Source organism: Semicossyphus pulcher, unplaced genomic scaffold (assembly GCF_022749685.1).
Source record: "Semicossyphus pulcher isolate SPU_LCO1_2020_fin unplaced genomic scaffold, fSemPul1.0.p SCAF_2, whole genome shotgun sequence".
Lineage (NCBI taxonomy): Eukaryota > Metazoa > Chordata > Actinopteri > Labriformes > Labridae > Semicossyphus > Semicossyphus pulcher.
Genome location: NW_027211693.1, coordinates 16,851,595 through 17,076,239, shown reverse-complemented (window position 1 = coordinate 17,076,239; position 224,645 = coordinate 16,851,595). Strand labels below are relative to the sequence as shown.

Genomic DNA, 224,645 nt, shown 5'->3' with positions numbered 1-224,645 from the left:
TGAATCTGATTGGTCAGATCTGATTTGTCCAGGAAAGTCACACTGACTGGTGCATGAGGTGTTTCTCCTTTCTAAATATTGCATGCACTGTGCTGTAATGATCAAGCAACGTGCACTCTTGACTTTGCAGACAGTAACTAAAGTCTGCTGTTCTCCCCCCGAGCTCTGCATGCTGTATTTGTATCAGATCAGTGACAGTCAGTGGTGAAGCAGCCCAAGAATCCAGTTTGTTGCATAACCTCATTGATGTTGTTGAAGTGGCCGCGGCGCTGCTCTGCAGGGAAAGAGGTAAAACAAGACCATCTGCTACTATTTTTAGAGAAACTGCCTGAAACTGCATGGCCGACACTCACACGCACCATCCAAAGTTTGTCCTCTGTAACATAAAACACATGTTACACTGGGCAGGGTACGAAAAACACAAGACATGTTCCAATATTTGTATTAATTCACTCAGGATACGACAGAAATAGAAGTTTGAGTTCTTCTGTTTACGAGCTGTTTGTGTTTGTGAGTGAGAACGTTTTCTATGTCCTGGGGGACGTCCAAGAACTCGCACGTTTTGGAGGGAAAAGTGAATTTCTTCCAATTTAAAGAGAAATCATTAAACCCAAACATTCACAAAGGAATGTCACTTTTATTCGTATCTAGAACTCACACTGGCACAAGAAGCCTCTGATCTTTCTGAATGTGTTGTAACCATTCAGCCAGTCTAAACCAGACAACTTCCAGCCGCTGTGTGAGGTCCAGGACAGACAGGCTGTGAGCTTTGAGCTAAATGCTAACCTTAGCATGCTAACATGCTCAAACTCACAAGCTAACACGCTGATTAGAAGAGTTATAACCGCAATCATTTTTGCCAATTTAGTTAAGCATGTTAGCATATGAACAAAGATAGTAATAGACACAAACTACTGCAGAGGTTGATGGGAAGATCCGTAACTTAACTTCTCTGGTGCTAGAGGACAAGTTTGATGACCACGAACGTCACTACTGTTCTTCCTGAGAAAAAATGAGCATTGGTTCCAAATGTAATGGAAAACATTTCTCCATACAAAAGATGTTGAGACGTCACAATAAGCCACTAATGTACATTGTGGTGTCGGGAAGGGAAATTCCACAAGATCAGGAAAGTCAGACAGATCCCCACAAATTCCACAACAACCCATCCAATATGTGAATTTCAGTCTGGACAAAGGTGGTGAACTATTGACCTGCCAAAGTTACTGTGGCTGCAAAATGTTTGCACATTGTGCAACTCTGACACAACAAACAATTCCCCTCAAAAATCTGTGATTTCATCTTCTTTCGTGTTTCATGCGTTGAAGCTGAAGCCTCAACATGCCGCTGCTAATGTCTGCAGTGCAGCACAGATGAGATGAGGCCTGAGTTCAAGCCACTGCACATTTAAATACTGCTGTTGGCTACGCAGAAAAGGTTCTGATGTCTCACATTTGGACTCATCAAAGTGATTTTTCTGGTCACCAAAAAGCCGCCACAGAGCAGCAGGGTGATTAAAAGAAGCCAGCAGCACCAGAACCAGAGTGAAGGGCGAAAACATGCATCTGAGCTGCAGAATAACCCCGCCACGTTCACATTAATAATGCCACTGTGAACGACATTTTTCCCAGGCCCTCCTGGTGCATGAGACCTCTGCACACCCTTTACCCCCCACCAGACAGTAAACAAAGGGGGCAAGTGGGTGAGCTGGTTTCGCTGCACTCTTGCCTTTGAATGGGCATTGATGAATCTGAAGGCTTGCAGGGGTGAAGGCCTGACATAGTTTAGTTGAAGTTCTCTGGAAACTATTTGAAGAAAAGTCAGATCTGTGTATGTCTGCAGCTCGGGTTATCTCCGAGCCATATGTTAGCAGGAGGTGATCAGATTCGAGGCTCTGATATCTGAGATATGTCTGCTTCCTGTTTATCATCAGTAAACAAGCAGAGATGACATGAGGGCAACATATGCTGTGAATAAAGCAGTCGTTGTGAAATGTTTATTTTTTTATGCCACTTGCATGCCTCCCTGTGAATTTACATCCGAGCAGACACAACCAGCTTTCTGATGTTTTCCTAGAAACTGTTTTGAAGAGATCCAGAAAAAAACCGGTTTGAATTCTGGTTTGGTTTTTCTTACTGATTCATCACACCTGAGTTGCTCACCCAGAGGTCCGGAGTCAAATTTGTAAGGACATAAAGACCTGGATTAACAATTTTTATAATGGAATGCAATCATCCCACATCCAGCACCAGGAATCTGGGAGTAATTCGATGAGGATATGTCCTTCCACTCTCACATAAAACAAATTTCAAAGCCTCTTTTCCTTATGTAACAGCAAAAATCAGACACATCCTCTCTCAAAACAATGCAGATGTTACTTCTAGGTTAAATGACTGCAATTCCTTATTATGAGGCTGCTCTGAAGACGCTTCAGCTGGTCCACGCCCCATCATATCTTAAACAGCTTAAGCTGCTTTCCCACTGGTCAAAAACACGCTAACACCTGCTAACACCCGGCTTTATGGCTTAGTGGGAAAGGCTACAATCGGCATTCAGACCCCGGTCAAATCGCTTTGGCTCTGATCGGCATTGATGGGAACGTCTCCGTCCGAGCAGTGCTCGAACATCCTTCCAAATTTTGCCACTGAGTTTGATAAACAGACCGTAACATCTTTACTGTTTACTAAACCTGTCTCTGGCACGTTTGTGATGTCAGATGATGACGCAGCAGAAAAGAGACCGAAAGGGGTATACTCCACTGGCAATGGGAGAAGAGACAATCAGCATCTATTAGCAGGTCTTCCCGGATCTAAAAAACCTGCGTCAACACGGCAGATTTAGGTGGGAAAGGGGTATAATAGAGCCCCTCTAGATGGCATATCCAGGATGCAGGCCTGCTTGTGGTACCTAAAGTCTCTAAGTAGTACGGGAGGTAGAACCTTCAATTATCAGGCCCTTCTCCTTTGGAGTCATCTACCAGTCAGGGTCCCTCTCTACTTTTAGGAGTAGGCTTCAAACTTTCCTCTTTGATAAAGCTGATAGTTAGGGCCGGCTCAGGCTTGGACCAGCCCCTATAGATATGCTTAGACTGCCGGGGGATCTGACACTCTGAGCTCCTGTCTCCCTCTCTCTCTCCCACTTTCTCTGTATGCATTCATGCTGTATTATTGCATCTTATTAACTTTAGCAATTTACTTTACTAACCATAAATCTTCCCGGGAGTTTTTTGAGCTCCTTTGTCTCGTAGGTTCCTGTGGATCCTTGTGGACCACCTGCTGACGTGGACCTGCTTGTTTCCAACTGCTACAACTATTAATATAGTCATACTCAGTCAACTACTGCTAATGTAAGACATATATTTATTTTTGTTGCCGTCTGTCTTTCTGTCTCTCCCTCTCTGTCAGTTTGTCGGGTCAGATGTCTGTTCACAATGAGTCTGCTTCTGCATTCTGTTGATCACTCATTCCCATAACTACTCCTGAAAACACATCACCCTGCTGCTGATCTGATGTTCGCGTCTCCCCTTCCCCCTTTGCACCTCTGCGTCGCTGCAACTCATTGTAGAAGCGCCTTTATTTAGCTGTATGTGTTGCTGCTCACTCTTTTACTTCGCCTGTTAAAGGTGGCCTGGAGTCTGGTATTTTAAGGGGACAGTATCCGGCTCATTGTTGTGCATTTAGGTGAGAGGCGCGGATGTGACCGACCCTCCATTCACCTTCTTGGGCAGGGGTCTGGGAATAGCATTGTGGGCTGGTTTATATGGAGGGACAGGGGGGCGAAGAACTGCCCCAGAATCAGTGTTTGATTGGATTTCAAGCTGCTCAGATTCCCGGATGTTGTTTTGGAGTAATTTCCGAGGTTCCCTGGATTAATCAACGCCTCTTTCATATGATTGGTGTTTCTGCAGGTCTGTTTGCTGTGGGAAGATTCTGTGGACGTGTGCAAGGAGAGGAGAGGAGAGGTCGTTTTAAAAAATGCAACAGTTAAGAGGGAAACAACAGTACAGAGGGTGTGGTGTGAATCTGATCTTTAAACCTGATATCTTCACGCTGTATGTCACTCAAAGTCCTGACTGATCCAATCAGAAAGATTTCTATTCTGTTTTTTCCGGTAAAGTTTTGTGTATTTTTTCCTCATCCAAACTGAGTCCAGAGGGTGCCATATGTCCGACACACTGTGAAGCCCTCCATAACAAAGCTGTGATTCTGCACTTTGACCTTCATAATGAAAAACTGACTTCAATAAACTCGTACAGGATTTTTAGCTCGAGCCAAAACACTTGACAGTATTTTTTCATTCCTTTGACTCATATCCTGCTCTGGTGACAGATTTATGTCTCGCATGTTTTAACGAGCGACACTTCTGATCAGACAACAATAACGAGGAGATTCCTAATGATGACATCATCATTTTAAAGCTTATTTCCCACCTGGTGACTGGATCTTTATTACACAATAGGAGACAGGTTCACATTCTTTCCTGTCTGTCTTTAAACAATATCCTTAAACCCATTTGAAGCAGTGACAGATGATCATACTGATCATTCACTTAAAAGTAGAAATGTCACGTCTCTTGGATAGTTAATTACTTTTTGTTACCCTGGTGTTGCATGTCTTGTGTGTGGGCGGGGCAGTGTGATTACCTGCCCCGCCCTGATGTGTTTCACCTGCGTCTAATCGTCTCTGCTCACCTAGAAGTCGCAGTTTGTATTGTGACAGCGTTCCAACATCCCCTTGTGTATTTTAAGCTTTAGATTTTACCTTTTTGTGGTTTTTGATCTTCTGTGTGTACCGAGCTTTGTTGTGATTGAACAGTTTTGCCTTTGGGTCCTTACCTTGGTTCTGTGTGATAAGAAATACTAACAGCAAAATGTTGAAAAAGTATCAAATAAAACAGTGATCACTGTTAAGAGTGGCTCATTTCACAGTGAGCTATTGTCACAGCCCGGCTCTTAGACTGGGACATAAACTGGAGACACATGGGTATACTAATGAAGAAAGTAACTTATAACAACAAAAATAGTCAAAACTAACAAAAACAAGTAAATATGAATCATCTATAAAGTCAGTTGTGGATGAGTGGAAATGTGCTGCATGGATGGTGTGGTGTAAAAACAAAGAAACAAAGAGCAACACAGAGGTGTGTGGTTAGAGGAGGTCTGCCAAAGACTGGCTGCTGCTCTGGCTTAAATGCATGAAGCACACCTGTGGCCCAGGTGTGTCCCGTTCTCCTGATTAGCCTGCCATGAGCTCTGCAGCCCTGGAGGCAGAGAGCAAAAGCAACAGTAGAGTGAACCGAGTAGCGGGGCCGTGACTAATCTTTTTTATGATTTATTGCTAATGGTGTGGGACTGATGCAGTTGATCTTATTTGACTTATTTGTTAAATTACGTCTTTTAATGGACCTGGCGACAGTAGCAGAGAACATTTAATTGATTGAAAAGTAAATTGAAGCAGAGATGAGTGTTCAGTGTTTCTTGTTCATCATAAGTCTCCTCTCCTTTCTGGAAACTAGAAACCAGTAGCGTAAAGTAAGAATGTTACAGGTACTCGTACTTATGCTCCTTAAAACTTTATTACGGGTTATGGGGAAATGTTGTAGGAAATGATAGTATTCGTACTCCTGCCTGTCTGGAAAAACACTGTGTAGTTGTAGATTCACAAACCTGTTTGTCACCAAAAGAAGAAATTGACATGCCCCCTCCCCCCTCCTACATCCTTCCCTTGTTTGTTTGTGTCTCTTATTCTGGAAATAGTCGGAGCTTGTTGATGTGTTCGGGTGTGATGTTGGCCGCTCACCTTAGAGTAAACAGTAAATCCTCTGAGGACAAGCGGAGACAGTCGAGGGTCCAACCTGTCCCCTTGTCCCCTCTGACACACCCAGAGTGCTGGGGCACCTCGCCCCCCAGAGGAAGCCCAGTGTGTGGCGTCCTCCGGTCGTGACCAGGATGATTAAGAGTTCCTTCCTCTCCCGCTCGAGGGGGCTTTGTCCCAGCGTAACAGACATGCTGCCGACACCTTGTCCCGGACAGGAAGTGAGTCTCTCACAATCTGAGGAGCCGTAGAGGAGCCGAAAACTGACCGCTCAGTCCAAACCAAACAGACCTTTAAATCAATAACTATTCAAATGGGAATAATCAAGGAGCCTTTGATTCTGTTAGAAATAGGTCAGTCTGGTTTGTGCCAGTGGTTTCCAACATGCGGGTCGAGGCCCTCTCAGGGGAGGCAGGATCAGTCTGAGGGGTCGTGGGATGATTTACAAGATATAAAGGAGAAAAACACATTGTTGCAACATAAAATCTTCTCTTCATTGTGAGCAACTGGATATTTTTACAATGTCATGTCTCTAAAGAAATTGAAATGCTAAAACCTGCAACAGGAACGTAACTCTTTGATTTTAAGCAGGAATTCAACCCACGTAGTTGCTTTTGTCTGGCATTTTTTTTCGTAGCAAAACAGATGGGGACCATTAACAGAGCATCATCATCGTCATATTAAGGTTTTTATTTTATTGGCAACACACTGTTTAAAAGAAGCCAGTTGAGGTGATGTTTGCTGCCTGTAGAGTCAGAACAAAACATGAACATTAGACACCAAACACATGTTTTTGTCCCATTGAATGAAGCCATGAGACCAAATGGTTTTAATTAAAAATGTTGTGAGGCTAACAGTACAATTGTAGAATATTTAGCAAATCATCTCTCATTTACATTAGCAAAATTGCTTCAACATGGTCATATGTATCTTAAGTCTACAGCCATGGCAGCAGCTTTGTGAAAATTTGTAAATAAAATGTGTTTAATACAGCCACAATTTGACCTGAAGATGTTACTACATGGCAACAAAGTTCACAAAATAAATGAACTTCTGCACCAAACTGCAAGCTTGCAGGTAATAAGATACGGCTTTCCCACTGGTCAAAAAACCTGCTAACACCCGTTTTTTTTGCTTAGTGGGAAAGGCTACAATCAGCATACAGACCCGGGTCAAATGACTCTGCAATAGACCCGGGAAATTATCGCCTCGGCCCAGATCAACATTGATGGGAACACAAAACCTGTGTCGACACGCTAATCTCCTCCCCCTTTCTGGCGCGATGCTATGCTCCGTCGGTAACTTGCGACTCCTTTAATCTCAGCTACAAATTCCGCCCGTCTCCATCCAAGCAGCGCTCGAACATTGTTCCTGATTTTTTGCCATTGAGTTTATACACAGACTGAACGAGTAATAGATACAATAAACACCTAACCACCGTAACATCTTCGCTGTTTACTAACCCTGTTTCCGGCGCGTGTGTGACGTCAGACGGTGACGCAGCAAAAAAGAGACCGACAGAAGTATACTCCACTGGAAATGGGAAAAGAGATGATCAGCGTCTATTAGCGGGTCTTCCCGGGTCTGATAAAACCTGCGTCAAAGCACTAATTTCGGTGGGAAAGGGGTATAAAGGATTCATCCTCTGGGAACCTTAAATGCCTGTATAAACTCATTAATGTCACCTCACAGTGTCAACCCTGATAGAAAAGATGATCTTTCTTATTTTAAGCAATTATGAGTCAAGACTGCTAGTGATGTATAAATATATAAATCTTTATTCATTTATTAACTTCATATGCTCAGTGTACAGTGTTGGGGAACATTACTCTCATTACAACTAACTTGTTACACTACATGAACAAACAGACAAAGTTAGGAGGAGCAGTAACTATAATGAAATGTAAGAACATAGCTGATGATGTTAGACTGGCGAGAAATAATACAACAAATACTGTGAATGTTAATGTCCTATTATGCACTACAGTTTAAAGTTAAATAAAGAAAATAAATCTAAAAATCTTTGTAACATGTGACCCTCAACACTGTTTCATTATAATAAACCTTTAAAATACAAAAATTATACTTGATATAAAGTATCAGTGCATAATCACTTCCTCTCAACATTGACAAAACAAATTGGTCATAAAATAGACATCATTTGGAAACACACAGCTGTTCAACACGTCCTCTTTACACTGTAGTTTACTCACTAACACTGTTTTCTTCAGTGGTCAGCGAGCTCGAGCTAGCTGCTTCCTACAGGGTGTGAGGATGAACGTTTGGTCCACAGTACTTTAATACATCGGGTAATACAAAACAAGTGATGTGGTGCTACCTTCACACACATGCAGAGTTGTTGCAGCCTGCCCTGCAAGCTTTACGATTACTGAGCACAGGAAGACGTATCATGTTGATGACAGGAGGACTGAGCTGGACAATCTTTGGGTTAACTTTAAAATACGAATCTACATAAAAAGAAAACTGGATAACTAAGTAACAGTGTTTAAAGTCTAAATAAATATCTTTTACTAGTGCTTTCTGAATAAACTATTCCTATGAAGATCATGTTTCTAACTCAATCTGTACATCAGAAAATAAACAAATCTGTCTTCTTCTCACTACAAACCATAAACACACGGCATTTCAGCTCCTTCACATCCACCGATTCTTCATTCAAATGCTCTCATGGTCGAGCTGTGATGTTGAATCTGACGCCGCCTGGTCTCTCAGCTCCACCCTGTTTCCTCCATTAACCTCCATTAATCTGTGATTTTCCATAACCTGAAGAGCTTTAAACACATCCGCCGCTACATGATAGCTTTATCCTCTTCCTGCCTGTCGCTCAGGGTCAACCTGAGTGAGTCAAGCTGTTATTTATATTTTTACAGGAGCACCTCAAATATGGGACTTTTCAATACCAGTAATCAATGTTTTCTGTCATCAGGGTTAGAACACATTACAAAAATAGCTTCTCTGTAACTTTTTCCAACATATTGCTTTCAAATTTTCACTTTTTTAATACTAAATCAGAAAAAGCATAAGCCATATTTTCTAGATCTTCATGACTGAAGCTTGTAGTATATTCAGATGTGCGGTAAAGTAGGAATCATTGTTGCTTGTTTTTCACAGTAGATGAAAGAGATACCTGAGGCTGTTTTCACCTGTTTGATATATCACAGTGAACGTGGAAACGGACCAGCAGCAATAACATCAGCCTACGTCTGAAATCTGGAGAGGAATCAACAGACTGCAGGTTTCCTTTTGTTTGACGGAAAACTCCCTGGAAGCTGGAAGACGCAGCAGAAACAGTCGAGCAGTGTCATGGTTCTTTCTAAACACTCTGAGAGAAAATCTTGTGTGGTGTCCTCTCAAACTTTGCTACAGAAAAGTCCAGAGATAAGAGTCAAAACAAAAGGGGAAACAAAGCAAAAAGGCCTTGAGGCTGGCAGTCAGATGCTCCAGGGGCGGAGCCGGAGGTTACACGGGCGGGGTGGAGTAGCGCACCACGTAGTTGTAGTCAGGCGGAGGGCTGTGACACTCAAGGGCCGAGTCGTCCAGTGCTGAGTCGTCCAGACTGAAGTCCAGTGAGGAGACTGTGGGCGGGAACTTCTCCTTCTCTGTGTCAGTCAGCACAGACTCTTTACTCTTACTCACTGCCTTCATCCTGAAACACAAAGACATACAGCATGAATAAAACAGGAAATATCAACCACACTACAACAGAAAACATGTTCCTCAGGGCTTTTCTCAGAACGCATTCTTCTGTTCTCAGTGTTTCACAAAACATCCATGGTTTTTAAAGTATTTTTTAAGCTATCAAATAATTATGAAGGATTAACTTGTTTTTGTGGTAAGAACAGATAAGGGTGGGAATTGTTGCTGTTAAAAAGGACACAATCAGCTCTGCACATTAAATGTTTTTGCATTAAATCGACCTTTTCTTTCTTCATAACTTGACTCTCACAACAGAGGACTGTTCTGATATCCTTTGATGTGAGAAATGCCCCTCGTGAAGCCGTACAATCAGCCAAAGCTCGCCTTACTCAAATATGATGTAATCAATCATCCCGGGTTTTCTGCTTCATTTGACCCTCAGAATATGAGTAATTGCCTCTTATTGTCTTAGCAGGTTGCTAAGGGTTTTCCGAGCTCCTCTCTGGAGGCCATGGGGTCAACGCCCGGCGGGGGGAAGTGACGCTGCTGTACTGGAATGTTGTCCTGGTGAATAACCCACCTGGTAAACTAGGCATCAACATAGTCTACAATAGTACAGAGTTGCCATGCCAATGCCAGGCACAAGGGTGGGGTTAGCATTGGCACTTGAGCCACAGGAAACGAAAGGAGTCAGTGTTAAAATCCCTTTTATATCCTGACATGAAGAAATAGAGACCCATTGTTTTAAATGATCTATTCAGCAAAAGAACAAAAGATTACTGGTTCTAGCTTTGAATGTGACTATTAGCTTGTTTTCTATCATGATAGTGAGATTAAGGTTGAACAAAACTATCCTCTTTGAGGGATTTTAATGTAACTTGTTTCAATGTCAACAAAAATCCATCCAATCATTGCAGCAGTAACTTAATTGGCAAAATGTTAAATGCACTGCAACAGTGATTCAGGCAAAAGGTGATCAGGCTGCAGGAGTGCTGCAGGGATCACTAGGAGGCATTCAGCTAAAGATAAGGAGCACAGCGCTCTAGCTAACAGGGAGGACCATGTAAACCCTCTTAAGTTCAAAGGTGGCGGTGATGGAGCGGCTGCCGAGCGAGGGAGAACTCCCCTAAAAATGTAGACCATTCCCCGCACGTCTGATTCATGCTGAGGCCCTAATGACACAAGCAGGTCAGTAGTGAGTGTTTGACATCTTTTTAAAGACGCTGTTACAGGTGTGGGTGTGAGGCTTGATTGTCTGAAGTTAGCAGTTGTTTACACTCATCCCAGATCTGCTGTTCCTCCTTTAAATCTTTTAAGTTGAAGCCACAATAATGTGAAGGAGTATAACGAGTTGCTACTGTGCAGGGAACAGCAGAGTAATGCCACAAGGTTTAAAGTATAATGACTCAGTTCAGAGGTTTGACCCTAAATTAGCCCTGCCACCAAGCTGCTGTAAGCTTTAAGAGACCCTCATAAGAAAGCAATTTACACAAATTGACTTCATCCTCACATAACCTCTAAAGTAACAACAAAATGTCTGAGTGTTTTTGTTCCCTGTATGACAGCTTAATTTACTTGTCTTGGCAGGATCCAGGACCTTAAAGTCCTCTAATGATCCACAGGATTTTGGAGTAAAGACTTCAGGTTCAGGACGCTCCTTGGAGATTATGTGTTTGCTACGTAGCATTGCACCAGACAGCCATGACTCATATGTTCAATCTGTCTGGGAGGTTTCTCATTGAGGACTCTCTTCGTGAAAACAAAGGGCTTTTAGTGTTCGCTCTTAAACAGCCAAACCTCAAGTGAAGCATCCACATTGCTTTTGTGCTAAGTCCTTTAGTTTGTCACCTTCAAGCTTTTTCCCTCCCACTTCGCCCTTTGTCCCTCACGCATGACTTCCCCAGACAAAAGGCCAAACTAGCCACTGACGTCTTTTTAAGGCAGAAGGAACTGGTGTGAGTGTGAATGACAGTTATAGCATCTACATTCCAGCACAGCGGGGAGGTTTCCAGGCAGGTATTTTGCTGTCTCATCCACTGTGCTTTGAGAGTCCCGTGCAGGGCGTGTGGAGGTGTGCTGTGAGGTGTAGTGAACTTACGCCAGAGCCATGATGCTCAGAGGTCGACCTGCCAACGACTCCAGGCGCTTCAGAGTCTTCATGTTGTCAGACGAGAGGCCCATCCCGCTGTCCGACTGACCGCCCTGATGATGATGATGATGCAGAGACGGACAAAGAGTGAATCGTTAAAACCAATTTAATCTTTTCCACTTTGTTATCTGAGGTGAACAAATGATTTGAAATGTTTGTAAGCATGTCAACTGTATTTATATAGAACGTCCAGAATGTAAAAGACTTCAGGAGCGTCAAAGAGAAAGAAAGGACATGCATGCGTCCTTGATGGCAGCAAGCCAGTTGTACAGGAAGCCAGCCAAATTATAACAAATTATTGAGATATGTCATTGGCATAAAAATGGAGGGTCATAGTGTTGAAGTAACAAAAAAAAAGACCAATTGGAAGCAGATATAAAATGAATGAAATGGGGCCAAGTATAGCGCCTTGTGGGACTCCTGACAACATGACACTACAGGGAAGATATTAAGCTATCAACTCTGTTTGAAAGTGTTTTTAAAATTCAACCTAAAGCAAAAATCATGGCAGACATAGAAGTTTCAGTTGAATGTCTAACTAACTGCCTGGCTTAGGTTTAGTTGTGTGTCTGTTTCTGGTTTAGTGCCAGATTGAATAACTCACCTCATGGTTGTCATTTGTCCCGAGATCCATGGTAACCTCATCAAAGGTTTTCACACTGGCAGGACGGATCTTAATGTTCCTGGTGAGAAAATATTTCCAGTGTAAATCTCCAGAACACCCTAAAATGTTTTCTTTCTGTTTAGAGAGTCCGCTTGATTACACTGGAGCCGAGAGGCAAAGTTCAGCAACAAAACCGCAGGAACGTAATCACTTAAACCAACAGCGTACGGCAGCTTTGACATTGTACTTTGAAAACACACCTTGTTTACTTTGCATTTCAACACTCAGAGGCTCAAACGACTGCTTAATTTAGCTTAAGGGGAAACTGTCATTACTTCTTTTCAACACCTCCTCAATAAACACACTGGTGGACCTGTGAAAACCCAAGAGCTCAATAAATATTATTTTAAGTGGACGTAAACCTTGAAGCCGGCTCTATGGCTTTGGTTGAAATTCCTCACAGGAGCCTCGATACTGAACGCTCTGTGTGTTTATTTCTTATCATGTTCAAATCAGGTCTCTCATTGTCCTCCGGTCAGACGTAAATTTTCTCCTGGTTGAGTTTAGTCTGAGCGCTACAGGAACACCAATTGTTTTGGTTATTATTCAGCGCAAAGTTTAAAAACCATTTAGGTATTTCCTTTGCAAAACAGACTCTGCGCTGTTTGCCTTCAACAGTCTGAGAATAGGGTTGCATGTCTGTACCATCTGAGAAAGTTCAGATGGTAACATACTGTATAATGAGCCAGCAAGGACAAGAGTCTACAGGCGGGGTCATCCTTATGTTCCTGCGGTATATGTTCACGTACAGATTGGTAAGGGCTCTCTTTAAAGTCCAAATGGCAAAAAAAAACAAAGAAAACTAAAAGGAGAACCTTTTTGTAGATTAAGTTTGCTCGGTAAAAATCCATTTAGCAACTGAGGAGATAGAAACGTCTGAAGCCTATAAATATTTAGAGCCTCGGTTTTAGGGGGATTATCATCAGCAAGCTGTAGATGGGTCATTACACCATAGTGACCCATGAGAACATAGCTTGAACACTCGACAATGGTGAAAAAACAAAAGTGAGAACATAAAACTCTTTGAAAGGTCTCCTTAATTCGTCATATTAAATCTTAATTGAGATGGGGAGCATAGAAGCTTGGACACTCCACCTGAGAGCAACATGATTTCTCTGCAGAATTTCATCAGCGACAAAGTCATTAGACCAAGATTGTACAATAGATTTATGACCATCCATCCAGGAAATGTTAAGATATTTCTCTGAATAAGTGAAAATGGAATATCCAAAGTTAGTAGGATTCATCCCCTGAAGACAACAAATTCATGACACTTCTTCAATAAGGACGTGTCTTTATTGCCGTCCCTTTAGCCACATCGCGAGTGTTACTAGCTAAATGACTCAGCCAAAGGACGAACAGACAAAATAGCAACCTTTGTCCAATTACAGTAGTTTCAGTTTTATATAGTAGTTGACTGTTTCATGTAAAACAAAGAACAATGATCCATTTTCTCACCAGTTGTTCCCCGAGTCACGGAGAGAGACAGGTCGTGTTGGTGTGTCCTCTGACGGGACTGTGGCTGATGGGTCTCCTACTTTAGCCAGCAGGGCTGTGTTGATGGGAATGTAGTGCTTCCCCTCCTGAATCAATCAAACAGAGACACAACATGTTAGAATACAGACTTACGCTTCCATGATGCAAACTATACACAGGCGAGAGACTTAAGTAGGTCGATGCTGCGTGCATGCTGCACAAACGCTCACATCTACAGGTTGTGGCAGGCAGCCAAAGAAACTAAGGTCATGCCTAATAAATCCAACACAATGTTCACGAAGTTGATGGAGGTGGCAGAGACCATGACCAGCCTTCCTGCAATGTAACAATAGCTTTATTTATAAGAGTCAAACCCCTCCGCTGTACTTTTAGTCCAGTCCGAACTGTTTCTCATGAAGATAGATTTCACAGACTCATTTGCAAAGGTTCATGCTGCAGTGTTTCACGTGATGTGATGTGTGGCCTTGTCTTTATCTCTGATTACTTCAGTGGACAATCTGCAGCCCGGCGGAGTCGTGCAGAAGTAGTGAAACATAACTCCTTCTCTTTGTGTGCTTATCTGTCCGCAGTAATGTACAACCTGGACAAGAAGCCCGTGCTCTTAAGTAGTTAGAAGTGGAAACATGACAATGGACATCTTGTAGATCATGATTATTGAAACGGTCCCTTCATGTGAGAGCTCTGGCCTGTACCCTTTCATCAGTGAGAGTTAATACTCAGTTCTCCACTTTCTTAAAAACACATGTTCTCCACAAACATTTCTTTCACTGATAAAATGGTTCTTCTGTTTTAGGTTTAAACGGCTCGATAAGTTACTCTTTCTATGATAATAAACTCTTTTGTTGGAGATGATGATGAGAGCTTAAATACATTGTTTTTATTCCTTTGAATGGAGATCAAAACCCGAGGTCTTCAAGAGTGCAGCTAATCTGAAACAGACTTAAGCTAACTTTTCCTACACTTAACACTCTGCATTTTCACTCAACAGTTTTTCTTCTCTGGTTATGATGCACAATGTGATTAGATCACAGAGCTGCGTCAGGTCAATGGTTACCGCCATGTGCTGTTATGTGTCTGCTGAGAAAAGGGATGTTGGACTATGTCAGGTGGATAAATATGTTTGCATTGTAATCAAATACAGATTTTTTCCTCCGGTGCATTTTTCATGGCCTTTTTTGACCCAAACATTAGGTAAACTTTTTGGCAGACATATACAATCTACAAACTTACAACAGTTTGTGACATTTCACAGCGCTCGTACCAGACATTGTTATGCTGCATCTGACTAACAAAAAACATTGTTTTTCCATGCGCTTTGATCCGTGGCTCCTTCCACAAGACTGATGGTGCCATTTCAAAGGGGAACCAAGTGTTTGTGCTGAGTGTTATTTCCCCTCTCAGTTGAACTAAGCACACCGAGGACGAGAGGCTGCAGGACTGCAGCAATGCCACTTCCTGATATTTGCTGTATTAGTGACTCATACTGTAGAGCAAGTGACTCATTTTTCTATGAAACCAAATTATTGTTAGGATTCTCAGAGTACGTGCAGTTTTAAACTTGAAGTATGAATTCAGAATCAGAGAACACAGTGCATCACTTTTAGATTGAGTTTGCACTAGAGCACCAACGCTGCTCATAACAAAATGTTCAAACAAAACTATGACGTGCATTGAAGCTTAAACTTTGTTTTTGATGTTCAAACAGTTCACACTCTTTCTTGCTCATCATACCTGTTGCACGCTGGCTTGAAGCAGGTCTCCCAGCCGTTCCACCAGCTCAGTGAAGGTGGGTCGCTCCAGTGGCTCCCCCTGCCAGCAGTCCAACATGGTCTGATATCTGAGAACAGACAATACACCACTGATCACAAACTGCAGATAAAAACATGCAACTGAGCGAACTATCTGATCGTCCTCTCTTTTATCCTTAATAATCAAACCTCTTTGTATTGAGCGACCACGTCTGATCAGAAGTCATCTACAGCGTTCAAGCAAACACTGTTTTCTGTTTTCAAGTGATCCTGACTGAGCTGTATCTGGTTCTCTCTTGGTCCCGAGTGTGAGGACCAGTGAGAGCACACTTCCTCGCTCTGGTCTCTGACAAGCTGTCAGTGTCTCTGCCCATGTGGGAAGACTCAGAGCCTTTATGTGAGTTTCCATCGCAGCGATCTGTCTCATTTTGTGGCTGCTGTTTAAATAACGCTCCCAGCTCGTATGTGACTGGGATTGGTTGGTGATGGATGTCTATGGAGTCCCTTAAGTTTAATGTAAGAACGATTCCCCTTTGGCATCATGTTCAGTCAATCTGAAGTTTGAGGACTTGGAAAAACAAATGATCTCTCGCTGCTGCATGGACGCCCCTCTCCATCTGTCGTCTCTGCTCCTCTCAGTGTTTCCTCACAGAAAGAAGCTGAGCAGCTGTGATACCACCTTAATGAACGTGCTCTATATTCGCACAGGTGGTAGTCCTCCTAACCGTGACAGGATGTGGAGCATGATCACAGCCTTTATGCATATCATTGATGAGGGGGGATGTAGACACATTGTATGACTGCACAATTAAAACCACATTTCCTGCCTGATTCGCAATGAGAATAAATAGCCTTCCCAACATGTTTCTGGTCTTGAGGGAGTGTGGTGTATCTGACGGAGGGGGGGTTCTATAGATCTGAACTACTATGTCCGGTTGGGCAAGCATGGTAGGATGGGATGTGAGCATCCTTTTTATTGTCCTCCCACTGCCTGAGCAGCATCCGCTGCATTCCTCTGCAATGCATCAGCACGGGGGATCTTATTAACAGGCTGCAGACAGCATTCCTGATGAATTAGTGCTGCAGCGGCACAAATTTTTTGCTCAACCTCATGAGCTTCTCATCATTCATATCGTACGAGTTGGGGGCGAGGGGTCAATGTGTCAAAGCCTGGGCTTACAGACATGTGATCAAGTGCAGACCTCTGCAGGGGATATGGGGAATTCACCCCACAGACCCTGTATACGTTTCTGTACATCCCTTTAAACTGGTATCAGCTGGATTTATCTTAGTGTTAAATTAGCTGCAGGCCTCACAGCCATAAGCATGCAAAATATATATCTTGCACTTCTATTTTTGTCAGTGGACTGCCTGTACTGAGATGGAAAGTACGAGAGATTCTTGGCACCAGCAGGTCTGCATCTACAGATCTTCTGTTCTGACTGAAAGCTGCAGTCTGGATCTGATTTTCTGAATCATTTCCAATCACTGTCTGCTTTTCACAGATGATAAATTCATTCAGTAAGCTTTACTTGGCACAAGCTGCGTTAAAACACTGGACCTTTAGATACCACATCATTATTAAGCAGGAGTGCGGCATTACGCTTTCAAAACACATTAGATCTGTGGGCTATATGAGTCTCTTTAAATCAAAACCAGACACAACGTATGCACATATGTTGGAGAGAGACTGGGATCGCTGGACGTGGATCAGCTGCACGTTGGACAGAAGTATTCTTATTACAAAAAAAAGGTTTGTCTAGCTGCATCACAGACTGACAGCAGTGATACCAAAGAAGAGGACTCTCTGTTCTCCCACACATATTCATGTCCAGCACCATCCTCCAAACCCTGCTCAGAAAGAACCCTCCGGTCTCTGGCTCTCCTCACCGGGGAAACTTGGGCTCCAGACATCCAGTTACATCTGCAGCACTGTCAGTCACAACATTCTTTACAGCTTCGAGCTCGCCGCTACAGAGCTAATCAGTAGCTAATGTTTCCTCTTGAACTTTCAGAGCAGGATTACCCATGATTCTTATCAGGCACCCCTAATCTGGTGCAACCACAAAGAGGGAGAAAGACCCAATGCCTCCTCTTAGCTGTATATCAATATGGGAGCTTGCTGCCTTTATGTTCTTGGCCTCTGTGAGGAGAACATACTGCTGGAGGGTTTGGAGCTGCCTGGCTGGGATAAACAAAACTTCTCTGGCGGTATATTTTTGTATTCTTAAAAGCAATAAAAACATTTCAGATATACAGGATGAGACAGACGTAAATTAATTCTTACATTTCAGATGAAGAGTACTCTGGTGCTCTCATCCTGGTCCCCTCTTTCAGCCTGCAGCAGAATTCTTCATCAATTTGGACGCCAGGGTAAGGTGAGGCACCTGGGATTAAAAAACATAAGAGTTACAACTCCATCTCAGGCTCTTGAAATATAATTCACCTTACATTTAAAGTGATAATCTCGAAGGTTTTCATGAAAATAAATGTCTGTTAAGTCACTTTCTATCGCTGAATGAGGTAACACAATGGCGATCGAGCCTATGGCCCACTGATGACAGCCGCTGCATTTGCAATATTACAGACTGGGTGTCTGGTGCGACTATGGCGGTAAAAATCACAAGCAGCTCCCAGTTAGTGACGCGTTTTCCATCAGCCAGCAGTGGTTGGTCTGCCAGAGAGGGTAGGCGGAGCTAAGCGGCTGCTTTTCCGGTCTCTGCAAGTGTTGCGAGTAAACAGTAATCTACTATGGCTGAACAAACAAAGAAAAGATGGATGACTACAGATACAACTTCAAAAAGAAGTGAAAATCCAAAGAAAAAGAAACAAACAGTCTAAGAAGGAAAGCGACCGTCAGCGAGGAAAATCAAGAGTTACAACCGGAGCCGACCGTGGACGTCACACATGCGACACTGTCTGGATATCTGAGAAGTGTGCTCTTACTGTTTATCGCCACAGGTGCCGCCAAAGAGAACGAAACTGAGATCTTTGAGATTACAACTTTAAAATCCCAATTAAATTAAAAATTTTCCTAAAAATTGATACATACATGCCTTTCAATTAAATTATACTTTATATATAATTCACCTTACATTTAAAGTATGCATTATGTCCATTTTATTGCACAGCCAAATTTAAACTTCCAAACTGTGTTCAATGCAATTGTGAAATCATGTATCATACTGTATGCTAATGTATCTTCTAATGAAAAAAACCTCCACACTGCAGAGATTCTAGGATGAAAGATAATTGTCTTTATCATGGTGATCTTGTCTCTAATAACAAACACTTTGTCAGATCCGTTTAGTGGGTTTAAATTTCCAAATGCTTGTTAGTTGAGGACACACTTGTGGCTCACAGAGCGATCTGAAAAACACACCGGGGTTACCCTAAAGCTTTTGACCTCCAAACACGATCAGGTTGCAAAGCTCACGTCTTTTGCCATTTTTCTTGGTCGTTTTGTATCCTTGTTTCCTGATTTATTTCTGAGGCCGTGCTAACACTACCCAGATGTGTAAGTGTTTCTTTAAGGGAAAATGTGGTGAGAACGTGTCAAGAAGGGTGAAGAAGAGGGAGAGAGAAAAAGAAAAAAAAGGACGTGTCATAATGACGTCAGAGCGCTTTACATTTAGAGAATATACAATTTGACACACTCTTCTCTAAGCTGGGGAGGGTAACCACACGGTACGGCCGGGATTCAAAAGCAGCCAAACAGCACAAAATAGCAATATATCCTCTGTTACTTTTATGTTTCTCCTGCTTCCCATGGTGACATTTAAACATACGATATTTCACGTCTCGCTATAGAAACGTGTGGCGAGCTCTGTGCCGCAGTGCACAGGCAGTCATGGACCGACACACAATGCTGCCTTAAAGCCTGCAGTGGTTTCACAGCAGGGAAACACTTTTACGCTGATCTGGCTGCTTGGTTACACTGAGTTTGTGTTGCCAGCTGGGAAGAAACGGAGAACTTAAATAGGAGGTGTTTTCTCGTTTTTTATGTCCCATGCCTGCACTAAAAACTGCAGCCTAACCTCACTGATGTATTTTGCACGAGTGGCCCGAAAAAAGTTTTTTTTTATTCTGACAACGCAAGCCCAGGCCTTTTGTCCCAAAGGCACAATTACACAGTGGAAGAAGACAGTTATTACCCCGTGCATCTGGAGAGGCTCTACACCCTTGGGGCACCGTGCGGGTCTACCAAGCTCCAGCTCTCCTCTCGCTGAACATCTCTGATAACAGAACCTTGTGTTCTTCTGAGATGCCGGGCTTTATGCACATGTGGGGATGTGAGGAATGGACTCAACTAAATGTGATTTGAATGTTAATATTGAAAGGAGAATTTTAAGTCTATTTATGTGTGCAAACAGGCATTTAATGAAACAGGGTTTAACTAAATCACATGATGAAACAGAGCTACAAAAATGTGTAATATTAAGCTGCTATTTGTCCATCCAAACAGTCAATGGTCCAAATCTTAACCTGATATTTGACTTTGCATGCAGGTTTTGTTTATAAGGTTGTTGCTGTTTACAGATTTATAATTTTGCAAGATTGAGGAATGCATCACCACGTTGAATGCATGCGAATTGCGCCCTAGCTTTGGTAGTTAGCTCATGTTGCTTTAAAACATACTCGAACACAGAGTGACCTGTATAAAAGCTGCTAAGCAACATATATTACCCACCTTTGAAACAATGTCGGCATTCGACATTCAATCATATGTTCATTACATATTTGGTTCATTTGCTCTCTTGCACTGCTAAACTGTATGCATGTGACCCACATGACTAGTAGTAGCTATGACACTTACCCAGAGAGAAGATCTCCCACATGAGAACACCAAAGGACCAAACATCGCTCTGAGTTGTGTAGACTTTGTCAAAAATGGCCTCAGGTGCCATCCACTTCAGCGGCAGTCTCGCCTGTGGAGGAATTGAGATGACAAAAAAATAATAATTTCCTCCGTTATCTGAGCTGTGGAGACTAATTACTCTGTCACATCTGTGGACAACCTGTCAGTTTAAACTGTGTGCCAATCTCAGCTTCCTAAGCAGGTTCCCTTTATCTGCTGTTCAAACAAATACGCTGATTTCAATTCTTTTTTGTGACATTTCCAGGAACTGCTGAATTCATTCAGTCCTCATTTTTCTGCCAAGTCAGTGTTTGGCGTGTTATCAGTTAATGAAAATACTTTGGGGCATTTCTTCTGTTAGACATTCAACCACACAGCTTGAAAAACAACTGTGATATGTCACAATTCAAGACGTGTATAGACTTACATCTCCTTTGCGCACGTAATCTGGGTCTTTGTAAATGTCTCTGGCAAGTCCAAAATCACAAATCTTCACCACATTATTCTCAGAAAGCAGGATGTTTCGTGCAGCCAAATCACGGTGAATGCACTGCAACAAAGAGGAGGAAAATTAAAATCTCATTAAACGAGACTTCTACTCAAAAATAGTTGACATTTTCTGCATATATTTGGCTTCACAATGGTGCTCTGCGTGCTTTAAAGCCTGGCAGCTTGTGGAGCAACACCTGGTCAAGTCATCAGAGATATTACAATAGGAAACGATGTGTTCCATATCCAGGCTAAGATCTGTAACAGGTTATTTACAACAATGGCCTCATTCTCTAATCAGTGCCATCCGGTCTGACCCCAAAATTATGAATGAGTTAAAAAATGAATAAATTGTAGACTGTTTTAGAAAACATCAGATCCATTGGGGCATTTTTGGCTGACCGCCGGGGTCAGCCCTACACACGGGTCTGTATGTGACTCACTGAGTGACTGACTGACTGACTGACTGAGTGAGTGACGGTACTTTCAAAGCCATGGAGAGAGAGAGAGAGTTGCGACATCGCAATGGCGGATCATGGAGCATATTGGACCTGTCTGTCTATACGGCTCTGGATACTTTGTTCGGGGAGTAGGCGGGGCTGCTCCTCCGCTGCTAATCCGCTGTCCTCACCTACGTCCGCAGCGCGCACCTGCTTTCAAACACGTTGTCATCGGCCTCATAAGGACAGTCCTTGTAACACATTCCCCACAAAAGCGCACATTGACCTGATGCGGCCAGCCACATACTAGGTTTTGACGGAGTCTTGTTATACAAAAATGTTGTTGTTTTTCAATAGCTTCCCTGTCATGTGACCCAGTGTTCTCAAACGAATGTCAGATGTTAACACTTTGACAAATGAGACACACCTCATTACATTGGATTTAATTGATGCTAATATTTTATATCAATATTTTTATGTATAATTTCATGTTTTTTTTTAAACAGACGTGCACCGTCATGATCACCATCGTAGCCGCCATCCTTTCAACAATCAATGTTACCGTAGGCTACGGTGCTGCACCGGTAACATTTTTGAGTTACTGCTAATTCATTGGGATGAGTTATGTCAAATTTCTTTGAGGATTAAGTTAAGCTAACTCACTTCTTTTATTAAGATAGACTGTGTAGCACATTTATGGTCGATTTAAGTGTGCTGTAGTAGAAGCAGCATAGAACTTAAATTTATGTGAAGCCACATCTTTATATTGTTTGTCTTGTATTTATATGCATGAGACAGTTTAGACAAGACATGTTAGTTTAAAGCAAGCACACTGTTTTATATCTATGGTGATGTGGGTGGAGAAGAGCATACCTTTCGTGAAGCCAAGAACTCCATGCCTTTTGCAACTTGGAAACTGTAGCAAATTAAATCCTCCAACGTCAGGACTCTCTTATATAAATCCTCAGATTCTGTAAAACAAAACGACATAAAGGTTCCCAGTGAGACAGATTTTTCAAAGTGTATGGACTGCATATTTAGCTCAGTGATCTTCCTCATCTGGGCAGTCTGATTTAAATGCTTTAATTATAATCAGCAGCTCTGACACATAAATGGGATCACATGAGAGAGGAACAATTCTCATGTTGTCTTAACCATCTGTCTCCTCCTACACACTCCGTCTTTAAAACTTCCTTTACAGATGAGAAATAAAAACAAATTGTCATTCCTCCTATTTTTCAGATGTCAGGTGAAACGTGTGGAAACGGGCCCGTTGTGCTGGTCGGGGGTCTGCGAGAGGAACTCAACAGGGAGTCCTTCCACAGGCCCACCTGAGTAAACAGCTAATCAAACCAGAAATAACACGTCATTGCCGACGTGCCGGGCTCAAGCCTGAGACTGAGAGCAGAGCAACACTCAGGTCAGGACAGGAAACAAACATGCGCCTCCCCCGCCTCAGTGGGGTGACAGTGGCTCCTGCTGCAGTGATTGTACTGCCGAACAGGAGGAGGAAACGTCCCATCAGACTCTGCTAGAAAACAATCTGAGGGGAGCCTTTCGTTCCTCAGTTGGAGGGGTGGAGCAGAGGTGAGAGTAGGAGGGAGGGGGGGGGAGCAGGAGGGACAAACAAAGGAGGGGGCTGAGAGGAAGCAAGATGTTTTTGGCCTTTACCTTCTTCCTCTTCCTCTGAGTCGCAGTAACTCTTATCTTCTATGAAGCCAGAGCTGGCAGAGCTTCCGGTGCTGGCCACGCTCTCCAGGCGGCGCTTCATCAGCTCGCTCAGCTCGCAGCCCGATCCTGAGGACACCACCTTACCGTCCTGACTCTGACCAGCACACATACATCAGGTTAAATGAGATGAGGTTAAACGCTGCTGCTGACACACATGGAGCTTTCCTGTGTGATTGTTAAAACAGACACTCTGTACTCAAGCTCAGAGTCCTAATCATGCAGCTTGTGACTCACCTTGTAGACGATAAAGTCTTCTCTCTTGCTTCTTAAATAGTTGGACAAGTTGCCATATTTGCAGAACTCCACTATCATCATCAAGGGGCCTGTCGAGATTGGATTTTTATACTGATTATACCCCAGGCCATAAAGATAGAGATAACAATTGTATACATTATATTTTCTATAACAGGAGGATCACGTTAATCCTCCTCAGGAGTAAAGCTCACCTCCAGGCTTCGTGCAGGCTCCCAGCAGGTTGACGACGTTCAGGTGATGACCAATGTGAATCAGAATCTTTAACTCTGACATCAGAGCTTTCCGCTCATTTGATGTGGCTCCTCCTGTAAAAATATAAACACGTAGAGAAATTGTTCAGCATTGAATGATGTATCATCCAACATCCGTGCTTAAAGGGATATACATTCTTACACTTCAGCCCTATTCGCACAGGACTAGTTTTACTTGGGGACCTCTAGTAATTTGTACTAATTGCAGAAGTCATCTGTGATCTTAATCCTGTGCAAATCGGCCATGTGTGTAATTTGATAAATAGAAATTCCAATCGCAAATTACCTACAATATTTTGGCAAACACAGTTGTCCCGTGTGAATCGACATCTCCTTAATTTGGGGTCTAATTTTTCTTTTCTTTTTGCAATGCTTTTGTTATCTCCACGCCTTTCTCTTGCCTCTTTCTTATATTTCAAACGAAAGTTTTGACAGCATTTTGGGCGCAAATTCAGGAGGCTCATCTCGCTACGCAGCATGGGGACGCGTTCGCAGAAAGAGCAAATCCAACACAAGAGCAAATCTTGAAAGATGATGAGATGAATGATATGCATGCCAACATGCGGTAAGGAACGTTTTTCTATCTTTAAGTAGGTGTTACGTGAAGCCTTGACATTTTTAATCATATCCGGAGGAAAATTGTTGTAAAATACAGATTTGTGCGAATGCGCCGCACGAAACACAGATGTGAGGGGGTCATTTCTAAATCACATAAGGTCCCCAGGTGATACTAGTCTCATGCGAATAGGGCTTTAGTTACATTAGTTGCTTTAGAGTATAAGGGACTTTCATACACAAGAGAGATAGTGCTGAGCCTTTGACTCTGAGTATTTTATTTGCAGTTATATCGTTGCCTGTTCTTAGTTTGAGTGACTTTGGTGCAAAATTAACAGCTCCCCATTTTGTGGGACTACTTTTGTATTATGTTCTATCAACCTTAGGTTTGTGTATGTCAATAATATTTCATACATCCCATACTGTATAACCACAGCATACAAAATGTGTCATGTGTAGTGTCTACATCTTGATCTTGTCCCGTCCTGCCTTGCATTCAAGAATACATGCTGTGTATTATAGAGGGAAAGCAGGAAGAGGCCTGAACCCTGGTATCCGGATTACAGGGGAATTTAATTTTGGGACTTGATTTAATATGGTGCTAAAATAAAAATATTGCTTTTGGCCCGCGATGTGAAGCTGCCATTGATCGAGCACATCCTCAAAATTAAATCCCAGCAACATAAGAGGAAGGGGATTTGCTCACATTACAGATTTTGATTTAAAGTCTTCACCTTGAATTATGAAAATGAAGACTCAAAGGGTGGTTTATAGTTGCCTCGTCCAAACAACGAAATGTATGAGCTGGGAGCTAAAGCGGTCAGGGAGTCTCTCGGTAAAGCACGGTCAATTTGAGGAGACCTGCTGCTTTCCATTAAATCTGACCTAAGACGGCAGGAGAGTCTGTTCCTCTCAGAGAGCCTGTGAATTATGCTGAGACATGATTAATGGTTTGACAGTGGACGATACATCTAACCAACATACTCGTACATCATCTCCATATCAGCTATCACTGATAGGTCTGTCCATCTCTTGCAATGCAAAAAAAAAAAGCTATCCTCTTGAAAATTAAGACTGCAGAAAAGATGTTAAAATCTCTGCAATATAAACAAATGTGTTAATGTTAGTTTTTTTTTACTTGTAGCAATGCTTTGAACTCTTTTTCATCTGCAGATTTTGGACAATCTGATCCAAGCTGTCAGATCTGCACACACTCAATCTCTTCATCAGGGACAGGGTTAGAGGGCTTAGCCCTTACCTCTATGTGCACTTCGCGAGGAACAGATATCGCATGCTTTGCTTTGAACTCATACGCCATAGAAACATTAATTGCAGGCATATGTGGTGCTGTAGCTCATGAGTCTGTAATGTCCACAATGTGCACATCCTCTGCAGGAATGACAGATACCCGTTATTCATCTGCAACCCATACAACAGCATATACTGTTAAATGTCTGTCAGGAGTGGTGGAGCGTGAAGGATGAAAGAGAAAGGCCGAATAAACAAACCCTACATATGTGAAAAAGAGTTGAGTCAGAGTACACAAATTACATCCTACCTTTCAACATTTTGACAGCAACAGTCTTGCAGGTTGAGAGCTTGTCGATCCCAAAGGCAGAAGCCTCCACCACTTTCCCAAAAGCTCCGTGTCCAAGAGTTTTGCCTGGCAAAGGAAGAAGGTATTTGATAAGTGGGACGACATTAGAGCTTCCTGTCCCGCGGGCAGAAAATTCAGAGTGGATTCCCTGTCAGTCAGGCAATGGGGCTGTAATTAAAACAACATGCAGGAGCGCTGATCGCCAGGCAGTTTTTCTAGAGAATTTATGGTTCACTTAAGACCGAGTGACAGCACAGGTCACTGATAAGTAATGAGCCTACGCACAGCTGCAGAGAGGGGTGACATATATTCTATGAACCTTAATGTGGCTTTGCCTATCCTCACCACAAACCACAACAACTAAATAAATCCTTCAGAAACCCTTTTAATCTATTTTAAGAAGGTCAAACAACAGCCTGTGTTAAATAAAAGTTGGTGACTTATTGTTGCCAGAAACTTTTTTTTATATGAAATATGTTTCCACTCATCGGTTGGGGTCAAAAAGTTCTCACCTAGTCGCAGGCGGTCTCGCGGAAACTCCCATTTGCTGCTGTCATACTGAAGAAGGTCATTCTGCTCTTCGAGAGGACACTCGTCAGGGTCAATGATGATAGAGGGACCCATCTTATAGTGTGCTGGTTGCTGAAGGTGTCAGAGGACAAATGACAATTTCATGAATGTCAGAAAAATGTTTGAGATGACGATGACAGCCACGGCACAATGCAGACATTTTTAAAAAGTTTCATTTTAAGTAACAGGCAGTTTATTTTCTCTTTGCATGAGCACATTATGTTCCCCTTTTATTCCAACACGAACATGCAAACATGATTAGAACTTCCCAATTGTCAGGAAATGTGGAAATGATAAACACGGGCTAAATTTATCCTCCCATTAAACTCAATTTCACAAGAGGCCTGAGTCAGTCGCTTTATATACAGTGAAAACAAAACAGGATCTGCAAACATTTCACAGACGCAATGTCACTTGTTTGACTGTTTAAACTTCCCACATCTTGGCTAATCTCATGTGTTGTCTGACAAGAAGAAGTAACAGAAGTGCCTCACCTTCCTCAGCTTGCGGATGAAGAGGATAAGCATGAGCCAGAGGAACGTGGCTGCGGCCCCTGTGCACACCAGAATGATTACCTCGACGTTTGGCTTCCCCTCTTCGCCTGGAAGTAGAAGAACTGTTGTAAACTACCAGATCACAGAGAAATTACTGCATGCTTTTCATGACCTCATATTTTGTCATATGAATTTGACAGGGATTTGTGAAGTACTGTGATCAAAGAAAACAGTCTGTAACACATTTGAAAACGTTGTCCTTGTTTCTTCTTACATTTACTCTGATGGAAACACACTCTGATATTTATATCTTGTTTGTTTGGCAGATGCATACCACAGTCTGTCCTATAGTGTTCCTCCAAACATTGTTTTTTAACAATCCATGTCAACACTCTGAAAGCTATCATGCTGTGAAGCTTTTTCCATCCCTTATTTCATGCAAAAAACATGAAAGTAACTCTTGAATTAAACAACAAGCTAAAGTCTGGCCTGGCATGACAACAATCTGTTTAAGTGTCTAAATGTGGACATGCACAAACAGTGCCTTCACACCTTCACGAGTCCATTCATTTCACATGTAAATGTACACATATGTTGACAGAATGTCGTCTACTCCAATTATCTACTGTGTGTTTCCAGTCCCTGGGCTGTTGTAGATGTCAATCTCCCCTCACTCATTAGTGGACCTCTTAACACTTCACAGAGGTCATGTCCTCAAGGCAAGGACCCTCAGCCAGAGCCTCGATCATAAAACCCAAGAAGGAATTCACTCAGCATTCCTGGCAGCCGCAGATTTTCTGTCAGGGGAGACTTTTCATTCTGAAGTCACTGCCAGAGCCATTTGTAGTGGGGACAAGAGGACATACCAGGACCTCTGATACCTTCTCATTGGACATGCAGTAAAATGAGTAACTCTGCTGCTTGAACAGATCTGTAGGACTCACTAAATGGGGTCCCATTTAAAAGATCCTTAACCTTAAAGATACAATCTCGAATATTTATTATTATATTGGGTGATGGAAAACGCGTGCCTAACTGGGCGCCGCTTGTGAATTTTTCACAGACACAGACACCCAGTCCTTAAAAATACAATATACTGCAAAGGCTTTCATCAGTGGGCCACAGGCTCAATCACCATTGTGTTACCTCATTCGGTGATAGATAGAGACTTAACAGACATTTATTTAAATGAAAAAGAATGACTTACCGAGCACAGTTACAACAGCGCTTGTTTTAGCCATGCCGTCCACATTGATGGCGACGCACTCGTACAGACCCTCATCCTCTTTCTTCACCCTCTCAATGGTCAGAACCCTGTCCTTTCCCAGTGTGATACCTGTAACACAAAGTATGACATCCGGGTAGTTTTTGGTGTACTGCACATTTTGCTTTAGTTTACATACTACAGACTACATTTTGGCCAAAGCCTGTGTCTTGGGAATGTAAATTCAGCCTTAAAAGAGGCGTCATCTCACTGTGAATCACATATGTCCTTTACCTATGCTTTAGAAACATAACTGCTAGCACCAGTCAATAATGGCTCCACCTGCTGATCATAACAATCCTGTTGGTACAGCACTTTACCCTGATTGCTTCTGTGCTTCCAAAGTTGTAAAAATAATATTAAGTATCATATGAGGATGTATACAAATGAAATACTGTTCTCAGATTACCTGGGCTTTCTTTCACCCGAACACCATTTTTGTACCACTGGATGTCTGGACGAGGAACTCCAAAAGCGAAGCAGGTCAGCTTTAGGGTGCTGCTGCTGTTCACATCTTGGTTAGTCAGATTTGTACTCAGCCACGGGCGTCTTCTCGCTGCGCCGATGGAAAGAACAAAAAGTCTGAGTAAGAGGTGCTTTCGCTCTGTTAGCGTCTTATTTAGACAGCGACTCATCAAGTGTTGCAAGTGTGTTCTGTGCTCATAAGTTCTGTTATCACAAGTTAACACATGCCCAGAGACTATTTTTATTCTGTACAACAGCTGTGTGATTACAGTTATAACTTATACAATGGTATTTCAATTACTTTAGTAGACTATGCAATCAGCTTCTCATAACCTCCTCTTACTTACCATTCACTGTTAATCCAGCTGGTTTGATTTCAACACTTTCGCCATCCCCTTTTTCGAGCTTGACTCCTCTACATGTGTAACCTGTAGTGCTGTTTTGCGACACATTATACAGGTGGAGGGAAAGAGAGATGGAGTAGCGGCTGAGCTGCAGACTGGACACGTTGGAAGTGATCGTTCGATTCCTGGAATCCAACCACTGTAAGTCTGTGTAGAGGTAACGAGTCGCCCGACAGGTCAGATTGACGTAATCCCCCTCGATGGCTGCCCGGGGTTCGATGCTGAATTCCTCAGGTTGATCTAGTGTGATAAAGAAGAGACCGTGTCATCTGTCTCACATGCATGAATGGAGACACGTAACCTGCTGGACCAAGATCCTATTTTGAACAATAGTTTTGGACAAAAAAACTGCTCGTTGCAAGGCCAGGAATGTCAAATTTGCAGTTATTTCCTGTTTCATCAGTGTTAATTGGAAGCACGTTGCCGGTGGACAGCATTGCTGATGGCGCTCATGCACTCATCCAATACGAGAGAAGCTGAGTCTGGGCCCCAGGGGAACCAGACTGTGCTTGTTTATTCAGATTGCTGGAAAGCATTCTGTGTTCCGTAAGAGAGGACAGCTGTTATTACAATTCTGTCCTCTTTTCTCGCAGCATTCCATCATTCTCCGGCTTCCTCACCTCTGGAAGAGAGCACACCAATCCTCTGGGAATCCGCCCACGACGGGAGACTAATTTTTTTGGTACTTGGCATCCCCTCAATTAAAGGTTTACCTACATCCATCCCTCGTCCAACAAAAAGAAATCCTTCCCCCTTTGGGAAATGTGATTAACTCAACTTTTAAGCAAAGGTGATTCAGTTAGTCACAAAGTGAATTGTTCTCGTGCGCAGCGACAGCTCACCCTGACTGTTATTACATAAGTGTCTCAGTGGATATTCGTTTTGGGAACATTTGGAAAGGCTCAGATGCACATAAAAAAGTACATTCTCATAACAGAAGGGTCGCAGAGAAAGAGGAATGACCTGTGAGCACTGGAGCAGGAATGCAGTTATTCATAGCTGTTTTTAAACGCATGCCATTATAGCCCTCCATATGGCGCAGGACATGTTTGCCTCTCTTCCGCCCTGAAGCTGCTCAGCTACAGTGGAGGATGGTTTCAATTAATGCCCCCCTCTGGATTCTTTATTGCACAATACAATCTGCACATTCCTTTCTTTCTCTTGCAATTCATTACAGCGTGTACTGTACGTGAGGATCACTTAAAATAATCCAGAGCACTGTGCACTACGGCGCACTTTGCAGTTATTGCACTTAAACTCAGTACTTGCTTGTAGTTAAGGCTGTTAAATGTGTACAATTCAGCTGTCACATTCTGGTGACCTACTTACCATCGACATAGAAAGGGATTGTATGATAGCTGGAGCCGTGTGTATTGTTGGCCTGACAGGTGTATATTCCTGATCTGCTCGCATTTCCAATCACCAGGTGGCCAACCATCTATTTGGGATCAATAAGGCAGTTATTACTGATAGTTTAAAGGAAGATGAAACATGTTGAAAAAAAGAAAAGAAATGTAGATTTCCACTGTGGCTTAGACTATTATTGTGATTTATCCCTGGGGATTCAATCACCATCAGAGCAGTGGCTGTTGGCAGGCGGGTGAAGTGGCCTGAAACAAGCCCGCTCTGTTTTATGCTCTCCAGTACGTCACATTAATGAAAGGATACATCTGGAGCTTAAAACCCACCGAGCCTCCCTCAGACCTGTGCTATAGATCTAGTGCCGGGGCTCCACGTTCATTTCCTGAAAAGCACTTCTAATGCCAAACTTGATTTTGTCATCGCACCAGTAAAACATTTTAATGGCTCAAATAGACAAAATAATATGTGGGACCTGGCTGAGTGCCAGACTGCGTGGGGTTCTGTTTAGTGTTCATTGTGACATCTGTTTTTTGGGGGCAGTCAGCTACATCAAAGAGGGTGAATGATGTGGGTGTATTGTCTGGGTGTACGCTGGCCTGAACTTCCTGGGCTTGTAGGAGCTATTGTGTTGACTCTCAGACGCACAGCTGCAGCCACGGAACGACTCCAGCGTCCTCATATTCACAATGTTCACCATAAAAACATTCAGGCAGCGAAAGAATAAGTGTTAAAAGTTAAATCATAATGTCGGATTCATATTGCTGTGACATGTGTCAAAACACTGATTTAGCGGCCTTATGGTATTATGTTACAGCAATTACTCACCGTGATGTAACCCGAGCTCAAAAACATCATTTAAATGGTTACGCAGAGTGCCTAAGAGGTGACCTGACCAGACGCACTGTGACCTCTGTGCCCATGTCGTCCCCCTATGTTTTCCTTATATTATGACCCGGGCCAGTCTCCCTCTTCACTGGGCCTTGTGGGGAGCAACTCCCCTGACTATGTTCTTATTCACGGGCCAACACGATTTATGTGGGGTGACAGAGAGGAATTCACTTCCAACAAATCCCTCTTCTTTTAAACCACTGCTTGTTATCATTGACCCTTAGTCCGAACCCTCATAAAGCACCAGCGTTTGGCCACAAGAACCTGTAAATTAGTGGTGCCTCCCTATTTATGTCAGGAATATATTAGTTCTGATGTCCTGTGCAAATGAATTTACAGTTACTTGGTGAGCACAGATATGATTCTGAGTGTCTTTCCGTGCTTAATCAGAGAGCAGGAGCCAATAAATCACCAAGAAAACACAGGTGAACCAAACAGTTTGGATTAAGCATGATCACATTTTCTTTTCCTGTTGAAAACCTTCATGCCAATGAATTTGTGCCCTAATTTGACCCAGCCTGGTGTAATGGGTTTCTTAACATAATCCTATAGAAAGACTCGTGTGAGTCAGAGCAGGCCTGGTCTTAATTATAGGAGGGGTGAACAGCATTAGTAACACGTTCCCACAGGACATTTGCAAAGTATACAGATCCGTGGCATGCTTTGGGTTTGGGAAACACAACTTTTTTATGATAAAATCTATGCAATATATACAAGTAAAATAATATATGGTTACATAACAAAAGCACAATTCCAGCTGCCTCTAATGTCGACAGTGTATTTGCTCATCGTCACAGGTAATTGTGTAGAGAAGAATCTATAAAAGTCTGTGGTCTGCTCTTTGCACAACATGGCTTAAGCTTTTGTAGTGTTTATTCTGCTTAGCTCCAAGAGTTTCAACAGCGGGAAAGATTAACTGATGACAGAATAAAAGACATGTCATTGACAGGATGGAGCTGCAACAGCTTTATTTACAAGCACTGATGAGCTGTGTCTATCAGTTAACGGTGTAACGTTTCAGGAATGGCAGGAACGCTATGGTGAAGATCTCCTTATAGGAGGGCTGTTGTACCAAAAGGAAAACCAATGCAATTATGCTGGTGTGCTAGCACTTAAATCTACATTGCAAATGTACAGCGTTTCTTGAGATAGCATCTTCCTTTTCGAGATGTAGCGCATCATTTGCGTGAAACCAAGTGGTTTTCCCATATTTCCCTGGTTGCTTATTCCGAGGATAAATCAAGTCCTTTTAACTGCAGCAATGAAAAACTAAACTGATTTCTTCAAAAGGGACTGCTGAGGGCCTTTTCATGGGTTTTGGTCACAGTTACACAAGTCAAAACTAAAGCAGACAAAATGAATCGTTTCAGTGAAAAGAAGCGCTGCATCACTGCCAATAGGAGGAAAATTGTCAGGATTTATTGATTTCAGATGTTGAATGGCACTTTCAAGCCCCGGTCACAGGAGATTTCTACTCAAATCTGTCCCAGCTATTGACTGTTCTGTGGATCTCTAGAGATCTTATGGATCCAATTCTCATATAAATCCTACTGTTGAGTTGCTCATCGCTATTTGTCAACCCCATTTCACGGTGCACAAAGTTTGCTTCAAGTGCATCTGTTGTTTAAAAAACATGTGAAAAACAGCACAAACAGAGTTCAACCACGTACCTTGTTTTTGTCTTGAATGAGTTTAGGCTTGATGTTTATGCTCTTAATCAAGTTGTGGAGCTCATTTTGCTCTTGATCAACTTTGACCTCTGACCCCTGTTTGGGCGTAACGCAACTGCAGGACAGAGAAAGTGCAATGAAAGATGTAAATGATGTACATTTGTCAGACCCAAACAACACAAATGGAAAAAGCAGTCTTTCATGTTGCTTTAATCGGAGAGTCACATCCTGCTCAGACCACATGGTTACAATGTACGGTGTGCAATCCTACTGTAAAGCACTTATTCTGAAAGGGTGAGAGCATTTTTCAGACCCCTGGGCCTGATAAGGGTAGAGTCCAGGTCTAGACCAGCCTGTCTGGGTTATAAACCTACAGAAAGTCCTTGATTTGACCCCCACCCCTCAAACCCTTCACCGCCTGTGGTGGGGAACAATCAGCCTGATGAGAGGAGATGCAGAGGAGGAAACAGCAACAGCGACAGGAAGGGCTGTGCTGTGCGTCAACTCGTACAGGAAACCCCCCCGGGTTCTGGCCAGGGGAGATAAGGTTGATCCCAAGACCTTGGTGGTCAACAAGGGACAGCTGATAGCTTCTCAACCTGGTGATAAAGACACCCCCATATTTCTGCCCCGTACACTATCTGCCTCATTGCACATCTAACCTAGCAAGCTTCTCTCGATTTCTACACCCCCACACTACATGTGTCCCATCCCCTCTAAAGTCCGAGAGATTTAGATGAGATATGATCTTGAAGGGCAACATGTTGGATTTACAGTGACAGGTACTTTACAGGGTCAGGGCTGCATAAAACAAACATTTTGCACAATTGGCCTCCCACCAAGCTTTAGCTGTTCCCCTGTCTCATTAGCTGCCTGCCGCAGCCCCACCACTGTTCCTAGTGCCAGCCCTGATTATCTTTAGGCCTGCAGAAAGAGTGGCTTTGACCCACCTAACACTCTGCTATTATTTATCATAAATCTGGCATGTACAAGCAGTTTTTTTGAGATAATTAAAGGAGTAAAATGATGAATGCCGTGGTGGAAAAACACCATTGAACATTTCAGAGAATTCAGTCTCTTTCTTGTGCAGCCGTCCACAATGTTGTTTTTGCTAATGGTGGTGAGGCCTGATAACCCGAGGGTAATGGCCCATTGTTTCCCTGATCCTACGACTTGCGGGTCTCCTGCTGTCAATGAGGAGGCGGGATCTTGGGGAATGTTCATGTTGTTTGTAGGTTCACTACCAGGCCGGTATTCCTGCACAGTCTCTCTTACATTCAGCTCTGTTCGGCTTTGTAGCAGCACAGGGAATCCAAGATGAATATATTTCCCCTGTGTTTCCCCTTCAGTCTACGCAGCTTCTGACCACAAACCAGACTGCAGTTCTCTTAGGCTGCGTTTTCTTTGATTCATGTGTCATATTCTGGACCACATTCAGTTCAGTCAGTGTAGATCTGTTTTATGGAGGGATCCCCTGGCTGGACTGGCGGTTCTAAACCCTACACTTACCTACTTAGTTAGTTTACGCACTTATGAAAAGTTTTGAGGTGGAAATAAAGTTTTTGTACTCGCTGTGCAATTAAAATAAAGTCTTCTGGACAAGGATAAAAGAGCACCTTGAATCAAATCTTTTAATTGACTGGTGCTTAAACTGAACACACAGTGCACAACAGGTATCTGAGTGAGACATCACGCTTAATGCAGAACCACTACATTGTAGCCAGGGGCATGTAATTGATTCTGCATCAGATTATGCTGCGTATTGAGCTGAAATTTGTGCTTAAAATCAGGAAATCTTTCCCTTTGCTTTGCTTTTCTTCCAGATTGGAGAAACATGAAAGACCATAAAAGCAGAAAATCTAGTTTAAACAATCTGAAACTTGGAGCGTAGAGCGACAGTGACTCACTCTTTAACCGCAGGGTCTGAGAGACAAGGTTGCCAGAACCAAGTGATGTTTGGCAAGGGCCCCCCCAAAGCAGTGCAGGGTAGCGGATGCTGTATGCCACGCATGTAGGGCTGCATGTGCACGGTGGCGAGCTCCGCCTCTAAAATTTTTGGCTTCGCTGTGAGAGAGAAGTGCACAGAGACACAGACACACATACAGGGAGAGAGAGGGAAAAAAGAGATACGTTAGATCAACTATCCCAAACCCAGCCCGGCCCGCTGTGGAATCCCATAATGTCTTTATAATGAGGGGCGACAGTCATGATGGATAGCCATGAAAAAGGTGCTATTGACACCCGTTGTCCTTTAGACACTGTTTAGGAGAAGAATGGCAGGATGATTGGCTAGCCCGGGGCTGTAGGTCAGAGAACGACCCCTCTGTGGCCCATGCCCAGGTCAGTGAATCAACCATGTGTGCTGCAATCAACAGCAGACAAAGATCCTTGTGCCACCTCGGGAGGCAGTCCATATCATTCAGCCATTCCCTCCATGACACAGCTTCATCACACACACACACACACAGACACACACACATGGCACCACGTAGAACACATGTATAATCTGGAGCACTGTGACAGCTCTAAAAAACTGATGGACAGCGTTTCCTAATTGATACCAGGGATCTCTTGTCACTTTGTTTGTGTCTGTGTACTTTATTTTTTTGTCATTCCAATTAAATTAAAGTCCTGTGAAGCGGGACAGTCAAGGACCATAAATAAAGCTTACTCAAGCCAGAAGGGGGCAGATTTTTCCCCTTTTTGGCACGCTATTGGGATTCCTAGATAATGTTTAAAGACTGCAATGAAAACAGTCCCCCCCCACCCATGGTACGCCCGCAGTAACTGACTTCCACTTTTCTGTTATTAACAGACTTCATCCTAGTTAACACCTGACATGTTAAACATTTATAATCTCTATTTTTAACAGCTAAAAGTTCCCCTTAAATTGTCTTTATAACAATGTCAGTCAGTCATTGTTTTCCTCAAGCTGTATACATATTGTATGGAGCACGTTGTTTATATGAGCTGAACTGTATATATGCACATGGTGAGGATGCAAATAAATGCTGGGGTCTAGGGGGGGTCTGAAGCGGCCGGGGTCTGCGTGCAGAATACAGCCCGGGCCATTTACACACTGCGCCAAGCCCCTTCAAAAGAGCCCCAATAATCAACAACAGCTGCCCCTGCTACGTCAATCCAGCCCTGGAATCAACAAGCCCTCAAATTCCTCTCATACTAGAGCTGCTACCTGCCGTCCAGCGAGCTGTACCGAGAGCAGCCACAGTGCTGAGAAAGCCTCAGTCACCAGCCGATGCACTGATTCATTTCCTCAGGATCAGCAAGTCATTATCAAGTTTATGGCAAGAGCTTACTGTTGATTTCCAGAGTGTAGCTCAGATTCCTGGACAAGCCCTTCAGTTGGTTGCTGAGGCTTATGGTGAAGACCCCAGCGTGCTTCTGCTGCACATCTGGGATGATCAAGTTGAAACCAGACATATTGTAACAGGTGGAATTCTTCATGATAGGGACCCCATCCTTGTACCTGAAGATTGGAGGCATGGAAACGCTTCATTAACCGTGGATTATGAATATTAATTGATGAAAAGACGAAGAAATAGAGAAAGAAAAAAGTAATACAAACACATACTTTGCAGTTTTTATTTTGACTGTAGTCCATTACTTACCATGCTATCATGTCTGGGGGCGGCAGAGCGTTGACCTTGGGATCAAACTTTATCTTTGTACCTTCTAAGACGATAACTAAACTCGGCCTCTCTGGTCCATAGGATATGTTGAGGAATGGATGCTCTGGAACAAAAGATTAACAAAGACATTTGAATCCATGCAGGAGGAAAAAGGAGGTGAAAGTTATCATCATATCATAGCATCATTACATTTGATACAGTGATCATTGAGAACTTAAAGTAATAATCTCTTTTTCACCTAAATAATTGTCCTTTAAGTCGCTATCTATCACCAAATGAGGTAACATAATGGTGATTGAGTCTATGGCCCACTGATGAAAGCCTTTGCATTTGCAGTATATTGTATTTTTAAGGACCAGCTTTCTGTGGCGACAGAGAGGGTAGGCGGGGCTAAGCAGCTGCACTCCTCACAGGAGCTTTAAAGTGCTTTTTATGTTTGTGTATATAGTTGTATTTTTTATGCTTGTAATAAAGTAAAAAGCTGTTTTTAATCCATTTAAATCACACTCACCATAGACGGTGACCTTTGCTGAGGCGTTCCTATGTATAGAGGGTTCAAGCTCAGCTCTGCAGTGGTACATCCCATTATCCTCCATGGTAATGTTTGGCAGGAACAAAGCACTGCTCATCACAAGAACCTTAGCAGCATCGCTTTTGGTCTTGTTAATGTAATGTTTGTTTTCCTGAAAACAAAAGAGTTATCATAAATTAAACTTCTACAACCTTTGAGGGTCCCTTTAACATGCAGGGTCAACAGTAAATCCTTAACTTACTTTCCTCTTTGGAAAATTCCACGTGAACTTGATTCTTCCATTATAGGTGGTCTCACCAGTACAGTTTAGGAGGAGGGTGTCCCCAACCAACACTTTGATGCGCTCTCGGGTCACCTTCACCTTCTTAAGAACAGTAGCTGTAAATGGAGAAAAATAAGACACTGTTGAATCAAGGCAGGTTGAGGGTTCATTCTAACCAGATAAGACAGCAGATCAGAGACTGAGTAATCAGGCAAGTGATGTGCCCAGAAGACAGGAAAATCAACACAGACAGAGAACACACTCACTCTGTCTCATGGGGATGTACGTGGACGTAAGCTTCCGGCCGTTGACCCTTGTGTTACAGGTGAGCATATTAAACGAAGTTTTGGGGCCGTAGGGAATCTTGAATCCCACCTCTGGATCCCATAACATTTTTCTAACAATCTCCTCTGATAATTGTGGGACCTGCAATCAAGAGAGAAGAGCAGAGAGATTTTATCAGTGCAAACAGATATTTAGTGACACTTTTGATGTTGATTAAAGCTCACTGAGCCAGACTGAGTGAAGCGTAACGCTCTCAAATTCATTTAACGTGTAAGTCACGCTCCACTGGGCTCAGCTGGGGACAGCACACATTTGTGGGAGTGCAAGTCTTATAATTATTTTGTATTGTTTTGTGGAGTGTAACATATGAAAACATTTACGCAATGGAGCACAAAACTTTTTTTGGACTCTGAGGAGGATGTACGTGCGCCTCGTGTTTGTTCTCGTGCCAGGAGTTTGGGCTGGGAGAGGAGGCAAGGGAAGGGAAGGAAGGAAAGGGAGCAGGAAGGAGGAGTACCTTGGATTTGCCAATAGCAAGAAGGTCACACAACCACTGTCTGCGCTATCAGAGTCGGATGTGTTTGTCCACAAAGGCACAGTGTCACATGTAAGGCGAGGTACCACAAGCAGAGAGCTCTTCACCACTGACCCATCTTATTCTGCCATGTGATACTAAGTTTTATAACCCTAATAACGAGATTACCTGTTGTTTCCTGTGGCTGAACACACTATGTGCTGTTTTTTTTTTTTTTACGGCATTTCCTGATGTTGACTAAATTTAGTCTGAGGGTCTATTCTGAGAAAAAACACTCTTGGAACACCTTCCTGCTCTTAAAAGGAAGCAGACTGGATGACTCCCTCCGCTGCCAATGAGCTTCCCCCTGACATGCCACTGTCCCTGGTCTGTTTCTGTGTGCTCGACTGATTTAACACACGAAGGGTGTGAGAACCAGGGAGACGCCCTCTGCACAAAGGGGAAACCCTTTTTTCTCCAAGACGACAAATATTATGTGGTATTAATAGAAATCTTCCTTTCTCAGAAGTCGTAGTTTTAGAATCAGAATCAGCTCCATATACAAGCATTAAACATTAAACTAATATGTACAAGCCTACATGAGACGATACTGAAATATTAATTTTACATTCAAGCTTTTTGTCAGTATTTACAGTGAATAAAATTCAGTGTGCATTATGTATATATTGTAAGCTTTTTGCATTGTTCAATATCCTGCACACCTGTACAGTTTTTAATTACATATTTTTGAACATATTTTGTGTTATACGTATTGCTTTTTATATTTTGTATTCTTTTTATTTTTTATCTTATTTTATTTCTTATTTTTATTCTAGCTCTGTGTTAATTGTTCTGCACCAAAACCACCAAAACAAATTCCTTGTATGTGTAAACCTACTTGGCAATAAACCCCGATTCTGATTCTGATATTGTCGTCCCGACTGGTGTGATGCAATGATCGCATCGCTGCCGCCAAATGTCGATATTTTAATTTGACTAAAATCCAGCGCTGCCAATTTGAGTCACCGCATCATTGTTTATCTCAATTTGTGTCAAAATCTGTGAAACTGACACCCAATTGCAATTAATAATAAATTAATTCTGCACTTTACCTTTCTAGGGCCATTTTGTATTCTTCAGTTAATCAGATATTGTGATGTATCATTATATGATTGTCTTGTAATATCAATTATCGAGAATCGCTGTATCGTGATATTAAAAACGTTACACAGGCCAGTTGGCAGGTATGACACGCATTAATAATAATGAAAAAGATACAGTCGTCTTCGAGCTGATGATTTTGCTTTTACAGGTCATTTAGAGTCATCATAAACTGAGACTGTTTCATAACAAGTTTAAAACTCAGTAGGTTTGAACACATCGAGGAAGGAATGAACATAAGGAGGGTAAATGCCGTAAGTGTATGGCCTTACCCCTGACAGCGTTACAACTGTATAAGGAGAAGACGTCCTGCAGGGGACCACAAGGCTGGTCTCATGCCTGTAGATTCCCAGCATGTAAGGCGTCTGATGGGGCTCCACGAATGGTTCCTCGTCATCTGTGGGACAAAAAAACAAACACAAGATCTGAAATACAGGTCAGTCAGAAAACACATTTCAAATAAAAATGTGGCCTCTTCTATTTTTTTGTCTTTGGGTGAACCATGTCTGCTAGCTGCTCTGAAATAAAGCTGTTATGCTAGAGTTAAACTGTGAAATTGAATCAGGGCAATGTCAGGGCATCCAACACACAGAGATCAAATCTCAGATCAGTTCATTCCAACCGGATCAGGCAGCAGAGCGCAGATGGAGCTAACAGGCTAGTTGTGTGTTCCTCCTGGGCAGCCAGGCATCACACGGGCCGCTGTGGGAACTTCACAGAGACATAGATCGTCTGTGATTGGTCTGAGGTTGAGCAGCAGTGGTGTGATAAAGGAACACTTATCTTAAAGTGATCATTTAAATAAATGTCTGTTAAGTCACTATCTACGATTGAGCCTATGGCCCACTGATGAAAGATTACGGACTGGGTGTCTGTGGCCACATCTGCGGAAAAATTACATGCCGACTGTTTTAATAAAACCAAATATCTGAAGTGAAATAAGCTGATGTTGAATAAACACTCTCTTAATGTGTCCCAGCACAATCTCTATTTGAATGGTACTGTAAATGAGACTGGTGCCATGTGACGCTCAAGGGCCGACTAAGGAAAACAGTAGCCGGAGCAGGAAATCACACTCAATGACCAGGGCTTCCCGTGCAAACATGCTCACCCTTCCACCTCCAGGAGAAACCACACCACCAAAGAAACCACGTCCTCCCTCTGTCCCTCTCTTTCTGAGGAAATATGATGCGGCACTTGAGTCTAAATGCTTATGGACTTAGGTCAGCTTCCTGCTTATAAGGAATATCCTCATAGTCATGCATAGTCTGTTAAATCTGTCTTTTTTTTCCTTCCTTCCTTCTTTCTTTCGTTCAATCTGTCTTTTCTTCTGCTTTTCTTCAATTCTCGCCGACCACTTCAGTTCCTTTTTTTGCTTACATGGCTATCTTCCAGCTCTCGTATCGCTCTTGAAATATCTGACTGCCCATTAACCATTTCTTTCGGTGCATTAAGTGCCACTGTTTGTGGACTTAGTTCAACACCACACGACTTCACTGGTGACAGCCGATGACAATCACCCTGAGAAAAACATTCATTTATCAGGAGTCTTTCAAGACTTAAAAAAACCAAACAGTTAAATCCTAACAAAGAAAACGGAAAAGCTCTTATCTGCGTTCTAGTTTATGGAACAGTTCTCAGTGTTTCACATTACATTCAGTTTTTCTCAGGCTGGAAAACACTTCAATTTGAGAGTTAAGAATATAATTTTAGTGAGACTGTTCCTGCTGCATCCATTTACTGTATTTGATAAAAAGGACCTTTAATCTGAAGTGGTCCGAGAGCTTTGCAGGTCTCACCTTGAACGTAGACATAGGTGGAGTTGATGTGGTCCGAGTCTTTGGAGTACTGACACCTGTACCTCCCTGTGTCGATGACGGTCAAGTGTGTGACTGTCAGTTTGCTGCAGTGCGAGTGAGGGTGACCTCTGGAATCACACTGCTCCACCTTCACCCCCTCTGATGAGGTCGATCGTTTGGGATCAGGAAGAGTCCAGAGCAGCGGCTCGTGACCTCTGACAGGAGACAGACAGGGACGCTATTACATGAACCTGAGGATTATGCTGCTAAGTAGACTTTTGATAACTCAGGCTACTTTTTATAAAGGATTGTGACACTTTTTTTATATCATATATAATTCTTTACACAGTACCACATTCACGTTTCTTTGGATTTGACTTTACTGTTGAGCTGTTGCGAATAAAGCGCTGGATCCAAACCGTGGATCTATTTTAAGGGAATGTGTCACAGCTGGCGATGACCTCACAAGCTTTTACTTCAGGATGGCAGCGGCTGCCTCTCCCCCGGGGTCTTTTCTGACTTGATGTTCATTTTGAGTTTATTTTGAGTTAATCTCAACTTATCCGACGACTTGAACTTTCACATGGGAACATGTTTTTCTTGAATGATTTGCTCAGCTAACACATTCTTTCCACACAGCTTCCATTTAAAAACTCTCATTAAAGAGATCCCAGAGGAACATCAAACATGTCTCGCATACCACTGACTCTGCCTGCAGAATTTCGGGTCATGTAACCTCCAGCTCTGATCCAGTGTCAGAAAACAAGACAGTTCAGTATGGGCCAGGAGTTATAGCATATGGCCTTGTAGGGAAGCATTACATTAGATAGACATGAGTTCCTGAACATTCCTTGCAGTCCTAAAAAATTATGCAAGCCTTATTCTTGACAAATTCTTAACAAATGTGAATGCAGCACACTTGGGTCCCAGTATTCCCATTCCTGTTAAGGATTGTCCCAGCTTCTTAGCAAAGGTCCTGAGGCCCAGGCACATCCAGTCTATTCCCTCCTCCGACTTTCTTTCAATTTAATGAGAGCAGAGTCTAAACTTAATGGCTGTAGTGAGAGCCCAGAAACAGACTTTTCTCTTCCTGACTGACCTCTGATAACTGACCAATAAAAAGAAAGAAATTTCAGCTCATAATGTGCTACAAGAGATATCAGGGACAACATGAGCAGTCATCTCCATGGCTGGGCCTGTCTGCTTTTAAACTGCAGTGTACCAAGGACAGGCTGAACAACACGTTTTCAGATTGGCAGGTTTGAGACGTCACAAACCTAAGGAGCCAATCCCGTTAATGGACGGGGTGACGTTATGCATATCATTATGTGCAACCTATGGCAACCACTTCGGCGATGCGCGAGCCAGCTGTAACCGTCATCGGAATTTTTGCAAACTCACTACTGAATACTAACGTGAACGTTGCTACTACTAATCACTACATTTCAAGCTAGGATATTGGAAATTAGCATAGTGGGCGGGGACTATGCAGATAATTAAACGTATTTTGCAGAAAAAGCATATCAGGCACAATTTAATATTTCAAGCAGAGCGATTTATTTGTCTTAAACAAAAGTGGTGGAGTGAGAATTTTCTTCTGAAATGTAGTCAAGTAGAATAATTAAACTTACTGAAAATACCTAAATAAAGGACAAATAAATTAAACTAAAATGTGTACAGTAGATTATGTTGAATTAATAAGTTGTTTTGGATCAATTAGCATTCATATATGTGTTTCATTGCTCACCTGCATATGAGGTTTAGCGACTCATCCTTTTGAAGTATGAGGGGTCTGTCAGTGGGCAGAATCTTAGGCGAGTGATCTCTCTCAAAATGTCCTGTTGAACAGACACACACACACACACACACACACACACACACAGAAAGAGAGAACTTAGACAGGCTAAAAAAGAAAACCCTACATATTTACAGCATCTCATTAACAGTGTTTATCAGTCACTAACAACACCAAACAACATAATGGAAACATTGCAGGACAATCCCAGGAATCAGAATCACTTCTGTTCTGTGCATGTGGGTTCACTTTGTGCTCATCTGCTCCTGCCCCTTATGCAAGTGATTGTCCGCTGTGAGAGCACTGGGGGTGTTTCCGGTGCGGGGAGGGCAGGTTCTTGAATGAATAGTGGTCTGGGATGAGCAGAAAGAAAGAGAGAAAGTGGAATAAAAGAAAGCAGACAACATGGGGAGCAGCTGCGCCACTTAGCCAGAGAGGTCAACCCAGTCAGAATCACAGAGAACCGAGTCAGATGACTGTGTTTGCGTGCATTTCCCCTCAATCTACCTCCTTAAATGGGTGCTCCCTTCCTCTCCTTTAGGAGGAAGAAGTTTTTTCATCATATCGACCTTGTACTCTTACTATTATTACATAATGCCGGGGGAAAATATGAGGTGGAGATGTTTGACTCAAAGGTGGCCTACACTTGGTGTACAGCCAGCGGTATCTGCTGAGAGGTCTCTCTCAGAGACCAACATAGGAAACACTGTGAGGTGTCACAGTCACTGTGATTTCCTTCTTTTCACTGAGCTCCCTGCACAGCTTGTCACTGTGGTCAGAAAACAACTTCATTAAGTCAAGTCTCCATGTGACGTCTGCAGGGAAACCTTTATTCATACAACATCAAGATCGACAATAGAGTTACACATCAGCCTAAAACCAAGCAGACATGCTGACACACCATGTATAAATGTGCATGCACAAGGAAACCCCATACACACATGCACCTGCACCTACAAATGCAAACACATATGAGCACAGCACACACACATATAGCTAGTGTTTGTCTATTATTCAGTACAGCTGTTGGGCTCAGAATGAGCTGACGGTGCCAGTGTTGGCAGTGGCACTCAATATCGACTTCCTCAAAAAACATTAGAACCCTCATTGTTTTATTGTCCAAGGTTATTCAGAGGGGAGGGATGTGGCTCATTCTCTTTCATGCTGTGCTACCACGTGCTTCAGCTCTATATTAGATTAATAAAAATATATTAGATTAATAAAAAACAAGGTTACTGACCTTGATTAAAAGCCAGGGAATCTACAATTCACAAATTATCAACCATCTGTCTTGGACCTCTCCTTAGCCATCACAAAGAAGGTTTCAATTTGTGTTCTTGCATCATGAATTAGTATTTTGACTTATGTCCCGATACAAAAGCAACACTTCATATGAACGCTGACATCTGCTGGCACACAAAACATCAATAAAAGCAACGGAAAACATCCCCCTGACCTTGAATTGCACTGGCAGGCAGCTCATCTCTTAAAACTGGGCAATTTTTCCCCTGTTCTCCTCGGTAACACATTACAGATGGATGAATCAGCAGGGGCCCCCAGCAGCCCGCTTGAAGAGGGAAAAAAAAGCGGTTGTCTCTTTACACCAACACCTTCGGAACTCCCACCTGCCCCAGTGCCTGCCCAACGCTGACCTCAGCAAGCGTCCAGACACCCCTTAACCCCCCGCAACAGCTGTGTGCTGCATTCCTCCAGCAGAGAGCCTGAAAAATGCCAGAAATTGTGCTTATTGTGTTCAAAGAGCTCTGAAGCTGGTTCTCATTAAGAGGCATTAAGAAGAGGACAGGCATGGAACAAACAGAGTCCTGTAGAGAGAGAGAGAGGGACTCCTGGTTCAGTCTCTCAGTCAAGCGTTGTTGGGGTCTTCAGGCAGTGGCACAGCATCAACATAATAACGGACAGAGGGCCAGGTTGACTAAGATTAGACCAGGATGATCACATTTATACTTCCTTGTCCTCAGCTGGCGCAGAAGGGAAGTAACACAGGATTTAGTGTTTGGAAAACATTTGTGGTAGGTTTACGACCAGTCAGGAACGGAGATGTTGGATTCTAAAATGTTTGTGGTCAAGACAAAAATACTATTCAAATATTTAGTCTGAAAGAAAGGACAAATAATGAAAGACTTTGTTTCTATTAGTCTTAAGTCAAAGGTACAGCAATTGAACTTGGTGCTGACGCAAAACTATGTTAAGATGAACTGAGAAGAGTCATTAAGAATAAAGAGTCAGTTAAGTTAAGTGTTTTTACTGTTGTTTGTGCTTTTTTGATTGTTTCTTTTTTATGTTTTTATGGACTTTTTTTTGACACTTTTACTCTTGTGACGCATTTTGTGACCTTTCTCTTTATCAGGTGCTTTAATAATATGGAACTGGGGCTGGTCGCTGGAGAGGTGTCAGTTCCTCTCCTGGGCACTGTCGAGGTGCCCTTGAGCAAGGCACCGAATCCCCCAACTGCTATAGCTAAAGAAGGAGCTTTTTGCTATTGGCATGCTATTGTTTATTTCCGCTTTCCAAAACTTGAAACTGGCGCCTGGCGTTGTATACTGCAAAATACATTTGAACAGCTCCGTTCTACCGCCGAACGCAGTACTATGCAGTATGTAGTATGTGGTATATAATATATAGTATGTAGTATTTAGTATGTGATTTCAAACACAGCATGTCTTCTCTTCTTCTAAATAAATTTGATTTAATTTACTTTAATATAAAACTTGTCTTGGTACTATTTTCTAGTAATTCTGGACTGCAGCTATCTGTTCATCTATCACTTAGGGCTGAGGACACAACAAACTGTTACAAAGAAATGTGTAAAAAAACTAAATGCTAAGAAAATACGAGGAAAGGATGTGACTGGTTGGCCTTAACTGTTGGCAAATGTCACCAACCTACAGCATGAAACTGGCTCAAGTTTGATGTTGCGAAATAAAAACCACTCTTACTGTACGAGATGACTGTACTGTCCCTGAATTAAAGGGGAAGCCCTTTGAGAGCGTTGAAATAATGTGCGGAAATTCACTTCTCTTTGACAGAGAGAGCACTTCTCCTCCCCACGCTTCCCTTGCTGTCACGAAACGGCAAGACTTTCATGAGTGTCATGGGCAGAAAGCTTTTTTGGGTGTTTTTCAAGGCAAAAGTAACAATGCAGCATCGTAATTCCCCCGTTGAGAGTGACTTACTGTTCAACAACAGAGCCATGGCGACAGAAGCAAAACAGTGGCTAATAGTCACTTATCTGTCCGGCCACGGAGGGGAGATAAAGGGATGGCACGCAACCTGTCGAGCCTGGTCTAATAAGTATAAGAAACCAATGAAGTTGAATCATTCATTTGTTTACAGATACTGTCACTCTTCTGCCTTTTAAAAACTTGAGTGAAAAGCAAAGATAAGCACACTGAATAACTTCATTTCCTCAGTGTGTTTGTGTCGAACCCTGGCAGGACCGCTTCGGCACCCTGCAGCAAGTGTTTTGTGCCAGTGTCATTTCATGGTAAGCCGACTTGAGGTCGGGATTTCCAAGACAAACAAAGAGAAAAATTACAAAAGGCTCAACATGTGATAAGACCAGGGACAGGACCACCTGCCAAAATAAGTAGCGGCTCCCATTACTGTAGCCGTGTTACGTGCTCAGTGCGTCAAAGAGCATTCTCTGATACACAAAGCCGTCCTGAAACTTCCCCACTTTGCCAACTGCAAGGTTAAGACAACAGTTAGGGAGAGTGGCTTTTTTATTGGCCGTATATTAGTCTTTGGAGATTTGGACGCAATATGCCCCAGACTTCTCTTAAAAAAGCAAAATAAAGGAACATCTGGCCATGATGGGTGGCCACTCTAGGTTATATAAAGTTGAGAAGAGCCAACAAACAGGAATCTCATACATGAGGGTCCAAAGTTGTAACCCAGAGGATTCCTGCTCCATAATGTACGATTAAGACGAGTAGGCAGACAGAAGCTCCTTGAAATTGAAATCCCATGCAGGATTCAAAGAAAATATATTGCTGGCTCAGGATGGATATTCCTAGTATGGACCAGATGCTGCCATCACCCTATAAGAACAGCTACACGGAGCAATTTGTTAAGTGAAATATCCCTGTGTAAGGGGACGGCTTTCTCTGCTTTATTGGTAAGACTCACAATCCAGGTGAGTGTGTGTGTGTGTGTGTGTGTTTTCTAATGCGGCCAAGGACCCAGACGTACCGCCCGTGAGCAATGAGCCCCCAAAGCACTCGTTTGACCTCTCATCACTCCCATTTTCCACTCCGTCTCAGGTGTCCCAGCAGGACGGACAAAATGACTCCAAAACGAATCAGGCACAACATCAACTCACTCTGTCAGAATGACGGCTTACAAAAATAACACAGTGCTCACAGAAGGAAATAAAAGTTGTCTGACCAATAGAACAAAATGTAGATTAAAAGGATCGAGGATGGAACTGAATCGTCCCTATAATCATCAGCACTTTGCCTTACATGTTTATCCAGGAGTTAGCCTGTGCTCTCAGACACCACAGACTAAAACAAAGTGAATCTACACAGAGACCAACAACAGCTTTGAAATCCACATTTCTTTTAAACAACTTTTCCATGCGTAACGCACGGCAAATAAAAATGCAGTAGTCTTGAAGTAATTAACCCTTCCGCAGACCTATTTTCTGAAGCATCATGTTGCAGAAAGCTGCAAGAACATCCTCAGTCTGAGCTTTTATGCCTCATTTAAAACAGTGTCAAAAGGTCAAACAGCAACACACTTGACCTGTGCTTATTTCTGAAAAAGAAGCAGCTAAAAGTGAAACATTACCAAGTCAACACAAAAAGGTCAGACGATCTTTTAGACACCATGTTTACCCTTTTCCTCTCCATCACTGAGAGCACTAACAGTGATAAAAAGACTGTTAAAATGAGATCAAGCCTCCTTTATTTCCTCTCTGTGATAGAATTATAGCCTCAATATGTTGACTTGACATATTTTGGTGGTTTATCGTGAATCATTGTTTCTCGCCATCTCCGTGCTCTATTTTTCCACACCTCAGCATGAATAGACAGAAGCTGATGCACCACCAATAACTAATGGCTCTACCAGTCAGCAACTCCCGTGCAGAAACAATACCCTCCTTTCCTCCCATCCATTGTCTCGTGGATGGAGTTTGACACGGCTCAAAACGAGCGCAAGGAGCTCCGAGAAAAAATCCTTGCACAGGTAGCGTGTCACATTTCCGTGACCTTTGCTATGCCAGAACAATTCCAGGCTGCCTCTTGCCCCGGCATCCGCTTCCTCCTTGTGTCTTTCCCACGCTTTGTGTGTGGACAGTGAAGGAAATCTACTCAAACACATTGTTGACGAAGCTGAAGTGAAGAGTATTTCCTCTGTTTGGATGGGCTGTTTATTTGGAATATCATGAGGAAGAACTACTGTGTATCTCATTGACACACACGACCTGGCACAAGGTGGAGGAACATCCACCTTTTATACTCTTGTCTTGTTTTATTGTGGCATGACAGTGAGACAATGAAGCTGATTGTTCTGTCAGAAGAAAAATACATTCTCTTCCCAGAATGTTTAGTCCTGTTCGCTCACTTAAAACAATTGCTGGAATAAACTGTTTTCATAATATAGAGCAAAAGGCTGATTTTTCAAAATCTCCAGAACGTCTAAGAAAACTAATCCAAAACAACCAAATACATTTGCATCAATAAAAGCTTTCACATATTGAAATATAAAGTCTGTCCATCTGTTTTAATTATCTGTCAGAGACAACACATTTTATTAATGTGTTAATATTCTGCTAATAAGAACCGGACAAGACTACCTCTAGCGGTAGATGTGAGTATTGCAGCTTCTAAAGACAGACTTTAACTGTTCACACATAATTGTTTAAAAAACATCCGTACTGAATGAGTCATATCAATACACAATAAAAATCATACGCAAAAGTTGTAATCAGAAGAAAAATGGCAAAACAAATTACCTCTGATTTACAGCTGAATTAAACAAGTATTAAAAGTTGAACAAAAAGAAGCCACTTTCTAGTTTGTCTAATTACTGACACTGTCAAAAAACACACATTTACTCGATCACTCAAACGAATCAAACAAACAGTGCGATGGTAAATGTATGCTCGTTCATGCATCAAACTCTACTACGCGTAAATAACTGATGTGCGCACGCATGAATGACTTCTTACCATTTGTGAGTGATGAACAGCACACGATGACAGCGAGCAATTTGAAGCCGTCGGATGAGACCATCCTGCCAACTCTTCAGCCAAATCCAAACCGTATGAGAGGAAAAGCAGCAGAGTCCCTGGAAGAGGCTTGTAATCCCGACTGAGAAGTTTCTACTCAAAGCGAGTAAATAAAAAAAAGTCTTATTTTTCAGAAGAAACACGCGTTGTTAATCCAGAAAGCCCTCAGGTGTGCATGCAAACAGCGGCAGTGATTCTCCCGTATCCCATGACGCGTTTCACAGGGGAGCTCTCCTGCGCAGCTCCAACTCCTGATCCCGCAGTGAGGAGACGGATGTACCGCTGTATCCTCGGGGCAGGTGCTCTCAAACAAAAAAAAAGTTAGATTAAATAAAACGAAAGATAAAAGTAAAAGATGAGCGAGTTTAATATGAGGAACGAAGTGGTGTCTGGTATAGCGCCCACAAAAGCAAGTTCAATCAGCTCCTGCGTGTAACGCGCGCCTTGTACTCTCTCTCCTCCCTCCAGTCTCCTCTGTGCAACACTTACAGTCCATGCGTGAGGCACGTTTTATGGAGACAGGAAGGACGCGACGTCACTATTTTGGGAGGACAAACTCTCTTCTTCGGGCTACTGAAAGGGAGGGAGGGGGGTCACTTACCGGCAAAAAAAAAAAAAGGATTTGGCACATCTATAGTTATCTTGCACATTTATGTCCGGCTGGCATGATGGGTTGAAATGGTACAGGGTTAAAGTTATACCATGAGAAGATGCAACAGGAATCACTGTAATTACATTAAATTTACCTCAATATTATTGCAATTGTAGTTAAAAAAAACGGTTTATATAGCATGTCTGATAAAGTAATGCCATTAATGATATCACTTCACTGATCGGTGGTCAGAGTACATCTCCAACTAGTTCTATTAAGTTAATAAAAAGGTTGATCATTAAACAGACCTTTGTGTGTACTTGCCTTTGATAAGATCAGACTACAGTGCAACAAAGGTTAAAGGTAAGAGGAGTTATCTTTTCTCAATAGGAAAAGGGGATAAAACGTAAACACTCATTGTGATATCTGATCAAATCTATCTGCCCAAGGGTTAAGAATAATCACTTGCTGGATTTATTTTTAACTTTAGAAACAGGATACGCTGCTTTTTATATCAATGTCAATAACCCTCTTTTGTCCAGCAGAACCCTGCCGTGTGTGGATGTGCCGCAGACTGTTTTCTTTTATCACCACAACAATCACTCTGCTGCTGCAGGTCACAGTAGCAGGCATTGTAAATAAGAACATCCTGGCCTCACCTTTCCGTCCACGTCAGGACCGAGCGGCCACCATCTTGAGGACTGTGTCTTAAGTGGTGTGATGTCTTGGTGAAATGTGATGAGCGCCACTCTTTAGCTGTAAAATAGAGAGATGGATCATGAGAATATGGGAAACAAGTAATAAAATCCTGAGTCATTTTGCTATCTGGGATTTTGAGACCAAACCGTCACAGCTGAAGAATTCAAAGTTTTCAAAGACTTTCAGTATTTCAGATCACTGTTATCAGTATTTTAAGTTGTGTATCTTTTCATGAAATCCCTCAAGAAAATCACAAAGTCCATATTTGGTTGGGTAAGAGCAAACGCAAAACTTGCTCTTATCAATGGTTTATCCCAAAAAAGGAGACATAATATTCCTATGTGTTGGGTTATATGCTTCTTTGACAAAGATTATAGCTGTGCTGTATACTGTACATATAAGAGGTGAGCTTTGGAAGTAACTGCCACATACATTTCTTTAACGTGCGTTTAAGTCTGTAAAGGAGACATTCCCATCGGGCCGAGGGGGCAGCAGATAAGTCTCCAGATGAACAATTGCTGGAAGTTGCTCGCTGAGAGGGGAGGATTTAAAGTGTTTTATTTTAGAACCTGGTGTTCAAAACACACTATGGGGGACTGACTGCTTTTACACACACAGCATGCACTCTTCCTTTTGCACCAACAGCAAAGTCTTCTTGGTAAATGAACCAGTAGAAATAAACTCTTTCTTCAGCAGTGGAGTGGAGCAGGTCTGACTGCCTGCCCTGGTCAGCCTGGAGTGCAAACAATGCCACAGTCTCCAGACCCCATTCACACTGCAGCTTAAAGGCAGGACATATAATGTAAGATTTTTAATCTACAATATTTACAAAAACATTTGTTGCGTGACAGCAATACTTTAATTAGTACATTTTCACGCCAGGGTCATGGGTAGAAAATCTGCACAAAAAAATCATGCATGATATTTGACATACAGAGAGAAAATCATCAATTTAAAATTAATAAAATAAAAAAAATACATATTTGGAAATGAAATGAATATAATTAGCAAAAGAAGCTGTCAAATTCAAGGTTACTTTAATGACCCTGTTAAGAACAACAGCTCTTAACAGAGTAAATGTGTCTGCTTTGATTACCTGGCTGAATAAAAATAGTGGACTGGTATTATCAAGTCGTAGAGCACAAGATATACAAAAGCTGCAGTACAATGAATTGTAACTAAGTAATTTGTTTTCCTCCAGCAGAGATAGAAAATATGAAATAGACACTTTAGTTTATGTTTGTTTGGCTGTGCATTAACTATGTATGTAGGTACTTGAGTTGGTTTCCGCCCAGTTGGGCTTCTTTTGATTACCTTGGGCTGGGGAAAATAGCATTGGGCTGGTAGATGGATTTTGGCTGCTTCTGGTAACATTTGGCGGGGTTTTGAACACCAAACATTTTATGCTGGTCATTTTATGGTCAAAAACAACAATTTAATTGTTTCCACTCACTTACTGTTTACCCATTTGATTGACATGAGTTGTATTCAATTGTATGAATAAGGGAGGTCCTATTTATTTTCACGTCATAATCAAGGCATATTCATTTATTTATATTTTTATTTAACTATGTTTGATTTTGGATTTCATTCCTCCATAATCCTATAGTTTTGAAATACGTTGGATTTTGGTGTTTTAGTTATTGCTCACATTTCATGGCAGTATTTGATCACTTTATTGTGGTTTTGCCACGATGCCAGGGGTGCATTTTGCAATTTGTATTGTTGCTTGTCTAACTGCACTCTTTTTCGGTTGTGATAGCATATTTGTCTAACATTTTATCTTTTTTATTTGATGCAGATATGAAGCTTTGTGTGCTTATGATCTGTTTTCAATTGCGTATGTAATGGTTTTAACGGTTTTACATGGGTTTCTGGCAAGGTTATGATTTGGGCTGTTTTTTATTGAATTGGGCTGGTTTTGAGTTGTAATTGGGCTGGAAACTGTCAATCTGGTCTGGCAACACTGGGCGCATTCCAGTAAGTAAGGTTACTGGCATGTAGTGCACCCATAATAAGGGCTATTTTCAGCAGTAAAATGCTAGCTAAGATTCAGGCTAAATAAGCTAGAAAATTCTAAGTTGTCAAATATTGCTAGAACTTAAACTTAACTTAATGAAATTCAACAATAAGAAACTCTCTGCTAAATATTAGCCAGTCTAAGTGTAAATATAAACTATGACGGCACAAAAGTCTTTATGGTTAACACTTAACACAAACTTTGATACGTTACCTTAGAGCTCTTCCCTTCCTGGACGTTTCGCGGGCATTTGTGCATGCTGTCAATCAAACAAGAGGCGCGCGCGCGTCGGTGACGAGCTAGCCTGATGCTATTTTCACTGGTAAAGTCTTCAACATGGAGCCGTTTGTTTCCGTTGTGAAATGTAAGTAAATATCCTTTTTGCTTGGTCTAACTACTATCTGTTATATCAAGTGGTGACTCTTTTGGCTACGAATTGCAGTTGCAAGTTCCTGAAGTTAGCAAATGTTACTACATTTCAAACTAGCTCAGTTTCTGACTTGTTTACATGCTAAGGTTTCAGTTAGCCTTTTCTTTAATTTTTCCTTTAACATCCTCTCTCCACAAGGAAGAAAAGTAGGGTTTTTGTCATAACAGATTACAACAGTAAACAGTAAAATGTACTTTATTATTATGGTAGCTAGCAAACAGTTTTTGACCAAATTCCTAAAATATTTTAAGTAACACCAGCACTTACTTTACCTGAAAGGAAGGCATGACCAAATACACTAGCGCAATATTATTAGATAAAATATAATGGAAAACTTCCACAAGAGAGAAATTAAAAATGAAATGACCATTCTCAACTGAGTTTTTTTTTTTTTTTTATCTACTGACTTTCCTAACAAGGGATAACTGTTTCTAAAACAATTCATCAAGGATAATTGTTCATGTTATTTATTTGCAATATTTGGGGGTATGTCAACAACCAGAGAGGGAAGTGATGAGTTAGCAAGTATGTTCTTTTGTCTCTAATGGTGAAATGAAGATTGCTGTTGTGGGTAAAACAATGTTTTGATATGTGGTGTCCCCCGTCAAACATCACTAACCACTTGCGTAGACGACGCGTCAGCCGTTGCCTTGTTTCTTTCCTGTCAAACATCTTGACAACAGCTTGTGTTGATGTGCCTGTGGTAATACACAGGTCTTACAGAGAGGCTGCAGCAAACACAGCAGACAAATTATGATGAGGTGATAGAGAAACTCTTCTCTGACGTGTCTGGCCTGGAGGATTTCCCCCAAATACCAGATCCACAGGTAGATAAAAGTGTGTGAGGCACTCTTGTAAGGCAGCGCTCAATCTAGTACAAAAACAAAGACAGTGTTTTTTCTAGTATAACATTTGCTCAGCTTTATCTGGCCAACAAGTTGCATTGTTTTCTTTTTTCTTTCTTCCATTTCAGCTTGAGGAGTGTGCCATCCAGCTGTGGAACTGGGCCGTCACTAAGAATGTGGGCACCACTATAAGTAAAACTCAGAAAGCCAAAGGTACACTGCTAGTCAAAGTTTATTTACATTATCATTTTACCGTTAATCCTGACCCTTAAAATCACAGACATGTCATCTGACAAGGTGACACAATGTTGGACTTTAAAGCAGGGGTAGTCACTATCGTGTCACCATCTTCACAGTGCGTCATGTTGCATGCAGTCTGCTGTACTGCTGTGAGCCTGAGAATCCAACAGAGGGCGTCATCCGCAAGCAGATCCTGGTAAGCAAAACTCAACGCTCCCTCTTTGAGTTCTCAACATTTCAGGAGGACAAGTTTTGTTTGTCAGTGTCTAATCTTTACAGATGGCCAGCAAAACAGGAAGAACCTGGCTTGACTGCAAAAATCCCCAGATGGCAGATAACTTCTTAAGGCTTGCTGTCAAGGTGACATAAAATGAGAGCTCAAACAGAAATATGGTGTTTACATATAATTTGACATACAATTTCCCTAGGGCCTGGAAACCCTCTATGGCCATCTAACATCCAGAGGTGACGGGAAGGGTGACATCACTTTATCAAAGGGAGATGTAGAGAAGGATCTGCTTCGAGTTCTCTCATTCCAGGCAGAATCGGTGAGCTGTGGCGCATGTGATGTTCAACACCTTCAATGTGAATATTTGTTCTTGTGATATTTGGCAGCTGAGGAAGTGCTATTCTGACAGACTTGCAGTGTGAAGTGTGAGACAGCTAAAATGTGAACTGAGAAACAATGAGAGGGGGAAATCTCATTCTTTGCTCGTTGGGAATGTTATATTGTTTGTGCACATTTAAAAGGAAGCTCAAGTCTCTTCTCTGCAGGCCATAATTCAAGGCAACAACCATGAAGCTGTGGCATACATGCAGCGCTGCAAAGACATGCTGCTGCGGCTACCAAAAGATGTAAAAAAAATCCCTCTTTTGTCACTATGAGAAAAATATATATTGTTGTTTCACATTTACAGTACATATTGCTAGAGAAAATGTGGAGGATGATAACTGTTAAAATATTTTTACAATGCAGACTGCATATCTCTCCCTTATGTGCTACAACTTTGGAGTAGACACTTACAATCTGAGAACGTTTGAGGACAGTGCATTTTGGCTGAGGTAAATAAATGTTTAAATATGTCCTACAGTTCTACAGAAGAGTGCTGAGAAACAATGTAGTGGTAAAGGGATTTTCTTTTGCTTCTTTTTCAGCCAAAGCTATGACATTGGGAAAATGAATGTGAAATACGCCCCAGGATCTGAAGTCCAGGTAAAACAGGGTGATTCAAAGTTTGGTTCAAGCAATGGGTTCAAATTGTTTTATAACTGTCTTCGGTTTCCACCACATTAGGCCAAAGTTTTGAGGCTCCTCGCCACTGTTTATCTGGAGTGGGACTGTCAGAGGTTTCAAGAGAAGGCTCTTAATGCTGTCAGCTTAGCTAACAAGGTAAGATATGAGAAATCATTATTACGCTGTAATCTGCACATGCATTTTGAAGCATGAACTAAATCGCAAACAAAATCGCAGATGCACTGTAACTAATGGCAATTTGCAATTTGACAGGAATGTGTGTGCGCATCTGGGCTGTACTTAAAGATCAGAATACTTCTGAGATGTGGGGCCACAGACGATCATATCAGAGCAGGTTAGTCATTACCTGATCTCATTAATTTATTTATACAAAACCTCATTAACACAGGCAGCAGTAGGGTGTCAGTGGCTGAGAGGTTAGAGAAGTAGATCAAAGAGAGAATGCTGCTAGTTAGAGTATCTGAAGCTAATGGAGATAAAGTGGATTTGTAAAACAAATTAAACTGATTACTTTTATTGCTCCAGAAGTATTAAAGTGTCTACAGTGAAAAACTGTCTACAGAAACTACTGCTCAGGCTTTTAGAGTCAGGTCAGGTCTTTCAGTAGAGCTGCTCAGTCTCCAACAGAAGAAGATTGTACTTGTATCCAGACCCTTTTCTCTGTGTCATTGGGTTAAGGTTTTTGGGAGGTTAGATGCTCATTTTAAAGCAGATCACACAAATATGTTTTAAGGGCTTCCTGAGATGCTGGAAGCTAAGGTTCCTCTTGACGTGTGTCTGAGCACAGTGAAACTACTCATGACTGAAGACAGGTAAAAACGTACTGTTTGTATAAATGCATAAGACAGAAAGCAGAATGGACTGCCCTGATATACTGGCTGACTCTGAATAATATCCATTTTGATTTTTGCAGAGAAGTGCTGGCATTTGAGTATTTGAAGCGTGTGTGTCAGCACTTCGAGTCGGCCCCTGACCTGGGAACTGCTCTTGTCTTGCACATTGAGCTGCTGCTGCAGAGAGGCAAGGAGCTGTTGGGAAAACAGAAGATAGAGGATATTATAACCGGTACTTTTGTATAACAGAATAAGCCTGATGAATTTTATAGAAATGTTGAAAAATGCACTGTAGAGTTGCTTCTGTATAAGTGTTAACAGTTTTCACTCCCACACAGGCCACTATACAGGAAAACAGCTGACTCCGCAGGCCCTCACAAGTCTTCATATCATGCTGTGGGATAAAGCTTCCAAACACTTTGAGGTATGCCAAACACAGCCTTGTTTATCCTCAATGCAGAAGATTTTTTTTTATTTACATGTATGTAGTTATCAGCATTTGATTAGCACTGTAGCTGGTGAGCAGCTGCTGACCCATCTTACCTATGCCAACTGTGCATATTTTCTCTGTGTTAGTTTGGTTAGCTTTGGGTCCTATGGTTTCCTTAAAAGACATATATCCCACATGTATACTCCTACGCTGCTTTTGAACTAGGAAATGGCCTCACAAGTGCTATGTTTAATTTCTACACACGAATAAATAAAGTTTACCGTCATGTACCGTCTTTCTGTCCAGGCCGGGAACTATTCTGAGGCTCTTCAGTGGTATAACTACTCCCTGAGTTTCTTTAAGGGCGGTCAAATGGAGCCCAATTTAGCCAAACTGCAGAGAAACAGAGCTTCCTGTTTCCTGCAACTTAAGCAGCTGGAGAAGGTGAGACAACTTGAGCCGCAGCAGAAAGTTGGTGAAATAAATATCACAACTCAGCAGGTGGTTTGTCTTTGTCAGCAGCCACAATGGGATATGCTCCTGCCACATTTTCTGTGTAATATATGTTGACATATATTTTTGAAAATGTGTTATCAGGCCAAAGATGCGGTAAAAGAAGCAGAGAGATGTGACCCTGACAACATTTTCACTCAGTTCAGTGTGTACAAGATTGCAGTGCAGGAGAGCAACGTGGAGAAAGGTGATGATGCACACACAGTAAAAGCATGTGTGGTAGGAGTGTTTTCATCTTCAGCTTATTGTCTGCGGTGACGAGGCTGTTTATTTGTACCAGCTGCAGAAGCAGTGAATGCATTGGGACGTCTGTCGAAGTGTCCTGTGACCAGCGAGGACAGACTGCTGGTATCTGAGAACGCTGCTTTCAATCTCCTCAGTCTGGCTGCTCAGATTGCTTTAGAGGTAGGAATCATCACAAGACTCTACTCGGTTCTGTAAACCAGCTGTCAAATATTTGGAATAAATAAGGAAATTATTGTCACTTTACCCAGTCTGATGATTGGAAAAAAAAATCTGGGTTTAGTCCAGGACAGTTGTACCTGCAGGCGATTAGGGATTGTGTCCATGATTGAACTGTAATTAAATGTAATAGATGAGTTAAATTAACAGCTTAGTGTACGCTTACCTTTCTAAAGCTACTACAAGTGGACAGCAACCAGCTTTGAGTCATTTTTAAGGGTAAGGTTTAGAAAACAGTTGGGGTTGGAATCCTATTTTTGGCATCGTTGTGATTAATGTGACAGGCGGGTGGTGGAATTAATGACGAGGATGTTTGTTCCCCTGAGACAGAGCGAACAACAGGAAACTGCCATGAAGGCGCTGGAGAGCTTGTGTGACAACTCCAAAGATGAAGCTCAGGTTCTGACTGCTCTCAGGTCTGTGAGAACAGGAAAAACAAATGAAGAGTTTAAAACTAAAATAAATCATTTGCCTGCAGGAAAACAAACAGAATCTTAAGTCTCGGTACTTAAAAAGGGGTTAATACAGAAAGCTGGGAAGGATATATATGAACATTTTAATAATCCATAAGTTTGCTTACAATTTTCAGTTTCACCTCCAGAATTTGTATTTATGTATATTGAAGCATTCAGTGTTCAAATGTTGAGTCCGTGTAAACAAACCACGACGGTATACTTTCGTACATGAAGTGACAACAGTTAGTGGAGATGGCTTACGTGCTGAGATATTGTAGCGAGTCTGTTAGCTTTTCCATACACCTCTATGATCCACTGACCTATATTCCCCTGCTTCTCCAGTGAAAGTGTGTCTCTGTATAATACAGTTAGTAGGTGAAATAAAGGAGGTCAACACCAGATTCTCCATTCATCTTTTTATAGGTGCTTGATTCGACTTGTGCTCTCAACAATAGAAAAATCGAGTGATGAGACGAGGTGAGGGAAAGGAAAGACTGAGTATTGTTTATGCTTTAGTACAATCAAACTGCAGACTTACTTGTCATTCTTGCATCACTACATGTAGGAATGTTAATCTGGATGTTCTTCTGCCATATTTAAAAATGGGTGAGTACACACAACTACACTCACTACAGTGTCTGCTTTGTGTGATAACCTGATAAATGTTTTGTTTGCCGTCGCTGCAGCGCTGCAGAAAGTTTCATTCCAGTCTCTCATGACTGCTGAGAAACGTGCAGAGGAAGCTAACTGGTTCAGGAAGATTGGTACTGAGATATTTTCTATCCTTGTCACTTCAATCAGAGATGGTGTGCTATCACTTAAAATCCTGCAGCACCTTCATTTCGTCTGTCTGTGTGTGTGTGTGTGTGTGTGTGTGTGTGTGTGTCTTTGTTGCAGCTTGGAACTCGGCTCTGCAGTGTGAGAGCTGCCCTGACAGAATGAGGGATTTCTTTGTTCTCTCTTACCAGGCAAGTGCTCTTATTAGCTTTGTCAGGTGAATCAGTCAATATCTATAGTATAATACGTGGGTGTAGATCAATAACTCCTGAACAAAGATGTACCTTTTCTAAAGAAAAATAGCAGTTTAAGATAAAGAATCACAGTGACCCACGGTGATCCCATCCTGATAGTTACCCCTGCCCTCTGACTTTCAGACCTTACCTTTACCACAATACCTGTAATTGCACATCGATTTCTTTTTTTCTCCACTCGATGTTGACTAGTGCACAAACCTGATTAAAGTACATGCATTTATGTCTCAGAGCATAAATATACAATTTGAAGATTCTGCAGCAGATGCTGATTAGATTTGGCAGAGACACTTGGATGAACTTCTTAATTTTAGGAGGAACTGAGTGCTCAAACCCACCTTCTTATCACAAGGCACTGTCATTGTTTATTGCAGTCAAAACATTAAAGTAAGTATTAAAGTAATGGCAAACACAATAGTTTATTTGTAATACATGCGGCTTTATCTGCATAAACCCGTAGCTCTCCCAGCTGTGCCCTTCTGATCGCACACTGCTCATGGGCCAGAAGACGTGTCTGCTAATGGCTGCTGCTGCATCTTTGGAGATCTGCAGGAAATCTCACTCTGCCCAGGTGTGCAACCCACTCTCTCTGACCTGTCTCCTACATTTAGCACGCACTCAATGCACATGGATGGAAATTTACCAAGACCAGTGGAGAAGAGAGGTGACTAACCACATTATTGGCACTGGCGTAGGTGTTTCATTTTAATCCCTCTGCCTTTGAAGAGGAGGTGAACACTAGATGGCACTGATGAATCCTGGATGCCTGTTTAGTGTTTGTGCTTGGTTTCACAGACTGAGGAGCTCGCTCAGGCTCTGGAGCACATTCAGATCTGCTGGGAGATCTGGAGAACCCTGAAAGCATCAGGTTTCTTAATGAGATGCACTCTCAAAATTTACAACCATGTCTTCAAATTGATTAAATTGAGCTTAAGAAATGTAATCTTAACGTGTGTTTTTCTAACAGGTAACTTCCCAATGGACCCAACAGACACACTGCTGCTGCTGTATGAATTTGAAGCCCGTGCTAAGCTGAATGACCCCAAGGTTGAGACAGTACTCGAGTCTGTCCTGGAGCTTGAAAATGTGGAAATCAAGGTGCTAGAAACCATCGCAGGTAAAGAAATAAAAAACCTTGCTGCACTGTTCGTCTCGTGCCTGCAAACATGCCTAATGAAACAGACACGTTCCAGTGTTTCCTGCATGCTAGTATCTTTTTTCTTTTTTTTAGCTTTAGCCATGGAGCCTCCAGCCCACTTCCCTCTGCTGTGTAAGAAGGCCTTGAGGGTTGCTCTCGCTCTGCACAAGAAACAACCACAGGCTGACCTGGCCCGCTGCAGGCATGCCCATCACTACTCTGCATGAAAATACCTGTGACATTTCATTACTGATCCATTCCTACAAAGTGCTCATTAGGATGAAAAGGCTCTCTGATTGCATGACTCTTCTTGTGTCCCTGCCTTAGCAAGTGTGTTCACAGCCTGATCAAGCTGTCCCTCCCAAGTGGTGTGTCAGAGGTGGAGGCCCGTGTGCTGGAGGAGGTGTGGGAATACTACGAGGAGGCCCTGTCCATCATTGCAGCCGCAGTGAGTCAGCACCAATCACAGGCCGCCCATCCCTTGGCTCCCACCTCCTGTTCCCTCCAACAGAACTGCTCCCTGCTATATAATTAACCCCCTCTCTTCCACTCCATGCTCGCCTGCTGTTCTGGAAGCCTCTTTTTATCAATGGGCTTTCAGCCGCACTTCAATTAGCAGATGCTTCCATTCACCACCCCCTTCCTGCCAATTTGAATGTTAATGTGCTGTACAAGTCATCACACTGCCGGTGAGCTGCAGCTCTGAAAGAGGCAGCAAATTATTGAGACATTACCCTGCTTTAGAGGCACTGCATATTTCCCCTTTCATATTGAGTTATTACTCGAAAGCTGTGGAAATCTTTGGATCAAAGTGAAAGCCTGAGATTAAAGTGTAAAAAATGAAGGAAACTTCAGAAATGATAAACGTTGGGGTTTGTTTACGGTCTGTTTAAGACTCCTAGTGAAGGTTTACACAGAGTAGAACAGGATTGGATGAAAGTTACTCACAGGCTTTACCCACCAAAAACAGATTTCCTTCCATGTGCGTGGCTGAAGAGAGCTACCCAGGTGGCTTCCGTCAAATGGTCTTTTGAACATCTTCCTGCTCCTCTCTGCAGCCCGACGACTTTCCAGAGATGGAGACCCTGTGGTTGCTGACGCGGGCGTGGAACACAGGGATACTGCTGTACAGCCTGGCTCAGTACCCGGAGGCTGAGAAGTGGTGCGGCCTCGCCATGAGCTTCGTCCGCCACCTGGGATCCCTGCAGGAGAGCTATGAGACACAGGTACAAGGCTGGTGGAGAAGAAGGGAGGGCATGAAGCAGACTTGGAAGCATGAAAGAGCTTGAATGATGCTGCAAAATAGGCAAATTAGAGAAATGCTTGGGCGGAAGAAACACGAGAGAGCTTTACAAGTCTTACAGTTGTTTGTTGTGCACCCACAGATGTCTGGTCTCTACAGTGAAATCCTGGACAGGTTGGACAAAGCGAAGAAAAACCTCATCATGGAAGAATAACTGAACGAGGATGTTGTCAACCCTGTGAAAGCTGCCTGTTCACAGTCTGGATTAAAATTGACTCAGTTCCATTGGTTTGAAAATGTTCATCAAATATTCCAGTTTGATAAGTTGTTACTTTATTGGAGGGCATTCTGATAATACCACATTCGTTCCTGGTTTGATTTTAGCCTCCTCTGTCTCCCCATGTTTCCTGTCTTTCTCCTGATAATAAAGACTAAAATAACACCTTTCTTTAGTGCCATGTTCAAAGCTTTTAAGTCCCTTTGAAGCAGAATAACAAGAACATCAAAATCATAACTGAGTCACATATTTTATTTTCAAACAAATAAACTTTTGTCAAGTCCCAAAATAAAACCCAAACAAAAGTTGCAGGACTGTGTTCCCTCATGACTAGGACAGGGAAGACCATGAGGCCAAGTGTCCTGATAGGCTGTACCACCTGCAGTGACAGGAAGGAAACTACTGTACAATCAAAGGGTTCATGTTTGCAAGCACTTACTGCACAGATGTGCTATAACAGAAACATCATCACCCAAAAGTACAAACAAGAACCCTGACCCCCCCACCCGAAAAATAAAAGCATATATGTCATCATTTCTCTCATCAGAACAAAGACCCTCATCAATTATACACACACAGAGGCATTCAGGTTCCATCTCGTTATATAGCACAACCTCAATGGAAAGAGTAAAATGAAATCGAGTTCTTTGGGCTTTGACATGGCTGACTGAGGTATGAATACCACACACATTGTTAACAGTCAGCTGTGTTTCAACTAAACACCAGAGAGGACCAATTCTAAACTTCTAATGATGTATTGATCAATGCTCCTGGTTTCTGTGATACTGTGTAGGTTTCTGCCTGCATCTCTTTATAATTATTTTACAATATATTTTTTAAATCTATACACCCAGACACGTTCCACAAGAAATCACATGTAGACAGGCCCTACTTGCAGGAATTGAATTCCCAACTGACTAGTTAAGTTTTCCAATAGGCATTTGAAGAGAAATACCAACAATACAGCACATTTGTATGGAAATTATATCTCAAGAGTAGCTCAAACTTTACTTACCTGACATTTGTGGTCTATAAAACATGTTTGTCCCAGTTTGATTCACACATGCATGAAGCACAGGTGAGGGGGATCTGCTGGGGGCTTATTTACATTGTACAGCTACCACACCCTTTGAAACAGTCTGCAAGCAGTTTATAAATGGCTCTGTTCCCTTCGGTTATTCCCTGAACTCTGGTTTGACACAGGTAATGACAGCTGGTTTAGCAGTGGTGCCTGGCAGGTGGGCACACCTGTTCAGAAAATGCCTGCAGGTACAGGTGCTCTGTGGGTGGGAGAGAGCAGGGGGGACCCAGAGGTCTAGGTTACAACTTCCTGTTGGGTCTGGCTCTCTGGAGAACAAACAAAAAAGAAAAACTTCCTTCGCACTCTTCAAAAAGTTGAGGAGGAAAGCCAGAGTGTTCGCGATCAGGGGCCAAAGTACTCCTTCGTCACTCCCACTCCTTCTTCTGCTCTCTCTCGCATGCGCTCGTGAACATATAGTGCCAAGATCTGCATGGGAGGGTGGAGCGGGTCAATCCTGGTGAAGCCACGCAGCCAACTCAAAGGTTACCACACTGATGGCCTTGAACAAGCTCACGAAAAAGACACATAATGCAGCCTGATAACACCGTTTAGTTGAGAACTAAGCAACAGTACTATTGGTACTTGTTTGTTCACATTAGACAGCTTTGAAATCTCTGTGTCATCAACCAAACATGGGCTTTCAGTCGCGGGGGTAATGGTATCTGTACGTTAAGATTCCTGAGCTGGTCTAGCTCACCCCAGACTCAATTAAGAGCTCAACACAGTGGTTCTGCACCTGCCAACAAGAGACTCATTAAGAATATGTTTACAGATACACAAAGCATTTAGGTTTAATCAAACCCAACTTTAGTGTTATTTTTGGTAGGGGGACATGGGGACAATCCAAAAACAGGTTATATTGACTCTTTAATTGTTAGGACATCCAATACAATTATTGTCTTGTTCTACCCGTTTTAAGGCCACCGTCATGGCGGCAGATAGGACAGTACCATGTGACCATTCAATCAGAAGAGAATCCTCTTGGAAGGCAGAGAGTGTAATAGGGTGGTCTGCTGCTCAACATGAGTAAGGAGGCTCTGGCTGTCCAAATTGTGATCCAATGGCCTAATTCGGGAAGGAAGGTGGAAATACAGAGGAATAAAAGGCGCCCACAGAGGTGAGACTCTGTTTTTATCTATTGCACTCAAGTCAGGCCCCCTGGCAGTTGGAGGACACAAAAAAGTAAGAAAAGATGAGAATGTTTCCTCTCTTTTCCTCGTCATTTGTGTGCAGCCTCCCTCACAGACAACAGGTAGTCACAAAACAGAATTTGTATTTGATGTAAGGCAGTTTGGTGTTTTGCAGAGAGCCCAGTTACACTTCTCTACCCCCATCCTTTACACAGAGCAGCTAAAAACCACAAGCAAAAAATCCCACAAAAAAAGAGAAAAAAAAAAAACAACCTAAAATGAAATCTAACAGCCCTCCAAATTGACAACTCTAGTGAAGTGTAAAATGTGTAGTACTTTATATGTAGTAAAATCTCAGTGGGATTTTATCATTTATCTTGTGATTTCATAATATAAATGTAGAGATTCACAACGCACTTCTTCCTCTTGATCTGCCTCCCGAGATGTCTTTATCAGCTGCAGCACAGACAACTGGCAGACGACCAAACAGCAAGCTGGTTTGTGATAAATAGATCACCAGTTTGTAGGCTCCACTAATTTCCTCAGTCATTATAAACAAGAGAGATGACTCCTTGAACAGTACCATCAGCAGGGCTCGATTTTATCCAGTCTTTTTAGAAAAAAAAACAACCTTAAATTGGTCTTCACTTCTCATCTTGCGTGTCTTTTTAAATGTGATTTGATGAACATTTACAAAGTGTTCCAACTTGGTATGATTTGTCTCTTGTTTCCCTGCAACTTCTTTTTGAATCCCGTCTCCTCTCTCCAGATTTCTGTAAAACATTCTGATCTTCAGTCAGTCCCAGTTCACAAAAGGATTTATTCCTCTTCCCTTTTGTTTTCATTTGACAAATTCCTTTGGAATGGCATTTCCAGTCTTGAATGGATTTGTTGAGAAACTCATGCAGGGGTGTGCACAGTCACAGTAATGGTGATAAGACTTCTTTTTCATTTAGAGAGTAACATAATGATGACACTAAAACTTGATATGAAACATATCTGCAAAAAGGAAGTGAGGGGGGGGGGGGGGGGGGAGGGGGGGCTATTTGGGCGTGGGTGGGGTCTCTGGGAGGCAGGAGGGGAGCTCTGCATCGATGCAGAGGGGACGGCAGGGAGCTCAGAGCTTCTCTGAGGAGGGGATCCAGATGTAGGGACCAGACTGCTCCTCGATGATTAGCTTGATTTTGTTGTAGATCTCCTCTAGTGAGTCACCCTGTACGATAGCTGCAGACACAAACACAGGGGCACTTATATGTGTTGACTGCATCACAACTGAAGACTAGAAACAGTGTGTCGACTTTTAAACAAATACATTTATAATTTCAGTTGTTAAACAAGAAATGTTAATTGTTACTCTTTAATAATTTCAGGATTCAGAGTGTTGACCAAACAGGACATTAGAAAAATTGTCCTGTTTTTTCATATAGTCAATGATTGAACTTATGAAAACAATCTGTTAGAGCAGAAAGGATTAACAGAGTCTGTGGCAACATTCACAGAAAAAAATCACAAGCGGCGCCCAGTTAGTGACACGTTTCCATCAGCCAGCAGTGGTTGGTCTGCCAGAGAGGGTAGGCGGAGCTAAGCGGCTGCTTTTCCGGTCTCTGCAAGAGTTGCGAGTGAACGGCAATCTACTATGGCTGAACAAACAGATGCTCAGATGAAGGCAAACAGTCTAAAAAGGAAAGCGACCGTCACTGAGGAAAATCAAGAGTTGCAACCGGAGCCAACCGTGGACGCCACACATGAGACACTCTATGGCAGCGGTCCCCAAGCGGCGGACCGCGGTGCGGATCTGGACCAAACTGCCGTCGTCTCCGGACCTATTTACAGTTTTGACAAGCGCATCTATTTTAACCTGCGCAGCTTTTTTGTCTTTGCGGCAGTGATTTGGGGGGAAACTCGCAGACCAATGCATTCGTTGTAAATCACACGTGGCGCTACTCAGCCAATCAAATCTGTTCCTCAGATAAACATTGCGACTGACCCAGTGGGTGTGTGAGAATACAGATACAGACTGATGAGCCAGCCGACAGGAGAGTTACAGAGACACAGTGGGAGAAAGTTAGTGAGTTCGGGGAAGGTAGACATGGCGTGCTCTAAAATGAGAGCAGTTAGAGAAAACCGAGCTTTTAAGACCGGACAGACTCGTATATGTTCCGTGACTGTGGCGATTATTAAACGCGGACATTGTCTGACACTGTCACTCCGCTTGTCTCTGTTAACAGAGACTCCGGGCTGCAGTTTAGTTCAAACACTTAATTGATGAACCTGAGAGTTACACAGAGCTACATCAGGCTTCATCATCATGACTAGTTTTCCTCTTATTTCCGCAGTTCTGTTCTTATATGTACCGGTATGTGCCCTCTCTCTCTCCCCCTCGCTCTCGCTCTCTCCAGCAGTCCGTCAGTGTACAGTGCGTTTTAATGTTATTTATTTCATAATCATCGCCTGTTCTAAAACTCACTATGACTCAGCATGAGAAAATGTCTAATGCAACTGTATTTCGGCAAAACATAAAATAAAATTTGGCAAACATGAAATAAAATATAAAGTGAATCCTCCTGTTATGGTCAAATCTTGATATTCTGTCAGGAGGCAGAGAGAGAGCAGCTTAAGTGAAGAGGTAAAGCTGTCTCTCTCTCTCTCATTTGATTTCTGCACTGACAACATTATACTACCAGTTGTACCAGACATTATATTATTTGTTTTCATTTACAAGTAAAAACACTTCCATCACAAACTGGGGCATAAAATAAACCAAGAAAACAGGAAATAAAGGTTTCGACACTCAAAATTTCCTGGGGGAGACCCCCCACACCCCCCAACATACAAACACACACACACTATATTTCCTTACCAATAATAAAGTGTTCATTAATATTATTATTGTTAAATTATGAGAGCTCTGTGTAAAAGTTATAAGCATTGTTGTTATTTGATTTGACGTTCAAATTGTATAAATTCATGGTACTGAATCATAACGCAGGTCAGACATTATGATGTTCCAGACCTTTGCTTGAGAACCAGCACGTTTGACATTACTGCTTGAAAATGAGAAACAATTAATCAAATCAAATTTATATTATTTTGAGCAACTAATCAATTATTCAACTAATGGTTGAAGCTTTAGTGCCAAACATCTGATCCAGCTTCTCTGTAGTTAGTATTTACCGCTTTTCTTTGCTTTACTGACACGTTTAATATTGCACTTTATTTATACTGTACCATTTCATACTGCTAAATGTTGCTGCTATTACCCATATATGTCACTATAGAGTGTCACTTGTGTATACCAGTTGAATATACCTCTTATTTAACTTTATTTTATTTTTATCTATTCCTTTTTCTATTTGTACTTGCCTTCTTGCTACTTGCTTGTCTGTTGCAACAATCGAACTTCCCCTCTGGGGATCAATAAAGTGCTATCTTATCTTATCTTATTGGATATTCTGGTTTTCTGACAGCTGGTCTTAAAAAATAATAATAATTTTAAAAAAAAAATCACAATTTATTGTTATACTAATCAAAAAATTAATTGAGAAAAATCGTGGACTGATTAATATTACCATTTAAAAAAGACAAAAACAAAAGAGACCAACCTGTGAAATACTCTCCAAAGTCTTGCTCCAGCTTCACTGCCTTGTCAAACACTTTATTGGCCTGCTCGTACGTCTGCCTCTTATTCATTTCCCTGAAAAAGACGAGTAGTTCAGTTTAGTGTCACAGAACACTTTAGGTTCACTGACATCTTAACTACAGCACGTAAAAAAAGCTCAGACTTACATTAGGGCTTCACTGGATTTTGGTTTAATAAAGATGGCAATCGGATAAAGTTGTGCTTGCTGCAGTCGTTTTATGGCATTTCCGGACACATCCAGAATGCAGTGTTTCCCCTGTAGGCAGGTAGAAAACACTTAACTATCTAGACTTTTGTCACACAAGTACACACGTATTAATCAAGGGTTGGTTTTGTAAAGCTGCAAAGCTGACTCCTGCACATTGCTTGAGTGAAATAATGTTTAAGTAATGTGCCTCTGGTTACAGTAGAGAAAGAGAAGTCTCTGTGTGCCTACCCTCTCAGCCACAGTTCTGACAGACAAGATGCTCGTCCCATACAGGTTCTCGTTGAACTGGCCAGCCTCGATGAATTTATTATCCTGAATGTCTTTCTCCATTTGCTCCCGCGAGCCCACAAAGTGGTAGTCCTGGCCGTCCATCTCGTTCTCTCGCCTCGGACGAGTCGTATCTGCAGCAGGGAATGGAACAAGTTTAATTTTGTCACTGCAATTACGTCCAGAGTGCTGTCTGGATCTGTTGTTCGGGGTAAACTCACGAGGTACGCAGGAGCCAAACTTGTGGGGAAACTCAGAGATGAGGTCATCGTTTACTCGGTCCTTCATCGGGCCCAGAATGATCACAGGCCGTGTGTAGTGGACTGCAGTGAAGACAAAGAGGGCAGGTGAGGATACATGTAGGAAAAAAAAACATAGTTTCACATATGCTACTAGTAATGATCCACTCACTTTCCTGTCGAATAACTGGCTCATAGGAAAGAATTGTGTCCTCCTGTCCCTCTGTAATCACACAAAGCGAAAGCATCGTTAGATCTTTTACATCTCATTTTAAGAAATACCAACGAAATGTGACGGCTGCTTTAAACACCACGAGGAATATTCATTTACAGGTGTCATTTCACAAGTCAATTTAAGAACAGCTACCATGTTAATCATCTATGTGGGCAGTGAAAAACAAACCAGAAAGACCAAGAGAAATTAAATGACTCACTCGAACTGCTTTCACTGTCACTTGTGTTGGATGTCAGGCATTCTGCGAAAGCACAAGAAAGCCAGTTGCAGGTAATCTCAAATACAGTGGAGCCAAAGTTTAATTCAAATTAATTCACTTCTAATGGGTGAAAATAATTTTCACCTTCCTTCACAACCTTAGGGGGGTGGGGGAAGCACTCTGTTTCTCAACATCTAGGCCATTAAAAAAAGGGATAAAGAAAGCAGAAGTCTTGCTCAGTGCGGCAGCCATGCTCGTGTAATATTAGGGAAGTGGTTTTAGGTGCAAGCAATAGGAAATTAAGTGTTTCCTGTGACATTATCCCAAATGACCCACTATTCCCTGACCAATGTTTCCTATTGCTAGAGCTGCGCCGGTGGCAGCGGATCTGATTCCAAGGAAAAGACAAAGAAAACATAAGAGTAGGGCCGTCCGCAGGAGGGAGGCGGGAGCCGGCTAACTCAGGGGAACTGGAGGGAAAAGTGTTTCCAACCAGGCCTGCTGTGGTGACAGATATACTCCAGCTCCCTGTGTGACCGTATCTGACAAAACATGACTACACTTTATTATAAAGGCTAGACAGCGACTGACATGGGATTGACATCGATATGATACCGATGTTAGAGAGAAAAAATTTACACATTACTGATATTGCAGCGGATATAGTGAATTTATGTACTGTAATGAAAATAGACTTCTATTTGGATTGTGGACCGATTTTGCATCATGAAAAGGCCCCAAAGGGAGCAACAAAGAATATTTAACATTATTAGTCATTGTGAGCTAATTATAAAAACAATGTCACGACACCATTTTTCACCCCAAGCACGTTTTCTGTAATAAATGTTGAGTAAAGAAAGTTTTCATATTAAAAACTAATACACCAAAACCAATATATACATGTGTAATAGGAACATATCAGTAGGGCTCTAGTTAAGTCCCCATGAGAAACTAAGAATAAGGCCATGTCTACACGTACGAGGAGTTCTTCCCTCCTTCATTTCCAAAAAAAACCGTCCACACAAGCACGGTTATAAAAAAACCCCTGTCCAAACGAAAAAGCAAAAACACAACAGATATGCTGTCATGACAATGCCACACCAACAGGCGGCGATATAACCCAGACATGCTAAGAAGATAGAAAATCGCAGCCAGTCAAAAGTCTGAAAAAAATCTATTGCTGGAAGACTACCTGGCAGGCTGCAATGGCGCATCGAGGAAGGGGGACAATATATCAACATAGTGGACGAGTAACTGTACATATATGTGTAAACATGTAAAAAGTGCTGTCAGCAAGGTTAGAAGCATCACTGTTTTTGTCACATCCGTCATTTTGCAAGGAATGTCGCCTCATTTGTGACGCCTCATAAAGGAGATAACGGCACAGCCTGACGTCACGAGCCAAAAACGCTGATTACCCCGTCTACACGTCTCCGTGGAAACGGAGCTGCTAATACTCCTTCCCCACCGAAATTAGGGTGACACAGGGTTTTCCGACCCAGGAAGACCCACTTATAGATGCCGATTGTCTCTTTTCCCATTGCCAGTGAAGTATACTCATTTCGATCTCTTTTATGCTGCGTCCCTGTCTGACGTCACAAACGCCCCGGAGACAGGGCTAGTAAACAGTGAAGATTTTATGGTGCTCATGTTTACAGTGACCTAAAACAGCGTTGTGTGGACGAAAGGCCAAAACGCAGAGAAAAATACCTGTATACGTGTAGACATGGTCTAAAGCGTACTCCCCCTCAACCTTAGGAATGCATATTGTATATGTACTGTGACCAGGAGTAGGCTAGTGTGTGTGTGTGTATTAGCACGAACATAAGTCTCTGTGTGTCCCTCTAAATGTGTGTGGTTCGGCATTCCCAGCTGGGTCTGCAGTGACAAAGCATTTTTTCTCTGAGCTCACGGGACAGCTGCTTGACACAGTACAACCACACACTTACTCAAACTCTTTGATCCATAAAAGTCATCGCTTAACCCTGGGAAGTCCTAGGTGTCCCGACAGGTGAGAGCAGAAACCAAGAGAAGAAGAGCAGACAGGAAGAAGAAGAGGTTAGTGAGAGTCGGGGCAGAGAGGGAGAGGAGTGCTGCGTCGTGCTCGCTCGGCCCGCTGACACATGGCGCTGTGCTGTACTCATTAAGTCTGAGCCCCACTTTGTTCATAGTAAGCCACGGCCTTTCAATTACACAAACCCAATCCCATTAAAACGGGATTTTGACCTGTTAAGTGTTAAAGCTCGAGTCCAGTTAATGAGATTCTTCTTGTTTGGGTCAGTGACTGACTGGAGAATTGATCAGGATTTATACAAAGGAGTAGCATTACAGTGTAAGGAGGCCTGTGTGTTAATGCAGCCAAGAACTAGCACACACACAGCACACGCAGCTAGACACTCCTCTGGAGCCCGTAGATGCACAGACACACCAGAGAGAAGCCCACATCTCCAGCCTGATGCCGGCGCTGCATGTGGGGCATCTCTCTGGGACGGTGAGAGAGGGATGAGAGTGCTGCCATCACACAAACCATCCCGGGAGGTGAGCGGAAAGATGGAAGCCGAGAGACAGAACTGAAGCATGAAGGGGAAAGGAGGAAAAAACAGCGACTACCCCCCCTCGATCACACAGCTGGTACTCACGTTCAGACTCCACCAACTCCTGCACAATATTCTCCTTGCTCTTGTAAAACGGGAACTTGCGTGAGAGGTTGAAGCTTTTTTTGCGCTTTACTTTGACTGGCTGCTTGTCGATTTGTGGAGTGAGGGGGAGGGGGGAGGAGGGGGGCAATGACAGGGTGAAAACAAAAACAGAATGGGTTTCAATGAGGGTACTCAACGCCCATGCAAAAAGGAACAAATGAAATGAAACAATACTCGTCAAATAATGAAAATGAGAAGCAGGTAATGGGTGGAAATGAAGGTCTTAACATGTAGCATTTGCATTGAATTTACTCAGATTGCATTATAGAGGATACAGAAAACATTACATCTGATTTACACTTCTGCACTAACATCTGACAAACGTGCAGACATTTTAAAAAGTGCACATTTCTTAATATCACAGGTTACAGAGAGCGCTCATCTCCGTGGAGCTTCTGTGTAATCTATACAGTAATATGAGCGCTTTTTGTGCTCGCTCCAGTGAGCAGGTGCTGGTCTCTTTCCCACACTCGGGGGGAAGTAGGCCATCTCCCTGGGAGCCCAGCAGCAGCTCTGAAGACAGCCTCTCTGGCACCGGGGCAGGGAGCAGCTGGTCCCTCTACACTTACCCTGTTCGATTCAATCATGCCTGTCCTGGCGTGGAACTTGACTGTTTTTAACCTGGCCCGCTCCTTCTTCTCCACTCTGGGAAAAAAGACAAAAGGGGAGGGATAAGTTTAGGCTGAGCATGAAAGGTATCGGCTGCATCAGCTTCGTCGGACATTAGCGCGCTAGCAAATTAAAATTAAGCGTACCTTTTCTTGCTCGGAATGACCCCAATCTGCTCACTCTCTCCATGTGGCGTGACCAGCCTCGCCTGCCACCACTCGTCGTCAGAAGCGTTTATGACATGGAGGATATCACCGTAAGAGAAGCTCAGGCCTTGGCTGGGCAGGCAGCTGTCCCTTGTTCGATCATAGTCAAACAAAGCCCTGTAAAAACAAAGGGTTCAGTTACACTCCTTCCTTCCTTTTATCTCAAATTTGTGTGCAGTCACTCACTCATGTGCCAAGATCAAATGACTCTGCGTCCACACCTGGCACAGAATAAAAGGGGATAAATAAAGTTGTCTGAGTCTGAACGGCTGCTATGAATTTCCTGCTCCACGTGATCGGTCTTTGTCACTTTTATTCTCACTTTTAAGAGGATATTCAAACACTTAAGAGATGTTCAAGGTATGTAGGTGTCTACTGTGCCAACCAGGAGAGGGCCCCTTCTTCTAAGCTAGCGAGAAGACGCCCCAACAGCCTGGCAGGTTTCTAAAGCGATTGCAAAATCCACATTATTTCAAGCAGTTACATTGTTAGCTCGCTACCCGCAGCATGCATGCACTATGTCAAAGATCAGAGGACTGGAAGCAGATGGTCAGCGTCGTAGCGCCGCAGGGCGCAACAGAAAAAAACATAACATGCAAACATAAGGTGGAGGAATGTCTCCTCTTCTTCTGGACGACACGTAAAGCATGGCATTGTTAAGTTGACATTTCTGACTGCTGTTGCCACATACTTTCCACCACCAACACATACTGTTTATGGTCTGTCTGGGCGCGCCACTACCTTGTCAGACAGGTAAGCCCACAGCCTCTTCCTCAAGGTATTCATACCTGTTTTACAGACTGAAACTTAACTTGACCTACAAGCCTATAGCTACGGGACATAAAGCATGCTGCAGTGGACAGACGTGTAGGGGCTGAAATATGCTACATATTGGTGAAAGATTTCTGCCCACGTATTCCTGCCAACTGTTAACTTTAAAAAACACAGCACTGCTGAAACTGTCATGATGCAATCTGGTTGAAGCTTTTCTGTCAGTGTGCTCAACAGGAAAGATTTCAAGTAAGCTGAAAGGCGATAGTCGAGCTCAAAGCCTTAACCATGTTAAAGCACCTTGACACACTCGCATAGTGTATTAGAAAGAGTGGGAGCACATGTGACTCTGTGTTTTTTTCTTTCAGAACACCTTAAAGGCTTAACGCCTCCACATTCCAGAGGCTGGGAGGACATGGCGGCTCCTGCATCAGCCGGCTAACTAGACAGCTTTCCCAACATAACTGTGGGCTTAGTCACCCGCTCAGGAGCAGGCTAGGCTCTACATGCCTCGTGGGAGCTGGTCTATAAGAGAGGCATGATTCAGACTAACACTTCTCTCTCTGAAGAGGGCGGCCAATGAGATAACACCTGTACACTTTTGATGCATCTCCATGTTCACATAGCGGCCATTTTCTTATGACATCACAGTCAGGGTGGGAAGCTCAAATGATGTTTACGTCGCACTGCTCTGTTCAAGGCTGTGATGCATATATACGTAGGGAATGTGACAAACCTGATTATTAAACTGCTACTTGATTCTTCACCAACTGAAAAGATAGTGGATAGTGAAAATCCGGAGGACATCATGCCGTGTTTCAAGACCACAACCGCTATATTTTACACATGCGGCTGACGCTGCATTGTTTTCACTGAACCTGAATGCTCCACCGTGAAGCCAGCGCTAACGGGAGAGGGGACTTCCTGTGATCTCTCAAAAAATAAAGGCAGTTTTATTTCTGATGAAAGTGTTCTTTTTTTTTTAAAATCATGTCCTGCCTCATGCATGGCTCGCCTAAAACAAACGTGTCTGACACGACAATCTCCTGTTGTGTGATATAATTGTGAAAGGGCAACTCTGGAAATTGTCCTGACCTGAGCTAGCGAAGCTTTTTGGAAGACAGTCAGATCACCTGTGAGGTTTTTCTCTGGCAGGAAACCTGCGGCAGGGCGCTGAGGAGCACTTCATTCACGCGTCTTTGATTAACTGTTTCTTTCTTTGACAATAATATCTTGACGACAGGTCACCACTCAAAATGCGCTGTGTGAAAACGTCAGCAACGGCACCATGATGCCTATTTGAAAGTTTATTATCAATATAGTTACAATACTGTTTCTGCAATTGAGTCTGTGTAAAAATCTTGATTTGTTAAGTTACTAGCTACTTTTTTTTTTTATCAATGTAGTAAAAAGTCATATATTTCCCTCTGAAATGTTGCCGAGTAGAAGCAGGAAGTTGCATAAAATGTATAAAATAAAAAGTGTAGAACTTGAGTTGTGTACTTTTCCACCACTGCCTGCCTCCTTTCGCCACACTTCACACCCCTCTCCGCTTTCATCCCCCTCTTCGAATGTTGTATGTAATTAATTTTATTTTAACCACTTTTGTAAATTGGGTTATTAATTTTCTTTAATTCACATAATTGACATTTTTACCAAATTATTAGAAATAACAGAAAATACATAGATTTCTGTCAAATAAGGTAACACAGACTTACTGCCTCTATTGTATGGGATCAATTATGCCACTGTGTGTCACAGCCCCCCAAAGGCCCATTCTGAGGCAGGAGAAGCCCTGATCACATGTCAGGTCAGATTTTTACTATTCAGTCACTTTTCAGTCCCTGATCATTCGATAAGAGATGATATGATAACAATGTTCGCTACTTCCTCTTATCGTTTAACAGTTTAACCATTTCATTGATATCATAACTGCTAGATTGAGTGACACAACACGGTATGAAGGTGTAAATCTTTAGCTAACAGTTATGATAGCAAGAAATTTGCTGAATGCTGTTGTCTGAGGTTAGCTAAAGGCCAATGTCCGTCAGGATTTTTACTATCCACCTCCTCAGTTACAGATCACTGTAGAAGGTGATAAAAAACCAGCTAGATTCTGGACAATTTTACAAATATCAAGCTTGAACATGATTAAAGCATTTGAGCTTCCCACCCCGAGTGCAACGTCAGAGGACAACAGCCGCTGTGTGTATCGTCACTGCCATTAAATCACCCTAGTAATGTAGCTCAGTTTAGTTTAGCTTAGTTTAAAGGGCCAGTTCACCGATTTTCAACCTCAGTCCTATCATGCTATTATGGGGAGCTAATGCCAATATGGTAGGAAAAAAAAAGCAATTTCGCCTTGTGCCTTTGGAGGACGCTATCTGCTTTTCCAATGGGCCGTGGAAAACCTCCGCCAGACAACGTAAAACGCGTCATCTGGCGGAGGCCAGGGAGCTCGCTAAACTACACTTCCTCAATCCAGGACGCCCGCCTCCGATGTCTGCAGTGTTTAAAAAAACACATATCGTAAAATGTAATCATTTGTCCCGTTAGGTGCCTTGAAACACTGCCTGTTCTCCTGTTTTCCCTCCCAGACATTCCACATTTATAACAATCCAATGGTATATTCTCGCCGATTTCGGATTCTGTACCGCTCTGAGACTTTGCCTGCTGCGTCTCTTGCTTGGCCGTTCCTTTCAGAGGGAGGGGCGCAATGCACGCTGGGTGATGTAGGAATGTAGAATGGGCAAAACCACAAGATGTTTGTACAACTTTCTCCACAGCTATGGCGCCAATTTCAAATATTATTGCTTCTAGCAATATAACAGCTTTGACTGACAGTGGCTTTTTCCAGGGGAGAATTCCTCCTTTAAGTTTACGTTAGGGGCATTAGTGCTTCAGTAGAAATACAGTTACATCACACACCTTTCACCTTGACCCCTGTGAGTCCTTTGTGACTCGCTGCATTTATGTGAGCAGAAGGACACCACCTGTTTTAATTCCTAAATGAGCCTCTGTCCAGACTGGCAAGCGGCCCACAGTGTCATAACACAGGTCACATCGACAAGCCCCACAGTCAATCTACATTACACAAAGTAGAGTCAATGTCAAGCGTGGCATCAAAACAACAACAGGGGTTGTCTGTCCATCAGCCTTTTGATGTTTATTAAAAGTACCAACCCGAAGCCCTAAATCAAATGTCACCATACCAAGAGATGAGCGGTAAGTTTCTTGTTTCATCAGATGATCCGTGCAGTATATGTCCTGCTGTTGTAACTAACAACATGTGCGTTCAGGCTTTAGTCTCCCCCGCAGGCAGGTAGAGGTTTATTATGCAAGAGAGGCTATTTTGACTACAGGTCTTAGAATTTGATGTTGTGAGTGCAAGCATGACCGTGTATGTGTGCGACTGCTTTACCTGACGTAGAGGGAGCGTTTCTCACTGGTGCGCAGGGAGCCTGATCCTGAGCTCATGCTGCTGTTCATCATCTGCTCCCTCAGGTCGTGGATCTTGGACTCAAAGCGACTGTACTCTGCATTGGAAGAAACAGACAAAGCAAACTGTGTCAACTCAACAGCACTCTAAAAAAAGGTCCTCGAGCATGTTCTACCCCTCTGGCTTTTAGGGTTAAAGTTTTATTGACCATGTTGAATAAAGCGCTGGACGTGCCCTCACTAGAATATTGTCTCATTTAGCGCCGCAGTGAGCCGGAGTGAACAGAGGAAAGGTTCAGCGGATCCTTAGGCTGATTAATGACCCCCGGAACAGATGGTTTATCACAGATCTGCCTTACACATCCAGTAATGTCTCATGTCAGGTAATTAATTATACAGATTAATTAAGTTCAACATGGGCTCTTTAGTGTGGTTAAAAAAAATGGAAGACCTCCAACAATTTCCAATGCATGACCATTTGTCATCGGTGTGTAAATCCAGTTGCTGCTCAGGAGCGCAGGGATGATGTATGAATCCACCTGGACCTCGTCATTAACAATGCTCTCATTAGCCTGCTGTGCCCGGCGTCCTCTGTGCCCAGGCTGCTGGAACGAGCCAGGCCACCGCAGCACACGGTTAGATAAACAGGCCAGCAGATGCAGCTAGAAAAACAAGTTGGCTAGGTGGCTCATGTGATCGCACAAAAAGAAGAGGCTCTCGACCACAGAAAGAGCTGCATCAATTTGTCATATGTGTGAGTTTTGACAGTTTTATAGTTTAAACTGCTGATGAAAGGAAAGTTAGTGCAGTTTAATGAATATTTGTAGTTAATGTTTATACTTCAGCTGTAAAGGAGAGAGTAGAATGACGTGCTCATGTGAACTATTGCTCTAATGACAACATATCTGTGTCTTTATCATCATTGGCCTATAAAAGAACATGTAGAGAATAATCTCCACATTTACTGTAATGCCTTTAAGAGGTTGACTCCCACCTTACAGCTCAATGTCCATATCTGGCAACACTTCCTGTAACGTTAACAACAAGAGATCAAAGTCTGCATCGTGTCGAACAAGCCTACAAGCAGCCTTGAAAAACAAACAGCCATGCCTACAAAGACATTTTAGCCGAAGTCAGTCCCAGCTCCCGGAACATTCTGGGCAGGTGCAAAAACAAGATTCACGTTGTTGAACTCTAACCCCCCGCCGAAACCTAAAGGGGATTCAAAGCAAACAGAGAACCCGCCCCAGGCCTCCTGCCAGCTCCCCACCCTGATCTCTGCTCAAAGGGTTAACAATACAACACGGTGACGCTGCAAGGTGAGGTAACCAGACACCGCCTGACTGCCTGTAACCAAGAGCAACGTCGTAGCACTCCTAGAACGGGGACAGCACACGCGGAAACAGCCATTCAGACTCGTCCACTTGGCTCTCAGGCACAGGAGGTACGAGAAAGGCAGGCTGGGAGAGGAGGGGTCGAGGGACTAGACAAAGAGTCGCTAAAGAGACAGAGCTGTCTTAATGCCCTGCGTCACAATACCACCAACCTGAAGGGCTGGCTGAGAGCTGTGCTGCTGAGAAAGGGCTGTTAGAAGCACAGGTGGAAGCTAAATGCTCTGCTTGTTCACATTCCTAAAGTCCAAATTACTCATCTAAATACTGTGGAGGATAAAGAGGAAGAGCACCAAACTACAATCCGCTTTAAGCCTCTGTTCCAATCACAAACTAAACCATAACTCGCTACCGTATTTACCTTCTTGATGTACACAACATCTGTGTAACACAGCAGGAAAACACGTTAAAATCAAATCTCTCAAAACACACTAATCTATCTGCAGCTCTTTTGTAATGAAGTGGTTTTCCAGGTATTTCAAAGTCATTATAGGAAGTATCCACCTGTTACACAAACAAAGGAAGGATACTCCCACTACTTAAATAGAACAGAATCAGGATACATGATCACAACAGTATCAAAGGAGCACAACAAATTATACCGACACGGAAGTTCTGTTTGGAGCACATGGGGCAACAGTACAGTCCAGATATCTGGCCACATCAGTCATTTATTAATGAATGAAAAAGGGTGCTGCTGTGGCCTTTGGGTTATGTCGCTGATTAGAGGTGCACTTCACCGATCTTGATATCAGTTATCAGTCTGATATTGACCCAAATAGCTCAATAGGTTATTGGGGACATTGGGGCAGATACTAAGACAATCTATTTAAATTAAATCTGCTTACATCTACGTGTGAGGTCCCCGTCAAGCATCAGCAGCATGTCAGGTGGCTCAATGCTCAGGAAGACCCCAGTCTCTCTCACAGCATGTGTTGACCACTAGCATCAGATCGATACTGGGTATCTGCATCTTTTTCTGACCTGCATGTCTTTCCCTCATCTCTTCTCCCGGTCATCTCGCTTCTATCATTTATCTAATAAGAACATCAATTAAGAGAATATAGCCTAAACTTGTATAATGCAAATTGCATGTCCCCCTATTAAATGAAATAAAAAGAGTAATACCATCAATCAGAATTGCTGCTCCTGCTCTGTCTCTTAAAAACACAATTCTGCACACATCATCATCTGTATTGGATACATCACATATTTGATGGACATGCAGGGAGCTCAAAAGGAAGCACTAAAATCTTACCTAACCTATTTACAGATGAATGAAAGGCTTCAGCCACCATACTTATATAATGTAGACAAAGGCTGGGAAACCTGATTAATCCGATGACCCTTACAGTAAGTGTTAGTGTGCTTATTTAAGAACCCAGTCAAGAATGACTCATATGTACCAAGTCGATTACTAAATTCTTAACCAGTCCAGGTCTTAATCCAACATCAATTACTCATTAACATCTCTACTTACAAACACAGCTTTTAAATACTGCGAAACTGGAGTCCACAACAGTAAAACTCTGACCCTTAAAGCACTTAATACACCAGAGCAAGCCTGTATTTTTAGGAGTGACCCACAGGATGAAAAGACGGCTAATAGAAACTGGGACTATTCTGTATCTCTCACTCCCACTGCGTGTCCTCATTAGTCGTACAGCTTTTTTATTTTGGGGGACGGTCGCTTCTCTTTTGATCCAGTTATGCAACACAGCAGGCATGTACATGTAATGTGAGAGTGTGTTATGTTCTGCGGGAGAGTGGAGCCAGTGCAGACACAAATCCTGTCCCCAATGTAATATACTGCTGGAGGAGCATGTAGACCCTGCTTAAACTGCTTCCATAAAAACTTCTGTATTGCGCCCGGGTTTGAGTTCTGTGAGGGCAAATGGAGTTTAACACTTCCTCCTCGGCCCTCCTCCCTTTTCCTACACGCGAAGATTTAAGTGTAATTATACTCCTTGATGGAGGGGCAAGGCAGCGTGTGGAAATACACCCTTCACTTCCACTCCTTCAAGATGAATGTCAGTTTAAGACTTGGTGTCGCACCAGTAAGCCAGGAGGGCTCCTGATGCAGCCTGTGTGCTCTGTTGTGCTGGGCTTCCATCAGGACCATCAGGACCCTCGGGCCCCGGCCCCTGAGGATACTCTCGAAAGCAGTTTGCCCTGCTTAAACAAGAATTCACCCCAACGACTGACTCTCCTTGTCCACCTCACCAGGGGTTCCTCCTGCTCCAAACTCAACACAAACATGTCACACACTGCTTTAGGATGCCAGCAGAATTACAGCCAACAGATCTCAGGTCAGCAGAGGCGACGCAGGAAGTCAATCATTTGCCAGCCCTCGACTTGTGTGTGTTTGGAGTAGTTACGCATTGTGCACAAACAGATAACTGTCCTTCACGGGGTTACAAAGGGGGCGCAGAGCTGAAAGCATGGTTTGCTATGGAAAACAAAGGTTCCCTTCAACTAACCACATCATTATTCAAGATGCTGCTTGATTGGTCTGGCACGAGAGACATCGACTCACATGGACAAGAATGAAGCTTTATAATCAGTATTTTGTAACACAAGGAAAAACTATGCCACAATATTGTCAGGTTTGATCCCAGCATGTGTCTTTCTGTAGCTAAAGTACCTGCCAATTTACTGATCCTGTTCCGGCTCAACTTCAATGACCTTGGAGAGTTATGGGACATTTCAGGCTTGTGTTTTATTAAAAGAAAAGGGAATATAGAGAGAAGGAGCAAGCTACAACTTATGCCCCTTCACATTCCTGTCATAGTCCAACCTGAAAAGTCAGCCTAGATCTGAAGCTCGCAATATCCTTTCTATTGTTGTTATAGCATTATTGGAGCATGCTCAGGTACACATGCTAAGAATTGAAAAAACCCACAAGTGCATGTGCAAAAGTACCAGTAACTTCTTAGACAGCCACTGTAACAAAGAACAGGTGGTGCCTTTTTCTGAAGTAAAAGCTATGTAAGTTAGAAAACATATAACTCCAGGACTAGTCAGCATGAAAATAGACTGTCTGTCAGAGAGTATTACGTCCAAAGTCCACTGTGGCAGTGACATACAGGATAATATAAATGTTAAGAGGTGAGTTCACAGGTTAGGTCACTGTTTTAAGGCACCACAACCAGGCTGACACACACACACCTGTTTGACCACACCTCTGTGTCCCCACCTAAAGGTTTAGGTTACATAAGGACAGTAAAGCAGGGGTTTAAAGTGCCTAAATCAATCCTGTTGCATATGAATTGCAACATAAAGATACTTCAACTGACTGAGAGCAGGTAAACAAGGGATATTTTAACAAATAAATGGCAGAAAACCAGATAAACACAGATTCCAGATAATGACAGGGGTTTACCACTGAAGTAGCTGTATTAACAGCACAGTAGGGGTGAGGCTATCACATGTCTGCCACTGTAACTTATTAATTTCAAGCCTTATCAAGACAGCCATTTTCTACTGTGAGAGAGTTAATTCTTGCGCTTTGGTGGCTCAGAGCAAACAGACACCCAAGTTACACTGTCCTACTGGAGTGAAACTAACCTACAGGTTAACTCTAGGAAGAGCAGCAAACGACCTCTGTACAGTAGCAGTCCAGACAAACCTGTTCTGCAAAGATAGGTCTCACACAGTCTGTTCCTGTTTCAATGTGTCATTATCTACTGCTTCCTCGTCTCACCTCGATTAATTGAAACCGTGGATATTATTTCGCTGTCGCAGCCGGTAGTTTCTTCATCCAGCCATTAGGGAGTTCATGCGGCTTCTTCTGCTCTGCTGCTGTTGTATTATTCGAGCCCATCCCCCATCCGCTCAGGCTGGTACACAGATACAAAGTTTGAAGTTTTTTTCGTTTTCCACCCTCAGTTTGAACCCTTTTACACTTTCCTCTGGTGTCGGAAAGGAAATATAGGTCCGCTTAGTCTCGTCTTTCCATCGCTGTGCGGGTTTTGAGTCCACGAACAGCGGCTGCTCACAGGAGTTTGAACAGGGAAGGACAGCAGCGGTTCGTTTGCCCGCCTTGCAGTTGGCTCAACACTTCAGCCTGCTAACACAAGTGCCGCCCCTAAACCTGAATACAGCCTGCGTGCCCTCATTTGCTGCAAGTTCCTCTCACATCTACCGCCAGGTAGATATGAGGTTTCATTGTAACGTTATAAAAGTACTCCAATGATTAAGTGTCGCATTTCTCTTAAACTTGAAACGGAAACAGGGTAACATTTATTGAAGTCAAAGCCCCAGAAACCGAGATATCCTCGCTTTTATCACCTTGTGTGAGCCTCCAAAAACCTGGGATCCTACATATCCCACAATGCAACAGTTCCTTTCACTGCCCACGTCTTTTAAAGGTATAGTTAATCATTTTGGGAATTGCGCTTTTCTGCTTTATAGACGAGAGTTAGATAAGAATGTTGAATCCACTGTTTATGAGAAATGAAGGCAGCTATCGCAAGCAGCAGGTTAGCTTAGCTTAACCTCATTCTGGAAATGAGCAAACAGCTAACAAAAAAAAGTGTCAACTAGCACAACTAAACCTAAACATGGGATCTTGTCTGTTTAATCCAATAAAAACAAATACGTGAATAACCAACCAGTCGTGTTTTTTGTGCCAGATTATTTCCTGAAGTGTTGTTGTCAACTGTAGGTTGCCAGGCAACCAACAGATACTCTTAAGTCATCATTTGAAGGACACAGGCTACACGGATGCAGCCTCTGAATTGAGACACAGCAAATGTCCATTTAACATTTTTATTTTTTAAAGATAAAAGGAAAAAAACATTTATATTGTTTTTGATGTGAGCTGAGGATTATGTTGCCCCTCAACAGACACCAGGCCAGTTGTTTCTTGTTTTGATTCTTTGTGGTAAAATAAACTAGCATTCTGCAAGCTGTAACTTCACAACTGTCAATTAGTACTCTAGGCCACAAAGCGAATATTTTCCCAAATAGCCAATACAATTCCTTTTAATGTGATGCCTCTAACAATTACTGTAGGTTTTCTTTTATTAGTTTATAGACTTCAAGCCAAAGCTGAGATGACCATGATGACATCATCTGGGTAATTATAGAACACAACCTCCAAAGCCACAGAAAACATTTCAGAAACTCTCTTCCCCCTCAGATTTTGATGTGTAAAATCAGCATAGTGTCTAATTAATATACCTCAACTTTTGTGCAACGCCAACCTGCTTAACAAGTTAATGTTGTCACCATGTCTTGTGAATGGATAATTGTACTGTACATTGTGTTTTTTTTAATAAAAAAAACCCCTGTGTTTCACCCAATGGAAACAAATTATTCAAGCATAAAAACTAACTCTTTAACACCAGTTCAAGACCCATTTTGGCACCATATCATGAAGTATTCATGTGTGATATGAGACAGAACAGCCTCACCTTCAGGCCTGTACTGAGCGATGATGGTGACAGTCTGTCCGGCTCTCTTCAGTGCTGCAGCCGCCTGCTCATGCGTGGCATTCCTCAGGTTCACTCCATTCACCTGCAAACAAACCAGGCGGACAAAAAAATCTTTTAGCAAGAAAACCCAGATTATGTCCTGAAGGTGTGCAACTTGTATAGGTATGAAGATCTGTAGAGGAAACAAGTGTAGCAGGATGGAACCCTATCCTCAAGCTGGATGGTTTTTATCCGGATCTAATGTTAGTCTGGCTAGGCTTTCTCTGAATTGTTATTAAGTTAATGTCTTACTCAAGGACATTTCAGAAGGGCAGATGTTTGCTTGCTTTCTAAACACCAGGCTATCTTAACACCATCATCATTATTCTAACAACAGGAGTGAGTTGGCTACAAATCTCTAAATACTGCCTCAAACGTGTCACCGTTGTTGATGAGGGCAAACTTGATGTTGACAGGTACTGACCGAGAGAATCCTGTCGCCCCTCCTCAGCTCGCCGCTCAGGTCAGCCGGCCCTCCTGCCAGGATGAAGGATACGAAGATGCCTTCTCCGTCCTCCCCGCCGACGATGTTGAAGCCCAGGCCTGTGGAGCCCTTGTGCAGCAACACCTTCCTCGGCTCCCTGCCAAACAGAGGGACAGCGTCAGGGTGAAGGGCAGGACAGAGAGTGTATAGAGGAGAGGGACAGAGGGATAAATAAGACCAAAACTGAAATAGAAGTAGCATAAACAGAGGCGTAGACGGAGGCCGTTTCATCCAACAGCCACCTTCTAATGTTTTATTTCCAGATACATTTGAAAAGGGGCTTCTTTAAATAGAACAGTAACATCTACTCTCACACCACTAACACAATGATGAACACACAATGGTAATCACGCACTAATCATAATGCTAATAAAGATAACTTGCTTCCACTGCTAACACTTGTGCTAATAGATTCAATTAAACAAGCTGCAACACGACTGGCTCAAAATGCCTTTTATCTATACAACTTTCTTTTTTGCATGGAAAGCTCATCAAAATGTACACGTGTACACATTTAAACACCCACTCGTAATAATGCACGCAGACACAATGCGCCACCTCCTGCTCGACAGACCCTCTGAAGCTCTGCTTTAGCTTTAGCCCGCTATGACTCATCCTCGGGCATGCTGTTCAGACTGCCTCAGTTTTAAGATGCTACAGAGGCCAAAAAAACGCTGCTGTGGTCCAGCAGAAACCCTCTGAGATCACACTTCACAGGAATGCAAAACACACACACTCACTCTAGGAAGCCCAACGCACACATGCACACATACTTAACATATAAACGGACACATAAACATACATGCATGCACGGACAGTAGGTATAAGCACACACAGAGAGGCACACAGTTTCCTCTCTTTATAAAAAACACTGCATGGTTCCCATTAGTGGTCTCCTCAGCCTGCGGTCGACAGGAACAATTCCTGCTCGATCCCTAATGGCAGCACGCTAACTTGCTGTTCAGACCATTTTCCCATCGACAGGAGCAGAATCTTCATCCCAGACTCTGAGAATCAAACTCATGACTGACTGGAAAAAGCTGTGATTACTCCTCTTAAAGAAATTTAGAGCAATTGAACGGCCTAAATAGTAAAACTGCTGGAGAAAGTTTAACCAAGCTGTTAAACTGTATTCATTTGAAATTAACTCAAGTTAGATGCAGTCTTTTTTTGGAAGACCGCTAACGAGGATCGATCATTAGCAACATATTGACTGCTGGTCTGCAGGCGTCTTTACAAGTAGTGTTTCTACAAGGCAGACTCAAGACAATTGTTCTGACAAAGCACGAGACATTGTCTCCCTTTTTGTTTTTTCCACATTATTTTAGATCTTTTTAGTACCACAGATAACAAAAAAGCAAATATAAAAAAAATGGCTTGAGGCAAATGTCTTTAAATATGCTGGAACCACTCGCTGACTTGCCTTCAAACAAGTCAGGCTTAAAATAACCTCGCTTTCCATCTTGAGCTTTTCATCCCAGCTCGACACACAGGCACACACATCTCCATGGTTACCTTACAATCCAGAACCGGTGCTTGCTTCTGAAAGAGCATTTCCTAACAGAGCGTTCAGGCAGCGACATGGAGGATGAGATGTTGACTGTGAACATGGTGGCTATGGCACATCGCTCAGCTCAGCGTCTCTCCTCGACCCCTCGTTTCTATCTGGCCTTCGACTGAGAGAGGAGCCGCAGTCCTTGAAGCTCCTGTGTTACAGGCCTGGTGTTCCCTATCTCATCCCTGTGTGTGCTGTGATGGGAAGCAGCTCCTCTTTGGGCTGTCACAAACAGCTCTCTCCCCATCATCACCAGCAAGGCAAGACTTAACACTTAACCCTAACGCTCCCACGTGAATCATATTTTCATATTGTCCCCCTCACTCACATCCGGAATAACCAAATCAGTGTCGCATCTAAAGCGAAGGCGGATGTGTTGACCTGGAGGTTATCCAAGTTTCACACCGTGCTGTCCCCTCGTCTCTGCTCTGATGCAGCTTCGGGTCCAGCCCCCCCCCCCCCTTCAAGTACAGCACAGCAGCATTCCTGTCTGTCGGCCCAGTCCTCTGGAGACTAGGCAGACACATTCCCAGAAGCTCCTTGCTAATTTGTCAGAGTGTAAACAAACTGAAAAAGCGCTTGAACGCAACTTTCAGGCCTTTGATTTGACGCCTCCATCGTCTGCACAAACTGGAAGCTTGATGTCTTAACTGGAAAATAATGTACTGTGGAATATGTGGACACATATAGTTAGGCCTGCGTCTTTATATTATCTCACAGTTTTTCCATTGGGTGTGTATCACCTGGTCATTTTTAATAGAAAACAGGAGTGAATTCCTACAGTTTGAAATGCAGGGATCAAGTCCTCCTCCCTGTCACAAGACCTGCCTCTCCTCTCCCTCCCTCCCTCCCTCCCTCCCCCCCCCTTTTGCCTTTTCATCCATGCCAGGAATGTAAACAGTTATAAAGCTTTTCTCTCTGCCCCGGCCATTTTTCCTTTTTCTTTCGTTCAGACCCCCCCCCCCCCCGAACCCCACTCCCACAGCTATATTTTCCCCGTCTGCTTTTGGCCGAGGCTGTCGCAGCTCAATCCTAAAGCTGTGAATGGATATCTGGGCTGTGGGGTTCAGCGGGTCATGCTGCCCTGGACTCGGCCCAGTAATTGGCTCTGCTTGGCTGATTAATGGTGGACACTGCAGATGGACGCCATTTCCCACAGACAGACACTACCTCTCGCTGCACTTTATCTCTCCCTCTCTCCCAGAATGGATCACAACGGCTTATGTATAGAGGCGTGCGCTGATAAAATTAAAATGCTGCTTTATCTCTGTCTGCTGGTTTGCTGCTTAAATTTCACCCATACGTTCTCTCTTCTTCACGCCGTGCTATTTTTTAACTTGACATGGGGAACAATTTATTCACAGCTAAGGTGATGGACTATTTAAGATATTTCATGCTATTCATTGTGACTAAGAATAAAACTGGAGCAATGAATGATTAACACCTGCGTACTCAGCTGAATCTGCTGTGATTACGTTTATGTTAAACTCCTGTTTGCTGCTGCAGCTTTTAAAGAACACAAAGCAAAGGTCAGAGTCTTCCTCCTTATTAATGGCTGAATTCTTGCGCTGACCAGTCAAAGGTTTTGTGTGTGTGCGTGAGTGTGTGCGAGACACATGTAGTTACTGATTAGCTCACCTGCTGCTGCAGTACACAGGCTTCTGTACACACCAGCCTCCCCTGAACAAAGCAGCCTAACTAGGAGCATTGTCGTGCATATCTAACAACTGCAGCCCTGATAGGAGCAGCAGCTTGTTTAGTGATTATGCACACTGTCACCACTGCACACAACGTATGTTTACACCCAACATGCACAGAGGTTTTTATCTCTTATCAGGGTGCAACGTGGTCTGAGACAAGGGAGGTATGTACAGTAACGACGTCTCTGCAGAAGAAGGGGGTAATATCAGATGGAGAAAGGGGGAGGGGGTGTCGAGGGATGTGACTGCGATGACTCCACCGAGGGGGAGGTGCAGATGGGCAGAGGGCCGACACACAAGCTCTGACTCACTCCTCACAACCAGCCTGCTCCACTTCTGCGGAGGCCTGTGCTTACTACAGCATCCGTCTAAAATAACCCCTCCCTGCTCCCAGCCAATGGGTGATCTGCTGGGGCTGGATGGAGGTGTCTGCTATCAGACTGTCAGTCTGATGGAGACGGACGCTTATGTGCTGTGATTCAGAATCAAGCCAGCCATGAGAGACAATTCAAAGAGCATCCACTAGGGGCAAACAGGTGCATGCATGATCACAGTATGTAAGCACCGTTGATTTACGAGTCGTCTGCCGTGCTGGATGTATCCCCACAGGTCTGTGTGCATAACAACTCTGCATTGCGCTTGTGTATGTGCATGTGTGACCATATGTGTCAGCACATTATGAGCGACTGTCTCAGTGTACAGTATGTGTGTGTGATTGGTGCTGGCAGCATGGGTGACAAGAAGGGGTAAGACCCGGGTGCATGGCCTGGTTTTCCCAGCATGCAGATGAATCATGACAGCTGCAGGACTGTCTGCTGCTACCGGTCTGCTGGCCCGTACCGGATCACGCTCTTACTGCCCGTTACATTTATGGAAACAGCAAGGCTCAGTGTTTATATTTACATACATGGAGCAGCAGGCAAAACATTCCAACGGCGCTGAGCAGAGTGTCTACAGTCGGCCCTCACATCCTCACGCACTGTCTTTTCTTTTCAACAGCACAACCTGCCTTTAGTTTGAGCAAAACAGCAGGACCACTCTCACTCTCTGACACACCAACAAAGGTAAACACATATTGGCGTCGGTGATAGCACATATGGAACACAATATAAGCTACGTTCAGCACAAACACATTACATAAAAGCAATGGTTCACGCACAAAAACATCAAGGCATTCATCCATGAGCTGATGCACAACGGACAGGACTGCAGATGAAATGAAATTACTAAGTGTAACAAAATCAACAGCAGGAGGCCCTTTGAACACTTGATAACGCCAAACACTGAACAAACACACACTATCATGTATATTCTTCTCTGCACCAGTGAAAGTAGCTTGGCCTGAGATAGAGGCTGAGTTTTATGGAAGCCTCCTGACAGATGGAATAGAGCAGCTTGTGGGAGCATGAAGCCCTTTCGGCTGCTCTCCTGTGGAGATGTGTTTGTGAAGAGCAGGTATGACTCCATTTTAAACTGCACTAAACAGGTCCCTATTGTCTTTGATTCATAGATGTGAGCAGATTAGTAGAAAATTGATGGATGAATAATTACAGCAGGGTAGACCTTTTGAAATATTAAAAGTAGAGCAAAAAACAAACAACAGACATGCACAAAGGGCAAGAAATAATAAGCTAATTCCTTGCGTAACACAATCCGCCTCTACGGTCAATTTTCTGTAATGGAGTTTAGTTCTCAGCATAATTCATAAGAAATGATGAAAGATTCAATAGTAGCTGAATATGAGTCAAATAGTGTGCGTTTCATACAGACAGAAAAAGCAGCAACAGAGTTAAAGCAACACACAAAGCAGTTCAGGAGACACGAGGGGAGGAAACATGTACATGCAAACACAGAGACAGGAAGCTACAGCAAAGTATGAAACTACTTGAAAGTACAAACTCTCCATCTCTTCTTCCGGCTGCCGTTATCTCCACTCCTTCTACTCCTTCTGCTTTTTGTCATTTGAGCAGAAATGTAACCTAGCATGTTACAGCTGAGGCAGGTAGCCTCCATCCCTCTCTCACCCTACTCCTGTCTGCCTCCAGATCAAGAGCTACACAGAGGAGGGTTAGCTAAGCAAGGCGTGATGGACTAGGTTAGTACCTGCCAGAGAAGGGGGGTGGACCTTGGCACAAAGGAGCAGGGGAAGGACAGAAGCCTCTGTAGAGGGCCTGGGGCCCCTTGCTGTCCCCAGGTTTGTGGATGACACTGTAAATAGGTTCAGCCCTGCTGTGGGGGTACAGGAATCACAGTGAACGGGACAAGTGTAGGACACAAATAAAGCACACAAACCAACAAAGATGCGACAAAAGCACATACAAGTCATGTAGACAGCTTGTACAAGGACATAACAGGGCCACATAACAAACACTCACCCGGTAACACATGCACTCCACAGCACAGCACACACACACACACGCAAAAACGCCTGCATGCAGTCACACACACACACGCACACGCAGGGGGAATACAGCCTCCTCCCCAGAGCTGTGGGTTAAGATGACTCAAGGCCTCGTGGGACACTCCAATCAAGCCTCTATGAATGCTACTTCTGATCCAGTACTTGGATAGGAGGTCAAAGGTTAAAACACAGTCATAACAAGTACGAGAAGTGACAAGCAGCCTTTCTGCAAAGTATGTGGTCAGCACACGGCCACGACACAGTCTAGCTTTAACATAGGATGCACCACCAGGACCCCGGTCAGCTGAAAACTCTCAATATTGTCTTTTTAATGCATCACTTCAACAGGTTGATCTGTATTTCTGTATCGTTAACCACAACAGGGCAACGCAGTTAAACAGCAACAAAATGGAGGCTGCTAGAACAAAGAGAAACCATGCAAAACTCAAAAGCTTTAGCTGATTTCCACAAGCATCTACTCTACTGTATGTGCTATAATAATACAGACACACACTCATAGAGCCGGTATGAGTGTTACGTATGAGAATCATTCATGGAGAAACAGGTCTGTAACCTACCTTGTGAAGTCTTCCTCCCCCAGCATGTGGCGGGGGACTGGCGAGTACCTGGACGGGGTGACCTGGGGAGGCGGGTACACCGGCTTGGGCTCCATCGCCCCCATGTAGTTGTGGCTGACGTGGTTGTCTACCATGGTTGGGAAGGCTGGAGGGAGGGCCAGGCCAATAGGGGGAAAGAAAGAATGATTACAAAAAAGGCACAAGAGGAACACTGCAAAAGACAGGGAACTTCTTTATTAACCTAGAGAAAATCTGACCCATAGGTTTTGCCCTTTTAGCCACGTTATGCCTGGCCCACAAATATTTGTGAGAGACCCAACACATGACGATATATAATCATAGATTGATGTTTGGAGAGCAACGATTACGCCAAAACAGCACACCACACGCTAACAGATTCATTCACCAGACAACCAGAGTCCCGACTCTCAAAACTGGAATTCTCGCACAACTCCTGTGGTCAAACGAGACTTCAGAAAAAAAACATGGCGGATGACGGGCAGGAATTGGTGATGAAAGTTTTTGGACTGAAAATTCAGGAAGAAAAAAGAACAAACTGTGGATCAAGTGGTGGAGACGGCATGCACATGGACTGCACGTTACTTCATGCTTCACGTTTGCTTTTGTCACCATGGCGGCGGCTGTTGTGCTTGCTTCTTCAGTAAGCTTGCTTCCCCATTGGCTATTAGATCGTTCCACGTGACAATCCACAGACTGCGTGTCGGAAGGGGGGAATCAGACCCAAATTCGGCCTGATTATCTTGTAGTGTGAACCCCGCTTTAGCTGCACAGCTCTGTGGGTGGCATTGTACTAAGCTGCTTCTTTGATCTAGACTGAAATATCTCAGCAACTATTGGATGGGTGCTTCTAACTCATTTGTAATGTTAAAGTTTGTTTACCAAAGTAACTGCTGCGTGTGGGGATGCAGTGAAGGTGGTTTTAAATAAAGTCAGATGGGGCAATTGGCCGGATGCTCCGACAAACTGTGGTTGTGGAACTGTTTAGTAAGATAAACTAAACTACTTTAGTTTGGAGGTACAGAAAAAAACATCTGTTCACCGGAAATGTTGGTTCAGGTGCATGCAGACAACTATGGCTAGCACAGTTCAACTAGAAAAGTTGTTGGGTAAGTTGTTCTTATCCAGTCTTACTTTTTTATAGAAATGTGTCCACCTTTCCAGATCTCAGGACTTAGCTTAGTCATTTTAATGACATAAATTTCAATTAGCGTGTTGATCAAAGTATATATATCAGACTTTGGTTGTATGAAAACAGAATTACTGTCATTAAGGACGTTGGCTAGGCCTTTATTCGCTTGTCTCTGTTGGATTTCCATTGTAAGCTTTACACTATAAGCTACTTGCACTGTCTGATATGTTGAACTCTTTTTACCTCAGAAGCAAAATTGGGAAAATGTTTCCTACAAAGTTTGTGTAGTCCTTGTGTGTGCATGCAAAATCCAGATCACAAGCATAAAAAAACAACTATTATTTCTGTGTATTAACATTCCTGATGAGGCAGCTGAGCACGATGAAACAAGCGTTTCAAATCCACATCATGTGACCACGGGACACTGTTAGTGGGGGGGTAAGTCTGCATCACGGGCTTGCTTAAACCCTGACATCTGCAGAATATACAGGAGTACACAAAAAGCCTTTGATAGTCCCCCTTCTAATACTAAATCACTGTTGTGTGGAAATCTGAGATGCTGCAACTCAAGATCGTGGGCTCTCATGAGCAGGTGGGATGTGAGAAACCAACCACACTCAGTGGGAGGCAGAGAACTGCGCTTGTTGTTTCTGTGGGTAGGTTCGTGTGTATGTGTGTGTGTGTGTGTGTGTGTGTGTGTGTGTGTGTACAAGCAGTCACTATATTCACTATGTGGGTGTGTGGGCATAGCAGTTTTGGGGAGAGAACAGTGATCCAACTTCAAAATTCAAGCAGGCCTACTGTAACATCTCTGAAAGAGATAAAAAGATGATGCGTGCAGAACGCTCTAACATGGACCTTCACTTATAAATCTCCTGTTTCCTTACGTCAAACACATATATATACACCTGTAGTTCGTAGCTGGACACTTATGGATTAGTGAATAGAAGATGTATTTTCCAACTATAACAGTTTGTGCATTGAGACATACATATGCATACAGTTTAAAGTTAAAAATAAGCTTGAAGTAATATTATTGAAGATTTTTGTCTGTTAAGTCTCTATCCATTGCAGAATGAGGTAGCACAATGGTGATTGAGCCTATGGCCCACTTTGCCTTTGCATTTGCAGCATTACAGACCGTGTGTCTGGTGCGACTTTCGTGGAAAAAATCTTAAGCCGCGCCCAGTTAGTGACGCGTTTCCATCACCCAGCAGTGGTTGGTCTGCCAGAAAAGGTTGGCGGAGCTAAGCGGCTGCTTTTCCGGTCTCTGCAAGTGTTGCGAGTAAACAGTAATCTACTATGGCTGAACAAACAAAGAAAAGATCGATGACTACAGATACAACTTCAACAATAAGTGAAAATTCAATAAAAAAGGGACAAATTCGACGCTCAGATGAAGGCAAACAGTCTAAAAAGGAAAGCGACCGTCAGCGAGGAAAATCAAGGAGCCAACTGTGGATGTCACACATGCAACTGTCTCCCCCTTTTACACTGTCCCTTCAAGGCGGGATTGTTACGCCTCTGTTACGTTTCCTCTTCTATGTAAAACGCACAGAGGCGTAATGGTTGGGTGAAGTTGTTCCACCTCTGAGCCGGCATCGGAGGTAGTAACAGAGGCGAAATGGCAGACTGCAGAGCCGGCAGGGCAGAACAGCGCCGTGTGTGTTTTTGAAGCACGCGCGTTTGTTTACACCTCGCACACGTTTTGCTTCCGCAACGCCGAAACGCTATGTAAAAACACACACTGGGGCAGCTTAACACTGGCGTTGCTTGGTCCAATGTAAAATGACAAAGGCTGCATAACGGCGGAGCTTCGTCACGGCGCTGAGGCAGAAGCGCAGCGTAAAAAGGGCTAGTGTGTGGATACCTGGGAAGTGTGCTCCCGCAATTACCATTTATCGCCAAAGAGAACGAAAGAGAGATCTTTTGAGATTACAAATTTAAAAAGGTATACACATACAGGAATTAACATTTGCATATAGATAATAAAATTTGACTGTGACTTTGGCACAGTCCATCCATCCATTTTCTACACCGCTTATCCTGTTCAGGGTTGCAGGAGGGCTGGAGCCTTTCCCAGCTGTCATTGGGCGAGAGGTGGGGTACACCCTTGACTGATCGCCAGTCAATCACAGGGCTGACACCTAGAGACGGACAACCTTTCACGCTCACACTCACACCTAAAGGCCAATTACAGTCCCCAAATAAACCACAGAGCATGTCACGCATTCATGGGGAGAACATGCAAACTCCATACAGGCTCCCTATATCCAAACCAGGTTTCGAGACCAGGAACCTTCTAGCTGTGAGGCTTCAGCGCTAACCACTGCAGCACCGTGCAGCCCAGTATGGTAGAGTTCATCGCTAAAACCCCTATATACTTTATATTTTAGGGATGAACTGTACTGCGGTCCAGGTGACTTTTTAACAACTAGTTAACAATAAATTTGAACTCCTGTCTATAACCTCATTTTGACCATTCCACCCGATGCATATTTATATGTCTTAAATACACATTTTTAACCCTTGACATCTGCACTCTGACCAGGACGCTAGGAACAACAAGAACAGGTAGATACGTACTGCTGGAGTAGTCTGGAGGGGCGTACATGTCGTTGAGATGCACAGGTCCGGGCTTGGCCACTTTAAGGTAAACCATATCAGAGGTGTTCTTCAGCGCAGCCACTGCCTCCTCATGACGCACGTCCTGCAGCACGATGTTGTTCACCTGAGTGCGATGATTATCAAGACAAGAGAGGGGGATGAGTCCTTGTATCAACACCTGAACACCTCGTGTCTTTGCTGCACTGTGACAACATCAGCCATCACACCAGCCAACACAATAATGAATCATAGCTTGAAGGTATTATGAGATTTCATAACATTTCAGCAGCACAGTGAAAGGTTGGTGTGCTGTGTGGTGCTAACAGAGGTCAAAAGCAGTAGGTAGAGGTTCTGAAGAAGCTCTGGATTTCTTCAGTTTCTCTTTTAAGATCCAAATCCCTGCAAATATGCTGTCAATCTAAAGTTATTCAACACCACGTCTTTTGGCAGCTCGGTGAAAACGAAAGCATTATGCTCTTTGTAAATAAGTAACAGTATTTGTGATCTACGATTTGAATGAGGTAAAATATTACTGCCTAGATCTCGATCAATCTAGTTTGACACCTTAAGCAGGGTACTGTTAGTTTGTGTCAAACATTAAACAGTCTGCATGTTTTCACTTCACAGTAGGACCAACAAATTCTCTCTACAGCCTTTCTAGTATTTAGACATTTTACAGCCTCAGTAATGCCTGAATTTGTACTCCAAAACAGTCAACACATTAATGGGGTTTTGTAATTTAATCATAGCAGTTTGGAAAAATGATCTTACAAATGCAGCTGCAGAAATAAGATTAACCAAACACACACAAAAGAGATTGAGAAAAATATTGAGTCATAAAATGTGGGTAAATATTAAGTGTAGATGGATTTACAAGAACAGAATTTGATTCTTGCACAACATTTACTTTTCTTCATAATTAAGTTAGTTTCATGGGCCTCTAATGAGGCCATCAATCACAATTCAATTAGTTCTTTATTAAAAGCAGGTTCACTGGGAAGCTCAAGCTTATAAACAGCATGTTAGAAACAGGCAATATGCTGGATGTGACTAATTCATGATGTAGAGTTTGCCTGATCGGATGTCATTTCCAGTATTAACTAATCTAAATATCCAGACTTTAAAAACTATTTTACTGGTTCTGTATTTTTTATGTAAAAGTAATAATCTGGAAGATTTTAATGTAAATAAATGTCTGTTAAGTCACTATCTATCGCCGAATGAGGTATAACAATGGTGATTGAGCCTATGGCCCACTGATGAAAGCCTTTGCATTTGCAGTATTACAGACTGGGTGTCTGTGGCCACATTCGCGGAAAAAATCATAAGCAGCGCCCAGTTAGTGACGCGTTTTCCATCACCCAGCAGAGGTTGGTCTGCCAGAGAGGGTAGGCGGAGCTAAGCGGCTGAACAAATTCGACGCTCAGATGAAGGCAAAGGTCTAAAAAGGAAAGCGACCGTCAGCGAGGAAAATCAAGAGTTACAACTGTGGACGTCACACATGCGACACTGTCTGGATATCTGGGAAGTGGGCTCCCACAATTACAGATTATCGCTATAGGTGATGCCAAAGAGAACAAAACTGAGATCTTGGAGATTATAACTTTAAAGTCTAAAATAATCAGCAAAACAACAACATGTCTGTTAATGTACATTTGATTAATGAGAGCTCAGTTAAAACAGAGTCTTATCATTTGCAGTATTTTTACAAACTCTGTAGCTATCAGTGATTTTCCTTCTGGTAAATGTAATATTTTCTTATGCTTTTTCTTACATTCTTATGCCCAGCTCACCAGACTTTTTATTATTATATACGTCACGACTGGCAGTTTATAAATCATGCACAAAGTCATAAACGCTGATGTGTGTCGTCTGTCTCGCTTAGCTTCCAATGACAGGATGAGGCAACCAACCAGATAACGTAATGCACTCAACATGTCCCATAAACAGTCATCTGCACACACAGGCCTGTCTGGCTGCAGCAATACGTGCTTCAGCTCTAACAACGAGCGATGAAACTCCTCACTGAGTGCATTAACACCTCGAATGAATTCATTTGGATTCGAACACTCAATATGTGACTGAGTCAGAGAGAGAGGCTCATACAGCTAGCAGGCGGTCTCCGGTCTGCAGCCGTCCATCTTTCTGGGCAGCTCCTCCTTCTATGATCTTGGTTATATAGATGCTGTTGTCTCCTGGGATGTGTTGGTTGCCGATCCCTCCGGCGATGCTGAACCCAAGCCCTGGTTGAATAATACACAGAAAGTCAATAAGTGCACATTTTAACACATATTCAGATACATTTCCACGTCATGAGCTGCCTACTACATGCTAAAGAGGTCATTTCTTTACATATATTCACGCTAAAGTGAAGTGTTTGTCTGTATTTCCAAATGAAATGTCAATTTATCCTGAATTGCATGCATGTTTAAGAGGTCTTTATGTTTGTGTGTGATAAGTGGGATGTGTCCCTGACCTTTGGGCCCCTTCAGCAGGTTAACCTCCAGAATCGTCTCAGGTGGAGCCTGCCTCCGTCGGACCAGCAGCCGCACCACTGGCCCCGCCTCCTTCAGGGCTTCCACCGCCCGGCTGTGCACCACCTCGGACACGTCCACATCGTTCACACGCAGCACGCAGTCATTCACCCTGTAAGGAAGTTAAATGCTCAATAGAAATCACACACACACACACCATCCTGTCAGTCAACAGATAACAGCGATGGAGGTAATTCACTGTACACAGGCAGGGGGAGACTCGATGTAATCAGAAACCTCCAAAGCACATAAAGCAGCGCCGCATATTATAATCTTTGCATGTTTGCTTTTCCAGTGAATCATAATTTTGAGGAAACACAGAGAGGTGGAGAAGCTCTGCCTCCCACTCAGCACTGCCAGGCAGGACACACAGCTGTATCAAAGTAGGGAGAACAGAGGTAAGAGTGGAGAGAGGAGAAGAAGGACAGTATGAGGTGAAGAGGAGGAGTTGGGGGTCACATGGTAAAGAGAGGGGAACTCACCCCAGCCTTCCATCCATAGCAGCTGCTCCTCCGGGGATGATCTTGGTGATGAAGATCCCCGGATCATCAGGAATGTGGGGATTGTCTATTCCTCCGGCGATGCTAAAGCCCAGGCCGGAGTTCCCCTGCACACAGGTTATGATTGGCACTTTCAGTAGGGTACAATAAAACACACACACTTAGATGTAAGTGATGGAGCCAATGTGGGCTCAAGGTCAGCACTGTATGGCTCTTAAGTGTATTGGTATCTCACAGGATCACGTGAGTGATGCAAACTGCTCCTGGGATTTCTGACGTCCATTTTTGAGGACACGTGTGTGTGCGTGTGTGTGTGTGTGTGTCCTTGCATGTGACGAATGATAATGGCATGTTTTCCATTAGAAGAGGGCACTTCATTGAAAATGTCACGCGTATTCTATCAACCCACAGAGTGGCGTCGATGTTAGAAAAGCCCTGCGTGCACAGAAAAGTGGATTTATGATGTAAAGTGACGATGAGAGCAGAAGTGTCATTTCTATTGCATGATGCAGAGCTTCTCGCTCTCTGCAGGAGACAGACGCTACAATAGTCCCGTCTCTCCTGCCCCTGAAATGACAGAGGACCCATTTGGATCCAGCGGGTCCGGACGCACTGCTGCATCTGACAGCCGTGGCCACAGAGACAGGCAGCAAACAAGACAGCTGAGAAAAGACCTCACTTTATTATTTTCTATAATTAATGAGCAACAGTCGCAACAAATTAGGACAGAGGGAGTCTGAGGCCTCCCAGTGTGCTGCTCTAGAGCCGAGAGGAGTGCACTGGGCCTCACCGCCAAATGCTACACACCCACAGACCTTTAAAAGTGTGACTTTTGGTGGCTTATTTAAGCTTTCTGCATGCAGAGATGCCTCTTAGACTGGAAGGGGCAGAGAGAGACTGTGCATCCATCAGGGGTTTGGAGGTGCATCTATATGTGGGTGGAATAATGAGAGCAGAAACATATAGCGCTGCCACTACAGGCCAAATCGGCGCTGACAAGTGCGGCGCTGCCTGCTGAACAATTGAACAGGAGAGCACTTTACATTTCTGGCGTCTGCTGATGACATGTGCATCAGGATTATGTAAAAAGCTACGCCTCAGTGCCGTTACTCTGTGCTCACACTCACAGGAGACATCACATATTACCCCTGCAGTGATGTAATAGCTGTAGCTTCACCAACACACAGCATCATATATGATTCTTATAACAGAGATTATTTAAGGGGGGGGTTCATGTTCTTAAAGCTGACTGAGCAAAGGCTGAGCTTCTTACCACCACCTAGTGGGGAGAAATCCATCCATCATGCAGAGAACACATTAAACAGGAGTGTGCGGAACAAGCAAGGGTTAAAACTCACCCTCTCTAAGATGATCTCCTCGTATTTATACATCCCATCACTGCCATTTACCTGTCAAAAGAAAAGCATAACAGTTAGTGACATCGCCGAGCTTGAATCCTGTCATTTTCTTAGAACAAAGTAGGAAGCATGCAAATGTTTCAGCTAAATCCTTCACTATATAACACAGAGGATGTGCAGACCGAGCACAGAGAGCCGTGGAGAATGGGATTATTGACAAAATATACAAAAGAGACATTCACCAAACTGTGTATTCACTAAAAATACCAACATAAATTACAAATTTGTCGCATCTAAAGTGTCATTTTTTTCCCAAATGTGACAGTAAATGTGCGACTGCAGAACGCACATTCCACACAAACAGGCCGGGTCAATAGGATAATGGATGTCGGTCCAAATGGCAAACAGCATGTTGGTAGCAGGAGGCGGCCTTGTCATCCACACGCACACAGAAACATGCTCATGCACCGACACAGAGGGAGTGTGAATGAGAGACATGTATACTGTACAGAGAGAGAGAACAGATACTTACATAAGGGCCTGCATCTAGTGAGTCTGCGTTGACGATGATGGGGGGAGGGTTGGCCTGTGAATATGAAGAGATACACGTTATCTCGGTGTGTGAGGCTGGCAGCACACAGACGTAATGCGGTACACACACTCTCACTTGGGAGCAAAGTGAACGGATGCCATGGGAACAGTCGGTGAATCTCCTTGGGGCTGAGGCTGTGCGTGTGTGTGTGTGTGTGTGTATATAGGGGGGGGGACATTGGAAAGGTGTGAGGACTGAGAATGAGGACTGGGGCAGAGAGACCGCTGCTTATTAACTGACACAGCCAGACGTCCTGCGGTCAGCTCATAAAACAAACCGGCTTGTGTTCCAGCCGCCGGGACGATCGCGTTTATCCCACATCAAGCCTCCTCTCTACTCTTATTTCACACACAGACATAACACCACATAGTATCACATTTTAATGCACCATTTTATGGTAGCCATTCAGTAAACATGGCAGGCTATGAGGAAAAATACTTGACCAACAGAGTATCTAAATCGTCTTTTAAAATCAGGAACATTTTTTATGTACAAAGCTGAAATTATGAGTTTAACCGATTACACCAGTCACAGAGAATTAGTCTGAAACAATTATAGTAATCCATTAACTGTTTAAGCCATTTATTAGTTAATTACCAAACATGTTCTGGTTCTTGTCTGTGAGTTTGGTAGAAAAATAGGAAAATTTGGTGGAGCAAAATAAACTATTTGATATGACTGAGACGCCCACCCTGCAAGACGGAGCGCTACCGCAGGTCCGTCATACCCGCTGCTGTCAGCCTCTATAACACCTCATTATAGTGTAATAACAGTACTGCAACTATCATCAGCATTCATACTACAATTATACATATTCTCCCTTCCATACATAGTTAATCATGCTATGCAACAATTCTGTGCAATAATTCCTGCTACACTGTGCAATATAACAGCAATCTTATTCTGGTTTTTAATGATGCTTCACACAATGTGTGTTTTGATTGTAAAAATAACCCCTGAATATCTTTTGACAAGAAAAAATGTGAACACAATTTGAATAGTTTCTTAATTATTTTGTTACTGTTATTATTTATATTGTCATAGTTTTTAAAATCTTTTTATTGCCACCTACTTTTTGTCCTTTTTATTACTTGAGTACTTTATTTAATTTGCCTGTTTTGAGAGCTGCTGTGACAAGTAAATTTCCCCTTTGGGGGATCAATAAAGCTGATCTTATCTTATCTTATCTAATCTTATGAAGATGTAACTTTAAAGCTCCTGAGACGAACTTTCAGTTTGTGTTGATGTTGGCGCCCCTGTGGACAAAGCTGTACCTCTTATCTCTTTGCTGATTTAGTCCTGTTCATGCTTAATTGGTGGTTTTAACAAAAAATGTCATATGCATCACTCACTTTAAATATTGCCCTGGAAAATGTAAACAAAGGCAGCATGCAGTCAACCGTTTCTGACACCTACCCCGGCCAGCAGTTTTAGGCATTAAAAATAACCATTTAGAAATAATCAGTCTTGTAACTGATGGTCTGGTTTGCTTTTGTAAGTCATATAGAGTAATCGGAATTAATTTCAGTCTGTTTCATAACCAGAGAAAAACTCCTCACAGGAGCTTTAAGCTTTTTCCTTTTTTCTGACTTTGTCCCCTAATAAACCAACCAGTAGACAACCAAGTAACAACAAAGATCACTAGCTGCAGCCCCTGACACGTGGTAGATATCTGTTTGGACTAAAGGTTTAATCCTGGTAAGTTTATTCAGGTTTAAAACAATTTGATAAATGTCACAGAGTATGAACAGACAATTGTCATTTCAGTGTATTCAAATGTACATGCTTCTGATCTCTGTTTTATATCCTTGCAAAATAATTCTGTTTTAAAATAACACGACAATGACATGTGGGGGCAGGACATTGGATTCTGGGAAACTGAGTTGGTTCTTTCTTTCTCTGTTTCTGAAGATGAATTAAATACTACTAATAGTAGATTAATTGTTAAAATGATAACCAGTTCAACTGACAATGGCAGTGTAAAGACTTGCTAGGCTACTTCATTCTGCCTTTCTATCATCAGGTAGCATTTAAAAGTCAAATGAAATGGATTCAAGTGAGAGTTTTCTTGATTTCCATTGACTACACAACACTATTTTAGGGAAAACACATCTTCATGGTTTTGTTTTCTTTGTTTTCACCTTTAAGGGCCAAATGTAAACTGCAGATAACTATAGGCCCATGTTGATGCATAGTATCAGTATCAGCCTATAAATCCCACTTAAACCCAACTACAAGTGCTGCACATTAACCTCCTGAGACCCTGCGTCCAAATACGTCGACATTACATTTTGGCTTGGAAGCACCATAATATTTAATTCTGCGAAACTTAGACCCGTTGGTCTCATTCATGGACACTTTGTCCAACACCCTGTGGTCACAAAAGCAGATTACACTGATCGGTGTACATTCAAGATGGCTGTGATCCCGACCAAAATGTGTTACAGTCGGTCCCTTCAGAAAACTCAACCTGGTACAAAACCTCTTCAGATTCTATGATTGAAACTTGTTTATTAAATGCGTATTAACAGTTGTGGCTTGATATGGCAGACAAATTGGAATAATTTTATCAATAGCAACAAGCTACAACACCGTTACAACAAGTTACAACAAGGTACTCACATGAGGATATTGGGACTTTTTCAATGTAGACAATTCTTAGGTTTTATACTTATTAGGTCCTATTAATCCCCAAAAGGTAGGAGAGATTAAAAATTGCATTCCAAACAAAAGCTCGGGTCTCAGGAGGCTACCTTTAAATGAAGTTTCCAGCTCAGCTCTATTGTGCCACCTGGTGTCTCCTCCTCCATCTCAGGCCTGCAGAGCAGCCGAGGAGGCCGAGAGCTCAGAGGAAAGCTGGCAGAGGTGTGAAGGAGGAGACTCCGGTCGGTTTAGAATGGGCCTGCTGTCCGTCCGCTCGCTCAGCACAGAGGCTGTCTACTCTTTATTGATTTGATTGAGCTGTGTGGGTGAAGGGATGCTGACAGCGCTGCTCGGGGACCTTACACTTCCTCAGGTCCAACACTGAGGTGAAAATCACTAGCTGACTATCTTAGCCCCAACCTCCCCCTCCTCACCTAACCTCACCCTGTAACCTCCGACTTATGCAGATGCTCTCTGTGTCCGAGATGATGATTGATATTTATCATGAATCATCAAATATTACTTGTGATGTCATTTCAATATTAACTGCACTGTTGCCTGCAGAGATGTCTGTTAGTGATTGACCGTCTGGTGCGATATTGGATGTACACATATGTAGAGCTGGACGATAAATCAATATAACATCTCTAACATACGATATAAGATTCAATATTATCAGGGGTGCTGTTGTCGTAATGTCACAATATACTTTAATATTATACTTTTTTGGTGACTGAATATTCCGATATTATTTGAGTGTTTTAGCTCTAATAAAGATCATATTGTTCCGTGTTTTAAAAGCTCCAGTAGTGAGTGCCAAACTAAATTATTATATATTAATAATAAACTTTTGTTTTTAAAACGTTAAATAATAGAGCTGTTAATATCACCCTGTGCTCATTCCCATCTTGTTAGTTTATTTCTAAATGCAAAATGATATATTTTATCACTAGATAATCTGTATTATAACCTTTATAGACAAAATTCTCATGATCATGTTTGATGTAATTTTATACTGCAATACTGATTTATTTAAAAAGCGTATTATGTAGTTTTTTCCCCCATTACAATACAATGAACATTTGTCTTCTGCTAATACCCATTAAAAATAATGCAGTCAAGTTAAGCTACTTTATCATATTGATTATAAAGAAATTCCAAAGAATGCATCCGGGATCAGTGAATTACATAACCTCACATAATGTGAAAGTAAATGGAATAAAGCTTTCAGTGAATTAATACTATAGTATATGTATATTGTCATGTATAAAACATTGCACAAAAATATTGTGTGGACAAACTCCAGGTATTAGGGCTGGTAAAGCCTATTTTTGGATAAATCTGTGTGAATTAAACAAATCAAAAGTTTCTGTTTTCACTCGTTCTTTTCTGCACGTTAACGTCCATGTTAATAAACAGCAGATCCATCTATGGTTCGCTCCAGGTTCACTCCCACGTGCGAGGATTAGAACGTAAAGCAGTTCAGCTGCTGGTTTTGTGACCTCACAATGGAGACGACATAGAAAAACACATACGATAGGCATTTTCATACGTTTTATCGATATATATTGTCATATTGTGCAGCCCTACCAGGTGTTATGATATAAAATTACATTATATTACATTATGCAAGAAAAACCTACTGCCAACCTCTTCTCCAACTTTCCATGAACAATTTCCTTTCGAACACTTTGATATATAGAAACATCTTAGATCAGGCCAAGAATAACTACTTGAGCAGTATACAACACTTCTGTATCCACAAGACAAATGCTAAAAACACACTCTTAAAAACATCCGATCCTTTGATCACAACCCTTCATCCCCCCACGAGCTGAGCAGGAGTCGTTTCATTCCTCCAATACTACTAATCGCGTAACGACGCACTCTCTCCAGATAAAACGGGGCTTCAGATTTGACCCGCTCCGCTCAGTGATGTACTATGACTCTGGACAGCTGTGGCAGTACCGCCCCCCCCACCCTCCCCTCCCTCCTCCCAGTCAGCACAATCCGGCCTTGGTTGTAATCTGCATATGGACCAACAGATGCTCACGTCTGTGCTTGTGTTTGCACATTTCTCAGGAATGCTTTGCACGTCGTTCCCCCTTTTATCTCAGAAGCCAACTCCTAACACATGCCCCAAATCCAGCAGAGGGTTTAATAGTAAAAAAAAAAAAAAATTTGTTTGCACAGCAGCCATGTTAGCGACAGCCTATTGTGAATGAAAACCCCTGAAAGCAAAGCACATGCGGCGAGAAGTGATGAAACGCAGCCTGAGGGCCACACGGGGGAATACATTGGCTACTACTGTCCCCCGGTGACTGACAGACGAAGCTACCGAATCCACGACTAAACCCACATGTGACAAAACACACCTGCTACAGCAGAACGCCCGCAGTGCTTATCAGGAGCATCAGAGAGCAGCAATGTGTCCAACGGGATCAGTGAACCTACAAGTGCAGCTGAAAGACAATAAAGCCATCAGTCGAGGAAACGGCATTATCCGGGCCTGGGATTGCTGCGTAATCCCTCTATCTGAATCTCACATAACAAGCAAACAAAAAGGAATAATGGAAGATAATCTCGACACGAGTAGGCTCAACATGACTTTGTTTAACATTTGGCAATTTGTTCAGGTAACTGGGATTAGGTTGGATTACCCCTCCCTCCTTGCCCTCCCTGCTTTTTAACTACGCTCACCTGCTGCCCAAAGGAGGAAGGCAGCTGATTTAAGACCACTAGCTTTGACCTAAGAGGAAGTTTATGACACATACTGGGGGTAGAGGATCTGTCGGTGCGATAACGGCGTCCTTAGAGGACACATCTGGATTCTCCGAACATGGTCGGCAGGTTGAGGATCACAGAGAAGAAGACAAAAGCAGTCTCTTATAGATTGGTATCAACCCAGGAGGGGGTGTGAGTGTCTGTCAGTGTGTTGCAGGTGAATGTGGGTCAGATTACTTTAAGAGTTTCAATAAGACAGGGAGACTTGGACTTCATACTTTAGTTTAAATAATGACGACTTGACTTTGTAAAACCATGAAACAACCAACGATAAATAAGACAGCGACATGGCCAGAAAGCATGAAATATTAATGTTATGCATTTAAAGGACAAGTAAAACCACTTTCATCAGCTTTGAACGGATAACATTCAAGTGCATTAATGCAGAAAGAATGTTTATTCACATTTGAAGACGCAGCACTTTACCTGAACTGGCTCACAAGGACAAAATGATCTATTGTACACATGGCAGAAACATGTGACGTGTGTCTACATTCAAACTTGTATAAAGACATCCAATCAATAGGCATTCTCCTTATCTCAGTTGTGAAAGGACCCAAATGTGCAAATTATCCCCCTTTCCCACCTAAATTTAGCGTGTTGATGCAGGGTTTTTTAGACCCGGGAAGACCCACTTATAAATGCCGATTGTCTCTTTTCCCATTGCCAGTGTAGTATACTCCTGTCGACCTGTTTTCTGCTGCATCAGTGTCTGACGTCACAAACGCGCCGGAAGATGTTATGGTGGTTAGGTCTTTATTGTATCTTTTACTCATTCAGTCTGTGTATCAAACTCTGCACCGATAAATTTGGAACGATGTTCGAGCGCTGCTTGGACGGAGACGGGCGGAATTTGTAGCTGAGATGAAAGGAGTCGCAGAAGTTACTGACGGAGCTTAGCATCGCGCCAGAAAGGGGGCGGAGATTAGCGTGTCAACACGGGTTTGTGTTCCTATCAATGCCGAACAGAGCCAAGGTCTACTGCAGAGCCATTTGACCCGGGTCTGAATGCCGATTGTAGCCTTTCCCACTAAGCAAAAAAGCCGGGTGTTAGTGGGTGTTAGTGTGTCTGTTGACCAGTGGGAAAGCGGCTTTAGTTAGGCAGTGCTGGCGGAAGACTTTTTCCTACTTGTAGCACGTTTACCTCAGCTAGCAGGGAAAGAAGGGTTAAGCTGACCTTTCAACTTGCTGGCTGTTTTTTTCACATCATAGACTGTATGAAAGAAGTGGATTCAGCCACTGTGACTTCACCCACTGGTTTGTGGACTACTGTTTGAACCCTCCTGTTTGGCCGTTGCCATTGTGGGGGCTTTGTTTTTGTTGACTATAACTGGAAAACAGGGCTGAACATTGCTTCATCTTTATCCTGGTTGAAATGTTGTCGAAGTAGGAACATCAGGGGTAGCCACGCCCTAAAACATACCTTGTTTTATTGTCAATTTTACTCTAACTGGGACCATAATTTACAGATGGAGCATCATACTGTATTGAGGAAGACTTGAATCTACAGATTGAGACGATACACTCATTAGGAAAATGTTAACCGATGTAATACAAGGTTGAGAAGTAGGATCATTTCCTCTTCAACGAGTGGAGTCACACCCTGCTGGACATGAGAAAGAAAGCAGTTGTTCAGCACTTCTGCATCGGCTTCACTTTTGAAAGCAAGAAGCTACGTCCACTTCTATTATACAGTCTATGGCTCACACTGTATAGATGGTATTTACACCCTGAAATCTGATCACAATGAGAGGAAGACGATTTGATCCAGATCCAGATCCAGCATGGACTTTCACATGCAAAGGATGCAGATATGTAGGACTGACAAATGTGCAGATCTCTGTGTTACTACGATATAATCACTACATTTAATTGTACTTCAAAATAAAAATCACTAAAAGCTTCGTTCACGGACAGTTGTTATTTTTTTCTGTCCACCTGCAACCTTCATGGTGACATTAGTTTTGGCACTATATGGACACCGTACACTCCAGCTGGGACGTGGAAGCAAGTGAGCATACTGGACACAAAGACCTCATGTACACACAATGACAGTGAGTCCAGACTGCTTCCCCAGCATGAGATCATTACAACAAGTCCCCGCTGACCACAGGAGTGATGGAGACTCAGCCGCCACAGAGCTCTCTTTCTCTCACTCCCTCGTCTCATCCACCCATCTGTTCACAATAGCTTCTTATTCATCAATCTATCATCTTGCTCTTCTGTCAGTTGTGTGTCTGTCTCTTGTCCCTCAGCATCACGGCGGATGTGTATCACGTCCCGGTGGCATCGCAACGCGCAAGCACTCATTCGGCTGCAGACCCTCAGGACAGTAAAGACTCCCACTGAACCTCAGCGAGCGCAGGGCCCAGGCTCCATCCAAATTGTTAAATAATCAATGTGTTCCCATGGTAACCAGCGCTCGCACAGTATTGGCCCGGCGAGCTCGCTTAGCCGCCTCCCCCCTGCTTCACCTCTCAGGGCTCTCACTGCAGTTTATGCGGCTCTGTGCTTTCACATGCATGGCCATGGGCTGGATGTGCCTGACTGCCTTCAGTGCTGCCTGTCCACATCTCTCTCTCTCACACACACACACACACACACACACACACGCTCCTTCTCATATCCATACATCATGAGTTAAACGGAGAAAGGCTAGGTTCAAAAATGAATTCATAGCTGCAATGGAGTCACAAGGAGAGATCTGAATGAACCTCTATTTCGACGTGTTTAAAGCTCTAGATCTTTAGCATTTGAAGCACATATTTGATCAGGCAGATATATGGGGCATCATCTAGATTAAAGGAACATGTTTAACATTTAGTGAAGTATGTTATTTCTTTTTGCTGGTGATTGAAACTTGTTTCATATCTGTACAAAAATCTGTTCTACCCTGCTAGCTTAGCTTAGCTAAGCTGTAAGCAAGAGGAAACAGCTAGTTTGGCTCTGTCCATCAATCTGTTTACCAGCAGCTTTAAAGCTCTTCAATTAATACTTGAATAATCTTTTTGTTTAAAGTAATAAGCTCGAAGATTTTCATTCTAATAAATGTCTGTTAGGCCACTAACTATCACCGAATGAGGTAACACAATGGTGATTGAGCCTATGGCCCACTGATGAAAGCCTTTGCATTCGCAGAATTACGGACTGGGTGTCTGTGGCGACTTTGACACAAAAAATCATAAGTGGCACCCAGTTAGTGACGCGTTTTTCAGCACCCAGCAGTGGTTGGTCTGTGCAAGTGTTGCGAGTAAACAGTAATCTACTATGGCTGAACAAACAAGCAAAGATGGATGACTACAGATACAACTTCAAAGATAAGTGAAAATCTAAAGAAAAAGAAAATTGGCCACACACCATGTCATGATCAAACAGTCTAAAAAGGAAAGCGACCGTCAGCGAGGAAAATCAAGAGTTACAACCGGAGCCAACCGTAGATCTGGTTATGTGGGTTACGTTCGCCGCAATCGCCATTTATCGCCATAAGATGCCGTCAAAAAGAACAAAACAGAGAACTTTGAGATTATATCTCTAACGTGTACAAGTAACCAAAATTTGTTTATTTGATTTTGTAACCTTAGAACATAGCCAGGCTAGCTGTGTCCCCACTGTGTCCTGTCTTTCTGCTAAGCTAGGAAGCTAGGTTAGCTGGGTGCTTAGCTTAGCTACACATTTACTGTATAAACATGTGAGAGGGATCAATAATCTCAGCTTTCTGTTGGCAGGAAGGCAAATAATTCACCAGAATGTAAAACTCTGTATTATATAATTGCTTTATTAGTCTTGCACATAGTGTAGGTCTAAATAAGGTTCGACATGATCTCTCTTTAAATCTGTGTACCCATGATGTGATGCAGGAAAGAATTGGGAAGAAAAAGATGCTGCATTGGGTTAAACTCACACACACAAACAGTGATCACCACCAGTAAACATAAAACAGCGATGAAAACTGTAGCAGATGCCTCTTCATCCCTGCTGATAACAATAATGTTACATCCTTGGAAAGTTAAACCCTGGCTTTCTTCTACATCTGTCAGCTTTACTTGTTGTGTTTCTAAACCCTCCTCTTCATCGCAGGTAGAGCGGAGGAGAGGCAGAACGAGGGGGTTCAGCCTGTGCACGGTGACGGCATGCTGACAGGGCAGTAACCCCTCCCTCCTTAGCAAACATTTCCACATCACTTCCTCCCTCGCCAGGCACAGCGACATGGCAGCTCAGTCTCCAGCGGTGACATCGCAGTGAAATATGACAGTCAGCCCCGCTCAGATGATGCATACAGTCAGTCGGATGATACAGCCAATGCTGAAGGAGGCTCTTCCTGAGCCTACAGTCACAGCTAATAGCAGAAAGCAGCACAATGACGTGCTTATGTTATCTAAAAATCTAATGTACTAGCTGTACTGTGTTTTCCTGCAGAGTGTGGGCTGAGAGACGCATTCAGTGCTGCTTCTGCTCTGATCCCCCCGGCTCTCATTGGCCTCTCGTAGGCCACGCTGCAGTCCAATCAATACCTACTCAATTACCATGCTCCCAACATCTCATTCACGCTGTGGCCCCTGCGCCGGAGGGAAGAGGGAAGGAGAGAGGCAAGGTGAGAGGAGAAGTGACGGATGGATGGAGCCGAGAAGGATGAACACACGACAGCGAGACATGCTTTACTCGCCGAACCTTGATGTTGCATTCTTTGTCGGGAACAAAGGCGGAATAACGAGATGTAATAAAGAAAATCCCCTCGCGGTAAAGGTCAACTGCTCCTTCTCTCCTGCTACAACGCGGAGCATTCATTTCAATAAGGCAGCCACATGGAAATTAATTAGTCCGCTCATAAAACGGCCCTATTAAAGCTCAAAGTTTTCTGATTTGATGGCTATTATTGAGCACTGCGACTACGTTACCCCCTCCTCCACTTCCTCCTCCCAACGCACACAACAGACGCACGTTCATGAAACCATAATTAATAGCCCGTCACAGCTGTCAGCAGCGCTCCCTCCTCGTCTTTATGTAATATTACAAAAGCATGCTCCGGCTTACCTCTCTGCCATGCTGAGCAGCTCCAAACGAGAGCCGGCTAGTTTGACCTTCACGAGAGCAGCCACAGAGGGGAAAGTACTTAGTGTAACGAATATTCAGAGCGGTGTTGCTGGAGGAGGCCTTCTACAAGTCTGCTGACGATGTATCAGGTGTAAACATGACGGGCGGATAAAAAGAGGGCGTGCATGTGGACTGGATCAAAATGAATTCCCACATATAAACTGACCAATGTCTGCACTGTTCTCTGCTCTGAAGTGTCATGGTAGCACAATGACACACCAGGAGGCTCAATCACAAACTCACAGCTCTGGTGAAAGTCCATAATGAAGGAAGGCCGTCATGGTATGAGTGTCATCAGTATGCCTCACATAATCCCGCCCCCACTGCTTCCTCTACATTAGAGGTCACTGCAGCGTGTTACCTCACAGCTCTTGACTAGTTGCTACCCCCTTGTTGCTAAGCTGAGAGAGCTGCTAAGCTTGTTCCTCTCTGGTGTTTGGGATCCCGCGCTGAGTACCGGTGACAGTGCACAACAAGCAGCACACAACCCAGTGCTGCCATTTTGATGCTCTCACCACCGTCACATCGCCTGCACTGTCAGTAAGAGTGTGTTTATCAGCTGCTGTGGTGTCAGCGTGAAGAAAATACATATATGTGTTTGAACTCATCATCATGAGTTAGTTTTTTAGTGTAGTTTGTTAAAAAAAAAAGCATCAAGGAATGAATCTGATCTACGTCTTTGTCGAGACTACTAGTGTAACTTCTGAAGATGACTAGGAGCACCTACAGGAGGCTGTAAGTGGAGGAATGCACGAGTAAGTGCACATTATGTTTTTCATTAAAGGCCCAATGAAATGAAAATGGATGTAACTATTTTTATTTTTATTTTTTTGAGTTTTAACTTCCTGGTAACAAAGAATAGCTGTGTCCCAATCCACGGGCTGCAGCCTTCGAAGGAGGCGGTCCACAGAGGATGCTCCATTCATAGCCTGCGTAAACCGTTAAAGCCGAACTGAAATGAGACCATCTGGTCTACCCTTGCGGCACCAAGCGCCTAGCAACAGGTAGCTAGCGGGGTAACTAGCTAGAATAACTAACGTTGAGTAAGTTAACCACTTATTTTAAAGATAATTTGTTTCAGGGGCCCTTTCGTTTTCTTAAACATATGTATATTAAACATATGCATCTCTAGCAATTCAAAACCAAAAACTACATTTTAAAGTGTATTTTCCAAGTCCGCCCTTTCGCTTGAATTGACACGCAGTGGGCCGCGAAGGAAGCACCCGATGGATCCTTCGCAGCCCTGGAAACGGAGGACGCATTTGTTGGCGGCATCTGAACGAGCCATCGAATTGGGACGGCCTTTGATGCGCCGCTGTGACGGCCTTCAAATACGGCCTTTGAAGGCTGCAGCCCCTGGATTGGGACACAGCTATAATTTCATGACTCATCCTACAGTTGGGGGCGTATACTTCTTTTGCGTCCAATTAAAAGCTTTTTCCAATGTGTATGTCCCTCCCCCATGACGCACAGGACTTAAAAGCTAGCTAGCAGTTATGGATTGTCCCTCCTTAGCTTCAAGCTTTCAAAGGAGACACATAATATAAAGAATAAAATACCAGTATGTTTAAAGGTTTATTAGAGGGGGGTTTGCCTCTCCAAACAGAGCACCACGGGGTAAATGTGCCATATACTGAGAAGATCAGTTATTTTAAGTCTCCCATTTCGCCGCTATCTCACTGGGCAAGCAAGCAGCGAGTCCGCTACTTCTCTAGTCTGATAAATAAACAACTGCAGTCAGTCACCACCCCAAAACGAATCTCCTCCGTGGGAAACACGAAGTTAAACTAGCTCATTCAAGAGCTCATGGATCAGCCACAGACACAGACTGTTTAGCTTTGTTAACTTGCCAACCCCTCGCTCCTCTGCAGCACCACCCTCTCATCCAAATTTGGTGACTTCAGGCTCCAGTAAACCAACATGGCGGCAGCCATATTTCGGCTTTATTTACACAGTCGAGAAACCAAAGCTTGACGTCACGGTGGCTACGTGCATTATTTATATAGTGTACGGTTTCAACAAATAAGATGTTAACGCCAAAGAGCCGCAGAGGTGCTGGTAGGTGGATTTTGTTCATCTAAAGAGCTAGCTGTTTCTTACTGTCTTCAGTCTTTATGCTGACCCGCTGCTTTCATATTCACTGGAAAAGACATGTAAGTGCCTTCTAACTCTATGCTAGAGAGCAAATGAGTGTATTTCCCTGAGAATTGTCAAACCATTCTTTTAAAAGGATGTTAAGCTGCCTCCGTCTGCCCCCATTAGTCCTAACTGTCTCCTTACATCCCAACTTATTGGCTACAGGAATCAGAAGAGTACCACACTGCATCTAAAAAGGAATCCACATAAAAATTAACAATCCGAAACTATTCACGACTAGAAGACACACCTGATGGTGCACAATGCTCTGTATGTTCTCCGTGAGAGCTCTCTGCTCTGATTCCCTTCTGTCGCCTTCCTTTTTTTTTCCTCATTTCCTTGCTGAGCACCCAGGAACACAATCTTCTGAGCTGCAATTAGACCCTTGCTATTTTAGACGTATTCCTTTCTTTTAATTGGGAACATTGGACTGTGATTCTGCTGCATGAACCCAGCGATGCTGCAAACACTCTCCCCCTAAGGCCACATGAACCTAAAACCCGTCTGAAAAATGAGAGCAAATTTTACCCACATTTAATTTAATGGTTTGTCTGATTCTATAAAGGCGACTATTGTGTTTCGGATAACAACAGAGCTGGTTCACAAATCAAAGTCATGAGACGGCGATAAAAACCACAGACAGAAAAAACAGAGTACTCAGAGCTGCACTGTAAAAACACTCCAGTGAAAATAACAAGGCTAACTTTGACCCAAAGCTCAATGAAACCATCGGTCCTCAGCTCCCCGGGGGCTCAGCCGGTCTCTAACACAGCAGCAGAGATCCTCCTGTCATGGCTGAGGTTTCGTGCTGTTCTATAAGCTCCACTCGGGAACGCCCACATATTCACATGTCTCCATTCACTACCCGAGCCTGAGTTTTGGCTCACAATAAGTGTAGGTGTTGAAAGTGATAAAGAATTACAGTAAGTAGGACAACGGGCGAGGCAACAGAAACAAGAGCTCTAGTTTCCCTGTGATAGTTACGAATACATGAGCACATTTATCCATATGCTGATGGATTTAGCGCCAAACAGCAGAGGGAAAAAAACAGGGCATTGTTTGAAACGTTTGTAGCACTTTGGTGATTGCCAAATCAATCTGCCTCCTGTCGAGGGGCCAGATTTGCCCTTCTTCTCTGCCCACCTCGGGTAGTGCTCAGGCACGACACAGCGTCCCCGAAAGAACGCGTCTCAGCAGAGATGAGAGCGGCCGTCTGATTGGACGACACAGGCGCTGATCGGAAAACACTCAAAGCTTTAAGGCTGGAGCGTTTTCAACAGAGGTTCCTGTGATGAAGCAGAGTGTACCAGCTGGCTGTCCAAACACAGGAAACCTGCTCTGGTGGACAGGATGTACGGACTAGTGTTAAAGTACAATATTTAGTCATTAGTGAGGAAAAATAATGATACCCACTTATAAATTATTTTTCTATTTTTTCTATTATATTTCTGGTTTCTTTTAGGTTTTTTAGTATTTTTTTTCACCTTTTTTTTCAAGATTACCTGATTCATAGTAAAAATAATCAACATATAAATCCATAACTGAAAAAAAGTAGAGCTGCAACTTAGATATTTTCTAATCAATTAATTGTTGGTCTATTAAAATTAATATCCAATTTCTCTGAAGCCGAGTTTGTTCTTTTTGCGCGGCCAAAAGTAAAAAACACAAACATATTCTGTTGACTATCATGGAGGACCACGAAAGCCAGCTCATATTCACATTGAGAAGCTGTCAACAGTGAATATTTGTCATTTGGTTAAAACATCAATCAATCCACTGCTCATTATCAAACTGACTTTGCTTTCTGTCGAGGAATCTTGTAGTCCGCTAATCTTTTCTCATTAAGTAACATTTGAGTCCTAGTGGTCTGTAACTACGGAAGCCCTTAGCGGACATGCATCCATACATTTTATTTACTCAGTTTTCCCGTGATAGTGCTTCTGGTTGTTTTCTGGAGATCTTGACTTATTTTTCCCGTCATCTCAGGAAAACAAAGCTGGTTTTCCCATTATAACGGGATAATTATCCAATAATCTAGAAAACAGAACAACAGGCTGGTCACTGTCAGATTACAGACCACCACATGCCATGCTGCCAATGCCCACACTCAGAGCCATCAAATGGGGGGTGTGAGGCCCTGTGCGAGCTTGATGTTCCCGTCCTGTTGTGGTTGCGGCCCAGTAGGCTTCCTAGCCACACTGCCAGTGTGGGTGGTGCTAACAATAGTTGTCGATATGTTCGCATTTTCACACCTGCTCTAAAAAAAAAATGCAGGATGTGAAGCCAGGGTTGCCAGGTCGGCCATTTTCCCGCTGAATTTGACTACTTTTGAAGTGTTGCTGCGGCCCCTGTGTGAGGCCCTTTAGAGGCCCTGTGCGTTTGCACCGTTCGCACAACCCATGCGACGGTCCTGCCCACACTAATGAGGTAAGTTAAGCCTATGTCTATGTTCCTTTTGTGCCTTTGCAACTCTGGGGATAGGAGTTCTGATCGTTACAGTGGTGCAGCGCTGTTATCTCGAGAACGTTGTTAAATCTATGATGCATGTCCGCTAAGGGCTTCTGTATGTAACCAAACAGAAATAACTATATCCTTTTAGTGAATTTGAAATGTAAAACATTAAACCGTCCTTCACTGTTAATATTCTTTTAAACTCAGCTAAAGGGAATTATGTGAATAAACTTGTCTGATTTATTTATTAGCGCAGCTCCTTGACGATGAAATCAACAAGCTTTTAAACATTGTGATGAGGTCAACAAACTACATCATGGCAGGAAATGGACTTTCATTTTTAAGGAGGATTTGTCTGCACTGAAACCGCTTCATCAGGGAACATGACCATGCACTGTCTTCACATTTTAATGCATAATCAATTGATGCTAAGACAAGGAGTGTCTGTATAGAAAACACTGTAATGTGCAAAAAGACAAAAATATGATGTTATATTCATAGAAACATCACATGTCTGCGCTTTGGAGGCCTCAGAATTACCTTTGATTCTTTTTTAAACCTAAACCTCGCTTCAGTAAGAATAGAAGGCCTAGTTTCTTCATACCCTTAAGATCTTCCTCAAACACAAAGACTAAATTGTCTTGAATTCTTGGTTCACAGACTGATGTTGCATCACTCCTCACATCCAGACCCCCTCCATCCTTCCTCTCTCTCTCCCTCTCTCTGCCCTCCCCTCCTGCATCCCTCCCTCCCTGAGATATTCTAGTGAGCATATGCAGGGCTTGGATTTGGCTGATTACATAATTGGAAATTTTAATGGTGAATATTAATCCACAATGGCCCATATTGGGTTTTATAAGCAGGCTGATCAGGATCTGCGGCCTCTCAGAGAGCAGTGGCGGTCTGCGGACAATGTAGCGCTCTTTATGTTACACAAGTGGCATGGCTGACACAGCAGAGCACAGCTAACGGGCTCACCACACAGCTACAGCACATTTATGGGCTGCATTTTTAAGCATTTTTCTACATATAAACAGATGAATTGTTCCTTGACTTGTGCTCGTGTGTCAGTGCGGCAGTCAAAAGAAGGGCCGGGGGAAATCCAGAAGGCTTTGGCCGCCTGCGTATCAACATTGCAGTCTGTGGGTAATTAGCTAGCTGAGCAAAGCTACTGTGCAGCTCTGACTGAGCCTGCACCATGGCAACACACAGGGCTGCGTCTGAGCACATGCTCCTATCTGCCCTCCTCCTCTCCTTTTTATTCCTCTTCCTTACTGGCTTCTACACCTCTCATCTCTTTGTACGCCACACCTCTCATTTGTTCACCTCTCCCACCCCCCCACCCCCTTCCCGTCGCTCCCTCTCTGCCCGTCTCTTCTCCTAATCCCCTCCCCCCCCCTGCCTCCCCGCCTCTCTTGCATCATCACAGCCCAAACTGACAGCTGAAAAGACACTCGCTGGTTCACGTTCAGGGAGGGCTCGGCGTTGCTGCTTTTCCTCGACATTCTGAAGACAGGATTGAGGATTTGATGACATTTTGTATCGATATGACGCGTTTACAACCCTGTCCGTTAAATTGTGCATTCATATTTTTAGGATTTATTAAATACATATACATATTTTTAGGAAACATTAGCTGGATTCAAGTGTTTTTAATAAATTGTGTGTATAAGCTGTCCACTGCAGTCGTCACAAAATACTGTATACCTTTAAGGTGCTCTTATTCGCTGTCACACCAAGAGATAGATGAGCAGATGGACACCACTGTCATGTCTGTAAACTACATATAAAGCTCAATGCACGAAGATTAACTAGCTTAAAGACTGCAAACAGGGTTAACAGATTAAACAAGATTATCACACTGTATATGACAGTTAGGTTGTGAGCTTTAGAAGTGCTGTTCGGCAGATTTTTTACTTCTAGGAAGAGCCAGGCTAGCTGTTTCCTCCTGCTTCCAGTCTTTATGCTAAGCTAAGCTAACTGCAGAAGAATTAATATAGCCTACGCCAATCCGGGGAATTACCGGACGTTGCCAAGCCGCCGTCGCTGCGGTGGCGTCTCCCAACGTTGTACAGGACATCGGGAAGAAGCTGTGGAGTTAATCAGCTGCTCTGACAGACAGACGAACTTAAGCTTCGGAAAAAAGCACACGATACAGCAGTCCACGAGTCCACAGAGATTCACTGTAATATTGTAATTATTATTATATTATTATCAGTCAATTATTATTACAGTCATTTTGGCCCTCTCTGAGTGACCTGTAGATTGCATGTTGTTGTTCATCGCCAGGTGATTAATGAAATGATTGTACATAACGTTCCTCTACTAGCTAGCTGCATGTAATCATCACAGACCAGTTGAATTAGCAAATAAATAGAAAATATGCGCTTAAAGAATACCTATAAAAACGTATCTTCAACTAGCTGTTAACTGATTATGCAAACTAGTAGAATAATGTTATATAATATATACATCTAAATGTCACACATTACCTTTAAAATGAACATTAAAGTGGTGAGTTTAGAAACCCTGACCACTTTATGAAGGTTAGAATAAGATGTTTAACCATAATGACTATTTTCCTACGCTTAGTTGCCTCAACTTTACAATAAGTGCCAGTCAAGCTGCAAATTTCGGTTTTCAGAGACTCAACGTGAATCCACGACATCCTTCTGATGATATTTGTACAATATAACAAATAGAGGCGAAACCGAGTTTCTGCATGAGAGAAAATATTGCGACTGAAAGTAAAACAGAAAGTAAGTTTGCCAAGTTGCTGTATCGATGCGCATGCTTCTCCACAGATGTATCGTCTGTATCACAAAGACAGTTTTCTTTTATCTGCACATTAACATTACCGATCTCGCACCAGCCATCCAGCCCTGCTACACCTTAAAGAGCAGTCTGGATTCAAAGGCATCTTGCAGCTTTAAAAGCATTCATAAGAAAGCTACTCCTCCCCCGTATGAAGCAGACATGACACCAGCATTTCATAATAATGTGTCCTGATTTATTTCCGGCTGCTAAATGTAAAGCAAATCAAAATGCAAATGTCTGCTTTGTTCTTTCCTCACATGTCCCAGCTTACGGGACGTCGGGCTTCAAGGCAGCTCTATCTGTCAGTACTGTATCGCAGCAGCGGACCTTTTGAACCGCTGTTTATGATAACACAAAATAATCCTGTTTTAAGTGTAGAAAAGCTTACAGCATCGGAGCCAGGATCAAAGTTTGTTTAATTAACATATATTTCACAGCGGTGGGAGAGAAGTGGGTTAGATAGAGAATAAAGGAATATAGGTTTGTGTAATATGGAGTAAATATAGTGCAGCATCAGTGGGAATCAGGACAAACTTACTGTTTGAGGACACATAGACATTTTTCTCTTGGGTATTAAACAGATTGTATAGAGTGATATTCTAACAAGCTTGTTGAGGATTACTTTATAGTAACTCAGCCATCATATAACACTGTATACTACGTCTGGTGGTTGAGCACTCCTTAGTTTCACTGCCTATATGCAAAAGTTATTATCAAAGCCAACACATAAAGTAGATACAACTAAATATAAGGATAATAAAACCAGCGAGATCAGACAGGCCACTCGAGCTGATTTCACACTGACATGCGTCACTCTCCACAATCACCTGACAAACACTTCCTCTCAATTTGGTGGTCTATTTAATCTGCAAGACTTCCGGCCTCTCCCTCTGGTCTGCCCTGCACCAGTACTGCGCTCATACTTTCCTCATACATCCACCTGTGGGCTCCAAACTGGGGGTTAAGATACTACCTCATCGCTCCTCAAATTTCTGCATGTAAAATAAATCAGAGAGGAGTGATGAGGTCAGAGCCTAGACGCCAAACACAAGCTCTGTTCTGCTGCTGCAATAAACGTTTCAAAGTATCACAACGCGAGTTGTCTGAGTGAAATGAACTTATTATCAATATACAAAAGAACAAGTGATGGTTGCCAACTGAAGGTTGGACCACCGCCTGCTAACCATGAGCTATACGCTGACACAAATACCACTAAAATCCAGCATGTTATCTGTACAGACAATGTTTAAGTGTCTGTACAAACAGTCTGTATACATGCGAGCAGGAAATGCTCAGGTAATAGCTATAATAGAATGTTGTGTTCCTTTAAAGGCTGCACGAGCATCTCAAAAACCCCCACAAAACTCAGTTTGTGTAAAGCTGATGGGAAAGTTTTATGAAACATTTACAGTAAATATTTCCCCGAGCAAGAAATTAGCATCTTAAAAGCTAATAGGCTAATAGTGTGTAACCCCCAAGTATGTCCTGCTGGTGATTTTGGGAATTACTGTCCCACAGAGAAGCAAAGCCCCTCCCCTTCAGCTGGACCACCATGACACATTATTAGGGGAACAATATGTTCAGTATCAAAGGGGATCAAACAATTGACAACCATAGAAGAGGAGGGACTTAGCTTCTCTGTTTAGAGGCTGTGTGTTTATTTGATTGGCAGGTACCTCAGCCTATCACACTCAAACCTCTGGTAGCATGGCAGCAAACAATAAACCCAAACTCCAGCCATAAATACATTCAACCAGAAAGCTATAGGTGACATTATAGACATGCACACACTATGTCTGTAATCAAGTAGGAAGAATCTGGATTTGGCTTGTATTAGGAAGGGTTGCATTTAAATTAGCACACATGCACACACAGAGGGAAACAATAAGTAATAAATCCATAAAAGTAACTTCAAGGCAGCGATGTCGTCAATAGTGTAATAAAGTTTGATATCAAGCTGGGTTAGCTGCTACTGTAGCCAAGCTGAGGCCATGCTCTCTCTCTCTCTCTCTCTCTCTCCGTCTCTTTGATTGAGATGTGTGCCTGTTTTTCCAAACTCAGTACGCAGATGGAGTTAATGTTCAATAATAGAAAATAATGACCGATACTAAGCAGGGGGACATGTTCTAAGGATCGTATGCAGGTCTGCGCACATACAATAGACATATGTCTGGAAAATGTAAGCTGTCCTCTCGTCTTGTTCGCGCAGCGTGGGGGAAGACAGGAAGTCCATGGGAGACAACATATGCTGCAACAATATACTGCAGGTCTATACTGTTCACATACCAACATGGTGCATATGTAAGATGCGCTTTAGAGCTGCTAGAGGAGGACGAAGGCGTTTGTTTGTTCTATAAACTGAGAGTACAATTTTGAAAGATTATGTAAAAATGGTTTCTTTAAAATGTGATATGTGTTAATCTGACACTACTGCAATGAGGTATCGCATATTAGTAATCTGTTAACAGCCTGAGTGCCCCTGATTTTATCGGCAACAAAAATCATCAAGGTAATCTTCAGCTAAATTTGGGATCTCTAAACTTTAAATTTATGTCATTTATGGACTTTTTTCACAACCTTGAATTCTGTTTGTAGTTTTGCTAGTTTATTCATATCGGTATAAATAACACAAGTTGAGCATGACCCCACAGATATGTATAGAATCCACAGAGTATTGGATCGTTGTGGGATTATTTTACACTGCAAACTCTCCTGTATGTCAAGCAAACAGCCCCCATATGTTGTGTTATGTAAACTGATTGTGTTCAAACTTTCAATATAGTTTATATCAGACTCATATTGTAAAAACACAACGAAAGGTTGAGCTACATATTTAATCATGTAGATAAATGTCAGATGAGCGATTATAACTGCTTGGTTGGTATTACATCAGATTTTGGCAAGCGTTCAAAATCTCCTTTATATAAATAAAATGATCTTTACTTATAATATGCATTTAATCAGAGATCCTACTGCTGTATTAGGACATTACATTCTGAGCAGACTCAGCCAGCTTTAAACAATGAGCAAGTGTAGCTGTAGTGTTCCTGTTGAAACCTGCCTGTGCATCACATATTAAAGTGCTCTGATCACACTGAAGCTCGGGTCTGTTTGCTGCTGCAGCATCCTCTCTCAGTTCTGCTCTACACCCAAAAAATGAAGCCTTTGATTCGTACTATGCATGAAAAAGGAAAGAGCGGAGGAGGAGAAGGGCAGTGGAAGACAGGAGGGGGATGATAGAAATGAAGAAAACTGAAAAACAGCACGCACACACACACACACACACACATAAAATGAGAGGCCAGACCAAATGGCTGAAGGGCTGCTTGGATAATGCATTAGACAGAGATGGCACTCGGAGCAGCTACACATGGTAAGAAATGCACTGCTGCGCCAAATGTCCTCCGCATACACACACACACACGCACACACACAAAACACACAAACAAACATGTTCCCAGAAAATGAAAGAAGGAGCAACACATATTCTGTTTTCTGTGTGACAATTTATCAGAGAAATATTAAAGCTGGCATCAAAAAATGAATACTTTTTGGATACGTACAGAAATGTATCTGAAACCTGTGGTCCGTTTTTAAGTCACGTCAGCTTATTCTACAAAAATAGTTGAATTCGATAGTAATTCGGCAGTTCCACACGTGATCGTCTTCATGTAAAGCTCTTGTGTGGCGACTACTAAAGCACAGGTGTTCCAAAAAACATTGAAAGCAGCTCTGTTCTATTATGTGTTGTGGCAGTGTGTCAGTGAGCATAAACTATACATGGATCCAGAAACAGAAGGTGCTAAACTTAATACAGCCATCATTAAATGTATTTGTTAAACTTGCTCACATGTCCAAATGTCTTCGTTGATAAGGCCTGTGCGTGTTCTCCAATAAGAAGAACTTAACTGTGGCTTTTGAAAGAGGGTGGGGATTTGGAGGGTCCTCTTCACATGCGTGTGCTTACATGAATGCAACAGCCGGTGTGTAAAATATAATGTGAATTTGTTTCAATTGGAACAGAGAATATTGAGCCTGGGACATCAAAGAAACGATTCACTGTCACAATTTTTTGGGGGTCTCCACCAAGAAACTATAAAATGACAATGCAAGTTTGCATTATGTAAGACGCTCAATAGAAAGTCAACGTCATAAAAAAGTGCTGTACTATTAGCTAATTATTTATTTCTGGAACATTGATATATGGTGTAATATAAATTTACAGCGGCACCAAAATGTATGGCATGTAGAGCTCCCTCTAAGCTTCTAAAATAAGGCTTTCTGTAGAGCTCATGTATCTTTCGGGGGAGCTAACCCCACCTGGCCTATCCAGTCGCCTTATTCACACAGCCACTATTTCCTCTGATGTCACAATCAGGGTGAAAGCTCGAATGCTCTTTTAATACTGCTCTGTTCCAGGTTAAAAGGTGTCCAGGTGTTACGCAGCTAACATTAGCATTCGACCAGTTACTGGCTCACATTACTCTTAGCTAGCTAACAATATGGTTAGCTAGGAATGTATGCCTTTCCTATTGCATCGTGTCACAATACCAAATGGTTGGCTAATGTTCGCTAGCAGGGTAATGACTACTAATGTTTACCACCTGCTAGCTAACATTATGTCACCGCCAGAAGACGATGGACGCTGTGTGAATATGGAGAATATACAGTATGTTTACTATAAGTTAGCTAGCTATGTAGCATGCGTTGCGGCTGTGCTATCCAATGATATGTCATATAGATAGCCATTCATTTATGTTAATTTGCTCTGAAAACATTCTCAGCTCCCAAAAAGGAAGTACTAAAACACAGAGGACAGATGAAATGATTCGTCCTCTGACAGCTCTAATTGTAAATTCAGCATCATGTTAATTTGCACAGCACTGACTCACATTAACACATTATCACACCACTGCTCTGACTTTCTCTTCTCTAATACTTCAATCATTTCTACTCATAACCACATTCTAGCAAGCGACACTAAGTCACTGCGAATTAAACTCAACGCTTCCTGCAGATGTTTCAAATTAAAAGCCCACCTTGAATGAGATGGATTTTGCCCTTTGAGCTACAGGAAGCCTCTTACTGTGAAACGACTGAGCAGGAAGTGCTGAGTTTGATTGGAAGGGATTTAGAAACGAAATGAATAAAAACAGTATTTGTGTTGGAGAAGAAGGCGGGAATGACTTGACTTCATCGCTGTACTGGTGGAATTGGCGCTGTGGAAATGTACATAGTGCTATAATGAGTTTGAGTTTCTTCAAGAGCAAACAAGAAGATTAGAAATCAGGAAAGCTGATTAAATTTGATTAAATATATTTATAAAACAGGGGATAATTATTAATATAGATTAACAAATATTAACAAACTAATCATTCTGCCATATAATCATTGATTCAACTACTCAGCACCCAATCTTTAGTATTTTACTCATTTTTTAAGCCGTCAGCTCCTGTTTCTTTGGTACTGCAACTACTACCTTGTTGTAAAGTGTTACCAAAATAACAGCTGATATGATGGTTGAATAAAAGCAATAAAAGCACAAGCGCTGTTGAAAGCACCCACACACCCCCACAAAAATGAAGAGGAGTCAGAAGGCTTAGGGACTAGCTCTTCTCTGATATTGATTGGATATACACAGATTCCACGGCAGCATGTGGGTGCTGGAGCTGGTGTACCTTGCTCGCACATTCTTGTTCAAACGAGTCCAACGGAGCAGGAAGAAAAAGCTTTTATATCTGCACACACAGCCTATCACGCTCTGACGTCTGATTCTTTTAATTGACAGCAACAGTGGTTTAGCATTTTGCGCTGCCGTCTCGTTCCATCAAAGGCCCCCGTGTCCCTCGCTCCTCTCTCTCTCTCTCTCTCTAACGGGAAATCTGACGCTTCCATCGCTGAATCAGGAGTCCACTCTGCCCCGCGCAGCGCAGTCACATTTCTAGGCCAGTCGCTCCTGTGATCAGCAAAAACCTCTAAATAAAACAAAGCAGGCAAGCAAACAAACAAACAGCATTCCCCTCCCTTCTCTTTTCTCCTCTCCTCCTCCCCTGGCAGCCAGCGAGAGCCAGAGAGGGGAGCAGAGAGCTGATACGGGGCTGAGCTCTGGCAGGGCCTCTGACAATGACCATATGGATCACAGGGGCACAGCGGCCTCGGCTTCCAGCAGGACACACACCTTCACACACACGGTCTGCAGCTTCAGGCAACTGCACCTGTAACTGTACCAAAAGCCTGTACGCAAATATACATCACATCGCTAAAGTGCAGTGACGAAGAAACCACTTTATCAAATCTGCAACACTTTCCTTTAAATCCTGCATTTCACAGATGACCCCGTGTTGGAAAATAAAAGCAGATTCATTCTGTGAGCGAAAAAGGTAAAGAACAACAGAGCTGCTGAGTGGAGGCTGTGTAGGAGGAGGTGGGCTTCAGCACAGCTCAGGTCCTGGGTCACAGCTACAGCAGCTTCCATCACAGATCAAACTCTTCAGCTCCCATATAATGGTGCCTCATTGTCAAAGTCTCCGCTGCGTTATTACGTCATCGTCTGACCGGCCTTTACTCAGCCGCTCCGTCCCTGCGTCTGTTACAGCGACTAAAAAGCAAACTTTTGTCAAAGTGGACATAAATATTGCAGCGCACCTTGTCTCCCGTGTTTCATAGTGCATTTCCCATGAATCACCGCCTCCTCTTTACCCACATATTTTCATGGGAGAGGAACACTTAGTTTTGGGGTAAAGGTCTGTGTCGGGCGTGTGTGCGCTTATACTTCTACTATGCGTGGGCGTGTGTGTGTGTGTGTATGCGTGTGGGAGAGAGCACAAGCGCAGTACGAGAGAGATGATGTAAGAGTTTACAAGCCGACAACCAGAACCAAATTATGTTTTATGCATGTGTATGAGCTGTTGTATGTGTTGCGTTTGAGTCATTTGCAAATACCAAACATGTATTTTGCATTTACATTCTTTTTCTGTCACATATTCATCGAAACATTTTTCATTTCAAACGTGTTTTTTTTTTGGCTTTTGCCTTTTATTTCAGAGGACAGCTGGAGACAGGAAGTGTGGGGAGAGGAGAGTGGGGGATGCACCAAATGATCGGCAGACCAGGAGTCGAACCTGCGATCAATGCGTCGAGGACTGTGACCTCCGTACATGGGGCGTCCGCTCTACCAGTAGAGCCAAACCAGCAGCCCATTTATGGAAACATTTTGAGCTCAGCCTGACGGGAATTTTCTCCTTTTCCTATAGTAACAAATTAGCAAGCTAAGGTGACATGTTGAATGGCAGACGCCTGAGTTGCTGCTATGTAAAGTCCTTACCCGGTTGTGGCACCACAGTGAAGTTTCGTGCAACAAACTGTGGATTTGGAATTTGCTAATTTATATAACAGAGCAGCCATTTTGACTCTATTTTTAGCCACACAGTATTGGCTGATATTATGAACTCCTTGTACAAGGCCTTCAACATGCTTGTAAATTGAAAATTACTGAGACACGACACTGCGCTGGATCTCACCGCCTGCGTCTAATCTTTCCAGGAAATGCAGGTCACACAAGACGAAAGGTTTAGAACTCATTTCTTACTAAAATCCACTTACTCTGACGACTGCAGCTGTTCTACACTCTGACCGGAGTTCATAAAACTCCAGTAGAGCCGCTCACGTTATTACCATCAGGGCTCACTGCGGTTAAATATTTGATATCGCTGCGCACAGTTTGAAAGAACACTTACAAGAAATGGTGAAAATCAATCATAATGTCCTGCAGCAGGATTAAGCACAAAGGCGTTGAAGATTTTCAGCTTAAGATACACCTGTTGGTAGAAGTTTGGATGAGGCGAACATCTTCTAGTACAACCTAAGTCACAATTAGCATCATTTGGTCTAAAGAATTAATTTTAGTCTTGTAATATGTGTGCAGTTACACATGGATCACATGGACTTACACCTCGCTGGGCGTTAAAGCAGATATTTTGTAAGTTTGTGGCTCCAAATAAGCGAGGCTGTAGCAAAAACGCACAAAAAAAGCTATTCAAATTAGGAGCACAAAGTCATAATACACTGTAAAGGCCGGTGAGACGATGACGTAAGAACGCAGCAGAGACTTTGACAATGAGGCACCATTATGGGAGCTGAAGAGTTTGATGCAGCTGTGACCCAAGACCTGAGCTGTGCTGAAGCCCACCTCCTCCTACACAGCCTCCACTCAGCAGCTCTGTTGATCTTTACCTTTTTCGCTCACAGAATGAATCTGCTTTATTTTCCAACATGGAGCCAATAAATGTGATATAACAATACACATACACACGTGCACAAAAACCTGTCAACTAAATGTGAAGCCAGATTTCTGTCAGAAACAGAGCCATGTCATGAACATGCAAAGAGCCAAAACTGTCGCATCCAACAGCACTAAGTATCACTGCTCCAATAAAGAGTCACACAAATGTACCAAGTGCACAGAAATGTGGGGTGAAGAGGCCCAGCAGCTATCAAATACCTGGAATATTGGCCTGATCTGCCAGGCGACATCAGCAGTCACATCATGACACTTCTGGCAGGACAGAAATGTGAGCAAACGGGAGCCGACGAAGGAGAGCGACAGACTGTAATGTGAAGGTAACCGAACAAAAGTTGTGACTCCAATAATAAGAGAAAAGTCGCAACAAATCACTGCTTTGACGATGGCCTCGTGTCTTGAGGTCAAGGTCGCCTGGCTTTACGAGGACGCCTCCTTCTATAAATGATTCGATTCAGGGAGGATGAAGGAATCTGACTGGTTAAGATCACCCTCTTAGCCAACTCTCCTGTACGCCTTAACATTTTCTCCATCCTTATTTCTCATATGAATGAAGCTCTCACCTGTAGAAGTAAGGTTGAGAGGTTTCCTTCGTGATACTGATACAGAGACTTGGGTATTGGCCGATACCGAGCGCCCCTCTGATCCTATACGTTAAAAAATATACACAATATTGGAGGAAAAACACTAACTGGCGCCATTTGCTAGCTCTCACTAACACTACACTCTACGCTAGCACAACCTCTTTTTTATCGTCACATGATAATTCACCTTAAAACCAGCTGATTTTGGGGCACCGGTTTTGCTCAATGGGTAGGGCAGGCGCCCCCATACACAGGGGCAACAGTCCACAAAGCAGCGGCTGCAGGTTTGACTCCCGACCTCGGCCCCTTGCTGGATGTCATTCCCTTCTCTCTTCTCTTCATCTGGCCGATCAATAAAGGCAAAAATGGTCAAAAAGTCATCTTAAAATCTAAAAAAACAGCTGATTTTTTGGGGCCAATTGGATATGTTACCTAATTGATGCATTGACTGAATACTCGCAGATACCTGATACCACATTTTAGGTATTTATTGAACTCTTTCTCAACCTCTATTACAACATTACTCACCATACTGTAAATGGGCGACCCAAAGTTGGGGATTTGACACAGGACACTTTGTCCAATTGTTCCACCATTATGTACCACACTGGACTCTATGTATTGACAGAAACTTGACCTGCAGGTGTAATGAAAAAAAACATCTTGGCGTCATCTAACACAGAATTTGGTGTACGTATGGATATGCTGAGTGCACTATAATGCAGGTCAAGTATTTCATGCAGCTCAAAGATAAACCTCTCGTGATCTGATGAGAATGTTCCCGGTTTTAGACGGAGCCTTTAAAGATCACAGCGGGGGATCGAGCTCAAGACATTTGGACATGGAGCACATGTAAATCCCATCCTTTAATACTCTCACGGCAAATCAAATCCGACAAATAAATCGGACAGTTGTACAAACCAATGACACCGCTAAATCAATGTGACTGTCACAGACACACACACACGCGTACAGAAACACTTCTGATGAAGGCCTGAAGGCTTTTAAGTCGTAATTACCTATGGGAGAGCTCTACATGGAGCGCACGCCATGCCTGTGCATGCATTTAAAACACTACAGAGGCCTGCTATAAACAATGGGTCTGGCAGAGCATTTTGGGGCCAAATCTTGATGCTAATAAATAAAGTAAAATCCAATTAATATTTAAAGCTAATCATAGCCACAGAGCTGGAGAACACACAAAGACAGCTTGGAGCCCGCGGGGAGAAGAGGGAGCTTTCTGACTGAGGCTCCCTGCAGACCGAGGTCTCTACTTTTCTCAGATTTAAATTCAAAAGCTCTTGTTTTAAAGAATGTTCTTATAATCCCGACTCCAGTCATCCGCAATTATCCGAGCAAGCTCCCGACAAAAGGCGGCACAATCGTTCGGTAAATAGATGACAGGGGAGAAAAAAAATTAATATGGCATCATTATGTGTAATGATTCCCTCACACATGCATGAAGTGTTCATGGCACACACACGCAGAGGCCGTTTAAAAATGTCAATGATGCAGCTATAAACAGCTGGCTCGGATAATTCTGAATGACTGTGCAAGGTTACTGCTTTTCATCGTGCTAGCATCCAAAAACACGAGTTGTTATGAGAGCTATAAGATAATAGACGTGTGTGTGTGTGTGTGTGTGTGGTTGGGCGTGTGTGATAACTGCCCTGCTCTCCGGCTGTGTATAGGTAGTGGGGGGAGGGGAAGTGTTCCCAACCCAAGGATGAGCAACGATGACTGAGGAGAGCGTCGTAATCCATGCTATGGTACGCTACGGACCGCTCATAGGAAGAGGAGCACATACTGGCCGTTCACATGCCTGTGTTAGGAGATGGAGGGACAGATGCTTGTCCACGGTGTCAGGGCCTCGCTTGCTTTCTCTCTCTGACAGCACCACCAACTGCCTCCTCTTACATAACCCCCTCCCCCTCTCCAGGCCCTCTGCCTGTCTTTATTGGCTTATTTCTCTCTTTTTCAACCTTAGCATTTTCACCCCACTGACTGCTGCCTTTTCTCCCCCCAAATCATCCACCGCTGATTCATCCTTTGTAAATTATGCTCATTTTATTCCAGTGTACATACTGGGGGAGTGAAGCCATGAATGCCAGGTTGGATTTTTTCTCTACAGAGTTTGCATGATACCGCAAGGAAGCAAGGATGCTTCAAAAGAAAGGGACCAGATAGGATGCTACAAAATGATTTGCTCCTATATGGCGACATAAGACCCTTACGTGAATCCCAATGCAGCCCAAACCGTCAAGCAGATTCTGTTTAATGCAAGTAAATGATTGAATATCAATGCTGGGAATGAGCAGTAGAAATTAGGGGGTAATACTGATGGAGAGTCAAATCTCCATGTAAGCAATAAATGCTTACATAATCACAGCTGCTGTGAGCTTCCAAATGTGTGAAACATGAAACAAGCCTGATTGGTCTGCACGCAGCTGATAAGAAAAACGGCTTGCAAAAGACTTTAATGCAACCAAGAGGAAAGTGTCAATCTCTGTTTGCCTCCTCAGAGCTTAAAGCTCTCCCCAGCTGTAGTAATCTGCTAATATCAGCCAGGTTGCGACTCATATGTGGGCTCCGCTCAGGGGGATTTCTTCCCCTCTGCCACTGAAATTCCAGCCTCCATTTTACCCCCGTGCTTCTTCCCTCACCTTCCTCCTTCCTGTTGCCTCACACTTCTCGCTCAAAAAAAACGCAATCAGACGCAAACGCAGGAGCCACAAACAACGCAGCGGCTTCGCTCGCCCGCAAATACGAGACTACATAGACACATACTCATGCACAGCGAGAAACCATTCCTTGAATCTCATGCTCGCCAAGCTACCCTTCCCCCACCCGAGCTCACTCTCGTGCTCACATACATGCACCTTGCTTAATTAAAGACTCGGCTTGTGAAGCCGTTCTGACCTTTTATCAACTGTAATTTACAAATACATGTAAATAAAGAGAGATAGTAGGGACAAAATGGAGCTTATGTGAGGAGGTAGTTTCATTTACACTGAGCTGCATGTATGACAGGCAGCGTTCGGACACAGATTACTGCTGATTCTCTTTTTTATCCGACAACACATTCATTATATTTTCATTCTTCTGGGTAAAAATTCTTTATGAAAAAAAGAAAGGCCAGAAGAAGAATGGAGCTGACATCACAGATCGATTTCATCATCTCTTCCTCCACGCTAATGAGACACAATCCTACAGTTGATCTCTGAGGGATGTATTATCTTTACTAATGACTTCTTTTAGTGTTGAAGAAACTGTCTCAGAGATCACTTTAAATAACTGTAACTCGTAAACCTCAGTGCTGCTTCAATGAATGAAAATGCACCATTTTCTGGCCTGTGGTCGCTGCATCAGCGTAAGCCTTTGACGACATACACTAGGTGTGTTAAATCTATAAGCATTAGTCATCTGCATCAAACCCAAACATGAAGCTCATGTCCATGTGTGTGCAGAGAGACTAGATCAGTCCTGTTCTGTTCTCCTCACTCTGCGTCCAATAGAGGAACCACAGTCAACAGACGGGGAACAGGAGGGCTGGAGATGAATACTAAATATGAATTCTCCTCCAAAAACTGAAGCTTGAGCTGATACATGATGGAGTCTGTTTTACTACAGCCCATCTGATCCCACCCCCACCCCCTGCCAGGCCCCACAGAGGCCTGAGCTATCTAACAGAGTGAAAAGATGAGTTACCTGGTCGTACCACTCCCGGTTGGTACAGGTGCACTCGGGCCACCATCCTGCCTGTCCGCTGGAGTTGTTGCCGTTTACTTTGGGGCCACCCTTGGATTGGCCCTTTGGGTTGGGGCCCCCAGGGCCCCCACCAGACATAATCTTCCCCTTACTTCTCCCCAAAGTGCCACTTCCTCCTCCTCCCATGCTTCCACCTCCCCCTGAGGCTGGAGGGGGTAAGGTCTGGCCTCCCCCGTACCCAGGTGGGTATCCATAGGGCTCGGCCTGCCAGTCTCCTCCGTACGACGGGGCGTCCATCCTACGCAGGGCAGCCATGCGGGTCACTTCGTAACATTCTGGGCACTTGCAGCAGTGGTGGTGTTTGTGCATGCTGGCTGTGCTGGCTGGGCTGACGCTGAGCTGAGCGGCGTGGCACTCTGTCTCTGCTGCCTCCTCAGATCTCACACAGCACGCTGTGATCGGCTCACAGAGCGCTAATGCCGACGGAAATAACACTAATCACAGGAATTTCTACAGATTTTCCCTTTTTTGTCAAATCCCGACAGTCTCCGCTTTTTATTCCTCTCGGGTGTAGAAAAAAAAACGATCGAGAGGGGACGGGAAGCAGCAACAGGAAAACAAAAATACAAAATGGGCACGTAGTCTTTGTCCTCTTGACGTAGAAGATCAAAGGAAATATTGAAAATATTGTATACTACCACAGAATCAGAGACCAGCCCCGATGATAGAAATTTCCTCTTGCTTCTCTTGGTTCACAGTGATACGCATATAAATTCATAGATAGATATATAGATTCTTTTGTTTATATATCATATATATTTACACACACAAATACATATAAAAATATTAATATAAACAGACGAGCACAAATACAGATATGTACAGGAATAAATGTATATATATAAATATCTATATGCGTGTGTACAAATATATATATAGATATATAAACAATATGTATAAATAAATGATATCCGCAGATGAAAATCTTCCTCTGTTAATTCTTGGTATCTTCCGGTTCTGTGAAAAGCTCTCGTTTTTTTCCTCCTGCGTTGAAAATCGTCTTCTTTCTCTCTCTGTCTCTTTTTCTCAGCCTGCAGAGAGGAGCTGAGCACAGGATCGCCTCTCAGCCAGCTTGCCCTAGATGTGGATTATTCAGAGGGATGCGAGCGAGCAAGAGGGAGATGGAGAGCGAGAGAGAGAGAGAGAGAGAGAGAGAGAGAGAGAGAGAGAGAGAGAGAGAGGCAGGGAGGGTGGGGGGAGATACGTAGCAGCATCCCTCTAGCACCTCAGCCCTGACAGCCACAGCCAATCAACTGGCAGCGCTGCCATCAGCAGCAGCAGCACCAACAGGACTGAGCGCTTCACTAGCTGCTCTTAAAGGGGCCGCAGCACCTAAAACCACACTGCTGCTTGCCTCGGGTGAAAAGGTACTGCTACACAAATCATGGCACGATGATAACACTGTGTTTGACTGTTTTCTCGACAATAAGGTCAGGAAGTCACAGCCTGCGTTCTGCGTCTTCAGTCCCTCAACCCGGATCCACTAATTATGAGTCTAATCTACGTTTTTCATCAGACCACTGCAGCCAAAATCCAACCTACAGTGAGCAAGCCCTGGTCACTGGTCACCTCCACGGTCAGCTCTAGTTCAGCTGCAGACTTTCTCGTGCTAACGATTGCCAACCTCGGGCTCTGTGTCACAGCACACGTGTGTAAATAATCTCCCAATGGAAGCAGGTGCAGCGCATGAAAATCCCTTTTCTCCTGGGTGTCACTCAACCCTGCCTCTCAACGCTGGATGTCTTTGCATCACAGTGCATTACTTTACATCTCCATCCCTCTGCCTTTTCCTTTTTTAGCTTTTACGAGCGGCTAAGCAGCACTGCAGTTGAGTTATTTCATTAAGTCCTTCCCCATGTGCAGGATTGGGTCAAAAATAAGCCAAGAAAACTGTACTCCAGGAGCCTTTTTTTAGAAGCACAGAGGAAATATTTCATGTTCACAATGATGACATCAACACATGTGTACGAAACCAACGAGATTACACGCTTGGGCTTTCGAGTGGGTGGAGGAAGAGATAGAGAGTGAGGATGTGTGAGAGGAGAAAGGAGAGAAGCAGAGACTATATGGCTTTCATGTATCCGTGGCAGTTATATTGTCAGTAATGCGATAGGACTGCCTGTGAAACATTTTGCATGCTTATGAATTTGTGGGTTGATCACAGCTCGATATGAAACATCCTGACAGCGAGGGCGAAGGTTTGCTTTTTTTTACAGAACTAAGAGGGAACGTTACAGTGTTGCCATTAAAGCCCTGCATATATGCATTATTAATGAAATGTGACGGGGAACAGAGCTGGGTGTGTCTGCACGGGGGAGAGAGTGTGTGTTTGTACAGTCTGCATGTTACAGTGCTCGTACACGACTGTAAGTGCCGTCTCCGTGTTTGGACTAACGTGTACGGCATAATGCCATTACATTACATCTATATCTTTCTGTTTAAACGAGCAGGATTGGAGGCTGCATTGTGTTGCAGGAGCCACACACAGCAGCCTCAGACACACATGCAATAGCAGCTTTCTTCATTATAGTGATATCCTTTCACTGTAACCGTCAGAGATCTGCCAACAAAGAGCAGAAAGAGGAGAAACTTGGGCATTTTTAAACATACACTAGAAACCACTGAATGCCTCAAGTTACATTGTTGGATGCAGCCACAAACCCCGGCTGAAGCCAATCAGAGCGTCGAGGAGGGGCTTCCAGGCAGCGTCTTGAAAGGACGATGTAAGCATATCGATCACAGCACACATGACCGAGCACATGTTGCCAACCATCCTTCCCTAGCCTCGCTCTGTCTCTCTCATAAACTGTCCACATCGCATTTAGCTCTCTGTGCAGTCAGAGGGTTTGAAGAAAAAAAACACCCAAACTGTACGGCACACAGAAAGAGAGGCAAGCAGGACGCACGGTATAGAAGCAGGGGGAACAATGTATGTGATGACAGATATGCCATATGTAGGGGTGGGCTTGTTTGCTTACACTCACATCTGTTACATGTACTGCGCATGTAGACATATTTAGTACCTCCAGGCGAAAGAAACCTTTCCCTTTAAATATTACATAATACAAATATATAAAAAAAATTTGGTAGGTCTTTTTTGAGCCAATCAATCGCTGGTTTTCTGTATCAGGAGGAGAGCAGGACGAGGAATCCAGGAAGTTAATGTGCACTAATCAAATTAGAGCCATTACAGAGGACAGGAGAGGTCTTGAAGGTTAATGTAGTGTTGGTGTACACGCTTTGTGAGTCATTGTATCGTTTTTCCACGTGATTTTGTGCAGATATAATCTTTAGTTTTTGTTTGAATCATGACTTCCTCTGTTCCTTTCAGAGTGAATATTTGAGTGGGGTGCTTATGATGTAAAAATCCAGCCAATCACAGGCTCGTACAGGCGACATAAAACCAGCATTAGGACTATATACTGTGATCAAATACAACAGCCTAATGTAGATTATGTTAAATATCCGTCGGTAGCCGATACTTTGGTTGGACTCCATCACACGATTATTTTCAAGGTAGTCGTTTTCAGTGTCCTTGTATTAGATTACATGATATTGTGGAATTTAATCAGCAGTTTATTACGTTATATAGCTGTCACCTTTATAGGATTATTGTCAGCATCTGTGACAAAGTGCCAAGCAGAAAAAGCAATATTCAGTTACTGGTACTTCTGTAGTGGCTGGACATTAATACCAGAGAGGGTAAAATGTGAAACCCGTCGTAGACGTTGAACAATGTTTGAGTTCAGCGACAAAACCGGACGTAAAAATGTGGACAAAGATGCTCCAGTCTCAAAGAAGAGAGGAACAACTTTGGTAATAATTACTGTAACTACTTACAAACACTGAAACAACACTGCACAGCGGGATTGATTGAACTGTTAGCTTATAATTACACTCTGACTCCTTCCAAATTTAATAACTAGTGCTAAATACAATAAGAACAGCTTCGTGTTAGTGGACCCAGTGGAATAGCAATTCAATATGAACAACTTACACACATCCGTGCACAAATATATGTGTGTATCTGTACATGCATGAGTGAGTGTATGTGTGTGCAGTCCTTGATAAATGCTGCACCCAATTAAACAGCCTGCACTGGAAAGATGCGAATCAACGGCATCAGGTGATTTATCTTGCGAAATGAAAGCGCTGACCTCTGACCTCCCGTCGACAAATGAAAGAGAAGGACCTGTGATTTATGGCATAAACGGGGGAATCATCCTGTGCTTTTGAATAGAGATGCTTCTCCGCATCCCACCTTGCAGCTCCCCCCCCCCAACACTCAGCATCAGCCTGCACAGCCCTGATTACATAAACCCACCTGGACACAGTATAACAAACACACACACACACACACACACACACACATGCCATCGTAATGAGCATCACAACCCCCCAACCACTGCACAGACCATGTATTGAGCTTTTCAGTCATTTCTAGGCATTTCTCCGAGAAGCTGTGTGACTGCTCCTTGGTCACCTGACCGGATGCAGCACCATATAAGGACAGTCGGTAGTGAGGCAGTCTTAAAGAGGCAGCCCCGTATCAACACGCACTGAGCTGCTCTACTGTAGCCTTAACTAACTGCAAGAGGGGGTGAGGAAGCAAGTCTTATAAGTCTCTCTCAGGCATCGTTACATCTGAGCAGAATCAACTTGTTTCATCCACAAACAGCACACAGTGAAAGGGATAAATCCCAGCGTATATAGGAGAATCTTTACAGCGAATGCCTCCGCTGCTCAATGAATCATAGCTTTTGTGATGTGTGAATATGCACGAGGGGGGGAGGAATGTGCACGCAGAAGGGAGAGAGACCACAGGAAAGAAAGGCAGTAAGGCCGAGATACTCATCAGCGTTTCACTAAAAGCCAATGTAACATGCCGAGGAGCCTCCACGATGCTCTCTCAGCGATGCAGATGCAGATGCAGAAAACAAAGGCTACACGGCTAAGACTCCTATTAATAGGCCTCAGTGGCAGAGAACAGCTGCTCCACCACACACACCAAACGCAGCACCACTAACTGATGGAATAATGAGAGAGAGGAGCTACACATGGAGGGAAATGGAAGAAGGAATACAAGATGGCAGGGGTTGTGCACAAGGAAGAGAGTTTGGATTTTGTAAATGCATTAAAAAAAGACAGAAGAGGAATGAATAAGTGGTGTGAAATCATGTGTGTAAGAGGTTAAAAAACGAGCAGGGAGGTGAAAGCAGTTGACAGATATGATGAAGGTGATGTTCAGGTCCACAACAGACGCCATAGCTGAGCAGAAAGAAGCTAAGGTGCCCTGTGTGTGGGCAGAAACGCGATGACTAGAGGGGGCATTACTGAAGCATGGTGCTGAACAGAAGGGGGAGTAAAAATAGAGACAAGAAAATAGAGACAAAAAACAACAAAATGCTTATGAGTCCACGAGTGCATTGGAATGCAAAATGAACCCTGTGTAATTACCCATTCACCTTGCCACAGAGAGCAATGCATGTGGAAGCAGTGTGTGTGTGTGTGTGTGTTTGTGTGTGTGCTGAGTGAGCATCATCACGACGAGCTCGCTGCGTGTTCGGTGTAAAAGCACATATGACAGAGAGACAGAGAGAGAGAGAGAGAGAGAGAGAGAGAGAGAGAGAGAGAAGGAAAAAAAAACACAACAACAAAGACGCAAATTAAAAGAGGGACGAAAAAAAGACAGGATGACAAACAGAGAGGCGAGGAGAGAGATAGATAGAGAGTAAAAGAGAGTCGGAGCAGTCTGCAGGGATGCAGGCGGGGGAGGAATGTGGTTTCCATGGCAACCCGAGGAAGGCTGAGCTCTGGGTGTCCGTTCCAGCTCTGCACTGCACCGGCCCTCGCCTCTCAGCCGCCTCGCTTTCTCTCTCTCTCTCTACAGCCTCCCCCACTATATCTTCCTCCTTACAGCCCCCTCTCACTCCCTCTCACTCCCTCCCAACCATTACATGCGCCTCCTCAGCTTCCTCCTCAGCTTCCTCCTCAGCTTCCTCACCTCCCTCCTTCATGTGATAGAGGGAGTCAAACACACACACACACACACACACACACACACCAGAGTCAACCTGTACTGTCACTGTATTCTCCTGCAGACATGATCATACGAGCACATTGGATCAGTGCGCTCACAGCCAGCATCCTCCTCTCTTTGCCCCCCCTCAAAGCCTCACGCCTTCAGCCCCCTTCATTGCACTAGTTCTGGGCTCAGCTGAAAAGCCAACGCCTGCGGCCACAGTGCTGCCATGTGCCACTGGCCGTGTTGTAATGGGGAAGGCATGTGAACACAAGGCCTTTAAATCATACTGAGAAACACGGCAAGCCTATAAGACATGTCTCTGTCATGAAATAGGACGACTGTTGATCAGCGTCCTGAAAGACAATGTTCGACATTTTGGGAATTACACTTTCTTACTTTCTTGCTAAGAGTTGGATGAGAAGATTGATACCACTCTCATTCCTCTGAGCTAAAAATAAAGCTAGAGCCACCTAGTGGTTAGCTTAGCTTAGCATAAAGACAGGAAACAAGGAGACACAACTATCCAATAGTAATAAAATCAGGGAGGCAGCACCTCTAAAGCTCACTAATCAACATATTGTACTTTGTTTAATTAACACGATGCACTTGTTACTCTATGCATCCAAATAACAGCCAAGCTGCAGGTTACATCTCCACGTCTTTATTGTATGTGGTGAAAACAGTATTTGATTTTATTCTCTGTAAAATTAGTTATCATTTTATTGACATGTATGATGCAGCTCTTACACGTGCAACTAGGATAACATAGTGATCATTTATGCCATCTGCATTGCAGACAACTGACTATAAGCTCCTCCCTCTATGTGTTTTCTGATGTCACATTAACCTTGACCACCAAAGTACATCAGTTCATCTTTTGGTCAGGGGCTGCACGGTGGTGCAGTGGTTAGCGCTGTTGCCTCACAGTTCAGACATAGTGGGCCTCTCTGTGTGGAGCCTGTGTGGTCTCCCCGTGCATGCGTGGGTTCCTTCCGGGTACTCCCACAGTCCAAAGACATGCTCGTTAGGTTCACTGGTGACTCTAAGATTACCTGTAGGTGTGAATGTGAGCTTGAATGGTTGTCTGCCTGTATGTATCAGCCCTGTGATTGACTGCCGATCAGTCCAGGGTGTACCCCGCCCCTCGCCCAATGACAGCTAGGACATAGCTTCAGCCCCAGCCCTGCCTTATTCAAAGATATTCCCTCAAGACATACCTGAGATAATGTGTTAATGAGAATTTAACCGAAGGACAAACAACCCAAAAACATAACGATATGAAATATCACATAACCCCTCATAAAGTACACATCTTACTGCTTTTTATGTACAGATCACAGGACAAAATGTAGCATGATTATAGCTGAGGTTATATGGATCCTGTTAGCTTTGGCTAGAGCTCCGTGTGTTCACAGTCTTTATGCTAAGCTAAGCTAACTGGAGGCTAGATCTAGCTTTGTATTTAATGGTGCAGTATGAGAGTGGTGTTGATCATCTTGTCTAACTCTCGGCACAGGGCAAATACGGCGTATTTCCCAAAACCTTGAATTAGTCCTTTAAATCTGTGATTTAAGCACAAAGCGACAGTGAGAGCCTCGACATGTTAAAAAGCAGAAACTGATATGTAGGATGAGTGTTTGGAGGGTGCAGATGTAGAGAGTGATGACAAAACATTTATGAAAAAGCTGTGTCATATTATTACTGCCCAAGTATGATTAAAGGCCTAAATGGTATTAATCATTATGATTTGTATGAGAATAATAGATGCAAATTATACTTGTAGGTGTTGAAATGTGAAAATACATGAAGAATGCGTCATCACATCATCAGGACCATTAGTTCTGCTAAGAGCAGCTGCCCTTTATAACGCCTGCATACAACGCTTAATGAAAAGATGAGTTCAGGTGACCCGACTGCTTTACGTACATTTGGCACGTCGACGTGGGAGCGAATCACCAAGCCGGAAACTCGCTCCACTTTGTGAGGGCTCCTCCTGCTGGTCACTCGCACCAGGGACACACCCTCCTCCTCCTCCTCCTCTTCCTCCTGGTCCTGTGGGACACAAACAGATCAATTATTCAGAGAAGAGTGAATTAAATCTTATTAATAAACCCACAAGCCATGGTCAGGACATGCTTGTCGATACCAAACATAACTATGATCCAATTAAACAAATCTCACATCTGCAGAGTCAAATCTTAAAAAACAGGTTAAAGGGGACGTATCATGCTTATTTTTTACTGCTCTTCATTACCATTCAGGGAGTCTACTACAGTAGTTTTGTACGATTCACAGTTAAAAAAAAAGTCTGTATTTATCTTCATAGCCCTTCATGCAGCCCCTCAGTTTTTTCCGTCTGAAAAAAGCCGTTTTAACTTCTGTCTGTTTCAGCCAGCTTTCCAGAAGCCTTTGAGCAGTGCTTCCTCTTCTTGTTGGTTCCAAAAGAAAAACCATCTGTACACATTCAAGCCTGAATCAGATCCAAAACATGAGAGAACAGGAACATCTGCAGCAGCAAAGACTACAGTAGTGCAGTCTTTGCTTGGTAAATACTATCATTACCTGCTTATTGTGTGATAAGACAATGGATGTAGTCTTTCAAGTCCCTCTTCATAGGTGTTCATGTGGGAAAGGTTCTTATCAAATGCTGTCCAAAAACATTACTGAGGCAACATGTAGTTAGGAAGTTTTTCCTTGCCACTGTTGCCAAGGGATTGTTCATAATGGATTAAGTTGGTCAACTGTAAATAATATAACAAAGAGTAAGGTCGAGATCTGCTCCACGTGTTAAGTGTTAAAGAGATAACTTTTGTTATGATTTGCCACTATATAAATTAAATGCCTCGTACAGCTCAAGTAGACTGTTCTGCCTGTACATGTAAAAACATGCATCAACATTATCGTAGTTTTACGGGGTTCTGGCTTTGAATCACTAATCTCAGCTAATTATCAGTGAGGTGATTTAGCATCTTTCCTGAAATGTTAAACTATTCCTTTCATGTGGTTTAAGTGTTGTTAACAATATGTACCTTTTTAGCTGAATAGAGAGAAGCTAGTCCATAATACCTAATAGCATGCAGGCTAAAGAGTGCCTTTACTAAATCAGAAAAGTAAGAATAAAAGTAACAATAACCCACATTACAGTGCTATATGTTGTGGAACCTGCTACGGCAGCAGAGAACTGGACTGGATAGCTCACTCTTTATGGAAATTGAAACTCAATGATGCCTGATACTTGAAACATATCAAAACAAAGTGACAGGCAGGTCTTCTTCAGCTGTAGACTGGGATACAACAGTCTACAGTACATGAAACTCACAGAGTTTAGGACAGCATTTAGAGCAGGCCATCACTTTTTTTTTTGTTGTTTTTTTTACTAGACTGCAAAACATTTTAAAAGGCAGCCCTTAACAAGGCTGCTTGGACATCACTGCAAACAAACAGGAAGTTAGAGGGCAAAAAACAAGCTTTGAGTTTTACATTAAAGGTGCGGTATTATGCTAATTTCAAGCTTCATATTTCACTCTGTGATACCTGTGGAGTAGCTTAGCATAATTTACAGTTAAAAAAAACTCACACTGGTGCTCTGTGCAGGCCCTCCTACAGCCTCTGCCTGAAACAACTCAGTCAGCTCTCTCCCGCTAAGAAACCCTGCCCCTACAAGCCTGCTTTCTTCTGATTGGCCAGCTCTCCGAAGCCTGCTGAGGCTGCACTTTGTGATGTCACAGCGTGCAGAAAAAACTGTGTGAAACCTGGCGTTCACAAGCAGCCTGCAGACTGAGCTGAGAAGCCTGGGGATTACTCCAACATACTTTGACCTACAGATTTGAAACTTCACCCATGTTTAGTCCGAACATCCAACATTGTAACATCATATATATGTCTTAAAATGTGAAACAGCATAATACCCTTTGATTTCAATTTTAACAGATTCTCACAATGTTCTTTATTTTTGCAAAGTGAGTCTCTCTCTGACGGCTCCGTTCCCACATGGTAGTGCTGACAGACAGATCCACTGACACTGCCCCAGCCTGAGCTGCCCGCTCTGTCTAGTAGTGGCAGCAGAGGGTATGCCCTTTGCACTGCTCACACACTTACACTCACAGATACACATACAAAATTGTGCATGGACATTATAAATGAGACCATAAATTAATCATTCCAAGTCATACAATATTTAAAAATCATGAAATGTTTCCGCTTCTGGTTGGCCATAACTTTCTTGCTTATTTTAATGGTTTTACACGATGAAATCAGACACGATACATCAAAAGGTTTGTCCAATCCAAACTTGTTACTGTCTAATTATTAAATCAACTACATATCTTAAAACAGCTTCTTTTATTTCTTTTACACGGGAGCTATTCTCGACTCTCACCTGCTACTCTGCACCAAATCAGGGAATTTGCAGACTCATTTAGTTTTCCTCCCTTCCTCCACTCAGGTGACAGCATGGCTGGAATACTGATGAGCACCTCACTGTCCATTAAGCTCTCTCTCTCTCTCTCTCTCTCTCTCTCTAACTTCCCCTTCTCTCTCTCTCCCTGGGATGGTGCTCCGGCCCAACACGCAGCTGGAATCCAGAGATGGAGGGATAGGGGAATGATCAGGAGCCGCGCTGCACTGAATTAGAGGCTACACAGGGCGGATCACAGAAGGAGAGAGGAGCTTAGAATAACAGAGTAAAGTTCAAGCCGCAGCCAGAGTTTGTGTTTTAGGTCCTCTGCTGCGGCGGACTCTGAAAATATGGCACTGAAATTGACCTTCTGACTTTCAGCAACAAGCAAGTTCACCAACTCGGGTGACTTATTTTGTCATTTGACTTCCTGTCTACACCGGAAGTGGGAATATGTCTGTGTGAAGATGGACGTCTGCTGCTTGTGATCACCGCAACCCGCATTTTAAAAACAGATTTATACAAGACCAATAAAGCTGAGTGTCTGACAAACACAGGAAGAATATCAAGTAAATATCTCTTTTGATCAGTTCTGGGATCAGTTTAAATTTTAGCCGTTTATCATGACGGGTCAGAATGTGATCATTTTCATGTTTTATTACGTGTTTAAGACAATATCAAATCCTAACAGAGGCTGTCTGAGTGTGGCTGTAACCATGCCCCGAACACAGTATAACAATGTCACTCAGTCGAGCCAGCTGATCAGTTATAAACTGTCGTCACCGCTTTTTGCACTTAAGCGTCCATTTAATAAAGAGTCCAGTAAAAGATAAGTTTATTGTGCGTCCTGTGTTCAAGTGAGCGAACATAATCCAGACTGAGCACATGAAGTTCAAAAACATATTGCCATTAAGTGATTGACCGGAGGGAGGGGCTGTTAAGCACGAAGGAATAATGTTAGATTAAAGTTTTTATCTCATGTGAGGATTGAACGGGCAGACAGAGCCGGCTGCCCTTCCAAGGGTCAAAGGTCAGGCATGTCTTACAGTTATATATGAAGCATTATTGTGTCGCTGACGGTCTTTTTGGAGCAAAATTCTGTTGTTTTATTATCAGCCATCCACCAGCCAAGGAGGGAACACTACAAACATTATATTTTGGAACTCTGAATGTTTAACGATGTTTAAAAACTAACAACAAAAAACTTTTAACGTTTGTATGGGTTTGTGAGTATTTAACACACACTTGAAGGTGGGGTTGTCTTAGGTACTTATCAGTATTAAGTGTATAACCTACTGTAGATTCTTCTTCTGTTGGAGAAATGAACGTAAAATACATAAATAAAACTCTAAATAAATTTAATACATTAACCCGTCACGTTGTAAATGTTTAAAAAACATTGTTCTTTTCCTGTTATTGATAACGGGGCTTTGCGGACATCCAGGCAACTTAACTTGATAAATTTAGTCTTCAATTTTTCAGCGGAGGAACCCAGTGTGTGGGTTAAAATGGATCAAAGCCATTTTGCCTAAAATTCAATTGTGAAAATTTGATTTTAAAAGATTAAAATCACATTTTTTCCGAAGCTACAATGTTTTTCTAATCTCTGCTAAAAAACAGGCCATTCGTCAGTTTATGGGCTGTAGAAATCAGCCAAAGACCGATTTCATTAAAGGGGGGTTATTGTGCAAATTTCAAGCTTCATATTACACTCTGTGATACCTGTGGAGTAGCTTTGCATAATTTACAGTAAAAAAAAACTCACACTGGTGCTCTGTGCAGGCCCTCATACAGCCTCTGCCTGAAACAACTCAGTCAGCTCTGTCCCTTTAAGAAACCCCGTCCCGACAAGCTTGCTTTCTTCTGATTGGCCAGCTCTCCGAAGCCTGCCGAGGGCCAGAACTCAGTGTTTGAGGCACGCCTCCTACCCTGTGGTTGTTTTACAGAGTTGATGGCAAACGGTTAACTTTGAAATAAATGTCTGCTGCTCTAGAAAAGTAAACACTGATGTCTTTCCTTCACAGCCAAAGAAACACTTTCTCCGAGACATTCTTAACCAACTTGACAAGCCTTGGAGTTCCTCCACTGTGTGACATCACAAAGTGAAGCTTCTTGAGAAGTCTGTGTGAAACCTGGCGTTCACAGCAGAGACTTTTTTAGAGGGGGATTACTCCAACATACTTTTACCTACAGATTTGAAACTACACCCACGTTTAGTCTGGACATACAACATTGTAACATTGTATTTATGTCTTAAAATGTAAAATGGCATATTACCCCCTCTTTAATTTTTTGTCAAGTTAAAGGAAAGTTATGAGGTAATATTACATCATGCAGGTGGTATGAAGTCAGAGGTTCCCATCTATCTGAAGGTTATTAGGACCACTGTGTACACTTTCATGTAGCCAGAGCTGTGTCATGCTCCTTAATACACTTCTGAATCAGGTTTAAATCAATGCCTGTTTTTTGGCTTCAATTCAGTTGATGTGTTTTGTGTCCTTCATTAAAAATACTCTACACAAGTGTGTGACTGCAAACACTTGTTTTAATGAAATGACTCTGACTTTGTTAGAGCAACCCACTGGTGAGCAAATGCTAATCAGCACTCTTTTGACACCAACTCCCTCTTCACCCTCCACCCATGCGTCCCTCCCTCCACCCTTTTCTCCTCCTCGTCTGACACTCGCTGGCTCACCGGGTTGAAGTCATAGCCGCCCGACCGTGACTCATGGCAACATTTAATCCATGTAGGAGTGCGAGGGACACAGGTAGTGACACCTTGTGTTGGCTGTGCAGAGTAGCCTGTTTTTTTGCACAGCCGGGAGGGAAAGCACAGCAGCACGTGTGACACCAGATAGAATGTAAACATATTTTCTACAATCTATAATGTGAAATAGAAAAATTACCTCCCACGCATCCTGCCTGCTGTCTTCTTTCACAACAGTTTGTTCCTTGTTCAGTTGCAAGGTCACCTCGTAACACTCTTGAATATCTGTGAGAAAGAAAACAATAATGAGCTTTTTTTCCCTTTTACTCTGATAATTATAAACATCACATGTAAGTGCTTTTTATACATTAATTCTTATTTTGTTGTTAGAACTTCTCAGTGTCCTGGAGTATGCTGCTTTGGTTGTGTAAACGAATCAAGCGATCAATCCCGGGCACACTGGGAGATGTCTGTTTTTCTGAGTGACGCTCTGGGTGAAATGTGGGGGTGGGAGTCGTCTGTTTACATGGAAGTTATGTCTCCACATTTGCAAGTGCTGGTTTTATCTTGTTGCCGAACTATATGACTCATGACTGAGTTACTCATCAAGTCATTGTCTGAGAGGCCTATATTGTAATTTTCCGTACTACCTGGACAACACAAACAGAATCATGTCATTATCTTTGATTCCTTTAGTTTAACACCATCGTAGATCACCTACAGTGTAAGTCAAGTCTTGTTGCTTTGAAGCTCCCTTTTTTGGTTGAGTGTCCATTAGTTCCTATACATGATGATAACAGTGCCCCCCTAGTTAAATAGTGCACACTTTATACCCTGTTACATGCTTTGATGTGGGAGCTGCAAAAATGGAAGTTGGTTTTATAAAAAGTATTTCATGGACATTAGCGTTAAGGGATGTAAGATGATGCTTCAAACTTAATGCAAGCGTAGAAGCAGTAGAAAGATGACTTCATCTGCATGTTTAATAGTTTGTTACATTTTGAACAAAATGTCAGAGTGCAAAAGCTGAAGTAATACCAAAACATAACTAAGGGTTCATGCAGAATCATGTTAGCAACTCTGTGGGGCTGTACTACAGCAATTTGAGCTAAATGCTAACATTAGCATGCTAAAATGCTTGGAAAGACACACGAGATACAACTCCTAGTGTGTTAGCATGCTAGCATGTGAAGATTAGCCCTCAACACAAATCCAGCTGAAGCTTATAGGACTGTCATTCGTCTTTCAGGAATCTGGTCTCTTACAAAATACTGGACACATCTCAGATGATCTGATTTAAGAGGTATACAGACATTAAGGGATAAGCAATGTGTTTGCAATTCATCCTGAGTAGAACGCCAATGTCTGCTCCAAATTTCATAGCAATCAACCCAAGTTTTACTCAGAACCACAACCTCAGCCTGCAGGTGGCACAGAAAGAAAAGTCACCAAATCAACAGGGTTAACACTCTGGAGAACTAAACGAGAATATGCACAGCAGCCTGCGTGACAAATAACACATGAAACATCTCATTTTGAAGAATCATAGGAAGCCAGTTCTCCAAAGAGGGACGGCACAGTATGCCCTTTTGTTTGTCATAAAGCAATGTAAGTGCAGGGTAATATATGTTGCTATTGCTCAAGTACAACACAGAACTATAGGAGTAACATTATCAGCACTGATGTCTCAGCATGTCCCTCAAGTTTCCTTTTCCTTTGAAACCAAACTGCTCTCCTCGTTCCTCTCTCTTCCACTCATCACCTCTTGGCTCACACACGTCCATGTCCTGTGGTCACCTATTGAGTGGCAGCCATTTGATGAGATGCACTGGGACAATTTTGCTGATGTGAAACGCAGGCCTGCTTACTGCACTGTTGACATAAAGAGGTTACTGGAGAGTTAATCAACTTCCCAAAGTTCAATGTCAGGACAAGACGTCCAACGATTCACCGTGGAGAAGGACATCAGGAGAAATTGAATACATTTTACAACGTGTATCTTTTGTGGGAACAGAGACACAAAGACAGTCGAACACTCTATGTATATTCGTGTGAGACAGAGAGATAAGAGTCAGTGTGTCCCAAAGATACACTGTGAGAACAAAAGTGTAAGAATGGAGCATGTGACTCATCACTGTGTCTGAATGTGGAGGAGTGAAGCCATGAGTGGGCCGAGGAGTTTGTTGCACAGCTGACTAAAGAGCAATCTCACTTACACAAACTCTTATATATATGCAGACTGTAGGCCTAACTGTGCGCACACACACACTCGTATACAGGCACACAATTAGCCACAATGACGCCATCATTGCTAAGACACCAACTAATTCAAATACACTCTGAACTGCTCTGCTTATAAAATCATCACTGTGTACAGTATCTCTCTGAGAGCAAAGAGGGCTTCATTCTGAGTCCCTAAACAATAAAAACTATTACTCACAACAAGAGTGAGCTGTCTTTTACAAGCCCGAAGTATTCTTTACTGTTGGTTGCATTTATAGTTTTTCTGCCACTAAGGGGCAGCAGAACACACGGCAAACACAACATTAATATACCAACTTATAAAGTTAATAAGGCAAAAGTGTTAGCATATAGTAGCACATAAAACAAACAATACAGGGAGCAACATTAGCATTCATTTACAGCCATGTTTTGATATATGTAAGTGTTTTATTTACTCTCTGAACTATTAGCTCTTCAGCTGCTAAATGCTAATCACTAGCAACGCACTAACTGTATCTGGCTGTTGTTTTAGTGCTGGGGAGGTAGTGTGAAGTCGATTTAGAAGCGCATGCAAGCAACAGTAGCGCAGAACAAAGGCTTATGAGAGCAGACTGTATAACCGAAGTGTAATAAATACAGATATTCTGATATTAAAATTAATATTCAATGTGGGGGAGAGGAGAGAGAGAGAGAGAGATTCTCACCCCCAGCATATCAGACAGGTATAGGTGTGTTGATTTTTTTTTAAAGACATATACCTGTTACGGCACAGCTCGTTCTGAGCGCCAAATGCCCATCCTGCTAATTATTTTATCTGTTTATTTTGCAAGGTGTAGGAAGCCTATGTTGATCGTTAAAGGGCATGTTTATGTTTAAATAAATATTTGCAAGTAAGTTTGTCTCTGGTTGTGTTGGTATGCCCTCTTATGGGCATATTGCGCAAAAATAGATCCAATAGTTCGAACCTGTGTGTTTTTTTAGAGGAAATAATCAAATGTCATTTTTCGCCAATTTTGACAGCACTAGTGAGGATGAACCAAAAGAATAAAACTGCAGGCTGTGAAACCAAAACATTGAGCTAAAAAATGCTTTACATAATGCTGTAAAGATAGCAGATAACTCTTTTACTTTTCACATACATTTATTCATTTGACTCTTGCTGGTGAATTCAGCTTTAAAGAAGTCTCATAAGCGTTGCATCTGTTAAGTCTTGCAGGATTTGCTCTTCAGTGGCAGCGCAGACACCTGGCTTGCTTTCACACAACTAACACTTCTAATTACTTCGCTCATCTATTCCTGCCAGGGGTAAGACAACAGAGAAAAAACTGCTCAATCAGGTCTTGAAGTGTTTTGAGATCAGGATTCACAGTCACACAAAGTACAGACAGTTTTGCTTTTTTTTTTTAAACATCTGCAACTTTCAAAAAAACATCTCTGAACTATTCCAACCCTCGCCGACCACATAAATTCCTGGCCATGGAACATAATGCATAATCCAAGCCAGAAGTCTCTTTCACAGGACTTATTCCCAGATCTCTTTTTGATGTGGGGACTATTTTGGGACAGTCTGGTTGCAGCTCTGAGCCTTTTTGTCACAGTCATTGGGGGTTTCCTGCACCTTCTCCCTGTCCTACAAAGACACTACATGCAGCATCAGCAGGTTTGTTTGTGTTGTAGGCCTCTTCTATTTGTCATCTACCTATTCAATTGGACTGAAGTCATCTCTTTATTGCCTCCCTGGGTGAATCATGCACAAAATCAAGAAAAGAAAGTGCCCTTGGTTCTTTATATGATGATGAGTAACCCACAGTTCATTAGAATAACACATTCACAGGAAACTAGGTCACAATTAAGGCAGGGCAAACAATTCACCCCCTTGTTACTGCCTCAATAAAGTATTCCCCTGGCATTCAGGGTTCTCTGTAATTTAACGTGTCTGTCTGCATGTGTGCCCCAACTCCCAGTGAGCAGCACCCCCCATGCACCCTCCCACTGCATGTTTATATGTTGGAACAAAAGGGTGGATGCACTGTTCAGGCAACCTTTGTTCGTGACTGTGCAACCATGCAAACGTCCAATCAAGCGACCAGAACTGAAGCTTCCCACACGGCATCAAACACCTCTTTACTTCCCACAGTGCATCAAAGTTTCAGAGGTAACTTGAAGACAAATACTGTGTTGTTATGTTGGCAGATTGCTGTCTTCAGATTGGGAAATTGGCAGCTTTTTTTTTCTTGTTTTGTACATTTCAATCCAACACTAAAGGTTTGCAGCGTTGTCAGAGAGCTCTTAACTGTTTAGCCCTCCATCACTCTGACAAGAGCAACACAAAACGGTCCAAACAGAACCGGTTCACATGACCCTGAGCACGCCAAGTCAAACACGACAGGGGAGGACAAGAGGATGAGTAATGTTTATACTGCACTGTATTCCTATTAGTGCTGTGAACCGACTGCATTCCACTCTGCTGTTCCTGATGAGAACCACATGTTGAATGAAGGGACCAGCACCTGAGAGACACCAATCACAGGCCTCCTCTTCCTCCCCTACCCTCACACTCTGCGCAGGTGATCCACAGAGCCAGGAGAGGTTGAGTAAGAGGCTTGGCATGGCGGCCAGGAGCGGTGTATTTTCCTGTCTGCCTCAGGCCCGGCCCTGATTGAACATTCTTTGTGAGGAATGTTTGGAATCTCGATTTGGGAAGCTTATCCTCTCTGAGTCTCCCTCACTTTAAAAAATAACAAGGTATATTACATTTGGTGTTAATATTTACTAGAACTTACTCTACAACAGACAGTGAAAATCTGGAGGCTAATCCAGACATATAGTGTAAAACTATTAGACTGTCATTTCAGCTGGGAAGAGGCTGGATGCTAATAGTAGCATTTGATAACTGTAGCTAATGGGTTATAACATGTTTTACCTTGAAGTATGGCTTGAGGCCAACCCTTGTCATTGTCTTTTCCGCTGAATATCAATAGGGAACAGTGAAGTAAGAGAGTCAGGTTCTCTGGAATACCGCAGACCATATTATCCTTTTGATACCAACATTTCAGCTCCCCACCCATGGGAGTGTGATGTCAGAGAATAATGGCAGAATATGGTCAATGGCTTATTGTAAAACCCACAATGGTAGCTTAAAATCATCTTGTATTGAAGAAGAATTCTCTCTATGAAACTGTAGTTCGAGCCGAATGAGTCGACAGGTCAGTACATACTGTGTGTAGGGATGCACGATATTGAATTTTTTGCCGATATCCGATATACCGATATTTCTCAACCCTTTTTGCCGATTTCCATACCGATATATGAGGCACATGTTTTTTTTTCACCTCATTGCAGAGTACATCAAGTACCTCCCCTGTAGTGGAATTTATATCATGTCTTTACTTATTGTAGTGGCTCACTGGCAGATGCAGAAATAACTAATCTAATCTAAAATGTACAAATTCACTGGGTGATATAAGAAAAGTACTTAAATGACACATTTATTTGTTTGTAACATTTACTTTTCTTGTTTTCGGGAATCATGGAGCATTTAGGCGACATTAAAGCGTTGTTTTATCGGTAGAAAATATCGGCAGAAAAATGACATATTGGCCGATATTTTCAAGCCATTATCTGCAGATACCAATAATGTTCCGATAAAAGTGTGCATCCCTAACTGTGTGTATAACTTTCCTATAACAAGACGAGTCTAAAGCCATGCTAGCAGCTCTGTGAAGCATTTCTTCGGCATAGTGTTGCTTTGAGCTAAATGCCTCCGTTAGCCAACAACATGCTAACAGTGATAGTAAATAGTAAATAAATGGTGAATGGACTGTACTTATATAGCGCTTTTCTAGTCTTGCGACCGCTCACATTCACCCATTCACACACACATTGTACACTGATGGCAGAGGCTGCTACGTAAAGTGCCCGACTAACACACCATTGGCTATGCCACAGGGTTCAGTATCTTGCCCAAGGACACTTTGACATGTAGGCTAAGGGAGCTGGGGATCGAACCATCAACCTTCCGACTGAAAGACGACCGATTCTACCACTGAGCCGCAGCCGCCTCTAAATTGCTGATGTTTAAAGAATCCTTGTATAATATTTATTATCTTCACCATCTTTGTTAAACATGTTAGCGTGCTAACGTCTAGTAATAGGCAACAAACACAGAGTAAGCTACAGCTAAGGCTGATGGGAATGTTCTGTGTTATGCAAGTACCTGACCAAAATAAGGCTATATAGATCTGCTGCACTTAAAGAAGCCTTTATTAGCCTTGGGGTACGTACCACGGCTGACCTCTGACCTCACTGTGATGAAAAACAAGCAACGACAGAAACAGATCTTGAACTCATACAAGAAACCTGCATCAGCACCACAAATGATCAATTATATAATTCATACTCTCCGTTTAAATGGTGCTAAGCCTCACAGACAAACAGAATATTATAAAAGTGGGTTAAACATTCCTTCAGATGCTGATACAAACCCTCATATTGTATTTCTTTAACTGCCTGATCAGCCCCTCCCCCCCTCTGCTCCCCAGCAGCGAAGCAGCAGTGGGTCAGCAGTAGCAGCAGCAGACCCAGGGGCAAGCATCATTATAACATGGCTGTGGTAATTAGAAGGACCACTCAACCATCGGTTAAACTGATGCAATGTGCTTTATAAGGAACCGAGTTTAAGATTCCCATTGGCTTCACTGAGCTCTTTTCTGAAACACCAAACTTGTTATGAAGGTGATATGAATACGGCTCTCTGGTGAAGCTGACTTTTCTAAGCGACGATCTACATCATGTCGATATAAGTTCATAGAGTATCAGGTACACAAAAGGAAAGATTTGTGCTTTTTACAGTACGACTGAGCTATATATAGATACTGTGGCTTTATAGGGATTTAATTTAAATCGGAGTGTGTTACAGAACAAGGTATACAGCCAACCTCTGTGAGACAAACTGAAAGGCCTCTTTCATAACACTTAATTGGGGAACACTTAAAATCAGTTCACTTCCAATGAAAATGAATACAACCTGACCCTGTCTACATCCTGTGTCCGCCTGCAGCCAGTCACATGACAACACAAAACACAGCATATACGCTTCACTACATACAGACTGATATAGTATGAGTCCAGAATGAAGCAAACAAGCTGTGAACTCTTCCTTGCTTCAAAAGAAGGGGGTGTGCACAGGAAAGTTCTTTAGAAAGTCCACACTCTGATGTAATTTACTCAAGAGTGCAGCGTTTTGAAAAAGTCCCTTCTGCAAAACAAGCACTTGAAAAGTGTTTTTCTTACCAAGAAGGGCTTGGAACAGCTGGCTGCCCAAGATGGCGGACACTTTGCCAACGCTGGTCTTCAGCGCCTGCTCCTCTGGACTGGTCAGGTTGGCCTGGTAGCGTCTGAGCAGCCCCACCGCTCGCTCCGTGTCTGCCAAACAAAATAAACACATGCGTGAGGACATCAGCAGCAGAGAACCATCACAAGTCAGCAGTCATCATTGACAGGATCAATAATATTTTCATGAACTGGGATTCAAGTTAATATGTGTTATATTGCTTTTAATAGGTTGTAAATCCAGGGACAGAGAAGTGAAAATATTATATATAAATGCATTAAATCTGTGGCTGCAACTTATGATAAATTATCTTATCAATACTCTACAGATAATACTCTTGACTATTGTTTACACTGTATGTCAGCAAATATTAAAACAAAAATACCAATTAAGTCAGAGTAAGTACATTTTTTAGTATCTTGTTTGGTCAAGCCTACAGTCCACAACTCAAAAACAGTTAGCCTACAGTCTACTGTAAAATAAGACTATATAAAATAAAATTGAAGTAAACTTCTGGCACTTTTGCTTCAAAAAGTTTATTAATTTAGAATTTTTTGGCAGAGTAATTTTCTTCTTCTTGATCATTCACTGATCAATTTTTAATTTCAGCTCCAAAATCTATAAAACAGTTTGTCTCTATATTGTTCACTATAAAGTTGTTCTCTATTATTATAAACAATAATCGAATATAATGAAAAAAATACAGGTACAAAAATAGCAAGTACACATGAAGCAAGTAAGAAAGCTACAACTTCCTTTTTGACTATCACAGACACACTGTAAGGTACAAATATAGGGTGTCAAACAAAATATACAATAATAGTTATAAAATGTGACTTATAAAAGGCTACACTGCAGTTTGCTACATCCCCATGCAGAGCACATAAAAGATCTTTTTCTCTTGCAACACGACTGTACAGCTGGGTTTTGAACTTGGTGGGTGGTGAGGAACACAGCACAGAGATGATGCACGGAGGTAAATCTACTACTTCAGAGCTTTCCAGCCTAATCCTGAACATTTTGATCGAGAAAAATCTCAAATCAGTGACCTGCATGCTGCCCGGAAGTTGCACAATTTACAGTTGTAGTATTTTACATTTTCAATTCCCTAGGGACAGAAAAATCTCTCATGGGATTAAAACTGAGGACCAGTGTTTAAATCAGCTGAAACTTTACTGGAGTAAAGAGCTGTCATTTGACCTGAAAAAACCCACTTCAACTTATTACTACAAAACTTTGTCACGTGAGGGACATGAAGAGTTATGTTGCGTTAACGGTACTTACCATATTTATGCAACATGGTGCGGCCGTCTCGAAACGTCATGAAAATGTACAGTTTGATCTGTTTTCAGGAGTAAAATAATAACAGCAATAGCCTCGGATAATTCTAGCACAAAAGCTGCCGCTCCTTCTCCACAAACAATGTGAGATATTGAGTTTAAAATCCAGTCGCTGGACACTCCCCGTCTGTTACTGCTGCGGTCAGCGGTGGTCCACACCCACTCGCAGAGGTTAAGATGTGACAAGAGGAAAGCCTGTTTGGTTCATGTCAACTTTCCAGAAGTTTTGGGCAAAACTGCCCCTGAACGTGACATGTTTCCCCTCCCTCCCTCTCTCACACACATGCCTCGCCTTCATGGACACCGGCCCACAGCCTCATTGGGACCAATAATAACAATATTGATACAGCTAGACTATGCCACCTGCTGCTGGTTTAGGTTATCTTTTAACATGACATCATCAATACTGATCAATCGGTTAGTGAGGCATCTTATCCGTGGTTAAATTTTTCTCTTTAAGTCGCCTATGCTCCAAGGTTTGGCAACGTGTGCCATCTAGTGGTGCCTTAAGGTGGTGCTGGGAATTTACACACTTTTGAGCTGTGTACAGGTCCAAGGGAAAACTGTGCAAATGGGGAAAAGTTATATAAAGCCGTTTTAGGCTCCAGAGGGAATTGTGAATTGAGTCAGCGTCGGTTAGGACAGACGACAAGTTTAAAAATGAAAATATCTAGAGGTATGTACTTAGAAAAAGGTGAGTTTACCAGACCTTTGTGGCTCGCTCTTCGTCTCTGCTTAGAGATAGCTACTCGGGGTTACTTTAGCCGCTACTAGCAGAAACGAACCGAATCCCTTATCGAGTGCTATGCGGTTGAAATGCATTGTGGGTAATAAATGCGACAAGTTTTGACAAGTAGAAGAATGAGATAAATATAAAAGTTACCTGTGATTCTGCTGCATCATTTTTTGATTTATTCTGACAATGTTAAAGGAGCGAAATGCTTAACCGATAGAGAATAATTTTAACAGTAAGCACTATGACAGAAATTTGTTTTGATTCTTGTGAAAATAAAATAACATAACTGGTTGTTTAGTTACATATTATATTTTTCTCTCAGTGTGAATTTCCACCTGTTATTGCATTTCTTTGTATTTCTTGAGTGCAGAAAATGTAATGTTGGAAATACTGAACACAAGACAAGCTACAATGCGTATGTTCTAACTAAACTTTTCATCTATATTATGATGCTTGTTTTGATTTGAAGACCACAAAATAAGACTTTTTTTTCATTCAGTATACATGACTAAACACACAGACACAAGGCAATTTAGAAAAAAACATTATATTGTTTTTGGCTCAGGTTACAGTACATCCACATATTTCCTGCAGTGGTGCCACCATAAAAAGAAGTTTAAAAACAAAAGTCAAAACAGAAACAACAGAAAAATATGACAAGACTTAAAGTGCCAAGAGGAAATCCAGTGCATATCTAGAGTTCATGTTGCAGTGATACAATCAGAGACAAGCTTCATAGTTTTAGTAGCAAAATAATGATCAAAACCCTGTAAACCCTCAACCCAGTTGACCCGCTAGACTTATACACACATACACACAGACACACACACAACTTTTAATCATATCTTATACATTTTTTGGGAATCACGGCTTCAAAATATAGCATAGTTGTTCACATTAACTTGATTGCTTCCTTATCTAGGTCCAGAGTGTTCTGGCAGTGCAGACAAGGATGCAGGTCAGTTTCAGAACGGAAATACCTCCTGCTGGAGTCGGTCGAACTACACAGTGGGTAAGAAGGGAGACAGTTCTTTCTCATTCCACGATAAAGTATTCTTTTTTTGATTCTCTGTAGCTGTGGGAAATAAAAACAAAAGTTAGAAAAACATATATTTGTAAATGCCTGCTTATCCATTTCAGTAAAAATAATTGGTGAAAATGTCAACTTGCTTGCCTTATGACATTCTCCAAAATAGGATTTTGTAAATAAAGGGTGCAAACTAATTAAATTTGTATTACCTGGAATAATATTTGTGTTCGTGGTAACATTTTAACAGATAATAAGAAATAGCTTGGATAAATACCACTACTTTTAAACATTTAATTAGCAACCTGTTCAGACTCATGGAGTTATAGCTAACAGTGTTAATTAAAGATAGCTAAACCTACTCAATCAAGATGTGAGCTGTGCACTACATCCACATTTTAGTGTGAAGACAAGTTGCTAGTCATTTTCTAGCATCATTTCTGTCAATCTTTAAGCTAAAGCTGAAAGAGTTAGTTGGTTAGTTGGTTAATCAACAAATAATTAATACACAACTATTTTAGGGGTGTCACATATGACATTCAGAAACATTGATTAAAAATGTAAAGACAAACTTAAAGATGAATGTATTAATTGTTAAAATGAATCTGCAGATGAGTCAGTAATGAATTAGCTAAATAATAACGTACTGTACCTTTTCTGAGACAATAACAGTGTGTTTTCCTGGCAGAAACAGTGAGCTGGATAAGTCACTCATAGACCTTTTCATGCAACAGACACAAATGTGCAAACACATGCTCAACTTACCGCTGAAAGATGTAGAGTCCAATCATTATCACAATAGATGCAATGTCCACTGTGATCCATATTACTCTGTAAGTGTGAGGCCCCTGAAACACACAAACATGCCGCAGGGTCGAGGCGTGTCAAATATTTTTTACAAACTTTACAGCTCCAAATCAAGTGCTTTAGATGATGTTACTTAATGCAGGATAGTGATAGTTTCCAACAGGAAAGTAAAGCATGTTCCACTGTACGTGCAGCTGTATGTAGTGCTCACCATGACCCAGTCAGGCTGATTTAGTTTTTGTAGGAGGTGGCAGGAGTTGGTGGTGACAGAGCTGGCCCCTGCACACCACAGCAGAGAGAAGAGCCAGCGTTCATTCACCACCCACAGATTCACTGTAATGTTCATTCTCCGAAGATCGCTGTCGGATACAAACACAGTGTTTAGGACGGAACATATCAAAAGTCAAGCTTGGTATATAATGTAGGTGCATGACGTAAGAAGTAGCATATTTATAGACAGCTATTATGGAGCTGAGGATGGGAAGCTCTTATGCTGTTATGAGGTTGTACTGCTGTGTTTCAAGTTGAAAGTCATTAACATAAGACATTGTTGTCATTTCACTGCTTCCTGATGGTCAGCAACTGAAAAATTGGGGCCTATTTCAATTTAGAAAAAGTGTTTGATAAGCATTAGCTTCTGTTGGACAACAGCTAATTTATGGAATCTGTACCGTGCGATACCGCCAAAGGTGAAGTCAGCTTGGAAGTGGCTGAATTTGAGCTTCTCAAATTCAGTGTGACAGGAGGGGGAAATCCCTGAGTGTGGAAAGCAGTAAATATTTGTGTGTGCAGGCATCCATCTACATGTGTCTGTATTTTTCGTATCAAAAGAAGTTGATGAATGTATTTATGTATGCACATTTAAATGCAGTTTATTTACAATACGAAAACCTAGGCTGCTATCACAGGCATCATGATCCCTGACCAGAAACACATTTCATAGTATGTGATCAAAGGTGTGAACTACACAAAGCAAACAGCACACTGACTCAGGTCAGTAAGCACTTTTTGCAGCACCTCAGACATGTACCAACACTGTATTTCATTATCTATTTTCTTAAAAGGTTGGTCTGGTCCTCAGTGAAACACCACTCCTGGGTTGGTACATGATTTGAATCTGGTTCCCTGGAAGCAGATCCTGCGCCTCTACAGACAGTGCCAGCACTGTGTCTCAGCATGCAACACACACACTTTTAATTAACACACTACTGTGCAAGCCCACTGGCACAACCACAGAGATAATATGGGTGTGTATTGTTTCAGGTATATTTCTTACCTGATTTTTGTCATACTCAGGTTGCTGTATTTCACATTCAGATGTTTTCTGGTGTTGTTGTTGTTGTCATCATCCTTATAGACCTGGATGAAGCCTGGGGCGACATCCTCTACATATCCCCTTTTTTCTGGAGGAAGCCAGAGGATCTATAAAAGAGGAAAAAAAACATCACCTTAACATGTCATGAAGTATCTTGATTCCATCAGAGAGATGAGAATTAGACGTACCAGACTTTGGTCAATGCCAGATTCCAAGATGGTGCTGACTGTGCGCTCTGTGATATTTGCCGCATCACCATAAAGGTCGAACATCACTGAGGTGTTGTGCTGCTTGGCTAAGTCAAGAAGCTGACTTAAGGAGGGTATAGTCTGTCTCCTGGCTGTTTTCTTCTCCTCCGCTGAGAGCATGGACACTGAACCGAAAGGATCCGTCTGGAAATTCAGATCATACTTCCTTAGAGTGCAGCATGTGTCGTAATAACACAAATACCTTCATGAGTGTGTCATCGAGCATGTGTTACAGCATAGCTCTCACCTTTAGGAACCATTCACCTGCATTCAGACTCTGTAATGCCTTCCAGCTCAGGTTGCTGCTGTGGGTGAAGTGTTGGTCAGGAAACTTCTCTTTAACGTTTGTCGTTCTCCGCAGGAACTCACCACGATGGTCATGCATCAAGAAGGGATTTCCGTCCTCACTAGGTTAGAAAAACAATAAAAGAAAGCATATGTGAGGCCAAAGTAATCCCAATTTAAAGGTGTATTAAGTAGGGATAGACCGGTTATCGGCCGGGCCAATTATCGGCGCCGATATTCAGCATTTTGATGCATATCAGCATCTGCCTTTTTTTTCTTTTTCTTTTTTAAATCTGACGGCCGATAAGAGTTCATTTCTTTGCAAATTTTATTTCACTTTGTTTTATTTACTTTATAAACTTCAGGAAGTTATTTATTTATTTATTTAAATTTTCAGTTAACTTTATAAGAGATGCTGCTGACCCTGGGAACTCCCTGCGCTTTTTGTTTGTTTGTTTAATAAACATATGCTTAAAGGCATTTAAACAAAGTTAAGTGTTGGAGTTTGTATTATTCAAAATTTTGACGCCAATATTTTAACTTTTACTGCAAATGAATATCGGCTCCAAATATCAGTTATCGGCCTCCTTGACTACTAATAATCGGTATCGGCCCTGAAAAAACCATATCGGTCTATCTCTAGTATTAAGTAATATACCACCAACATTGACCGCAACAAAACAAACTAGAAGAGCACTGATAAAATGTTACAGTCAAAGAAGATGAGCCAATGGAACTGATGATCAACCACCACATAGATATATAACTAATTGTTTGCTTAACCCCACCAGTGATTGTCCAATCATAGCTTACCAACCATATATAGATATGGAAGCTCTGTCAGGCTTTTTAGGCCATTTTAGTCTTTGCAAAACCAAATAGTAACTTTAAAAGTGAATAACAAAGTTTGGAAATATGAACAGTAAAGCTCTAATCATGTCACAATCATGGTCCAGTTGTTCAAAAAGTTTAATCTTGATAAGAATTTTCTATCTAGGATCCCCTAATCCATTTTACATTTGTGCCGTTTTCTCAAAGAAACCACTGGATCACCCTGGCCCAGTATGATCAAAATGATTACCAATGCTCTGTATCACAATGTAGGCCTCAAGTCAAGCCAAAGAAACGCCAATAAAACCATACAAACATCTTCTTTCTGACTGACAACATCTGAACTACAACAAATAAATTACAACAAACTAATACATATAGTTACAAAAACCATCAGACCTGGAAACCCACGTTGACCTAAATAAGAACCGTAAAGGTTCTGGGCACAGCCTTGGTTTCTGGGGTGCAAAAAGGGATGCAACTGTTAAAAACTACCATCACTGTATCATTAAAATCAATATATAGTTATAAATGAAAGTAGATTAAATCATTTTAGTTTGAAATTCACAGCTATTGCAGGGATTATTTTATGGGGACAAAATCCTTCTTTTCTAAGTGCAAAATATTTATGAATGTCTACAGTATATAAACAACATGATATACATGTTGAATTGTTAGAGTTTTATTACATTTGGGTCATGAAATCCACCCTGAATACGCCCTTATGTTACTGCCAATAACTTAATCCCAATTTTGTAGGTCAAACTCTTGATCCTAATCAAAAGTTTTGAACAATCAGATTATAACCTAAACTGGATTACCTGATTTTATCTACCTCTGAAATCTAAAAGTCATTGTCTTTGAAAAAATACTTGAGTGGTAGTCGCCAATACCACATTATAAAGTGAATTTATTATGTTCCAAGCAAGGAGGAAGGGTTGACAGGTGCACAGTAACAATTGCGGCGGGTTTAGCAAAGGAGTGCAAAAGGAATGAGGAAACAATGCGGACTACACCTTTAAAAACTGTATGAATATGCTTTGCTGTGAAAATCATCCACTAAAAAGTATTTGAAATATGATCACATTTACCTGAGCTGTACGTCTGTCTCAAAGGCTGTCACGCCACACGTGAGGCTGCTGTTGAACGACATCATTGTATTCTCTGGGGCCAGCTGAACACAGCGAGAACAGATGGGTGAGACACACTCATGTGTTTAAAAGTCACAATCTACCCTAAAGCTACATTTACACACACACAACCCAACACGCAGCGTTAAATTGAGCTTATTGGTGACCCAGGAGGAAAGCAAATATCAAGCACAGAGCAGCGCGACATATGGTGCCGTCACATGATAGGACATTTGTTCATACCTGAGCTAGTTGTACAGTCATTCATCACAAAACATTAGTGAACAGAGTGGAATGAATGACAGGAGGATGTTTGCATGCAAGGTCACAGGATTCAATTTAACATATATAAATGTATGGTCAGGAGGCAGTTAGCTTAGCTTAGCATAAAGACAGAGAGCAACTTTATACCCTTTGATGTGTTCATAAACAAAAAGTAAAAAAAGATTGGTCTTCTTATTCTTCACAAGAAAGAAGAACCCAAAAAAATCTTGTACTGTCCCTTTAAATCATCATTGCATTACCCTGCTGTCATGAAATATACTTACATAGCTATAATTACAACTGGTTAACTAATGTAGCAACATGACTAGAGGTGGAGCATGTCGTTGATGTCAAGTAAAACAGGTTCCTCACCATCGGTGCACCTCGGTGGCCGATGAGCTTTGGTTTTTCAGGTAACTCCTGCATCTCTATGAGACAGGGAGACTGGATGTGCAAGGGACACAGGAAGATGGCTGCCGACACCACTACAAACACCACTGCGATGAGGAACTTAGACCCTGGTGAGAACAATAGTCAAGCGATAAATAATCGTGTTTTTAATCCGCTGTGAGTCAACAAAGGACCTTTTCAGAAGTCCCTTCAGAAGCTTCAGTAAATAAAGAGTGCTGTTTGTTTTGTGGGAGTATCAAAAATATCAGTGCCTTTCAAATTTGTGTTTTCTTTTTTTTTACCTTTTTTGCCTTGCAATAATTCCCAGATGGATATTTTTGTACATGGTGTTATACAGATAACATTTACTCACAATGAAAAGGCTAAAGCCATTTGATAAAGTGCACGTACTCAAATGTACTTGCTGGATATCATAAAAAAAATAAAAGGTTTAGATAATTGCACATGAAAACATTTGTTTGCCATAACTTAGAGTGCTAGAATCCAGGTCAAGGTGTGAAAAAATGTGTCTGAATACATTGTGAAATATCTCAGGACTGTGTCTGCTCATTATTGACGTCTGAGACTTACAGTTTTTCTTGGCTGCTCGGAAGCCCCTGAAGACAAACAGGCTCAGCAGGGTCAACGCCCCAACTGCACCAAACTGCAAGAAAGGAGCTGAGGCCTGCAAAGAAGCCGCGCCACACACACATCAAAGTCACACCATGTACAACAGACAAGAGCTAAAAGTTTCGACATGAGACTCTTGCTGTACCTGCAGGGAGAGAGTAACAGTCTGCCACTCCTCATGCCACTTCACACTGATTCCCGCTACCCCAGAAGCGATGAATATCACCCCTAAAAACAAGAAGACCTGTGCAGAGAAAAAGCAAACACATTATTGAACACTAACTGATGATGGCTGCATAATTAGAAAAAAGTGGCGCATTAATGTTTAAGATACCTTGTGTAGCCAATGTAAGTCGAGCTGTTCTCCTAAGGCGACTTGGAAGAGTGCAAAGAGCTGTAATGAATGGAGTATAGTTTAAAACATATATTGCAAACATGGCTTGTTAACCTCTGGCTCTTTTCTTATAAGAAAATTTTAATTGCAATAAAATCTGGTTTTATGATTTCAAGGCTGAACAATGGCCATGTTGTGTTTTTCTAGTCAGAATTCTGGACCTCAAATCTCATGCCTGTAATTACCTGTAAGTAGGCCCATGAGAGTAAGGTATGAAATCCTGCATTCACATCATCATTGCTGCAACATTTCAACACTATATTCTCACCAGCAGCAGAACGCAGTAGATGGTTAGCGCTGCAGAGATGATGACCAGCACCATGAACCAGTTCACCCATCGCTTCAGATTTTGAAAGGCCAGCCTGATAATAGAACAATAGAGGGCAGCACAGGGTTAGCAGAACAAAGGTCACCAATACAGACAGAAAAGAAAAGACGGGATCCTGGGCTTTTGTTCTAGATTCAATGTGGTCTTATTGTGTGTGTGATCGCTCACCAGTTCACGTCATCTTGGTCGTTTAAAGCAATCAGACAGACGTACATCCAGCACAGGGCCAGCAGGGAGACCAGAGCGACGACGGAGAACCAGAAGCATGCGCACTAAAGTGGAACCAACAGGTGAAATATTAATCGTTTTCAGCTGTGATGGTTCAGCTAATAATCAGGATCCTTTGTGTGTGTGCTTGTAAGTGAAAGTATGTGTGTGTGGATGCCAGAGTGGAAATGGATCTGAAGAGACAATGGCACCGTTCCAACATTTTTTCGTAGATGGGTTTGTGCCCTGCATTGCGCCGTGACAACGTAACTCTTCATGCTCTTTCGCCATCGCCACACACCTCCACCCACTCTTTTTTGTTGGAAATTATGTACCGCCTCCACCCCCTCTCCCCCTGCTTAATCTAGATAAATCCATTACAAGCCTGTTGGAACCTGTGAGTTTACTTATTTTGCTTGGCACACTTATGCACATTAGGCATTTTGATCATCAGTTTTTTTTAAGCTGTCCTTTCTACAAATGCATGAAAAGCTTTGTCTAAACACGGGGATCCACTTATATTTACGTTGCATTTAAGGAACAAGAGAGTAAACAGTTTATTGGTCGTGTTTCTGAATATGGCTGACTGAATATTTCAGATTTCAGGATTTCTATGGGAATGTTAATCCCTGATTATGGGATTTTTTTTTTACAGTTCAAGTGTACAGAAGTACAAGGGGCCCCTAAACGTAAGAAATTTGGAGCAGATCTGAACACCCTCATTGTCACATAAATACATTTATTTATATATGGCTAAAAATACTCACTTTTCTCTTATTTTCCCTCGGTTCCCTCCAGTGGCAGCTATACAAGCCCCTGCTGCAAACTCTCCAACAGTTGTCGTCTTGAGGCATCACTTCCCCTCCTCATTCACAGTGTCAGTCCTGTTCAGACACCTGATACACGCAGCCTGCAGCAGGATGAAGGAGGGCCTGATTGAATAATGTTTTCTCTGGTTACGGAGGAGAGGCCCGACCTTGTTCACCTCTCTAAACCTAAAGAGAGGAGGAAGGAAAAAGACGACTGTGACAGAAAGCAAATGAGGGAGAGAGAAAAGAGAGTTTCTTTGGGTATTAAGGCGATCCCTGCTCAATAACCCCCTGAATAGAGCCTGTGTGTAAGGGGGGGGGTATAGCCAGTGGCAGCACTTACAATAGCGGACACCATGGGGTATTGAGAGTAGTGCTCGGACTGGCCTGAGAGTGAAGTCACACCATTGAGGCTTTGCAGCACAAACAGTGACAGGCACGTCCACGCACAGAGAGGGGGGTGGAAGAAGTGCGAGCGTGATTATAGAACAAACTAACAGAGCGAAAGACGCTCTCTGAACATGCTGGAGTTTAGATTGAGATAAACATAGGGGTTGAAATGCAGCAGGGTGAGAATAGGTCAAAGCAATATATTTGTAAACATGTCAGGGCACATCATTTTAAAGTCGTGCCAGTTTCGGTACCTACCAGCAGAAACATCGTGGGAAATAACCCACTGGTTTTTTTGTCACCTACTGAAGAGGCATATTGAGCAATTACATGACCAACGGTTTCTTGTTAAACTTGATTTGTCTTGGGTTTTTTCCAGCAGTCCTCTCCCCTGGATCATTTCGCTTCCCTAGTCGTAGCCTTCAAGGTTATAGTTAAGTTCAAGGTTAGGTGTTTAAATGGATCAAGGAGGTCAAGTTTTTCTACATTATATAAAAATTTCTTCATCCAATTAGGTAAGGCGTTTCTTAAAAAGAATCACCATCTAACAAAAGCATGTTTGGACAGGTTTTAATGTCACTGACCGAAACATTAGACGCCTTGTTTCACTGAACAACATGCACGTTTACAAGGAAGTTTTGAACCTGAGCCGAATGTTGAGTAATAACTGCCTGAGAATCAAACTTGTGACAGGACCACAAAAGGCAGTGAAATATAAAAGTGTCCCATTACAATCAAATGACAATTAAATTTGTTGCGGTTTGGTGCCTTACAACAGTTCCCTTCTTATAAAGGTGTTTAACATACCTGGCAGAGATCACTTTTTGTTTTTTTAGATGGTACTTTAAATGCCACTCTAACTGCCACACATGAGCAAACCGCATGCTTCAAGGAGATTGTTTCATACAACAGATAACTTTACATACACACACACACACACACATACCTGCATGGCTGTGCATATTAAAAGTCACCACAGATTTATACTTTGCCATTGCTGTTTAGTAGGCAATGTTAGCTGTTATCATGCACAAACATGCAGTGGATCTACTATTGTGATAAAAAGTGATGACAGATTTCATGTCCAATTAAATTTTTCTAAATGATTGATGTTAATGCAGTAAGACTCTCACTATTTCTGACGCATCAAAGCAGTGCAACTTCAATCTGAGCTGATCTGCTCTGACTTTTTCTACACAACAAAACATGTTTTGCCATCATCCTCTACCTCCCTGTTTGTTTGTTTCATATTTACTTGAGTAGGTTTCATTTTCAGATGTGTTCGTTTATATTTTAGATTAATATAGTTGAGGTTATTATTTATTAATGCTGTTAGAATTCCTGGGTGTATATATTTCTTCTTTCTTCTTGTATTTATTTTCTCCTGTGTTGTAGTCGCTTTGATAACCTTTTGCTGTAACCACAAAAAATGAAATAAATCAAGAGCACACATATTCCTTGAAGAGATATGTGATCAAATATTCTTTTTCTACACTTTAACAGAAGGCTACATAAAGGAACACTTATAAACGATGTCTTATCTTATCTTTGGATTGTATTTATCTTTCACAACTGTTTATAGAAACACAGAAAACGAATGTGGTATTTTTAACTGTCGTGATTTTATCTTGTTTTTAGCAAAGCCAGTACGTTTTTCAAACCGACTTTTAAACACATTTTCTTTTTTCCCCCAGTTTTTGTTTTATTTTATCCCACAGCTTTTCACTTTTCGCTAATGCATGTCACTATCACACAGAGTTTTAATCTTGACAACATAAAAAAAAACGATGACTATCAATCTATCTGGATATCAATCTATCTATCATAAACGGACTCACCATAAATCACACGCGTGGTTTAAATCTCCGTCAGAGACGTGAACATCACACCGACTCAAACTTCTTGGGAACAACCCGCTCCGTTTGCCTCCTCTCCCCTTCTCTCGTCCCTCGTCACCCTCTGTCAACCCGTGAATGGTCCCACATGAATGGGTGCTGCTGGATGAAGGGGTGTAGTTGAACAGAGTGGGAGGATCCAAAGAGTTCAACTCAGGTAGGCTGCTAAGTGGAACTAAGACGATAATGGCGCCTTTATACTGTCAGTTAACCAGCAAGAAATAAGTTATTTTAGGACACTGTTAACGAGGCTACAATATTTTTTATAAAATACCTAAATGTAGCAACTTTTAGATGAGGCTATGATATCCAGATAGAGGCTGAAATTACCCATTACAGTTTCCCCCAAACGTTTAAACACATTTGCAAACTGCAACTCAATTTCTCAAAACTCCAAACACAAACTGAGGAGTTAACTACTTTGTCAAAACTCCACCATGTCCTGATTCCTTCCACCAAAACAATACACACAGCTATTATACTGTGTGTTCATGTCTTACAGAGCTTGAAATAAACACTGATTTGATCCATTCAGAACACTTCCATCAGAAGTGTTCATGTATGTTTTGGCTTCATGAGGCCATGTTACATTATTCAAATGCATACAACTCTGGAAATAAATGTAGGGTTCTTTGTCCTGAAATAGCATTCACAGTACTATATGAATATGCAACACATGTTACAGTAAGCCAGTTCAGGCTGCATTGAATGTTCACCAACAATGGATGGAGTTCAACATCAATGTTTGCCTTCCACCACACAGCCCTTTCCTCAACCCCATAGAAGAGTTTTTTCTTTGGAAATGAAAATAACAATGCATGTTGATCTACTGCACATTACATAATCATGTGTCATAATAGAAGTTAAAGACCTATTGGCAAAGGGGGTTTATTAGAAACAGGAGAGTCAGTAAATATACAGAATGTTTGTCTATCTATCTATCTATCTTTTCAGTGCATCTTATACCAGAGTATTTCTATGTAGGCTATGTGACGATAAAATCACTAGGTTATGCCCTGGCTGCACAAATGTCAGTGGAAGACTTATGTCTTTATTTGTCTCAAACACGAAAACACACTAATACTGGGCAGTATGTTTATCTGCTCTTACTGTTTATTATGAGAAAAAAATCCTGTTGAGATGAGAGACCCCTTGATGTACACGGCACCCCTTTACGTTGGCTTACACTGTTGGTGACGTCACAGTCCGATTTCGCTCACTACTGGTTCGATCTACTGTCAATCAATAGGCTATAGGTCTATAAGAAAACCGGACACTTGCCCCTCCCCCTGTATGTATAAGCAATGGATATTGCATTTGCATGTGTCCTTATGATTATGGTGATGACTTTTTTTTAATTGCATAGGAGGTAACGATGCCGCTAAGGAGTTCGTAGTCCAAAGTAAATAAACAGAACACTGTGAAGAATTTATCATCCTTTATTTCATGACCACTCAATCTTTCTGTGACAACGATTGACCTACCTCTTCAATTGCTTTCGCAACTTCGCCTTCCAGTCGTCTGTCAGGGCAGAAATCGTTCATGGCCAGTCCCTGCTCAGAGCACCACCGGCGCACATTCCTCTCGGAAAAGCCTCGTAAGAGGCCAAAGTGGTCGGTCAGTGCTGCGGCTATATCGCCACAGGACATCCCACTTGACCTCCTGGCTGTTATAAAGTCTGAATATTCAGATAAAGACATGCCAAGGAAATCGCCTCACGAACTACGCTAGTCTAAGGATCAGATCAAGTGTTTTGGCGGCATACGGTGGCTTCCGGGTCATTAAAAAAGACCTACGGCAAAATCTGGAATTAAAAATGGCACCGTTATTTTCGTTTCCCGTTTTTCGGTTTCTGATTTTAAAACGAATAACGGGAAACGACTCATTATCCGTTTTCCGATTTTCGACTTCAAAACGGAAGTCGAATGGCCACAAAGTACACGGACCTTTTCCCCCCGTTGCACGTGATGTGGACGAAGTCCTCTGGCCGGACGCGGCACAAAGACGTGATGCTGAGGATGAATGATTCCCTCATTGACTATGATTTTGCAGTTAACGTTTTTGAGTACAGTAATGTGCTTTCATTTAGAGTTTTCTCTGGGTTTACTGTATGTTTTACATTGTTTCATTTTGCTAGAAGAGTCAGGGGTTTTGTAAATGTAGTTGAATATTTGGTTTTGTGTTTAAAGTTTTGAGAAAATGGGTGAAGGTTTCAAGAAATGTGGCTTAGCAATTGTGAAAAACTTATGTAGCAAAAAAACTCAGCAAAAAGAAATTTCACCTATGTAAGTACAAGGAGAAAAAACAACAAAGAAAATCGGTGCACAGATACTAAAAGCTAACAAAATAAATATCTATTCGTTACTGCAATACAAAGTGTTGAGCTGAACTGACCCTGCTTCTGATCCTGGTCAGGCCAGAGCCAGAGGACCTCATCGGCTGCGATGTCCTCCCTGGCCAAGCAGCGGCCTCTTTTATACTCTGACACATGACTGAAGAGTTCTTCCACCGACTTTGAGTTTGCACAGGTGCAACATGAGCGAGACTCACTGGTCATCAGGGGGTTGCATTTTGAAGGCCAGTGTTCCTGGGTGAACAAAGTGTGCTAAATGATGCAATTTGTGTTCAAAGATTTGCAAAACTGTGATTTAGAGTGATATTTGAGTGAGAACAATGGAATTATGACTTTAATCAGTTTGGAGTCATGTTGTTGATACGCTTTTCATCAATTCAGTGACTGTAACACCGACAAATAGGCTAGTTCGTTAGCGTGGGAAACTTTAACTGTCACTAAATGATCAAAGTGTGGCTATAACTGGATTAAAACAAGTTAATTATATTAATATAGAATTTGCTTTGAAGTGTGTCAAAATAAAAGACTGAGGTGTGTTTTGAGGGAACTTTGATGTAGTTCACGTGACGCATTCTTCCCTGCTGCTCGCACGTGAGAAATAGTTGATCCTTTCATCTCTTAATTTACTTCTTTTTTTTTACTTGCTACATCACATATTTAAATTTACTAAGTATTCCCTGGGACTTGTACAAGTACAGATCTTAATCTGTACTTATTTCCATATATTAAACAAAAATTAATATAGCCTAATCAATAATGTTCTTGACACCCGGGGAAAACTCACCAAGATATATAACATGTTCGATCCCCAAATGTGACGATCTGCATAAAGATTAGTTTTGTTACATTAACAATATCTTGATGCGAGTCCTAGTGCAGTGCAGGACTTTTGTCTGGTTATACAGCATTTCTTAATTGTATTATTGCTGCATTTAGTTGTGTTAGAAAAAAATTTGAGCACCTCTTCCCCTACTGATAACCAGCATACTGTATAACAGAAGTTAGACATAATACATGATACCTTAAATGATGTATGGTAGCTCTATAGCTGGAAGGGACAAAGAAGGCTTGTTGCTCATTCAATACTAAATAATTCATTTACATTATTACTTCTTATCTTAAGAGGAAGAAGATGTAGTGTGATGAGTTATTCTAGTTTTGTGGAGTTTTAGAGTTTGTGTTTTGGTGATCAGAGGTTTCCTGTTTTTGTCTCCTGTAGTCATTAGTTCTTGTTTTTTAGTTTCGTAATTAATTGAATCTGTGTTCTTGTAATTAGTCTTGCTTAGTTATGCATTTTATTTCTGTGTCATTGGTTTGATCATTTCCTGTTTTACTTGTCATCTTGTCTCTCGTGTTCCTGCTTTTGTGCGTTTCCCACCTGTTTTATTTCGTACCCTGCCCTTAATGTTTTCACCTGCCCCTTGATTGTCTCACCTGTGTCTGATTAGCCTCACCTCCTTAGTTTATGTAGTCTCTGTGCTCCCCTGTCTCATTGTCAGTTCGTCGTCGTCTTTTGTCCGGAAACGTTGTAAGACCCTTATTCTAGTTGTGTTTTTCTCTAGTTTGATTTTGGAACTCTTCTGTTTTCTCCTCATGACTCCTCGTGTGTCTTCCCTTGTTTTGGATTTACTATTAGACCTTCTGTTGGATTTTGGTAACCTGGAATTAGTAAGCCTTTGTTCTATGCCTTTTTTAAACTCATTTTTGTCTGCATCTGGGTCCTCTCCTCCCTTTTTGTTTCAACCAGAAACGTGACATGTAGCACAGACTCTTATGGAGAGGTTGGATGTTGAGAGTGCTTTAAGATTATTACAAACTTCACCTCAAAGTCAGCAATTATAGTCGAGCAAAGTTTATATTCTTTGATGTACTGCAACTTTCCAAAAAAAAGAAAGAATCGGAAATGCACTGATGAAGGTTTCTAACATGTTTCAGTTCAGGAAACAATTTGTTCTGACTCCCTTCTGACAAATCCTTTAAATGAGCTCCTTGTTATTTCAAGAGAGAAATGTGAAGTTTAAAGGAGGCACTTGAGAAATGACACAACCCTTGGTCCTGATTCAGTTTTGGGGGGAAAAGTTAATAGAAGTGGGTGTTTTGGCAAGAAAGAGACTGGAGAATGTCATTATCACATAATAAATAGATGGAAAGCATACCATAAAGTTCACAACACTTTCCATCTGTATTGTTATTCAGCATTATTGCAAATTGAGAAAGCTTTAGAACAACTGACACGAATTTCTCAAATAGAATAGAGGAACAATGCAAACAACAGTTGGAAACAAAGGCTCTCTATAAGTAGCTTTACTTTGGATTTGTCGAATACGGTGCAACAGTGAGCATACAAAGCCTGTAAGGTGTTTTATTTGGGCTTGTGGCTAAACTAAGCAAACAAAGAGAAGATGTGTTGGGTGTACCAGGGAATTAATAGAGTTGGAGAGGGAATGAGGCTGTAACTGCAGAGGTAATCATCAGAGTGTTGATTATTGGGGTTATGAAATGTTAAAGAAGGTGAAGTAAAGAAAAAATCCCATGCAGAGGCAATTTGTCAAAAACAGAAATCCACTTAGATATGGTTTATAGTTGATTGAGGGGGAAAAAAACAGATGTATCTACCCAATTGTCCTTGGTAAGGGATGGATTTTGTATTATTTGGTTGTATGGAAATGTGGCAACATAGCAAAGCTGGAGGAGAAGGAGGCTGTGTCACTGTTGTAAAGGAGGGGGTTCTCTACTGAGTGCCATAGGTGTAGGGAGTGAGTAGGAGTGTGGGGTCGTGAACGTTTAGGGCGCATGGACCTTTCACAAAAGTCTGAGCTCTGTAGATATTGTCTTTAGGCCCCTCCCCCATCCACAGTTATTCATTCAAGTGGCCTGTCTTTGGGGGCCCTTCTCAAACGCAGGCTCTGAACACTCAGTCCCTCTTTTCCCCCAATTAAATGTCCCTGGTAGATTGAGAGGAAAAAGAAAACTGTGCAAGAAGGACGTTAAAAAAATGTCGATTAAGCGGTACATACTTATAATAATAGACTATAATAGATAATAATAGATAAGAATATGGACATTTGGTAAGAAATTAATGTAAAATATCAACTGCAATACAGTCCATTTCTACAAGGAAAGCATTTCTGTGAGGATAATTAAAACAGGCTCAGGCAGTAGTAAGGAAGACGACAAGAAAAGCAAAAGGGACCTACTGAAGAATAAGTTTTATCGATAATCGATGGACTGTATGTTGGCGTTACTACTCCCTGACAGTAGGTGGCGGTAGTGCTCTGTGCGCCAGTCATCGTTTAGTGCAAGAAGAAGGACTTGTTTCTAGCTTTCAAGCTGGCAGGTGAGATAATTTGTTGTTTTATGGCTGTCACTCCACTATTTCATTCACCTTTTGCATCATCTTCATCTTTAAAGTTCAGGCGATGATAACAGGGATTTCTTGTTCAAAGGTATTCTTGATGAAGAGAGCAAAGCAGCTCGTTTTGAAGTTAGCCAGTGAGCTAGCTTTAGCGTTAGCTAGCGTTCCAGCTGTAACGTTATTGCTTAGTGTGTATATTCACTGTGCATATTTATGTCATGGTTTCACTTTTGTTTGAGATTTTAAGTTGGACTAAGAAACTTGTAGAGAAAATGTTTTTTGAACATAGCTGAAAACATGGTTATGTTTTGGTCCCTTGCTTGTTATTGTGCTGTAACTAATACTACAAGTGGATATAATGTTAATCAACCCACGCCAACCATAACAATGTAACTATACTTCTCTTTCTTTTGGTGTTTTCAGAAACAATGGATCAGAAGATTCCTTATGATGACTACCAGCTCCCTGTGGTATTCCTGCCTTCCTATGAGAACCCACCAGCATGGATACCCCCACAGGAAGTATGCAACATTTATGTAGAACCACACTTTGTGTTCATACATACACATATCTACTGAAGCTTTTAGCTGTATCTTCAGGTCTAAATCAGGGGACAGATTTTTCTACATTGTCAGAAAAAGGTCAGAGTTTTTATCACAGGGCTTTAGTCAAATCATAGCAGGTTGTCATATTGTTGGGTGTGATTGTAACCCCGGTCACTGTTTACAGGTGGCCTCTTTGATCTTTCTCTGTCTGTCCAGTGTCTCCTGTTCAGTAATCTTGATTCCTTTTAATGTTTTGACCTGTTTTGGTGTTAACTGTCAGCTGATAGAGTCTGCCTCCTGTGTGTTCCTGGACAAGGGATTTTAAGTGAAAACACACACGCCATTGGCTTTTAGACCAAAACCACAGCATTGACCAGGAGTGATGCAGTTGAAAGCTCTACAAAAGGCAAATAATTTTGTCGATCTACAGCGTTGAAGATTTTCTTTTTTCTTTTTGTATATTTTTATTGGAAAACAGTGTTAAAGATATGTCTGATACAAAGAACAAATCTGTATTCCAAAATAGTTTTCTCCTTTTGTTTGGTGTGCTAGAACAGAAAGATTTTCAATATGACTCGCCTTACTCTTGGCATGCCTAGCTTTTCTGCTGATTCATAATGCAAAGATCTCTGACGATTTTTGAAGGTTAAATGTTATCCGATTGATTTTATTAAGTAAAAGTGTATATAAATCAAACTCACAAAGTCATAATGGATATCATGCCACCATTCTAGCTGTACATCATCAGCTTTTCTTTTTCTTTTTAGCGGGTTCATCACCCCGACTACAACAACGAGCTAACCCAGTTCCTGCCTCGTACCATAGTACTGAAGAAACCTCCAGGAGCACAGCTGGGCTTCAACATCCGTGGGGGAAAAGCGTCACAGCTGGGAATCTTTATTTCCAAGGTGTGTGTGTGTAGCGCTCGGGTTTGGTATAGCATTAACATTCATACTTGTTGGGCTGCTGACTAATTGTTTACTTTTCAAGAAAGCCCTGAACGACCTGATTTGAAATTTGCGTGTGTGTGTGTGTGTTTGTCTGTGTGTGATGTGTTCACAGGTGGTCCCGGACTCAGATGCCCACAGAGCAGGACTACAAGAGGGAGACCAGGTTCTTTCTGTAAATGAGGTTGACTTCCAAGACATAGAGCACTCGAGAGTAAGTCAGAGCAACTGTTTTTACTGAGTTCCTATGTTTTTTTTTTAGAAGTAAAGTCAATCACGGTTCGGCAAGTTTACATTTACACTACCTGGTTGATCTGTGCTATACTCAATGCATAACTACAAACATGGACCCAATTCGATAGCCGTTAATATAATGTATACAGATAAAAAATGGGAAACAATTTTTTAAGATTTAAAAACTGTTTTTATAATTTAAACAGATTAAAACAGAAATCAAAACAACAAAATAAACTTTTTCATCAATGAACACGACATTATTTTTTGGAGCATTACATTAAGAACACAGATGTATGGATACAAAATAATTGCCACACTATCAAAACTCAAACTCTATGACATTATAATAAGACTGGACTTGTACAGAGTTTCTGCTGCTCTAAGATTGTTTGCTTAATTGTTGTGTGCAGACATCGGTGTAAGATGGGACTTTATCTTAAACCTGCCTATTACACATTTCCATCCATCCATCCATTATCCATACCGCTTATCCTGTTCAGGGTCGCGGGGGGCGAAGGGCGGGAGACACCCTGGACTGGTCGCCAGTCAATCACAGGGCCGACACATAGAGACAGACAACCTTTCGCACTCACACCCATTTGGGCAATTTAGAGTCACCAATTAACCTTACAAGCATGTCTTTGGACTGTGGGAGGAAGCCGGAGACCCCGGAGGGAAACCACGCATGCATGGGGAGAACAGACAGCACACAAAGGCCCACCTTGCCCACCGGTGACCTTGTAGCTGAGAGGCAACAGTGCTAACAACTGCACCACCGTGCAGCCCTCTATTACATATTTCAGTATTTTAATTCCTTAAAAAATATGATTGTGTCTCAGACTTACATAGTCAAACATTGATTTCTTAATTTTGTCTAAGTGTATCTTTCGATTATAATTATTATGTTACTTTATAAGCCATGGTTCATTGCTTGCTTCAGATATCTGATAGATGAGTGTTTTCCAGTGCTTCTGCCCTAAGCTTGTGGTGAACGGGGTGTATATTACAAATAGAGCCCAGAGTGCATTTGCCTCAAACAGTCTTTATCAGTGATCACCTTTGTTTTGTAACGCATTAAGTTAATTTGTTTTTCCTCTTTAGGCTGTAGAGATTCTGAAGACAGCACGGGAAATACTGATGAGGGTTCGCTTCTTTCCTTACAGTAAGTCTTGACATCTGCTGAAACTGGGATTTGAAATGGGTAAAAAAAAAAAAAAGAGCATTTATAAAGTCTTTTATGAATACACTCCCTATAAGAATCCATTAGAGCAAGCTATTATTTTAGTTTGGTTTGGTAGATTTGGCGTTTGAGAAATAAATCTAACTATGAAACATTATACATCTGTGTGGGGAGGGATTAAAATGTAAAATAATGTTGATTATGACAAAAGCATATGCATGATTCGGTTTAAAATACATGTCTAATTACTGACAAGTGACAGATGGATCAGGTATATCATGAGCTGTTACTTATTCATACGGTTAGAGAAATAGAAAGTTGTCTTTTCTTGATCAGAATTTAAGACATAGGACTAGTGTCTCGCTTTGTTTACGAACATTATTGATTTAAACAAACCTGTTACAGCATAAGAAAAGATTAGATGTAGCTGTTTTGAAGGGTTGCTATTAAGATAAGAAAGGTTGAGTAGATCTTAATTAATCATAAAGGGCATTTTTGTGCTCAGTTTGGGCGTGATAGCAGATTCCAATCTGTTTTTGATTTGTAATGTAGGCTGTGCCATTTTTCATTCCCTATTCTAAAAATACTACAGTATATATAATGTGAGGAAAGCTTTTATAGGAACATTTCTCTTACTGGGAAACCAAACCTCCTGAATGTGAAGCTCAGCGCTTGGATGCCAGCATGTCCCAGCATCCACATCCTGTAGCTGAGATAACTATCTGCCTCATCTCACAGCAACAACATAAAAACTACCTTTGGAGTCACTAAATTATATGATACTGGAAGATATATAATGACATCCCTTGTTTGTTCTTTCATCAGACTACCAACGACAGAAGGAGAGGACTGTTCACTAGGTGGCAGCAAAGAGAGAGAAGAGACTGGACATTAGCGTCACCGCACGTCATCACCCTCCTCCCACAGACTCTGGCCTCCATTCTGCCTCAGCTTCAAGATGACTGATGTATGACTAACATCATTCAAAGGACAACATCTACTCTGTTATATACTTGTCTCCCCTCTTACCCAGAGATCTGAGTCGTCCCTTATCTCCTGTGACATAAGATGATCGGGATGTATCAAAGGGAGGTCCTTTTTATAGTTTCTTTGAATTCAAGAATTTATAAGGCGAAGCTCAGAAGACATTTTATATTATGAATTATGTAAGTGATACATCCTCTCCAGCCAAGCATTACATTTATAGCCCCTGCACAATTTAATTAAGCATCACCTTTATTCCCTTTGCCTCACATCCTTATACAATGGTTCTGCTGTAGTCTAATTATGTTTTAATCCAATACAAAGGAGCACTTGTATTCTGTACACATTTACCCTGATGACACTGAGACACTGTATATACACTATGTTGCTAGTTTATGGTAAACAGAGCTTTCTTAGTGCAGTACAACTTTAAGGCACTACAAATGATCATACAGTCTGACTATCACCTCAGCACAAACAGTAAATCCTTCACAAAGGGAGGATTTATTATTACTGTAATAGTTGTGGCTAGTTTTACTTTATAATCTGGTAATAGATTGTATATAAATGTAAAAAAAAAAATGTAGGTTGGATTTTAGTATATTGACACTGTATGGTACAAATATATATTGTAAGAGCAAATAATGGTGCAAGACTTCTGTTAGATTTTAAATATCACTGACCTAAACATCACTGTGAATATACTACATATCCAGTTTTTAAATATTTAACAAAACAACTACTAAATGTGTTATTGTAAACTAAAGTCTTCATTTGGTTCATGTTTCATACATACACAAACTACACCTGTGCTGAATGATTTTGTACTTATTTAATGTATAAATTTGAGGTGCCAAACTGAAGTATAAGTTCTTACATGCTGTTTAGTGCATGATAACAGCTCAGCAGTTTCTAAGTCGAGTGCTAAAGCCTGTAATGTGTGTTTGTCTTTGTGCACTGTACACCCTGATGTTAGCTGGATTTTATTCCAACTCTGTCTGGTACTTTTAACATCGTTCTTAAGATGTGCTCATCAGTAAATTCAGCCTATCTGCATCCATTAAAACATTTCTAGAAGTTTAAAGAAGGCGAATACTTGTGGATGTTACTGCAGTATGTATACAATGAGTTTGGTTTTATTTGTCTTGTTCTTTGGAACACTAATAAACTTTTGGCTTTCCATTTGTTAAACGTTTAAGTGTTTTTCATACTAGAACATGACCATGGCAGTGTGATAAGAAATACAGTGTTTTGAACCCTAGTAACCTTTTGTCTTTGTACTTGAAGAGCATGAACCAGAGCTGCCAACTGACCGGTTTGCTCTGGTTCAAGAAGCCAAACTTGTTCCTCTTTGTAGGTCGGTTTCTCTTGAGGCCGGGTGACTGCATTCCTCAGAAGAAGACAGTGACAAATGCCAAAGTAGGTTAACCTTGTGAGGTTTATTATTTTCTCTTTTTAAAAGTCAAGACTGTGTTACATTCTAAACGTCAAATATCTTCAGAAGAAAAACCTTACAAAAGTCTGCATTGCTTCATTCCATCGTCTTTTCCCCATCATTACTTCATCTGAGTGCACAGGAACTTCAAATAAATAAAAGATATCCTTTATGGTCATTCCAATCCTTCAGGTAGAGTCTAACTCAACGCACAAAACGCAAACTTTACATGTTGCAATCTAACTGGATTCTCAAAGATCTGCTACTGATCCCCTTCAATGCAAATCAAAGGTCTGAAGAACTTCAATCGAGGATCAGGTTACATTAAGTGTATCTAAATAAATAAAGTGAACCTTCAAACTGTCATGCTGTATTACACAAAGAAATACAGTGTAATTGCCTTCTAATTATGACTAAAATCAATAAAACGTTCACATTTAAAAAAGTGTTTGTTTTTTTGCATTAAGCTCAAAAACAGATTCAAGGTTGATGCCAAGAGCTGCTTCACAAACCCAAACCCTTTCAAAATAAAAGGTTTTATGTTAATACATCAATATAAAACCTAACAGTCACTAGTCATTTTGATGTCATTTAACAAAATAAAATGTAGCTTTTTTAAGTGTTTCCGATTCAGGCTCATTTTTGATGAGACATTTCACCTAGATTAAAATCAGCCTGCAAAACCAGTTTGTGTAATGTTTGAGGTTTAGAGTGATCTCTATTTTCACAGTGACTTGCAAAAGAAAAGAGCAACCATTGGACATCTAAATACTCTTAAATCATATTTGTTCATGTGTATTTTATATAGCTGCAACTAAAAAAGGCCCGTCAGAGGACCCGTTGTAAAGGTAGTGCTGTAACTATGACACATTCAAACCCCAACACCTCTCAGCCTGTACACTGTAAAAAACAACAATAAAAAAAGCATGGCAGCAAAGACTGGAGAGACGTTAGCTTAGTTCAACACGGACTGAGGTGAATGGCAACTTGATCTGTGCTCCTTTCTGTCAGGTATGACGGCTGTAAACACTTCATGCTCTTGCTCATCCGTTAAGGCACGGTGGTTTGGACAACTGGATAAATATTCAGGAGTATTAGGGCGACATCACAGAGAGCTGGAGGTCTCAAGTCTTGTTAAATTTACGAGTCCATCCCCCGACCTCTCCCTCACCCTTCCGCCCATCACTGGGATGTGATTTAGCTGCTGTCCTCGCTGTCCTGAGCGTCCAGCTTCGAACACTCGTCCACGTTTTCCAGCGACTCTGCCCTCTGTATGGACAGCAGCGTGGGGTCCATCATGGGCAGGGTGTTCTGCTCCGGGAGCAGCCAGGGCTTCTGGTCCGGAGAGTTCTGTCGTTTCCACTCGGGGTAGTCCTGACCCGCCTTGTGTACACACCTCATCACCTGGAAGGAGTGGGCAGAGGGAGAACATGATCATGAGAGGGCAGCAGTCTGACAGTTAGGATCACACCACACCTTCAGTCTCAACAGAGATTAAGATAAAGCTGGTCACGGCACACTGAGAACAGATAAGCTGTTTCATGGGTTGAACGTTCTTACAGCTCAAGTGTAACATGAACAAAATCTAAGATGTTATTTAAAGTATTTGTAGTAGTCATGTTCTAATCATTATCAACTGTCTACAGCATGAGCTCCACCTTTTATATTTTTTTTACCACAGCCAAGGAGGTTTGTATTTTTTTTTTGTCCTCATGATTAAAAAAACTACAACTACAATTTTAATGACACTTTGAGGCTTTAAAATTTTTTTGTTTTTCTAATAATTATCTTTATTTAATTTCATGCTTTTCACCATGGCGTTTTGCTTACCAACAAACATATATAATAATACCATGATGTAAAAGATAGTATATAATAGTGTATACTATCTTAGGATGGAGTCAGGCTAACATGAAACATTAATACATTTACATACACAGGAAACATCAGACACATTCATTCATCTTACATGTAACACAAATACCTATCATCCCACTCCCTTACCCTCTGCAAACATCACACACACACACACACACACACACACACACACACACGCAGGGCGTCATAAATGCACTTCCATACCTCACTGAATTGTTTTGTTTTACTGCTATCCTCAGATAATGTCTTTTCTATGGTCAAATTAATATTTCTTATTCAAGTAGGAGCTTCAGGTTTTTTTCCCAGTGTCTTAAAATGAGCTTCTTATAAACAAGGGAAGAGAACATAATCTGCCATCCCGTAGCATATCTTATTTTTTCGCCATCCTGAATGACACTCATCTCAGCTGAGAATTACATTTTTGTTTTACAAATAACAGAAATCCATTCTTGAATTTCATTCCACACTTTGCTCACTTTTACACAAAGCCAGAAGGAAAGCATAAGGGAGTCATGAGAGCCACACTTCACACACCTATCAGAGGAATCTGGATAAAACTTATGGATTTTATCTGTAGTATAATATATTCTGCAAGGTGCTGCATAGGCTAAAGACGAAACCAGATCCAGATTCTCCCCTTTAAAACACCTAATATTTACCAAACAGAAACATATGTGTCTAAATAACAACGGATCCGACTCATTAATAACTACAATTTTCCTCTTTTACTTTCACTTGTTTTGAATATAATAAAGTGCAATTGGAAAAATTGTTAGCTAATAGCAACCCTACTTTAGCCTCTCATATTTAGGCACTTAGAAACATAGTAAGGCCCCACAAGCCCTAACAGCTACTTCATCAAACATGCTGATCTGCTAAAAAGCACTTTGTCAGATGTGTTTGGTTTGGTCTTTTTTCCGCATGAAAGGACGGCAGCCTGGCTGAAAAGTAAATTTTTAAAAATTACTTAAAGACTTATTCACGTTAAGGATTTTTGTCTTTGCCCTTTTGGTATTTTACCCTCTTAAGGTCCTTCTTCTTCACTCTGTTTTATTTACTCTTCTACAGCAATTAGTACCCAACAACTACGTTAGGTTACATTGTTGTTAATCTACTTGAACGTCAAAGTCATGTGTTAAAGCCTTAAATAGTTTAGTTGATAGAAACTACTGTTCTGGACAAAGAAGGTCAAGGTTTCTGTTGATTTAAAGGCACTTAAAGGCAGCAGCACTTTCTCTCAGTCACACTTTGGTCTAAATAGTTTCAATCTCCGGAGGATTTGAAACCTGGTGAACGAGTTCTGCCAGCAGAGAGAGCAGCAGCCCGAGCTGAGATACTTCTTTGTCAGCAATCTTAACCAGTACAGGCCCTTAAATTGGGTTTCTATGGTTACTATTGTCCTTTAAGACACATGAAACCTACCCTCCCTTATGCGCACACACCTATTACACACTTCTTATTCACATCATGGACACACACACACGCCCACACTATAACACACTTTTGTTTTACAAACCTTGGGAGCAAGGGCTTGAGACGCTTTGTTTACCACCCACTTTGGAAGAGAACCTGGAGCAAAGAGATGAGGGTAAACTTAAGAAAAACAGCTCAGGGAAGAATTGAAAAGTGTGAAAATAATAATGTAGTTACTTGTTTTGGACTTACCTTTGGGGTCAGCTTGTGACAGGTATATGAAAGAGCAGCTGTTCGGTCCTGTGGGCTTGATCAAATAGCCTGTGAGGAGGGAGATGGCCCTCACAAGGTTTCTGCGAGGAGGGTAATTCTGTCATCGGATAAAAACAGAATAATGAGACATTTTCTTAAAAACACAAAAGGTGTCAGAGAGGTGTAGAAATGGCACATTGTAAAGGCAGTGTTTGCCATGTGCCTGGGGGTGTGTGGAGGAGGTGGCGTACCGGGTGTTTCACTGAGAAGTTAATGATAATGTACTCGTCATCCATCACCCGCCATGAGCGCAGGCTCACAACATCTCTGTTTGTAATGGGACGTGGACAACGCCCTGCAGGAAAAAAAAGACACAAATCTGGTTATAACGTGTATGTTGACTTCCTGTATTACCCGCTTCACTGTACACAACCTTTCACTAAGGAGTGCACCCTTGTTATGACATTAAATACACTGGTAGAACAAGAAGTCACTCATTCTTCATGCCTGAGGGCTTTAACTGCTTAAAAAGTGTAAGTAGACGAATAAAAGACAATTAAAGTTAAAAGGTACAACGGTACGATGCACTATAGATATGTTAAAAGAAATAAATCTGACTTGAGCATATAAATATGGACAGAAGAGCTTGCTGATGTGAAAATACTGTTAGTATTGTTTACATTTGACTATGATTTCAACATAAAGGTCTGTTTAACTCTATTATTTGCAAAGAATGACATATAACACGGAGCTTAAATAAAAATATCTTAGTGGCACATACACACTGTTTGTTATTGCATTAAGAACTTTATAATTTCTTCAAAACAAAGGGAAAATAATGGATTTTAATGCCTTTTTGTCTTTAAATAACACTATTCTTCCATATAGGCTACAATTAAAGAACATAAACACGAATAAACTCCAAATACGCACTTTCCCCTTTCATTTGTGTTCTTTGTTCTAACAGCAGGTAAAACTTGGTCAGGTTTCTGGTGGGTCACTTTCAGACACAAACACACTGAGGATAGGATTCAACAGATAATAAATACAAAGTCCTTACATGAGTAGTAGCCCACATCAGCATTAGTAGACAGCCGGGCAATGTCAAAACTGTCCAGCATGGATGGGTCCCACTTCTTACGGTATTGGCTGTCGTGAAGGACGTCGTACATGGTGGCAGCTGAGACATCTTTGATTGTCATTTTACACTGAAACACACAGGCACACAAACTTTAATAAATTAGCTTAAATTAAAAGTTCACAGCAGACTACAGAGAAGTCTATAATAATCTTATAGAATTGGTTATTTCTAAACATTGTCGACCATCAAATGTACTCACCTTGATTTTGTGGATTTTAGGTGCGTTATTTCCTTTACTTGCAGGAACTTCGACCCACACTTGCATGCCGTTGTTATCATATTTGTTCAGCCAATTCCCCGCTGATAAACACTGCTTTCTAAAGTCGGTGAAGGCCGCATCATCGGGTAAAATACTCGCCTGAAGAGACATCTTGTTAAAAAAATATATTTCTTCTTAAAAAAATAATCTTCTTTCCTCAAAACAAATCTGTCGACCTGCTCAGTCCAGTCAGTGTATATGTGCTTCAGCCGATCAGTTGAAGAGGTTTAGTTCCTCTGTACAGAGTGTTAACACGAATATATACAAGCTGATCACCAATCAGGTCCAGCCGGATTTTTGCCATTCCTTTAAACGCCTCTCCCGCTGACGTCACAGTACTTCCTGAATCCAGGTGTGCTACCATACGCAGGTACATCAAGAGTTAAAGATTTGTCCCGCCTTCGTAGAGACAATCAGCTACTTCCAAGAATCCCCACACATTTTTTAAAATAACACAACACAGCTACTAAGGGTCTAAATTAAAACCAGACGAAGGAGTTGAGTAAAAAAGAGCTGCTGTGGAGTTTTATGTGTGAAAGTGTGAAAGATACAAACATGGCTACGCGTAGTAAGTAGGCTGAACACTGTGGGCTGCTCGGGGGAGTGGGTGGGTGGGTGCGAATTGCTCAGTGTTGATGAATCCTGTAGGATCACGAATATAAATGTCAGTAAGCCATTAGTTATATATTACTTATCTAAGCCTGAATGTGTCATCTGGACTGTTTACTTTTTAAATTAGTTTCTGATTCAATTTTAAGCCCATAATTAAATAAAGTATGAATGCTTTTCTAAAATATTGCCCTAATGGATTGGAAGCTCTCCTTGGGATCAGTTAAATAAATACAACAGCCACAAATACGTGGCCTTCTTTACAACTAAAAGCAATAGGATAATATCAAGATAAAATGCCCCATTTCCTACATGCAACCAGGTCTAGATTTTGCTGATAAACCCACTAGATCTTAGGCCGCCTTGTATAAGTTTGGACACACTTTCCCATTCACTTGTATGAGAAAATGTGTCCCTAGGGGCCGGGGGTCTCCTGCTCGCCTCTCCGATGCCCCGGTCAGGCCCCGCCCTCATTGCTGTATAACATTTTGATTAATTATCATAATACTCATAATCATAACCCACATAACACCTAGTTATTCATTTCTGTATTTTATCCACTTATTATTGATCCACAACTGCCATACCCCTCAGATGTCCAGGATCCTCAACACAAACCTGTCATACAAACATCCAGCCACACACACACACACACACACACACACACACACAATACCAGAGTCTAATTTCTACTCCCAGACTGTAATGATATCAACACTTACAGTCGTAACTTTTCTATACTATTGGTTTATTATATTTTATTTTATTTATTTTTTGGTTTGTCTGTCTGTTTGTTCTGCTTATCTGTATGTGTCTTTTTTTCTGTTCAATGTCACTACCTTGTTTGTCATGTATATCCACCAAAAAAAAGAAAAGAAAATGTGTCCAAACTTTTGACCGGAAGTGTAAGTTTGTTGTAAGATTTATGACACCCCGTTTCATACACACACCTTTTCCATCACTTGCTTTAACAGATTTTCTCAGATGTAGACCAGTTTTTGCTCTTTGTGCAACCTCATGTTCATACTTAGCCACACCTTCGTGTTATAACATTGCGTACCTGTGATGCATTGCCCAATGAGTTTCAGTCTACATTGGCGACCTGTGACACGCACACAGACACACCTATAAGTGACAGGTTTCTGTGCTTTCTTTCCATCAACCTGCCGGGGGCTGCTAAAGCTGGCACATTAACATGATGGAGCAAATGTGCATTGTCCCTTCTTAAGTAACATAAACATTCAACTCAGGTAACGTGTTATACACTGTGGTGATTTACAGAGCATGTGGGAATGATGGGATCCAGAGAGTACAATATAAGAGGAAGTAAAATAATGTGGAGCATTTTCTACTTTAGAAAGAAAAGGATATCAGATGTTAAATTTTGGTGAAATATCTTTATTTTATTCCATGTGATAGGTCTACACTTGTGTTTCTTTAACTCTCCTTTTTATACATCAGATAGTAATAGTACATTATTCACACAAACGTTGCTAAACACGAGTAGACAGCATATTTCAAATGGACAGACACAATTCAGAATAGCACAAAGCTGAGTATTTAGTCAGTGACAAGTAATAGAAGAGCTGCTCATGTTAAAATGGTTGTTCAATGTAATTAAATACTTAAGATTTTTAATCCATTTTTAAAACGTGGACTCAAAACAAGCTACAGCAAATGACCAGTGTCTTTTGTTGTGCTATGGCTAGTTAGTTGGTTTGTGTTACACTGTGTGTGTGTGTGAGTGTGTGTCTGGAGACGGTGCAGCCTTTACCTGCGACTGTAAACCAAGCGACTGACTACACACACTGCAAAAAGTTATGTTTTTAGCAGTGTGACAGACAGGAAAAACCGTTACCGGGCCTAAATGTCGCCTTTAGGTGGAGCCCCGGCAGACACGCAAACAATAAATAAAATAATATTTCAACATGCGTGTCAGCGTCTGCACTTTTGGTCAAGCATACAACGTTATCTGTATGTCCATGTTACAAAATAAATAAACACATAAAACCAACAGTCCTACACAGGCAAGAGCAATACAGCGAAGGATACTGCAACTAACTTCTCTGCACTTTTTACAGCAAGGGTGTTAGTGTTAAGCGTAAGCTGTATCTGAGGACAAACTTCTATCTACCAGCTCTACAAAACAACTAGTGAAGCCATGAACCAGTCAGCAGGCTTCTCTCGTATTTTTACAATATTGTGGCTTGATTCAGTGCACAACGTTGGTGAACAAACAAGCAAGGCATCTGTGTTCTTATCCATAGAAATCCTGCATGGTGAGCATGCTGCATGTTCTTGCAATAGTGTAATAAACACAACACAAATGGTCGATGAGATGGTGGGTTACGGGTCATAGCGACCAAAGTGACGACTTTCCAACAGCGTGGAAAAACTAAATACTGGCTTTCCTTAAAATCTCCTACATAAAGGGGCATCTAGTAACCGAAAACTCCTCCTCAGACATGTTAGTATGCGTGCAGCTAATTTAACAACATTGGAAAGACATTTGCTATAGTTTTTATGCAGATAGCTAGCATCAGATTAGTAGCCTTTCTAGTGAACTTGGGATGGCTTCCATTGATGCCGATGGATATGCATTTCCTCTTTAAATAGGATGATGTAAATTTGGTCTTACTACTAACACACTGTTGTATTTGGCAGTTTAAGCCTACATACGTGTTTAAACAATACCTAAAGAAGGGATCAACAATCGAGCCTAATGCGGTTACATGATGGTTAGCAATGATGTAAATTCACTGGTAATATCCTGTCTCTACTTCCTCAAGATAAGAAAAAAAGTCAAGAAATAATCCCGAGACGGAACAGATTTAGGCAAACTCTCCATTTAAAATAAAAAAGTAAAATACAACGGGCTGAGAACTCAACCTGGCAGAGTCATTTAAATAATCCCAAGCAGTATTACTTTACAACAATGACAAGAGTAACAGCACTAAGAATCCAAACTGTGCAATAACTCATGAGCGGTTAGCTATGTCAGTCTGCAATCCTATATAATGCCATGCAACTGGATGAAAATCTGAACATATCATTTAACTTATTCCTTGTTTTAAATGTTTACGTTTGAACATTTTTTTTGTCCAGATAATCTGTTTCAATACAGGAACGCACATCCACACGGTTACTCCGAAAAGTCACTGAGTTGAGAAGAAAAAAAAGAAAAAAAAGACAGGTCCTCCATCCCAGTGGCAGTGCGCCAAGGGTGGAGAGAGTGGCCACTGAGAGACAAGCTGTTGGTGTGGAGGAGACAGGCTGGGTGAGGGTGAGGTGTACTAGCATGAGCAGCTGCTCTCGGTGACAGTCATCTCTGGCTGTTTCTCCAGTTTGATGTCGATCACTGAGAGGACTTGGTTAAGTAACAACAGGGATGATTTAGCAAATTTCACTTCTTAATTTTCCGCAGTGCTATCTGGCAGCCATCGTTTTCTTTTTTCTGCTGAGTAAACTGAGAAGCATCCGTTACCAGCTTTTCTACTATTAAAGCCATGGCTTTAAATTCAAGAATGACAGGACGGCAATGTTTTTTGTTAAAGGCAGCTTTAAAAAGGATACTGTCCTCTTTGCTTTTCTCTGGTGTGCTGTCCATCCCCGGCAGTGCGGCAGCAACACGGCGGAACAGCTGTTATAAAAAATAAATAAAAAGATAAAAAACATATTAATGTAAAAATATATGACTTTCATAATGCAATTCTACTCATTCATTTACCCACAATAGCTTAACACAACCACAGATATTAAAAAGGATAGTTAATGCACGTTGAAACTGTACTGAGGAATCTCAGATGATTAATACATTTACATTGCCCGGCATTGTATGTCATACATCCCACCCGTGCTATCAAATGACAGAAGTGATCCAAGTTATTACAAGTGACTCCTAAATAATATATTTAATTACATAACAAGCAAACACAAGAAACAGTTAAAGCAGTGGTACAAATACAATAATAATTGCTGGTTTAGATAACAGCATTTAAGCGAAGGTTGTCATGCTAACCTCCTTCACTCAGCAAATCCATTACAATTTAACAGAATCACTTTGAAAAGCTTAATAATTTTAAGTGAATCAGACAAAAAGTACTTGAAGATAAATAAACACAGAAGCAGTAGTCGTGTGAAGACCACGTGAACTGATACTGAAACATCTAAAAGCAAAGCCTGTGGGAGGAAAAACACAGCTGATAGCAGAAAGCACTGAGAAGGCTAAGACATGTCGTGTTCAGCCACAGACGGGGAAAAATAGTCGGAAAGGAGCGGAGCAGAAGTGAGGGCAGAATTAGCTCAACTACCTTTAGAGATCAGAGTCTCTACCTGTTTGACATTGTAGCCAGTCTTTGCGCTGGTTTCAATGAACATGACATTCAGTTCCTTAGCTCTCTGCTCGCCCTCCTCCGTGGTGATCTGTCTGCTCAGGTAGAAGCAGAGAGAGGGGGGAAGGGGGGTTGGATGGAGGAACGGACAGATATGGAGAGAAACAGCAAAGAGGAAAGGCCAAAAGGAGAGAGAGAAAGAGATATAGGGAGAGAGAGAGAGAGAGAGAAACAAACAGAGCTCAACACGGAATCTTGTTTTGGGTGGAGAAGAGAGAGAGGTTAGTTTAGTTTTACATAGACAGACAGAGAGGAAGACAAGGGGAGAGAAGCTGCTGTGCTGAGTAAAGATGAAGCAGCAGGAAAACAACTCCACCCATTCAATAAACAGCCACACTGATCTGTTTAATGACCACATGGAGGTTGGAGCACAGGTTGGCCCTCCCTGACCTAAAGGACATCATGCCTGCCGGGACTATTTGTCAGTATTACACCTGCTGTTGCTGCTGGACACCAACCTGTTTGACGTTATAGCCAGCCTTGGCACTGGTCTCTATGTACATCACATTGAGCTCACGAGCTTTCCTCTCTGCCGCCTCAACAGAAACTTGCCTGCCATGGTCCCGGGGAGGGAGGGGGAGGGAGTGGAGTGGAGTGTGATGTTGAGGGGAAACACACACAAAAAAAAAATCAAAATGACGTGGAGAGAACAGAGCAGGATAGGTGAACAAAAAAAGTAAAGCAAAGAAAAGAGGCAGAACAGAAATATGATCAAATCATAAGAAATGAAAATGTATAAATAAAAGGTACTCAAATCACTAATTCAAAGGTTGAAGTATGTAAAATAGCAAGGGATGATAAAAGTTAAACATAAGATGAGATGCGCCGAAGGGAGTAAAAGTGGGATTCCAGGCTTTGGCAGAGTTTTTAATACTATAATAATTAATGCTCACTTATTCTAATAATAGTAGTACATACTATAAACGTACAGTCTATCAGACATTGTAACTAGAATAATAAAATAATTATAACAACCTTTCACACATCTCACTCAACCGTGTACCTTTTATCCGCCAAGTCTGTTTTGTTCCCAACCAGCATGATAATGACATCACTTCCTCTCTCTGTTCTAACATCGTCAATCCACTTTGAAGTTTGTTGGAATGAATTTAGATCTGTGGGGATTAAAAAAAACACACAGAATTACTTTAAAACAAAAACAACTTGCAGCTCAACAACACATTGGTTATGCTAGCAATTGTAAAAAGCACAAGCAGGGATTACTCTCCGTTAAAAAGGTAGAGGATATTAATTAAACATAAATAACATTAATTAGTCGTGTTATAAAGCAAAAGTATTAAGAGGAAAAGCTTGAAGAAGGAAAATATACATAAAGAGATACTGAGGATTATCAGTTGAAATATATTAAGTGGCAACAATGCCTAGGTAGCTTCCTTCAACTTGCACTAGACCCCTACAGAAAGCTTAAGAGCTTAAGAGCACAGCCCTGACTCACTGGTGATGTCATAAACAACCACGGCAATGGTAGAGTCACGGATGTAGCTGGGAATTAGGCTACGGAAACGCTCCTGTCCAGCAGTGTCCCAAAGCTGGAGTCGGACCTGAGGATGGGAGCGGAGGAGAAGAAAAGGACAAGGAGGTGGAGATAAAGGAGGGGAAATTTGGAACAACAAAGTGGAGAATAGGACAGACATAAAGGAACTGCAAGCCAAGCAGCAGAGATGAAAATGGCCTTTTATGGAGGAATGACCAGCATGCAAAAAAAAGAACTGTAAAAGGAGGCCCTGCTGAATCATTATCTAGTGCTATTTCAGAGGATCTATGCCCATGAGGTGACATTTGAAGACATTTTCCATTTTCACTTCCATCAGCCTCATATGCAGCAGCATTTAGGAAGCACAGACCCCCTGGACAGTGCTGGAGAAATGCTTTAGTATCACTATGGTTGATACAAACTGTCTGGATTTTCATGCTGTCCAGTTGGGTTTGCCATGCTAGTAAGTGTACTTTTCTTTGCCCTCCCAGATACTAAGTGAAGGACAAGGAGGTGAGGCAAGGCCATGATACCTACTGGCTATGTCATAAACCACCACAGCAGCAGCTGAGTCGCGGATGTAACTGGGGATGAGGCTGCGGAAACGCTCCTGTCCGGCTGTATCCCAGAGCTGCAGCCGAATCTGTGGCCAGCCGTGAAATGAATGTGGGAAGGTGGGGAGGGGGCATTTCGTGACCCAGCCAGGGGATGGAAGGAAAACAAAAACTTGAAATAATGATGGGAACTAATAACATTATCACATGTCTAACAAACTGGATGGTAAAATGTAGGAGAATGTAAAAACAATGTGAAATGGTGAAAGGAAAACAAATGATGGCTACTACACAATAAGCAGACGCATGCTTTAAGCTTTTCTAGCAGAATTAAAACTACTCAGATGGGAATGACAATTAGATTTAAATTTAAAGGGCTTACCGTGCGATCTTCTAAGTACATAGTTTTTGACAAAAAGTCGATGCCAATTGTCGCCTGTTAAAAAAAAAGAAGAATTGCATTAAAAATGTTGGACACAAAACTTGTATCTTTATAAAGGGGTTTCATTTCCATTAACTATGGCTCTTTTTCCCAATACTATGCTGTTGCAAGTCATCATGTGCACATCATTAATAAATGTTATTAATTACGCTTGCATTCAAGTCACAATGTCTGCTGTGAAATATAAATATATATAATATAAAAACATAATCATAACTTATTGATTAGATTGATCATTTCGTGATGAACAGTTGATATTACCTGATAAGTGTTGTCGAAACTGTCATACATAAACCTGGTGATGAGTGAGGTCTTCCCAACTGTACAAACACATTAACAGATACTTGAAAAGGTCATGTAAGTAAAATCGTTATTTTACAAGGCAAAACTCAACTGTTAAGAACAAATACCCTATTTTATCCCTTCTAATTTTAATCATATGAGTAAAAAATCAATATGGCTCAGTGACAGTACATGGTGAGTAAATCGCTTCCATCATTGATGCAATGTGGATGGCTGAACCCACACGCTGAGCTGGCAGTCTGGGTGGAGCCTCAACATTTAGAAAAAATGAAAATCGCTCTCAACTTTCATCATTTATTTGTAATGGGAGACTATCAGTGCCATATACGAATATTAACTCTAATATACAGTTGCGTTTTTATAAAATCAGTGTCCGTCCCAGGGAGCTGAAGTTAAATGGTCTAGGAAAGGCCGACTGCTGAAAACGTTAATCTTACGCACGAGCCGACGTGGCTCTGCAAGGTTCTGCCATAGGAAGCTAACAGCTAGCTAGTGAGTGGAAAAGCGCTCACTTACACGGACAAAATAGGATAAACTTAATATTTCTTTACGTATTTGGGGCAATGGTTTGAAAGCAAGGGTCCTTTACAAAATCTTTCACAGCCACAATTATATTACGTAGTGCACATCAACATAACTTGCTAGTTACTGCCTAGCATAGTAACTGCAAGCTAAAAGTAGTTAGCCAGCTAACGTTACCGTTAGCCACAGTAAGGCTGTAGTTAGATGATGCTGATGCATCACAAACTGACGGCCTCAATTAGGACACTGTAAACTACACCAACATGACAACAAATTAATCTTAAGATGCATTAGTATCTTTAATGACATGAAACGGTTACTCTACGTCTTCTTGGCATTTATCGTTACGAGTCGAGGTGTTTTGCTAGCTTAGCGATTCACCGTAGCAAGCGATGCAATTACATCATTGTGAAAGAGATAAATGTAATTTTCATTAGCTTTCTTGACACATTACATTCCCTTAAACACGTTGTTGACTCTTTCACAATGACATTTCGCTTGTTTCATCATTGCCTGTGGATGTCCGGTGGGTAACTTTATCCAGCTACCTAGCAGGAAACTAGCTAGAGAAGCTAGTTAGCTACGTTAACTCTTAGCCACTTCTTCAAACATATTCCCAGCATCCGACCAAATTAACACTTGGTTTAAGTAAACTGCTCCCTGCTTACCACTCTGTTCGCCCAGGAAGACGAGCTTGAACTTTCGGAGAGGGTTGCCAAACTCTCCGCCGCCGGTCGTGGTTGACATTTTGACAAAAAAATAAACAGCTAACTAGCTGACTTGGCTAATGATGTGATGTCTAGACCGGAGAGCAGCAAGTACTGTATCTTTATCCTGCACGAGCTAGCGCTATTGTTTTCTTAAAGGTACAGAAGAGAAACAGCGCCACCAAGAGGCAGACATGGAGGGACACCAGAAGAGCAAAGGTAACTAGAAGCATTGCACATATTTGCATTACTTTATATTGTCATTTCTCCTTCGTGTCGAACAAAATAATGTTTCTTGGATATTGGCATAACAGATGGAAAAATATTTCAAACACAATTTGTAGGCCTATTCTCTAGATCGTCTCTAGATCAGATATAACTGTTGACATTTTACTCAAGCTAGGTTAAAAACACAGATAAAAAGGTATATTATGAAGCTGACGAAAAGTAGGCCTTTCAAAATCAATGGCTTTCAGTGTGACTCAGCTTTGGGGCAAGTGGGCTTTGTGAAAGCCACATCACTTTTTAGAAAATGATTTTTATTCTATCTTTAGCTGTGTGATTCAGAGCAGTGAGCAACTACTCAGAAAAACCTTTCAGAGCATTGTTTGTGTCAGTGGGTCTTAACCTCAGTCCAAAATAAAGCTTCTGCTAATGGCAAACTTAAACAAGATTAGTTAAGGAGAATTAGTTAAAATAAAATCATATGGGGAAAAAATGGGGAAACAATTGTGTGTTTATTCATTTTTCAGTCAATCAAGAATGACACAAGTAAGATTTTTGGGGATATTCATCCCCCAGCTGTACAATCTGTCATAACATATCATGGCTCTATGACACGGCAATATAGATCACGGATAAATAAAGCTCTCCATTTTTAGTGTTTACAGCACATTAAAAGAGAAGGTCCACAGTCTATACTAAGGGATACTTAGACAAAGAAAAATGTACGATATAACTTTATGTTTTGCTATGATGGCAACAGAGACATGTCACACAGAGTTGAATTACTTTCTCAGTCATAGAGCTCTCATGGTAATGCCTAATAAACATATATATGTACAGAGGAAATAGGAACATTATAGTGACTCGATGACACTTTGTGCTCTTCTTTGTGGTTGTCGAGTTCCTTTCTGTTCTGTTTTCTCTAAAGAGAGGTGATGTTCCTGCGTTGGCTGTCTCAATCATCCATGGTGTCAAGTGAGATGTCCGTCCTGTTGACATGAAATGGACAAAACTACGGATTCGAACATCACACCAAGGTAACTCATGGAATACATTCCTATAATATAACATACTGCAGACTGCCTATGTTGCATACAACATAATATGGCCTATCTATTTAAAGCACAAAATACTAGCTATTATGTAGAATAATAGCCATCTTAAATCAAAAACATGCTGCTGTTTATCATATTCACATAGTGGCCATGTTCCTCTGACGTCACTCAGTGAGGGATGCACAAATGCTGCTCTGCTGTGTTCAATGTTTGCAGGTTATATAAACATAATATGACAAATCAATGTCATTTCACCACTCCCGATTGATCAGCAACGGAAAACGCGAGGAAAAGAGTGACAGGATACGATAGGAAAGACGTAAATTCCTTGCTAACCGTTATGTTAGCTTGGAATTTGTCGAATGCTAATATAAGCATGACTGAGCTGTTGGTAGCAAGCTAGTTATCAGATACGTTGTTTTACCTTGAAATACGGCCAGATTTTCTCTTCCGACTGTCTTTTTATTTGCTGATCAAACTAAAAGAAGTGAAATGATAATCATTTCTCAGATTTTAATTGTTTATATTATTTGAAAACCTAAAATAGAGCAGTTCAACATTTTAACAGCGTGTGAGCTTCCCAACCTGAGAGTGGCACCAGTAGAAAATGGCCATAAAGTGGGTATGATGAATTGGAAGCTACTGGAGGATTTGGCAGAAATGAATCAAACTTAATGATTCACGCAAAATGCAGCAAGGTTGTTTGATGACACAGTGCTCTCATTCAAGGGCCATAATGTCTTTGAGATGGCCTTTTAACCTTTAGCAAATGACTTACAAATTCAATCCCTTTATTGTATTGTTGATATGTGTCATGAATGAATCTGACTTTTAAAGGAGAGCCCTTGTGTTGTGGCCCTTCAAGAACACTGTGAAACATACTGAAACAGAGGTGACCTCACCTGAACTAAAGAGGCTTTTAATCCAATTGTCTGTAGGTCATAAACACAAACACACATAGGAGAGAAATATCAGCAGCATGTCACAAACATCAAAGCCACTGGCAAATACATGTCTTGTAACAGACAGTATTTTATACTTACACTTCTGCTCAGGATACAGCAAAGGCAAGCAATGAAAGGATAAAATGGAGGACATGAAATAAAACATTAGTGAAATGTCTCAGGAAGCATTTAAATGGCAACTATATGCAGAATTTACTGCACTCACCTGCAGGCTTTGGGGACATCAGAGTCAGAGGAAGCTCCAAAGTGACATCGCTAAAAGAGAAAAGTTTTATTGTTAAAAGGATGTAGAACAGTAATTTGTATATTAATCAAACCACTAACATACAAGCATAAATGTAGGGAATCAATACGTACCTTGCTGTCAGGCCTCCAAGCAGGCTTTTGTAGACAAAAAAACAATGAAAGACACCTTTAGTCTGCACAATTTAACACAAAGTGTATCATCAAGTATCATGCATGCATTTTTGTTCAGTGTCGCCTTACCCTCCGCTGGATACCATCAGGTTGATCTTGACTTTATAGGAGATAATGATTCCCTGCATCTCCTTGTCGCCTTGACTCCTGTGAGGAAACAGGAATAGTTTGTCGTTCAGAGCCGGAGGATTTGGTCTAAGTCACGATAAGTGGATGACACAGTGTTGAGTTGTATCACCACTCCTCCATAAGAGGATGAAAACCTGCCCAGGGCTCACTGTAAACCCTGTGATGCTCGACCCTGAGTGACTTACAGGGTGGTGGATGCTAGGTGGGTGTCCTCGTCTTTTAGCCGACCGTCCACTGCAAGGCCGCGCTTCTCTTTGTTGTTGGCAAGCAGAGGGGTTATTTGGAAGGACTTCTCCAATGTAGAGTTGGCGTTTATAGTCTCCCTGTTAAGCAGTGAAATAAATAAATAGATCAATAATAATGACACATTTCCCCCCCCCCCCCTGTAGTTTCAGGAATACGGTTTCCAATTGCCTTTTATTTAATGTGGCGGAAAATGACTTCCTAAATTAATTCAATCATCCTGGAAATGAGTTGAATTTCAAAAATACGCCTCATTTGATCCGATGGAAGCCTTACCCAAACTCCTCAGTGCAGACTGCCTTGGAGTAAGTGTCAGATGAGTAGAGTACCACATTCGTTAGCTGCTCCACTAAAAGACAAAATAGCTCTGTTAGAGATGCATGAGTCTTGAACATATATAGAGTACATACACAGACACACTTGAACCATCATATTCTTTCTCTCCTTTTCTCCTGGCCCCGATTGTTTAAAGGTCATCTGATCGGATAAAGCTATCGGATAGGATCACATCTTGAAAACGGGTTGTTCAAAAGAAAAAAAGGATTGTGTAATCGGATAAGATCAGGTAATCAAATCGTGGCTTTTATCCAAATAAAACCTCCAGTTTGGGTTGTTGAAAACTTTTGAGTAGGATTGGGATAACTTTGATCCAAAAAATCAGGATTACCCTGATCCCAGCAGAGGGGTGGATTCTGGTTGGAAACTTTTAAGTAGGTCCAACAAAGCAACATTTTTACAATGATGTTGATACTTCAGACATTTTTTTATATTTTGCACTTTGAAAAAATAAAGGATTTCGTCCCCATAAAATATTTTGCCAAATAGCTTTTAAAGATGTTATCCCAAAGATTTCAGTTTTGTTCTCTTTGGCACCTCTAATGGTGACATACAGTAATGGAAAACGCGTCACTAACTGGGCGCCGCTTGTGCTTTGTGATGATCGCCACAGACACCCAGTCCATAATAATACTATATACTGCAAATGCAAAGGCTTTCATCAGTTTACTTTAATATCAAACATAAAATATTCATATTAAAGCAACTGTCAGGAACTTTTGTTTTGTGTGGATTTTGGCGCCCCCTGTGGACAATGTATGTAGTATGAGGTCCCATTCAGAGCACTAGTAATCCGGATTTGGTAATCCGTCAGTATCTGGATAAGTTTGATTTTATCCAATTTTTCTTTGAACACGTGGGATAAAGGTGAGCCGGATTACCTGATTCTGGATAGAAGAAGTGGATTTCCAAATCCGGATAATTCTTATCTGGATTTAACCTTTGAACAACTGGGCCCTGAGCTTCACACAAACAGATATAATCTGTAATCCTCTTTACTCACCTGAGACTTTGATTTTCTTCACAACCTTGGCGGTTTCGTTGTTGATTTTGACCTTGATAGCGATAGGATCTCCATGGTAATAAATCTAAACAGTAAAATAGTTATTTTTAAGTAAATGAGTAATCGTCATTTTCCGTACTCAGTATATGAAGTCAAAAATCCACTTTGCTGACGTCCATGTACCTCTTTTTCAAGGGAGCCCTCCAGGTGAACAGGCTTGTCACTCATCATGAACTGCTTGGAAATATCAGCCTTGGGTCCGGCCTTGTTGCTGGCTGGTGCAAACTGTATTTTGCGGATCATCAGGCGACATGTGTCCCTAAAATCAGACACAGACACACACAGACAGTTAGATTTAGCTGTCTTTACATCCCTCACTTTGCTATGGTTTAAGGACTGAGTAGACTGGGCATACATACTTCTTTTCAACGACTTCATCTGCGTCGTTGGCTGCGTTTGCAATGTATGCTTTCACCTCAAAGTCCACGCCACAGGCCTACGACAGAAGACATGAATGATTGGCTTGTCAAACGTAACACAGGAAACAGGAAAATGGAGAGTAGCAGACAGTACCTTGCCAGAATCATTTGGTGCAGGCTGTAGGGAGACTGAGCACGGCAGATTTGTTGGCATCTGAGACAAGTAGAAACAAGGCAACACATTAATAATGTTTAAAGATGATGACTGGAAGGTTAAATCGAAGTTCAATCAATACAACATTTAACTGGAGGACAGGAGTGATATGCAGGGAGTTACCTGGAAGGTGAAGGGACATCCCTGCTCTCCGACCTTCTTCATGAGGGATTCCTGCATTGGTGTCTTGGCTGTGCTTGCTTCTGTAGGTGGATACACCTGAACGCGCTGGATCCAGATGTCTCTCCTGAAGGACAGCCCGATAACATCCAAGTCTTCGCTTCCATAGCGGAAGGCACACGCGAGGTAGACATATACTACAATGAAAAGAAGCATACATTTAGTGTTCGTCCTTGACTTGATGTCCTTTTAACTTCGATCATTGGCAGTGATTCAGGTAGGATACCTTTTCTGCCGTTGAGGCCAGAAGGGTCCACTTTAACAACACCATCTGCAAATGAGAGGAAATAAAAAAGCATTAGATTTAAGAGAGAGACGCAATTATTGTATGTGTGCATATTTAAGGAAACAAACTTTGTGTCACACACCAACTACTTCCACTGAATCCACATGGTCCACAAAGTCTCTCTTCCCCAAGTACAGGGCGATCTGAGAGAAACAGAGAGGAAAACAGTCACTCCACTGCCAAGGTTACAAGAGTTTATAAGTTATTTCTGGGAGTTGGAAAGGCTACATACAAATTGCACTCCTCCCTATAACCAGGAGTTCCCCTGTAATGACTTTATTATAGAGGCCACTTACATGTCCGTTGCCGCTGGTCTTCTTGAATACTCTGAAGAGAAAAGAAAAAGGAAAGGTAGTGAATGAAGCTTTTATTTTACACTTTTAGGATCACTGAATATATTTACTAAAACACAGGACAAATTCTAAATATAATCTCCTTTAACGTCATTGTTTGTTCCTTAATGTGTAAGAATCATTTTTCTTCTTCTCTTGTGGTTTAGGTCATAGTGTTGAGCTCATACCACCCCCCCCCCCCCCGCTGTTGTCATTTCCAATTAGAGGATATCCCCCCCACACACCTTCCATCCCACTGCTACGAGCACGGATTAGTGCTTAGGATGGGAAACCACCTGCTCGCAAACGTGTCTAATCTGGACAAACTGCAGGATTGGTAGTTAAAACATTATTACCAACATATATACAATGACATATGTCCCTTTCCTCTTTAAGCAGGTAAATTCCATGAAAAGGTCTTACTTTACTAGACTCATATTTGTGAAATATGCCTGAATATCTCTAAAACTACTCCTTTGTCACTCTGCAGAGTAGATCTGTTAAATTTAATTTTAATTTTTTTTTAAAAATTAGTTGAAGTTTTGAATCAACCCCCAAAATATGAAGTGTATTCCTCAAGTGCAATCCCTTGCTCTGCGGATATGACCTTGAGTACATAAGTAATCGTGTTTCCCTTGTGTGCCAAGTAATCCTATTAAAACTTTTCCTTTGACTTGTAAACTGCTCCTCCAAGATCAAATCCGTACAATCCACCTTAATCAGGATTTATCTATAACCAAGTGTCAGAGGAGTCTCTAGTGTGTGCCTCTGCCAAGATGTTAAATTGTTCCTTTAAGCCGCTGGCCTTCATCCGTTGTGGAGTGTAATCCCTGCGTAGGTCTTGACCTTTTAGTGTTTCCATCAAGTGATAATCAAGAACATTATATCAAAGAAGTACCTTTAAATTTAATAAAGCTGCACAATTTGGCTTTTCACAAAAATAAAGCCTGTTCCTTTAAGACACCTTAACTGATGTTTGGTAGATTTCAGCCCTATCACGTGCCTTTTTCTCTTAATTAAATGCCAGAAGCAGTTGGACTCAGAGGGCATGCATTTAACCTGAAGTTATGTCAGGAAATCTGCTGAAAAAAAGCTTCATACTCACTTTGACATGTCGATGGCAAGGTTAAAGGTCAAGTCTGCAAATACAAAGGAAACAGTGTTACTCAAATATATTACACTGATTTAAATATATGACTATTCAATTACATATTTAACTAAAACGTTATAAATAGAATGTATCAATACTCAATTTTCTGCATGATTTATTAATCCAAGAGTGTCTCAATTGTTTCAAGACCATTGAGGAAGTCCTCGCTACTTCCTTTCAAAAAAGTACCTTTTAGATTACACTTAATTTAAGTAGAATAATCCAGAAAACATTCAGTCTACCCTCATTCAAGTGGTTAGAGAATCATGTAAAATAACAGTGACGACTATTCTGTAAATGCTGATGCTCCTGTGCATCATCATTTCTATATATTATACTAATATATAACAAATCAATACAGTAATATGCTGTTGGTCATAACAGGAGAAACGAGTTACTTACCGTGGCCTTGGTTCTGTGAATGAGTCTTCTCTGCTGTCTGTAATCCGTCACAGCGTGTCGACAGCGCGTAGTGTGTGTGAGCAGAATCCACTGCCTCCCGTTGGCTTTTATACCATGACCTCCCAACCTTTGAGCCCTCCCTTCAGCTTACCTAGCCTTTCAAAGAAGTCTGTTTTAAAGAAAATCAGATTAATGCATTAGAACGCTACTGTTTTTGTCCTCAGGGTGTGTAAAAATACTGTTGTGTTCAAAAGAGTAAGCCTGGAGACGTGGGCTTGGTTTGGGGGGTGGGACAGACATAGACCTGTCCTGCAGTTGAAGTATGTTGGTCACTTGGTCTTCGCCGGTTTTTAGACGAATCTCAGATTCAAAAAATGAAATATATTGTGAACTCCACATTTTGCTAATAGGGTCTCAATAATTTCCTTTAGCTACTGCATTAACAATAATATAATCATGAAGAAATAAGTGTACTTATGCATGTCATCTTTTTAGAATGAACATGATGCTAGAAAAACACACATTGCTGTAAAGGCAGATTTTTCTAATTTAGCCTGTTTTATAAATAACAGTGGGACAAATTTGTGTAATTGTAAAAACCTGATCGTAAATTGGCCGTAAAACTTGATTAAAATATTACAAAATACTGTAATAACATAAATATTTTATGATTTTTCCTTCATGCTGAGAGATAGTTTTAAAATACTCCTCAGGTGTTGCTGAGGTTCAAAGACTGTGTGTGAATGCTCAAGGATTTTCTCTTCTTGTAGCTTAGACAGAAGCAGAGGGGTATTAGTTGGATTGTGGTTGTTATGGACGACAGATGGCTCCTCCACCAAGCCTTATACAATCTGTGCTCATGGCAGGTTAACAGAAATTGTCCAGACCCTCTGACTTACTACTGAGCAAACAACAAGGCTTCACGACTAGTTTCACTTTGATTACGAAATAATCAGGACAATTATTCGATAGTTGTGACTCAGCTCAAAAAGTTGATTTATGGGCCTGTTTCATAGACATCTACACGTGCGTGTAAATTAGCCAGACTAGTTTATTTTGAGAGGAGACAAACAAGGCCTTTAGGTCTCCAAAGGAGCCACAGACTTCGACCCTTAAGAAGGTTCTGTCACACTTGGCACCGCTGACAGTAGATCTGTCAGCAGGATTGCAGGAGGATCTTGTCACTTCGTCAGCCAGGTGTTATTGATTAATTAATGAGGGTGCTGGATGATGAAAGGATTGTTACACCTTGGAAGTTAAGGATAATGAATTCAATTTGTGGATGTGTGTGTGTTGGCCTGCATTGTTCACATAAGGACAAGGTGTGAGATCTCTTTAAAGCTGCCGAGACAAGCAGTGCGGTACATTGTGGGCAAGCAGCCAAGAGTTAGCAGCCAGCACAAAGTTAAGCTGTTTATTACATTAAAGCTGCTACATACTTGTAGCTTCTCTCTTACCTGTATTCATCTTGCAATCATGTCAGTGCAATGAAATCCAGAACAGCAAAGAAACTGTGGAAGGCAAGCTTCAGACTGTTGCTTTCGAGGCATCAGAATCAGAAATAATTGTTTAATCCCCGGGCGGAAATTTGGGTGTTACAGTTGCTCTAATAAGTAAGAAACATGTCAGATATATGCATTACAATAAACATTATTTACTTATTTTATATACAATAAAATAAGAGATAATATATACTATAAAATAAGATATATAGATTAATGTTGATAAGTGGATCTATGGTGATTTAAAAATGAATGCCAGAATTAAATATAATTGCCAGAATAAAGTTAAATGCAAAAATAAATACAAGCTAAAATGCATAAATGTATGCTTTCGACTGCTGTAGTGCGGTTACTTTTGGATATGTAGTCATATGTTAAACACTAGGCTTTCATCACACACATAGTTTGGGTAGAAATGGTACAAACTGCTGCCTAGAACTAGCCTAGACTTGAGTATTGGCCGCCCCCTACCACACCAGTGTGAGAAAGACAAACTATCAAATAATTTTTTGACAGCTGTTCTTCTTCTAACTGCTTATTATTGTATGGCCGGGCTCAGCACACTGAAGGACTCCTAACCCAGAAACAAGCTCAGCTAACGTTAGCGGCAGCTCACGTTTCTGCCCTGATGTCCTATGTCTGCAGATAAGTGTCGGAGAAACCCTTTTAACATCTAACTGCTTTATTTTGTGTTATTATCTATTTTTACTATCGTAACTATAAAAAATACCTAAGAAAAGGCTTAAAATATGAAATGGGGCGCCCTATGCTCATATTTTGCAAGCTAACATTTGGCTAACTCTTTGCTAGCAGTGCACTATTGTTGTATGCCGTCCTCTCATGATAATTTACCTGAAGTCAGTTCTTCTTAACCGCTCTAAAACAGTAGCTGCGATTGAAGGCCACAATATATATTATAAGGATTTTGACTCTTATTTCAGAGAAGAAGAAACAAGTCAATTTTTGATGGCTAATTTTTGATGGTGGTGCAATGAATGGTGTACTCACTGACGACAAAATGGTACCACGTTTTTGACAGTACTGGCTGAAAAACACTTCTGAAAACGGACTCAGCCTTTTTCTGTAAACCCCAAACACCACAGCTCCACATATCTTTGAATTTAAATTACTTTGTGGCATACTGATAAATGATGGCTTCGGATCGTCTTCTTGATATTTGATTTTCTTTTTCTTTTTTGTATCATTTAGCTAGATGGCCTTTAAAAAAACCTTTATCAATGTAGATACAGTTGCTACTACTTGTATAACTTTTCATTGTATATATAACCGAATGCTTCTATTATCTTCTGTTTGATCTATTCTATTATTGGCTATGACAGTCATTCTGCGACAGCCTCTCTGCGCTTCACTGGACAAACAAAACAACACCTGTGTTGAAGTAGACTATGGGAAACAGCACTATCTTAAAGCCTTAAAGCTCATGGACATTTAATTACACTTTGTTTGTTGTGTTGATGAATCACTTATCGCACTACAACAATACTAAAGGAATACTGACTGTGACGGCTGTAAAGACAGGTTACACAAATGGTTTGTAGTGAATTAATGCACAATGAAAAGTACTGTTTGACCTCTCCTTTATATTAGTTTGTCTAACAAGCTTACTCAGGTCAGAAGTTCACAGTTGATGCCATGAATCAAAACAAGGGATCTGTTAGTGTTTGAATGCATCACCCGGTCGTATAAAAACTGTGTCCTTTATTATTTTATACGGATGTTTTATTCACACTGATCAGCAACATTTCAGATACATAACTGTGATGACTTTTAAGATGATGTAGCTACCACACATATAACTTGTTTATGTACAGTTGTATTTTTGCAGATTACTTAATACTTTCCAGGATAAAGCCTCCCAGGCTAATCTTATTTTCTGTTCTGTTTATGCTGAACTGTCTCTCTTGCTTCTTCTTTTTCTCATTTTGGCTGTGTGAGGCTACATACAGCCCCATAAGCCCCTTAGAGTTAATCTGCTGCCATTTTTGGAAAGCTCTTTATATAGACTGTCAACATTGTCCGTCAACGGACCGCTTACTGGTCCCAGTGCGTTACAACACCACGGTATTACGTCTTCTTAACAACCCAGTGCTGCTAAATTGAGACAGGGATGCAGAGGTTGTTGCTAACATGAACTAACTCTATTAGATGCTAATTAGTGCTTCCTTATGAGTGATTGAGTGCTGACAGTGTAACCTTCAACAAACATTCAGTGATGTACAGTATGACAGATGACACACTTGAGACACAAACACACACAGTGAATATGAACTCAGGCTAAATGTTGGGCGTGTATAGGGAGCTTACCTGTTGGCTTTCTGACAATTATATTGTGAGGTCCTTAGCCATCTGTTTTTAGCATTTACTCAGCAGCTCAACTCAACTCAACTTTAGAGGACTGTTGTTGCCATCAGGTGGAAAGATAGCTGTTATGAACACACGGCCATCCACGACAAGAGCACTTATTAATGATGCGGTGTACTTGTGATTGTGTTGTTTTATCAAATACATAATTCTTATTAGATGTCGGGCAATATTGTTAAATGTTTTGTTTGTAGAATTACTTTAGGAAAGCCTACTTTTAGACAGGGACTTTTATTTTGGTAAAACCAATATATGTTCTGGTGTAGGTGCTTTTAAGTTCACTGAAGATGTTTAAGTGAAATCTACTGCTTACTTTAATTTTCATATTACTCCCTAAGATATATATGTGATTGGTCTTGCATATTATATAATCAAGGCTCAACTTGCTGCCTGGCCTCGATTATATAATAGTAATATAAAATAATAATAGAGTAATGTTTTCTATTTCTATGAAGGCACTGTTCATTATCAACAGAACTACAGCTCTTCGAGCATCTCTGTCAAACAGATATGGGATCTGACTCAATTTAACAAAAAAATACTAATTAAATTCAAAATCTGATCTGACAGCCTGCATGGAAAATGAAAGTGAGCAGGCGGTTCATAGAAATGGAGGACATCTTGCTGTCTCAGTGGTTGTATCCTGTCCAGTCAACAGAGCCAAATCAGAAATAGTCGAGAATTACAAAGTGATAAAGTAAAAACTAATGCTTTCTATATACTAATGATGGTGAGGTTGTGTTGTTTTGGCAAATGTTCCTTCATCAAAGTTGTATCTTTTTTTAAAGATTTTTTTCATGGCTTCTGCCTTTATAGACAGGAAATGTGGGGAATGACATGCACCAAATGATTGGCAGACCGGGAGTCAAACCTGAGATTAGTGCGTCGAGGACTGTAGCATCTGTACACGGGACACCTCCTCTACCAACTGAGCTAAACCAGCACCCCAAAGTTGTATCTTTACCAAAGCCTGTGCTCTAATAAACGGGCTATCTCTTTGATTGATCTAATTAAATGCCATTGAAACCTTTGAATCAAGCACTTATTTATTTATAGTCCCTAGATAGTGTATGCCATTGACTTTGATGATCCCCCTAGAAACATTAGCAGGTCAATGTGTACACATCCATGGTTCCCAGATGATGCATCCTACTTTGACCTGGTGTACTATCAAAGTGGAAAGGTTGGTTGGTCGGTCGGTTGGTTGGTTGGTTGGTTGGTTGGTTGATTGGTTGGTTTGTCGGTCGGTCGGTCCGTCGGTTGGCTGGTTGGTTGGTTGGTTGGTTGGTAGGTTGGCTGGTTGGTTGGCTGGTTGGTTGGTTGGTTGGTTGGTTGGCTGATTGGTTGGTTGGTTAGTTGGCTGATGGGTTGACTGGTTGGTTGGTTGGTTGGTTGGTTGGCTGGTTAGTTGGCTGGTTGGCTGGTTGGTTGGTTAGTTGGCTGTTTGGTTGGTTGGTTAGCTGGCTGGCTGACTGGTTGGTTGGTTGGCTTGTTGGTTGGTTGGTTGGCTGGTTGGTTGGTCAAGACCAAATTATCACAAAAACTATTAGATGGATGACAATTGTACAGACATTCATGGTCCCCAGAGGATGTATGCTGCAGACTTTGGTGATCGCCTGACTTTCCTGCCACAGATGCGGTTCTGAGTGAAATGTCTGTAAGATTATTGGATGCTGGCTAACAGATTCATGTTCCCCTCAGGATGAACAGAATCACCTCAGTGATCTTTTACATTTTGACCATCATCACGTCAAAGTCTTTATTTGTGTAATCTTATAATTTTGGACCAAATTTTTCCAAAACTAAAGACATTCCCATCATCCTCAGTTGTACGTTGTGTTTAGTGGTATTTAGCCAACGTTAGCAAGATCTAATCCTTAGCATGCTTTTATTGCCATTGGGAGCATGTTAGCATGTCGACGTCAGCACTAAGCTCAAAGCAGCCCTGTACAGCACCATCGGCATGTCCGTCTCATAGCAACAATAAGAAGATTTCGGTTTGAGGGTTAAAGCGATATGTCATCAGACTGGGATGGACTTGTGTTTATTTGTTTTATGGGGGCTGCGGTTGGTGGTCGGCACATTTCTGCTGAGTAGTGAGAGGCTGAACAGCAAATATGGGATGGAACAGCTTCCCACAGAGTTATATGCTCCAGCTAATGGAGAAGGAGGGAAGTAGGAGGGCTAAATTATGGGCGATGTTCTAGGAGGGCAAAAATAAGAAAGTGGAGGATGATCATAACCATATGGAGGCTGCTTTATGCTGAGAGGGAAGGAGTGAGCAAGAGAGGAAGGGGAGTGTGGAGGGTGACAAAGGGAAAAAGGCTGGGACAGGAAAAAGAGAGGGTGAAAGACAGCAAATATAGCTGCCAGAGAGAAAAATGTCGGATGATAAAGATAATAAAAACAAGGAAGAAATCAGAGCTTAACCTGTGTGTGGAAAGCTGTTTTTTCTGTTTGGGATTTGTAGAGAGAAACAGGGCAGGGGCTAAGGAAGGAAGGAGAAAAGAGTCGGGAGGGGAGAGAGAGAGAGAAAAAGGAAGCAGTCTGCTGTTTCACACACTGGTGGTGAAGTTGAGCCCCTTGCAAGAATTCTCCTGGCTATGTCCGCCATCTGGAATGCCGAGTCACTTCCTCTGTCTGCCCTGCGCTCTAACGGGGTTGTCCTCTGCCTCTCTCTGCTCCCTCCCTCTGCTCTGACAGCGCTCTGAAGAACCGCTGGAGACCACGCCAGTGAGGACGGGACTCTTCTGACAAGACACACACGCCAGCACACAAACATCCAGAATGAAAGTGAGACCCCCGGAGTAGCCCACATCCAGCCAGACGCACTGCTAATGGAATCTGGGCCTGGAAGAAGCAAAGACAACTGCAGTCATCAGCTGAACTTTTTGGAGGGTGTTCCTTTTCCCTTATATGGCAACAGAGCTGGGAAATCATTTGAATTAGTCTGGTTTCTGCTGCATGCCTGTCTGGTTTTAGTGCTGACTGAGTTCCATCTGGTATGTTTCTGTCTCTGCTGTGTGCGTGTGTGAGTGTGTGGGCGCCCTCTGTGCGGCTTGATTTGTTTATTTTGCCATTCGTGGCTCTTCTTTTCCTGTTGTTTGCATGTTGGGCTTTTGTTTTGGGACAGGAGGAGGGCTTGTGTTTGTGGTGAAGCTAGAGGCAGCGTCATTGCCTCAGGGGTGGCTGCTTCATTCAGACCGTGCAGCACCTCTCGCTGTTTTTTCTCTACCTCCCGTGCCGTGCTGTGATGGTCCGTGTTTGTAAGAGCAACACACCCACCTGGGCGCAGCAACTTGCAACTGAAAACTGAAACTGAATCTCTCTGCACAGAGAAAAGAAGACCAACGCTTCTGAGGACTAACCCCTCAATCAGCTGGATGTTTCTTCTTTCCTCCTCTAATGTAACAGGATGTGTAACCCACAACGAAGCAACAGGGACCCAGGAAGTGCTAGTGGATACAGCGAAGGTGATGGGTGGTCCGCCTGACTCTTTGAAGAAAAGGATCATGGGAGAGTTCACTCAGCGCCACTGACACCTTGAATGACAGACAGCCAAGCAAGTCTGACTCTGTAAACTTGCGTTGAATTAGTGTCATGTGAAGTTGATCACCTCATGTGGATTATTTTTATGAACATATCTCGCAACATTGGTTGCCATGGCTATGGCCGCATGGTATCATCGTGACATCAGCCGTGTGCACGCAGAGGACTTGCTGGCACGAGCAGGGAGGGATGGCAGCTACCTTGTGAGAGACAGTGAGTCGGTGCCAGGAGCCTATGCATTGTGCCTGCTGTGAGTATACACAAACACACCTTCACCTTCACCTTATTAGAGGACAGCAGGTTTATCTTTACTGTCACAATCAAACATATTCTCCTCATCCTGTTTTATGCTATTAGGAAATGTTAGACAGTATTGTCTGTTTGATCACCTGTGAGCATGTCCTGTTAAAGTGAACAGCTCTAGTCAGTAATGCAACTTTAAAGGGAGGGAATTTCACCCTCTGACCACACCTGAAATCATTTTTATAGCAGTCACCCAATGATCTGTTACATGTCTAATTTTACGAGTTCCACCTCCTTGAAAATATTTAATGAATGATTCACACAGGATGTCTTGAAGTAGTGAATGCTGCCCTCTGTGAGAAGAAACAGAAATCAGTTTGACTTTATGTGAAACCATAACTAATCAGCTAATCCTGTGAAACTGATAGATTTTGGCTTATACGGCTGGAAACTCTTCATAAGTTCAACATTTCTGCAGCATGTCAGCATCTGTAAATTGATTCAGCAGCTTCACTCCCCCTGTCATATCTATCACTCTCACCATCGTCAGCCAGCAGGCTCAAGGAACAGCTTAAAGTCATGTGTACGTACGGGCTGGGCCAACCTCACACATACACTCTCAGCAGACAAGTGGGACTGTCCTGTCCGAACACAGTCCACCTCGGCCAGTCAAACCCTGGCTCAGGACTCCCTGTTTCCCTCCTTACCCCTCTTTCTTCCCTGGGGCCCCTTAAAGAGGGCGGGAGCTGCAGCGACCGCACTACGCTGACTGCTCATCAGCCTGAGCCAGATACATTCCTGAAAGCTGAGCCCGGACGCTCGCAGTGCTCACTCTTTTCCTTCGTTCTTTACTTAATATGTCATCCCCTCTTTTAGTTTCTTAAGTTACTCCACATACATGTTTGTAACTCTGATATCACGGCTTCCCTTTGTTCTTGTAAGACACTGAAGCTGACCGACATCCATGTGATTCATCTTACACACTGCCTGAAACAAATCCTCTGAAGTGACTGATGGAGATCATATAAGTGTCTCTTACTCATTCTATAACTAAAACAAGCCACGTCATTTGTGATCTTTAAAAGGACTGGCGCCTTGTTAAGAATGTTACAGTGTCTTTAACTACTGCGAGACATCTGGTCCTTATTTCAACAATAACTTTTAGAACATTTTCCCTTTGACTGATGGCTCAGATTCGTGTTGTAATTTGTAATGCCATTAATGAGTTGTTTTTGTTTCCCAAAGGTTCCAACGTCACGTTCACACCTATCGTATTCTCCCTGATGCAGACGGCCTTCTAGCAGTTCAGGTGAGCGTCCATCCCCACGTGACACTGACTCCCCTGCCTGCTGAGGTAAACACCACAGGAAAGAGAGCACAATAGATGCCTGAAACCTTGGCACAAAGTGTACACACACAGAGAAACACAGCCGGTTTGATGGAGTTAGAGGGATCAAACAATGGTTTGTTATTGCCTGTTGTAAGGAGAACAGGAACATGTTTGTGTTCCTCTCTGCACAGCCTCCGTTACGACTGCAGAAGCCTTGTTGTTTCAATGGCATCTCTGCCATGTGGCCGCATACTTGCAGCATAAGCTCAGCAGCACAGTGGAGAAATTGTTTTTATGTCTCAGAGATTCCTACTCGACCCACACACTAGGTCATTGACCAATGGGTGTGCTTATTTGTTATGTGTATGCACGGGGGTGTTTGTATTAGACATAATGAGTGTGTTGGATGTGGCAGAGTTTAAGCCGGGGATGGTATGTGTCTGTTTTTGATACCCTGAGCAGGGGGCCATTTAGTTTGCAAATGACCTAATTATTAGTCAATAAAAATACACACAAGTTTGCAACCACACAAGCAAACTCTCACACACAGTGGGTGACAAAAAACGAAACAGAGAGAGAAAAACTTTCAGGCTGAAACCACAAATCAACTGTGGCTTTTTTTAAAACTGTGTCTGCATATTAAAGTCCAATAACGGGTTCGATAATAATTGTCTTGCAGTCGTTCTCAAGCCTTTCACTCGGAAAAAATCCTCTGCTTTGAATTGAAAACTCTGTTGCTATTTCCGTTGTTTTTCCACTGCCATCACTTTAAACCTCCAGTATTTTCCCTCACTGGATTTGCTCCACTAACTCACAAGTCGCATGCTTGCATTTTATGTTTTTCCAAGTTGGCCATGGAGATATTTTGGGGACCGTTTTTTGTCCCTCTCTCTTTCTCTTACTCCATGTCATTTCCTTTTAATTGCTTTTCAAGAGATCCTTGTGGTACAAAAAATACTGTTTGAAGAGTTCCTGGCAACGGTCAGGTTGCTCGAGCCAAAAAACGGTTCCTTTAACCGCAAAATGAAAACAAAAAATAAAAGAAAGAGAGCACAGGAAAAGGGTTAGCTTGGTTTTTCGGTCTAATGCGACCACATTGATTTTGTTCATGCAACAGGTAGTATTTTGAGTATGTATGCACAGCAAGTGTATTTATTTCATCTCAATTGTTGCCTGTTACACTTTGACTGGCACAGCAGGTTTCTGGACAGTTGGAGCGCATGCTTGAAAGCGTGAACGTATGCATGCAAAAACAACCTTACCTTAATTTTATTTACTGGTAGGAGGGGTGTAGACTGAGTGGGAATGTTGAATCACACCCTCCTACAGTGAAACACGCAGCCAAACTGCTGCTGTAGCCAGCAGAAGTAGCTGTCAGTGATGTCAACTCTCCTGCTGGCTGTCAGGCAGAGCTTTCTAGATCTCCCTTGGGACACTTCTTATCACGGACAATCGTCTGCATGTGTCTTTTTTTGTCATGCAAATAAATGCTTCTGGTAACATCCTCCAAAAACCACCCGTGAATACATTTAGTGTACTTCCTGTTCCAAGTAATGCATATAGGGCATTTATTTATATCTAAAGTCTGCCCAGATATTTTGAAAGAAAAGTTTGTGATTGATTCCAGTGTCATATAACTGATGCAGCCTGAAATGCCACATCGAGTAAGTAAGCCAGTCAATGCACTGATCTGATACTAATGTTTACTAGTCGCCGAAAATATTAACTTGTATTCTCTTTTCAAAGATAGCAGACTAAACAGCATTAATATGTATTATGGCTGCCACTAGACAAAAAGACAAAATAATTAATCTGCTACTTTTATATTTAAAAATGTCTCTTCTCTCTTTGTGCGTACTTATTTAGTTCATATTTTTTATCATCATTGGTTTACAGTTTCTATGATCGTTGAAGGCAATGACAGACTGTTAGCAGACGCACATGTTAATCTGATTTACTCCGTACATATACTCAATTACTTCTTTCTTGTGTATGTGTCTCACAGACCACACAAGGAGTGCAGGTGAACTGTTTCCGGACTCTGGAGGACCTGGTGTTGGGGTACCAGCATCCCCACAAGGGTCTGGTCACTCCTCTGCTCTACGCTGTTCCCCGTGACACAGACGCCGGGGATGAGAGCTCAGGTAGGCCCGCCAGCTGTTAAATACATGTTTACAGAAACATTTGTCATGCAGATCTATCGACAAGGAAAAACGTGTACATATAGTTTTTTTACTATTATTTTTGTTACTGTTATTATTTATATTAGATTTTTTTTCTTTCCTTTTGCCATTTGCTATTGCCACCTTTACTTTTTACTCCGATTTTATTACTTTTTTATGACTTTTTTAACTTGCCCGTCTCTTGAGCTGCTGTAACAAGTAATCAATAAAAGCTTATCTTATCTTATCTTATCTTATGTCTCATGTATGCACAGATGATGAGAAGCCTCCGTCAGCTCCAGCCTCTGTCGGCACAGTGCCTTTCACAGGACCACCAGCGAAAGCAGCCCCTCATGCACCATTCCTGGATAAGTTGCAGGAGCTGAACACGTCCAGGTACGATCGTCTAGCTTCAATGTAAAACAGTCAGAAGCTGCCAGAAAATGTTGACTTCTTGAAGCTTATCTATGTTGCATGTACAGCTTTTCTTAACATATCTATATTATGCTTATTCTGGTGGATAATATGACATAGATTTGTACATGTGACTGTTTTTAGTTAGTGATTGTTTATAGACTTGAGCTGATTTGTAGCGTTACATTATTGTGAGCCATCTGTTCAGTTCAATACTATCAAGCATACAGAAAGCCACTTGTGAAACTATAACCGCTCTTTTTTTTGGCTTATTAATAAACAGTGTTGATGTTGTATCTGCTGCACGCTGAACCAAGTGTACTCTCATTTCTCTAATGTTTCTAAAATGTATCTCTTCTCGCAGAAACAGCTCGCACATTATAATACATTACAGTCAGACTTCTACCTGTTTTATCTCTTCCACAGTACTGCGGGCGAAGTGATTGGTTTACTCAATGACTACCTCTTCAGTGAGCTGCCTCTCGACATTGAGAATGTGCACAAAGGAGCAACAACTCTGTGCCACCTCAAGCGCACTCTGGGTACAGCCTGCCAAGGCCTAAACAGGTGAGCATGCAATTTGCTTTTATGTTAATTATATACCAGTAGAGAAAAGTATATGATGTACATTTCCTGCTTTCATATACAGTATATGTAAATAGCTGTATGGTGTTTAAATAAAGAAGTTGTGTTGATCTGATCTACAGTGAGATTGACCTGACTCTCTCAAGTCTGGAAACCCTGGCCAAGGTCTTCGACCACCCGAGCGGCTCTTTAACCAACACCAAGGCACAGGTACAATACAAATGCATTATGGTTCGCAAAGCTAAAGTTACATAAGGGATTACGGTGCATACTTATTCATAATACATCAGCTCATTGAGCCCTTCCCTCTTTTATTTTGGACCAAGGGTCCAGAGATGGAGATAGACAGCCTCCTCTGTAAGATTACAGCTTTGGTCAGCCTCCTCTCTTCACTAGAGAAAAAGGTACGTCAATGTCGTGTAAAAAAAAACTGCTATTGAGGAGTTTTAAAACTCAGATATTTCACAAAAAATTTATGATTAGATAGTAACACTGTAAATTCTCTGCTCCTGTAGGTATTAAAAGCCTTACAAGATGCCGTGACAAATCACAACCTGGCAGTGCAGCCTAACCCACCCCCTCCTGACCCAACACCCATCAATGTTACACCTGTCAAGAACCAAACCAGGCAGCTGCCAGTCCACTCCTTTCAGGTAAATTAAGTTATAACACAAACTGATGTGTGACATTGTAAACATATTAAATGTTGTGTTTTTCTTTGTGTGTGTTCAGGTGAAGATGGTGAGGTATGGCAGACAGACTGTCTCTGTGGACGTGGACACAGGAGTGCTGCTCTTTGACAGGAAGGCTGGTTCATTTGGTATAGAGAGGGTCTCACATGACAGAAGTAAGAACATATTTAGTGCCTGTGACAATTCTCTGGTCTGCAAATATATAATATAACTGTGTGTGTGTTTAATCAGTCCTTCAGATTGTTAAGTTCCAGAGCAGCCCGGCAAAAGTACGCATGGTGGTAGACAGCCACCACAACACACCGCGGGAGATGATGTTTGAGAGCGCACGGGTAAGGCAACATAATAAGCTTAGGTTTTTTTTTGCTTGTATTTTCTGCTTCCTTTCCCATAATTCAGTGACTCTTATCTCCTTCAGAAACGTGACGCCTTCTGCCAGCTCCTTCAGCTGATGAAAACCAGGCACTCTCAGCTGAGCGAACCTGACATGGTCTCCGTGTTTGTTGGCACCTGGAACATGGGTAAATGTGATGTCTGTCTATTTCACGAGACACTCTAACATGCCAAATTAGAGGTTCTTTGATTATTTATTGTGTCGTCTTGTGTACACAGGTGGTTCCCCTCCTCCTCGCAGCCTGCAGTCGTGGGTGACCTGCTGCGGTTTGGGGCACACCCCTGATGAGTTGACCGCCCTGCTCCCTCATGACATCTATGCTTTGGGGACTCAGGAAAACCCTCAGGGGGAGAGAGAATGGACAGAACAAGTCAAAGCAACCCTTCGCAGCTATACTCACATCGACTTCAAACAAGTAATTTTTGTCCAAAGACAGTTTTGATGCGATGAGTAGTCAAGTTGTTATCTTAAATGACACCATCGCTTCATTTTGCTGGTTTGTTTTGCAAACAGACAGCTGTTTCAGTGGCTGTGTGAACTGAACTGCAGCCCTACTTTAAAGTTAGGGGTCAAATCAACAGAGTAATCTGTAATTATGTGTACTTTGAGCGGTTGGAAACTGTTCTTGTCATCTACTGTAATGCAGCATATCTTCCTGCAGGTGGCAGTGCAGTCCCTCTGGAGTATGAGGCTGGCTGTGTTTGTGAAGCCGGAGCACGAGAGTCGAATTAGCCATGTGAACACGGCCAGTGTGAGGACTGGCTTAGGGAACACATTGGGTAGGCATTTAGATGTCACATAACAAGTACACCAAGCAAACAAACAAGAAAAATACCATAAAGAAGTACATAACACAGTTCACTAGTGCAGAATTAACAAGAACACAATGTTTATTTATCCACCTGGAGATTTAAGGTTGAGTATGTGTTGTTTCAGGTAACAAGGGGGCTGTTGGGGTCTCTTTCCTCTTCGGTGGAACATCTTTTGGGTTTGTTAACTGCCACCTGACCTCTGGAAGTGAGAAGGTCCTGAGGTACATTGAGTCAGTGTGTAAGAACAAGTGTATGTGCTCTTGTTTCTTTTTTACATGGTTTTAAAAGATTTATAATTGTTACTTGTATGTTATGTTCAGGAGGAACCAGAACTTTGTGGACATCCTCAGGCTGCTCTCTCTGGGAGACAAACAGCTCAGTGCCTTCGACATCAGCCTGCGCTTCAACCACCTCTTCTGGTGTGGAGACCTAAACTACAGACTCGACCTGGAAGTACAGGTCAGACGGACAGTTATTATTTCTCTATTATTCATTGCTTGTGTTTTGGTGTAGCTCCCTCAAAGCATTAGAAATTCCTAATAGAGGTATCCCAGACACTGATGTTACTGCCTCTCTCCGGTCCTCACTGACTGCAGGACATCCTGAAGCACGTCTCTAAGAGAGAGTTTGAGGAGCTCATGTGTGCGGACCAGCTGACCCGCGAGAGACACAAGAGGAAGGCCTTTCTCAATTTCAGTGAGTTATTTAACTGTATATGTACATTAATATGAAGGACAGAAGCTGCCAAAATCCAAAATAAATAAATAAATGATTAAATAGATGAACATTAAACGTTCCAAAAAATGTTAGAAATAATTGGAGACTTTGATTTATTGGTAAACTGTAACAATACATTTTGTGTGCTCTACCTTCTTCATTGTAAATAACCTCTGTATAAATTCTCCTGTTATTTATTTTTGTAATTATTGAAATGAAATGTATGTGTTTGTTTGCGTATTTAAATATTTTCATTTTATTTACAGTATACTTAATCTTTATTTTCCCCTTTAAATAATAATTTAATAATAATAATTAATAATTTCTGTATTTTTTACATACATTATAAATGAATAAGATAAAATATTATTTCAAATATACATAAATTAAGAAGCAAATGAAAATAAAAATATAAATGTATATGACATTTTTAACTTTGATTAATATATACATTTATTTGTTATATTACTTGGGTACATTTAAAGACATGTTAATTTAATGATCTCTTTATCTATTTATAATTTTGGCATTGTCTTTTCTCCATAATTAAATTATATTTGACAGTTAACAAACAAATAATGATGAAGAAGTAAATACTCCTTAGATATACTGACTTACCAGCAGTACCGTTGTTTACTCACTCTGTACTTTTTTTTCTTTGTGTCGTTTTTTTAGAGGAAGAGAAGATTGCTTTTCCTCCCACGTATCGGTATGAACGGGGCTCTAGAGACTGCTACCTGTGGCAAAAGTACAAGACTTCAGGAGTGAGTAATGTCCTGCTACACAAAAGAACCTGGGAACAACAGGATGATGAGTACAACTAAAAATCTGTGCAGGGGATGCACTCCCACAATAAAACAGGATTGTTCCACCACTTTGGTCCAGCCTGAAATATCTGAACAACTATTAGATGAAGTGCCATGCAAGCACCACTGTGGACTGTTTCTGGTTCCTGGTGAAGATGCATTGATTTAAATGTTGGTCAAGTGTGTTCTTATGTTTTTATTGAGGTACTGAGAGTTGCATTAATTGCTCTGTTAATATTCTTCACATAAAATGTACCTCTTAGAGTTAGTTTCATACTTATTATATGTATTACGAGCAGGTTTACTGTATATTCTATACTGATGCTAAATATATAATGCATTCTGTGCCAGTGTGGCACGACAGCAAAGAAAAGACCCTCAAAGCCTTCTATGTATACAGTTGACTCACGCCTTAAGATATCTTATGTGTAACTTAATCCTATTTAAGGGGTCTGTAGGGTTAGTTGACTTTGACAGCAGCTGCCATGGCCTCTAAATATAGGTTAAGTGTTACTCACAGTCTAAAAAAAGGAATGTCTGCCGTAACATGAAGGCACCATTCTCTGCGTACAATTTATCCGTCTGGAAAATTCGTTTTTTACTCAGACAAACGTACAATACATTGTTTTATACCTAAATGTGTCTCTGCAGGTGAGAGTTAATGTTCCATCATGGTGTGACAGGATTCTGTGGAAGTCCTACCCGGAGACGCACATCATCTGCACCGCATATGGTAAGATCTTAAATACTAAAATAGGAAACAAAGGAGCAGCGAAGAAAGGGCGGTGCTTAAGTCTAGACACAGCCATACATTTTGATGCAGCATTCTTAAATTAGATGTGTGTGGCTCGTTTTTTCCATTCGTACCACTATAAAATGAGAACAACCCTCAAAACGTATACGGTCAACCCTACATCCTGGTCTGTGGTCCAGATAGAAACACAGTCATTTCCTCTCGTTACAGCCCGAGCCTCTGTGTCAGGCTAACCTCAGCATACTTTCAGAATATAACAAACACTGAGTGGTAGCAAATCTGCCTTTTGACATAAAGACATCACTGATAATGATCCACATTTGTCTCTCGCCAGGTTGCACAGATGACATCTTCACGAGTGATCACTCACCTGTTTTTGCCACGTTTCAAGTGGGCGTGACATCACAGTTCTGCTCCAAAACAGGTGCTTTCATACTCTCTTTGGCACAAACAAATACAATATGACTCAACCCTTTTATGTGAACACTATTGTCATGCATTTGTTTTACACAGAACAAAACTCAAGCGTGGAGAAGGCCTGGATAGAGCTCGAAGGCATCGAGGCCATTGTGAAGACAGCAAGCAAGGCAAAGTTCTTCATTGAATTTCATTCCACTTGCCTTGAAGGTATGGAGTCACATCAAAGAGACATTTCATATGAAGCATTATGCAACACAGCGGCGGTACTTCATTCAGATCTTTCTCTGCAGAGACGAGGCGCTCAAGTGAGAATGACTCACAGAGCTGTGATGTTCCCGGGTTCCTCAAACTGGGCTGGTCTTACAAACAACTGCCAAAGGTCAGAGGCTCAGTCAACATGGAGGCTCAACGTTTTGTTAACACCAAATTATTAATTTGTGTTTTGTTTATTTCTGTTATAGCTTCTTCCAATAATGTCTGATATGGAGTATCTTCAGGATCAGCACCTGCTGTTGTCTGTGAAGTCATGTGATGGATTTGAGTCATACGGTTGGTCACAGAGCAAATAACTTTGTCTTATTAGCTTCTCCATACTTACTTCCATGTTGGTTGGTTACATGCCAATAAGTGCACTTCAGGTGACAGTTTATCCCAAAAATTCAAATGATTTGATTTAATTTTCTTACTTTTAAGTTGTATCTACCAATAAAGTCACTTTCTATTTCCAGATGACGTAACAAATGTGGAGGAATTTAAATATTTGGGTGTCACACTTGACCCAACTCTTGCTTTAAAAAGCATATTAAAAAGTTGTGTAACAAACTAAAATGTAATCTTGCAAATAATAGAAATATAAGAAACTCCCTGACAGTTGACGCATCAAGTACCTATTTAAATGCAATGATTCACTCACATTTTTCATACTGGCTCAGGCGGTTAAACCACTTGAAGACCACTCCCTTGAATCCTTGTATAAAAACACCCTCAAAATCTATGATAAAAAAAGACACATCAATATCATCACATAACTAATAACATGTACAAACTTTCAAACTCTCTTTCGTGTGTCAAAACAGTGGATACTCAGTCAGCAAACATGCCAACGTATTTCGAAACAAAATAAGTTCAAGGAAATCATTGCCGAGCATATCTGGATATATGCGTCGCTCTCTATTCTTTGTTGTGTTTCAGGGTGAAATGACTCATTGATCTAATAGATACTCTTCTAATAGGTGAATGCTGCGTGGCCCTGCGCTCCCTCGCTGGTGCATCCGAGCAGTTTGAGACCTTTCTGAGTCACCGTGGCGAGGAGATGGGCTCCATCAGAGGACGGGTCAGGATTCATGTGCCCAAAGACAGACGAGGGACGCGGGAGAAGACCTATGGTGGGTCAGACGGAACTGGTCCTCTCTTACCCTTTGCCTTGCTTGCACTATTACTTCCCACTTAACTTTCATTTCCACTGGCACTGCGTTCTTTGACTCTCCTGTGAGTCTCACATTGCTTCCTCTATTTGGTTCCTCAATGATCCCTGGCTTGGCTTTACACTTGTTGGTATCTATCGGCCGCTTCCTCTTTTGGCTCCTGAAATGACTGGCGCTGAGCAGATGCATCCTGAGACACTGAAACAAGGACAGATGAGTACTGGGTCACCAGGTCAGCGGTACAACGACACACACAAACAACACTATGATGTGTGATTCCAATTAAGCAATATCACACTTGATGTTGTGATGTTGTACTGAATATCATCACAGCCTCGTGCCAAATCATTGCAGTGCAGATGTTCGGTACAACATCCCGACCTCGAGCGTGATATTGCTTTTATACAACAGTTATACAAGCGGCAGATGGTAGTAAACAGTGATAATCAATTGTTTTTTGCTCCACCATCTCAACTAGTTCCACACTTAACTGAAACTGGACTTTAGTTGCTAAGCAACCCAAACATTCTCCTGCACTCTGTGTCTACAGGTGACCACAGATCAGCTGTTTTTTATCTCGTAGATTTATCTGTATGTTTTAATTTATTATCAACCAGTGAAGTAAGAGATGCTGTGTGATTCAGAGGCACCAGCTTGATTAATGTAGACACGCTCTGGGTGTGTCCGAAACCGCACACTATCATGCTAATCATATTAACCGCGTAAAATAAAGTATGTCATGCGTTCCCATCTCATAGTACGCAATTTTGTCCGGATGTACACTAGATCGGCCCGGATATTTGAGTATGAGACGGGAGCATAGGACGGGAGCTCACTGGTTGTACTCAACTGCCCCAAAATGCATTGCGGCTATTCAGCTTCTACTATGGCGGAGATGGACCGGAGATCAAACCGGACATAAGTAAACGATTAAGTCACGTGATACGGAGAAGACGGCTCTGAGTATGATGCGAACGGCATCCTAATAGTCAGGTTAGTAGGCAGTATGCAGTACATACTGTTTGAGTATGTAGTAGGCAGTACGTTAGTATGCGGTTTCGGACACAGCAACGGTCTGCTGTGATGTTAATTACCAGTATTCAGAACACCTGGCTGTGGTACACAGAGTGGTACATGGAGTGAAAAGTCCCAGTGATGTTGTACTCATACCGCCACTCATGGAATACCTGTTATCCAATCAGATTGTTTGGTCGGAAATTAACTGCTGTATAAACTGATATAACCTTTAGCCTACACGCCGCACACAGACTTTAAAGAAGTTTTGCTTACGAAATGCAGCGTTCACTTCATGTGTTTTCACTTTTCCAGATGTGTTCTGTTTTGAGAAAGATCCTGTGAGGGGACTCATGTCTACTGCATCCACCCGGGTCCAAGTACACAGGTGAGGAGCTCTTTATGTTTCTGGGCAATAGTGCAAACTCTCAAAAAACTTATTTTCTCAGCAATATATATCTTCTTTTGCAGAAGCAATATTTCTGGTAAATTCTTTTAAAGCTTATCAGAACATTATACCTGTTACATTTTTTAACCTAACCAAGCCCAGATAAACTTTTTTACTGTGAACTTTTATTTTGAAAAATAAATATCTTTACATATACACAGTATATATAACCTGAATTATATTGAAAATCTGTACTTGGATTTTCAATGCAAAGGTTCAACAATAAGAGTGTAAAGCAACGATTTCAAGCTTACATATTTCACATTTACTACATTGGTCAATCAAATACATTCAAGGGCATCCTCTTTGTAAAAGGAGACATGAAAGGCAGCTTTGTAAATTGTTTGGATGGAGGATAGGAGCTTTAATATCTTGTTTCAAAGTTATATAAAATCCTGTGTAGTGTCTTCTCAGTGGACAGAATTCAAGATGTGCTTACTTGTTGCAGGTCCTCGGCAGCTCCTCACAAACTCACTCCGAGCAGCTACACCAATCCAGCCTACTTCATCTTTGAGGGTGTGTCCGTGCCGCGCAGGGTGGAGGAGGCTCTCCCCCAGCGAAGGGACCCTCAGGTGATCTGGTCAGGAAATGAGGCCTTGCAGCTCCCAAAGATCTCAGGACGTCAGGGCTTTGACAGAAAACCCTGTCGCAGATCGGACTTTACAGAGATTGAAATTCCAGCTGTCCTTCCTCAGTACACTCCAACTAATGACCTGCATACACCCCAAACCAACTCCTCCTATCAGCTTTTCCCCACCAAGAACCCTTCTCCCATACCTCCACCCTCGAGTAACGCCATGTCACAGTACCAGGAACAGACGTCAAAACCCAGAGACAAATACCAAAGTAAAAAAACAGTTCAGGACTCCATCCTGCCCGAGAAGAACCTGAGGAACTTGTACATGAATCACTCAGCAATCATCAGGGAAAAGACCAGAAGGGATCAGCATCAGCTTCTCCCAGAAAGGACCAATCCTATACAGACAGCTAAGAAGCCCTCAGCTTTCCCCTACATCCCCACTCACTTAGCACACAGTAAAGTCACCGTTCCCTGGATTGTGGATCAGCAGCCTCCTGGACCTACAGGAGACAACTCCCTCACTGCTTTGCAAATCGCCAAGTCCCTCAGCGAAGTCGACTTCTTCCCCAGCGAACAGAGAGGCCCATCCATGCCCATCCAGAGGATAGGTTATAGAAACGGTCCCTCCATGCATGGAGAGAGAGGCTACAGCTGGGAGAAAGAGGTAGGACACCCATCTTAAAGACTTTATAAAAGACGTAGCTTCTGGTTGTCTGAGAAAAAAACTCTGTCTGATTTATCTCAAAACAGGTGTCTGTCCTCCAAGGTGCACCAGAGACGGTGCGGGAGCTTCTAAGCTGTCTCGGTCTTCAGAGATACACCCTGGGACTCAGCCTCAATGGCTGGGATGATCTGGATTATTTCAGGTAACATGATTTTGGATCACATGTCCCACACGCAGTATGAAAGGAGCAATTTGCCCCTGGAGAAAGCCACTGTCAGTCAAAGCTGGTGTTGTCTGTAATCGATAGAAGCAATAGTATTTGATATTGCTGCCATAGCTGTCGAGAAAGTTGTACAAGCAGCTCGTGGTTTTGCCCATTCTACATTCCTACAACACCCAGCGTGCATTGTGCCCCTCCCCCCTCCTGTGCAGTCTATTATGTTAAACCTGGCGATTTTGAACGAGACATGACAAGTTATAAATGTGGAGTGTCTGGGAGGGAAAACAGGAGAGCAGGCAGCGTGTGTGTTTTTGTTTGTATGTGTTTTATTCAACACTGCAGACATCGGAGGCAAGCGTCCTAGATTGAGGAAGTGTAGTTTAGCGTGCTCCCTGGCCTCCGCCAGACTACGTAAAAAGCATCATCTGGCGGAGGTTTTCCAGGGCCCATTGGAGAAGCAGATAGCGTCCTCCAAAGGCACAGAGCAAAATTGCATTTTTTTTCGTACCAAAATGGCATTAGCTCCCCATAATTGCATGATAGGACCGAGGTTGAAAATCTGCGAACTGGCCCTTTAAGATAGAGATGAGATACCAACACCGATCTACCTAATGCACCTAAACACACTCCTAATTTTGACTTTATACTTTGATTAGATGCTGTTGTTGTGTTGTTGTTGTGCAGAACACTTCTATACAGTTTTTCTTCAGCCAGTATCCAACAGTCGCTACAGGCCATTTACGAATTCTTCCCCACTGCAACCTGATGGTTTCTGACAGATAACTAATGGATCAACTTAAAGAAAGCTCCATTCCTTGCAGCAAGCTGTAACATGAACATGCACACAACCCAGCATTATTTTGGCACCAATGTGCTCCTTCTTTTCCCAAACATGTTGCTCAGTTTCCAAACACTCTTTGATGCAGGTAAAATACCAGAATCCACAAACCAGACTGAAAAATATATCGGACATGATATGAGAAACTGGAACCCCCTCTGTTACTTGAGTAATGTGTTATTTCATTCGTCATGTTAGCAAGGTTTGTTTTTAAAAGAAAGCCTTGGTGTTTACAAGACAGCAGCCTCTCGGACGTGTGTCTGAGTTTTGAAGGCCTGATCAAATTACTAGCAGGCATGTGACAGTCATGCCAAGATCTGAGTGAGTTAACTGAGCCTGACTGTCAGGTTAGCAGTGAGAACCTCTCTGGGGCATAAATGCTGAAATAAGTGAGTCATTTTGTGTTGATATGATGCAGAGACAAGACTTAAGTAATATTAATATGACACATTTTGACACTCTCTCTACAGTGGTGTCACTGAGGAGGATCTACGCGCTGCAGGAGTGACAAACCCTTCACACAGACGCAGGATCCTGGAGAACCTGCCCAGGAACTGGAACTGACATACAGAGATGATAGACATCGATGGTACGATCCTTTGTAGTCCAACTTACTCGCTTAATCACAACTGGAAGAATAATTGAGCTGAAATCTGAAAGAAGGACCGAGATCAGTGACATCAGCTGGACATCCCCACAGCCCTGCCATCTTTTCGATTACTTGATCAATACTGTAACAATAGTTTGTCCGAGTCCACAAAGAACACAGGAAGTACTTGTTGCACAGTCTGCTTCATTCATCCGTGCAAATATTGATTATCATATCAAGGTCTCATTGATTTTTGTTATAAATGAATTTTAAAGTTTCCAGTGTTCACTCAAGACTGGTGTTCACCATTCGCCTTCATCCCTGCCACCGTGTGCCCTCCATTACTCTGCTATCATTGAGCCTGGACCTGAGCTTGTAAAAGCCCTCTATTAAACCCATGGAGCATAAAATCTATAACTGTACATATCTACTGGAACACTTTACTATCTGTAAATCTGTACAGAAGGACCTGTCGCATCTCTTTTGTTTACTGTCTCATACTGTTGCTATCAAGTCACTTAATCAACTATGTCCACTGTGCGCGTTTTATGCAGCCTTTGTAAAGTAAAGAGCGTAAAGCGACTCTTGACTGTCACTAAGCAATCTGAGGTCGTATTTTATGCTGCCGAGGAAACGGATAGGAGCTTCCTCAAACCTGTTCCAATTCACTACTCAAATCACATCATCACACTTGTATCATGTAGAACTAAATTGTGGTCTAATTATTAGGGGTGACTTCAGTGAAACAGGCTGCACAAGTGACTAAATACACTTAGAAAGAAGTACAGCTATATTTTACAAAAATGTCATTCATGGAGCAAAAGAATAATGCTTCTCTTTACTTGACAATCAATCATGCAGCTATGTTTACCAGCTAGGCTTAGCCAAACATCATAGTCTTCATGTTACAACAGGTATAAAGGTATATTTAGTATTTGCTCTCCTTGTATTTTTGTTGAAATTACTGTGGTTTACAGAGGTTCTTGAAAAGTGCATAAAGAATATTACCTTAGTCTGGATGGCAAGAAGCTCTACTTTTCTGACCTTATAAAAATTACACTGATTATATCTGTGATTGACTTAAATGAAGGCTGGGTCCATGAACAAACATGTGAGAGCTGTATTTACGAGCTCAGCTAAATAATAGAGCAAAGCAGAAAGGCATTACGCAACTGTGAATCCTTTCCTAAAATAACCTGCAAATATTCTCCTGTGAGTGTTGTTGCTTCAGCCTTCAGTTGGGGTTGTTACTTATTAAGGCACGGCCAAACACATCGCCCTTGTCTTTAGACAGCAGCGACAGCAGGTCAGTGACCACTGAGTCACTGCGATACACACACTGTACTGAGATCATCACCTGCTCGAAATGTTTGGCAACGTGAAAATCAGGAAGGAAGGAAAAGGGTGGAAAGTATTTAATGTTTCCTTTTAAAACTCACATGTTTGAATAAATAGAGGATTGGATCGACATAGTTTTATACAGCAACATGTTTTAGTAACTGATTATTGAGCTATGCTTAAGATATGTAGACATGGTAAAGTTTACAGATCAGTTGAGACATGGTTTAGACAAAATAGTGACAAAATCACGCAGTATGTGTAAGTATGCATCTCTAGTATGCAAAATCTGCACGTACATCCTTCTGCACAGTGAAGCTCAAACATCCATGCAAAGTCGCTTATGAACCAATCTATCATGAATTGATGAAAGTAACTCTCTTTGTATGTCGAAACTTTCCATCTGTGAGGTGTTGTATAAACCGGTGGTCGCTTTGAACGGGTTTCTGATGAAGAACATGCTTTGTCAGTGGCCCACTCACATTCCAGACATCTGAACCACAGAAACACACGAGCACACACACACGCATGCAAACACACAGACGCACATATCGGGAAGGGGTTGAAAGGGTCTGGATTTTCCATTAGTGAGGGATTTGTTTTTACCTTGAGTGAAACAAATATCCGGATTTAAACTGCTTTAGATACGTATTGAGCATTTGAAAACAAGAAAAACCGAAGGACTGTCCTCCTCTGTGAAGTTCCACTGTAGTACCAGAAAACATAACGTAACAAGTAGACCTAGATGTACGCTCTCTCTCTGAGTCATACTTTCTTCACTAGTATCCATCTCACTGAAGACCGTAAATGTGAAACTTGAAACCAAAATGTGTTCATAAACTTTGGGTGGATGTGATCTTGCTTGTGACTCGATCAATCAAACTTTATGTTTCAGTAACTTATTAAGGGACAGCCTCATCTAAACCCAGTTTATAATCTGTCTCTGACAACGGCATTGGTCATCCTACCTGCCTTTATTTCTTTATGATCAGACTTATCATTCCACACCTTGTCATGGGAATCTTAGCGAAAAGCCTGGGATGACAAAGATTAGAGAGGAGATTAACTAGATGGCTCCACACAGCTCCAGAGAGCAAATGTTGCGTTTTATGACTCTTATACACAGATTGTACAGCTGTGCAAATATTAACTTCTGTGACATTACTGTATTGACTGATCTTAAGTGTTGTCATGAAACTGAGACACATGGTGGTAGACTTTTATTCACATCACATTCACCTAAAGGAAATTCTAGTTTAGGGATAGAACAATGGAGCACTGCGTTTAAAATGTTCTTCCAGTACGGAGGTAGTAGGAGCAAAATCTTCTGTGATATCAAAAGTAAAAGAATTCATAGTTAACAGCTGTTAACTAGAGTGCTGCCTCTTCATATATGGTGTTAACATGTAAGCAGTATTTTAAGCCGTTGTGGTCCAGACATTGCTGAGTCTTACAAGTTAATATGCTTACATATTATTGCATTTAAGTCATTAGTTTACAAAGTAGACAATACATTATATTTATAAGGATAATATTTCACTACAAAATGGAGTAGCGTAAAAGAATCAAAGAATGATCTGCACTGACCTAAATCCACAGTGACATTTAAAAGAAATAGGCTAATTGGTTAGCTTATCAGTCAACTTTTCTGGAAGTATGGAGATTTATTAGATGATGCCACATGGGGAAGATGCCACTAATTTTCTGTAAATGCTCTTCAGTAGCAGTTTCACATTCACTAAGTTGTCAGTGACCACTGAAGACTTTTTTGACGGCAGTTTCGTCCACTCAGCACCCTGACTTCCCATTTCAGCCTTCTAGAAAAGAAGCCTGTCGCCTGCTCCCCATGTGTCCTTCGCTCTGTGTTGATGACTCTGTTTGCAGCGATGCCGTCATGGTCTCCTACACGACTTTCACCGAACAAAAAACACATTTAGTGCGTTTCTAATGTGCGCCGGCTGGACGGCTCGGGGGGCGAACAAGAGGAAGCTGGCTGAGGGTAACAGCTACTGGACATCGGACAGAAAAGTTTAACTGGTGAAATTTGACGACTTGTTTCTCTGTGGCGCTCGGAGCAACACCCGCGTGAGACCAGCACGTCTGTAGGATCTCTGTTGGGGTGAGTAGCGATAACTGGGTTCTTAAAGTGAGACTGGAAAACCTCGACCAGGTCTAACGTTGTTTAACACATGTTGAGAAACACGGGGCAGATGTGGTTAGACAGTTCATTTTCGTGGAAACACTTAAAACTTTACCGACCGTAGTGGAAAAAAAACAAGTGCATGTTCTCATGTGCTGCGTTCAAGTACAATTTAGAGGTGCTCGCACTTTAATATTCACACTTTATACCTCCACATTTACACGTCTGAAACATTTTACTCTACATTTTTTTAAGAGCAAGTTGCTTACTGTGTAGCACATTACTAAGTAGTAAATGAAGCAGTAAAATAGCTCCAGACTAACCACATACAAAATTAAATTAGCATAAATGCATCTTAAATTATAACTCACTTATATGATTTACATAGTGTTGTAATAACACCCTAAGGGTAGCCATTCTGCAATGATTACCAACTTTTTGTAAGTACATTTTTTTGATAATACTATGGTCAAGTAGAAATGTAAGTTACTCACTCAGTAGTTTTGCACTGCAACTTTATGACTTTATATTTTATAAAATGATCTGAACTCTTCTTACACCATTGTAAAACAAAGGCTACAAAAAATGTGACTCATTCTTGAATAATTGTAAACCAACAACTATTATTTCATTAAAAAACTGATAATTAGTATCTTGATTAATAATTTGTCCTGTAATTTGCAAGAAAGTAGCGAAGAACACCCACCAAAATTCCTAAGATCCAAAGGTGCCATCTTCATGTCCAACAAGTATTACAAACCCCAAAGACAACCAGAGACTGGATGATATTACTGCTTGAAAAACAAAGTTTCAGATGAATTTTCTGTCAATCGTCTAACCTCTTTGGTTTTAACATGTTTATTTCTTTGTTTTCCTGTTTTGAAGGTTCGATCATCTGCTGGCTTGAGACTGAGAAGTTGCTTCACCATGGAGATGGTCCTCCGCAGCCCTGGCTCACCCAACCAGCCAACGACGTTCATCTCCATCTTCAACTCGAGCTGTCGCTTTGATGAGGAGTTCAAATACATCCTGCTGCCTGTGTCCTACAGTCTGGTGTTTGTGGTCGGCTTTGTACTCAACGCTGCCGCTCTGTGGCTCTTCTTAAAGATGCGTCCGTGGAACACGAGCACAGTGTTTATGTTCCACCTCGCCCTGTCTGACTTCTTGTACGTCCTCTCCCTGCCCACCCTCATCTACTACTACGCCAACCGCAGCCACTGGCCCTTTGGAGTGGTTGCCTGCAAAACAGTGCGCTTCCTCTTCTATGCAAACCTCTACTGCAGCATCCTCCTCCTCACCTGCATCAGCGTGCACCGCTACCTGGGCATCTGCCACCCCATCAAGGCACTGACCCTGGTCAAGTCCCGCCATGCCCACCTGGTGTGTGGCATGGTGTGGGCGGTGGTGACCGTCTGCCTGGTGCCCAAACTCATCTTCGTCACCACCTCCAGGAGGGACAACGACACACTCTGCCATGACACCACCAGCCAGGCGGCCTTTCAGGAGTATGTGAACTACAGCTCTGTCGTCATGGTGCTCCTGTTTGGCGTCCCTTTCCTGGTCATCGTGGTGTGTTACTGCCTGATGGCGCGGAAGCTCTGTCGGCCCAGACAAGGACTATCTGCGGGCCAGAAGGGCACCGCCTCACATCAGAAATCCATCAAGCTCATCATTGTTGTTTTGGTGGTGTTCGCCATCAGCTTCGTCCCGTTTCACATCACACGGACGCTCTACTACACCTCCCGCGTGTTAGATCTCAACTGTGACTTCCTCAACATTGTCAACTTTACTTACAAGATCACCAGGCCGCTGGCGAGCATCAACAGCTGCATCGACCCAATTCTGTACTTCCTGGCCGGGGATCACTACCGGTCCAAAATGATGTCTGTACTGACTGGAAAAAGACGGACAACAAGCAGCCAGATACCTGAACCGGCGCAAACACAGCCGAACAACAACCACGGCATCGCTCTGGTTTACAAGAACTCAGCCGTTAAAGACAGCGGAGCGATCGAGAGATAGCGGGAAAAGTATTGAACATGTATTGACAATTTGTGCTTCAGGCTAAGCTAATATTTCTAATACAGGAGGAAGAACCTTTTTTATATACTTAGAGGTGTTGAAGAGAATCAGTTTACTGTAACATTTACTTACAGTTTATTCCTCTACTCCATTAAATCTCTGTGATGCCTGTGTTTAATAGGCCCGTGTGATGGCCCTCACTTTCTTTCAGGCATGATTTTAGACACAAAACTGTGTCTCTGCAGAGATAAAGTTGTGATTTCAAATTATGGGAACGGCAGCTGGGTCACTTCACTGACACTGGAGGCCACTAACTGGTGCATTATAGTAAATGCTGGATGATTTGGTGTGTGAATCATTGCCATCCTGGGTAAGGAGATAGGCTTGTTGCCTCAGTAATGAAGCAATCTTTTCTGTTATATCAATGTTTCTGTGTTGCCCAGAAACTGCAGCTCCTGGCTCCAGCTGTTTTTGTCCTTCAATTCTCACAGCTGTCTTTTGCTCCACTCTGGAGGGAAACAGAGAGACTGATCAGGAGGAGGCAGATCTTTTCAAACCACCCACGCCTCATTAGAGGAAAAAGGGATTTTCCTTTTTACCCTTTTACCTTTGGGACTGATACGTGGAATTTAAAAGCCTTTTTTCTATCAGTTATCTAGGCCGAACTCGGTGATAGTATTTCAGGATTTGAAAGCAGTGTTGGAAAGTTTGACTTACTGCTACAGAGATGTTTTTGTAATTACAGTCTTATATGTATTATACAGTGGCTGTGTGAGTTACTGATGTTTACTGTGTGTCATGTTGACCTGCGTGAAATCTCCTACAGTATAATATCCTTAACATCTAACTCTGTCTATGCATCCATGGTTGTAGGATTCTTCTGTAAACCGCGTTTGAAGTGAAACTGAAACTAACTCCACCTGCTGTGACCTAAATACAGTAGGTACAGTACAGCTGATGTTTCGGAAGTGAAAACAGAGTCACTATAGGACATGATGGATAAAACAAAAACACCACACAGAATGAAAAACAGATCTTTAGTTCAACAAAATGATGCTGGCACCATAGCAGCATTGTTATTGTTCCTCGGATTAGGTCTGATGTCTTGTGCATCACATTATAACATAAGCCAAACATACATTGTAATAAACATTTTTAGATGACACTGTGATGAGTTATAACCAACAGCCCCGAGCAAGTCGGTTAAAGAGGTGAAACTTCATGTCATTAAATATATATAAAGCTGGTGAGAATAATCTTGCTTATTTAAACTTGGAAAAGTTAAAGTAAGTATGGAAATTTAATTTAACTCAAGTTTAGAATTCAGAATGATGAACATGTGGGAATTAGCAAATTTCTCCACCAATAATGATAATAAT

The 224,645-nt window shown here is 42.0% G+C and overlaps 10 protein-coding genes across 17 annotated transcripts; 4 read left to right on the top strand and 6 right to left on the bottom strand.

Annotated features, from left to right (window-relative positions):
- Positions 1–7,574: 7,574 nt before the first annotated feature.
- kdrl (kinase insert domain receptor like) lies at positions 7,575–49,530 on the bottom strand. Its single transcript, XM_069669858.1, has 30 exons — positions 49,016–49,530; positions 42,772–42,862; positions 41,025–41,239; positions 39,498–39,622; positions 37,532–37,691; positions 37,245–37,381; positions 36,983–37,154; positions 36,451–36,574; positions 36,139–36,308; positions 34,729–34,885; positions 32,822–32,936; positions 30,231–30,339; positions 28,845–29,141; positions 28,442–28,588; positions 27,976–28,104; positions 26,769–26,875; positions 26,217–26,346; positions 25,666–25,770; positions 23,493–23,606; positions 23,281–23,369; positions 22,987–23,140; positions 22,189–22,286; positions 20,814–20,936; positions 20,345–20,456; positions 17,816–17,915; positions 15,512–15,617; positions 13,742–13,866; positions 12,224–12,302; positions 11,569–11,672; positions 7,575–9,480 (listed from the first exon to the last, which is right to left on the bottom strand). Exons 1-30 carry the CDS (start codon positions 49,077–49,079, stop codon positions 9,294–9,296), a joined length of 3,945 nt encoding a protein of 1,314 aa, XP_069525959.1. The 5' UTR covers positions 49,080–49,530; the 3' UTR covers positions 7,575–9,293.
- A 3,192-nt stretch (positions 49,531–52,722) lies between these two features.
- Positions 52,723–61,475, top strand: tex11 (testis expressed 11). Its single transcript, XM_069670445.1, has 29 exons — positions 52,723–52,750; positions 53,531–53,643; positions 53,790–53,874; positions 54,018–54,097; positions 54,181–54,261; positions 54,330–54,449; positions 54,676–54,756; positions 54,878–54,963; positions 55,057–55,114; positions 55,196–55,291; positions 55,409–55,490; positions 55,890–55,968; positions 56,070–56,221; positions 56,328–56,413; positions 56,726–56,863; positions 57,017–57,119; positions 57,213–57,337; positions 57,725–57,810; positions 58,273–58,326; positions 58,415–58,455; positions 58,536–58,613; positions 58,747–58,817; positions 59,341–59,451; positions 59,676–59,748; positions 59,848–59,997; positions 60,112–60,220; positions 60,346–60,466; positions 61,077–61,244; positions 61,404–61,475. The coding sequence occupies exons 1-29, from the start codon at positions 52,723–52,725 to the stop codon at positions 61,473–61,475; spliced, it is 2,727 nt and encodes a 908-aa protein (XP_069526546.1).
- Positions 61,476–61,769: 294 nt separating this feature from the next.
- Positions 61,770–129,972, bottom strand: dlg3 (discs, large homolog 3 (Drosophila)). 4 transcript variants are annotated; one of them, XM_069669981.1, is made up of 21 exons: positions 129,101–129,971; positions 98,528–98,581; positions 97,996–98,046; positions 96,620–96,744; positions 96,080–96,249; positions 95,710–95,846; positions 93,583–93,727; positions 89,847–89,991; positions 83,553–83,709; positions 83,069–83,171; positions 76,244–76,358; positions 71,992–72,168; positions 71,806–71,881; positions 71,177–71,276; positions 68,538–68,579; positions 68,276–68,326; positions 68,086–68,187; positions 67,826–67,998; positions 67,536–67,645; positions 67,352–67,443; positions 61,770–64,973 (listed from the first exon to the last, which is right to left on the bottom strand). In XM_069669981.1, the coding sequence occupies exons 1-21, from the start codon at positions 129,467–129,469 to the stop codon at positions 64,867–64,869; spliced, it is 2,601 nt and encodes an 866-aa protein (XP_069526082.1). In that variant the 5' UTR covers positions 129,470–129,971; the 3' UTR covers positions 61,770–64,866. The 4 variants fall into 4 exon arrangements, with proteins under 4 accessions (XP_069526082.1, XP_069526083.1, XP_069526080.1 ...); XM_069669982.1 differs by lacking the exon at positions 71,177–71,276 and adding an exon at positions 70,487–70,532; XM_069669979.1 differs by having other exon boundaries at positions 67,826–68,187; positions 129,101–129,972.
- Positions 129,973–152,450: 22,478 nt separating this feature from the next.
- Positions 152,451–162,944, bottom strand: gdpd2 (glycerophosphodiester phosphodiesterase domain containing 2). 2 transcript variants are annotated; one of them, XM_069670347.1, is made up of 16 exons: positions 162,813–162,944; positions 160,543–160,770; positions 159,737–159,840; positions 159,509–159,602; positions 159,181–159,240; positions 158,992–159,090; positions 158,808–158,901; positions 158,199–158,344; positions 157,524–157,606; positions 155,564–155,723; positions 155,257–155,460; positions 155,030–155,175; positions 153,965–154,112; positions 153,712–153,794; positions 153,599–153,627; positions 152,451–152,994 (listed from the first exon to the last, which is right to left on the bottom strand). In XM_069670347.1, the coding sequence occupies exons 2-16, from the start codon at positions 160,627–160,629 to the stop codon at positions 152,921–152,923; spliced, it is 1,611 nt and encodes a 536-aa protein (XP_069526448.1). In that variant the 5' UTR covers positions 160,630–160,770; positions 162,813–162,944; the 3' UTR covers positions 152,451–152,920. The 2 variants fall into 2 exon arrangements, with proteins under 2 accessions (XP_069526448.1, XP_069526449.1); XM_069670348.1 differs by lacking the exon at positions 153,599–153,627.
- Positions 162,945–168,507: 5,563 nt separating this feature from the next.
- On the top strand, positions 168,508–173,661 carry pdzd11 (PDZ domain containing 11). Its single transcript, XM_069669740.1, has 6 exons — positions 168,508–168,559; positions 169,001–169,098; positions 169,890–170,030; positions 170,185–170,283; positions 171,408–171,468; positions 172,312–173,661. Exons 2-6 carry the CDS (start codon positions 169,006–169,008, stop codon positions 172,344–172,346), a joined length of 429 nt encoding a protein of 142 aa, XP_069525841.1. The 5' UTR covers positions 168,508–168,559; positions 169,001–169,005; the 3' UTR covers positions 172,347–173,661.
- Positions 173,662–173,889: 228 nt separating this feature from the next.
- On the bottom strand, positions 173,890–179,079 carry stard14 (START domain containing 14). Its single transcript, XM_069669739.1, has 6 exons — positions 178,789–179,079; positions 178,509–178,656; positions 177,700–177,803; positions 177,449–177,566; positions 177,300–177,352; positions 173,890–175,309 (listed from the first exon to the last, which is right to left on the bottom strand). Exons 1-6 carry the CDS (start codon positions 178,957–178,959, stop codon positions 175,103–175,105), a joined length of 801 nt encoding a protein of 266 aa, XP_069525840.1. The 5' UTR covers positions 178,960–179,079; the 3' UTR covers positions 173,890–175,102.
- A 1,755-nt stretch (positions 179,080–180,834) lies between these two features.
- rab41 (RAB41, member RAS oncogene family) lies at positions 180,835–187,973 on the bottom strand. Of its 4 annotated transcripts, none has more exons than XM_069669622.1 (8): positions 187,833–187,973; positions 186,601–186,659; positions 186,280–186,333; positions 185,881–185,986; positions 184,852–184,963; positions 184,307–184,400; positions 183,031–183,097; positions 180,835–182,815 (listed from the first exon to the last, which is right to left on the bottom strand). In XM_069669622.1, the coding sequence occupies exons 1-8, from the start codon at positions 187,909–187,911 to the stop codon at positions 182,751–182,753; spliced, it is 636 nt and encodes a 211-aa protein (XP_069525723.1). In that variant the 5' UTR covers positions 187,912–187,973; the 3' UTR covers positions 180,835–182,750. The 4 variants fall into 4 exon arrangements, with proteins under 4 accessions (XP_069525723.1, XP_069525722.1, XP_069525721.1 ...); XM_069669621.1 differs by lacking the exon at positions 184,307–184,400 and adding an exon at positions 183,790–183,883; XM_069669620.1 differs by lacking the exon at positions 185,881–185,986 and adding an exon at positions 185,305–185,410.
- Positions 187,974–188,990: 1,017 nt separating this feature from the next.
- arr3b (arrestin 3b, retinal (X-arrestin)) lies at positions 188,991–196,694 on the bottom strand. The gene is made up of 15 exons (XM_069670332.1): positions 196,685–196,694; positions 193,640–193,707; positions 193,426–193,486; positions 193,284–193,328; positions 193,001–193,194; positions 192,818–192,877; positions 192,664–192,740; positions 192,428–192,563; positions 192,245–192,329; positions 191,182–191,254; positions 190,848–190,985; positions 190,603–190,680; positions 190,474–190,497; positions 190,318–190,371; positions 188,991–189,085 (listed from the first exon to the last, which is right to left on the bottom strand). The coding sequence occupies exons 1-15, from the start codon at positions 196,692–196,694 to the stop codon at positions 189,052–189,054; spliced, it is 1,137 nt and encodes a 378-aa protein (XP_069526433.1). The 3' UTR covers positions 188,991–189,051.
- A 5,386-nt stretch (positions 196,695–202,080) lies between these two features.
- On the top strand, positions 202,081–218,703 carry inppl1b (inositol polyphosphate phosphatase-like 1b). The gene is made up of 27 exons (XM_069669991.1): positions 202,081–202,910; positions 204,149–204,212; positions 206,239–206,377; positions 206,671–206,791; positions 207,236–207,376; positions 207,517–207,604; positions 207,721–207,798; positions 207,910–208,047; positions 208,127–208,241; positions 208,318–208,418; positions 208,505–208,607; positions 208,699–208,895; positions 209,142–209,259; positions 209,417–209,513; positions 209,613–209,751; positions 209,889–209,988; positions 210,685–210,773; positions 211,467–211,548; positions 211,904–211,993; positions 212,083–212,196; positions 212,280–212,368; positions 212,451–212,538; positions 213,222–213,374; positions 214,743–214,815; positions 215,324–216,119; positions 216,206–216,321; positions 217,648–218,703. The coding sequence occupies exons 1-27, from the start codon at positions 202,774–202,776 to the stop codon at positions 217,739–217,741; spliced, it is 3,660 nt and encodes a 1,219-aa protein (XP_069526092.1). The 5' UTR covers positions 202,081–202,773; the 3' UTR covers positions 217,742–218,703.
- Positions 218,704–222,171: 3,468 nt separating this feature from the next.
- LOC138598505 (P2Y purinoceptor 4-like) lies at positions 222,172–223,424 on the top strand. The gene has a single exon (XM_069670300.1). It carries the CDS (start codon positions 222,172–222,174, stop codon positions 223,264–223,266), a length of 1,095 nt encoding a protein of 364 aa, XP_069526401.1. The 3' UTR covers positions 223,267–223,424.
- The last annotated feature ends 1,221 nt before the right edge of the window (positions 223,425–224,645 follow it).

Excerpts from the sequence above, each read along its gene's own strand:
- kdrl (XM_069669858.1), bottom strand. The coding sequence starts at position 49,079 with ATGGTCTCATCCGACGGCTTCAAATTGCTCGCTGTCATCGTGTGCTGT. Across the intron at positions 37,692-39,497 it reads CAGTTGTAACGCTGTCAGGG|GTCCCACAATTATCAGAGGA; the intron begins GTAAGGCCATAC and ends TCTTGATTGCAG. Across the intron at positions 9,481-11,568 it reads CTGAGCATCATGGCTCTGGC|GATGAAGGCAGTGAGTAAGA; the intron begins GTAAGTTCACTA and ends TTTGTGTTTCAG.
- tex11 (XM_069670445.1), top strand. The coding sequence starts at position 52,723 with ATGGAGCCGTTTGTTTCCGTTGTGAAAT. Across the intron at positions 54,757-54,877 it reads TGCTGCGGCTACCAAAAGAT|ACTGCATATCTCTCCCTTAT; the intron begins GTAAAAAAAATC and ends TTTACAATGCAG. Across the intron at positions 57,338-57,724 it reads CTGCTCAGATTGCTTTAGAG|AGCGAACAACAGGAAACTGC; the intron begins GTAGGAATCATC and ends CCCCTGAGACAG.
- dlg3 (XM_069669979.1), bottom strand. The coding sequence starts at position 129,469 with ATGCACAAACACCACCACTGCTGCAAGTGCCCAGAATGTTACGAAGTG. Across the intron at positions 98,582-129,100 it reads ACCGGGAGTGGTACGACCAG|GCCAACCCTCCCCCCATCAT; the intron begins GTAACTCATCTT and ends TCATATTCACAG. Across the intron at positions 72,169-76,243 it reads AAACGCTCCCTCTACGTCAG|GGCTTTGTTTGACTATGATC; the intron begins GTAAAGCAGTCG and ends TTGTTTTTACAG.
- gdpd2 (XM_069670347.1), bottom strand. The coding sequence starts at position 160,629 with ATGCCTCAAGACGACAACTGTTGGAGAGTTTGCAGCAGGGGCTTGTAT. Across the intron at positions 155,724-157,523 it reads GAGACAGACGTACAGCTCAG|TGAGGACGGAAATCCCTTCT; the intron begins GTAAATGTGATC and ends TTTCTAACCTAG. Across the intron at positions 153,628-153,711 it reads GGACTCTACATCTTTCAGCG|GAAAACACACTGTTATTGTC; the intron begins GTAAGTTGAGCA and ends TGTTTCTGCCAG.
- pdzd11 (XM_069669740.1), top strand. The coding sequence starts at position 169,006 with ATGGATCAGAAGATTCCTTATGATGACTACCAGCTCCCTGTGGTATTC. Across the intron at positions 170,031-170,184 it reads TGGGAATCTTTATTTCCAAG|GTGGTCCCGGACTCAGATGC; the intron begins GTGTGTGTGTGT and ends ATGTGTTCACAG. Across the intron at positions 171,469-172,311 it reads GGTTCGCTTCTTTCCTTACA|ACTACCAACGACAGAAGGAG; the intron begins GTAAGTCTTGAC and ends TTCTTTCATCAG.
- stard14 (XM_069669739.1), bottom strand. The coding sequence starts at position 178,959 with ATGTCTCTTCAGGCGAGTATTTTACCCGATGATGCGGCCTTCACCGAC. Across the intron at positions 177,804-178,508 it reads TGATGTGGGCTACTACTCAT|GGCGTTGTCCACGTCCCATT; the intron begins GTAAGGACTTTG and ends TTTTTCCTGCAG. Across the intron at positions 175,310-177,299 it reads CTCAAGCCCTTGCTCCCAAG|GTGATGAGGTGTGTACACAA; the intron begins GTTTGTAAAACA and ends CACTCCTTCCAG.
- rab41 (XM_069669622.1), bottom strand. The coding sequence starts at position 187,911 with ATGTCAACCACGACCGGCGGCGGAGAGTTTGGCAACCCTCTCCGAAAG. Across the intron at positions 186,334-186,600 it reads GTTTCGACAACACTTATCAG|GCGACAATTGGCATCGACTT; the intron begins GTAATATCAACT and ends TTTTTTTAACAG. Across the intron at positions 185,987-186,279 it reads TGTACTTAGAAGATCGCACG|ATTCGGCTGCAGCTCTGGGA; the intron begins GTAAGCCCTTTA and ends GGCTGGCCACAG.
- arr3b (XM_069670332.1), bottom strand. Across the intron at positions 193,487-193,639 it reads AGACCAGCGGCAACGGACAT|ATCGCCCTGTACTTGGGGAA; the intron begins GTAAGTGGCCTC and ends TGTTTCTCTCAG. Across the intron at positions 190,498-190,602 it reads CTGATGGTATCCAGCGGAGG|CCTGCTTGGAGGCCTGACAG; the intron begins GTAAGGCGACAC and ends TGTCTACAAAAG.
- inppl1b (XM_069669991.1), top strand. The coding sequence starts at position 202,774 with ATGGCTATGGCCGCATGGTATCATCGTGACATCAGCCGTGTGCACGCA. Across the intron at positions 207,605-207,720 it reads TAACCAACACCAAGGCACAG|GGTCCAGAGATGGAGATAGA; the intron begins GTACAATACAAA and ends TTTTGGACCAAG. Across the intron at positions 216,322-217,647 it reads GATGATCTGGATTATTTCAG|TGGTGTCACTGAGGAGGATC; the intron begins GTAACATGATTT and ends CTCTCTCTACAG.
- LOC138598505 (XM_069670300.1), top strand. The coding sequence starts at position 222,172 with ATGGAGATGGTCCTCCGCAGCCCTGGCTCACCCAACCAGCCAACGACG.